The sequence below is a fragment of the Aedes albopictus genome, chromosome 2, assembly GCF_035046485.1.
Source record: "Aedes albopictus strain Foshan chromosome 2, AalbF5, whole genome shotgun sequence".
Taxonomy (NCBI): domain Eukaryota; kingdom Metazoa; phylum Arthropoda; class Insecta; order Diptera; family Culicidae; genus Aedes; species Aedes albopictus.
Genome location: NC_085137.1, coordinates 298,348,392 through 298,605,401, shown reverse-complemented (window position 1 = coordinate 298,605,401; position 257,010 = coordinate 298,348,392). Strand labels below are relative to the sequence as shown.

At 38.9% G+C, this 257,010-nt stretch overlaps 4 protein-coding genes, 2 long non-coding RNA genes and 1 other non-coding gene across 12 annotated transcripts in view; 4 read left to right on the top strand and 3 right to left on the bottom strand.

Moving 5' to 3' along the window:
* The first annotated feature begins 16,907 nt into the window (after positions 1–16,907).
* On the top strand, positions 16,908–153,114 carry LOC109423789 (uncharacterized). The gene is made up of 3 exons (XM_019698815.3): positions 16,908–17,009; positions 17,271–18,735; positions 152,984–153,114. Exons 1-2 carry the CDS (start codon positions 16,974–16,976, stop codon positions 18,705–18,707), a joined length of 1,473 nt encoding a protein of 490 aa, XP_019554360.2. The 5' UTR covers positions 16,908–16,973; the 3' UTR covers positions 18,708–18,735; positions 152,984–153,114.
* LOC134288177 (uncharacterized) lies at positions 63,327–71,839 on the bottom strand. Its single transcript, XR_009997795.1, has 2 exons — positions 70,088–71,839; positions 63,327–70,031 (listed from the first exon to the last, which is right to left on the bottom strand). It is a non-coding gene; the product is annotated as an uncharacterized LOC134288177 (long non-coding RNA).
* Positions 153,115–181,147: 28,033 nt separating the features above from the next.
* LOC134288175 (uncharacterized) lies at positions 181,148–188,878 on the top strand. 4 transcript variants are annotated; one of them, XM_062852129.1, is made up of 3 exons: positions 181,148–181,295; positions 181,355–181,433; positions 181,487–188,829. In XM_062852129.1, the coding sequence occupies exon 3, from the start codon at positions 181,592–181,594 to the stop codon at positions 188,525–188,527; it is 6,936 nt and encodes a 2,311-aa protein (XP_062708113.1). In that variant the 5' UTR covers positions 181,148–181,295; positions 181,355–181,433; positions 181,487–181,591; the 3' UTR covers positions 188,528–188,829. The 4 variants fall into 4 exon arrangements, 3 of the variants coding, with proteins under 3 accessions (XP_062708113.1, XP_062708112.1, XP_062708111.1); XR_009997791.1 differs by having other exon boundaries at positions 181,148–188,753; positions 188,807–188,878; XM_062852128.1 differs by having other exon boundaries at positions 181,355–188,829.
* An 8,404-nt stretch (positions 188,879–197,282) lies between these two features.
* LOC109430626 (spermine synthase) lies at positions 197,283–206,311 on the top strand. Of its 2 annotated transcripts, none has more exons than XM_029879605.2 (5): positions 197,283–197,743; positions 199,696–199,807; positions 203,758–203,880; positions 203,951–204,387; positions 205,329–206,311. In XM_029879605.2, the coding sequence occupies exons 1-5, from the start codon at positions 197,462–197,464 to the stop codon at positions 205,494–205,496; spliced, it is 1,122 nt and encodes a 373-aa protein (XP_029735465.2). In that variant the 5' UTR covers positions 197,283–197,461; the 3' UTR covers positions 205,497–206,311. The 2 variants fall into 2 exon arrangements, with proteins under 2 accessions (XP_029735465.2, XP_029735466.2); XM_029879606.2 differs by lacking the exon at positions 199,696–199,807 and adding an exon at positions 200,920–201,028 and having other exon boundaries at positions 197,286–197,743.
* A 7,347-nt stretch (positions 206,312–213,658) lies between these two features.
* On the bottom strand, positions 213,659–246,043 carry LOC115270285 (palmitoyltransferase app). Of its 2 annotated transcripts, none has more exons than XM_062852139.1 (8): positions 245,713–246,043; positions 245,294–245,639; positions 244,749–244,860; positions 244,529–244,683; positions 244,328–244,449; positions 244,079–244,208; positions 243,477–243,540; positions 213,659–215,436 (listed from the first exon to the last, which is right to left on the bottom strand). In XM_062852139.1, exons 1-8 carry the CDS (start codon positions 245,871–245,873, stop codon positions 214,334–214,336), a joined length of 2,193 nt encoding a protein of 730 aa, XP_062708123.1. In that variant the 5' UTR covers positions 245,874–246,043; the 3' UTR covers positions 213,659–214,333. The 2 variants fall into 2 exon arrangements, with proteins under 2 accessions (XP_062708123.1, XP_062708122.1); XM_062852138.1 differs by lacking the exon at positions 213,659–215,436 and adding an exon at positions 241,109–243,107.
* LOC134288176 (uncharacterized) lies at positions 215,925–221,738 on the top strand. The gene is made up of 3 exons (XR_009997794.1): positions 215,925–216,064; positions 218,028–220,785; positions 221,002–221,738. It is a non-coding gene; the product is annotated as an uncharacterized LOC134288176 (long non-coding RNA).
* A 5,185-nt stretch (positions 246,044–251,228) lies between the features above and the next one.
* LOC109430602 (uncharacterized) overlaps positions 251,229–257,010 on the bottom strand; it is a 67,822-nt gene continuing 62,040 nt past the window's right edge. The window contains exon 3 of the transcript XR_009997793.1: positions 251,229–251,689. This is a non-coding gene — a transcript (uncharacterized LOC109430602). The remainder of the gene's footprint in view (positions 251,690–257,010) is intronic.

Sequence of the window (257,010 nt, the reverse complement as noted above, 5' to 3'; positions counted from 1 at the left end):
AGGACATCAGCCCAGCTTGAGCTCACAGTCACTTGCGAATTTCTTACCATATGATCACTAAAACTGTATTGTTTCAGCCTTATTATATCTGAATGGTACAATACTTGGGATAAAAACTCAAAATTTAATCTTATACACTCTTTTTTAGCTACCGTAGAATGAAAAACTTTTCGAACATTTTTCTTGCGTGCCGGAGCAAACGGATTTCAGAAAACGGAAGAGTACTGCTAGGCTCATACAATCAAATAGAAAATAACGTTATTCTAAACCGTATGCTTTATTCAATCAGTATTAGGTGGCCCTTCAATACATGCATTCATTTTGAAAATATGAATCACAGATGTGAAATGAAATGATATTTTTTAAATTTGTATTTCGCATGAGAACTTATTGGACATGGTGTAGCCTCAGGGATTAACGACTCGCACAGTGTGCGGCGGAAAAAGCCTGTGACTCACACAATCTCAAGTGCTTGTATCCAGTGTATGCTGAGAGACGGACACGAGAAATTCTAACTTCTTATAAACAGCTCGCTGAACTGTCAAACAAAGTGGGGTTAGGTCGGGTACTTGCAGTACCCAAACCAAGCAAATACATGCATGCGCAAATGTACACAGAAAAAACTGTTGTGTCATATTACATCTGAACTGCTGCAACCCGATCAATCCGTCGGTTGCATGAATATTACACAGGACGATGTACACATAAGAACAAAAGATTTTACATCAAAACGATGTAATCGTACATAGGAATCGTGATTACATTGATTACTTAGTACATCGGAATGTGTTACATCGGGTGGGTTGCATTTATTTTTTGCTATGTACACAATTTAAGAAAAAAAACCTGTAAAATTATGACGAATCGAATGTAACAAAAGTCATATATGATGGAAATTTTTGTGCGATTTTTGTTATAATGTAATAGTAAAGTAATACAGGGTATGTGTGCCATAAGTAATCTCACGCTCCCATATTCATCCTATTCGAAAACTAGCGATTACGGCACCGATGGATCCAATTCTTTTTGTTTTCATGGGTGCTCACTTCTAACAAAAAATACAATAATAAGAAACAAAACAAACAGTGCTTCAATCCTTCGTTTTTCGTAGGATGAAAATGGGAGCCACATGCTTAATAAAGGAACCAATACCCTATAGTAAAATTGAACTCCGAGCGAGAATCGAACTCAGATCCTTGGGGTGGGAGTAGCACGCCCGAGTACGCTCGGCTATCTCAGCTTGTTGAGTCTGTCAGTCAAAGTGCCTTCGTGGTCGTGCGGCTAGTGTCATCAAGCATTTAGTCGCATCGTGCCAGGAGTGCGGGTTCGATTCCCGCCGCAGCTGTCAGGAAAAGTTTTCGGCTGTGCCACTGGGCGTTGCATGCTAGTCCGTTGTCTAGTGTTGTGCTTCCTTCAAAGTGCGAACAGCTCACTGGAAGTACTAAACGTGTCCGTGTCTTTTAAAAAAAAAACTGCTTCTACCATAACGCACGAACTGCCGACCTGCTTCGGCTGCTGCAGAGAGTATTGAGAGCGAGATTGAGAGAGAAAACGGGGAAAACCGTCACAGCTGCGAGCAGCCGTTCGATTCAGGGGTGTAAGGTCCCACCCTCTACGCCCACCTGCGCGCCATCTACTGTTGGTTCTAATTTGTAAACATCCTTTGTTTAATGGTTTTATAAACATCAACATTAGCACAAACATCAGTGCTTTTCTCCCGATTTAGATGCTTATGATCAGTGTTTTCGGTAATTACTGATATTTCTTGAGTCATAGCATAGACTAATTTCAAGACCTCGATGTACCATACACGGAGAAACTGAAAAACTCAAAATTAGGTACTTTTAAACTCAATTTTGAGTTCTTTTTCATCTCCCTTTTCATGCGCTCTTTCTATTGTTGTCAGAGAGTGAAGAGAGAAACAGCCCAACTTTTGCAGTTCCGTGCGTCAAGCCAAAACTGAGTTTCTAGCACAGTACTCAAATTTGAGTAAATACAACCTAGTCGAAATTTCGGTTGGGTGAAAAAAACTTAAAATTAGGTACTTTTTTCACATGGAAGCAAGCGGGAACAACCCAACAAAAACATCGATTCCATCAACTCAAAATTGGCTTGACGCACGCAACCCCGAAGTTGAGTGGAAAGAACTTACTTTTGGGTAGTTTCGTCTCTCCGTGTAGAAAACGATCAAATTTTCGGTGACCACCCAGTACGGAGGGTTAGCCTAACATTAGCCTAATGTGAGACTAACTGGCCAGCATGTTAGGCTAACTTTTTGTCTCACTTTTGGCTAATGTTAGTCTAAAATTAGACAGATATGACACACTTTTGTTAGACATGTTGCAAATTCGAAACATGTTTGTTAGTCTAACATTAGACTAACGTTAGACATGTTTTACTATGGGCTGTTAGACGAATGTTAGGCATTGATTTTATGCTGCTTGTTTTCATTCCAGCTGTCATCCGAGCAAGAAGTGTGATTGTAGTAGTGAACTTTTGTCGACGTTCACTACTACAACCGTACTCTTGCCTCGAATGGAAGCTGGACGAAACATATTTAATAAAAAAAACTCGGAGCCCGTTTTAATTTTAATTTTAATTTTAATTTCAATTTTAATTTTAATTTTAATTTTAATTTTAATTTTAATTTTAATTTTAATTTCAATTTTAATTTTAATTTTAATTTTAATTTTAATTTTAATTTTAATTTTAATTTTAATTTTAATTTCAATTTCAATTTCAATTTTAATTTTAATTTTAATTTTAATTTTAATTTTAATTTTAATTTTAATTTTAATTTTAATTTTAATTTTAATTTTAATTTTAATTTTAATTTTAATTTTAATTTTAATTTTAATTTTAATTTTAATTTTAATTTTAATTTTAATTTTAATTTTAATTTTAATTTTAATTTTAATTTTAATTTTAATTTTAATTTTAATTTTAATTTTAATTTTAATTTTAATTTTAATTTTAATTTTAATTTTAATTTTAATTTTAATTTTAATTTTAATTTTAATTTTAATTTTAATTTTAATTTTAATTTTAATTTTAATTTTAATTTTAATTTTAATTTTAATTTTAATTTTAATTTTAATTTTAATTTTAATTTTAATTTTAATTTTAATTTTAATTTTAATTTTAATTTTAATTTTAATTTTAATTTTAATTTTAATTTTAATTTTAATTTTAATTTTAATTTTAATTTTAATTTTAATTTTAATTTTAATTTTAATTTTAATTTTAATTTTAATTTTAATTTTAATTTTAATTTTAATTTTAATTTTAATTTTAATTTTAATTTTAATTTTAATTTTAATTTTAATTTTAATTTTAATTTTAATTTTAATTTTAATTTTAATTTTAATTTTAATTTTAATTTTAATTTTAATTTTAATTTTAATTTTAATTTTAATTTTAATTTTAATTTTAATTTTAATTTTAATTTTAATTTTAATTTTAATTTTAATTTTAATTTTAATTTTAATTTTAATTTTAATTTTAATTTTAATTTTAATTTTAATTTTAATTTTAATTTTAATTTTAATTTTAATTTTAATTTTAATTTTAATTTTAATTTTAATTTTAATTTTAATTTTAATTTTAATTTTAATTTTAATTTTAATTTTAATTTTAATTTTAATTTTAATTTTAATTTTAATTTTAATTTTAATTTTAATTTTAATTTTAATTTTAATTTTAATTTTAATTTTAATTTTAATTTTAATTTTAATTTTAATTTTAATTTTAATTTTAATTTTAATTTTAATTTTAATTTTAATTTTAATTTTAATTTTAATTTTAATTTTAATTTTAATTTTAATTTTAATTTTAATTTTAATTTTAATTTTAATTTTAATTTTAATTTTAATTTTAATTTTAATTTTAATTTTAATTTTAATTTTAATTTTAATTTTAATTTTAATTTTAATTTTAATTTTAATTTTAATTTTAATTTTAATTTTAATTTTAATTTTAATTTTAATTTTAATTTTAATTTTAATTTTAATTTTAATTTTAATTTTAATTTTAATTTTAATTTTAATTTTAATTTTAATTTTAATTTTAATTTTAATTTTAATTTTAATTTTAATTTTAATTTTAATTTTAATTTTAATTTTAATTTTAATTTTAATTTTAATTTTAATTTTAATTTTAATTTTAATTTTAATTTTAATTTTAATTTTAATTTTAATTTTAATTTTAATTTTAATTTTAATTTTAATTTAAATTTAAATTTAAATTTAAATTTAAATTTAAATTTAAATTTAAATTTAAATTTAAATTTTAATTTTAATTTTAATTTTAATTTTAATTTTAATTTTAATTTTAATTTTAATTTTAATTTTAATTTTAATTTTAATTTTAATTTTAATTTTAATTTTAATTTTAATTTTAATTTTAATTTTAATTTTAATTTTAATTTTAATTTTAATTTTAATTTTAATTTTAATTTTAATTTTAATTTTAATTTTAATTTTAATTTTAATTTTAATTTTAATTTTAATTTTAATTTTAATTTTAATTTTAATTTTAATTTTAATTTTAATTTTAATTTTAATTTTAATTTTAATTTTAATTTTAATTTTAATTTTAATTTTAATTTTAATTTTAATTTTAATTTTAATTTTAATTTTAATTTTAATTTTAATTTTAATTTTAATTTTAATTTTAATTTTAATTTTAATTTTAATTTTAATTTTAATTTTAATTTTAATTTTAATTTTAATTTTAATTTTAATTTTAATTTTAATTTTAATTTTAATTTTAATTTTAATTTTAATTTTAATTTTAATTTTAATTTTAATTTTAATTTTAATTTTAATTTTAATTTTAATTTTAATTTTAATTTTAATTTTAATTTTAATTTTAATTTTAATTTTAATTTTAATTTTAATTTTAATTTTAATTTTAATTTTAATTTTAATTTTAATTTTAATTTTAATTTTAATTTTAATTTTAATTTTAATTTTAATTTTAATTTTAATTTTAATTTTAATTTTAATTTTAATTTTAATTTTAATTTTAATTTTAATTTTAATTTTAATTTTAATTTTAATTTTAATTTTAATTTTAATTTTAATTTTAATTTTAATTTTAATTTTAATTTTAATTTTAATTTTAATTTTAATTTTAATTTTAATTTTAATTTTAATTTTAATTTTAATTTTAATTTTAATTTTAATTTTAATTTTAATTTTAATTTTAATTTTAATTTTAATTTTAATTTTAATTTTAATTTTAATTTTAATTTTAATTTTAATTTTAATTTTAATTTTAATTTTAATTTTAATTTTAATTTTAATTTTAATTTTAATTTTAATTTTAATTTTAATTTTAATTTTAATTTTAATTTTAATTTTAATTTTAATTTTAATTTTAATTTTAATTTTAATTTTAATTTTAATTTTAATTTTAATTTTAATTTTAATTTTAATTTTAATTTTAATTTTAATTTTAATTTTAATTTTAATTTTAATTTTAATTTTAATTTTAATTTTAATTTTAATTTTAATTTTAATTTTAATTTTAATTTTAATTTTAATTTTAATTTTAATTTTAATTTTAATTTTAATTTTAATTTTAATTTTAATTTTAATTTTAATTTTAATTTTAATTTTAATTTTAATTTTAATTTTAATTTTAATTTTAATTTTAATTTTAATTTTAATTTTAATTTTAATTTTAATTTTAATTTTAATTTTAATTTTAATTTTAATTTTAATTTTAATTTTAATTTTAATTTTAATTTTAATTTTAATTTTAATTTTAATTTTAATTTTAATTTTAATTTTAATTTTAATTTTAATTTTAATTTTAATTTTAATTTTAATTTTAATTTTAATTTTAATTTTAATTTTAATTTTAATTTTAATTTTAATTTTAATTTTAATTTTAATTTTAATTTTAATTTTAATTTTAATTTTAATTTTAATTTTAATTTTAATTTTAATTTTAATTTTAATTTTAATTTTAATTTTAATTTTAATTTTAATTTTAATTTTAATTTTAATTTTAATTTTAATTTTAATTTTAATTTTAATTTTAATTTTAATTTTAATTTTAATTTTAATTTTAATTTTAATTTTAATTTTAATTTTAATTTTAATTTTAATTTTAATTTTAATTTTAATTTTAATTTTAATTTTAATTTTAATTTTAATTTTAATTTTAATTTTAATTTTAATTTTAATTTTAATTTTAATTTTAATTTTAATTTTAATTTTAATTTTAATTTTAATTTTAATTTTAATTTTAATTTTAATTTTAATTTTAATTTTAATTTTAATTTTAATTTTAATTTTAATTTTAATTTTAATTTTAATTTTAATTTTAATTTTAATTTTAATTTTAATTTTAATTTTAATTTTAATTTTAATTTTAATTTTAATTTTAATTTTAATTTTAATTTTAATTTTAATTTTAATTTTAATTTTAATTTTAATTTTAATTTTAATTTTAATTTTAATTTTAATTTTAATTTTAATTTTAATTTTAATTTTAATTTTAATTTTAATTTTAATTTTAATTTTAATTTTAATTTTAATTTTAATTTTAATTTTAATTTTAATTTTAATTTTAATTTTAATTTTAATTTTAATTTTAATTTTAATTTTAATTTTAATTTTAATTTTAATTTTAATTTTAATTTTAATTTTAATTTTAATTTTAATTTTAATTTTAATTTTAATTTTAATTTTAATTTTAATTTTAATTTTAATTTTAATTTTAATTTTAATTTTAATTTTAATTTTAATTTTAATTTTAATTTTAATTTTAATTTTAATTTTAATTTTAATTTTAATTTTAATTTTAATTTTAATTTTAATTTTAATTTTAATTTTAATTTTAATTTTAATTTTAATTTTAATTTTAATTTTAATTTTAATTTTAATTTTAATTTTAATTTTAATTTTAATTTTAATTTTAATTTTAATTTTAATTTTAATTTTAATTTTAATTTTAATTTTAATTTTAATTTTAATTTTAATTTTAATTTTAATTTTAATTTTAATTTTAATTTTAATTTTAATTTTAATTTTAATTTTAATTTTAATTTTAATTTTAATTTTAATTTTAATTTTAATTTTAATTTTAATTTTAATTTTAATTTTAATTTTAATTTTAATTTTAATTTTAATTTTTATTTTTATTTTAATTTTAATTTTAATTTTAATTTTAATTTTAATTTTAATTATTAGATTTTATTTATGAATTTTCTGCAGAGTTCCTTAGGAGAGATAGGACTGAATCCACAAATTATTTTAAAAGTTTGTTCACAGATTCACACAAGCAGTTTTTATACAAATTACTTCGTTCTTTCCTCCAGAAATTCTATCGGATATTTCTGCAGAGATCTTTACAAAAATTGATTCACAAGTTTCTACGGGAATTTTTGTAAGAAATTATTACAAGATTTCCTTTAGAGATTTTGTAGGAATTCCTCCAGAAATTTATCTCGACATTTCTCTAGAAATTTCTTCGTTCATGCCTCTGGAGTTTTTTTATATTCCACCAGATATTAGTTCTAGCATTGCTTCAAGAATTTCACAAAATACATTTTTTTATTTCTCTAGAAATTCCTTCGGATATGAACCCACAGATTTCTGAAAGAGTTGCTCCAGAGATTCCAGAGAAATTTTCAGGAATTCATGGGGTTTCTCGGGATTTCTTCCAAAGCTTTTTTAGGGATTTATTCCAGAGGTCAATTTGAGAATTACTCCACAAGTCCTTCAATTAAGTAAACAATTTGTTCACAACAAATTCCTTCGGGAATGTATCTAGAGTTCTGAAAAAATACTTCAGAAATTTATTCGGAAATTTATCCACAGATTCCTTCCAGATATCACCCACAGATGTCTTCGTTCATGGCTTCAGATATTCTTTCAGAAATTCTTCCAGGGATACCTAAGGAAATCCTCTAGAGATTTTCTTTGAGAATTTCTTTTTATATTAAAAGAAAGTTGTCCATGAATTCCTTTGAAAAATTTCCCACAAAATCTATCGGGAATTCATTCAGAGCTTCTTTTGGGATATACTTTTCAGATTTTTCGGAAATTTATCAAGATCAATTTCGGAAATTTATTCAGAAATTTCTCCATAGATTTCTTCATTAATGCCTCATTAGTTCATTGTCTGTATTCTTTTTACAGTTTCCATCAAGAATTTTTGAATGGTTTAACACTTTTTTTGTTAAATTCTGCTGAAATTCATCTAAGAATTATGCAGATTTTTCTGAGAGCATGGCTCCATAGATTTAATCGGTTATTCCTCCAGAAAATTCTATCATAGATTTTTCTGGGACAATTCCAGTGATTTATTTGAGAATTGCTGCACAGATCCCTTCAAGAATTTCCCAAAAAAAATCTTTGATAATTTCTTGACAAATGTCTCCAAAAATTTATTTAAAGATTTCTAAGAGAATTTCTACAGAGATTTCTTCTTTCAGTTTTCCAGATATTCTTTCGCCTAGGAATTGTTCCGTTATTTCCGCAAACGATTTTTTTAAATTTGTTTGAAGATTATTTTGAAAATTAGATTCCGTCTTAAATTTTCTCTCAAATTACTAAGTTCTTTTTCTGCAGAGATAGCTTAGGAAACTACACCAGAGAACCCTATTCGGCCGGATCCAGCAAGTATTTCAAAAGATCTTTCAAAGATTCATTATTGTTTTAGTCACACAGATTCTTTCAAAAAAAAATCCGGAGATATTTTCGAGAATAAATTCACAGTTTTCTGCCGTTTTTACACAAATTTCTTAGTCTACTTTTCAACAGATAAGTATGGAAATTTCATCCAATATTCCATCGAAAATGTATTCCGAGGTTTACTCAGAATTTTCCAGCAATTCCTCCAGAAATTTCTTCAGAGTTTTCTTTGTTCAATGCCTCCAATTTCCAATAATTTCTTCAAGAATTTTCCAAGTTTTTTTTTTGTTTTTCCACAAATTTCTTTGGGAACGTATCTATAGATTTCTTCGTTGACATGTCCAGATATTCTTCCAGAGATTCCTATGGAAACATTTCTAGTATTTTTTTTTTGATACTTCGTTCACAAATACCGTCGGGAATTTTCCCACAAATTGCTTCGTTTATTTCTTCAAGGATTATTTTTAGAATTTATAATACTCCATTGATAATTTATCCAAGGTTTTTTCAGGATTTCCTGAAGAGATTATTTTAGGCATTCATTCAGGGATCAATTTAAGAATTGCTACACCGATTTTTTCAGATCAGAAGATTTTATCAACAACATTGTTTTGCGCAATCCTCCAAAAAATCATTCGGGATTTTTCAATCCTGCAGAAATTCCAAAGAATTGTTTCAGAGATTCCTTAATCAATTTATCCAGAGGTTCCTCAAGCCTTTCTCCAAAGGTTTCTTTGTTCATTTCTTCATAGATTCTTCCTGGAATTCCTTAAGAGATTCCTAAGAAAATTCTTTCGAGATTCTTTCAGGAATATCTCTAGAGACTATTACAAAATTTCGTGTACAAGTTTTCAGTTGAGAAGGAATTGTTCACCTTATCTTTATGCATAGAAAATTCCATGCCTGGATCGCTCAAGAAACCGATGTTCTTTGATCGAAGTACGCAGTTGCGAAGAATTCAAATTTCAAATGATAGTTACTTTAGCAAGTTTTTGCCAGAAATCGAGGATTTTTCTTGATTACTTCAGCGATTAATTTGATCATTTTCCCTTTTCCCTTATATTCTTTGAAAAATTGCATTCTGGTATTTCTATGGAAATTTTTCCAATGATTATGTCGATATTACGCCTAAAAATTTCGTTCGGAAATTTTTCCACAAATTCCTTTATTTCATTCTTTTTAAATTTTTTTTAGAAATTAATTTCAAACACTTCATCGAAAATTGATCCTAGGTTTTATGGGTTTCCTTCACATTTGATGGGAATTTCTCAAGAAATTTATTTAAGAATTGCTCCACAGTTTCCTTCGAGATATTAACAACACAATTGTTTTGTTCAATCCTCCTGTAATTGCTTCAGTTATATTTATAAAAATACTGCAGGGATTCCTTAGAAAATTTATCCACAGATTCCCTTAAGAATTCCCCAAGAATATTCGGTGTTCAATCAAATTTCTCCAGAGATTCCGAAGAAAATTCCACCAGAGATTTTTCTGGAACTACTCTAAAGTCTCATTCAAGAATTACTCCATTGCTGAAATCTTCAAACAGTAAAAAAATGTTAATTGCTCCACAAATGTCTTCGAAAATTTATTCGAAACAAGCTTTCCCGGCGAACTTTGTCTTGCACCGCACTCTAGATTATTATCATTTCGGTTGTGTTGATTTTCTTCCCAGCTCATAAAAAACAGTACTTTATCAATTTTCTTACTTTTTCAGTTAATTTTCGTAACTATTTCTGCTTATAAACACAGCCACCCTGAAAGCAAATCGGTTCAAAAATCATGCTCATCGGTTTATCCGTTCGTGAGTTTTGCTGTCTCAAAGGGAATTCAAATTTATTTATATATAGATACTTCCTTCAGAGATTCATTCGTTATTTTTTTCAGATATGCTTTTGACAATATCTCCAGAATTAGTTTCGAAAATTCCTCAGGAAATTCTTTGAAAAATGCCGTCCGGAGTTTTCTCACAAACAACTTCGGTCTTTCCGCCAGAGAGTAGTTTAATAATTCCTTAAATTGGCATTAGCTGACGCTCACTCCGCTAAAGTATTGCACGTTTTGGAGTCATAATCACCCCTATGCACGACTAGGGTTGATAAATTAATTAGATTTGCTCTAAGGAGTAAGTATTGGAGACTACGAAGCAAATTACCACAGTTGATCATGTGCGTGAAGGACCGATTTTTTAACATGGGGAAGCATAGGAAGTCAATTTTAAATGCTATTGAAAAATTTAACTCATTATTCAATTAAAAACTGATTGATGTACGGGTTAAGAAACTTCGTTGTCTACCGAACCAGTGCATTATTAGAAAGAAAAAAATCAAAATGCCATGCTCAAAAGTTTGCTAATTGAATTTCTCATCTCGTGCATCAACCCGTTTTTAATTAAATGTTGTTGATTTTTTTGAAAGTATTTTAAAATCGACTTTCTATGCTTCCCCATGTTAAAAAAGCGATGCTTCACGAATACGGTAAACTTTTTCCAGGTGGCAGAAGCGTACCTTCGAACTCTCGAATTGTCATCTTGCGACACAAAAGTCAGATTAGTTAAATAATTTAAAAAATAATCAAAATAGCTCCAAGAAGTTCCATGAGATCTGTCATCATACACTGATAAAATTATCCATATTGGTTATATGTGTCAGCCTATATAGATTTTTGCAATTAGTTTTCACCAATACAAGACATATTCAACACACATACTGCTGGATTTTTTTACGTTTCAAAAATATGTGTGAACGATATATAGTTTGTTATACATCCTTTCAAGCATTATAAATCATTTGAAATAATTTGTATTTGATTCGGTTTTATGAATATTTTAGATTTTTCAGCCCACATCAATACTTTCGAATGCAAAAAAAAGATTTAAAATCACTTATCACACATATATTTATTGGCTATCGAGACCAGAATTGAATTTAACTACAACAAATAAACTCGGAAACACATTTGCGCCAATCCTTCGGTTTCGAGCTCGTCGGCAGACTAGCAGAATTTTTCTCCTCAAAATTATCGTCGAGTTATTTGGGCAATTCTTGGAATTTCTTCGGGAGCACCTGAAAAAATTGTTAATAGAAACATGCAACATAAGTATTCCAATACAGCAAGGTCACATAAAGCCATCAATCATCAAGCCATAGTAGCTCCAGGGTTTCCTGGAGAAATTGCTTCGAAGCCAACGAGAATTCCAGTTCGTAACGGTCTGACGCTACCTAAGAATATATAATAATAAAGTTATATTTCAATTAGAAGCTAGAAACGTTATTCGGAAGTAGATTTACTAACCTGTTCGTCTCAAAGAAGCTCACGTGTTTAGCTATTTTGCTATTGGAACCAAAACAAATGTCAAAAATTACTTCAATAAATTAATCAAAATTGCTCCAATGTGTTCCCTTTGAACTGGGATATTACAACAATATTATACATGAATAAATTAATCAAAATTGCTTCAAGGAGTTTCCTCAGAACTGTGATCTTACGACAACAATTCTTAACATAATAAAATCTCAAAATAATTTAAATGAATTTATCAGAATCACACCAAGGAGTTTCCTAAGAACTGTGATCTTACGACAACAATTCTTAACATAAATAAAATCTCAAAATAATTTAAATAAATTAATCAAAATCACACCAAGGAGTTTCTTAAGAACTGTGATCTTACGACAAAAATATGAAATTTCAAAAATTGTTTCAATCAATAAATCAAAATTGCTCATTACAACAATATTAAATATGAATAAATTAACCCGGGAGCGGTCGCGTCGTGTACTGCGTACACGCACCATGAATAATGCACGCTTGTGGTATACAGCGTGAGCGTGGCGTCGTTGCAGGTAGTCAAAGACGCGACTGCTCGAGGGTTAATCAAAATTGCTTCAAGGAGTTTTCTGAGAACTGTGATCTTACAACAACAATTCTTACACACAAATAAAATCTCAAAATAATTTAAATGAATTTATCAGAATCACACCAAGGAGTTTCCTAAGAACTGTGATCTTACGACAACAATTCGTAACGTAAATAAAATCTCAAAATAATTCAAATAAATTTATCAAAATTACACAAAGGAGTTTCCTAAGAACTGTGATCTTACGACAACAATTCTTAACGTAAATAAAATCTCAAAATAATTTAAATAAATTAATCAGAATCACATCAAGGAGTTTTCTAAGAACTGTGATCTTACGACAACAATTCTTAACATAATAAAATCTCAAAATAATTTAAATGAATTTATCAGAATCACACTAAGAAGTTTCTTAAGAACTGTCATCTTACGAAAACAATTCTTAACATAAATAAAATCTCAAAATAATTCAAAAAAAAATTCAAAATCATACTAAGGAGTTTCCTAAGAACTGTGATCTTACGACAACAATTCTTAACGTAAATAAAATCTCAAAATAATTTAAATAAATTTATCAGAATCACACTAAGGAGTTTCTTAAGAACTGTGATCTTACGAAAACAATTCCTAACATAAATAAAATCTCAAAATAATTCAAATAAATTTATCAAAATCATACTAAGGAGTTTCCTGAGAACTGTGATCTTACGACAACAATTCTTAACGTAAATAAAATCCCAAAATAATTCAAATAAATATATCAAAATCACACCAGGAGTTTCTTAAGAGCTGTGATCTGACGACAAAAATATTCAACATGAATGAAGTTTAAAAAAGCATTTCAATCAATTAATCAAAATTGCTCATTACAACAATATTAAACATGAATAAATTAATCAAAATTGCTTCAAGGAGTTTTCTAAGAACTGTTATCTTACAACAACAATTCCTACACATAAATAAAATCTCAAAATAATTTAAATAAATTTATCAGAATCACACCAAGGAGTTTCTTAAGAACTGTGATCTCACGAAAACAATTCCTAACATAAATAAAATCTCAAAATAATTCAAATAAATTTATCAAAATCATACTAAGGAGTTTCCTAAGAACTGTGATCTTACGACAACAATTCTTAACGTAAATAAAATCTTAAAATAATTCAAATAAATTAATCAAAATTACACCAAGGAGTTTCTTAAGAACTGTGATCTTACGACAAAAATATTCAACATGAATGAATTTTAAAAAAATATTTCAATCAATTAATCAAAATTGCTCATTACAACAATATTAAACATGAATAAATTAATCAAAATTGCCTCAAGGAGTTTCCTAAGAACTATAATATAATTAAGCAATCAATACTAAGTCAAGATTTCTCCAGGAAGTTCCATATAAATGGTGATCAAAAGGCTCTAAGTCTTATCACAATTCAAATTTAACACATGTCAAAATTTCAAACAAGTTTTAAATAAGCAATCATAATCGCTCCAAGGAGATCCATAAGAATTATGATTTGGTGGAAATCGTTTCTTAAAACAAGTAAAATTTAAAAATAATCCTTTTAACGCATTCAGAATTGCACCCAGAGTTCCGTAAGAAGAGATGAAAAATTACTTACCTCTTACTTGTTGCACTATACGTTGCTTCGATGAACCCACGCTAAGTGATGAATGCTTCTCCACCCACTGGGACCGCAATTGGTTTCTGTCCCCGTGGATGTTGAGTCGCTGATCTCTCCGTGGTTCTGTGCAGAATATTATTTTCGGCTGTCGGTCTTATAGCATCATTGCTATTTTAATATATATTTGGTGTATTCCGTTATTCATGCGATTCCACCAAATGCCGTTTTGATTTCTCACAAAGACACTCTCTGCAGCCATTTCCACTTATTAGGTAACATCATTATCACACCATTTCACTACTCATATTTATTTTTTTTTCCAATTTTTCTTTCTTCTCCTTTTTTAATTTCTTTGAGCACTTTCACAGTTTTTAATGAAGGGCTTTCTTTGCCTCCCATTGCATGAATTTCTATATTGTGAAGTCAGCACAATGATACACTACCCCCAGGGAGTCGAGAAAATTTCCCGGCCGGACCATATCCGTAACCATTAGGCTAATTGAAGACCCAACTACACAACTAATCATGGTTTCCATCCCCGGAAGAAGCACAAACACTTATACAAATGCAATCACTGCAGCATAGAAACGCGTGTAAACCTCCGGACACAGAGGGTTCGCGAAACGGTTCTTCTTCATCGGTTTCATATTCCAAACATTTTCCAGCCTCCAACTGCCGGAAGAACACGGGAAATGCGGTTTCGGCGGGTTAATGTTGTACCCCTAATGACTCCACCGACACGACGCGACCAAACGACAAGTTTACCGTAATCAATTCCGGCGATGATTCTGGTCCCGGCGACAGTAAGACGAGAACAAACCGGACGCGCAAGTCTTTTTATTTTCTCGACCGACGGACTCGATTTTTATTTACAACTGATGCTTTGTTGCTTTTTTGACTGCCTTTTCGGCAACTGTCAACGATGCGCGAAAAAATCGAACACTCAGCATAATTTCGGGGTTATGATTTATGCTTTCCGAAATTTTTCGATGAGCAACATACCTAACAAATGCCTAACAGTGTCGAACGCCTAACTTCCTCCGTGCTGGGATATTCGCTTGAAATTTACATGCATCTGCTATAAATCATGCCAGCCACTATCCGTCAGCAGCTAATCGAACCAGGGGTGTAAGTTGACTGTCAACTGGGAGCAAATTTCGCCTACCCTCTATCATGTTTTAGAACCAGTAAAAAGACGTAACTACCAAACAAGAGAAGTTCAATTTTCGATTACAAAATTAAATAACGGTATTAAGTTTTATCATGCTAAAAGCCAGTCAGTATATAATCACCCAGGGTGATTTAAATTTTTAGACGATTTTCTCTCTTCAAACAAAGCAACAACAAAAACAAGCGAGAGTAGAGGATAATATTTCATAATGGTGAAAACAGAACACTGATTTTTTTTCTGAATGAAATTTTTCAATCTAATATGTTCAAATCACATATGTGATTTGAACATATTAGATTGAAAAATTTCATTCAGAAAAAAAAAATCAGTGTTCTGTTTTCACCATTATGAAATATTATCCTCTACTCTCGCTTGTTTTTGTTGTTGCTTTGTTTGAAGAGAGAAAATCGTCTAAAAATTGAAATCTCCCTGGGTGATTATTTTTCTCAAATGAAAGGATAATTGAACACTATGACCAGCGGCGTCATGGTCGCATTTTTTTCCGCAGTCAAGTTCGCAGATTGTGAACAATCCTCGGTACTCACTTTACGTAATTTACGTTTAGTCCCTTACTGTCAGAGCTGTCAGATCAGTGTAACACGCTAAATAAAATTTACACAAAAGGCAATTTACACGGAAAAAAATACACGGTTATGAATATTTATTGGGTACCGGACTGATGCTTTAAAATCTGTAAACAAGCCGTCTGACCAGCAGCGGGCTGCTCGGCTGCCGTTAAATGCTGGTTAGATACTTACAATTTTCTGCCGCAATTTTCAGTTGATCTTCATTTTACGTGCTGTTTAACTTTCATATTTTTTTGCTGTGTAGTCCCGTGTTTTATTTAAAAAAAAATCAAAAAATGACGTAATTGTAGGGAATGAGAGGCGTACAAAGAAATATAATATGAACATGAAGCAGGGCATATATCAATGGAAGCCATGCCGAGCGGCAACGAAACAAAGCAAGCGGGAAAAGAGCAACGTTAAGTCAGTCTTGTAAAATATTTCGCACGAGTAGGTTGCATCGTTTTCATCATTCCTCGATTGTGAAGAGTTTCGGCCGGTGGAATCGATTGATCCGGACTGCCACAGTATCCGTCCGGACACGACAGTAATGAATCCAGCTTCGCCTTGAAATATCGCTCCTATGGATAATGCAAAACCCACAAAACAATAGAGCTTGCTGACGTTTATTCACCTCTCTCTTTCAAGCATGCAGGCGGGATAGGATTTGTTTTCATCGGGAAACCTTTCCTGATGACAACAAATCCTATCACGCCGGCATGCTTGAAAGCGAGAGGTGAACAAACGTCAGCAAGCTCTATTATAGAAGAAATTACCTTTTTATCCAAGCGCGTACCCATCGTTTGAATACCCCTGATGGAACGATCTCACTTTTGGGTATCTTTGGGTAAATAAATATGATACATTTGTACCTCGGTGTAGTTTGTCCGTCAGTCGAATCTGTCAAACTCGCAAGCCATCAGTCAGTCCTCGTCGTTCGTTCGTTCAGTACAGCAGCGAGAAAAAAGCAATCCAATTTCAAGCTCACACAGTGATATTTTTTTCTTACCTACGGGTTTAGGCAATCTCAGCAGAAATTCGCTTTATCAGCAAAAGTTGCTTTGGATTGATGCGAAAAAGACTCGCTTTACGCACTTTGTGATGGACACCAACAGAAATAATGCATTTTCCGAGAAGGTAAGTGGCCGATAGGTGGTTTGGTTCTAGGTGTGGTGAATAGAGTCTGATTATCGCTTTGAAAATAAATATCATTGGATATTATCAGAAATTGAGTTCATAAAATCAACAAACATTTGTGCGAGGTAGGCAAAACAATCTTCAGTTTTGTGACTAACTTTGTGTCGACATTCTTTCCGGTTTTCATTTTGTTCAGAATTATGATAGACTTATTTTAAGTTTACAACACAATGTAGTAATTTTCAACTGCGATTTTTGCAGCTGAAGGAACAAGTGAACGCCTCCATCGATAGGATCCGGAAGGCGCTGGACCTGCGGGAAAAGCTACTGCTCCGTCAGCTCTCAGTCGTAGTACAGCAGTCCCATCACGTCACATTCCAATTCGATAACATTAAATTTGTGGACGGCGGTGCGGAAGAGGATCTGATTGGAAGGATCCGAACGTTCGGCAGGTACAACATAGACAATTTCAACATCATTCTGAAGGATCCATACGAAAACGAGGATTATATACAACCGGTGGACGATCACGATTTGATGCACAAAAGCTGTCGGAGGGGAGGAGCTGGAGAGGAGGAACAGAGTAATCCGGAAAGTGAGGAGATTGTGGTGGAATTTTTCAGCAACAAGAGTCTGATCAGAGAAGGGGCAGAAATGGTTCGAGAATCGATCGTCAGCCTGGCGTTGAATGAAAGTAAGGAACTGATTGACAAATCACTGGGAGAAGTTTGCGTGGGCCAAGAGCTGGAAGAGGAATTGGAGCGAATGAAAATTGATCTAACGAACAGTCGGAATCGAGAAAAATTGCTGACCGATTCACTTTCATTACAAGGTGAAGGGCTGGGTTTGGAAACTGTTGATATTAGTAACAATAACCACGACAACGCAAACGAGGTTGAAGATGTGAGAACAGCAGAACCAGCCAGGGCTGCCAGGATACAGCATTTAATTGCGAAAGCTTCACAGACGGAACTGGACAAGGTTGGTAGGCATAGTAATAGCGTAGCGACGAGTAGCAGTTTGGCGACGAAATGTGTAAACGAGGAAAAGAGTGTAAAAAATGTCGCCACCCTGACGATGAACAACTGCGGTGGCACAATCAATCTTAAAAACGTAACAAATTTAACCATTAATACCTGTTCCGAAGCGGTTTCTCCAGCCAAACCCGTCGAACGCCCTCCAGCCCCTCTTCGTTGTCCCTCAGAAGAAGGCAGTCCGGAGTGCGGTTTCTACAAGCGTCTCATCACCGAGAACAAAATCTTGCGGCAGCACATCCTAAAGACCACTCTTTCGAATGCAGCGCCCCAGCAGGCGCCCACATACCAGACCTCCAGCAGTTCTGATTCCCCATCTACGGACACGGATGGACCATCGCCGGATGACATTCCGTCATCTACTAGCGGCAGCAGTACGGAAAAGCCACAAACCAAACGAACACCGCTGTCACCGGCCGAGCTGCGTGCCGTTCTCAATCTTCCCGCTGGGCAGGATGGCACTCTCTCTCAAGTTCTGGGAGACCTCTTCCTGCTGGCATCGCCCACTACTGCCATGGGACTGGCCGCCACCGTTGCCGAATCCAGCCAAAGCCAGGAGCATACGATGCAGATTCAGCAGTGGCTCAAGCAGATCATATCCGAAACGGAAACGGAGCCGATCCAAAACGCGGACATGATGGAGTTTAGCGGCATCAACAACTAACGGGTGGCGTTGGGAACCGGTCATCGAGGTAAGAACACACCCTCCTTGTAAACCTGTGTACTTGCTCTTAGTTTTGTTATAAGACAACATTCTTTCGTTTTTTTTTTAAGTGATGTTCAAAGTACAGTTGAGCTGTTTTATTAGTTATTAAGTAGATGAAATCTTTAAGGCTTTTTACGGCATCATCAGCATCGGCAGCCATGTTGGATATCTGGTTCGAAATTTCAAAGTGATAATTCTCTGCCAAAAAAGCGAATATTCGCATGAAAAAGTATCATCCGATATGCTCACTCGCAGTGATTACGATGATACTTTTTCTGCTGCGTTGCTGCAGAATTGACAGTTTTTTATCACTTCAAAAACGCTAGGCAAACAGTCATTGAAAAGCAAAAAGTCAATGATTCGTTTGAAAACTTGGTGATGCATCATGACACCTTAATCTCTGAAAGAATTTTTTTTCATAACAGCAGTAAAGATTGTGTATAAGTTCTACACTACAAACACATCAATAGGTGTGCTATACCAAAAACAGAAATCCTATTGTGATTGGCGTTTTTTCGAATCAGGGTTTTCATGCGTTCTAGCGTTACTTTCTCACTGAATTTATATGTTTAAAACTGTCTCAAAATTCAAATTTTAAAAACTTCTGGTGTCCGGAAGCTGCTCGAAATCGTTACAAAAATGAGTACATTGATGTGGCGTTGTCCAAAATCAAACATAAAGCACACCGCCATCAGCGGTCAACAGTTTGTTTTTTTTCTTTTTCAATTTCTCAAAAACATGTAGTATATAATACGTAAATAACATTTTGCGCTTCCATTTTGAACTGCTCGAGAAACTGACCATGTTATGTTGACTTAATTTCGCATAATTGTTGAAAATTTTAAAACATATTTTAAAAACGTTCCCGTGGCAGCCCATAGGCTTCTTTAGCGGTGTTAACAATATTTAATTTTTGAACTTGAATTCTAAACTAATTCATAATCAATCAGCTTTCATACACGTGTGGATGAATATTTCACAGCACGCAAATTATTAAAACATATTTGTTTCAAATTTTCAATAATTATGACAACATAACACAAGTAGTTTGCAAAATGTTCATTTGGACTTCTCCAGGCATCATGGAACTCAACCCGCGCCACGAGATCGCCTTTGCAAACTTAATACCCAAGTAACCAGTAAGCCGTAAAAATTGGCATCAAGTCGGTTCTATAGTCGATAATAGAACAGGGCTAACAGAGCTAGAAGAAATTATATTCTCCAATAGAGCTGCTTCAAAGACACATTTGGCGAATTATTCGGTTGATATACGGCCAACTCTAATCTTTCGTTCCGAGTCTCTGACAAGAAATCTGTCAAAACTGGGACAAGGAAAAAATAAAAAAAATAAGTTTTTCTCCTGTCCTTTTCATGCGTCTTACGTGTTTCACTTCAATTGATTTTTTTTTGCTGCTCGATCCAGATTCAAGTTAAGGACTCGAGGGTTCCTTTTCAAAACACGGTTCTCGTCATGCTTGCCATCTGCTCCACGAGTATATACCATGGTATTGGCTCGCAAAATACCATATTTAAACTAAACCAAAGTTGAATGTTGAAGCTTCAAGTAGGAACAGTTGCACTCGAAAGGTCGATAATAGCAAAGAAATTAAATCAAAAACAGCCAATCGTTGGTATTGGAGGAAGAGAGAATCAAGGTGGCATGCATTATGCATTGGTACAGTTTCAGAAACATTAAGGGAATCTCTCCGGGAATCCATGACGATACCAGAAAAATAAAAATGACCGGGAAACTCCTATAGCTGTTAGTTAGAAGTTGGAAACATATATCGCCTGTAATGCAGGAAACACCCACGGCACTTCAGCTCCTTCCAGTTCAGCTTCAGATCGCTGGCGGCTCGTTATACTTGAGGCAGATATCATGCAGGAGAAAATCCTCGCTGAAACACCTGGTCATTTAATCAATTTGATGCTGCAACCAGCTAGCAACATAATTTTCGCTGAGTTTTACTCCCATCTTTCGTCTTTAGTTTTGTTTGGTTCAGAATCTGTTTTGATTGACATAAATGTCATGCACGACAAGCCGTCCAACAGCACTGACAGTCGTCTTATTTGACTTATAGGCACAGGGCCTGCAAGCCCTACAATATTACGATATATGCCTATATACGGCCTACTTTACTGCTCATGGTTTGCAGGGCCTATAAGCATTTGAAAACCTTGTGCAGAGCTTATTGATACTGAAAAGCTGCTAGATGGCCTTTCAAGTGTTTACAACAGTGCTCAGTGGTTACCTGGGTACAATCGATGCACGACAAACTAGAAGTACATACTCTGATTATTGTATAAAAAGAGCTAATTGATAGCTGTCGTTAAGCATGCTTGAGGATTTTCTAGTGATGGTAAACATTAAATTAAAAAAAAAACTGTCATTTGCAGAACTCTGTACGCTGCCATAAAGCGCTAGCGCGAATGTGTATTACAAGTTTTTGATTAAAAAAACAATTTCCGTACGCGTTGTTGGACGTTGATGTTGGTGTTTTATAGCATAGGTTGTATTGTCGCGCTTATCTTTTATTAGAGTCCTGCGGCGGTCGTACGCTCGCAAGGCATACCGCCGCATGACAGTCGCAAGGCAAAACAAAAGAAAAAGTGTTCCCGCTAAAAACAATAGCACGTGGGTTTCGCGAAGTGACAGATGTTTTTGAATGTATTTGTGACGAACGGCAAGAGTAGCTCAGTGGAATGAGTATTCTTGCTGTCAAACCCCATATGGTGGAATTATATAATTTTAAATCTGGTTACGCTGTTATGATTAGTGACTGTCGCGCTAATATCAGAAGCCAGAGGCAGATAATCGCCATATTCTGATTTTTCTTGAGAGGCATAATAAAACATCCGTGCATGTTTGTGTGGGACTGATTTGGCAAAGAAATACAATAGGTCACTGCATAAAATTCTTTCCTTCTCTTTCACTCTTAAAGAAATTTAGAAAACAACAAGGCCAAGAAACGTCAAACCCCCATACAAAATCAAAACAGTGCAGTGCCCAATACAAAGAAATACAAATACAATACAGTAAGGACCCGATTTTGTCAGCCCCATTTTGCGATTCTCGTTATCTTACAGTCAAACTTTAACCAATGCATCCCTGTTTATCATCAAACTACAGCTAATCTGCCCTTTAGAGGGATAAAAAGTTGGAAAAATTGTATAAGTTTTCGAGGAGAGCAAAACATGTGTTCCGAAAGGGGACTGACAAAATCGGGTCATTTATGTACCCGGGTTTATGATGAATACAAATTTCCAAGGTGTTACTTTCGGATTAAAAAAAACACTTTGCTGGTTAATCTAAACTGGAACTGCACCACTCAATTTATTTTTCTCTCCTGGTGACAAGGAGAATACATTTTACTAAGGTGGCGCAGATAAACATTGCAAACCACTGGTTGTCTCTTCCATTCTTCTGGTGTTCTTATGGAACTGAAATAGTGACGTCACTATTTCAGTTCCATAAGAACACCAGAAGAATGGAAGAGACAACCAGTGGTTTGCAATGTTTATCTGCGCCACCTTAGTAAAATGTATTCTCCTTGTCCTGGTGACTGTGTGATATATGTTTGACAATAAGGCAATCCATGACGACTTTTTGCGATGGGGGTGACCTGAGACGAGACTCGCGAAGACGGTCTTCTTTTTCTCCACTTTGTTATTTTTTCTTCTTCCTATCTGTGTTGACATTATGTTTTGGGCTGGTGGTTCAAACACGTACGTGACCGCATCACCTCACATGCAGTGTGACTGAATCCCATTCACGCACAAAATCATGTTGAGGTGAAATTTTGCATCGCCAACAATCGCCAAGCCAAGTAATCATTGGAATATTTGGTTTTCAATTTATTTTTGACAGTACACAGGAGAAGAAAATGCTGCTCGGAGTGAATTTTGGCTTCAGAATTTATCTCGGATAGCAATACTTTCCTCGTTTTAGGTAACGTAATCAAACGGGCTACAACTGACAGCTCAGTTGAGCTACACTTGACGTTGCTTTTTTTCCTCTTCGCGAGTCTCGTCTCAGATGAGCATATCTCAGTCAGAGAAAATAGGTAGAGAAGCGAAGAGTGTGAAGCCAAAAATACCTTATCGAACCGTCAAACTGGTATCCTATCGAGCAAAATCAACAAACCTTGACGATTACCGCATAAGTGAAGATAAGTATTGCAATCATTTGAAACATATTTTTACCAAAGTTTTTAAATATCATGAATAACAGTATAAATAACATTGATTCCTTGAATTAATGAAAATTGTTCCATTTTGGAACATCAGTTTGATAATGCCTAGTTAATAAAACAACAGTATAAATAGTTTTCAAATGCGGTATGCGAGATAGGCACTACCTTCGATGGGTGGATTAATCTGCTTTGCTGCAGTTGCCAGCATCCGAGCGATGAAATCAAAACAGAAAAAGTGTTGCCGTTCTGGCGGCTGTTCACTCTTCGCTTCTCTACCTATTTTCTCTGATCTCAGTATGTTTAGAGTCTTATCCCTCAATATGTCAACCGACAATTGAAATGCACGCACAGATTTTGACTTTTACTGCGAGCACTGTAATCAAAACTCCTATGAGAGTGAGCAGGACAACACCAAAACACAGCTCGCAGTAAAAGTAAAAGAACACACGAATTTTGCCAGCATACACACACAGGCTAATTGCCCACCCGGGGTATCTGTGGATACATGTGATTACATGTGAATACTTCGATAGTTCGGATAAGAATGAATGTTGATTCCAACAAATCTTACTTGCTAAGTTACATGGATTTTGGGATCGATCAGATATGTAGTAGTAGTACACACTTACACTTACAGTATCTAGAGAGAGAGAGAGAGAAGGATAGAGTTGCGCTGTTCCAGGCAGTTAGTAGTGGTGAGTGTTTGTCGTTAATAGCAATCAGATGGGTAAAGTAAAATAGAATGCATAATGCTGACTGTTACATTACAGTTCGTTCGCATTTGTATTCTCACGCCACGTGTTGGCTTATGAAATGTATTGACCTGTAAAACACATCTTACTCAGCCTTTCATGGATGGAGTTCAAATTCAGTTCTCGGAAGAAGTTAAACATCTCGGTATAGCTTTAGACTAAAGACTGAACTGGAATACTCATCTAAATAAGGTAATAACTAAGGGTACTTATGCCCTTTGGGTCTGCAATAAGGCCTTGGGGAAAACCTGGGTACTGCGACCAAACATGTCAAACTGGATCTACGCAGCAATAGTCCGGCCAAAAGTTACATATGCTTCACTTGTATGGTGACCTACGTAAACTTTTTGGTAGTCATCATCTTCGATAATTAAATGGTGACATGTTCTGCCTTCTGGGGAAAGGTTCGGATGATTTAGTCTGCCACGATTGCCGTTGTAACTAAGAATGTTGGCGCGGTAACTACGGATGGTTACCCTAAGCGAAGTGACAGAACTTGTAAACAATAGGTGGATTGCATAAGCGGTCAAGCAATTGAATTGCTCGCTGAAATTTAGTAGTATTTTAATTGAATTGAGTTAATCTAGAAGATTTAGCCGCAAATAGTGAGTGGAAAGAAGCACTGTGAATTGTGAGAACATATTATATTATGGAATAATTTGAATTATTAATGAATAAACCTATTTATAGTTTAAGCTGATCCTCATATACGCTGTGTTTGATCTGCTCTAAAAAAGCTGTGCTACGATTGAATCGCCACCACCACAACAAAGAATGAATGATTTATTTCTACTTCTTAACTCAATCGATGTGGTGTGTCACACGCCTTTTTGCTGCGTGTGCAACTTATAGTTTATCGCACTCTACCGCAATGTGTTTATGCTACCATGCATAAACACGGTCGTTCGAGTTGACTCTATAAACACACAGGCGTAGTCAGGGTGTATCCACCACACGTCCTCTTTATAATTTTTTAAATTTTAGCCTATAGTGTAAAATTTAAAACAATACAGTTATTATTATTTTGAATATCATATTAATCTAATGCAAGATAGTTTATAAAGTATAACAATAATGTGTAAGTCCTATAATAGTGAATAAGACTGATATCATAATGTTTTGATAAAAATGTTTTATACAATATCCACCACACGTCTCTTTTATTCCACTTTTCTTTACTTCATTTAACTACGGTATTGCAATTCAACCCTCGATACTTCGTATCTTGGGCGCCACCTTCTCAAGGTGAACGTATCGCTCTACAATAGTTTGTAATGAAATAATTTAGTACGTTGTGGTTCATAAGATTTAATTGTTTGGATTCATAGTTTAATTAGTTGTAATAAATGGTTTCGTTCTATCTTTATGTATGATATCTAACCTATTTTTGATTCTTACCTCAACATTTTGACCTCTATCTGTTAGAACGGGATAGGGTCCATCGTATATGCTATTTAGTTTTGGTTTTGCTTCGTTTTTTATTAGTATCAGTTGACCTGGTAAATATGTCATTGGTTTCAATTTAGTATTGAGCTTCATGATTCTGTTTTCTTTGGCGTCAATTAACCGTTGTTGAATTTCTCGTTGTGTGATTTGAATTTTGTATTTCAATGATTTAGCATAATCTTCCAAATTGTATATCGGCGTTTGGGTTTCGTAATCTTTTAAATTTGATGGCAATTTACAGTTTTTACCAAATACTAGTTCAAAAGGAGTTTTTTCTGTTTCCAGATGAACAGTTGTATTGTAGGCGAATTGATAGAATTTAATCCAAGATGACCAGTTACCTGGTTGTCTTGCTGCATAAATTCTCAAAAAGTTTCCTAGACTCTTATGCGAGTTCTCCAACGCTCCAATCGATTGATGATGATAAGCCGTAGAATTCAATTTTTTGATTTGCAACAGTTCACAAATATGTTGAAAAAGTTCAGACATAAATTCTGTTCCTCTGTCAGTTGCAATCTCATCCGGTACTCCATAATTTAGCAGAACATTTTCAACAAAAGCTTTCGCGACAACTTCCGTTGATTTGTTCCTTATCGGAGTTGCTGTTATGAATTTGGTTAATTCACATTGTGTCGTTAAGATATATATATAACCTTCATTACTAGGCAATAACGGTCCAACAAGATCTAGATAAATCTTGCTGAATGCACTGTTTGCCGTTGTGGTAATGATCTGAGGTATGTTTCTTGGTTTGATGTGTTTGTTCTTTTGACAAGCTTCACATGACTTGATGAAATTTGTTACATCGTTTGTCATACTTGACCAAAAATAGCGTCTTTGTATGTTTTTTAGTGTTTTCTTGATACCCGCATGTCCTGCTGTTGGCAGTACATGGAAATCATTAATGATGAGATGTTGTTCAGTTTTGTTTTCAATGTGCTTCACTTTTGAATCTATCATTCTCATTATTGGCATGCCTTTATTCATATTATTGGTATATACCATGTTATAAAATTGTTTTCCATGATCCGTATTTTTTATTACGAGCTCGTTTATGTTTTTGTTTTTGCACATATTTCGCAGCATTACTACTATCCGCCGTAACTGGACTAGAGTCTTAGCTGGTTGAAAGATTAATTGATTGTTTAACATACAAAACTTTACTTCAGGAATTTTATTTTTCTCATCGAAAGTTAATTCGACGGACTTCCCATATGATGGTTGCTGGCCAGGCGACTCATCATTGAAATCCTTATTTTTATTTGCTTTCCTTGCTGTGCTTCGGGTAGTAATAAGTATATCTTGTTCTATTTTGTTGTTTAATTCTTGTAAGTCTTTGATCGTAATTCGAGACAATGCATCTGCTAAAACGTTACTTTTGCCTGGAATATAATTAATTGTAAAATCATACTCTTCAAGTGCCAATCTAAATTTGGTTAATCTACTTGAAGGCTCCTTCATTGAAAAAAGATAAACCAATGGTCTATGATCTGTTTCTAAATCAAACTTTCTACCAAACAAGTAAGGTCTGAAATGTTTGATCGACCAAACCACAGCCAGAAGTTCCTTTTCAATTGTTCCGTAATTCATTTCAGATTTGTTTAGGGCTCTGGATGCAAATGCTACCGGTCTACCATTCTGGTTTGATAACACTGCTCCTAAAGCATATCCTGACGCATCTGTTTGCAATTTAAATGTTTACTTAAAATATGGGTAATCCAGTACAGGTGGGTTTATGAATTTCGTTTTCAAGGTTTCAAAAGCTTGCTGACATTCTGCTGACCACTCGAATGGTATTCCTTTTCTTGTTAAATGATTTAGTGGAATGCAAATTTTAGAAAAATCTTGTATATGCTTGCGATAGTAATTTGCGAACGCTACAAAACGTTTTACTTCATCGGCCGTCGTTGGTACAGGCCAATTGTTAACGCTCTCTATTTTTGAAGGATCTGGACGTACTCCTTCTTCCGAAATAAAATGTCCTAGATATATTAATTCTTGCTGCAGAAAGTTACATTTTCCTGGATTCAATTTTAAATTGACTCCTCTCAACCTTTCAAAAATGGCAATCAAATTTTTATTATGTTCTTCTAGACTTTTCCCAAAAACAATAATATCGTCTAGATAAACTAAACACTTTTCCATGCACAATCCCGACATTGCGACTGTCATTAATCGTGAAAAAGTTGCTGGGCTTATTTTGAGGCCCATGGGTAGCCTAGTCATTTGAAATTGTCCTGAGGCTGTTGAAAAAGCTGTTATAGGTCTGCTTTTGGGGTCTATTTCGCATTGATAATATCCTTGCGAGAGATCTAAGTGCGTGAAGTACTTAGCTCCCGCTAAAGAGTCTATAATTTCCTCAATATTCCCTAATTCAAACCTATCATCTTGGAGTGCATTGTTTACCTTTCGGTAGTCTATAACCATTCTCCACTTTTTTCTATCATTACACGATTTTTTGGGTACAAGAAGCATTGGACTGTTCCATTCAGAACGAGCTTCCTCTATTATACCGTTTTTTGTCATCTCCTTAATTTGTCTTTCAATTTCTGATTTTTGCGAATGTGGTAACCGATACGGTTTAGTGTACACAGGTTTTGTATTATCTTTGACATTAATCGAAGGTGTCAAAATTTTTGTAACGGTTAACTTGTCATTTTCAAGGCAAAAGATATCATTGTATTTTAAACATATCTTTTTAATAGATTCTTTTTCATTTCCAGATAAATGGTTTAATTTGAGTTCCCTTAATAATTGTTGTGTTCTGTTTGGGATTTCTTTACAATCATTTAGTTGGACTATATCGTAATTGTCCAGTTTCTCCATTTTTGGTTTGATTTCATTTAGAAAAACTGTCTTTTTTGAAACGTTCAAAATTTTTACGGGAATTTTTCCATCTTTTGGATCAACAATCGTATTGGCAATAAATACATGTGGTTTTATTTGTTGGCTCAAAAGAACACGAGGTTCCTTTACATTTACGGTTATGAGTGTCGTAAGTTCGGTTCTTGCTGGAACGCATATTAATGAAACTTGGGGTTCATTAAAAGGTATTTCTATTTTTCCCTGGTTTGAATTTGCGATGAATATTTGTCTCCCGAAATGTAAGGTTACTCCAGCGTTCAACGCCGACACGAACGACCCAGCAAATATCCGACCCACCAGCAATCGATGATGAAACTATTTGTATACTAAGCCGGAGCCAAATAGCAGCGCGGCAGGCGATACCCCGAGACCTTCCTGAATTCGACGGAGCACTGGAAGATTGGCCGCTTTTTTACGCTACGTTTAATTCGTCTACACAAATGTGTGGGTTAACGAACGAGGAGAACATGCTCAGACTGCGAAAATGTTTAAAAGGAAAAGCATTAGAGGCAGTTAGATCTGAGTTGCTTCATCCGTCGAACGTGGCGGATATTTTGTCAACCCTAAAGATGTTATATGGCCGTCCAGAGGCAATCGTCCAATCCATCGTTAGGAAAATTGAAAACCTCCCTCCTCCGAACACGGAAAATCTTGAAACCGTTGTCAACTTTGCGCTGACGGTGAAAAATATGATTTCAACAATCCGAGCTTGCGAGGTCACTGATTTTATCTTCAACGCATCTCTTCGGTACGAGTTAGTTGAGCGTTTGCCGTCCTCTTTGAAGTTAGACTGGGCCAGATTCTCGCGTAACTCCCCAGCCCGAATCTTGCTGACTTTAGCGCATGGCTATATTCCGTAGCAGAAGATGCGAGCACGGTGATGGCGTCATGTCACGAACAAAAAAATCGTGGCAAAAAAGACGGATTCCTGAATTACCATTCCGAATCGGACTCATCGACTGAGACTCCTATCCAACCAAACTTGGGAACAACAGTTAAACCTGCTTGTATTCAGTGCTTGGTATGTAGGGGAAAATGTATAGCCGTGACCAAGTGTGCTCGATTCGAAGAATTCAGCGTAGATTCTAGGTGGGCCACAGTAAAAGAGTGCAAACTATGCCGTCAGTGTCTGCGAAAGCACAATGGATCGTGTAAATACCAAACGAGATGTGGTGTAAACGGTTGCACCTTTTTGCATCACCCTTTACTCCACAAATCGGAGAACCAAACTGGCGATCAATCTTCAACGGAACTGGAGAAAACCCCATCGAGCTGCAACGTCCATCAAGGGCAGTCGGATGTATTGTTTCGCATCGTTCCGGTGAAACTTTACGGACCAGAGAAGACAGTGGGCACCTTTGCATTCATCGACGACGGCTCCGAGTTGACTCTCATTGAGCAAAGCTTAGCCGACGAGCTCGGTATCGATGGCCCCACGAAACCGTTATGCTTGAATTGGACAGGAGGAATGTGTAAGGTAGATAATCAATCAAAGCTAGTGAGCTTACAAATATCCGGAGTAAAAAGTTCCCACAAGTACGACCTGATGGAGATCAACACTATAGCTTCTCTACAAATTCGTCCGCAAACCTTGTTGCCATCCGAGCTGCAAACCAAATTCCCATATTTAGCTGGTCTTCCACTTCAAGAATATCGGGACGTTACTCCACGAATTCTACTCGGCCTGGATTATGCTAATCTTGGATATGGAGTGAAGAGTCGAGAAGGAGCACGTAACGAGCCGATTGCTATAAAAACCCGTATAGGCTGGATGGCATACGGAAATTGCACTGGAAGTAGAGCTAGCGCCGGTTCTGTGAACTGCCACAGCATTCAAAGCAACAAAAATGAGTTAAAGAAACCGCATCTTTCTCAGAAATCAGGTCACATGGCGACCATACACCAAGAGCGTCTCGGTAAACCAGAGCTGCGCGTAAACCACATAGAGACTGCCGCAACAACAACGCGTCGGAAGGTATCACTAGAGAGTTTGAAGCTGGCGTGAAGACGAATACGGCTCTGGAGGATCCTTCGCGCATTCCGGGGGGAGTGTTAGGAGCGCCACGATAACAACTCTTATAGTGATACCCTTAATAGCCTCTGCACCAGTGTGCGTCACATTCGCGGCTACAGAGATGGGCAGAGATCGAACAATAACAGCATCTAGCTGAACACAAATCGGTTACCGATAACATAGTGTCCAATACACCAAATTCGCAGCAACAAAGTGTTGCAAATATAAATAAATAAGCAAGTTACTACATAGTGAACTCTACAATTAAGTTAGTGACGATCTAGATTAGCTCGCTAATGCAAACTTAAACAGGGCATCGTAAACATAGGCTAAACCGTCGTTTACGGCCTACGATTGGTAAGAAAAACCAAATATAATATCAAATTAAAAATAACTTAGTGAACTATTGACCACACAGGATGAAATTTAGTGGTGAACAAGGCAGCAACGATTAAATAGTTGCGCGAAAGGCTGCGGCAAGATCACTAAAAGTATATAATCACTTATGGTATGAATTTCATTGAATTAATCATGTAAACTGTATTATTTTTTAGGAATTTTATAATTGTATTCACGTCGCAATAAATTATTGAATTGGGATCTTGCCTTCTTTACACCGCCCCGCAACATCCATACTTTTTTAAAAAATCAGTACCAAGTAACGCAGGTACATTTGGGGGAAGACCCTTAACAACATACAATTTTGCTGTAAAAATTGCATTTTCGTAACACAGGCGTGCATTAATACTTCCTAGGGCGTAAGTTGTTCCGTTTATTCCACGAATTCTGATTGTATCATTTTCATCAATAACCGTTCTCGGTGGAACAAGTTGTGCTGTAATAATGGAACAGCTAGCTCCACTATCCAAGATAAATGGAATTTGTTGGTCTTTGATATAAAAATTTATTGATGGTAGTCGTTTTCCTGAGTTACTCACGAAAAAAATCAATGACGTTTGCTACGTCATCTTCCGGAGGTTCTGGTCTTGGTTGAGGCACAGGGATTGCTACGTTTGCATGTCCCTGCCTTCCTCTATTGTTATGCCCTCCTCTTGGTTGATATTGGTGTTGATTATTATTTGGTTGATTATTGTACTGAGCTTGGTGGTTGTAGTTGTTTTGGTGCTGGTCGTAGTGGTTGTATTGATTTCTACCACGACCTCTATTGTGGCCATAACCTCTGGATCTGTTTCCTCTTCGGAAACTTGAGAATCCTCTGGTCTGGAATCCTCGTCCTCGATAAGGGTTTTGGGGTTTTTGCCTTGAGGGACTAGCATGAAACCACATAGCTGATTCCTCTTCAGTGTTTTGTACCTCTAGCGCATCACTGATAGCCTTCACAAGGGTATTAGGATTACGCGCTTTTAGGAAAAATTGAGTTCTATGGTCTTTCAGACCATTCGTAAACGACTTCACGGCAACGGGTTGCACAATGGCACTTGCCGCTGATTCATCGGAAAAGGTTCCTTGCGATACATGAGCTGCGGATAGTTTCGCCGCCAGCTCATTCATTTCATGTCCATATTCTGATATTGTTTTCTTTTGTTGTTTTATACTGGCCATCTCCGCCTCAATGGCCTGCGGACTAAATTTAATTGAAAATTTGTCTTTTAAAAGTTTCTTCACTTCAGCCAAAGTCGTCGCGGTGGTTATTGCACCGTGAGCTGGACCTGTCAACCTGGTTTTAATAAACTTAATCAATTCTGCATCAGGGACTCCATCAGAGTAGTCCTTCAGTAGATCGATTGTTTCGAAAAATCCAAGCAACCTATCGGCCTCGCCATTAAACTTATCGACGAGCCGTAAGCCCGGGTAGAGGTGAAATACTGACGATCAAAACGTGATATTGGTTTGATTGACATAAGAGATAAAAGATCTGAAAATAATATCTAAAACATGTTCCTGTAATATCTGAACCATATCAAAATTTGATATTTCAAGATCAATCTAATAGCTCGCTGCTATTGGTTAGATCTTAGGAGATCTAAATATGATATGATGATGATGTTCCAGGAGTAAATTTTTGATATTATTTTTAGATCTTTTATCTCTTATATCAATCAAACCAATATCACTTTTTGATCTCCATATCAAAATATGCTATTATTGAGCTCTTTTCCTCTACCCGGGAGGCTATGCTCAAATCAATTTTCTGTGCCATGTTGATTACTTGTTGCCCAAACTCCTCTGGAATGAACAAATTTTCTAAAATCGAATCGTCCAAAATATTACCGTTTAACCTTTCAATTCCTTCGTTTATGAATTCTTTTAGTTGCCGATACCTAGCAATGAGAGAATTTTGTAACTCTGTATCAAATTTATTTTTTGTTACAATTTCCTTTAATTCTTTATTTAAATTAATCAATGTATCTATTTTAATTTGTTTGGTTGCAGTAGCATAATCACTATATTTACGAAGGTTACTATGCAATTTCAATATTGCATCTTCAATTTGAAAAAATCTGTCCATTCCATTTCATAAAAGAATCGCTTAATCATTTTTTTATATTACTTACAATTAAAACTTCCTTTGCATGGAATTCTTGTTGTGTACTGCCCAAGAAAACTTATATGCGTATGTCGAATCATTTGTACATCCATAGTCTTGTTTGTTGTACCTAAAAATTTGACGAACTTTAATATTTCTTCAATTAACTTAATTTTTGTCGATACTTCCCTTTTTGGTTTATCTGGTCAGAAACCGACGACGGTATTCTTCTAACGCCATCCTCAATTCCCCATAATTGAAATTGTAAGTGTCCATGTGGTCGCGTCGTCCGGTTCGCATCACAGCTGCCGATCCAATCTGGAACACCGCTTCAACAATCAGCTCCTTGGCATGTAATTCCTCGTTACTGATTTCGATCCGTTTCACCAATAACCGATTATAATGGGATAACTCCCTGGTAAAAACTCTGTGCACTGTTTTATTGTTTCTTCCTGTAGATCACGTTTTGCACTCATTTTGCAATATTGCTGGTTAGAATTGCCTTTTCTTCTTATGCTGGCAGGTTTGCCATCCTAACTGCACGCTCTGCCATGTCCGTAACTGCCTAAATGATTCACAAGTTGCTCGGCCACGAAATGTTCATAATGTTGGGTAATGTTTATTATGCTGGCAAATTTGCCAAGCGGGACACTCGTTCGGCGACTCTCTCCGTTTGCTGGCGATGGCACTTGATCACTACTTTTACCAACAAATAGCCTACGGCTACACCTGCTAGAACACACAGGGCCACAGTTTGTGCCGTAAGGTGTCCACTATTGGATGGTGCACTTGTAACACTGCTGGTCGGGGCGACGATCTCGTCCGCCGAAAACCAGCCCATTTCAACGGTTATTCACACGGTTATTCACTGTTCACTAATTACTTTCACAGTGCCGTAATTAACTTTAATTCACAGGCAGACACCTCCTGGCAGGATCGCCATGACATGTTCTGCCTTCTGGGGAAAGGTTCGGATGATTTAGTCTGCCACGATTGCCGTAGTAACTAAGAATGAATGATTTATTTCTACTTCTTAACTCAATCGATGTGGTGTGTCACACGCCTTTTTGCTGCGTGTGCAACTTATAGTTTATCGCACTCTACCGCAATGTGTTTATGCTACCATGCATAAACACGGTCGTTCGAGTTGACTCTATAAACACACAGGCGTAGTCAGGGTGTATCCACCACATGGCAAACGAACCTCTCGGTTTGAGGGTCAGGACAGAATTGATTTATTCAGTTCTCCAAAATTATTCTGACACTTATTTCCTTCAGCCTTAGTAACTGAGTTACGCACATCGAAAACAAGTTTCATCAACCAGTCGCCGGTCAGCGATTTCCATTTTGATGTGTCACACTGCCCATCACATATTCACTCCCCCCCCCCCCCCCCCACACGAGTACGTCGCTGTCGGTCGGTCACGCGCGGTGGTTGTTCAATTGGCAATTTATATGCCCTCCCGGTTAGGCACCGTTCATCGTAGCCGGTCTTTCTTATTCAAACCTCTCTTGATGTTTTTTTCATGCGGATTCACTTCCGAGTGCACAAAATCACTATGTTCTGCTGGCATTTCTATCCCTCTGGGGTTTCACTTCTGATCATTTTCTCACACACGAATAAAACTAGAAAACTACCAGCAACCATGATCGCTCGCGCGCGGTGCGAATCACTGGAGATCGGCGCGCGGTGGGACGCGATAATAAAACTTCACTTTTGATTTCGCGATGAAGATACGTGAATCCCCATCACGTCGGGGTCACCAAAATGTAGTTCGGACTTTCGCGGTTTAGGGGAATTGTCATCGAAAGAACTGATCCCCAACACGTTTAGCCTAGAACTGATTCCTTTATTCAATTTTACTTACAGAGTTTGAATGTTTGCTGGGGCCGTGTGCACCGTTTCTGCCCAGTCCTTCTTGATGCCTGGTGCACCAGAATCGCTGACTAGGCAGGCGTCGGGTGACATCGCTCAACGTCTCGGCTGCTAAGCGGTGCTTTGGTTTAGGCGGACTCGCCTCGTTGCGTCCTCCAGCTCCTGGATTCGTCTCCCGTTCCGCCGCCATCTCCAGATTATGATGACGATGATGATCGCCAGCAACAACAGGCCGTCTATGGTGTAGCCTGCTGCCTCGTGAGTGGAGATTTCGTTCTCCACGGTGATATCGGAGCTCGCCTCAAATGGCCACATTGTAGTTGGTTGCCGTTGCTGTGAGAATGGTACCGCAATGTTGCGGCACGGTTGAAGTAAACTCTGGATCGAGTTCAAATTGTTGAGTGCGCATTTCCTGCTAACAATGCACTCGAATTGTTGCTGGGTGGTGCCCGTCCGCTGACGATTCTCAGAGGGCACATTTTCTGCTGCGTTTGGGACTTCTTAGCAGGAATTTCTGTCGCCATATGCATCTATGTTGTTTTCCTCGATCGACAGTGCAACAAAGTTGCACTCGACCGCGTTTTCATGGGGTAGCCACCGTTTTGACTTATAGGGCAGCTACCCACTCTGACTTTGAGTACTTCCAGCTTTACTGGTTATCAACTGGAATTCAACGTTGATCACTGACTTGGCGTAATTTGTATTCACTGGGGCTTCTTGTCGTTTTTTTTTGCACTTTAGTCTTTTTGTACTGTTACCTCAGTGAGGTTTGCCATCGATTTTGCTATTCGATTGGCTGCTCGTCTCCTTTCGCGTTTAGCGATGTATTTATATAGCATCACTGCCAGTTGCAGTGAGACGCGGGTAATAATTATCCACAACTTCTCTTTGTGACCCTCTAGAAATTCCGTATGCACTTCGTGGTTATTAATTATCGTGGTGTTGCCGTCTCCATCCGTTTTTTTTTCTGTTTTAGACTGCGGTCTTCCCATTTTCACGATAATTCTTTCTAATCACTTGATAAAAACTTAGTGTCTCGTCACAGGCCGCCATGTACTAGTTTTGCGTTAGTTTGGATTTCGGATCAATTTAAGTTCTGTTTTATTGGTTGTTTTCTTACTTACAAGTTTCCTACGGGAGGCGCTTGGAGTTATGCATAAAAAAGAATAGAGAGATATATGGAAAAGGCAAGTACGGTTGACGCCATCGCTTTTAAATAAGTGCAATTCGGTCTAAACACATTTTTGTCAAGTCAGGATAATTTATGACATGAGAACGTTTGGTTTCTCACGGTGTATGGCAAAGCAGGGTTTGGCGTGCACAAGTTACACTATGCATAACATAAAAAGAATTTCCTGTGATGTCGCCGTATTCATCTCTGTGCATTATCCACCACAATCGACGTAATGTTGAAATTTGCTGCTCTACTAGCCTTGATTAAGAAATTCAAAGTTCCTACAAGGATTTTGTCTTCCTGTAAGATAAGTTGTTTTTCAATATCAGCAAATAAATGACTGGCATAATATAATTTTGCCACCTATGTTTCCTTCCTCTAATTAGTGTTACCCGACTTTTTTAAAAATATTTGAAAGTTTGACCAAAGAATCTACATCCTCCTCAATATGGCTCCAAATTTGACTCGTGCTTTAAAAAGTTTGAAAGGAATGAACACAGCATTGCAGGGAAAAATAGTTTAGCACTTATCTTTTTGTATTTTGTGGTCTCCGTCCTGGTTGTGTCGAAATGTACGTCGTCATCCTCTTTGGGGCAGCTCCAAGTTGCCGGTTTGTCCTTTGTACTAACGTATGATATACAGCATCTGAGATCTTCGTGGGTCGTAACTGCACATTTCCAATGATGTTTGTTGAGTGTTCGTGTGAAAGTAAAATCACTAATTGTTCAAATTATATTTTAAATTGATTGTACTATTCACTTGCGATTGCTGAATTGATTGTTCTTGTATTACACTGTGTTGAGTAGCGTGGTTCAAAAAATCGTTTTTGCTCCACACCGCTTATTCTATTCGTAACCAGATTCTATGCCTTCTCCCAAAATTTGAGCTCATTTGATTGAAAATTGAGACTGCACAAGCCCTTCAAAGTTTGTATGGGAATTACTATGGGAAAACGATGTTTTTCATTCAATCGACCGTAGTATTTCCCCATTTCCCCCCCGTTTTCCCATAGTAATTCCCATACAAACTTTGAAGGGCTTGTGCAGTCTCAATTTTCAACCAAATGAGCTCAAATTTTGGGAGAAGGCATAGAATCTGGTTACGAATCGAATAAGCGGTGTGGAGCAAAAACGATTTTTTGAACCACGCTAGTGTTGAGCGTAGCGATAGATTTCGCTCTCTGCATCACCTTTATCTTTTGATGTTTAGCAATTATTTTATAAATTTGAATTACTAGCATAATTGCTACCATGATCAGAACTAACCACAGTTTCTATTAGTAAGCTTAGTGGAGTTTCACTGTGTGAGTCTCTTGAATAATAATTAAGTCACCATCACCTTGTTCATTTACACTCATACTCGATTTTTCATTTCCCATTTTTGGTTTATCGTTTCAAATTTCTTCCTCACAGTCTTTTCTAAATCATAGTCACTTTCTAACCAATTGCATAAAACGCCATTTGATTCAATTCTGTTGCTTCATCGATGAATGCACGTACAATTTTAATTATCCACTCCGCAAACGATACCGAAGAGCGCCAAGATAGTTAGAACGAGCTTTGTATTTTTTTTTTCGTCCCAACTTGATCACAAATTCGTTCACTCTGTCACGGTCGCCATGTAATATGCTTATGCTTAGCGGCATGCTCAATACCAAAATCGATGTGGCTCCTGCTGAGACGGCCATTTTTGCAGCTGTTTCGGCTGGAATATTGTCACTAGTATAAGCGTTCTCCAGCTGTGTAGTATTTTTTTCTACACATTCAGTAAATTTTGATATTTCTCCTTGCTGTTTCATGACGATCAATTAGCTATGATTATTTCAGGTGTTTCTGTAGATTTGCATCTTTGTTCAAAGGCGTCAATTATTGCTTGAGCAGTTCGTGGACTCTGTCCTATTGCATTTCTGGCTTTGCCTGAAAACCTTGCTAAAATTACTTGAATGCTCATTTGTGTGGTTGCATCTGTTATTAAAATGTTACCTGCACGTAATGCATCCAGAACACATGTTAGTTTTCCACTTAGTATGAAGGAGACTGGGGCACTAAAGTTGAGATAACCTTAATCAAATCTAGTTGCGTTGCCATGTTATTCTTTTAGTTTCAAAAAAAAAATAAATTGCTAAAGCTACAAGTTTTATACTTGAAATAGAATTTGCAGCAAATTCTAGTTTTTGATTAATAATGATAATGATACTATCATACTTTTGTCTTGCTCCCTTTTTAAATAAAATGATAATTCAGAAGTAGAATTTTTATATTCATACTGATGAAGCAAGTTGGTTATTGAATTATTAATCCTAGCAGTTTGCTGTCTATTATGTATTAAAAAATGTTTACTATAAGCTCTATTAGGCGCCTTAGAAAAATTCACTAATATTTTATTAAGCTCAGCAATACGACTGTTTTTGTCGAGGTATCAGGAGCGAGCGTGTATCACTTCTTTTCAGCAGTTGTGTGCATGCAAAATCAGGAATAAATTCAGCATACACATTTGGATATCACTTCTCTTCAGAATTCGCTTGGTGCACTGGCGGTGTAATTATTTTCATTAGAATTATCAACATCACTCGCACCTCGTTATTTTCTTCTTTCGTCCTATGGTTTCACTCAGCCTGCCTTACGCATTATTCACTGCAGCGACGCTCTTTGCTGCTTTTAACGCCTGCCGGTGTGACTGTTTTTTGTGCATTTTGTAGACAAGTAGTAGCAATTGCGCACATACTACGATAATAATAAGCCACAACTTAAGTTCGGTTTGGTCGAGTATTTCCGTATGACTTTCCAAGTGATTTATCACTTGCGTCTGGTGGTCATCATTATTAGCTACTTTTTTAGAACTGAACAGTCCCATGTTGGAGTTAGACACAGCTCTCAATCGGTAAACAAGCACAATACAACATAAGGGAATTATCAGTTTTCCCATCCCTTTCAAGCACGAACGCACATCATTTCACACGGAGTTTTTACTATGTCGCAAACTTACTCCCGTGATAATAGGTGTTTCTTCAGTCTGCTGGTGAGCTGGCTGTCACACTGGTAGCCATGTACTGTTCTTCGCGACGTTTATGGAGAAGGCGCACGGGTCTGCCATCAAGACACGATATGTACACTTTATTTGTTGGACATTGATTGAACGAATTTTTATTAGTCAGGAAAGTTACACATTACCTGAGAAAAAAAAACATGTGCGATTGCGTTTGTAATTTTTTTTTTCGAATATCAACTAGGCACGCGGACTTGTGTCATAAGACTGAATTTATTTGGTCAATCAATTTTGGATGCAACTGAATTCTACACAAATATAATTCTTCTCTACACAATTATTGTATTGGTGGGAGGTGCCTGGAGTTGCCCTTCGGTCCGACTTAGCCAATGAGAGTTCAATTAAAAAGAGAGAACAATTATGAAAAGAGAGTGAGGGTGTGCATGTGCAACGATCACGCTTGCGACGTGGTGCGCATCTCGACAGTTCAAGTGCCTCGCATGGAAACGATGACTTATGGGAAAGAAGGATTCGAATTACTGTTGGTTACCTCATGGTCAGGGATGGGAACACTCACTTACAAAGAGTTACATTCACTTGCTGTTTTCTTGGCACAGAAGCGTGCAATCAAGAAACGATGTATGGACGACTTTTGCATTGTGGTTTTGTCTAAAACTTTGCCGAATAGAGTAGAGGTCGCACACGAATCCCAAAGTCGTGAGGGGGCTGTGAAAGCGACTCTCCACGAGGTGAGTGTAATTTACATTCACCTCATGGAGAGTGCCTTCGCAGCTCCTTTACGACTTCAGTATGCGTGTGCGACCCCTACTCTATTCGGCAAACTTTTAGACAAAACCTCGAAGCAAAAGTCGTCCATACACCGTTTTTTGATTGTACGCTTCCGAGCTGAAAAAACGGTGAGTGTAACTCTTTGCAAGTGAGTGTTCCCATCCTTGCTCATGGTGTGATAATGACATGGGTCGTTGTTCTTGTGTTATTTGAGAATAAGAATGCAATAATTTAGTTCGAAGTACTGATTGCAATTTATGTTACTAAGTGGTTTGTCTACAGGGTTCTGTCGTTTGGGAAAGTTTATGGCTTAGAAAATGTGGTGGAGAAGGCTGGGAAATATCCTACAGAATATGCTACATGTTTCATACTCTCAAATGTATAGGCCACAGGCTCTGGTGTGATGACGTGTGGATTTCGAACAACAGTAAGACCGAGAGTAGTCTGCATTGCCCACTTATCCTCGAGTAGTGTAAACTTTTTGGTAGTCATCATCTTCGATAATTAAATGGCAAACGAACCTCTCGGTTTGAGGGTCAAGACAGAATTGATTTATTCAGTTCTCCAAAATTATTCTGACACTTATTTAGTTCGGAGACACTTGAAAGCACTTATGTATTGTTATGTATTTGATCACCAATCAGTGGTCGATACCGAAAAAGAGAATGTTCAGAGAGAGAGATACGGAGAAGGCTAATTGCGCCAAACCGAATTGCGCTTGACGACCACACGCTGTTTGCGTGTTCAGAATGTAATATGATCCCAGCCTATTTCTTGCCGGGTCAGGCTTTAAGTCATCGAACTGCTTTATGGGCTCATATTCATACGCTGCATAAATCAGTTCGATGGCATTGTAAAACGTTTGCTATTTTCTTTGTGGGGTGCCACTAGAGTGGTCCCTTAAAATTTGGAAATGGGATTTGCTAACATGTGGGATGCACATGCCACATCCTAGATAAAGAGCTTTTCGTCTCTTGACTATCCGTAGAAGGCCTGCAAAAATACTCAAAAGGAAACAGAGAGTTGACATACTTAGCGAGATGTATGTCTGAATTTTATGCTGTTTTGTTATTGTTTCCAGCTGGTGCCTATTCCTGATATGGATTTCATCAATATTTGGTTGGGTCTCCAGGGTCTGTTGGTTGATGTGCAAACCATCCAATGACATTACCAATGCAGGTTCCATTCTATATGACTCGGCATTACTGTACTTTGTACCGTTTATCATAACAGAACAATTGTGAAACTCTATTAGGTACGTTCCAGATAAGTTCCTTCTGGTGTGAATAAGTCGCCAACACGGCAACAATTTTAATTTTAGGTATACAAAATTGCTGCAAGATGGATTAGTTTGGAAGCATTGTCCGTTATTTAGTTTCGAGTTACATGATGTACCTGACCCTGCGGTTGAGTCGGCTGTTGCTGCTGATGTATGATGTTTTGGGGTTGGCCTTGATGTGCTCTTTGGCTCCCAACCTGGCCCAGTTGTCATTGCAGATCAAAGTGATGGGAACAGACCTTCTATCCACATCAGCGAAAAATTCATCAAGCGTGACCACAACATTCCGCACATCTGCAGCTCTGGCGAAGTTGGTCTGAACGTTAACGGGTTGAGGAGTGTAATTGTCTCACAGGTATATTTCCTAGGGTCATACGCTAGTAAATATAAAACAAAAGGGCGAATTTTCACCCTACTTTTTATTTGAAATATCTGGTCGGTATTGGATGTTGATATACAATATTCCTCAATTGCCTCATTCATTTCATGGGATATCGTAAACGGTACGGGATCTCTATCAATAGGGAATTAAACGCGGACTGATACAGTATACTGTTGAAACGACGATTTTCAATATACTGAATCAGGTCGCCACTATCCGTATTCACAGCAGGTCCATCGTAGGGGTAGGCGGGGCATAATGAGCACCTCATATTTTCACTTTAAATCTTCAAATTAACAAAACAAATTGCTTGATTGTAGCCTTATTTTCTAAAATCCAATGAGTTGATGACAAAACATTAGTCAAAAAGTCCGTTTACCTTGAAAAATTAATCAAAATGCGTAAAGTGGTCATGTACTGGGAAAATATTATAAGAATCAGGTGACCTAAAATAAGGTTTTGGGTATCGAAATCACAACTTAGTGGGCATCTATCGATTTTCTTGATATTCCCTAGGCCAATGAAATGTATTTGTAACACTTTTCAACTATTTGTATAATTATTTTGTTGTAAAATATGCTTCAAAGAGTTGGTAGTAGGTTTGGGCAGAATGAGCAACTAGTGAAAAAATAATGAAAATGGTAAACATCGTCAACAAACAAATTTTAATTTTGGTTTTCTCTGTTTTGATGCATATAGTAAGGTTTTGTCTGTAACTTTCAATTTATTAGCTTGAAAATTTCAGTATCTGTATATTATCACCGTTTAAAAATTCCTCAATAGAAGACTCATTGGAACCCCACAGTTCCCTACAAATTTAACCCCGTAATCCCTTCAAATTCTCATTGATTGTTGCCGGTATGCTTTATCATTGACAAGAATAGTCAATTAGCATTTGATTGTGTACAAAACTGATATTGATCATCCTGCCCCACCTAGGGTGCTCATTATGCCCCACCACCAAAACGCAACTCGCGATTTTATACGTTTTTTAAAACATAAAATTCTATAACATTTATAACTTTATTCGGAATTTCAACGATTAGCTTTTGTCAGTTAAGGTTCAAATGAGGATTGAACGTTAAAATTACACATTGGTTGCACTTAATTTACTGGATTTGGTGGCAAAATGCTTAAGCTGCTCATTATGCCCCGCCTTCCTCTACACATTTATGTACAACGCGCGACGTCTGATATTGTCTTCGATTTCATGTCTCGTAAAACCATTCACATTCAGTCTAGCAACAATTCGAGGAAGTACTCCTTTTACAGTGAAATCAGGGATACGTCGCAATCGTAGGGGTTCAAAGCACTGGATCAAATCATTATTTAAAAACTCATTTAACCACCGAGAGCATAAAAAACGTACCTCATTGTAATGTCTTCCTAAATCTAGAAGGTATCTTATAAGGGGCTCGGGACTATCGATGAGTCTTAGTCGATCAGTCGGAGAGAATTCTGCAACTACCTCTAATTCATTGATCATTAAATCAACAATCGAAAGTTCGGCGGCAAATTCGCTCATCGTTCGAATCCCCCCTGAACTTAAATTCAAAATTTCCTCAAATGTATAATTTTCTTTCAGGCCTTTTCCTGATAGCGATCTCATTAAGTGCAACATCGTTTTCCCTTTAACGGTGATCCTAACTGCGCGACCCTGGACATCGTCGTAGTTCCGAGCATTTTGCATTGGCTAAAGAGGATCTGAAAGCATAATACCAATGAGTTTTATTATGCTCATTCACAGCAACATAAAACTCTAGCATATTATACGCTATGACATTCAAGTACGACGAAATGTATCCTTGGTTTCTGTTCCATATTACGAAATTCCGCATAGCAACAAAAACGGACCATTGATCGCATTCATGAATTTCATTTTTTAATCGACGCATATCGTCAATATCCATAGCATAATTGATCCTATTGCCACAACCGGGAAACAAGTTAGCAAGAGCATCATTTGGTCGATATCGGCCTCCTTGATTAATTCCCGCGATACCATTGATAATGTGGAATCCATCGAGGTCTTTCACGGGGCCGTTGACATAATGGACATCATCAAAAGGCCATTGCCCACCAATGCGAACTTGGCGGAAAACGTTATTCTGAAGGCCGAGACGAACTATCCCTCTCTGCATCGCAATGAGAGATAGTCATATTAACGAAGGTTGATTCATTGTCAAACATACCAAACAAGTAAGCATCCATAGACGCGATTCCTCGCAACTCCACCGCGCTCTCGGGAATATCGGAAAAATCCAATTCTATCAGAACTTCTCCTGGAACGATTAGAGAAGCAAAAATCCCTGTAATCTCAGGGGCCATCTCATCTCTGTAACTAGTAGATGTCAGGTCTGAGAGCCAGGTTGCACGCGTAGCGATCGCTCCTGCACTTTTCAAAAGATATCCAGCTGAGATCGGGTTAAGACTTGTTGAGAACCCCGAAAGTTCAGTAACAATCTCGTATCTCGCAATAAATCCAGCTGAGGGCATCGCATCCAGAATCCCTTCAAATGCATTGAAGGGATACGTCGGAAGAACAGTTTCATAACTAGTCAAGTGTCTCACGTCGGGGTTTTGAAGCCCGAGCGAAGCATTTGACATGCTAATAGCACGCATTATTTATGACTCCGCTGTTACCAATAGCGTGAGTAATAATATTCTGTCTCGTCAGTGCGCGAGGAGGATAATCAGAAACTCTTGATCGCACAAAATGATTAGGTATATTCGGCACAACTGCACTTGCAAGCAATTGATTCAAAACAATTCTGTATCTATCATCAAGCAAACCATCACGTAATTCTAAATACGGAAAACCCATAGAGTCGGGGTTATAGACCAGATCCCCTCTATAAATTGATTTTGTTTTCGGTTCTTTCATAGCTGTTAAGGATAATCTACTTTCTCTTCTGTAATCCTCAATAATGGCGGATATAAAGGTAATTACATCATCGAAAGCGATTTTATCACCATATGAGGTGAAAATGTAGCGTACATCGTTTGGCTCATCCCTCCACTCACTTAACCCTATATCGATCTTTTCAATGATTTCAATAGGATAAGTTCCCTTATCCTTCAAAGAAGGAAGGGGGAAGTTGGAGAGGCGAAGACGATGTTTATCGTTTTATCAAGTGTCAAATGCAGTTTTGAGATTATTTCAAAAATCTGCGTCAGAGAAAAAGACTCTTCTCTTTCATTATTCTTTTCAACTCTGGTCTTTCCGTCATTATTGTTTGAATTAGCTGTGTTAACAGGAGAAGCATCTTTTGTTTCTTCTCCTACACCGGCTTCTCCCTCTTCTTTTCCTGATCTTTTGGAGGGATCTTTCTTACTCTTCGATGTGTTTTGCGACACGTTAGATTTCAGGGCGATGGTTCGAACGGCTATCACTGTATGTATTAAACCTAATATTTTGAGAGCGATAATGTAGAACGCTATTCGTAGTATTTCCCATTGAATCGATTTCGGTATCCTTTTGAACCGCTGATGTGAGGGTGGTGAACTGTCCAGCCTTCAGGAGAAGTCTGGTTTCAGATTTTTTTACTCCTGCTGCAAGAGCTTTAACTCCTGCTTTTTCAGCCATTTTTGTAGCTTTATGAACTGGAAAGTCTTCGCTTATATAGGCGCGTTCCAAATCTAAAGTGAGCTTCTCAATTTGCTCCGTAAATTTTCCAACATCGCCATTCTGCTTTGTAGCGTTTAATTTTGCAACCACTGTTTCAGGTGCAGTTCGAATTTTACATTTATCCTCCAGTTTTTGTATTATATCATCAACATCTTGTGGGTTATCCCCAACTGCTGCTCGCGCTTTGTCTTCCAGGCGGGAAAGTATTACCTGGAGGGCAACCGCACGATTGTCAACGGTCAGCAGCGACTTGCACGCATTAAGAGCGGCTATCGTGCTGTTCAATTTCTCTCCATCACCATTGTACAATAGTGGTTTGCTCGGACTTCGGATATCACCATCTAACTAGACTTAACGTCAGGATGAGAATGACATGAATCTTCTTTATTTTCAGAACTTATGCTATTTAAATTATTACAAATGTTTGGCTGTTTACCTACGGTGACCCAGAGCAAGGCAGACAAGAGTAACGTTGAGCACATAGTGGCTGAGGTGCGATGCAAAGAGATAAGAGATCGGATTAGCGTCGAAGCACACTCTGTGGAAACTATATGCAGAACGCATGAACCGTACATAGTAGATGAGTTGCGATGAGTGCGGAGATGCGATTGAGCTGCTTCGACGCATGTGATCGCAAGAGAACGCAAGAGAATGCTTGTCGGGTATGGATTTTATGATTGCGCTCGTTGTGTATGTAAAGCAATGCGGATTTAATGTGTTGGGAATGCTAGTAGGTAAAATAAACTGCGTTAATATGTTGTTGTTTTTAAACATAACTCAATGCTTTTTCACATGACATGCATTTTGATGGACCAGACATGATAACAATTTATCATACTGTCTATCGATCGCCATGTAAATTAACATATTTCATTGCATATAAAATAGTATTCCATCAAATCGTTTAAGTTTTTTGCAGCATAATTTTGTTATTATATGTGTATAAGAAAACATTTTATTTTCTCTGTTCCGGATTTGAATCAAGTGATCAGTGTTTGATATGGTCGTTCAGTGCATGTTATTCATGTGCAAGTAAGAAAGTATTCAACTTAATTGCTAAAAGGATTCTGATTGAAAAGTTCTGCTTTTTTCTTTGTCAGGCAAAACTAGATCCCTTTACGAAAAGAGTGTGACATAAATTTCAATTGATACTCTTTTACCTAATATAAGGACTGTATCGTTAATTATGAGTACACCTGAAAATTGCTGTATCTGAAAATGTTTTATTTGTTTTGTAAATTAAATTGAATTACATTGTTTATTGACCATCAGAAAAGCCCATGGTATCATTTTAAATTTAATTTTTCGTGGATCTTGCCAGCTCTCGCATGTCAGAATTGGTTTCTGGAGGCATTCCTTCCAGTATGTTTCGACGTTCATACTTGGGACGGCGAAGAAAGGTGACGATTTCATATCACTTTGACAAATTGCTTGCCAAACTAATACATTTTCCCAACTTTTTTTTTGCAAAAAAATCAATTTCTCCGAATTCGGAACATCAGTGCCATGCTTCACAGCGAAAAACTGTGCCCCTGGAAGTGCCTTGTTGTCCAATATGACATACGTTTCATCATCCATGATTATGCACATGTAATTTTTGCTCATAACATCGTCGTACAATTTCCGAGCCCGAGTTTTCACATAATCCGCCAGAATTTGACTGTTTTTTTGGACATTTCTGTTTTGGGTAAGTCTTCAGGCAATTACGTTCCTTGGCGCGCTGAACCATACCAATAGTCGTTCCACACTTTTTTGCGCAATCTATGATGAATACCTCCTTTTTTTCATTTGAAGATTTTGCAAATTTTGCTGTCCAAATTTGACTTGGACGCACCTGGTTTTCTGTCGCGTCCGGGTGAGTCTATCAGTGTGTTATGCATACCGAATCATTTGACAGCATTTTGGACTGAAAAAACGCTAACACCTCCAACTTTTGCTAATTTTCTTAGCGATAATCATTGTTCATAGCAGTACCTGGTCACAATCGATTTTCGCTTCTCATCCGTAAACACTCGCGTTGCTCCACTTGACGAAAACTTTAACTTTTAATGAAGGTTATCTTTTGTTTACAACGCTAGCAACACATAAACACACAGTAGTTGTCAAAATAAGACTTAGTCTTTTTAATACAGGGCCTCAAAGGTGTACTCTTAATTGATGATACAGTCGTTATGATGAATATTGTGTACTTATTAGAGACATCTTTTCTAGTAAATATCGCCGAAAATTTTGTAATAAAAGAAAAACCGAAAAAGCCGAAAATCAGTATAACAGTCTCATATTAATTAAAATTGAAATCAACACTGATATAGCCCAGTTCGGAAAGTAAAAATATGTGTATACATAAAGACATCGCTCACGCGGATATAATTACATGTTATACATTCTTTTCTCAAATAATCAATTCAATAATCTCAATCTTGTACAGTTACACCAGATTTTTTTTTGAACTGGTCGGTTTTTGCTATTGCAACAGGATCAAAACTGACTAAGTTATAGCAAATAAAAAACGGGCCGCGCAAAACAAAAAGCGGGTGCATTTTATCTTTCCGCTCTTAAAGATAAAACGATCATTTCACTACCCATATCCAAAGAAGATGCTTCAACATACAAGCGACTTCATCGATCAAATCACGCGAGTCGTTGATGCGCACGAAATAGGCGAAAAAGGATGTGAAAACAACATGCGCACCCTCATTGAAAACCTCATGCACTATGGCCTATCAAACATCCCTCTTCTCATCTCATAACTTATCGCATCCGATCGCATCTCACCTTACCCACTATGGTCACAGCCTAAGCAAAAATGTTCATTAACATTTGTTGCGCAGCTGTGTTGTCGCTCATGCGCATGCATGGGCAAGACGGTTAAGGTCGTGTTTAATTTTATGACGGTCGTCGTCGTGCTTGTTTGTTAGTCAAACGGAATGGAAAGAAGAAAGGTTCTTTTCCATGGTGCTGCAATTATGTTTGGGTAAAATGGTTTGGAATGTGCTAGAGTTGCAAGGGTGAATCTTTAATATGAATTGTTTTATGACTGGTGAGTTTCGCTATAGGTGGCAAGGATATTTGGATAGCGAGTAAATGTAGAAAGTATTGAAAGCGTGGGAGAGTATGCAGACATGCTACAGTACAAGGGAACTAGTATTGGAATTGTTCTAATAACTTCCATCAATTGTGCCTGTATTAGAACACTCTGATAAAACGTATATCACGGATGTGATATCTCAACTAATTATACTCACTTTATAGCTTGGTCCGAAGAGCGATTGAAAACTGTTTATTCACGGATTCGGCCAGGCCTTTTATAGGCCAAAAGTGTTGCACCAGGTGAGTGCTACATAATTGGAATAGCCTTTAAGTAATGGGCGAAGAGTTCTGGAGCGCATATGCTGAGGTCAGCGTGACAAATTAATTGTGGTCCGATTGCTGGCTATCGCGAACGATAGAATTGTTAATCGAGCTCTATGCAAAGCGGTGGTGGAAAAGTTTGACGGGCACTAGAAGTATTTATCTTTGGTGGCTCTTTGGGCTTAGGTGTCGGTTGGTTACCCATCTCATTCCTAAATGGGGCTGATCTTATATTTAAGTTGTAGTATTCCATGCAAAATTGATATGCCTGTCCAAGCGATGTCGGACTGGTACTTTTTAATAGAACGTTTAAAGGAGTCTCTAGGCCTCTGATGAAGGCGTCGAGTGCCTCATCCCGAAAATAAGCTATGTGTGTTGCTACATTGGTTTTTAATTTATCATCAGTGTGGATCTGTGCAATTATGTGTGTCAGAATGTCATTAACCCTACTGTAGTAGGTGCTGAGGGATTCACTCGATAATTTCTTAATTGTGGTTAATTCATAGTCCAATGTTTTAACATCACGCTTATCTCTGTAATAGAGAATAAGTGTGGTTTTGATAGCATTCCAATCGCTGGTTATGTTATTAGCGTTGAGGATATCGGCAGCCTCACCACTAATTTTCCGTCTTATCACTCGTTCAAGAACATTAATTTGATCGGCTGTGGCGTTCTTATCTCGATATGTTCGAAATATAGAATCCACATCGGCCAACCAGTCGACTAATTCAGTGGGATTACCGCTGAATGAATTGACTGATCGTACAAATTCTGGAACTCTACCGATAGCGATAAACTCGTCTGCAGTCATAGGGACTGCTACGTTGTTGGGTAATGCCATTATGTTTCTGAAGTAAATGTCCACTCGGGGTTTTTTGAAAAAATAATGATTTTTGGAAATAATGAAGATCCAATTAATTAAATTTTGAAAAAATTTTAAATCAGATTCACCACAGCTCACTACAACCACAATTCACTTATGTATAATTGATATTTGAGGCAATCAGAAAAATTGGTAAAAAGCAGATGCAATCTTCACACTGACTCACACTGTTATTCTTCCACTTGGTGTTTCTCACTAATGGGAATGAGAATAAATCAACGCGTAGAAATGGTTCGCACTGTTTCGTTTCCACTCGGTGTAGTTCACTTATAGATATCGGAAAATATTTGTCACTATGATTGATATGATTATGAAAAGATTGGTTTGTCACTTACACTTTGAATTAATAATGATAAAAATTACTTACATAGATGCCAACATCGCGGATGCAACGTGTGGACTTCTTCGGTTTTCATAGAGTTCTCGCTCGGTGGGGGAAAACCAGGCAGCTACGTCGCACAGTGGAGCACCTAGTACATCAAAACTGATCAAAATTATTTTGACGCATTTTCACAACCCAAATGCAACCCAAATTAGTAATGAAACGTATTTCATAGTTTTCGTATTTTTTTATTTCGTCATTAGGGTGACCAATTTTATAATTGTAAAAGTCAGATTTTTCGAAACTAAAATTTTTCAAAAAATCACAACTTTTGAACCAATTGACCGATTTTAAACTTCTTTTTTTTTTGCTTGAAAGCTGTTGAGTTCTAGTTTTCAGCAAAAATACGTTCAGAGGGCCAAATAGTGTTTTAAGGCAAATAATATCATATAATAATATAATTATCACGATTTTTTCAAAGTGTTGCAACTTTTGAAATCGGAAACATCCGGAAGGTTTTCTTTCTGCATTTGAAAGAGGAACAATAGTTTTATCATACACTAAACGCAGATTTTCCGGAAACAGCCGGAAAATCAACTTATTTCATTTTGAATGTACGGTAAAGGATTCCATCAAATTTTTTTTTTTCAATATTTTCATATATTGTATGTAAATTCAACGTCAATTTGTTTCGGTTTCAAATTAACAGAATAACAATATTAACCTTCTTTAACAAACTGCATTGTTGAATTGATTGACTATCAATTTCATTCACTTTGTACGGTCAAAACTAGCACGCGCTGTGAGTTATATCAAAGAAAACGGCTAAACTTCAGCTTCACTTAACCTCTTCTGATAAGCGTAAACAAAACATTTGTACACTGCTTAGCTGTCAAACGATTGCACGATAACTACACTTGGCAAAAACACAACGGAAAACCCAATTACTTCATTTTGAGTTTTTCCACTTATGATCAGGTTTTGATGTGATTTACTCCAATGTGCGTCGGGGTGTTTCCTTTTTGCTGCTGCTAGAAGTGCGGCTACTCAGGGTCCTAATAGCGATTGAGCTGGTGAGCTTCGATGTCCTGGTTCTCGCTTCGGTCGTCGTGATGGGGCTCGTTGAACCGGATCGGATGTGCGGCTGGTGAACAGGCTCCTTGGACCTTTTTCGGAATTGGTGATATTCCACTTAGGATTTTGTTCACTGGTTAACACACCACTTTTACGATTTTCAACACAGATTGACTTTATACGATTCCCACTGGTGGCGAGTCCCTATTCGTTGGACGCCAGCTAGATAATCCCGGGAGGGTTCGGTGAAATCAAAAGCCGAAACGATCTGTTCGGTGATACAAACTAGAGTGTTTATTCACTAACTTAATATATATTTGGAAACCTGCACCGTACTGTATCCAGCTGACTCAGTGACGACGGTCTCGCGGTGGTTGATCCTACTCAGCACAATCGATTATCGTTCGATCGATGCCCTCGGTGCCACAATGTTGTTGATTGTTTATACGTCCTACTTCGCCTGGTGTTGGGTAGAACGCTGATGTCGCACGATGTTGCTATGCGGTGTTAACTAGCGCTCTTTTCTCTTCCTCGTTCAGGTGTTCGTCTCTAAAATGAAATTCTCTATCTAGTGCCGTTTGTGTAGATTTTGGTACTTCTTGCAATCGGAAGTAATCGGTGCCAATTTCGATTTCATTACAGTTAATTTGTAGAGTTGTTTGCGGATTATGATTTCTGATGGACATCATGGCTCTTCCGTTTCTGCCCTCATATAAACCAGGGAGAATCGAAAAGTGTTCAAATTTTGTTTCTTCTTCGACGAGGAAATTTCCATCTCTCTTTACCGGTAGATCTAGAAATTGATATTCCTGCAGGAGCATGCTCCGTGAGGTTGATTTTGTGATTTTGAGAAATTTTCTTCTCTAATTTGAATGTTTTTCTGCCAATTTTAAGCGTGTTTTTTCCAATATTCAGCTGTGCATTAAGATCTCTTAATGTTTCGTAACCGATCAGCCCGTCAAAAAAATCGTGAAACTGAAAAATGTAAAATTTGACCTTCTTTTTAATTTGAAATACGTCGAAAGAGGCTGATTTCTCGATTTTGTGTTTCCCTCTGATATTTGAAACGTGAATACCTGTTTCAGGTTTGCAGTTTTCTTCATTTACGTGGTTAGGCGAAATGTAGTTTTTATTGGCACCTGTGTCCACTAAAAACTTCAAATTGCCTTTAGTTGTATGAATTATTAGATACGGCACAAAATTATTATTCATCGATTTACTTCGTGTGCATCGACCACCTGAAAATTTAATTCGTCATCCACAAAGTAGCTGTCGTCATCCGAATCCAAAGTAGAGTCGTCTGGTTTCATGACTACCTCGTCCGAATGCGAAGGGGGGTCGAATTCCTCCTCATTTTGCTTGCGTTTTGCCTCATGCTGGTTTACCTGATCTAACCTGGATTTGGCAGTTCTCATTGATACGTCATCATCATGGTTCTGTTTATTATTTCTAAATTTTCCAGAACCATTAAACTTGTCATGCGAATTTTGTTGATTGAATTTTGGGTGAGAGGTGTTATTCTGTGGTTTAGTTTCTGGTAATTTTGGCAAACTAGGGAACTGTCTATTCTCCATTTTTTGTCGGAACGTTGCGTTCAAATGCTGCATCGTTATGTCGTGGGCCTCTTCCAAAGTTTTGGGCCGGTAGCTGCGGACATACATTGAAATTTGCTCTCCGTTGAGCCCGTCTATGTATCTCGTTAAAGACATTAGACTAATCAATTTATTGACAGCCTCCATAGATTTTTTATAATCGTCTAGCTGAGCGGCTGAGGATTTAATTGCCGTGTCTATTGATTTTAATTTGTGATAATATTCAATGAGTGGTAGTTTCCCTTGTTTGATGATAAATAGGGAGCGAAGTAATATCTCTTTTGTCACCGAAAGAGTTTAACAATATCTCTTTAATATCTTCCCATTCTTTGGGATTTCCTGAAGCAATTAATACCTCTCTTGCTTCGCCAATTATTTTTGAACGAACCACTCGCATAATTTGCTTGTAAGTGGGTTCATCCTCGTGTTCTTCAAATAAATCTAATGTTTGTTGCGTATCCTCGATCCATGCTAATGTTTCCTTACGATTCCCATTAAAATTGGGGATATTTTTGATTGGATCTGGTGTAACAAAATTAAGAAACGGATCTTTAGCTCTGCGTTCTAATGACGCAATTGTTTGAATTAAGTTATTTTGATTCTCAGTGAGTGCTGTAATTTGAGCAATCAACTGGTCTTTAGTATTTTCTGCTGTGACTGGAGAAGTCATGATGCCTCGGTTTAATTGGAACCGTGTGTCGCGTTTGAGGTACCGTTAGGAACGGTAGTAGTTGCACTTGATTTTCTCGTCGTGTTGCTTTTACGTTGCCGGAGTGAGTTCACTTTGGTTTAATTATGAGGTTTTGACCGCGAACAAGAAATGTTTCTTCTCGGGTTGCACTTTAATTTTACTAGCGATTAAAACTGAACAAAAAGATACAAGATGTGCCCTCTTGAACTTATTCAACTTCACACACTATCACCGTTTATTTGAATATGATTCCTATCTATCACTTTAAGATTTGAGAAAAGGTTTTACTTACAGGATCAGTAACTTCATCCTGGAGTTCGTGTACTTGTGTCTGAGACCGATGGGAGTAGGTTCCGAGTAGCGGGGTCGATCCTCCTGGTAGTCGCAAATTCCAGATATCCGCTCTGAAACAGCTGCTGCTGGACTTCCAAGTATCCGCCGTTAGATTTAGGATTGATCCTCCTTTGGAAACTCCGTGGTTTGTGATATTCGAATATCCGCTTCAAAAACACCTAACACTTTGTTTCACTACTCGACTTTTAGACTGCGCCAGCTATGGATGTTCACTAACATTCATAATAAAAAAAACATTTATTAAATTTAATCGTGACTCTACACTGTTACAATACAATACGAACTAAACTAATTTTTCATAATTAACTTTAATTGGCTTTTTTCGGTGATATGAATACTACTCAAAGTAAGAGGGAGTAAGGAAAGTAATGAAAGAATACGATGGATAGATACGCAAGCGAGCGATAAGAGAAATTGAACAGAAATTGAAATTAACAGAGGGCCATTGTTGAGCAACACAATCACAACGACGATCTTCTTGCCATGCGTTCTCGAGTTGAACGGCTAGGTAATAGTAGTTAGATGAATACTACTATCCCTAGACTGGCAAAAAGATCGTGGTTGTGATCTGTTAAATGTTGCTCGGCGGTATTTTCGGTTCTATCGATCGGTGGTACTTGTTCAGAGATTCATGACGAGCGAACGTTACTTATTGGATTTTTTCGCGTTTTCATCTCGCATGCTCCTATTGTACCCTAATGATCTTTATTGCGAACCGAAGTTTTATTAGTTTTTGCCAATTGGATTCTATATTTACTAGGTTTAATCATCGCATGACTTTATCATAATTAACTTTAATTGGCTTTTTTCGGTGATATGAATACTACTCAAAGTAAGAGGGAGTAAGGAAAGTAATAAAAGAATACGATGGATAGATACGCAAGCGAGCGATAAGAGAAATTGAACAGAAATTGAAATTAACAGAGGGCCATTGTTGAGCAACACAATCACAACGACGATCTTCTTGCCATGCGTTCTCGAGTTGAACGGCTAGGTAATAGTAGTTAGATGAATACTACTATCCCTAGACTGGCAAAAAGATCGTGGTTGTGATCTGTTAAATGTTGCTCGGCGGTATTTTCGGTTCTATCGATCGGTGGTACTTGTTCAGAGATTCATGACGAGCGAACGTTACTTATTGGATTTTTTCGCGTTTTCATCTCGCATGCTCCTATTGTACCCTAATGATCTTTATTGCGAACCGAAGTTTTATTAGTTTTTGCCAATTGGATTCTATATTTACTAGGTTTAATCATCGCATGACTTTATCATAATTAACTTTAATTGGCTTTTTTCGGTGATATGAATACTACTCAAAGTAAGAGGGAGTAAGGAAAGTAATAAAAGAATACGATGGATAGATACGCAAGCGAGCGATAAGAGAAATTGAACAGAAATTGAAATTAACAGAGGGCCATTGTTGAGCAACACAATCACAACGACGATCTTCTTGCCATGCGTTCTCGAGTTGAACGGTTAGGTAACGCATGGCAAGAAGATCGTCGTTGTGATTGTGTTGCTCAACAATGGCCCTCTGTTAATTTCAATTTCTGTTCAATTTCTCTTATCGCTCGCTTGCGTATCTATCCATCGTATTCTTTCATTACTTTCCTTACTCCCTCTTACTTTGAGTAGTATTCATATCACCGAAAAAAGCCAATTAAAGTTAATTATGATAAAGTCATGCGATGATTAAACCTAGTAAATATAGAATCCAATTGGCAAAAACTAATAAAACTTCGGTTCGCAATAAAGATCATTAGGGTACAATAGGAGCATGCGAGATGAAAACGCGAAAAAATCCAATAAGTAACGTTCGCTCGTCATGAATCTCTGAACAAGTACCACCGATCGATAGAACCGAAAATACCGCCGAGCAACATTTAACAGATCACAACCACGATCTTTTTGCCAGTCTAGGGATAGTAGTATTCATCTAACTACTATTACCTAGCCGTTCAACTCGAGAACGCATGGCAAGAAGATCGTCGTTGTGATTGTGTTGCTCAACAATGGCCGTCTGTTAATTTCAATTTCTGTTCAATTTCTCTTATCGCTCGCTTGCGTATCTATCCATCGTATTCTTTCATTACTTTCCTTACTCCCTCTTACTTTGAGTAGTATTCATATCACCGAAAAAAGCCAATTAAAGTTAATTATGATAAAGTCATGCGATGATTAAACCTAGTAAATATAGAATCCAATTGGCAAAAACTAATAAAACTTCGGTTCGCAATAAAGATCATTAGGGTACAATAGGAGCATGCGAGATGAAAACGCGAAAAAATCCAATAAGTAACGTTCGCTCGTCATGAATCTCTGAACAAGTACCACCGATCGATAGAACCGAAAATACCGCCGAGCAACATTTAACAGATCACAACCACGATCTTTTTGCCAGTCTAGGGATAGTAGTATTCATCTAACTACTATTACCTAGCCGTTCAACTCGAGAACGCATGGCAAGAAGATCGTCGTTGTGATTGTGTTGCTCAACAATGGCCGTCTGTTAATTTCAATTTCTGTTCAATTTCTCTTATCGCTCGCTTGCGTATCTATCCATCGTATTCTTTCATTACTTTCCTTACTCCCTCTTACTTTGAGTAGTATTCATATCACCGAAAAAAAAACAATTAAAGTTAATTATGATAAAGTCATGCGGTGATTAAACCTAGTAAATATCTGGGACGGGACGTGACAGCTCATTGGTACAAGCCCTCTTATTCTTTTTGTTACTGTTCATACGGAGGTTGCTCGAATGTTGCCAACACTTTTCATATGCAAATCAATCAAAACTTGTTGCCTAGTTTTATTTAGCATTCTATTTCAAAGAATGAGTTTGAAAACAATCTGATCTTCCTCGTTTGGATCTCACACACAGACTTCCATTCCTTGCCGGTAAACCTTCGGATTCTCCGAAAATCAGTAAAAATGAAGCCCAGAATGAAACACATCACTGCGCCCATAATGTATCGTTTTGCACTTCATTTCACCATGTCAAGTTCCGGATAAAAACAGCACAGAAAGTGAGAAAAACGATTAATGTTGTTAGTTACACAGCGTAACAAAAAATAACTTTTTGTCTGTCTCAAGAGCAAACTTATGTGTCTCCGAAGGATTTTGGGCCGCTGAATCCGAATCCGGGCTCAGATTTGCTCTAACACGTCACAATTTTGAGCTATACCTCAATTTATAGGGCAAAATATGCGATTTTGGGCTTTTTTGACTGCAAGCCATTAAGCAAGGAAATATTTTTTTTAAGCAATCTAAAGGTTAATTGGTGAATTAACATCTAAATTAACGACTCATGCAAAATATTTCATTTTACCAAATCGAATTTGATAGTTTTAAGCGATTTATGATAGGTACGATATTTCCCATACAAGTCATCCTCCAAAAGTTGCATGCAAGTTTTCATACTAATATAAAATGCTTAAATCTATCAAATTTGATTAGGTAAAACGAAATATTTTGCATAAGTCGTTAATTTAGATGTTAATTGACCAGTTAACCTTTTGATTGCTTAAAAAAAATATTTCCTTGCTTAATGGTTTGCAGTCAAAAAATCCCAAAATCGCATATTTTGCCCTATAAATTGAGGTATAGCTCAAAATTGTGACGTGTTAGAGCAAAGCTGAGCCCGGATTCGGATTCAGCGGCCCAAAATCCTTCGGAGACACATAAGTTTGCTCTTGAGACAAAAAAATGTTGCGCTGTGTTATTAATTATCAATCATACGAGGTTTAAAAAACCCGTGACTACTAGCAACACGGCTAACTCAACAACAGAGTGCCCTCTTGTAAACGAACGTAACGCGGCGCAACGCTGCTTTTGTCAAATCGACCAATCAGAAGTGGTCTTTTTTGACAGGCAAATGGTTTCGTATTTGCACTAGCACCTGACGGGTCCCGTCCCAGGTAAATATAAACTAATTTTTCCCTAACTGTCCCTTTTATTGATTCACTTTAATTAATCAGCATAAATCCATCGCATCGGCATCGGCGTCCACGTTGTTGGACGTCTGGGGTCGACTCGCTGGTTCGCCTGGCTGTTGCTGTGCTGTGTCATCACCTCCGATCGCGTCGGTTGACCGCTGTGGCGTGTTGGCCTGCCGCCGGCGTCTTTCTCGGTGAGCGTCGTCGGCCACGTTGTTGGGCGTCGATGTTGAAGTACGTGTTACCAGGGAGTCTCGCGTGTAACGTATATATGAATTCCAAACCACACGTGTGGCAATTTGTACTCCCTCGTGTTAAAATGCCGTTGATTGTCCGTCGTCGTCGCGTTGTTTGAAAGTTTGACCAAAGAATCTACATCCTCCTCAATATGGCTCCAAATTTGACTCGTGCTTAAAAAAGTTTGAAAGGAATGAACACAGCATTGCAGGGAAAAATAGTGTTGGGAAGTGGCCGATCCAAGTTTTAGCGGACTGTATGTAGGTTGAAGGGGTGGGGTTTCCCAACATCGCTTGGGGCCATAGGATTTTCTATCCGATTGGGTTGACCATGCCTGACTATGTTATTTCCTCACTTCCGATCCAAAGGTTCACAATGCACATTTATAATTTAAAACAAACATGCATTTCCACATATATTTACAGGAATTTACTACACAATTTACAATTAAAACGCAATACTACACATATCGTGGCTCCAGACCTACTGAAACCTTTCTTCGCTCTTATAGCTATCCTGGATGGCGTTCGTTAGAAAGGGTGAACGAAGTTACCCGAATACTTCTTTCTAATGGTGTCTACACTAACTGTCAAAATAATATGTTCACCTATAGTGAGTGAGACATGCTACAATCCAACATCCTCACCCACCCAGAAATTCCTAAATTTCTGAATATCCTATTAATAGTCAATGTTCTAGAATCAAGCCATCAGCAAATTAGTTCAACTTGAATAAAATTCTACCTTCTACACATGGTTTTCTCACCCACCGTTGAAAGAGTGGCCTGTAAGTTCAAAGTTAGAAACCACTGGAGGTTGGGAGATGGTTTGTTCGAAATACATTCGTTCCTGATTAAGGCGCTCAAGCGTTCCTTCGTTGAACGAACTGTGTGCCTTGATGCTCGTTCGAGTAAGGTGATCATCCGGATGCACATAGCGTGCTGGTTGGTGAAGATTGAACACTCCTGGTGCTCAAATCTTTTGGAGCGAGATGCCCTGTGCATCCTTCCTTGAGCGTAGATTTTACACTCCGAATGTCCGAAATCCCTTGGAACCGATAAAATGTACGCCCTATGCGCCATTGCCGTGGGAGTAGGTGGAACAATCCTGGTGCCTGATGTCCTTCGCCCTCTGCGTCCTACTGTAGAAGTATTTTGGACGCCTGTGCGTCCTTCCGTGGGAGTATTTTAGTCACCCCTAGTGACCAAATCCTTGAGATATTGATGAAGTAGATGCTCTTGTATCCTATTCTCCTCAGACACCCCTAGTGCCCGAGATCCGTGGGAACGGATAGGACGCCCTATGCATCCTTGACATCCTTACGTCGGGCACCCCTGTTACCGAATTCTTTGGAGGTGGGCTAGACGCCCCTTGTGCCCTTCCGAGGGAACTGCTTGGACACTCCGTGATATCCGGTGAGTTCGTAGAGATAAGGACACCCTGTGCGTCCTTCCGTGGTAATAGGCTGGCATCCCGCTGAGTCAGCCTTCCGTTTGATATGACGAGATGAATGAGCGGTGTGCCCTTTCATGTGCCTTTACTTTCGGTATCCGTTGGACGCGCTATGCGTCCATCTATGGGAATATTCCGAGCATCCCTGATGCCCAAAATCCTTCGGGTTTGATGAATTGGATGCCACTGCATCCTTCCGTCGGACACCCCTGGTGCCCAAGATCCACGGAGACGGGTTGGACGCCCTGTGCGCCCTGCCGTTGGGAATATTTGGACACCCCTGGTGACCAAATCCTGCGGGATCGACAAATTGGATGTCATTGCATTCGACCATTGGACACATCCAGTGCCGCGTTCCTCGGTGTTGACTTGAACGCCCTGCGCGTCCTGCTTGTACGTTCATCCAAATGCTTAGGTGAAGGCACTCCCAGTACCAGAAATCCGGTTGGTTCGGATGAGTAGTCGCCCAATGCGAACCTCCATTATCGTTGAACACTGTTGACCTCATTTGATGATGAATGATAGGCATCCTGTGTGGTCATCGCTTCTGGTATGCTTGTCCAATGCGTTTCTGATTTCCTTGGAATTCCAACTCCGTCTCCGCATGGCATTGCAGTTTCCATGGCATAGATTGATGCGCAGGTTGGATGATAGAAACGAAAGTTGTAGAATTGGAATAGGTCCGGCTTCGGCCGACATATACTGTTCATACTAACCTCACAGAACAGAATGATGTTCCTGTCGACCTTATTGTCCACAATCCGAGAGTAGTAGTCCTGGGAGGTGGTAACCATCGTTGTCAAATCGTCCTGAGTTCTGGTTGTCACAGAAAGCTCCTACCGTTGCAATCCCAAACGAAAACCTTCAATGAGATGTGTTGCTGTCCCTGATTCCATTGCTCCAAGGTGTATGGTGAACAGTCGATAAACAAGCGCTTGTTGTTGTTCCATCGCATATAGGCATGTAGCTCGTTTACTAATGATGATGATGATGCCGAAGTCAAACGAAGGTTTGTTGTTGTTCATCCCGAATCAACCGTCCAAAGTGATTGCAAACGTATGCGGGTCGAGTCGCAGCAATACCACCAGATACACTGAGTTCCCTTGTATGTGGAGATCCAGGTAGGTACAGATACGTACGTAGCTCTTGTCGTTACCACTCTTCGAAGCATGCATGGGTATCGATGCCAGTTCCACGAGTATCGTCGCGGCGGTGTGGTGTCGAATTTTCGTTGTCCGATCAAAAACGGAAAATTTTGAAAGGATGGTGCAGATCTGTAGGCCCTTGCTTCGGAGGGCATATACTAAAGTAATTACCTGTGGGCCCATGATTGGGTACTTCCTCGTAACCGTTGGTGTTGTCCGTCGGGAATATCCACTCCGGGTGACTTGTTTAAGACGATATTTCCCGTCGAAGTGTGTGCGCAGCTTGTTTCGGTTGGTCATCCGCTGATATTGCGCGCACCCAATAGGTATAGTTCAGGCTCCATAGCCCAGACCTTGGAGGACCTTAATGTTCCGTAGTAAGTCGCATCACCGTGTGGCAATCACAGCCCTTGCCGTGATCTCGATTGTGATTATCCGATTTCGTTCGCGACTTCGCACATCTGTTTAAGATGCACCGGTGGATCGTGGGAGGCTAATGCAATCACCACTGATTGCGTTGTAAATCTTCGAATGAAGCTCGTAGGCCGGTAGATATGTTGGATGATTCGCCCAATCCGGTTACGTAGATGCCACCGCCATATTGTTTAGTGAAATCATCCATCAGTTGTGTCGTGTGTAGTTGTATCTGACAAACGGATTGGTCCGTAGCTTGTGATGTGAACAACTGCCTGTATGTGATTGAGTGACTACGGTTCATCCAGTTTCCAGATAGTGTGGGAAAGATATTGGTCGTAATGGATCAATAGCAGTGAGACTCCCTTGGTAGTAGTGTTTTACAACCAACAACAGTTATGATCCAACAACCATCGGACAACTGATGATGGCTAGGTTCCTGGAAAACCAGTTCTGGGGCCTGGTTCAGTGGTCCGAATCCGAAGTCAGTTGATGGGCTCGTCTGTTGGTCGAACCCTCCATGATGTTGCCATTATTGTGTGTAATGCTATCAACGCTAGCGGTTTCTTTACACCGCCAGATTGGTTTTTGAGTAACAAAAGGTCCGTTTGTCAGCGATGGCGAACATGCAATTCCGAATTAGCGGCATTCATTGCAGCGAATGCAGTATCCTGGCATTCCTGGTTCTTGGTTACCTTTCGTGATGCGCTTCCAACATAATCCGATGTTAAGTCCGTTTTTTTCCTTTGATGTGATCCGGTTACCGATTCCATCCGGCTCGAAGGACCAAAATGTTGGGAAGTGGCCGATCCAAGTTTTAGCGGACTGTATGTAGGTTGAAGGGGTGGGGTTTCCCAACATCGCTTGGGGCCATAGGATTTTCTATCCGATTGGGTTGACCATGCCTGACTATGTTATTTCCTCACTTCCGATCCAAAGGTTCACAATGCACATTTATAATTTAAAACAAACATGCATTTCCACATATATTTACAGGAATTTACTACACAATTTACAATTAAAACGCAATACTACACATATCGTGGCTCCAGACCTACTGAAACCTTTCTTCGCTCTTATAGCTATCCTGGATGGCGTTCGTTAGAAAGGGTGAACGAAGTTACCCGAATACTTCTTTCTAATGGTGTCTACACTAACTGTCAAAATAATATGTTCACCTATAGTGAGTGAGACATGCTACAATCCAACAAATAGTTTAGCACTTATCTTTTTGTATTTTGTGGTCTCCATCCTGGTTGTGTCGAAATGTACGTCGTCATCCTCTTTGGGGCAGCTCCAAGTTGCCGGTTTGTCCTTTGTACTAACGTATGATATACAGCATCTGAGATCTTCGTGGGTCGTAACTGCACATTTCCAATGATGTTTGTTGAGTGTTCGTGTGAAAGTAAAATCACTAATTGTTCAAATTCAATTTTAAATTGATTGTACTATTCACTTGCGATTGCTGAATTGATTGTTCTTGTATTACACTGTGTTGAGCGTAGCGATAGATTTCGCTCTCTGCATCACCTTTTTCTTTTGATGTTTAGCAATTATTTTATAAATTTGAATTACTAGCATAATTGCTACCATGATCAGAACTAACCACAGTTTCTATTAGTTAGCTTAGTGGAGTTTCACTGTGTGAGTGTCTTGATTAATAATTAAGTCACCATCACCTTGTTCATTTACACTCATACTCGATTTTTCATTTCCCATTTTTGGTTTATCGTTTGACATTTCTTCCTCACAGTCTTTTCTAAGTCATAGTCACTATCTAACCAGTTGCATAAAACGCCATTTGATTCAATTCTGTTGCTTCATCGATGAATGCACGTACAATTTTAATTATCCACTTTACTCCGCAAACGATACCGAAGAGCGATGTCGCCGCCAGTAGCTACTTTGGTCTCCGGTTAGGGAGATCTTGTTCGCCTGGGCTTTGGACCTTTGCAATCAGAAGCTACTTTGTTCTCCGGTTAAGGAGAGAAGTTTTCACTTGGTGAGAAACTGTTTCAAAAATAACCTTATCCGGTTTCGGATTAGTGAGAACACTTTGGAATGATCTTTGAACTTCGACTTTATTAACAATTCTTACAGTGTGTATCTTAATTCTACGTGTTGCATTATTGATGTATAATAGTTAGGTTTACAAGTTGTCAAAAACGGAATTTTCATATCCCTTTCAGGACCTGGGATTTACAAAATATGTCATAAATCTAATAGAAAAAGGGCTTGGACTTATTTGTCGCTGAATAGGTTGATATTTTATTTATTTCCTCTTATGTGCTTATCATACCTTTGGTACTTCTTCAATGAATCATAACACTAAGACGATCAGATTGAGAATGATTTTATTGATCAAAGAAACTTAGCAGCTAACTTACAAAATCGCCTGAGGGTGGAGCCTGGACAAATTCATTTAAACAAAAAGACTATTGCCAAGAATGGGCGTTTCCAAACACAGCATGGTGCTTAACGCATGCCTCGAAAAGTATGTCATCATCGTTCAACAATTGCCACACGCGTTGTTGAACGATGGTGTTTAATTTCTTGTAGCGCATGTTGTCAAACATCAGTGCATGTTTGAAAAGGTTTGAAATTTGACCCACGACACGGAATCGTTTTAGGTCTGCTTTGAAAACATGTGGCCAAGAAGTGCATACTGAAGTGTGCAATGTACACAGGAAATTTATTGGCTGTAATGTAACTTTCTAACCTTATGGAAAACGTCGGTTTTCCAGGAAGGTTACATGACATGATTTTTAGGTACAGTACAGTGCTATGCCCCTCTCGAATCTGGGATTTTCGATATTTTTTATCTGTTCTCATGTTTTCTAACTTCAGAACCGAAGAGGCTTATTAGTTAAGGCGTGGTTTAAAAGTATAGAATTGTGAAACATTTGTACGGTTTTTAATCTAGTTCCTATCTAGCACAAGGGGTGAAAAGAGATGAAATCTTAAGCTATCTGCTATTCCTAAGCCACATGTGGGCGTGTTTTTTCCTAGCTCGAGTGCATCTGCATATGCATGCTTAGTCCTATTTCAAGTGGTGCAATAAAGTTATGTAATCGGAGGTCCTTATTTTGCGCTCTACTTTTTATTTCATTTTCTCATTTTGGTATCGACATCGACCATGCTTCGATGAACCGTCGGGAAATTGGTTTCTATGGCTGTTTTTTTTTTTATTGATTACTCGCGGCGATAAGCGCCAAGATAGTTAGAACGAGCTTTGTATTTTTTTTCGTCCCAACATGATCACAAATTAGTTCACTCTGTCACGGTCGCCATGTAATATGCGTATGCTTAACGGCATGCTCAATACCAAAATCGATGTGGCTCCTGCTGAGACGACCATTTTTGCAGCTGTTTCGGCTGGAATATTGTCACTAGTATAAGCGTTCTCCAGCTGTGTAGTATTTTTTTCTACACATTCAGTAAATTTTGATATTTCTTCTTGCTGTTTCATGGCGATCAATTAGCTATGATTATGTCAGGTGTTTCTGTAGATTTGCATCTTTGTTCAAGGGCGTCAATTATTGCTTGAGCAGTTCGTGGACTCTGTCCTTTTGCATTTCTGCCTTTGTCTGAAAACCTTGCTAAAATTACTCGAATGCTCATTTGTGTGGTTGCATCTGTTATTAAAAAGTTACCTGCACGTAATGCATCCAGAACACATGTTAGTTTTCCACTTACTCCTTCATACTGGGGCACTAAGGTTGAGATAACCTTAATCAAATCTAGTTGCGTTGCCATGTTTTTCTTTATCAGTTTAGATTTTAGTTTCAAATAAAAAAAGAATTGCTAAAGCTACAAGTTTTATACTTGAAATAGAATTTGCAGCAAATTCTAGTTTTTGATTAATAATGATAATGATACTATCATACTTTTGTCTTGCACCCTTTTTAAATAAAATGAGAAGTAGAATTTTTATATTCATACTGATGATGCAAGTTGGTTATTGAATTATTAATCTTAGCAGTTTGCTGTCTTTTATGTATTAAAAAATGTTTACTATAAGCTCTCTACGTATTTTTGAGATAAAACATCCTCTAGGGTAGCAAGATCGTCTACAATTATGTTCCTTAACTCTCTACCTCGGTCTAACTTTTGATTTAGAAATGGTTTTGAATAGCTTTTATTGGGGACCTTTTTGAAATTGTTTTCTATTTTCCTCAAATGTTCGATGTTGGCCTCTATTGCTTCCATTAATTAGGGTACTAAAATTATTGCACTCCACTTACGTTTTTTTTTTGCTTTGAACATCGGCGACCTGGTAGGTACTCTCGTCGTCGAATCGCATCCTCCACTACTATTTCGTCCTTCAAACCCGCCTGCCGATGGTTATCGGCAGTGGTCTCGCCTGCAGTTGATATCGATTTGTATTTTTTTTTTTCTTTGTGCATTTGCACTTTAACACTAGATCTTCAGTTGATTTCACGGATTTCCTTACTGTTGGCTGTTCACGTTGTTTAAGCGAATTTCTCGCTGCGCCGTCTGCTGCATTTTTGCTTTCGCGAGTGCAATAAAGACGATGTTGCCGGCGATGATTCTCGCCTCCGTCGTGCTTAGGCTTACTTCAGTCTCGTTGATAATGGTGTCTGAAAACCAGCTCATAATTATGGCACTGAACATGAAAGTTCTTTACTGAACTGACTCACACTTAGTAACTTTTCTAAAATCGTTACACTTTTCACCGGTCTAAAATCGTTAGACACTTTTGGGTTTTCACTCGGGCTCACTGTTCAAGGTCACCAAATCTTGGCATGGTGCCGGAGAAGGCTTTGTGACCGAAAAGAAAGAACTTACACGAAAGTCGTGGTACAAAGTCAAAGACACTTACAAAGTCGTGGTATCCAGGTCCAGCCGGTCTTGAGGTTTGAGGTCGAAGGCCCTCAAGAACGCTTCGTGGAGGTGATGAATGAGCTTCCGAGCCACCAGGTCTAATTTCTTGTCCGCTTGGTACCGCTTCGGTTCTGTCTTCATTTACAAGAATGATTTTGGCCCTTTTCGCTGGAGTAGCTTCCACGTCAACATCATCCGCACTTATTTTGCAAAATCAAAAGTGGGAGGGCGCAAAACATTTTCTTTCTTTTTTTGCACTTGCTCCTGAGCTAAACACTTACTTTAAAGAAACCGCGACATGCCGACTTGGACAGAAACCTCGAACGCGAAAATATCGGGATTTTCTTTCGATTGAGTAGTCGACATCACGGGTCAACTGTTGGAAACTGAATAAATGTATTATGCTTTTCTCTTGACAGAGTTTGTGGCACAAATTTCCCGAATGGAGGAGAACGTGCCTCTAGAGCCGACCTACTGATACCTGAGAGTTTGTTCAAATTCACTTTGGTGCCGGGTGCATCGCTGCAGGTCTCGCTCCGGGCTGGAGCACCTAAACTGCTGACTTAGCGTTTGACGCGGCGTCGGATGACGCCCGCTCAGACGCCCAAGTTATTTCGCCTGGTCGCTGCCTCCAGCGACCGGATGCGGCTCATGTTGCGTCGCCAACGCCACACGATGATGATGATGACCGCCACCAGGATGAAGCCGCCATCCATTGAGTAAGATATCACGTCGTGGTACGTGATGCTGCCAAAATATATGTTGAACGTTGTTGCTTTCGTCTTCTCTGAAGGGCCACATTTTGAAGTTACTGTACGGTTTGTTGCTTGGTCGATAATGACGATCGATCTAGGCTGCGCCACCCAGCTAGGCTTCCTTGCCTGTTTACTGGGGGCATTTTTGTTGATGACGCTGCTGATAGGTGATTGCCCGGGTGGCGACACAAATTGTGCTGACCACGGGCGGCGATCGTTGAATGCGTTTCGCTGCTATGGAAGTACTTGTCATAGGGTCGTTACCCATTCTGACTTTGTGAACCTCCAAAAAGATTTACTGACAAAGGAAAAAGAGATTATAATGAATTGGACTGTTACCAATTAAGTATAAGCTCACCATGCTACCAAGTATCTTATCTCGTCCTCCAGAGTGTTTCTGTTAATATTATGGCACTGGGCCCACTTTTTCACTTTATGACCTCCTCACTGGCTTTACTTGGATTTATTTCCACAGTCAAATTTCGACTGACTAGATGTTCAATGCTCCGGGATGTCCCGCTCAAAAATCGGCTTGTGCTACTTAGGTCTCCGGTTAGGGAGATCGTTTTCCACTCGACGGTTGACAAGACACCCTCCAAAGTCCTCTCTGTAGCCACCAAAATGTCTCTGGCAGGGGTTACTGGGTTCTCCGATCAAGTGAGAGATATTTCCACTTGATTGAGCTTAGTCCGGAATTCGGATTACTGATTACACCTTGGAATAAACTTTGAACTTAGTCTTTATTTGGGCTGCGCTAGATGGTTATTGTTACTAATCAAACTGAGAAACTAAAAGAAAAGCGATAATTCACCCAGTCCAGGTTTTATAAAAAGTTTAGACTACTCGTTACGACGTCCGAAAAGGTAAATAATCTTTATTGATATTCAAGTTAAACGAAACCTACCAAAAAAATGCTTATTATTAAAAATAGAGGAAATGATAGCCGTGTCGCTGTTGCTTGGCATAAACTTGTTGAGGTGTTTTCCTTAGGTCCGTCGATGGGTCCGTCCACTTGGTGACATCGGTGGCTGCCGGACTTGCTGACCTGGCTATGTGCATCCGTTCTATTTCTTGTAGCTAAGGGCAGAATTGCTGATGCAACACACCGGTAGTTGCAGCCTTGGCCTTGTCAAGCAAAGCTTTTCTTGCATTGGTCAGGAAGTTCATTCCTTCGGCCTTGAGTTTCTGCTGGAAGGCGTTGGATTGTGCATCTAAGGATTCCGCCCAACCATCTTCTGTTCGGGTCCTTAAAAAGATCTCGGCCATGGCAAAACCCGTTGCCATGTCGATCTTTGAGATTCTGGACAATGATACTATGTCCCAGAGCTCGTCGGTCAGAGAGGTGTTTGAAGCCGATAAGGCCACAAACAAGCAGGTAGCGATCGGCATCGCCGTGGAAGATAGGTTCGCGAGAGCAGTGTCGCTTAAGAGCCTACAAAAAATCCACTTCTTATTAGGCCGTTCTGCCAAGTGGACGTATTCGACGATGAAAGGGCCTAAAGCAGGGATCGAGATCTTCTTGAGAAAATCTTTTCCTGACATGAGGAATTTCTCATGTGCTTTGACGAACCAACCTATGGCTCCCAATCCTGTATATGATAGAGACAGTACACATGCGGCCTTTCAGAAGCCGGAGACAGATTCACTGGGAGAAGAGGTAAACCCTTCTATGAATAGAATAGCCAGTTGCTTGGCCAGCGTTATATATCCTTTAAAAGCTGAAAAGCTCAAAAGCGTGAATCGGTAGTGTGGCGGAGCAAAGACCTCTGCAGCAAGCATTTCTGTGCTAGATGGCCCAAATAGGTTGTGAAGTCGCTCTTTGGTGGTTCGTTGAATATGGTTAGCGACATCGAATTCTTTTTTTGTCATGAGCCGTAAGCAATTTCCCATAACGAAGGCAGTGTGATTAATGGCCATAGCCATATTTTGACGATCCGTTCTCCCACAGTCCCCGGCCGCGATCTTCTTTGAGAGGAGATCCGAATAAAATTTAATCCACTTACAGCATTCGTCGCGGTTGATTGTGTGGACTACCTGGCGGACTTCGACCTGAGCCGACGCCGTCGGAACGCTCCCTTTCTTGCTCAAAAATTCCCAGGATGCTGGGGGGATAACAGCAGCCGATTTTCCGGAGGCCACATTCTTTAGGTTGGCAAGGCTAGCAGAACTACTGGCCTCATCTCCCGGCTGAGGGCAGAGGGTTTCAGGGAGTACTTTCTCCCCATTAATCTCTGCGTAGCTGAACACTCCATGGTACGTAGCAAACACTTTGTCTTTTTCCACAGCTTCGGCGCCGGAATACCAGGACCAGAACTGAAGTGCGTGGCCCGCCGCCATCGAGATATCGCAGCGCTCGGTGTTGCGTTCAAATAGGTATCGTAGTCCTGGTATTCCATAATTTGACGATCCGTTCTCCCGGAGTCCCCGGCCGCGATCTTCTTTGAGAGGAGATCCGAATAAAATTTAATCCACTTACAGCATTTGTCGCGGTTGATTGTGTGGACTACCATCAAATCCGACATGAGCTCTCCATCGACATGCCAGCCGACCGACGCGCCAAGTGTCACACGCTGATTGGTTGGCGCCCTTTTCGCGCTTCTGCCAATAGCCAGCGAGGCGAAGAACAAAAAAAAAGTCCGATCACGGACACTAGATGACGAGGGCAATTCTCTCGGTTGTACACACCAGGTTTGAAACGCTGCACACCGTTCGCGTTGTGCGCGAACAACGACTTAAAGACTTCTGATTTAATGTCACTGTAAATATTTTTAAGTTCTTGGTAATTACCTCTCATCACATCCGGTCCGCTTTCAACGACTGTAATACAGCCTGAGCTCATGTTACCGATTTCGTTAGACAACTTTTTTCTGTTTCAGCTATTCGCGCACAAACCATTGCTGTTTACCATTTTTAGTATTTTTTTCAGGTTTTCGCACAAATCATGCTGTTTACGATTTTTAGTACTATTTTTTAGGTTCCCACGCAAACAATATCCTGTGTGTAGCTTATATTCTGCTGTTATTCCCTTTAGTCAGAATTTCTCAATTGTTTACACGTTTTCAGGTCTAGTGCCACTTTTAGTGCATTTTATCGATTGTTCTTTTTTATCACTTTGTACGCCACAATAACCGTTTGTAAAGTCACCATTGCCAGAATCACCCACAACTTTAAAGCGTGTTCTTCGTGATACTGCTGATGATTTTCTAGAAAAATTGTTATCTGATCATAAGCATCACCTTCATTGGAGATTCTTTCATTGAAGCTCTTCATGCCAGTACGCCAGTATTCTAATCTGAGGGTCTGCGTGATGCACCACTGTAGGTTTTTAGGAAGTTTTTCCCATTTCTCTCTTTTCACTTTTTTTTTAACTCACGGATGCTAATCGTCGGTAACGCAATAAATTAACTTCCTTTCAGGTACCGGTCCTGTCACGGTCGCCATGTAAAGACACGATTTTAGTCTTTTGGAATATTCCAAAATTCTCTTGGATGGTTGTAATAAATCTGTCGTTTATTCCAAATTTTAGTTCTACATTGCTTTTCATATTACAACTCCATATCTTCTAATCTATCGAACGAGAATGACGATTCATCTTGCATCACGATATGTTTTGAAAAAAATGTTAATTTTTTATAACATCGAAAACAACACTATTGTCCCGAATGTGGTTGTTATTGGGATACTGGACTATTTGGAGTTGAAGTTTCCGCTGCTAAATATGGATCGCTACTGCTACTGCACACTGCATTCTGCTTTTGGATAGTTACCCTTTTTTAAACACTGTTCAGCTTGATGCTGGAAAGTTCTTTTTTGAAACACTTCTATCCTCCTTAGTTCAGGATTGTTTTTATCTAGGCACATTCGTCAGCTTCGTGAACAAATTGTACCACCGAATTCTTCAATCGCACTTCTTTACGCGTGGTGCGCTCTATTTTGGCTTTTATAAATTTGCCATGGGGTCGTAATGCTCCGTACACTACGGCTAAAGCTAATAGTCTCACTGCTACACCGGCGATAATTTTGTTTTCCACAGTATTTATCGACTGCTGCACGTATATATCATCAAATAACCACGACATTTTCAGTGGTGCTTGTTTGGTTGTTTTATCACAATTATTAACACTTGCACTTGAACTGTGGGTTTCACTTAGCTCAGTAGCTCACAATTCAATTTGCACTTATAAAATTCAACCGATTACCATCACGACTGTCGACGGTTCGCCATGTAACGTGTGACTTTTGGAGAAGGCACTGAAGGTAAGGTCTTCGTCCATTATAATTTGCTCTTCCATGGAAATTTCCACGATAACCGCTGTAGTTTCCTCGATTAAAATTATTCCTGTGAAAACCTTTTTTGGATACCTCTGTTTGGAAATGACCACTACCATTTCCTCGACCGTTGTTGAAATCTCTTCCACGGCTGTTTTGATGAGTACTACTAATTGTGAACATTTGTGCTGGGATACCTTACCTTACCGGTCAGGCTAAGGCCGGGGTGGCCTCTGCTGTACATAGTAGCCGCCTCCATTCCACTCGGTCCATGGCTGTTTGTCTCCAGTTCCGCACTCTGCGTAGGGTCCGCAGATCGTCCTCCACTTGGTCGACCCACCTAGCTCGCTGCGCTCCACGTCTTCTTGTACCGGTCGGATGACTCTCGAGAACCATTTTAGTCGGGTTGCTATCCGACATCCTGATGACGTGACCCGTCCACCGTAGCCTCCCGATTTTCGCGGTATGGACGATGGTTGGTTCTCCCAGCAGCTGATGCAGCTCGTGGTTCATTCGCCTTCTCCAAGTCCCGTCTTCCATCTGCACTCCGCCGTAGATGGTACGCAACACCTTCCGTTCGAATTTGTGCTGGGATGGGTTTATCGTTTTCCATTAGTTTTTGTACTGCATCAGTAATCTTCGTAAGGTCCCAGCTTTTAAGATAATTTTAGTATCGTTGTTTCTGGTTCCATCAATAAGTGCATCCACGCCCTTTTTGGTTGCCATAATATTTGCTCTATCTACGGGGATTTGTACCCTGACGCTTCATTACAAAACGATTCCGCTGATTCTTTCTGTTTCACGGCTTTGAGTTTGACAATAATATTATCAGAAGTTATTTTCGGTTCGCAGTGTTGTTTTACTGCGTTTAAAATGTATTTTAAGTCGTTGGTTTCAGCAATGACCTGACGAGCAGCACCCTTTAGCCGACCTTTAACCTGCTTTTGAAAAATTTGACAAAATAGAGTTCAATTCTGCTATTTTCAGTTTCAAATAATTCCTTACTTCTTCTAAATTTATAAATTGAATTTGGTTTATTTTATAAACTATAAATAAGTTTTACACATTTACACCACTTGAACTAGATATTGGAAATTCGCCCAAAATTTTAATAATCACTAAAATTAAACTTAATATTGGCGATTCGTATCTACCACAAAACATAACTTCGAAATTTTTGTCTCGTTATAATTACAGTTATAATTACAAATTAGTTAACGATAAAGCATAAAAATTATAGCGTTAACTTAATGTCATGGGAGAACTTTGCTTTTCAACTCGAAGGCGATCACTGGCTCACCTGTTGAACTGAACATAGACGTTAACGTCGATGAACAAGTCGTTTGCTTACGGCATCAGTGTTGAAATGTTGATACTTCTCGTTGTCGTTATCCTCCCTAGGCCGCTCCATGTCGCTTTCAAAGCGTTTCTGCGGCTTTGTAGTTTTAATTCTTTATTACACAAAACCAACACTTGTATCGATACTAGCACAAGATTTTACCATAGCTTGAATTCGTGGCTCTCATGTAATTCTTGGTGTTGTTCGAGTACATTGTTTATTTCTATGTTGGTGCCACTCGTGGTTATTTTTGGTTTAGAGCTGCTTTTGCCCATTTTTGCTGATCACTGATAATATGTCGTTAGCGTTTTCCACAAAATGTAAATAAAGCACCATAAAATCACTGCAGTTGGGAGCGTAAGTCGAATTATCACCACCATGTTGTATTCTAATGTTCTTGTGGCGCTTTCATAAAACAATATGTTTTAATTTAACTTCAATTTTCACTAGTTGTGCAAGTTTTTATACCTGCTCACGGTTCGTCATGAGATGATCAGCCTTGAAAGATGTTTTTCGAAGTGTAAATGAACCTCTCTCAAATGAGAGTGATAATAGAATGTTCTTTTTCTTTTCATTTTTAGTTTCACATATTCAGTCCTGCTGGAGGTAGCTGGATGTCATTTGCATGTATTCGTGTAAGCGATCGACGACGATCGATATCGGAAAGAAAGGGAGAGAGAATTGCCAGAAAGAGTGCTCATATGGAGAAGACTGTTTCAAGGCTAAAAACGCTTGGTAATAACTACACCGTACACCCTTGAATGAAAGTACACAGCGAATGAGTAACTTGCGAAAAGACAAAGAATTTTTCACTCATATTTGCGTACGACTGGATCAGCACAAAAAATGTGCTGATCCGGTGTTACACAAATTTGCGTGAAATTTCACACAAGTTTGCATGAAATCTTTTGTCTTTTCGATCGCTGCGTGAAAGTCACTCCTTGCTCTGTGTACATCGATCTTTCCGTGTAGCATAGGAAACTGAAATATGAGTATGACACGTTATTGTTGCGTCAAGATTCTTGAAACGATCGGTGCTCATCAATCTGCTTATGCGTACATTGCATTTGTCGCCTAAGCAAATCGATGCTAATGGACTGTATGACATGTGGAGTACAGATGCCACAGTTTTCACAATCCCGAGAATTAACATAGTTTTTTTATATGTTATTTTGTTTATCTAATACTTTATTCAGAAACTATATTCATATCTTTAATGTGTTCTAGAATATCCTACTACTTCTTTTTTTCAGAAAGTTTTCCCTAATTCAAACAGAAGGCTTTTAAATGTGCTATTATTCGTAGAAAACATTCGAACATGTTCGTTTGATTCCCACCAAGAATGCAGTAAAACTATCACGAAACTTTCGATTCTCACAGGCATGTTTCCAAAAATTTCTTCAAATTCGAAACAGGAAGCTTCTAAATATTCCATTTACCGCAAAGAAACTTCAATCACCTAAGACGTTCTGAGGTGGAACCAGGTTCGCCTTCCGAACGTTTCCAGTGTGGTGACGGTGTCCTTTTTGATGACGGGTCCTCCTCGGCCGCTTCTACTCGGGGGTCCTCCACACAGCTGCTGTTGCGGTTACGTTTGGTTTTGAATCAATCGGATAATGTTAGACTGCTAAAATCAACCATAGTTTGAGCTCGTGCTCTTCGTAGAATAAGTTGTTTGCCTTTAAATGCTCTTCGATGTTAATATTGGTCGGTTGGTGGTGCCACTTTCAGAGTGTCTGGCACTGTTCGCCCCTAAGCATGTGGTGTTGAGTTTAAGGTTCTTCTTGATCTGCTCCATGGTGTGTCTTACTCAGTATGGAATAGATTTTCCACAAGGTGATTGCGTAGTACTCTTCCCGTGATAGAAATGTTCTCGAACAGGTTGAACGATTGTAACACATGTTTCTTTAATACAAATGATGAGGGGTGTTGGGTGGCACTACTGAGTCGTTTTCAGTAGGCCTATCTACGCGTACTTCGGGAGCGGTCATCAGATAAGCTACTCCCTTTGACTTCTACTTACTAACTGGGCATATGTATATTTCATTTACTTGAACAAAGTTTATGTATCCATTTCATGTGTGGTGCTGTATGCACCAAATTGTTGAGATCTTCGTTGGTGCCGGGCGTAAATCTTCCTTCTTGTGCACCAATTCTTTTGACGGGGTGTCGGATGACAGTCCCTCAGACATCCAATTTCCTGCGGCGGGTCTCCAACTTCAGCGACTTGAGACGTCGCACGTTGTTCCGCCATTTCCAGATAAGCACGGCGGCGATCAATACGACGACAAATGCGCCGTCTACTGAATAAGACACCACATCGTGTGCGGTGATGGTGTTCTCGATGACTTCTTCGTCTCCGAACGGCCACATTGTGCTGGTTGTAACTACTGAGGATGCGTCGAATGGGCCGTTGGTTTTTATTAGCCCAAGCCGGGGCTCCTTCTTGGTGTTCGGTTCTGCCTGGTTGATCTTTCGGGTTCACGTTGGACTCCGTGGATGATCCTAGATAAAGAGATATTTGTTTTCGTCTCTTGACTATCCATAGAAGGCCGGCAAAAATACTCAAAATGAAACAGAGAGTTGACATACTTTGCGAGATGTATGTCTGAATTTTATGCTGTTTTGTTATTGTTTCCAGCTGGTGCCTATTCCTGATATGGATTTCATCAATATTTGGTTGGATCTCCAGGGTCTGTTGGTTGATGTGCAAACCATCCAATGACATTACCAATGCAGGTTCCATTCTATATGACTCGGCATTACTGTACTTTGTACCGTTTATCATAACAACAATTGTGGAACTCTATTAGGTACGTTTTAGATAAGTTCCTTCTGGTGTGAATAAGTCGCCAACACGGCAACAATTTTAATTTTAGGTATACAAAATTGCTGCAAGATGGATTAGTTTGGAAGCATTGTCCATTATTTAGTTTCGAGTTACATGATGTACCTGACCCTGCGGTTGAGTCGGCTGTTGCTGCTGATGTATGATGTTTTGGGGTTGGCCTTGATGTGCTCTTTGGCTCCCAACCGTCATTGCAGATCAAAGTGATGGGAACAGACCTTCTATCCACATCAGCGAAAAATTCATCAAGCGTGACCACAACATTCCGCACATCTGCAGCTCTGGCGAAGTTGGTCTGAACGTTAACGGGTTGAGGAGTGTAATTGTCATCACAGGTATATTTCCTAGGGTCATACGCTAGTAAATATAAAACAAAAGGGCGAATTTTCATCCTACTCTTTATTTGAGATATCTGGTCGGTATTGGATATTGATATACAATATTCCTCAATTGCCTCATTCATTTCATGGGATATCGTAAACGGTACGGGAATCTCTATCAATAGGGATTTTAACGCGGACTGATACAGTATACTGTTGAAACGACGATTTTCAATATACTGAATCAGGTCGCCACTATTCGTATTCACAGCAGGTCCATCGTACACATTTATGTACAACGCGCGACGTCTGATATTGTCTTCGATTTCATGTCTCGTAAAACCATTCACATTCAGTCTAGCAACAATTCGAGGACAACAATTCCTTTTACAGTGAAATCAGGGATACGTCGCAATCATAGGGGTTCAAAGCACTGGATCAAATCATTATTTAAAAACTCATTTAACCACCGAGAGCATAGAAAACGTACCTCATTGTAATGTCTTCCTAAATCTAGAAGGTATCTTACAAGGGGCTCGGGACTATCGATGAGTCTTAGTCGATCAGTCGGAGAGAATTCTGCAGCTACCCCTAATTCATTAATCATTAAATCAACAATCGAAAGTTCGGCGACAAATTCGCTCAGCGTTCGAATCCGCCCTGAACTTAAATTAAAAATTTCCTCAAATGTATAATTTTCTTTCAGGCCTTTTCCTGATAGCGATCTCATTAAGTGCAACATCGTTTTCCCTTTAACGGTGATCCTCTAACTGCGCGACCCTGGATATCGTCGTAGTTCCGAGCATTTTGCTTGGCTAAAGAGGATCTGAAAGCAGAATACCAATGAGTTTTATTATGCTCATTCACAGCAACATAAAACTCTAGCTATGACATTCAAGTACGACGAAATGTATCCTAGGTTTCTGTTCCTTACTACGAAATTCCGCATAGCAACAAAAACGGACCATTGATCGCATCCATGAATTTCATTTTTTAATTGACGCATATCGTCAATATCTATAGCATAATTGATCCTATTGCCACAACCGGGAAACAAGTTAGCATGAGCATCATTTGGTCGATATCGGCCTCTTTGATTAATTCCCGCGATACCATTGAAAACGCGGAATCCATCAAGGTCTTGCACGGGGCCGTTGACATACTCGACATCATCTAAAGGCCATTGCTCACCAATGCGAACTTGGCAGAAAACGTTATTCTGAAGGCCGAGACGAACTATCCCTCTCTGCATCGCAATGAGAGATGTCACAGTCATATCTATTAACGAAGGTTGACTCATTGTCAAACATACCAAACAAGTAAGCACCCATAGACGCGATTCCTCGCAACTCCACCGCGCTCTCGGGAATATCGGAAAAATCCGATTCTATCAGAACTTCTCCTGGAACGATTAGAGAAGCAAAAATCCCTGTAATCTCAGGAGCCATCTCATCTCTGTAACTAGTAGATGTCAGGTCTGACTTGTTGAGAACCCCGAAAGTTCAGTTACAATCTCGTATCTCGCAATAAATCCAGCTGAAGGCATCGCATCCAGAATCCCTGCAAATGTATTGAAGGGATACGTCGGAAGAACAGTTTCATAGTTGGTCAAGTGTCTCACGTCGGGATTTTGAAGTGACATGCTAATAGCACGCATTTTCAAATTATTTAGGCCGCTGTTACCAATAGCGTGAGTAATAATATTCTGTCTCGTCAGTGCGCGAGGAGGATAATCAAAAACTCTCGATCGCACAAAACGGTTAGGTATATTCGGCACAATTGCACCCGCAAGCAATTGGTTCAAAACAATTCTGTATCTATCATCAAGCAAACCATCACGTAATTCTGAATACGGAAAACCCATAGAGTCGGGGTTATAGACCAGATCCCCTTTATAAATGGATTTTCTTTTTGGTTCTTTCATAGCTGTTAAGGATAATCTTCTTTCTTTTCTGTAATCCTCAATAATGGCGGATATAAAGGTAATTACATCATCGAAAGCGATTTTATCACCATATGAGGTGATAATGTAGCGTGCATCGTTTGGCTCATCCCTCCACTCAATTAATCTTATATCGATCTTTTCAATGATTTCAATAGGATAAGTTCCCTGATCCTTCAAAGAAGGAAGGGGGGAAGTTGGAGAGGCGAAGACGATGTTTATCGTTTTATCAAGTGTCAAACGCAGTTTTGAGATTATTTCAAAAATCTGCGTCAGAGAAGAAGACTCTTCTCTTTCATTATTCTTTTCAACTCTGGTCTTTTCGTCATTATTCTTTGAATTAGCGGTGTTTACAGGAGAAGCATCTTTTGTTTCTTCTCCTACACCAGCTTCTTACTCTTCTTTTCCTGATCTTTTGGAGGGATCTTTCTTACTCTTCGATGTGTTTTGCGACACGTTAGATTTCAGGGCGATGGTTCGATGAGCCGCGTGATATCTTCCATTTCGACCACGATTTCCGCGTGGAACGGCTATCACTGTATGTATTAAACCTAATATTTTGAGAGCGATAATGTAGAACGCTATTCGTATTTAGTATTTCCCGTTGAATCGTTTTCGGTATCCTTTTGAACCGCTGATGTGAGGGTGGTGAACTGTCCAGCCTTCAGGAGAAGTCTGGTTTCAGAATTTTTTACTCCTGCTGCAAGAGCTTTAACTCCTGCTTTTACAGCCATTTTTGTAGCTGTATCAACTGGAAAGTCTTCGCTTATATAGGCGCGTTCCAAATCTAAAGTGAGCTTCTCAATTTGCTCCGTAAATTTTCCAACATCGCCATTCTGCTTTGTGGCGTTTAATTTTGCAACCACTGTTTCAGGTGCAGTTCGAATTTTACATTTATCCTCCAGTTTTTGTATTATATCATCAACATCTTGTGGGTTATCCCCAACTGCTGCTCGCGCTTTGCCTTCCAGGCGAGAAAGTATTACCTGGAGGGCAACCGCACGATTGTCAACGGTCAGCAGCGACTTGCACGCATTAAGAGCGGCTATCGTGCTGTTCAATTTCTCTCCATCACCATTGTACAAACTTCTATCAATTGTGTCATTCTTAAGGATTTATTTATTTTACTAGTGAACATAATAGCTGTTACTGTTGCTTTGAATGCAATAACCTCAGTTTTACTTTTGAGCTCAACTAAAGACATTATAGCTTGATGAACTTGTTTTGCTTTTTCTAAGATAAAGTTGTTTTCCACTGAATTTTCTACTTTTGTGAGGTTCGTTAATTGAGCAAGTAGAATATTTGCCAAATCTCTTTGTTTAAACAAAATCCTTTTAGAAGAGCGTACGTCAATCTTTTGTTTTAGATCGTTATAAATTGCTTTTAATTTTTCGTATTTATCCTTCATTGAGACCTATGAAGGAATGAACTATTGGCTAATACAAAATTTGCTGGTTTTCGCTACTCACTCATTTACTCATACTGGACTCCCAGTTCTGTTGTTGATTGGCCTCGCCAAGCGGTGTGCTTCAAGCATTTGTGATTTTTTTAAACTGAAGATTCTGGATCATCTGCTATAGGTTGGCCTCGCACAGCCAGCGGTGTGCTTCGGGCATTTGTGATTTTTTTTTTAACTGAAGATTCTGGATCATCTGCTATTCCACGTTCAGCGCCGCAATTGATTTCGCCGCTTTGAACGCAATCCTCTGCTCACGTTTTTTATGCAAACCATATAGCACTATGGCTAAATGGATGACGACCACGATGAGTATTGACCACAGCAATAATGTTTGCTGTACGTGGTTCTCGTCGTGCGTTTGCTGGTTCTGTACGACTGTGGTGAGACATAAATCACCGTTTTCGTTATGTTGTTTACTTTGGTGTTTACCCATAATCACTTTAACTCCACTTGGAGAGAAACTGTTTCAAAAATAACCTTATCCGGTTTCGGATTAGTGAGAACACTTTGGAATGATCTTTGAACTTCGACTTTATTTACAATTTTTACAGTGTGTATCTTAACCCTACGTGTTGCATTATTGATATATAATAGTTAGGTTTACAAGTTGTCAAAAACGGAATTTTCATATCCCTTTCAGGACCTGGGATTTACAAAATATGTCATAAATCTAATAGAAAAAAAGGCTTGGACTTATTTGTCGCTGAATAGGTTGATATTTTATTTATTTCCTCTTATGTGCTACAGTCATAGCACAATCATGGGTCACCCACAATTATGGGTCAATTCTATTTGAATAGCATGGTGAACAAACTAACTAATAATTGTGACAGAGTGACCCATAATTGTGCAATGACTGTATATCCCTCTCGAATCTGGGATTTTCTATATTTTTTTATCTGTTTTCATGTTTTCTAACTTCAGAACCGAAGAGGCTTATTAGTTAAGGCGTGGTTTAAAAGTATAGAATTGTGAAACATTTGTACGGTCTTTAATCTAGTTCCTATCTAGCACAAGGGGTGAAAAGAGATGAAATCTTAAGCTATCTGCTATTTCTAAGCCACATGTGGGCTTGTTTTTTCCTAGCTCGAGTCTGCATATGCATGCTTAGTCCTCCTATTTCAAGTGGTGCAATAAAGTTATGTAATCGGAGGTCCTTATTTTGCGCTCTACTTTTTATTTCATTTTCTCATTTTGGTATCGACATCGACCATGGTTCGATGGACCGTCGGGAAATTGGTTTATATGGCTGGTGTTTTTATTGATTACTCGCGGCGATATTCCGGAAACCGTAAATCGTTCTAGATTTACTCATACCTGGGTATTAGTCCGCGAGTATGGAGTTGGGTGTGGACGTGCGACTTGAGTATAAATTTCTTCTTCGTCTACTTGAAGTACTTCATCATCTTGTTTTTCGGGTTGTAAATTATTTTCTTGTCCGGCTGTTCTTTTCATAGCGTTTCTGTGGGACAGAAAGTTGATCAAAGAATCCCAGAATGACGCAAGTAGTTGCCATCCTAGACCGTATATGTCGTACAATATGCGTCCATGCATTATGGTATCAATCAGAAATTTAATGAATCTACCAATCATGTACAATCCTATAAATGTTGAGGTAATATTGTTTAGGCAGGGTTGACCACGACATTAGCTCATTCCAATATTTTTCTATTATGTTTTCGATTACTTTCTTTGAAACCAGTGCTTCGAAACGGAAGCCTTGAAATTCAGGTTGTTGTCCAAGTAATATTTTGTGCAACACATTCGATGCAACTCGCCTATCTCCTTGCTCGTAAATCATATTTCTCATTTTCTCTACGCTATCAGAGTCATATACTCCGCTTTGCATTAAGTTAGGTAGATGTGTATATGGCCAAGTTGTTAATAAATCGGTTGTGAGTTTTAACGGTGAGATGGCTTCTCGGATACGACCGTCAGTTGTATACCATCTTCCACCTATTTGGAATTTGGCTGGCGAAGAGTTGTGCAATCAATTTTTTGTAAAATATGAGTTACTGGGGCAAGGAACATAGTTTGATTGTTATAATTTACAGGTATTTCTTGATAACAAGTATCATCAAATCGAGGTGTTACGTAAACTGGTTTGCACTCCAAAGCCGCTGTCCATAAACTACGTAGACTTTTTTCCGGCCATCTCAGACCCCCCCCCCCTCCCCCCTCGTAGACTTTTGTTCATACAAAATTTTCGAAATTTGTATGGAGCGTAGACTTTGGTCAGACCCCCCCGTCCCCCCTAAGAGTCTACGTAGTTTATGGACAGGCCCAAAATGTGCAATACTTCTCCTGCTACTACGGCAGTATATCCCGATCTTTTAATGATGCTAGTTACAAATTCGGTTGGGTTAAGGCGTGCTAATGTGAGTTTAGTCTCCATTAGCGCCTTATCCACCTTGCACATTTCCGTCATAACAGTGTTATAAAGCTCTGTCATGCTTTGTCCGATATAATTTTCAACTAAGGTTATCTTCGAGTTGAAATAGGTAAACAAATCGAAATTTTTTCCTGTTGCTGCCTTCCTTCGGAAAGGGGAATTATTGAAGGCTAATCACTTCGACTATGAGTATGCGCGACTATGAGTATGGTCGGTTGTAAAACCTATGTGGCCGCATATTTTTGTTTGTTCCTTTGCCCTTATTGAAAAGAGATGTGTGTTTGAAACTGTGCTGGCTTTTTCAATTTGTTTATTCTTATTTTCATTCATGGTTTTGTTTACAGTGCCTTCGTAGATCACTTCATACTCCTCACATAGTCCGTCCGGGGACTATGTATTCGGATCAAAAACTTTTGATACTTCTTTGTCCCCGACCTTAAGCCATTCCTATGAAGTTAGCAGTGCCTGAGCATCAGGTTGCTAAAGGGAGATTTCAGTGTACACCGAAGTGCATTGAAACGCATAGCTTTGGAGTCAGAACAAGACTGTCCTGGTACTGGAAGCGAAGTTCCTTTTATTTAGTTTTTCAATCGATTATTACAATGTAAGTACATATGCCTAAAAGAGATAGATAGATATACGCCTGGGGCGGCGGTGACAATATTTCGGCAATAACTTATTTGGTAGAACATGAGCCTTAGCGCATCGTCCAAACGGACGACCACCAATGAGTAAAAGTGCAATCAGCAAAACATGTGGCGCACAGCGTACTCGAGTGCCTCGATGCAAACTGCTTACGCATGTTGCACCGAGGCCATCGTTCGTACCCATGCGGACCTGACCTATTCTGTTATGATTCTGTTGTGACGTACCATTCTGAGTGTTTTTATTGCTAACGCTGATTGATGAAGGAAAGATGTTTTGGGTCGATGCGTGTATGGCACACTCCGTTTCTTCACATTTATTGTTTGATGCCATGTCCCAAGTACCCAAGCAACACACATGTTATATAAAAGTTACGACAGCGCAAGTTTTGGTTGTATAGAAGTTTATATTACGTTATTTCAACAACATGTTAAAATTACGTAAAATAAACTTCTATACAACCAAAACTTGCGCTGTCGTAACTCTATTATAACATGTGTGTTGCTTGGGTAATATATCCATCTTCAGAGTCAAGATCTTCCATGTGAATATACAGGTCAGTCCGTTTCTTAAATGTATTGCATCGTTTTCGTAATCTACGGTAGCAACGTAATCATGTAGAGTTACTTCATACTCGTAATATACCAAAGCATCAACCCAGGTATATATCGGCGTTCTGTACGTCCCTCCTTTGCAATTGCTACCCCACACGGATCCGACTATAAGGGTTTCCCCGCGAGTGGTTGCATTGCGTTTGAGCTGGCGTAGTTGAATATCGTATGTTAATTTTACTATACCCAACTGTTGAGAGTATCGACATTCGTCGGAAGTGAATTCTTTTACTATATACTCGTAACTCCTTTCGTATTCGGAGGTATGAGAATGCATACCACAGTGTTTAATAGTTCGTTTTATTATCACTTTACATTGGAAAGCTCTTATGTCGCTTTTGGCGTTTCTTTGTAGTACTTGAATGTGTACTTCATTCGTCGTTAAATTGTTTAATGGAGGGATATAGGAAGCCACATCTAATAAGGAGTAACTTGTGAGGCTCACCTCAGGATTGCGTAGGCGATTAATCTCGAGCCTTCCAAAGACAGTGCGGTTCCGAATATCGCACATGCCACATGTCTTACTCGCGACTTCGCCTTTTTTATCTTTGGCTTTGCTATTTCTTTAACTTTGTCGACATATATGGTTTTTTTTTTGCCGAATTCGTACCCTTTCAGTATGTTCTCGGATGTTCTTCCCATAAATTTTCTTTGTTTCGACGTACAGGCTTCATCTACGGGTTGGTTAGAACTCCGTTTTGTTGCCGTATTTTCCTTGGTGTTTTCTGTTCTGGGATTTTCTTCTGTGGCGGGAGTTTCCGGTGCCCTAACATCCATAACGGCTAGTTTTATTACAGGACGGGTATACTCTGCGGATGTTGTTTTTACGACGGCCGATCTGACCTGGCCATCCTTTGATTTATGTGTCTTTGTTATTATACCCTTTTTCCATCTGGCCTTTTGGTCGTCGTCGGCGATCATTACGACATCTCCTTCTTGTACGTTTTTTATAGCTTCGGACCATTTTGTCCTTTTTGCCTGCGTAGGCAGATATACGTGTAACCAGCGATCCCAGTATTTTGTTTTTTAGTTTTTATTAATGTGTATTTTAACTTAAATGCTAATTCTAAACTCAGCGATCCCAGTAGGTTTTTGCCATTAGTTGCGCCTTTTTCCATTGCGATCTAGATGCTTCGGCTTTTGAAACCTCCTTCAGTGATGGTTCTGCTCCTCCTGAACATCCAATTAGGAAGTGGTTTGGCGTGAGAGGCTCGTCATCTGTTGCGTCCAGTGATATCGAAGTAAGTGGTCTACTATTTATTATATTTTCAATTTCGGTTAGTAGAGATCGGAACGTATGTTCTGGCATTGGCAGATTGGGTAAGAGACTCTTCACTTCTTGGACCAATCGTTCCCATGCTCCGCCAAAGTATGGTGCTGCTGGGGGGTTGAAGTGCCATTCTATTCCCTTCGATGCAAGTCTGTGCTTAAGTTTTTTTTAATTCGCTTTCAGCCCCTACAAAATTTGAACCTTCTGCTTTTACCTGCACTATTTGGCTATCATTTTCTTCTTGAATGCAGCCATTGGTCCAAACAAAAGATACAGGATTGCTAACGCCCGTGAGATTTAATTCCTTTACTATATGTTGATCGATAAGACTCACGGAAGATCCGGAATCAAAGAAGATGTAGGTGTTTACCTTTTTATTGCAGGAGCGGTTCATGAGTGTGCTTTAAGTGTGATGTTACCAACACTGATCTTAAGAACCTGGTTTAATTAAGCTTTGTTCAACAGTAGGAAGTTCCGAATCACTTTCTTACTCTTGATCTGAGATAACAGTGATATCCAAAATTTGAATGCTTTGTGCATATATTAATTCGTTTGCTCCGTATATTTCAACCTCTTTATTCCATTCGGAAGATATTATTCTAAATTCGAAAGATTTCAAAAGTTATCTGTACTCCGAAAAGTGAGCCTGTAGTTGCTGTCTTTTCGTTTCCACGCCATTTATCGTACGTGATCTATGTTTGCTTTTGACTAAATTTAAAAATTCCCGTTTATATGTGTTTCGAATTCTCGAAGCCGATTCATTTAAAACCCATTTTAACAGAACTCCATAAATCAGACCATAAATTTACACAATCTATAAGTTCCCACATAAAATTCCGTTAGAAATAAAAGCAAACAATACCACAATATGAACCGTTTTAAATATATTTTGAGTTTTCAAATATAGCAAAAAAAATATTATTATTTTAAAAGATCTTTAACACTCTCTAAGATTCGTAATTAGCAACCACACTTCCGAAAGAACTGGATTATCCATTGTAATAATATGTTTATCTTAAATGCACTTTACTTATCTCATTGCAATTGCATTTCGTCCAATGACAGCAGCGGCGCGCCATCCGATGGTGATAAGACACATGGTTCGGTCACTTCGGTGTTTTCACGTCCTCCGTATGGTGCCGGTTTCCGTTCTTTTATTACAGTCCCCGTAATACTATTTTTTGATACGCGTTATTACCGTGCACGTCTGCATTCACGCGGGTCAAACGGAGACTCGTTTGGCGGTTTTCTTAAGTCTTCATAGACTTAGAATTGCCTGGCGGTTTCCTTAAGTCTTAATAGACTTTGGTATGTCTTGTTTGTCAATCTTCGAATAGTTTCACTCCTTTGCGGAAGTATGAATCCATTCTCGAAATTGTCTTCAATAGGCACTGATACTGATACATTTCCTAAATCGAAATGTAACAGCCATGAGTCGTAATCAATTTTACATCTATTTGCTGCAAGAAAATCACGTCCAAGAATTCCATCAGTTTGAATAGGGTATTCTTTAGATACTAAATGAAATGTATGCTTGGTTTTTAAACCATTTCCAAATTTTAATTCTGTTTCAGCGGTGGCTATTATTTCAATCTCGTTGTCTGTGATTCCTATTAATTTAATTTTCCTAGATGTATTTAATAATGTATCCGGATTTACTTTGTTAATTTTGAATAATGATGTATCTGCTCCGCTATCTATTATTAGTGTTATTTTTTCAACAGACATTGAAGTTTCTATGCACACAAAATTTGATGCCTTTCAATTTATTGAGAGGATCGGTCTACCCAATCTGTTCTCTCGTCTGTTCTCCGATTGATCATTGCTTTCTTCTCTTCTGTGCTGATTATTTGTTTCGGACGAGGCTTGATAAATTCTACCTCTTCCAGATCCGTTCCTGTTATCGTGATTGTTATATGACCTTTCTTGACGACGGTCATTATTTCTGTAATTGTTATTGTTGCCATGGTTTCTCCAGTTGGAGTTACGTCCATTCGAATTGTTGTGTTGACGCCAAGAGAGGTTATGATTGTTTCTCCATCGTCAAGGTTTCCTCTATACGAGTTTTTGAATGGAGGTCCGTTTCCTCTAAAATTTGATTTGTACTTATTGTTAAAATAGAGTACATTTGCAGTTGGGACTGCATCATTGTCATTTCCTGCAGCCCGTCCTATTGCATCATTTAGAGTATCAAATGTCCCTGATTTTATTATCAATTGGACACTCCCATTTTTGAGACCATTAGCTAGAGCCTTGATTCCTGCTTTGTTGGCCATTTTTGGCCATTGCTGTGTCTATTGGAATTGCATCATTGATGTATTCAGTTTCCAATTGACTAGTGAGTTCTTCTATTTCATATGAAAATTTATTTAACGTTCCGTTTTGACGAGTATCGTTTAATTTTGCCAAGACCACATCAGCTGCGATGTGATACATGCATTTTTGTTTCAGGCTATTAATTATTGTATCAATATTGGCTGGAGCATCTCCGACTGCTGATCTAGCCTTTTTTTCTAATTTCGACAGTACAATTTGCACCGCAATAGGTTCAGTTGCTGGTGTAACTGCTGATTTTAATGCTGTAAGGGCGGCAATTATATTACATAATCTTTCGCCATTCCCATCGTATTGAGGTATGAGGGACGACGCTATTTTAATCACTTCAGCTGCCATTTTTCTATGAATTTTTAATTTGAGTTTTGCAATAAAAGTTATATTGCATGCAACAGTAAAGAAAGTTTTATCTCTTTCTATATTTGCTTTCATTAATAATTCCTCTATTAAAGTTATTATTTTATTACTTTTTATTTTATTACTATATATCCGATTAGTGGAGGTGAGGAAATATTTATGTTGTTGTGATTGTTTGATGCTCTGAATTTTAAACAAACAATAATTTATAAATATCGTCTTTGCATTTTCTAGTTGAATCAAGTTTTTTAAGCAATGTTTCCTTTAAATATTCTTTTTCTTTCGGTCGTTTTCTGAGAATATTCAATATAATATTCAAAGTTGCAAGTTGAAGTTCGATTTCTTCCTCCATAAAATATTCAAACTCAATTTTTTGCGTTATTCAATCTCAGTTTTATTCATTTAATGGTCATTTATATTTGTTCAGGATAGTTATACCCTTGTTATATACAATATGGTTGTCTACAATTGTATGAACTGGTGTGTTTTATATAGAAAATCTTATTAATTGTGTATTATATGGTTTACCCTGAACACTTGGTTGAAAGTGTTGATCTGCATCAGCTTAGTGTTTACCTTGAACACTTGGTTGAAAGTGTTGAACTGGATGCCCTTGCTGAACTCTGCTTCGGGCTTGTTTCTGCTTCTTGTTCCAATTCTTCTTGGTCAGGCGTAGATTTACTGTCAGCACATTGTCCGTACATTGTTCACACTATTATTCAAGTTCTTCACCGTTTGTGATTTTTTCTTCATTGTTCGATGTAAAAGTTTGTTAAGAACAGCCAAAGACTGTAGAATAGAGTCACTCCTATTAATGCCGCTACTAGGGCCATTAATATTAAATTGAACGTGGACATTTAGTTTTTTTTTCTCAGTATACTATCACAATGACACGTCCTCCTAATTTTTTGTTGAAGGCTTCGTCATGAGCCATTATGCCCTTCGGTGTTGACAATATAACTGTTCCCGTAATTCTGGGTACCACTTTTCTGGCATATTTATAAATGTTTTTCACCTTAAATGTTTCATTGTTCACTACTGCGATGTTTGTTAGAGCCTTGTTTTGCACTGTATATTCCCTTTTGCTGATGTTTTGAATTTTTATGTAGTCCTTTTCTTCGAGCGCTTTGATCAACTGCTCAACTGCACCAATAGTAATCTACAATTTTACTACTGTGCCAATTTTGATTCCTCCCCTGAGGGTTCGCACTACTGTCATTATTTCCTGCGTTGCGGCCATGATTCACTTGCACTATCACAATTGTTTTACTCTGATTTTGGTTTTTGATTCCATCGTTTCCTCTCTTCCTCTCTGAACTGTTTCTTCGCTGCTTTAGAGAGGTTTGGTGGCACTTTTCGAATAACTTTCCTATTCTCCAGATCCGGCACGTATGGAGCTTCATCCATATTGTCCCAACACTCGTCATCCATCGTTAGAAAAAATATTGTCACTAATAAGAGGATGTTAGAATTCTTCTGTGCACTTCGTTTTTTCGTTCATCCGTTTTCACTTTTCCACACTTATTTTTGATAAGTCTGCTAAAGTGTGTGCCTTTTTAGTGGTTTTTTGTTGAAGTTTCTTCTTATCAAGGCATTTACACTAAGTGCTAGTTGCACTCCACTCACTATCAGAACGATCCACAATAATAGTGTGTTCTGGTCAATTTTATTCGAATGTTCATTTTGTAAGTTTATTATCTCTACATGTTGGTCACCATTATGTTCGACGTGGGCCTTGGATTCTTCTGCACCCATGGCTATGTGTGATGATAGCCACTGTTCTACACTACGCACATTTTTTTTTTCAGGCACTTTACACTTTTCACTGCACTAACAGGTTTTTGACTGTCGTTAGGTCGCCATATTACAGGCCCCGTATTACTATTTTTTGATACACGTTATTACCGTTCACGTCTGCATTCACGCGGGTCAAACGGAGACTCGTTTGGCGGTTTTCTTAAGTCTTTATAGACTTAGAATCGCCCTAGGAACATTGCTTCGGTGAGTGATATTTACGACTGGTAACAGTCGGTAATCACTTCGAACAAGTCGGGTCTCTGGTTTGACAAAGACTGTCTGTATTTCTGAAGTGCTTCGGTTTTTGGTTCGGTTCGGTGGGCTTCGTGGCCGTGCGATTAGCGGCGGCAGTCGTCTAGGCGTATCGTAAGCCTCGGAGTGTGGGTTCGATTCCCGCTCCAGTCGGTGGAAACTTTTCGTCAAACGAAAAATTCATCACTGGGCCACTGGGTGTCCTGTGTGTTGTCCGTTGCCTAGTGTAAGTAATGTGTTCAGTCTGTGTAGCCTTTGGCTGAAGACGGTGTGAATTGTCTTTTTTTTATAGCCTACAAAGTTGTAATGGTTAACATATGCTTATCCATAATTCAATATGTTAAGGACAAGGTATTTGGAGTACATTGCTCAAAATTTCTAAAGCACCGTTTTTTAGAACCGTTGAACGGATTTGGATGAAAATGCATCACGCTAATTGTTCAGTGGTTGTCAACAGCGTGATGCATTTTAATCCAAATTCGTTCAACGGTTCTAAAAAACGGTGCTTTAGAAATTTTGAGCAATGTACTCCAAATACCTTGTCCTTAAAAAGAGAAAGAATCAACTAGACGCCTGGGACAGAATGCTGACAACAATATAATTATCTGGACTTCTTTTCCGTAATAAATAAGACTACTCTTCTTGGTAGTTAAACATAAAGTCATTTATTTCAGTTTCGTTACGAACGTTGAAAGTTCTTAAAACCAGTACCTCATTAGGCTAATGGTTTTGGTGCGAGAAGTTTAGATACAACCATTTACCGATCGTTGTTTAACTGCGTTTAAAATATCTTGTAAGTCGTTGGCTTCAGCAATGACCTGACGAGCAACACCCTTTAGCCGAACTTTAAGGGGAAGCTTACCGGGCGGGCCGGTAAAACCCGACTTCGGCGCACGTTTCGATTTTTTAAAAATTAACGAAAAGAGATATCGAAATATAAAACAAATCACGCTGTAGCTGAGATGTTGGGCTTCATTTTCATAAAAAAATATTTGATTTTACTCAAAATTTGAAAAAGTTGGACTCTCGAGAACACCAAATTTTTTGGTAGGAAAACCGCTCCCATGCCGCAAAATTTTGTGTTTGCACAACGATTTCTCCCGTAAAAATGTGTTTTATCATATAACTATGTACGGTCATTTTGCTCAGAAACTAATAACGAGTCGAATGGTATATAAATATCAGGGGGTTTCATACAAAAATCTACATTGAGAGACATTTGTATGAAAACATTTCCAAAATTATTGCGCGCCACCGCGATCGAACAGCAGCTAACGGTTTCTTGGCTGGCCTGCGGTGGGCACCCGTGCGGATGATGCAGCGAAACAAAGCAGCAGATTTGCCTCACTGACGTTGATCCGGTAAAATAGTTGGACACAAATTGATTTCAAAAAAAATATGTAATTGATTGCATGTTGGTTAATGCACGTGCAGTACACGGATGATTTTGTAATAGAAATAATGCATCTAGACACATAAACAATGGTTGCTCAAATATGGTGTTTCAGGAATGGTACTCGTATTTATATTGCAGTACAATATTGAAAACAAAAAAAAACATTTTTATTATTGAGTAGGCTGAGAAAGGAATGCGCGATTTTTCTGATGAAAAAAAAAAAAAACACGCGATATCTCGCGTAATTCGTGATAAGGGCCTAAAAGCCATTGGTAACCAAGTGTGTAGCACGATGCTACCGAGTAGATAAATGAATAAACAAAAATTTAAACGCCAGCTTGATCAAGAGGAGACTGTCCTCTATCTGCCAATAGGTTAAATTTTAATGTTTACCTGCTGTTTCTGTGCAGAAAACAACGAGCTACACACATGGTTACCAATAGTTTTTAGGGCGAGATCATAAGTTACACGAGTTATGATGATAAGTTCAGCAGAGGATCATTTTGGGGAATATAAATAGGATTGAAGAAATCTCGCAGCGGTAAACGCGCGGTTAACCAATATTTAGAAGGACCATGCTGAAAGTACTGGATTCGATTTCCGAACGGTCCAGGATCTTTTTTGTGATTATTTAGGAATTCTAATGAATATTTGAGCCTGCTGAGCTTATTCGAGGATTCTTGAAGAATGTTAGAAGTTTTCCTCGATTTTACGATAACTGAAAAATTCAGATGAATATTTGAGTTCACTGAGCTTGCTCGAGGATTCTTGAAGAATGTTAGGAGTTTTCCTCGATTTTACGACAGCTGAGAAATTCAGATGAATATTTGAGTTCACTGAGCTTGCTCGAGGATTCTTGAAGAGTTTTAGAGTATTCCTCGATATTTTGTGATAATTTAGAAACTCTAATGAATATTTGAGTTCACTGAGCTTGCTCGAGGATTCTTGAAGAGTTTTAGAGTATTCCTGGATTTTTTGTGATTATTTAGGAATTCTAATGAATATTTGAGTACACTGAGCTTGCTCGAGAATTCTTGAAGAATTTGAGAATATTCCTCGACTTTTTGTGATTATTTAGGAATTCTAATGAATATTTAAGCCTGCTGAGCTTATTCGAGGATTCTTGAAGAATGTTAGGAGTTTTCCTCGATTTTACGATAACTGAAAAATTCAGATGAATATTTGAGTTCACTGAGCTTGCTCGAGGATTCTTGAAGAGTTTTAGAGTATTCCTGGATATTTTGTGATTATTTAGGAATTCTAATGAATATTTGAGTACACTGAGCTTGCTCGAGAATTCTTGAAGAATTTGAGAATATTCCTCGACTTTTTGTGATTATTTAGAAGTTCTAATGAATATTTAAGCCTGCTGAGCTTATTCGAGGATTCTTGAAGAATGTTAGGAGTTTTCCAAGGGGGAGTCGCTGAGCACATCTTTATTTGCGCCAATTATTTTCAGTGTGCCACCGGGTATTGAATTGTGCCTCAGTGTGCCCCGAAGTGCCACTGCTTGATGATTCTGATTTTGCTTGGCAACTACCAAGACAACCAACTGTTTGTTTTCATTTTGCAGGTCAAATGCACATGGTTGCCTAGTTTTATCACCCAAACTCAAGTATCAAAATTGTGCCTCAGAGTGCCTCGGTGTGCCACACAGCGTATAAGACGGTGTGCTTGGCACCTCTTGGCACAATGTTCCAAGCGACTAGCCCCTTGGAGTTTTCCTCGATTTTACGATAACTGAAAAATTCAGATGAATATTTGAGTTCACTGAGCTTGCTCGAGGCTTCTTGAAGAGTTTTTGAGTATTCCTCGATTTTTTGTGATTATTTAGGAATTCTAATGAATATTTGAGTTCACTGAGAATGTTTGAGGATTCTTAAAGAGTTATAGAGTATTCCTCGATTTTGTGTGATTATTTAGGAATACTAATGAATATTTGAGTTCACTGAGATTGCTCGAGGATTGTTCATTGAATTCAAATATTCACCAGAATTCCCAGGTCATCATAAAAATCAACAAATATTCACAAATACTTCAACAAACCCTCGAGCAAGCTCATTGAACTCGAATATTCACCAGAATTCCCAGGTCATTATGAAAACCAACAAATATTCACAAATACTTCAACAAACCCTCGAGCAAGATGATTGAACTCAAATATTCACCAGAATTCCCAGGTCATCATAAAAATCAACAAGAATTCACAAATACTTCAACAAACCCTCAAGCAAGCTCATTGAACTCAAATATTCACGAGAATTCCCAGGTCATCATAAAAATCAACAAAAATTCACAAATACTTCAACAAACCCTCGAGCAAGCTCATTGAACTCGAATATTCACCAGAATTCCCAGGTCATTATGAAAATCAACAAATATTCACAAATACTTCAACAAACCCTCGAGCAAGATGATTGAACTCAAATATTCACCAGAATTCCCAGGTCATCATAAAAATCAACAAAAATTCACAAATACTTCAACAAACCCTCGGGCAAGCTCATTGAACTCAAATATTCACCAGAATTCCCAGGTCATTATAAAAACCAACAAATATTCACAAATACTTCAACAAACCCTCAAGCAAGCTCATTGAACTCAAATATTCACCAGAATTCCCAGGTCATCATAAAAATCAACAAAAATTCACAAATACTTCAACAAACCCTCAAGCAAGCTCATTGAACTCAAATATTCACGAGAATTCCCAGGTCATCATAAAAATCAACAAAAATTCACAAATACTTCAACAAACCCTCAAGCAAGCTCATTGAACTCAAATATTCACCAGAATTCCCAGGTCATCATAAAAATCAACAAAAATTCACAAATACTTCAACAAACCCTCGGGCAAGCTTATTGAACTCGAATATTCACCAGAATTCCCAGGTCATTATAAAAACCAACAAATATTCACAAATACTTCAACAAACCCTCGAGCAAGATGATTGAACTCAAATATTCACCAGAATTCCCAGGTCATCATAAAAATCAACAAAAAATCACAAATACTTCAACAAACCCTCGGGCAAGCTCATTGAACTCAAATATTCACCAGAATTCCCAGGTCATCATAAAAATCAACAAAAATTCACAAATACTTCAACAAACCCTCAAGCAAGCTCATTGAACTCAAATATTCACCAGAATTCCCAGGTCATCATAAAAATCAACAAAAATTCACAAATACTTCAACAAACCCTCGGGCAAGCTCATTGAACTCAAATATTCACCAGAATTCCCAGGTCATCATAAAAATCAACAAAAATTCACAAATACTTCAACAAACCCTCAAGCAAGCTCATTGAACTCAAATATTCACCAGAATTCCCAGGTCATCATAAAAATCAACAAAAATTCACAAATACTTCAACAAACCCTCAAGCAAGCTCATTGAACTCAAATATTCACCAGAATTCCCAGGTCATCATAAAAATCAACAAAAATTCACAAATACTTCAACAAACCCTCGAGCAAGCTCATTGAACTCAAATATTCACCAGAATTCCCAGGTCATCATAAAAATCAACAAAAATTCACAAATACTTCAACAAACCCTCAAGCAAGCTCATTGAACTCAAATATTCACCAGAATTCCCAGGTCATCATAAAAATCAACAAAAATTCACAAATACTTCAACAAACCCTCAAGCAAGCTCATTGAACTCAAATATTCACCAGAATTCCCAGGTCATCATAAAAATCAACAAAAATTCACAAATACTTCAACAAACCCTCGGGCAAGCTCATTGAACTCAAATATTCACCAGAATTCCCAGGTCATCATAAAAATCAACAAAAATTCACAAATACTTCAACAAACCCTCAAGCAAGCTCATTGAACTCAAATATTCACCAGAATTCCCAGGTCATCATAAAAATCAACAAAAATTCACAAATACTTCAACAAACCCTCAAGCAAGCTCATTGAACTCAAATATTCACCAGAATTCCCAGGTCATCATAAAAATCAACAAAAATTCACAAATACTTCAACAAACCCTCGAGCAAGCTCATTGAACTCAAATATTCACCAGAATTCCCAGGTCATCATAAAAATCAACAAAAATTCACAAATACTTCAACAAACCCTCAAGCAAGCTCATTGAACTCAAATATTCACCAGAATTCCCAGGTCATCATAAAAATCAACAAATATTCACAAATACTTCAACAAACCCTCAAGCAAGCTCATTGAACTCAAATATTCACCAGAATTCCCAGGTCATCATAAAAATCAACAAATATTCACAAATACTTCAACAAACCCTCGAGCAAGCTCATTGAACTCAAATATTCACCAGAATTCCCAGGTCATCTTAAAAATCAACAAAAATTCACAAATACTTCAACAAACCCTCAAGCAAGCTCATTGAACTCAAATATTCACCAGAATTCCCAGGTCATCATAAAAATCAACAAAAATTCACAAATACTTCAACAAACCCTCAAGCAAGCTCATTGAACTCAAATATTCACCAGAATTCCCAGGTCATCATAAAAATCAACAAATATTCACAAATACTTCAACAAACCCTCGAGCAAGCTCATTGAACTCAAATATTCACCAGAATTCCCAGGTCATCATAAAAATCAACAAAAATTCACAAATACTTCAACAAACCCTCAAGCAAGCTCATTGAACTCAAATATTCACCAGAATTCCCAGGTCATCATAAAAATCAACAAAAATTCACAAATACTTCAACAAACCCTCAAGCAAGCTCATTGAACTCAAATATTCACCAGAATTCCCAGGTCATCATAAAAATCAACAAATATTCACAAATACTTCAACAAACCCTCGGGCAAGCTCATTGAACTCAAATATTCACCAGAATTCCCAGGTCATCATAAAAATCAACAAAAATTCACAAATACTTCAACAAACCCTCGGGCAAGCTCATTGAACTCAAATATTCACCAGAATTCCCAGGTCATCATAAAAATCAACAAAAATTCACAAATACTTCAACAAACCCTCAAGCAAGCTCATTGAACTCAAATATTCACCAGAATTCCCAGGTCATCATAAAAATCAACAAATATTCACAAATACTTCAACAAACCCTCGAGCAAGCTCATTGAACTCAAATATTCACCAGAATTCCCAGGTCATTATAAAAACCAACAAATATTCACAAATACTTCAACAAACCCTCAAGCAAGCTCATTGAACTCAAATATTCACCAAAATTCCCAGGTCATCATAAAAATCAACAAAAATTCACAAATACTTCAACAAACCCTCGGGCAAGCTCATTGAACTCAAATATTCACCAGAATTCCCAGGTCATCATAAAAATGAACAAAAATTCACAAATACTTCAACAAACCCTCGAGCAAGATGATTGAACTCGAATATTCACCAGAATTCCCAGGTCATCATAAACATCTACAAATATTTACAAATACTTCAAGAACCCTCGAGTAAAATCATTCAACTCAACTATTCACCAAAATTCCCAGGTCATCATAAAAATCAACAAATTCTTCAACAAACCCTCGAGCAAGCTCATTCAACTCAAATATTCACCAGAATTTCCAGATCATCATTAACATCAACAAATATTCACAAATACTTCAAGAACCCTCGAGCAAGCTGATTGAACTCAAATATTCAACAGAATTTTCACAGGAATTTCCTTTCGGAATTTCCTTTAGGAATTTCCTTTCGGAACTTCCTTTAGGAATTTCCTTTCGGAATTTCCTTTACGAATTTCCTTTACGAATTTCCTTTCGGAATTCCCTTGAGGAATTTCCTTTCGGAATTTCCCTTAGGAATTTCCTTTCGGAAGTTCCTTTACGGATTTCCTTTAGGTATTTCCCTTACGAATTTCCTTTAGGAACGTCCTTTAGGAATTTTATTTAGGAATGTCCTTTAGGAATTTCCTTCAGGAATTTTCTTTAGGAATTTCCTTTAGGAATATCCTTCAGGAATTTCCTTTAGGATTTTCCTTTAAAATTTTTCTTTAGGAATTTCCTTTAGGAATTACCTTTAGGAATTTTCTTTAGAAATTTCCTTTAGGAATTTCCTTTAGAAATTTCCTTTAGGTATTTTCTTTAGGAATTTCCTTCAGAAACTTTCTTTAGGAAACGGATAAGGAGAGTTCGACTGCTACGATCTATAGAGCTACTTCGGCACTGCAGTCTTGGGGAATTAAAACGATAGTTTTAGATTTTTCCCAACGTTTCGACTCGTATTAGAGTCTTCTTCAGGGGATAATTCTGATTAATCGTTTTTCGTTTGGGTTGACATAGAACTGTCGGTGTCTAAACTATTGAACATTGGATGTGGGATATTAAGTGAAACGTAGCGAGTTTTGTTAATTTCACTTAATGAAGCAACTAAATTCTTCGCACTACACATCTGGTGGAGGTAACGGTTGGTTTGAAGATGGTGGATCATTAGTTGTTTGATGGGTTTGAAATGTTTCGCAAAAGGTTTGTAAGATGGCTGCGTATGTGGAGTTTAACCCACTAACGTCTGTGCGATGATTTACTGTGTGTGGTGTGTTAGTGATATGGCACATTTCTAGAAATGCGAGTGTGTTCGTGTGATTGCTTCTGTCTAACACTGTGACCTGGCCTAGATTGAACATGTGGTCGTGATCGATGCAATGTTCGATTAACGCTGTTCGCTCTCTCAATGTTATCATATCTGTATCGGTTTTACTATACCCTAATTCTTTTAGCCTGTTTAGTTTGTTAATATGTGTTTTGTGTCCGTATAATCTTGTTTGTAATCTGTTGTTGGTCATACCAATGTAGCATTGTTTACAATTGCTGCATGGTATTTCGTATACTACTCTACTCCTATCTAGCATACTAATCGGGTCTTTTACGGGTGTATGGAAACGTTGGATGGTTTTGGTTTGTCTGCATGCGATGGTGATGTTTTTGTAGTCTCTGTTGAGGATGCGGATGATGCATTCGGATAGTCCTGCGACGTATGGGATGGATCGGTAGATCAGATGTTCTCCGTGGTTTGTTGTTGTTGGCTCGATATTATATGCATTTGGAGGTCGTTGAATTATTGAGGCAATTTCACGTTGAGTGTCCATTCCAGGTACCGAAGGATCTGTGCTGGTTATTATGAGCGGTCGTGTCGATGAGATGGCATTGGAGCATGTTGATGACTGTAGCTGTGACTGATTTGTCGGACGATCGATCGATGGGTTGGATGGCTGGATTGTTGGTTGGGACGATGATTGGTGTTGGATGGTTGGCGGCATAGCTGTTCGGGCTGGTATTTCTGTGATAGAAGCTGTTTGTTCCTGTCTACCGTGACGATTGTTTTGATTGATGTACAGATGGAAGATTCTGTTTATCAATGTTTTCGGATACCCGTTCATGATGAGCTGATTCTGGATGATTTTCTTCTTCGCAGCTGTGTTTAAGTTGGTGGATAGTGTACAGACCCTGTGTATAAAGTTTCTTGCGACGTTTACTTTATATTTGGGTAGGTGGAAGGAGTGCCAGTTCAGCATCCTTCCGGAAGCTATTGATTTCATGAACCATTCGGTATGCAGAGTTTGGTCCTCGTTTCTGATCACCGTCATATCTAGGTATGGCAACTTTCCATTAACTTCGGTTTCTAGCGTAAACTGTAGCCTCACTTCGTGTCGGTTGAACGCGTCGAGTACTAGTTCCTTGGCATCGGCCGGAATGGCCATGAAGATATCATCCACATACTTTTTGAGTATTGGAATCGGGAAGGGAAGTGAGGACATAGCTTTATCGATTACTGTGTCCAGAGCGATGTCGGCTAGGATTGGTGACAGAGGACTGCCCATTGCTGTACCGAAAACTTGTCGATAGTATTGTCCTTCGAACCTAAAAAAGGGTGGCATCCATACACAAATCGACGATTTCGATGAACAGGTCCAAGTTGATCTCCGTGATGATTTCTGACCACCTATCGATGATACTCTTTCTTACCAGTTCCCGGGGAACGTTTGTAAAGAGCGATACGACATCTAACGATATGATGATGTATCCTTCAGGTAGCTTGGTGTTTTGAATGTCCTGGCAAAAGGCGAAAGAACTGATGGTGTTGTATTTGCTCACCAACGATTCTTGCAGGACTTGGGCTACGAACTTCGACAACATGTATGTGGGAGCAGTCATATTGGGGATGACTGGTCTGAGAGGCAGACCGGGCTTGTGGGCCTTTGGTTGACCATAGATTCTTGGGCAAACCGAATCATGTCTGGTTAGTTGACGTGCGGTGTATTCATTTATGAGCTTTAGGTCTTTAAGCCTTCTTACTATGTTGTTGTTCTTTGACTGGAAACTTGATGTTGGGTCCCTGTTTACTTTCGTGTAGGTTTCATCGTCTTCTATCAAGGTCCGCATTTTTTGGTTGTAGTCCTCTTTGTACATTGTGGCTTTTCAGAAACCGGGTTGTGGTTCTCGTAGCTGATGCACAGAATCGCACGACCCGGTCGTGCGATTCTGTGCATCAACGCAATGACCAACTTCATACATAGCTTCAGCAGTTCCGTGAAGTCGTATGACCCGGTCGTGCGATTCTGTGCATCAGCTACGAGAACCACAACCCGGTTTCTGAAAAGCCACACAGAAATATGCATCCTATCTGCAGATAAGGGCAATAGGACAGTAATAATGTACAAAGAGGACTACAACCAAAAAATGCGGACCTTGATAGAAGACGATGAAACCTACACGAAAGTAAACAGGGACCCAACATCAAGTTTCCAGTCAAAGAACAACAACATAGTAAGAAGGCTTAAAGACCTAAAGCTCATAAATGAATACACCGCACGTCAACTAACCAGACATGATTCGGTTTGCCCAAGAATCTATGGTCAACCAAAGGCCCACAAGCCCGGTCTGCCTCTCAGACCAGTCATCCCCAATATGACTGCTCCCACATACATGTTGTCGAAGTTCGTAGCCCAAGTCCTGCAAGAATCGTTGGTGAGCAAATACAACACCATCAGTTCTTTCGCCTTTTGCCAGGACATTCAAAACACCAAGCTACCTGATGGATACATCATCATATCGTTAGATGTCGTATCGCTCTTTACAAACGTTCCCCGGGAACTGGTAAGAAAGAGTATCATCGATAGGTGGTCAGAAATCATCACGGAGATCAACTTGGACCTGTTCATCGAAATCGTCGATTTGTGTATGGATGCCACCCTTTTTTAGGTTCGAAGGACAATACTATCGACAAGTTTTCGGTACAGCAATGGGCAGTCCTCTGTCACCAATCCTAGCCGACATCGCTCTGGACACAGTAATCGATAAAGCTATGTCCTCACTTCCCTTCCCGATTCCAATACTCAAAAAGTATGTGGATGATATCTTCATGGCCATTCCGGCCGATGCCAAGGAACTAGTACTCGACGCGTTCAACCGACACGAAGTGAGGCTACAGTTTACGCTAGAAACCGAAGTTAATGGAAAGTTGCCATACCTAGATATGACGGTGATCAGAAACGAGGACCAAACTCTGCATACCGAATGGTTCATGAAATCAATAGCTTCCGGAAGGATGCTGAACTGGCACTCCTTCCACCTACCCAAATATAAAGTAAACGTCGCAAGAAACTTTATACACAGGGTCTGTACACTATCCACCAACTTAAACACAGCTGCGAAGAAGAAAATCATCCAGAATCAGCTCATCATGAACGGGTATCCGAAAACATTGATAAACAGAATCTTCCATCTGTACATCAATCAAAACAATCGTCACGGTAGACAGGAACAAACAGCTTCTATCACAGAAATACCAGCCCGAACAGCTATGCCGCCAACCATCCAACACCAATCATCGTCCCAACCAACAATCCAGCCATCCAACCCATCGATCGATCGTCCGACAAATCAGTCACAGCTACAGTCATCAACATGCTCCAATGCCATCTCATCGACACGACCGCTCATAATAACCAGCACAGATCCTTCGGTACCTGGAATGGACACTCAACGTGAAATTGCCTCAATAATTCAACGACCTCCAAATGCATATAATATCGAGCCAACAACAACAAACCACGGAGAACATCTGATCTACCGATCCATCCCATACGTCGCAGGACTATCCGAATGCATCATCCGCATCCTCAACAGAGACTACAAAAACATCACCATCGCATGCAGACAAACCAAAACCATCCAACGTTTCCATACACCCGTAAAAGACCCGATTAGTATGCTAGATAGGAGTAGAGTAGTATACGAAATACCATGCAGCAATTGTAAACAATGCTACATTGGTATGACCAACAACAGATTACAAACAAGATTATACGGACACAAAACACATATTAACAAACTAAACAGGCTAAAAGAATTAGGGTATAGTAAAACCGATACAGATATGATAACATTGAGAGAGCGAACAGCGTTAATCGAACATTGCATCGATCACGACCACATGTTCAATCTAGGCCAGGTCACAGTGTTAGACAGAAGCAATCACACGAACACACTCGCATTTCTAGAAATGTGCCATATCACTAACACACCACACACAGTAAATCATCGCACAGACGTTAGTGGGTTAAACTCCACATACGCAGCCATCTTACAAACCTTTTGCGAAACATTTCAAACCCATCAAACAACTAATGATCCACCATCTTCAAACCAACCGTTACCTCCACCAGATGTGTAGTGCGAAGAATTTAGTTGCTTCATTAAGTGAAATTAACAAAACTCGCTACGTTTCACTTAATATCCCACATCCAATGTTCAATAGTTTAGACACCGACAGTTCTATGTCAACCCAAACGAAAAACGATTAATCAGAATTATCCCCTGAAGAAGACTCTAATACGAGTCGAAACGTTGGGAAAAATCTAAAACTATCGTTTTAATTCCCCAAGACTGCAGTGCCGAAGTAGCTCTATTTCTTTAGGAATTTTCTTCAGGAATTTTCTTTGGGAGTTTTCTTTAAGGATTTTGTTCAGGAATTTCCTTTAGAAACTTCTCTCAAAGATTTTCTTTTACGAATATTATTTACGAATTTCCTTTCGGAATTTTCCTTACGAATTTCCTTTAGGAATTTCCTTTAGGAGCGAACTTTAGGAATTTTCTTTAGGAATGTCCTTTAGGAATTTCCTTTGGGAATTTCCTTTAGGAATTTCCTTTAGGAATATCCTTTAGGAATTTCCTTTAGTAATTTCTTTTAGGAATTTTCTTTCGGAATTTCCTTCAGGAATTTTCTTTCGGAATTTCCTTTCGTAATTTCCTTTAGGAATTTTCTTTTGGAATTTCCTTTAGGAATTTCCTTTCGGAATTTCCTTTAGGAATTTCCTTTCGGAATTTCCTTTAGGAATTTCCTTTCGGAATTTCCTTTAGGAATTTCCTTTCGGAATTTCCTTTAGGAATTTCCTTTCGGAATTTCCTTCAGGAATTTCCTTTCGGAATTTCCTTTCGGAATTTTCTTTAGGAATTTTGCTTCGGAATTTCCTTTAGGAATTTCCTTTAGGAATTTCCTTTCGGAATTTCCTTTAGGAATTTCCTTTCGGAATTTCCTTTAGGAATTTGCTTTCGGAATTTCCTTCAGGAATTTCCTTTCGGAATTTCCTTTAGGAATTTCCTTTAGGAATTTTCTTTAGGAATTTTCTTTTGGAATTTCCTTTAGGAATTTCCTTAGGAATTTCCTTTCAGAATTTCCTTTAGGAATTTGCTTTCGGAATTTCCTTTAGGAGTTTCCTTTCGTAATTTCCTTTAGGAATTTTCTTTTGGAATTTCCTTTAGGAATTTCCTTTCGGAATTTCCTTTAGGAATTTCCTTTCGGAATTTCCTTAAGGAATTTCCTTTCGGAATTTCCATTAGGAATTTCCTTTCGGAATTTCCTTTAGGAATTTCCTTTCGGAATAGGAGTTTCCTTTCGGAATTTCTTTTAGGAATTTCCTTTCGAAATTTCCTTTAGGAATTTCCTTTAGGACTTTCCTTTAGGAATTTCCTTTAGGAATTTCCTTTAGGAATTTCCTTTAGGAATTTCCTTTAGGAATTTCCTTTAGGAATTTCCTTTCGCAATTTCCTTTAGGAATTTTCTTTTGGAATTTCCTTTAGGAATTTCCTTTCGGAACTTCCTTTCGGAACTTCCTATAGGAATTTCCTTTCGGAACTTCCTTTAGGAATTTCCTTTTGGAATTTCCTTTAGAAATTTCCTTTAGGAATTTCCTTTAGGAATTTCCTTTGGGAATTTCCTTTCGGAATTTCCTTTTGGAATTTCCTTTCGGAATTTCCTTTAGGAATTTCCTTTCGGAATTTCCTTTAGCAATTTCTCTTCGGAATTTCCTTTAGGAATTTCCTTTCGGAATTTCCTTTAGGAATTTTCTTCCGGAACTTCCTTTAGGAATTTCCTTTCGGAATTTCCTTTAGGAATTTTCTTTCGGAATTAACTACAGGAATTTCTTTTTGTTATTTTCTTTAGGAATTTTCCTTACGAATTTCCTTTCGGAAATTCCCTTACGAATTTCCTTTTGGAATTTCCCTTACGAATTTCCTTTAGGAATTTCCTTTAGGAACGTCCTTTAGGAATTTTCTTTAGGAATTTCAATGTTACCCCGGATTACGGTAGTACGAATTTTTCGGTCAACTATGCTCATGCTAATCTGATTTTTTTTCTGACTATAGATTACTCAGGATTTCCTTAAAAATATTTCAGTAGGCCATGAATTCCAAGAGAAATTGCGCATTTTTGAAAAATCTGAACCTGATTCCATTGCCGTAACGATATGGTAGGCTGATTTTGAAGAAGCTGTTACATAATTGCCACTTACCATTAAATTTCCAAAGAACACAATTTTAGGGATCTTCGCATATTGGTTGATTGTGATAGGTTTTTCTACGCTTTTTTTTTTTTTCATGCGCACGCATGCCAATTTTATATTTGCTTTCAAGGGTGTAGCCAGCTTTTCGGCCAGGGGGAGGCGAGCACCCTTACACTGAAAACCAAATTGCAGTAACAAGGAGTTCAAATACTTCATCATTTAAAAAAAAATAAAAGTGAAGTATGAAATATGGGTGATTAACAGGAATGGTTCAATGGAAGAATCATATATGATTATAATCCTGAGGAATTCCTCAAGATATTGCTTCAGGAATTTCTTAACAAATGCCATCATGAATTTGAATTTATCCAGCAGTTTCTCCAGAAATTTCTCTATTATTTTTCCAGGTTATTTTAATGTAGATATTCCAGCAGAAATTACCTTCGGAAAACTTGCAGTAATTCCGTTGGCAATACCTTCAGAAATTTTTATCAATAATTCCTCCAGAAGTTTTATTACGAATTTCACCATGCATTCTTTTGAGAATATCTCCAGTAATTCTTTACAAATATCATTCTTAATTCCACCAGAAATCCGTTTGAGAAGCTCCAGAAAATACTTTAAGAATTTCTCCGGGAATTCTTTAAAAAATCCAATCAAACTAAGATTCCTTTCCTTGAGGAATACCCTTAGAAATTTTTGGAGAATTTTCTTTGAAAAATCCTTTAATGAATTCCTTAGAAATTACCGGAAAAAAATCTTTGAAAATTTCTAAAGGAATACCTTCGGAAATTCCTGGAGGAATATCTTTGGAAGTTGCTAGAGGAATGCATTCGGAAATTTTTAAAGGAATCAATTAAAAATAATTTCAGGACTTTATTTCGAAAATCCTTGAATAATTCCACCGGAAATTCCTTGACAAATTCTTCAGAAATTTCTTGAGGAATTCCTTCATTTCTAAAGCTCCTTGAGAAATTCCATAAAACATTCCTTCGAGAGTTCTTCTACGATTTCCTTTAGAAGATTCTTCGGGAATTCCTTGAGGAATTTCTTTGAAATAGATATAAAATATTCCTTGAGAAACTTCTTCGGAGTTTTCGTGAAGAATTCTTCCGAAAATTCCTTGAGGAATGCCTTCAAAAATTCTTGGAATTCATCCGGAAATTTCTGTGAGAATTCCTTCCCAAATTCCTGAAGCAATTCATTCGAAAATATTGAAAAAAAAATCACTGAAAGTCTCTTGAGATATCCCTTCTGAAATTCCATAAGGAATTTCTTTAAAAATCTTTCAAAACTTCCTTGAAAAAATATTTCGGAAATTCCTGAAGAAATGCTTTTTGTGATTTTTTACTTCCTAGAGGAACTCATTCGGAAATTCTTTGAAGAGCTCCTTTAAAAATGCCTTGAATTCCTCCGGGAATCTCTAAGTTTTTCGGTTAAGTTTTTCGGGAATCATCTAAGTTTTTCGGTTAAGTTAGAATATAGTTGCTCGGTCAGGGGGAGTGGGGGGGCTTCACGCACCCCCCCCCCCCCCCCCGCTTGCACCCTTGTTTGCTTTCGTGGATTGATATTTTTCTGAACAATATTGCTTACAAAATAGTTGTCAATGAATGAAACAAGGCCAGGTCTTATTTTTTTTGAAAAAAAAAATCTTTTTCAAGCTCGATTCATACCTGTGCTTTCGTTTTTGCTATCATTAAATCTCTCTTAAATGAGTTATAGTTTTATAGGGTATAAATTATTCAAATGAACTCGGATCACTTTGCGGTTTTCGGCGATGTTATTGAAGATAGATTTTCCGATAAAGATGGAAAATTTGGTGATGATTGAACATATACATCGCTACCTAGACTAAAAAACTGAAAACATGTGGTTTCTCCGTATAACTGGATGGATTTTCCCATACAAACTTTCAGCCCGTTGAGCGCCCCCTTAGACTTGTAGACTTGTCCGATTTCACTCAAAATTTAACAGTAGTTTCTGAGAGTCAACAATAAAATATTTTTGGGGTAAGACTTTAGATTTTAATAGTTTTATGTTTTCCGTATATACATATACATCGCGTCGGTTTTGTCGGTTTTGGATATATACGGCGGAAATAGGAGCCATATAACAAAATGGCATGATACCCTATATGTTGAACAATCCCGACAGATGTTTCACATTCTTTTTTATTTCTATATACTACTAAAAGTTAAATCGGACAGAATATATTCGACAAATAATCTTCCTCGGTATTTATTCTGTATAAAAATTAAAAAAATCTCTTATCATGAAAGCCACTAAAATTTTTCCATGAACATTATAAAGATTCTTTCAAGTTTTCCTGCTAGAGTAAGTAATTCAGGCTCCTCTTGAATTTCTCAAAATATTAAGTCAGTAGTTCTGACATGTTTTTTTTAGGAATTTTGTCAACAACTCTGCTGACAAATTCCTAGTGTTGTATAAAAAAAATCATTTGGGAGTAACGTATGAGGAGTATTTTAATTTATCCTTCCCAAATAATGCCACACGACGGCTGGTCGCGACGATTATGGTCTAACAAATCAGCAAAACTTACAATATACCTTTATAGCACATCACCATCACATGTTCCGGTTTGAAAACTTATTAGCTATTTCTTGAACATTATGTGTAGAAAATGTGACACAATGTAAAAAACGTTAAAATATGCTATATTGACCAATACAAATTATCCCCTAGTTCTAGCATCTTTATTACATCCGCGAACTATGCATTTGTTCCATGTGAGCATAGCGACAAATCTTTTATATTATTTTACCGTTTCATGTTCTTTCCCATCATCCGCACGGGTGCCCACCGCTGGCCAGCCAAGAAACCGTTAGCTGCTGTTCGATCGCGGTGGCGCGCAATAATTTTGGAAATGTTTTCATACAAATGTCTCTCAATGTAGATTTTTGTATGAAACCCCCTGATATTTATATATCATTCGACTCGTTATTAGTTTCTGAGCAAAATGACCGTACATAGTTATATGATAAAACACATTTTTACGGGAGAAATCGTTGTGCAAACACAAAATTTTGCGGCATGGGAGCGGTTTTCCTACCAAAAAATTTGGTGTTCTCGAGAGTCCAACTTTTTCAAATTTTGAGTAAAATCAAATATTTTTTTTATGAAAATGAAGCCCAACATCTCAGCTACAGCGTGATTTGTTTTATATTTCGATATCTCTTTTCGTTAATTTTTAAAAAATCGAAACGTGCGCCGAAGTCGGGTTTTACCGGCCCGCCCGGTAAGCTTCCCCTTAACAAATCTTGTTACGGTAACCTGAGCTGCTGCCTGGTGAGCAGCAGTAGCTTCGGCAAATGCATTTACAACTGTATCATTAAAAAGGTTTACCGCATCAATAAATCATTAAAAATTGTTAGGCGCACCGTCGTACACTGGTACAAGGGTAGTGTCAAGTTTGATATCGACTTAAGTAACTGCCATGACTGGATGTAAGGCTCTTCTTATATTCACTGTTGTTCGTAATTTAACTAAATAAAAATAACAATGCGTTTGCAGCGGTTTTAAAGTCTAATACGTTGACTTTAGCAAAATGTAGTTTGTTACTAATTAGAAGGATTATTTCGGTTCAATGTTTTCATTTAACTTCACTTTTCACTAGTTGTGCAAGCTTTTATACCTGCTCGCGGTTCGCCATGAGACGACCAGCCTGGAAAGATGTTTTCCGAAGAGTAAATGAACCTCTCTCGACTAAGAGTGATAATAGAATGTTCTTTATCCAATTTTTAGTTTTATATATTAATTCCTACTGGAGGAAGCTGGATGTCATTTGCATGTATTTGTGTAAGCGATCGACGGCGATCGATATCGGAAAGAAAGGGAGAGAATTGCCAGAAAGAGTGCTCATATGGAGAAGGCTTTTTCAAGGCTTAAAACGCTTGGTAATAACTTTACGACCATGGGAAACAGAAATATGAGTATAACACATTATTGTTGCGTCAGGATTCTTGAAACGATCGGTGCTCAGCTCATCGTTCTGCTTATGCGTACATTGCATTTGTCGGCTAAGCAAATCGATGCTATGATGATGTTCAATTTTGAATTGTAGTCTTCGTGTAAACCCGTATGCACCTCTTGATTTTCCATTATTGTGCTCGTTTGGTCTCCAATCGTACTTTGATCCTGTTCCTCCGATTGTTCTTTGCCCATTTTGATAAAGTTTGAACACTTATTGAACACAAAACCACTGATAAACTTGTTTTTCACCTCACGGTCAGCCATGTTACGTTGGATGTGATATTTTTTACGGAGAGGCATCCGTACAGGTTCTGGTGGTGAAATAGAATGATTTTTATTCATTCACCATTAGTTCTAGTTGAAAAGGGTTGCATGTTTAGCTATTGAAAAAAGGTTGCAAGATAATATGATACAGATCTCCTTTCATCTCGAACCTTCTTACCTTTTCGATCCGATTATTCCCTTTCGTTCCCTCCTTTTTGGACTGATTTTTCAGCTTCTCTTTGCGATTCTTAACGACGTTCGAATCGCTGTTGGCTCTCTCTCGTCGTTCGACTCCTCGCTACCTTGAACATTCTTTGTCTTCTTCGAGTCTTCCTCCTCGCCTGATGTTTCTCGATCCCGCCCTTTTTTGCTGATTTTGTTAATCCATAACTAATAATTATAAGTTTTCCCAAATTCAATGTGAATTCAGGTTTATTACTCAATTTTGCTTATTTTTGATCAATGGTAAGCAGTAGTTCTCCAGTTAATAACCTTTCTGTTCTCATAATATGATTAAATGATTCAATGGCGATGGCGCTTTCCAAAATTACTAATGTATCTGTTATGTTTTTTCTTAAGGTTTGAATTTCCGAATTGTTAGTTAAGAGTGTAGTTTTCCGATATCTTCGATTTGGCGATTTTCTAAAATTAGCTTGAATTGTTCTTAATTGATCCAAATTATTTTCTATGATGTCCATCGGTGGACATATTAAGCTTCTAAATGCTGCATTTTCGTTTTTTTTTTAATTTAATTGAATCATTTATTTTATTACCAGCGGTTTGCAGCACGTCGTTTCTCATCCGTAGCGTCATCGTTTTCTTCGAATAACGGTTTCGTTTGTGACATGTATTTGTTCTGCTGTTCTGCACTAAAATTGGTTTTGTTGCGAAAATGTTCTTCACGGATTAGCTTCTGTGTACACTTACATTTGACAATTTCGTATGCGCTTCGACTTTCTTTCTTTTTTCATTGTTTTTCTACTCATGTAACGTTTTACTACATCCGCGAATTGAATAGCCACTCTTGCAAGAATGATCCATAGTATGAATGCATGATTTTCCAACTTCTCTGGATGCTCATTTTGATTATTAATAATCGTCACTTCAGCGTCTCCTTGATGGTTCATTTGTGTCTTGGATTCTTCGCAACCCATTGCAACCGCCCGCTAGAGCGATTGTACTGAAATATTAAAATATGTACTTTTCGGATGTGATATTTTGTGGAAAAAGCTAAATAAATCCTTAAAATAAGTTATTTTTTGCCACTCGGCACTATAAATACTTATTTTACACTTGCTGTTTCGGCACCAAAACGGCCTACTTTTTAGCACCATATCAAACAGTTGCATTATGGTCCATAATGCAACTCATTCGGGTTGCATTATGAACCATAATGCAATTGTTTGATCAACAATCTTTGTTTCCGCCTTGGTTGCCACCGTTCCCACGGTGAAAGCTTGCAAAACTGTGACGGGTATAGCACAGCTTGCTTGATCCAAACTTCGGGTCTAGTGTGTTGGAGCACGTGGTCGTTCCCATTGAACTCCCGCGAAACATGATGGTACTGACGGAAATGATCTAATTCTAGTGAATATTTGTGGTCATTGCAAAAAATGTTGTATGCAACTCGTTGCAAAACTCGATTTTTACAGCACTTTTCGTATTTATCCAACTCGGCAAGCCTCGTTGGATAAATGTACGACTCGTGCTGTAAAAATCATCATTTTGCAACTCATTGCATAAATAACTATATTAGTTCTTATACTTAGCTGTGGTTTTCCTTGTCCGATTTCCAGGTGCTTAATCCAGGTGCTTAATGCTTAATAGGAAGAGTAGATCCTGTTTTCCTCTTTTTTCACAAAAACAAAAAAAAAACAAACTTCCTAGTCTAATGCTATGTCTTCACTTTACAGTATCACTTTCTAAAAACTCCCGAAATAACTTCCCTAAACTCTGTAACGACTCAACTTCTTATAACAACTCTCGAAATAAATTCTTAATAACTTCCACGATCAAGGGTCCGATCCACGATCGGTCTTGATCGGGATACGGGTCCTACAGAATATCCCTAAAGAGTGGTGGGGAGAGATCGGGTCAGCTTCCGAATATTTATCCGAAATATGGTGGGGAGTATGATAGTCCATATTTGCAACCCCTATCCATAAATAAAATTTTCACACACTATCAATATAAAGTGGTGGGGATAAGATCTAATTCGTGATGAAAATGAAGTTTCCCAATTGATTGATTCGTACTCAAATATATGAAGAATATGTCTCGTACTCAAATTCGTTCGAGAACACCTGTAGTACGAATACTCATAATCACAGTTGGATCGATTGTTCCTTACCCCAGGCTCTCGCCTTGAACAAGTGGCTGAATCTATACCTTGTATGAATCATTGAATGGATTCCTATCTCCATCCATCGAAACATATGCCATGTTCCATAAGAGGTACATAATCTGTTCTAAATGGAAGAACAAAAAGAAACCCAAGACGGACTGTCGCTTGCAACACGCATTGCGTTTTGATCGCGCGTCCGATCGATATTTCTCCAAACATAAACAACTCTCAGCTAAACGCCAAACTATCGGTGATCGTTCTAGAGGAAGAGTGTTTATAAATATTGTCGCATATGGTGTATGCCAAGTTTTCTCCCCTTGAACTTGAAAAGTATTCAAAGTCAGGGCTATGTGTGGCTTGTTATGCTCTCAGTGGTGAGTGGATCTAGGCCAAATCGATTCAATGCTAATTGATTGATCCAAAGTAAATTTGGACACTCAAAAACACTCAACTACTGCTTTTAATCAAATATGCCAACTTGTAACAAACTGCCTTTTTACAATGGGCAGTTTGTTGCAAGGGCATAAAATATCTGTCGAAATCGTTCCTATAGCGTGTAGTTTTTGCTCGGCAATTCCTGTAACTGCACATGTCTCGTCAATGTTCACTAATTCGTTTGGTTTAATAATATTGGATTTTAATATAGAAATATCCGCCTGACGCGTCACGGCGTGTGTATGGGAAAAGTTTATAACAAAAAAATAGGCATCGTCAAATTTTTCGCTATTCAAAAATAGAGGCTTTCAGCTTTCATTTGCAGGGTCCCTCAAAAAAATCCACCGAGGGATCCCGAACAACTTTTTCAGAATACTGTTTTTCCCCATACAAAATGCACGGTTCCAGATTAATCCCCATTTCTACTTAACAAACATACCCAATTTTTGTATGAAAAAGTTCCCCCGATGGAATATTTCGATGTTGGGCTTGAATGAAAGCTGGTAGCGTCAACTTTCACGTAGCGTAAAAATTAGCGATTCCCATTTTTTTGTAATAAATTTGTTCTACCCGACACACCGTGGCGTACTTCAGTACCGGTGGTGATGATTGAATAATTTAACACATGACGAACAGCGTGTCCGCCTAAGATTTTGCTTGAGATAGAATGTCTCGTTTTTTTTTATTACGTTTCTCTTAAATACTAGTTTACACTTTTCTTCTCCGTTCAGGTACGTGACCCAAACATGTGAGTAGGCAAATAACTTAACGGTGTAGTGTCTGGCATTGGCTACAAACTTTGTTTTATTATTTTATTGTGGGTAACCCCTAGAAGGTTAAGGCGTTTCGCTTCTGATGTTTATAATGTGATGTTTTTGGGTAAAACCGTTGGTGAGTTTGTTTTGAGTGAAACCGTAAGTTTCTCGTAGACAAAAGAACTAATGACAATGACAATTAGACATTTTGGAATTTATGCTAATAGGTTTATTGATATCGCTAATCAACTGATCTGTTGTTTATTGTTGGGTTTTCTTAAAGTGATCTAGTATGCTACGGTTAGTATGCTACACGCCCCTGTGTCCACTAAAAGAGTGCACACTTAATTGGAGGCGGCTATTTGGATGTTTATAAAATTTGAGCCTGATGTGTTAATATTAAAACATTTTAGCGTCTCACAACGTTTGCTAACGCAACGCTACTTATGAACTCTGTTGAGGATTTTTTTGGTTTGGTTGTAGCGCTGGTGGTACGATCATTCCCGTCGTACCAGCCATACCCCAACGTTCAGTTGTTGGGGGACTTGTATGTTTTCCGCCTGAGCGTAGAACACACGGTTTTGGGGATGATAATTTCCTCCTCGGTGACGATTTCCACCTCTATTTCCATAACCGTGCTGTCCATCATCACCTCTTCCTCGAGATGAATTAGGATTATTTTGGTTATAGTTTTGCCTTTCGCGGTAATCCATAACCACCGCGAAATCCATTTCCCCTATGATTTCGTCCACGATAACCGCCTCTAGCGTGGTGGTGCGCGTTGCTTTTGCAGAATAAGACGGAATTCGATGAGTTATTTTTTTTTCGTTTTAGTTTGCCTTGCCTATAGCTTCGGCAAAGGTTTCAAATTCACCGGCCTTTATGATAAGTTGTGATTCTTTATTACGTAACCCGTTTGCAAGTGCATTCGTGCCCGCTCGAACGGCTAGCCTCGATGCAGTTGCAATGGGCACATTTTCTGCTATGTATGCGTTTTCTAGTTGTACGGTCAATTTTTCGACCTGCTCCGTAAATTTTGCTAGGTCGGAACTCTGTCGTTCGTTGGCCAACTTTGCGAGGATTACCTCTGGTTGGCATGTACCTGTACATCTTGCCTTTAAACCATTGATGATAGTGTCAAGATCTTGCGGGTTATCGCCTGCAGCTGATCTAGCTTTGCCGGACAACTTCGAAAGTACCACCTGCCACATACCACAATATGCTGCCCGAACGGTACGCCTAAAGGGTGGATATTTCGATTCGTTGGTTATGGAATTTGCTGTTGCTGCGGTATTTGAATGTGAGGCTGTTGAGCTAAAAACATATTTGATGGGTACCGACCACGTCGAGTCCAATTACCTCTTTGGAAGACGGAATTTCCTCGGTGTGACCAATTTCCTCCATGTCCACGATGAGGTTGTGAATTTTGGTATATATAATTCCGATTCCCACGTCCTCTGTTATTCATTTCACCTCGTCCTCTTGAGTAGTTTACTCGACCTCAATATCCATTTAGGTGTTGCTGCATTCATGGTTGAACTCAGGTCACTTCAATGGCTGGCTCCAAGGTTTCTTCTTTGTGTCCTGGGTTGCACTCGTTCACTGGAGGGGTCGCTGGTTCAACAGGTAATCAAACGCATCTGCTCTCCTCACGACTCGCGCTCAACTTGCACTCATATTGTGTTGATCTGAAGTGTTTATTGCCGCCGTTTTTCTTCTTTATTTAAAACAAGTCACTCCTTTTTTTGCAATGATTATTGCCACTTTTGGTTCGCTCTATTTTTTTTTGTACTACTACTTCGTTCAAGTGAGCGGTGGATTTGGCCATCATTCTTGCTTCCTTTTTCCGCTCTCGTTTTGCAATTAATTTGTACGCAGTGACTGTGAGCTGTAGTGAAATTAAAATAATTACCACCCACAACTTAAGCTCGTGGTCGAGATGCAAATCCGTGTGTAACTCTTTCGTGTTAATAATGTCCACGTCACTATCATCACTTTGTTCAGTTTTGGGACTTGATTTCTGATTGCCCATTATTGTAACTTCTTTTTTCACTGGAATTGTTCACTTCAGTTCATGATCGTCCTGTCACGGTCGCCATGCTATAACTTTACTCCTAGGGTAGTGATATGTACTATCCAAGTGCAACCGCCCCAAACTCAAGCGATTGTACTGAAATATTTAATATACTTTTTCGGATGTGATATTGTGTGCTGAAAAAAAAATTAGGTTATCTTTTATTATTATTATTTTTTATACTTAGCTCTAGCCGTGAAGCGATGTCAGTTTCAGGAGAATACAATTTTCTTGTTGGAATTCACAAACACACTACTTCGCACCCTACTCTACTCTACTGTTCTGCTAACTCCAGCACTACTTACTTTGCTTCACTTCACTTACTCACTCACTAACTCACTCCACACAAAAACTTTTCCTGACTGACTCCTCACTTGCTTTGCTCCACTTCATTCACTATTTCTTCACTGACCCCCAGATGCATTTTCATCATCACCTTCATTGGATAAATTCATATTTTGGGTATTTGTTCTTATGGTATTGTTCAGAAAACTCAGTGCTTCTTCAATTTTTGCTTTTACTCTTTTGTGGTTTTCTAATAATTTACTCTGTTGACTTTCATCAGCTTCTGTCATGTATTTCCTAACAGTGCTGTCATATTCTTCCCACCTATCTTTAAAATATGTTATTTTTTCGTTAGTATTCTCCGTACTTCTTGAGCGATTGATTGATTTTTTTCAAATTACTCAATTCGCCCGTAATGTAGGATTGATTATTTACCAAAATAGACATTTTGTAGAATGAAACGATCCAGTTGGGAAATATGCAAAAAATAGAATTTGTTTAGGAAAATAATCGGTACTTACCAAATTATTATTGAATTATTCATTTTATGAATTCACAATGATTTTATTAACTATTTTTAAACTAACGATTAAAATCGCGCACAACAAAAACTTTTTCACTAACGAGAAACGAAAAAAAATGTACAGACACTCTTAAAAAAATCTGGAAAGAAACAATATCGGGTTAAATTTGAAATAAACCTGGAAAAATAAAAACAAAAAATAATAATTTGATTTAAAAATGTTATTAATAAATTTACCTTTCATTTTTCACATAAACAATTGTATAGATATATAGATGTATATTTTTTTTTTTGAAAATCGGAATAAAATGGACCAGTAGTATAACGAAAAATATAAAAAAATAAAACAGGATGACTCTTGTCGTTGGTTAGCAAAAAACAGTCCAGAGCTCTACAGGTAATCCGTTGAGGCTCGAAACGGTATCCGTAACAGATTCGTAACAGAAGGGTCCGTTTACGGATCGAATCGATGAGACACACTGTTTGAAACTCTTGTTAATGCTTTGTATTTTTGCCTTTCTCGTACACTAAGTGTACCGGAAAGGCTATATGTTCACTCCAAAAATGACTTTTTGATAGAAGGCCCGGAGGGTCAAGTCACATATACCAATCAACTCAGCTCGACGAATTGAGGTGATGTCTGTGTGTGTGTGTATGTGTGTGTGTGTGTGTGTATGTGTGTGTGTGTGTGTGTGTGTGGACAAAATAACTCACATCACTTTTTGGCAGTAAACCTCAACCGATTTTAATGACCGATGGTTCATTCGACGGGGAATCTGGCCCCATTGTTTCCTATTGAAAATGGTTCGGATCGGTCTAGCCGTTCCGGAGATATGGCCATTTAGGTGTTCCGGAACGGTACCCCAGTAAGCGGCCAGATATGAAAATGCAACAAACACATGCATGCGACACATCAAACCACGGCATTTTCGATAACCTGATGAGCGGTAAGCAGGAAAATTGTCTCTGACCATTTCTGAACCGGTAATGTTCCGGAACCGGTTCCGGACATCCCGCCGGAAGTGGCCAAATATAAAAGTGAAAAAAACACATGCATGCGACACATCAAACCGCGGCATTTTCGATAACCTGATGAGCGGTAAGCAGGAAAATTGTCTCTGATCGTATCTGAACCGGTAATGTTCCGGAACCGGTTCCGGACATTCCGCCGGAAGTGGCCAGATAAAAAAGTGAAATAAACCCATGCATGCGACACATCAAACCACGGCATTTTCAATAATCTGATGAGCGGTAAGCAGGAAAATAGTCTCAGACCATATCTGAACCGGTATTGCTCCGGAACCGGTTCTGGGTGTCCCGCCGGAAGTGGCCAAATATAAAAGTGGAACAAACCCATGCATGTGACACATCAAAACACGGAATTTTCGGTAATCTGATGACCGGTAAGCAGGAAAATTGTCTCAGACCATACCTCACCCCGTATGTTCCGGAACCGGTTCCGGACATCACGCCGGAAGTGGCCAAATATAAAAGTGAAACAAACCCATGCATGCGACACATCAAACCACGGCATTCTCGATAATCTGATGAGCGGTAAGCAGCAAAACAGTTTCAGATCATATCTGAACCGGTAGTGTTCCGGAACCGGTTCTGGGTGTCCCGTCGGAAGTGGCCAAATATAAAAATGAACCAAACTCATGCATGCGACACATAAAACTACGACATTTTCGATAACCTGATGAACGTTTAGTAGGTTAATAGTCTCAGACCATATCTGAACCGCTAGAGTCCCGCCGGAAGTGGCCAAATATACAAGCGAATCAAACCCATGCATGCGACACATCAAACCACGGCATTTTCAATAATCTGATGAGCGGTAAGCAGGAAAATAATCTCAGACCATATCTGAACCGATAGTGTTCCGGAACTGGTTCTGGGTGTCCCGCCGGAAGAGGCCAAATGTAAAAGAGAACCGTGCATACGACACATCGAACCACGGAATTTTCGAAAATCTGATGAGCGGTAAGCAGGAAAATAATTTCAGACCATATCTGAACCGATAGGGTTCCGGAACCGGTTCTGGGTATCCCGCCGGAAGAGGCCAAATATAAAAGTGATTCAAACTCATGCATGCGACACATCAAACCACGACATTTTCGATAACCTGATGAACAATTAGCAGGAAAATAGTCTCAGACCATATCTGAACCGGTAATGTTCCGGAATCGGATCCAAGTATCCTGCCGAAATGGTCAAATCTTAAAGTGAACCAAACCCATACATGGGTCACATCAAAGAGCGGCTTTTTCGATTACCTAATGAACGGCCAGCAAATATTTCGGAATCGGTTTTGAGTGGCCGGAAGTGGCCATATGTAAAAGTGATCCAAATCGAGGCATGTGACACATCAAATCGTAGCTTTTGCGATAACCTGATGAACGGTTAGCAAGAAAGTAGCCTTAGATCACATTAGAAACAACTGGTAGTGTTCCAAAACCGGTTCCGAGTGTCCCGCCGGAATTGTCATACCATGCATGCGACACATCATTTTGCAGCGTTTTTGGTAACCCGATGAACAGTTAACAAGAAAATAGTGTCAGACCATATTTGGTACAACCGGTGGTTACCCGGAACCGGATCCGGGTAGTAAAATGTGAATTTTAAGCTAACTCATGGATGTGGTACCGTCAGTGGGGGTGTCATTGGCCCTAAATTGCATAGTCCTTCCTTTTATAAGTCGTTACAACAATATTTTAGCTCTAAATTAACATTAAATTTCGTATACTCGTTCATTTAGGAATAACTCAGGACTAGTGTAGATATAAATGCCCTAAAATGTATTTTGACGATGTTGTAGCCTAATTAAAATTGGCCCAATTTAACCCCTTCTAGGGGGTGACATTGATCTAATAAACATTAAAAATCAAACAAAATTGTTCAATTTCACAAAATATTGATGGCCAATCAAAAATATTGAATATATTGATACTTACGCACAACTGATTAGTGTTAAATCCGTTTAAAATAGCTTCACAGACAAATAAACGTAAAAATTGAACAACATTGATTGTCATCCATCAACGATGCTGCGCCGCTATTTTTCAGCTATGGCTCAAATTGAACGTACATGACATTATTGTTTACGAAATATGAGTGTCGAATAAAAAAATGTATTCGAATCGAAAATCCCTCACAGTAAATTTCTGGCTACGTCATAGTATCCAAAAAAAAGTCAGTTTCGTTCATTTAATTCATATTTTTTTTTCCTAAAACATTTCATTGGGCCACAGATGTTTTGGTGGGGGCCGCCACCTCAAAAAGGTTGGGAACCACTGTCTTATATTGTCTGAATATCGGATGTCATGCTATAGCATTTTATAAAATGTATCCATATTGAGTAGATTAAGCAGTTTTCATTTTGTATTTATGTCAATGTCATGTACATGTCGCTTAAGTTTTGTCGAAAGGATATTTTAAAGCACGAGAAAGGCACCATCACCGCTAGGTGGATCAATTCGGGTTTTTTTCTGGCAATAGGTTATCCGTGTGCAGTCGTCCGGTATCCACTTTAGATTACCTTGGGTAGGGTCTACCCGAGCAGTAGAGAATATCTACAGCATAACAAAATATGTTATTTTGGCAAAATAACTGAGGATCGGAAAGAGTTATTCTTGAGTTATTAACATAACATATCATGTTATAAACTTGTCTGTCATAAGCGGCAAAATAACAAAAATCATAACAAAAAAATGTTCCCGGAAGACCAGTTGAATAACACGTTTTGTTTGTCTCAATAACAACTTAATAATAGTGGATTTGTAAAATATTTCAATAACAAATTTTGAAATTAACAAGTTATTGATAACAATTTTAAAGCAAAATGAGTTATAAGATCTTATACGGTCTTAGGAGAAAGGGGAGTTTGTGAAAATGTGATAAACAAAGTGTTAAGTATAGAAAACCCCGTACAAAGTGGGGAGGGGGGACGAAAATCCCCAATTTTAGCGAGACGTACTCAATGGATGCTCCCTACTGACACTGTTAGAATGTAATGTCAGAAAGAATAGGAAGATTAACTGACAAGAAAACATGATTTTCTCAACAGTTCCTTGCGAAATGCTGTGAACAACGTCAATCTCAATGGTGTAGTTTTGATTACAAAACTTGTTATTGATGTATTATAGATGATCAAATATTTGCAAAGTCCCAATAAATCAATAATAACTGAACTTGTTCTACAACAAAACATGTTATTGAAATGTTTTTCGAAGAAAATATATTAATAGTACGATCATAACAAAATAAGTTTGTCCCACAAAACATGTTATGGAAAGGTAATGCCTCAATAAGTTAATAATAATAAACCAAGATATAAACACAGATTTTGTGATTCCGTTGTTATCATTTTGATATTCTCCTCTGCTCGGGTAATCATGGAGCGGAACGAAGGGATTAACTTGTATTGCCTGGCAAAAGTAATCCTGATTCATTCGAAATTTCACTAAGTTTAACACTTTTCTTTCCGAATTTCACAAAAAAAATCCACTGAACACTGGTTTTGATTTTATACACTAGTCAAAAAGGCGTACCAAATCCGCAAAAATTTTGCGGAAGTTTCCGCTGTCACCAACTTGCAACCGCCCCAAACTCAAGCGATTGTACTGAAATATTTAATATACTTTTTCGGATGTGATATTGTGTGCTGAAAAAAAAATTAGGTTATCTTTTATTATTATTATTTTTTATACTTAGCTTTAGCCGTGAAGCGATGTCAGTTTCAGGAGAATACAATTTTTTTGTTGGAATTCACAAACACACTACTTCGCACCCTACTCTACTCTACTGTTCTGCTAACTCCAGCACTACTTACTTTGCTTCACTTCACAAGTAATTAACCATCCTGTTGGAAGGTTGAAATCTGAATGCTTTCTGATATATGTCATTCCGTACGTAATTTGCAGGACGGTTTCCATTCCCACGGCCTCTGTGGTAGTTATTCGAAGAACGAGTCGGTTATTATTGAAACTATGAGCGCGGTAGTGCAGGACACTATTTGTAGAGCTACCTACTGATTCATTTTCGGTAACCTTTTCTACTGCTGCGGTAAGAGTAGAAAATTGCCTAGCCTTCAAAAGAAGTCCCTTTTCAGAATTCTTCACACCTAACGCAAGAGCTTTAACCCTTTATAAGGCAGTGGCAACTATATTGCCACCTTATACACATATTTTTTTCTGTTCGTTTAGAAAATTTTTACAACTTATGTTTTAACTGATGGACACATTAGGTCTTTGTGAGCACTCATGATTTTTTTGAGCCATAACAAATATGAATGAGCGTTTTTAGAACAAAATGTCTCTCCAAAAACCGCCATTTTTGAGTGCATAAAGGTTTATAAGCTCGAACTTCTGTTGTGGTGAGCGAAATGAAAATCGAATGATGGGGAAAGAAAGGCCCATGTTCCTTTTACTTGTGGACAAAATTTCAACTTGATTGCTTCATTACTTTTAGAAACTCGGCCTTTTGAAAAAATGTACTATAATAAATGGGCATGTACTAAAATTGCCATATCGTCCAAAATAATTGACCAATCGAGTTCCAATTCACACAAGTAACTCATGAATATTAGGGCAATAACCTGTCAAAAAATCAGCATGATTAATAAACGCATCACAAAATAACAACATTTTAAACTTTGTTGACAAAAAGTTGAAATTTAGACCAATTTTTTCCATACAAAATCGACCATCGAATTTTTTGAAAATAAAAACGTTTTTGTTCATTACACCACATGTACTTTATATTCCAATGCAGAACGAGTGGATTCCGTGCCTGGTTCTCTCGGCCTTATAAAGGGTTAACTCCTGCTTTCACAGCCATTTTTGTGGCTGTGTCTACCGGGGCGTTTTCGTTCATATAGACACGTTCCAATTGTAATGTGAGCTTTTTAATTTTCTCTGTAAACTTTCCTACATCACCGTTCTGCCTAGTTGCGTTTAACTTTGCAACAACCGTTTCAGGTGCAATTTTAATTTGACATTTTTCCTCAAGCTTTGCGATTATATCATCCACATCATGAGGATTATCTCCCACGGCTGCTCTTGCTTTTCCCTCTAAACGAGAAAGTATAACCTGAAAAGCAATTGCCTGGTTATCGTTATTATTTTTTTTTGCACGCCTTTAGAGCAGCCACTGTGCTACACAATTTTTCACTATCACCATGGTAAATCTGAATTCATATTGGGATTGTTCCAATCAATTCTACAGCCTGCGCCATCTTTGTGCATTTTTTTAGTTTGTTTGCGAATACTACACTAGTTAAGAATTTTGTTTTATTTCGATTAAAGAATCAATCGCCTCTAACACTTTCTTGCTTTTAATTACCTAATTGGCTTGATTTTCTACAGAGTCTTCGATTTGTGTAATTTCCGATATCTGCTCAACTAAGGTATTGGCTTCTTTTGATTTTAGTAACAAAATTCAATGAAACAATCTGAAATTCACTTTCACTTTAAAATCGTTATAAATTTGTTTTAACAACTCATATCGTTCTTGCATTTGCATGTTCTGAACACAGTTAGTTGAAATGAAAATTTTGTTTTTATTTCGTTACTCACTCATAAATGGTTTTTGAAGTTCTCGTTGGTTACCGTCGTCCTCGTCATGCTATGCATCGGTGTAATGCGCAGCTATGGAGTGGCCTCGCCGAGCTGGATTGCTCCGGGATTGCTGGATTGTTGATCAGTTGGGTCGTTGTTGTTCACGACACTGTTATAGTTGGTCGTCCTCATAGTTCAAACTATGTCTAAAGCTGCGATGGATTTCGCTGCTTACAAGACGATTTTTTTCTCCCGATTTTTTGTAAAGGCAATTTAACGCGATGGCTAGGTGTATGGCCACTGTGATGAAAATTAGTCACAGTAACAGGATTTGTTGCTGATGGTGCTCGTCGTGTGTCTGTTGATTTTCTACGATGGCGGTAAGTTGCACGTCACCGTTTTCGTTGGCTTGCTTAGTTTGGGTTTTGCCCATAATGCGCAGGAAGATCACTGTTCGATTCACAAATTCACTTGACTTGGCACTACTGGCACTGTCACGGTCGCCATGTGGATGCACGTGATTACATGTGAATACTTCGATGGTTCGGTTAAGAATGAATGTTTATTCCAACAAATCTTTCTTGCTAAGTTACATGAATTGTAGATATGTATCGATCCGCACTTTCACATTTTAAGTATTGTATTGTGCGTTGCATGAAATACACAATTATGGCGACTACTTTCCAAGGCCTTATGTGATGGTCGAAATTCAATCGCGGTGCAAATACCACGTGCAGTCACAGCAGTCATCACATCACCCGGCCATGTGGCGACCCTTTTCCTAGAATTATCAAAGAGCCCTGTGATGGAAAATTTAAAAACAGGTCTGTTTCCTTAGGCGACAGTCTCGCGCGTATCTTTGATTGCGGGTAAAAGTAGTCGCCAAAGTAGATTTTATTTTGATTCGTATAATAATGATGGGCGTCATCATTATTGTTCATAGCAAAGACAGTGCTGGATGGGTGTTACGATTCGAATGAATCGGTTTATTGATCGAGGACTTCGTTTTACAAATCGTTTACATAATGTTCTTAAAAACTAAAAAGAATGAGAGAGATAATCGGAGGTGCCTGATAACCAGATGTGTTGAGAATTATTAAGAATTTATTGCAGTTGGCAAAGTGTCGAGAACTGCCGATAATTGTGTAATTTGAGAAAGGTTCAAATTGAGCCTGGGAACTATGCACCGTTGGCGGTTGCAACATGTGCTATTGAACTTGTGTGTTCTTGCCCACCTTGACGATGGGAAATATTGTTGCTGTGCCACATCAGTTGACCATATGCAACTAAGATAATGTATGCACTACACCAATTTTTCACTTATTTTATTAGTTGCTGTTCACTGTGCACTCTACATGCAGTCTGCATGCAGATTCATTTTTTTTACATCTCTTCTCACGGTCGCCATGTGATATGACATGCCATGATTGATGACAGATTTTCCGGCTGTCTACTTTTTTTAGTAAATCTTTATATCTTGTATAAATTTACACGATATTCTCCATTTTATTTATTATACATCCATAGTTCTGCTGTAATCCTGAATCGTCATCTTTAGCTCTCCGTAGTGAAACAGTGATTCGCCCGGCATCATATTGTCTACGGTTCTCAATGCTGCTGCAGCTGCTACGTTGAAAAACGCTTCAATTAGGATCAGCTTTGCTGCTAACTCTTCGGCACTGCATAGTGTTCTTTTCGAGACCATCCGTTCCCAATGCTGGGTTTCCTTGAGAAAAACTGTTAACATTGCTTTAACACTTCTTCATCAAAGGTTCTTCTTCGTGACATGTTTGCCCGTGTCAGATTTTTGTCAGTCACTATTCACCAGATTTCTTCATTGAAAGTATCTTCACCACGCTATGTACCATTTTGAAAATGTTCACTTATGCTTTCGATGTCACTTTTCCGGTAGTGCGCACTTTATTTTAAATAATCGGACTACCCGAGCAAAGTCTGACAGCAAATTGAAAACAAATTTTGATGTTGTGATATTGCAAATTATGATAACTCAGGTTGTTGTCGTTTTTGGTCGTTTTAACGGTTAACGCATCAAAAATGAGAGCAGAAAAATGTTCCCGTAACAACAAATTGAAAACAAAACCTGCTATCAGTGATAGCAAATTGATAACTTTGTTTGCTATCAGTAAGAAAAAATGGAAAAATCGTTAAATATAGGGTTTTTCTATTGATATGGAATTCTAAATGCCATAAGATAATTACACTAATAGTATATTGTTATAGTTAATATACAAGGTTGGCTAAGAAGTTTTGAAATACCTTAATAACATATTTTTTATAATAGTTTGAAGTGATAGCAAAAGAAAATCTAAATTTGTAATCAAATTTAGTCAAAACAATCTGATATCAAAATGTGATATCAATTTGCTGCTCAATACAAATCAAGTTTTCGAATTGCTATCATTTTGTTGTTAGACTCTGCCCGGGTAATGCGCACTGATTTATTGCCTTTACTTTTTATTCGCGCAACATTGGATGGCTCGGAACGCCATCCAACAACATGCTCAGTTTGTTGAGGGAGTTCGAAGTAAAACAGAATGATCTTTTCATGTTGTAGGTTCAAACTAGAATATTTTATTATGTTCTCTTCCTTACTTTGCTAAGTCTCGAGCGCAGTGGATACGTGACCCCTAGCATCGCTTGGTCAGTTTATCGCTTACAGCAATAAACATCCTGCGCGACTCGGGCTTTGATCGACTGTACTTTGTTGCGATGCATAGGCGTCGCAAGGGGTATCCATCACAATAGACCAATTTTTCACTTGTTTTCTTAGTTGCTGTTGTTATAACTTTACTGTTCACTATTGTGTTGGTTCAAAATACTCCTGGGCATATTTCTTCAGAAAAGATTACAGTATCTTCTTGAATATTGACGTTTTCAAACTGTTTTATTATCTCACACCTTGCAGGAATAAGACTTGCAATGATTTGCCTATTAACTATAGGTATTGTAAATGTTTCAAAATGGTTAGTTAATATGAGAAGCCAGGTGTCATAATCTACATTGCATTTGTGATTTACTAGAAAATCTCTCCCTAAGATTCCGTCAGTAGGAATCGGGAAATCATTTCTTACTATATGGAATATCTGAGGTATTTTTGTGTCATTCAATATTATATTTGCTTGTGTAGTACCCAATGTACGAACATTTCCATGACCAATTCCAGATATATCACATTTTTGACCTGGATAATAGATTTGAGTTGCTCTGACTGAACCGCATTTGATAACCGATATATCAGAGCCGCAATCAACGATAAACGATAATTTCACATCGGACATATCAACCATCAGTTGCACGTAATTGATGGCAGACACATTTATTGTATATGCTGCCCGAACGGTACGCCTAAGAGGTGGATATTTCCATTCGTTGGCTGTGGAATTTGCTGTTGCTGCGGTATTTGAATGTGAGGTTGATGAGCTAAGAACATGTTTCCATTTGCCATTTGTGAAATCTGTTGCTGCTGGAACATTTGAATGTGAGGCTGTTGAGCTAAGAACATATTTGATGGGTACCGACCACGTCGAGTCCAATTACCTCTTTGGAAGGAGGAATTTTCATCGGTGTGACCAATTTCCACCTTGATTTGTGGAATGTCCACGATGAGATTGTGAATTTTGGTATCTATAATTCCGATTCCCACGTCCTCTGTTATTCATTTCACCTCGTCCTCTTGAGTAGTTTACTCGACCTCAATATCCATTTAGGTGTTGCTGCATTCATGGTTGAACTCACTTCAAGGGCTGGCTCCAAGGTTTCTTCTTTGTGTCCTGGGTTGCACTTGTTCACTGGGGTCGCTGGTTCAACAGGTAATCAAACGCATCTGCTCTCCTCACGACTCGCACTCAACTTGCACTCATATTGTGTTGATCTGAAGTGTTTTCTTCGCCGTTTTTCTTCTTTATTTAAAAAAGTCACTCTTTTTTTTGCAATGATTATTGCCACTTTTGGTCCGCTCTATTTTTTTTTTTTTTGCACTACAACTTCGTTCATGTGAGCGGTGGATTTGGCCATCATTCTTGCTGCCTTTTTCCGCTCTCGTTTTGCAATTAATTTGTACGCAGTGACTGTGAGCTGTAGTGAAATTAAAATAATTATCACCCACAACTTAAGCTCGTGGTCGAGATGCAAATCCGTGTGTAACTCTTGCGTGTTAATAATTTCCACGTCACTATCACCACTTTGTTCAGTTTTGGGACTTGATTTCTGATTGCCCATTATTGTAACTCCTTTTTTCACTGAAATTGTTCACTTCACTTAATGATCGTCCTGTCACGGTCGCCATGCTATAACTTTACTCCTAGGGTAGTGATATGTACTATCCAAGTAATTAATCATCCTGTTGGAAGGTTGAATTCTGAATGCTTTCTGATATCTGTCAATCCGTACGTAATTTGCAGGACGGTTTCCATTTCCACGGCCTCTGTGGTGGTTATTCGAAGAACGAGTATCCCTTGGTCGGTTATTCAATATACTATGAGCGCGGTAGTGCAGGACACTATTTGTAGGGCTACCTACTGATTCATTTTCGGTAACCTTTTCTACTGCTGCGGTAAGAGTAGAAAATTGCCCAGCCTTCAAAAGAAGTCCGGTTTCAGAATTCTTCACACCTAACGCAAGAGCTTTAACTCCTGCTTTCACAGCCATTTTTGTAGCTGTGTCTACCGAAACGTTTTCGTTTATATAGACACGTTCCAATTGTAATGTGAGCTTTTTAGTTTTCTCTGTAAACTTTCCTACATCACCGTTCTGCCTAGTTGCGTTTGACTTTGCAACAACCGTTTCAGGTGCAATTTTAATTTGCCATTTTTCCTCAAGCTTTGCGATTATATCATCCACATCATGAGGATTATCTCCCACGGCTGCTCTTGCTTTTCCCTCTAAACGAGAAAGTATAACCTGAAAAGCAATTGCCTGGTTATCGTTATTATTTTTTTTGCACGCCTTTAGAGCAGCCACTGTGCTAGACAATTTTTCACCATCACCATGGTAAATCTAAATTCATATTGGGATTGTTCCAATCAATTCTACAGCCTGCGCCATCTTTGTGCATTTTTTTAGTTTGTTTGCGAATACTACACTAGTTAAGAATTTTGTTTTATTTCGATTAAAGAATCAATCGCCTCTAACACTTTCTTGCTTTTAATTACCTAATTGGCTTGATTTTCTACAGAGTCTTCGATTTGTGTAATTTCCGATATCTGCTCAACTAAGGTATTGGCTTCTTTTGATTTTAGTAACAAAATTCAATGAAACAATCTGAAATTCACTTTCACTTTAAAATCGTTATAAATTTGTTTTAACAACTCATATCGTTCTTGCATTTGCATGTTCTGAACACAGTTAGTTGAAATGAAAATTTTGTTTTTATTTCATTACTCACTCATAAATGGTTTATGAAGTTCTCGTTGGTTACCGTCGTCCTCGTCATGCTATGCATCGGTGTAATGCGCAGCTATGGAGTGGCCTCGCCGAGCTGGATTGCTCCGGGGTTGCTGGATTGTTGATTAGTTGGGTCGTTGTTGTTCACGACACTGTTATAGTTGGTCGTCCTCATAGTTCAAACTATGTCTAAAGCTGCGATGGATTTCGCTGCGTACAAGACGATTTTTTTCTCCCGTTTTTGTAAAGGCAATGTAACGTGATGGCTAGGTGTATGGCCACTGTGATGAAAATTAGTCACAGTAACAGGATTTGTTGCTGATGGTGCTCGTCGTGTGTCTGTTGATTTTCTACGATGGCGGTAAGTTGCCCGTCACCGTTTTTGTTGGCTTGCTTAGTTTGGGTTTTGCCCATAATGCGCAGGAAGATCACTGTTCGATTCACAAATTCACTTGACTTGGCACTACTGGCACTGTCACGGTCGCCATGTGGATGCACGTGATTACATGTGAATACTTCGATGGTTCGGTTAAGAATGAATGTTTATTCCAACAAATCTTTCTTGCTAAGTTACATGGATTGTAGATATGTATCGATCCGCACTTACACATTTTAAGTATTGTAATGATGGGCGTCATCATTATTGTTCATAGCAAAGACTGTGCTGGATGGGTGTTACGATTCGAATGAATCGGTTTATTGATCGAGCATTTCGTTTTGCAAATCGTTTACATAATGTTCTTAAAAACGAAAGAGAATGAGAGAGAGAATCGGAGGTGCCTGATAACCAGATGTGTTGAGAATTGTTAAGAATTTATTGCAGTTGGCAAAGTGTCGAGAACTGCGGATAATTGTGTAATTTGAGAAAGGTTCAAATTGAGCCTGGGAACTATGCACCGTTGGCGGTTGCAACATGTGCTATTGAACTTGGGTGTTCTTGCCCACGTTGCGAGACCTTGACGATGGGAAATATTGTTGCTGTGCCACATCAGTTGGCCATATGCAACTTACTAAGATAATTTATGCACTATATTGGTGAGCTGTAAGGGGATACCGAAGGTTGTATAATATCTCCTTGCAACATTTGATCAACTTGGCCTTTAATTTCCTCGCGATGGATTTCAGGAAGTCTGTAATTTTTAATATAAACCGGTGAACTGTCGGTCAGGTTTATTTTTTGTTTATAAAAATTATTACAAGTAAGATTGTCGGTTTTTAATGCGAAAACATCATGGTATTTATTGCACAAATTAAGAACTTTAGATTTTAAGTCTTGTGGTGTCTGTTCAATATTAAGTTCGGACACTAATTGTTGTTGCCTGGAATCATCGCTTGGTGATTTATTAAATGAATAGTTCCATAGTAAGTCTTTCGATTTCTTGAGTAAATTTTGAAGTTTCGCCATTTTGTTTTATGGCGTTCATTTTAGCTACAACAGTTTCAGGAGCTGTTGATGTTGTGCCTTTACATTTATCGTTTAATTTTTGTACGATTTCGTCAACATCATTGGGAGTATTATCGATCGCTGATCTAGCTTTACCTTCGAATCTTGATAATATAGCGTTAATTGCCACTTCTTTGTTTGCTTCGTTAATTAGTGATTTACAAGCGTTTAGAGCCGCGACTATGCTAGGTAATTTTTCGCCATTACCATCATAGGTAGGTACAAGCGCTGTTATAATTTTAATTATTTCAATGACGCTAGCCATATTTGTATCTTTTAGTTTGGTCAATATTTTACAGAATATTATTGATTGCGCTATGTTTTTCAAAGTTGGAACTTTCTATGCGCTCTGTAGTTTTAGGTCGATAATTGCGTTAATTTCGTCTACTAACGCTCTACTAGTTTTAACAAGAAAATTAAATTTGGTAAATTATGTTGTTTCATGTTTTTGTAGTGTTTCAAGTATTGCTACACGTATGGCTCGAACATCTGTTTTCTTTTTTATCAAAGTATTATGTAAAAAATTTCTATAAGGGTTTTTCGAGAAGTTTGTTTTAATTTTAATTAATTTTTCGATGTAATTATTTAGTTCCCTCTCAGCTTACATATGATAATATTCTTTTTGACTCACCGAATTACTCCTTGATACTGCTCCGTTGATCCGTTAATACACAAATCCTAAGATTTGTCCTCCAAGATGCTTTGATGTTGCCTCGTGGTGCGACATGATGCCTCTGCTTGTCGATAGTACTAGACATCCGCTTTTTTCCGCTAACATTTTCTTCGTCCAATCTTGTAGTTCTTCGTATGAACGAACTGCGGTAAAACTTCTATTGATGACACTCCCAGCTAACACTAAATCTTATATGATGTTGAATAGAATGCTAAAGTGGAGGCCATATACGTACATGCTCCCATTTAACCGCGTGTAAAGTGTGCGTATATCGCCTCCATTTTTGCATCCTATTCAACATCATATGCGATCGTGTGTTGACTGGGCTGTTGTTGACACTCGCACAGCGTACGAGTTCTTGTATTTCTTCACAACTATTATGAGTTTATTTGCTTCCAGCACCGCAATTAAACTTTTTATACTGGTGTGCTTTGTTTCAATTATTATAGGGATTTTGTTAATTTTTGATTGCTTAAGTCTTCTGAATGTACTTATTAACGCTTCTTTGGCAGACATATCTGAATTTCTTCACCACATTGAAATCACTGCACATTTTGAAATTTTAATGTTAGTTGTTGGTTTGTTTGCGTTTGTTCACTTATTACACGTTGTTAATAGTGGCAACGCGTGCTGCTCTTTCTGCCACTCTTACTGTTTGGTGTTTATGGGCATTTATTAAAACCCTTGTCACTATGTAGCCTACGGCAATGCCTGCTAGCACTGAGAGTGCGATCGCTTGAGTTAGTTGAAAGTTTTCTTGCGGTGGACAACTCGCACTATTTGTGACGATTTCGTCTGAGCTGAACCAGCCCATCTTGGTGTAATAATTCTTCACTGGTAACGATTTCCACTTTTATGCACACGACCGGCGGAAACTTTTCGCGTTGGTAGACTAACTACTCGGTATGTTAGCTACGATTTGACTCTCTGTGGTCGGTCAGGCGGTTTATAAATTAATCGTTGAAGAAGGTCTTTTGTTTTGTTAGACGGTATCCAAACTATGGCGAGCTCGAGAGCTATTGCCAGCAAGGACCTCTAGTAAAAGCTTTGACTGTTCGATAATCAATCCTCTGTACAAATTTCCTAAGGTTTCTTCCTTCAAAGTAATCGTCTCAAGGGTTTTGGCCTTGTTGATGCTTTTCCGGAGGTTCGTAAACTCTTTAGAGATATAATCCTCGATAAAAATTAATCTGCTCATTTAGAAGAAAAATCACACGTTTTGCCCTAGCATACAACACATTTCTTTCACTTGCTTTGACCAAGAATTGAATACATCGCCTGTTAAACGATCTACCTACTCAGAATGTTTCAAATAATTTACAGAAAACACTTGACCATGGAAATACTATAAATCTACATTTTCTATTTATTTATTATCATCTTTGTTGATGGGTTCTTATCTTGAGGCTTGAAATTTTCATCAGGGTGTCTGGTAACCGTTCGCCTCTGGATGTGCACTGTTTCGTCAGGGTGTCTGGTGACTGCTCGCCCTGGACTTGTGATGCATTCTCAGGGTGTCTGGCAACCAACCGTTCGCCACTGGTAATTGATGAGTCTTCAGGGTGTCTTGTGACTGTTCGCCCTGGAATTGTGATGCGTTCTCAGGGTGGTCATTGACCGCTGACCGTTCGCCCCTGACTGTTGACGTGTCTGTTTGAACGGACTGTTGTGCCATCAACACGACTACTTTAATCATTTTGGTTATCCTCTTCTTTTCTTCTATTGTCTGCGTCTGTACCAAACAGCACTAATTATCACTGTTGACACAATTATTAATGTCCATGTTGCTATCATGAATATCAGATGATTTTCGACAGTTTCACTATTTTCCACTAACTTATTTACACGATTAACTACAGTGACCCTCTGGCTTGGAGCTGTTCCGTCTGTCAAACCCAAGTCCGTGCAAATTTTAACACGGTCTGTTTAGCTTACAATCCCTGACACGTATGAGGCTCTTGCGAAGGGTGCTACCTTTTGAAGGATGTCCGAATCAGTTAATGCTCCAATGTTGCTCAGTAGTTTATTTTCCTCAATCCAACGTTGTTTGCTAGCTTGTAAATTGTTTTTAGACCACTGATTCTAGCACGGCCTACATCATTGGTTCTGAGCAGCATTTTGTCAACGTTGTTTCCTCGGCTTAAGAAGAGCAATACCATAGATGAGATATCGGATTGAATAGCATCCTTCAACTTACCAGCGGCTGTCCCGCGTCTATATATTTCCTGCACAATTCCAATAACATTTAGGCCTTGATACTCAAACTCAGACAGTGTCGATTGTATTACAGAAAGGAAATTGTCACTTGAGACCTTCTCAAGAATGAGATTCATCTCTGACCGGATGTCATTGAGGGTGTTGAAGCTAGCCATCTCTCTTCTTGCTACTTCTAAATCAATAGGTCTATACACTGCTAGGTTAACTCTTTCTTCTAACTCAAAATTACTAGTGCTCTCAGGTTGTGCTCCTTATGTGGAGTTTATTCTTATAATCTTGTAATCTTAGTGTAACTTTTTATCTCTAACCACGTTTAAGTGTAAAGATTGAAATTAAAACGAACTCTTATATAAATTGTTAATTACCTAGTAAAATCTATGCTCTACTTATAGATTACAACTCAAATTACAACAGGACTTCATACACAAGTGGACAACTCAACCCTCAGCGTAGATATTTCTGCTAAACAACTGTGTCGCAACTCAAAATGTAACTCACTTCAAATAGTCACTTTTATGTTTACAGTAAAGAACAGAATAGTTTTTACAGTTTATTTTATAAAGGGCTGACTTTGTGCCAGGTAAGTATGGTAAGTAACGTCCGTGCTCAAAACGTTGCTCCGTGTTTCATCGATGGGAGTTGTCGAAGTCGTGGTAGTTGTTGTGCTTACGATTATGGGTAAACAGCCCCACACATCACACACTGAGTAAAACATGTATACGGTTTTCACGATTCATTATGTTATCTCTTCATGTAGCGACACACGCGATAGTTATATTGTTCTTAGTGATCACAAACTTCTTACATTGTTCAGTTGGATCTCGTGTTGAACCACGTTTTTGATCCCCTTTTTCATGTACTTGCTGTGAAGTCTCAGCAAGAGATACGCGATGATCACAACTACAATTGTCACGCACGCGCCTACCAGGATTCTCATTTCCGTAGTGTTCATTTCCACTTGGTTCGTCATGTAGTTATCGAATGTGAACCAACCCATTTTAGCACTTATTACTGCACGACTCTGTACGAACACTTAAGCAACACTTGGTTTCGCGGCGTGATAAACTTATTTTTTTTTTCGGAGAAGGCAGGTCATTGGCCACTTAGTCACGGTCGCCAAATAGTATCTCTCCCGTTAAAAACTCCACTACCGACTTGTCATCAAAAATGAAGTCTGCACTCAACTGTGTCCGGATGCAGAATGATAGTTGTATTTCTCATCAGCTTACATTTAAGTTTCCTACAACTAGTGCAAACGCAAACATTATGTGTTCCTGTGATAGTCAATAGTTTACACTGCCTTGGCCGGAGGCTTGCAAATGATGAAAACCCTATTTTTACATTGACGTACATTTCATTAAAGCGATTAAAAGCTTCTCTCAATGTCATCATTAACAATCTTTCCTGAATAGCTAATCTCTTATTTCCTGTCCTTACGCTAACAAAATCTCTTTGGCCTGGCATTGTACGGCTTATATCATCGTCCTCAAAAAAAATCAAAACCCGCTCTTTTGTTTCATTACTCAAAGCTTTTCCAGAGCTTGAACCTTGAGATGAATCTAATAAATTATCTCTTTCCTTTCTTGCATCTGATGCCATATTTCTACTGGTTTTAAATTCGTCTACAATTTTTTGTACTGATCATGATTTTGGTAACAATGATAAAATTGATAGTTTTTCTTACCTTGTGGCTTAATTTGAAAATTTAATTTTCATATTTTCTATGACTTCATCAAACTTGTTTTCTTTTTCTGTTTTAGCGTCTAATTTAAAAATATTTCTTCGTACACCTTCGACGATTTCAGCGAAATAATATTTAACTTCAGTTCGTGTTGCGTTTTGATCTCCTCGTGAATCTCTAGCTTGTTTAAAATCTGGACCTGAGGGTCACCAGAAACTCAAACTTTTTTGATCATGTCTTCCCCATTTTTACACATTTTTTTCTAACACTGTACACTAATTTCCACTTGACTTAATTACTGAGACTTTCACTTTAGGTTCGACTGTCCTGTCATGGTCGCCATATAATTTATGTTTGGCTAGTTTGCATTGCGGCGTTATTTTTTCAGCACAACGTGTTTGTCCATCGGTAATTAATGCATCTATTGAATTTATTTGCTCTGCTAAGCCCTGTCTCGCTTTACCGGTAAGCCTGGATCTTAAGAATTTTATTGCCGTTACTACTTAGTCAGGTTTTGTGAATTCTTTTAAGAGATTTGCTGCATCTACGAATGCATCTAAGTTGTCAGCACGCCCGTCGTATGTTTGTACGATCGCGGTGGCTGTTTTTTGTGTCGAATCCAGCCATTTTAGATATCGAAAAGCGTCTTAAAATGATAATCAGTTTTGCTACTGTTTTGAACTTAATCTTCGGCGCGTTTACGAATACTGTTTCTGTATCATGACGATTTAAAAGTATTTAGAGTTTAACAAGAGTTTTAAATTTAATTCTTGAAAAATGTTTGGGACCATTGGTAGATGCTAAACGACTTACGAATATGACTGTCTTAGCAATTGTCTTCAATTTTGTCACTTATTATTGCTTTGGCTAAAAGTTGTTTACACCCTTCATGCTTAATTTTGTAATCTCGTATTTTTTTTATTAAGCATTCCAACTTCCCATTTGTTCGAATTCCTTTCTTCTGCTTTCGGTTTGTTTACACTTTTCTTTAAATTCTGGACGAACATTTGAAAAGGGCCTATCTGCTTTGCGTAAACAAACATGTTTTTGTCTCTGTAGGGCCCATCTGCATCCACCCACGCACATCAACACCCTTATCAGAAAGAGTGTTATTCAAGCTATCTGTTAAGGGTGTTGATGTGCGTGGGTGGATGCAGATGGGCCCTGCAGAGACAGAAACATGTTTGTTTACAAAAAGCAGATAGGCCCTTTTCAAATGTTCGTCCAGAATTTGCAAATTCTCTCGAAATGAATTCTTCGATTGTACTCATCTTATTTTTGTTGCTGCTTCCTGGACCAATATTTCTGTTGGGGCTGCCTCTCTTAGGGTATCTGCCATTGTTCGCTCCTGAGCGTGTGATGAATCTTCAGGTTGTCTGGCACTGTTCGCTGTCAAACGTGTGATTTTGCGTTTAAGGTTCTTCTTGATCTTCTCCGCGGTGCATTTTATTCAACATGGAATAGATTTTCCATAAACTGATTACGTAGATTAATAGTAGCACTAACGACACAGCAATTACTATTCTCATGAACGGGATGTTCTCAATCAGGGTGAACGGTTGTAACTTAGTTCCCGTAACATCCTTTTTCACTTCTGGTGTAACTGTTTCCACTGTTGAGGTCTCGGTTGTGGTGACTATTGTTGCTATTGTTGGCCAGCAACCTCTGATTCCACATACCACTTTGATCATTCTACTTATTGTCCTTGTTATCTGTGTTTTAGCACTGCACTGATTGTCTTCTTGTCCTCTTAGGGTAAATTATTGAGTTTCATCTCCTTGGCGGCAACGTTTTTGACTACCGACTTCATGTGATTGTGGTACGCTTTAAAAATAGCGTAAGCGACCATCAACACCACTAGCACAATTAATATCACTGCGATAAGCTTAACTTCTTCTGTGGCGAAGTGGTTCGTGATGTAGTGTTCTAGTCGGAAACAATATAATGTATAATTGAACGAAATAATTCTTCGTCTCGCTCGGCGGATTCGGCAACTGCGACGGTATCGGCCTATAATAACACTTTAGCAGTTAAACAACAATCATTTCGAACATCGTGTTCGCCGGTGTTCTGGTCGGAAGAAACTCAGAGAGGATTGGCGGTGAACGTCACAACTTGAGGAATAAAACAACGGACAGCGTGTCCGCTCAGTTAAACTTGAACTTCACGAATCATGTGTCTTTAATGTTCACTATATCTTATATACTATGTTTACACATTTCTCTTAGCCTAGGTAGCTGTTTGTACAACAGTCTGGTGATGTTTTTACAGGTAAGTGATGTTTATCTAAAAGGTAAGTTTATTGTTCATTGCCTTGGCATTGCAGTGCCGTTACGTATGGTTTTTTTTTGCTGACGGTTGAAAGAAAGGTTAAAAGCGATGGGTTTTTTGTTTGTTGGTAAAAAGGTTGTTTGGGTTTTTACAACTCGAAGAGGTAAGAAAGTAAGTCGGTATTTCCCGTCGTTGACCATTTGGGAAACCCTAATCAGTGTAATTTTATGATTGTTAATTTGGAATAATTAGTATGCTACACCTCCCTCCTTAAGAAAAAAAAATGTAAATTTTTGACAAAAAAAAAGACAATTTTTTTTTTGATTATGCTTTAATTATTCTATTCTTATGAACTGTTGACACTTTGTTTGTGTTTGGATGTGATATGGTGCAATTTGTATCTTCTACTTTATCTACTATGTAAGGACCTATATAAAATGAGTCTAACTTCTTTCTGTTTTCGTTTTTAATGTATACTCTATCTCCTACGTTTAATGAAATTGGATGTATATTTTTGTTGGCTATGCTTTGACGTTTTTGTTTATTATCGATTAGGTTTTGTTTCGCTATTGCATTGGAATTTTGAATTTTAAACTTTAATTCGTTAAAATATTGGTCGATATCATAGATAGGTTCGATTACAGAGCTATTATATATATTTTGTGGAAGAGTAGCTTTATGTCCAAAAACGAGCTCAAACGGAGTTAGGCCATGTTCTGTATGCTGAGTGGTGTTGAAACAAAATTCATAATATTTTACCCAATCATCCCAGTCCGATTGGTGAGCATTAACAAAACATCGCAGATACTCATTGAGACATCTGTGATTTCGCTCAAGCGCACCAATGGTCTGTGGGTGATAGGCTGTACTAAAGGTTTGTTTAATTTCAAGAATCTTACAAATTTGTTCTAATACCTGATTATTATATTCTGTTCCTTGATCCGTTCTTAATTCAAGGAAGTGTCCATATTTGAGGATAAAATTTTCTACGAGTGCCTTGGCAATCGTATTGGCTTCTTTATTAGCTAGTGGTATGAGAACTATGTACTTGCTCAAATTGCATTGAATGGTTAAAATATATCTATTATCGCTGTGAGTTCTTGTAAAGGGTCCAGCTGTATCCGCTGAAAGGACTTCAAATGCCTTGGAAGGAGTAGTGGTTACGACTTCTGCTTCCTTAGTATGTCTAGTGATTTTATTTAATTTACATGTTTCGCAATTCCTGACATAGGTTGTGATGTCATTTTTCATATTTTTCCATTTGTAAAACTCTCTAATTTTTAGATATAAACGATGTTGTCCAACATGTCCACCTACCGGAGTAGCGTGGTGTTGATGTAATATATGGTTTATATCTTCCTGCTTCGTCAATATTGTTGGAGGTTTGTATATGATTAGCTGATAACTGGAAATGGTTGTGTTAACGATTTCCTTTATAGTATGCAGGGATGCGTTTCTAAACAAAATGTCCTCTGTTGATAATGCGATAATATTTCTTCCGTATTTCTCGAGTATTTTTCCAATTTCTAGAAACGCGAACTCTAGTGTTCGGCTTCCATTAGCGCGCGTTAGCGGAACGTTGACTGCTCCTAAAATTTTCTTATAATTATGGTTAAAAATGAACATTCTTAACTGGTTGTGGTGCACTTCAGAACCAAGTTTAAGTAGTTTTGTGGTGTATGACGGGTTCTCGGTTTGCCAAGCTGTAAGATGATCAGTCTTACTGCAGTTTTTCTTTGAATCCGTGGACGTAGTTAATGTTGCTTTTTTTCTTGCCATGGCTCTTGTGTTAACCATGAGAACACTTAGCGTTTTGAGTTGTTCTGAGGTAGTAGGAATTGCAATACGTGAGAGCGCGTCCGCACAAACGTTTGCTTTTCCCGCTACGAATTCAATGTCAAAATTAAATTCTTCTAAATCGACTCTCATTCTAGTGAGTTTCGATGTAGGGTTCTTCATGTTGAATAAGTATACTAGAGGTCTATGGTCTGTCCTGACCAAAAACCTATTTCCGTACAAGTATGGTGTGAAATAGTTAACGGCCCAATGAATTGCTGTTAACTCCTTTTCAATTATTGGTTTATTACGCTCTCCTGGTGTGAAACTTTTGCTTGCAAACGCAACTGGGAAGTCTCCATTTTCGTACATTTGGGAAAGTACAGCACCACATGCTATATCCGATGCATCTGTGGTCAGTATAAATTTTTTAGAGAAATCTGGATAGCGCAAAATCTGAGGTGACATCAAATATTGTTTGAGTGTCTGAAAACTTTTTTCATGAGCTTTGGTCCATTGAAACGTTGAACCTTTTTTCTGTAAATCATTTAATGGTTTGGCAATATGCGCAAAGTTTGGGACAAATTTCCTATAGTAATTGCAGAAAGCTACAAATCTACGAGCTTCTTCTGCGTTTGTGGGTGTAGGGAAGTTTTTCAATAAATCGAATTTTGAGTCATCCGGCAGAATTCCTTGATCTGTAATTTTATGACCAAGATAAGTAACCTCGGCTCTGAAAAATTTACATTTACTGGCATTAAGTTTCAAATTGTAATGCCTTAGTCGTTCAAATATTTTTCGTAAGTTATCAAGATGATGGTCAGAAGAACATCCTGTAACTACAATATCATCGATGTAGATGAAAGCACATTCTGGAGTAAGTCCAGCCATTGCTATATTCATCATTCTTTGAAAGCTGTTTGGGCTGATATTCAACCCAAATGGTAATCTTTTGAAGTGAAAGTGTCCAGAAGGAGTGGAGAAAGCAGTATACTTCCTGGACTCTTGATCTAGGGGGATTTGGTGGAATCCCGACATAAGATCAAGCGTACTGAAATATTTAGCTCGACCTAATTGGTCCAAAATAGTGTCTATGCGAGGCAATGGAAATTTATCTGCCAGCACCTTTTTGTTTAATTGTCTGAAATCCACGACGAGCCTCCATTTCTTTGAAGCATCGTCTGATTTCTTTGGTACTAATAGGATAGGTGAATTGTACGAAGACACCGATGGTTCAATAATGTCTTCATCAATTAACTTTTGTACCTGATCCTGAATTTCTTTTTGTTGGGAGTGAATACTTTTATAATTGGGTATATACACCGGTGCAGTATCCTGTAATGGGATATGCTGTGAATAAAAATTGTTAGTGGTCAGGTTTTCTCCAGGTAAACAGAATATGTCCGGAAAATCTTTGACTAACTTTTTCAGTTTCGGTCGTACCTGGGATGAAACTTGATCCAGTTTAATTTCTGAAAATATTTTGTTTAACCGAACGTTTCGATTTATTTGAGCATCACGGCCTTTGGGCTCAGGCTTAGTGTAATCATTTAATGGGTCAATTTTCGGTTCAAAACGTGCAATAGCAACCTGTTTGGAGGTCGTATTTATTAGTTTTACATACGGAGCATTTGGCGAAACTATAGTATTCGCGCAGAATACGCCTGGAATGATTTCTTGTGACAAAACCACGGAATCGGTGGTTACTTCAAAGTTCGGTATTTTCCTAATAACTTCGCATCTTGCTGGAATCAAGATACTGTCATTAATCTTATCTTCTATGGGTACTGATACCAAACTATTATTAAAGTTAAAGTTGAGCAACCAACTCTCGTAATCTAATGTGCATTTGTATTTAATGAAGAAATCTCGACCTAAAATACCGTCGGTCAAGATGGGGAAATCATCTCCAACTAGTTGGAACGAATGATTTACCGTTAAATTGTTTGAAAAAGTGATGTTCGTATTGGTTTCACCAATTGTGGTGGTGACGCCTTCTGTAATACCGGTTACCCTAAAGACTACATTAGTGTTAATCATTTGCATAGGATTTAATAATCCTATCTTACTAAGCGAAATTTCGGCTCCTGTGTCGACGATAAACGTGCATTTGCGATTGGCCATTTGTACGTATAACGTCACAAAATTGGCTGCACTAGTATTTATTGTATATAGTGATTTGGTGGGCCCGTGTACTGGCCCTGGTGCCCTAAAAAAGTATTGTTTTGCGTCGAGCCACCTGGTTGCATAACTGGGCCACCCGGTGGCATCATCAGCCTTTGATGATGGTTTTGTACTACTGCCATTGAAGTTGGGGTGTCGAATGACATTGACGCCTGCAATGGTTGAGCCTGTTCGGCGCTCGTGGTATAAATGGTTCTTGATGGGAAGTTGGACCTTCCACGCTGGAAGCGATTACTATTATAACCGTTATAGAATCTTTGCGGTGGGTTGTTATATTGCGGTTGATTGGACGGAGGTCGGGGTTGTTGGGATCCCTTTCTAGTATAATTTCGGTTGAAATTATTTCTGTGTTGTGGTTGTGATTGCCGTTGATCTTGACTTCTGTAATTGTCGCGATGTCCGTAGTGGTTTTGATACCCACGATTTTGACTAAACGAGGGACTAAACGAGTTCCTCTCGTTGTGCCTAGGGTTTGAATTGAACGCTAGGACTTGGGTGTCGATATTGTTGGTTGTCGCGTTTTCCGTTACCTTTTGAATTGCCTGATTAATGTCCGTGAAAGTAGATGCTTTCAGTATTAACCTGGCTTCATTATTGGTAACGCCGGAGGTGAGGGCGTCAACTCCTGCTTTGGTTGCCATTTGTTTCGCTACGGCAGTTGGCACTCCGGCCTCCACGTATGTTGCTTGTAGCTGATGGCATAGGGACTCGACGGTGTTGCAAAACTTCTCCGTGTCTCCCCTTTGTTTGGTGGTCTTTAATTTGGCCACGATGGTCTCGGATGTTACAGTGCCTTTGCATCTGTTTTTAACATCGTTGATCAACTCATCGATAGTGGCTAAAGCATCTGGTAGGCCCAACCGAGCCTTTCCGGTCAGCCTGGTTTTTAAAAACCGTATTGCAATCGGTACGTGTTCCGCGGTGGTCATTTCTTTCAGCAAATTAGCTGAGTCGACAAAAGTGTTCAGGGCATCGTGTGAGCCGTCGTATGGCTGTACGATCGCCGTCGCTGACTTGACGTCAAAAGGTGCCGGGTCTGGCATTGTAATAATTTGTGTGTTTTGTGTAGACGTGATGGAAACGGTGGGTGTATTTTGCCACGGTTTAACGCTTCCACTTAATTTTTGGCAAAATATTATGGCGTTGACAACGGACTTGAACAAACGTGTATTAGAAGGATTTGGATTTGACGTGATGGAAACAGTGGGTGAATAATCCCACGAATATTTGTCGCCACTTAAGCGTTTGCATATGATAATTGTTTTTGCCACAGATTTTAATGAATACTTTCGAGAGGTAGTAGCTATCTGCGTATTTTCCAGAATATTCATACATTCATTATATTTTGTTTTAAGTGCCTGGTACGCTTCTATCTCTCTATTCCATTCTAATGGTGGTATTCTATTGGCGTATTTGTTTAAAATGAGTTTGTATTCGATAAATAAATCTTTCAAGATTTCGGTTTTTTCTGTTACCCCTTGTAATGAGCGTGGACGATTTATGCTTTTTAATAAATTTAGATGTTCTCTGCTTATGTATTGGTTGATTTCCTTCAATCTGGTCATCTGATTTATTGCATCGTATAGGAAAAAGGATTAATTTAATTTAAGATCATACCAACCAGTCCGAAGAATTTGTTTTAATGCTCGTTCTCGTGCCCTAAGGGTGGTCTGGTTCTGACCGTTCGCCCCTTTCGTTGCTCAGGGTGGTCTGGTTCTGACCGTTCGCCCCTGAAATTATGGATCTCTGCGCTCCGTTCGTTGCATTGTCCCACAGGGTGATCTGGCCTCGACCGTTCGCCCCTGGACTTGTTATATTTTGATGATGCTGACCACGGAATTGTGCTACTGCATTTCACCTTTTTCCACTGCGGCGGACTGCGCTGCCGCGATGATCACTTGTATTAATTTCGTTTGCGCGTTCGTCTTCTTGCGCTGCATGTAAACGTACGAAACAGTGATAATTAGCACTGTCAACACAAACACTAATATTGTGATGGATACTAGGCACACCATATGTTCTGTTTCATTGTCTTTTTCACTCACGGTGTTGGTTATCGTCGTTGTTGTAGGTTCCGTCGTGCTTCGTTCTTCTGGAAGGCGTGCCCAAATCGGCCGACAGCCGGGTGTTCCACATGGGACTCTAAACATTAGTCTGTTATAACGCGCGAACGTTATTTAACACAGCCTCTCTTGTTGCCGCGTGCTTCACATGGGCCTTCATATGGCTATTGTAAGCCTTAAACATTCCGAAAGCAACTAATATCACTGTGAGTACCACGAGTACGATTGCGATTATCCTCGTTTCCTCGACCGCCATGTTGTTGTTTGTAATAAAATTTTCTGTAGAAAACCAGCCCATCTTTAATGTTTGTCACTACCAAAGCACTTGTTTCACTTTTGTATCGCACACTTCTAATTCGATGATTGCAGATTTAAATCACCGGTCGCCATGTTCTAGTCGAAAACAATATAATGTATAATTGAACGAAATAATTCTTCGTCTCGCTCGGCGGCTTCGGCAACTGCGACGGTATCGGCCTATAATAACACTTTAGCAGTTAAACAACAATCATTTCGAACATCGTGTTCGCTGGTGTTCTGGTCGGAAGAAACTCAGAGAGGATTGGCGGTGAACGTCACAACTTGAGGAATAAAACAACGGACAGCGTGTCCGCTCAGTTAAACTTGAACTTCACGAATCATGTGTCACTATATCTTATATACTATGTTTACACATTTCTCTTAGCCTAGGTAGCTGTTTGTACAACAGTCTGGTGATGTTTTTACAGGTAAGTGATGTTTATCTAAAAGGTAAGTTTATTGTTCATTGCCTTGGCATTGCAGTGCCGTTACGTATGGGTTTTTTTGTTGACGGTTGAAAGAAAGGTTAAAAGCGATGGGTTTTTTGTTTGTTGGTAAAAAGGTTGTTTGGGTTTTTACAACTCGAAGAGGTAAGAAAGTAAGTCGGTATTTCCCGTCGTTGACCATTTGGGAAACCCTAATCAGTGTAATTTTATGATTGTTAATTTGGAATAATTAGTATGCTACAGTACATAGTAAGAGCTAGTTGAATTTTCACGACACCAAGAATCAACTACAATAAAAGTTCATGGTTTTCGAAAAGTTCGGTGTGTAACAGCTGATTATTTATGATCCTCACTTGGGAATCACCGTTGTGTTTAATCTGGGTTTTTTTCCCAATTTTTTCTCCTTCACTTTTTACGAAAATTATCCGTGTCGCCGATAATGTTCTTTTAGACAAAATAATTATCACCTCGCTCACAGAGAATTATTTTAATTCTTCACTGATATTATTATTTGTTTTAAATTTCTTCATGCGCCACGTAGAAGTCCATTTTTCTTGACACTTGGTTCGCGATCACTTTTCGCGGTTTCAGACCCGTGTGGAGATTGGACTTCAGATATTAGTGACTTGGCTCAACGACTTTGAGTTGGAATGTGAGTCTATTTCTCGTATTTTGGTCCAAAGAAAGTTATGCGTAAAGAGGCATCGTGAGCGAAGACGCCTAGGTCGTCTTATTTGGCAAACACTCGTCTTAGCGTATATGTTTGAATAATATGGAAAGTTTGTTTCCAGGGTTGCTGCTTGGGTGGTTTATTTCCAGGTCAGCTTACAGTTTATGATTCTGAGAAGGTCTTTTAAGAAGTGAGTTTGTAAAAAAAAATATTTATGACTGAAAGGCATACTGTTGTAAAAGAGGAAATGGGTATATCAATGACTTTAGGGTAATTTGATAGGGTTGCGCCTTTATTATGCTACATCTCCCCCTTAAGAAAGAATAGCGTAACTATTCAAGAGTTAAAGACTTAATAGGTTCGTTCGCCACGATGAGTTTTTCATTCGGTACAATGTTGATTAAAGTGTTAACGGCTGCCTTAGTAGCCAATTTTTTCGCTGTAGCATGAGGAACATCCTCTTTAATATAGCTTCTGATCAATTTATGACATAGTTCTTCGATCTCTTGACAATATTGATGTCGAGACACGTTTCTTTTCACGCTTTTCAACTTGGCTAGGGCTTGTTCTGTGGTTTCCCGACTTCCGCAAATGTCTTTAATCAGGTCGACAATTTGATCTATTGACATTTCTACATTGTCGTTAGGTAAGCGCCATACCCCTCATAAAATACAATTTCGTGATCTTCATTCATGAATCCAACCTCAATAAATTCGCCCATGGCGAATAGATAAACGAGTCCCTCTCCCGGAACGAACATCACTTCAACGCCATTTATAATAATGATATCGTAGTCCTAAAAAAAGAAAGTAAAAGAAAAAAGGATAATTCAATATTTATATTTTTTTCTTTTATAAAAAAGGAGAAGAATGATGTTTCGAAAACTTATCATCAGAAGGCCGGCTCCAGAGGCACGTTATCCTCCATTTGGGACATCTGTACCCTAAACTATTCATAGAGAACCTTGGGGTTTATCAAACTTGCTGATATAAACAAAAAAAAACAAACCCCCTGGTCTTCGCCCATGGCGAATAGATAAACAAGTCCCTCTTCCGGGACGAACATCATTTCAACGCCATTTATAATAATGATATCGAAGTTCTAAAAACAAAAGAGAAAGTAAAAGTAAAAGGATAATTCAATATTTATATTTTTTTTCTTTTATAAAAAAGGAGAAGAATGAAGTTTCGAAAACTTACCATTCTCGGTTTGTTTTTTTTTTCAACACGCTCCTGAGTTGATGTTAACGAATCAGAATCTAAACCAACATTGAAATCACTGTACCCAAAACTATTATGGCAACCATCGTTAAATGTGCCTCTTGACACGTGAGCTGCTGCAAGCTTCGCAGCTAAATCATTAATTTGTTGACCATATTCGCTAAGGGTCATTTTTTTCTGTTTAAGGCTGGCCATCTCCGATTCGATAGCCTGAGGGCTAAATTTTACACTAAATTTGGCCTTAAGTAATGCTTTTGCGTCCGCCAGTGTTGTTGCATTGTTTATAATGCCATGTGCTGGGCCTACTAGACGCGTTTTTAAAAATTTTAGTAGATCCGCTTCTGGTACTCTACCATAATAATTCATCAGCAGATCCACCGATTCAAAAAAAAATGTCATCTTGTCAGCGTCTCCGCTGAACTTGTCAACAAGCTTCAATGCTACTCCAAGGTCTAATTTTGGTGCCATTGTAAAATTTTCGAATTCCGATTCAGAACTATAATTTCGTCGGTGCTATAATCACTCTGATTACCTAAGTCAACTTTCTCACAATCTGGCGTAAATAAATTTTCCAAAACCGAGTCCTCTAATTGAGGTTGGTTTAAGAGCTCTAAACATTCATTGGTACACACCTTGAGCACTTTATATCTTTCAATTAGCGCACCTTTTACATTTCGTGGTAAGGAATTATCATGGGCAATTTTCCTTAACTCGAGGTTAAATGCTAGTAATTCTTTAACCTTTTTATCTTTGGTCTCTTTTTTTAAAATGATTAATCCTCTTTAAACTTTGATGCAACTTTTGAATGGCATCTTGAATTTGGAAGAATTTATCTATGCCATGTCTACTAAGTTACTCAAATTCCAGTTTTCATTTAGCACTCACCTCTTATTACATTGGTTCCTATTCTTCCAATCCGATCCGGAATTTGGTTACCTAAAAGGTTTAAATTTGCTCAGTATCTAAAATTATCTCATAGATACTCAGATTTATACTTATCTTTATTATAGGTCCGTTTCCGTTCGGTACTGGTTCATTGCAAGCCGGAGCTCTCCGTAGTTCCAGTTCAGGTTCTGCACCTCTTGCTCCCCTGACTGTACTGCCGCTACCGCTGCTACACGATGTACAGCCTCGATGATGGCTTCCTTCGCCGAATATTCCTCCAGGGAAATGATCACTCTTTTGTTCCGCATCCGATCCCAGTGTGCTGTTTCTCGTTCGAAAAAGGCAAAACACTATTTCAACTTTTCTTCGTTTAGCGAACGGCGCTCTGCCATGTCCGTAACTGCCGAAATGATTCACAAGTTGCTCGGCCACGAAATGTTCATAGTGTTGGGTAATGTTTATTATGCTGGCAAATTTGCCAAGCGTAACACTCGTTCGGCGACTCTCTCCGTTTGCTGGCGATGGCACTTGGTCATTGCTTTTACCAACAAACAGCCTACGGCTACACCTGCTAGAACACACAGGGCCACGGTTTGTGCCGTAAGGTGTCCACTATTGGATGGTGCACTTGTAACACTGCCGGTCGGGACGACGAAAACCAGCCCATTTCAACGGTTATTCACTGTTCACTAGTTACTTTCACAGTGCCGTAATTAACTTTAATTCACAGGCAGACGACTCCTGGCAGGATCGCCATGACTTGAATGAGGGATTAATTCAATGGTGTAATATGAATAATTAGGTCCATAACCTTATGATTGGTAACTAGCGGGTTTTTTATATATAAATCCTTCGTAGCACTTACCATACAGCCCAATTACTTCTGGAGGTTCTTCTCCATCATGGCCACAAACCGTTTCAACTCCTCTTCTCTTTCACTTTTATCCATTACCTTAGACGTCCTGGGGAGAAGAGCCCTGGGGTCAGAGTCTACAGGATCACTAGTGCTAGCCCTGTGGTCTACTCTCAATTTCTCCACTGTCGATTTCTCGAGAGGTCTGGCTCCTGAGACAAACTGGTCAGCTATCAACTGGATCTTAGCAACGCCCGATGTTAGGAGGGAAACTAGGGAATCAGGAGCTGCTGCTGCCTTCTTAATTTCTGTAACAACCTTGTCCTTGGTTAGAGGTACAGCACTACGGGCATCTCTCTGGTCGAAATTACCAGTGAGAATGATCTCCTCGATCACCATATTGTGGAAATTCCTGATGACCTCATCGATATCTGGCACGTATGTGGGATCTTCCATAGCCTCTGCCTGTTTTGGGTAATACCTCCGGTAAGTTGCGGATACAGCTGCCCAATCCCAAAGAGTTGTACTAACGTTTGGAGTTCGTATGATAGCATAACATGTCACGTTCTCTGTTTCAGCTTCATTACTCGACTGCCCGTGTATTTCGCTTACCATATATCTTAAAGGCTACTTGCTCATGCTTGCCCAAACTCAAGCCACCAGCGATGTTTCCAAAAACAATTCAATTACAACCATATGGCCCTGCAGCGTAAGCATAGCTACGCCCATGCGGAAGGCTAAAAACAGTTGTGCTTATTCAACAGGCAAAAGTGTGTAAACAAAAGAAAGGTTCGAGACGACCTTGTAATGAAATTTTATGACCTACTGAGAACTGAATGTAAACTTTAAATTTACGGCTTCGTTCTCTAGGATTGAATTTCAAGATGTTAATGTGAAACAGATTTGAATAAGGCGAAAGATGTAAGGGATGCTACACTGTGGCACTTCCGGGCTGCCCCATTGACTTCCCTGTAATACCCCATAGCGAGTTGTAGTAAACCTGGTTCTTCATAGCATTTTAACTGAGCCGTTTACTGAGTTGCTGATTTAAGGGAACCCGCTCGCTCTTTACCGCTCTTTACATATGCACATGTACTACATTTTCAATCATCCCCACTCTGGAATCAGAAAAGAATCCTGAAGTTCCTGAGCTAGAAAGAGATGCGCATATATCCTTATTTCTTTTGTGCTGTTTCCCCATTTAATGTCTTTTTGAATCAGAGAGATTCATTTGACCAATCACATTCCAAATTACCCCCCCCCCCCCCCCCCCCCCCAAACTTGCATACGTTTCAGCCCCTTCGTCTAGAAAAAATCTTCAGCTCGGGCTAAACTTTGATTTTTCATGGCGAGTTAACAACAAACATAAACAAGCGTCACGTAGAAGTTCATTTTTCTTGACACTTGGTTCGCGATCACTTTTCGTGGTTTCAGACCCGTGTGGAGATTGGACTTCGGATGTTAATAAATTGACTCAACGACTTTGAGTCTGAATGTGAGTCTATTTCTCGTATTTTGGTTTAAGGTGACTCCCCGTATCACTCCTATTTCAGCACTTCTTTTTCGATTCTTATTTCTAACAATCATCGAGCGCAACAGTAGTGGCACAGACAAACAGACGTAACACCTTGAACGATTTTCATGGAAATCCATCGCCCAGTTCACACTACCATCACCTGGTGGCAAAGTTGCACAAATCACTATGTTGTGCAATATCGTCAACAGAAGGCGCTAGTGTGAAACGTCAAACGCATAGAAAAACGATGCGCGCGCCTCTGGTTGTGAAAGCCACAACTATGAAAATTTAAAATGATCGTTAAATGTGTGGTCGATGGAAATTTCGCAAGTGTTACGTCTGTTTGTCTGTGGTAGTGGTGTTGCCTTTTTACATTTGTTCCATAAACAAACAAACAAAAATAGCACCGCTTTGTCTCGCTTCCGCCAATGTAAACATTACAAGATTATGAATCCTTTAAAAGCAATTCAAGCAGTACACTACTCAGTTTTGCTAAATCACAATCAAACACGTCTCAATGTTACGAAAAACATTGGATTTTATGTGTAATAAGCTAAAAATGATCGAATACTCTTAGCATGCTCTTCCGCTGTTGTTGTTTGCAAGCAGCAGCAGTGTTGGCGGACAGTGCGAAGGAGATTTCACAAATAAAAGTTATGTGCTTTTATTACTATTATCTGTGATTAAAAGTACAACAATAATCATTCGAAGAATAGTTTTCGATTTTACGACGCATAATCTATAAATTTGAGTTGATCATTTCAATGATTTTGATTGATTTTATTGATGAATTGTCCCGCAAGATCGACATCACTGCGTTCAATGATCGATGATTGTGCGCCAGAAGGCACCGTCGCGACGCGCTGCTGCCGTCGTCGTGGGTGGTAAACATTGCCATCGAACTCTTGGTGCGGCTGAGACAAATTTATATGATTTTCAAGTTTGAGTGAAAATATTTCTTTGTGGCATAGATAGTTCGAACGAGAAGTTTAATTTGAATAGTGTGTTCTATATTTCTTTTACAAATATCTTGCGTGAAGTGGAGAATTTTAGAGAAAAGGTATGCGTCGATTTTCTTACGTAGGTGTTGTGAATGCCGGGCAACTCACTGGAACAATCCGTTCCCAGCCATCCTAGCATACTGCAGTAGAATCACTTGGCATAATACGGAACCTCACGGTGATGGCGACGTGCTCCGCCAACAGTGCACTCGTCAAATGAGGCAGCATCACACTGACGACAACCCCGTTATGGTGCTGGCTGTCACTGATGCTTGCTAGGGGAAATACACGCATGGGAAATGCTACTCAGCTTTGTTCATACCCCACATTCTCCCTCTTCTCCGAAAAAAAAAGTTTTCTTACTAGCAGGCTTGTTATTTTTACGCTCAAACCCTCAATTTCGTTCTCTTCATCCTTATGGCACCAATGCAACAAGATACACTTCAAGATACAAGAATTAAGACGAATGGCCACATTTACTTTTTTGTTTAGTCAACGCACTTTTGTTAATATCGAACCTATATCATTTAATTGATAACTTGCAAGGCTAACCGATCATCTATGGGGTTTTGCCGAGCTCCAATAAAAATAACTACAACACACGCAGTTGGGTGATGCGTCTTCTCTCCTTCAAGCGCACGTCTCGTTGTGTAGCCGGCCCTGTTTTTCTCTCACTCAAATCAATCATTATTCACGATTGCGAAAATTCGACGCATTCTACGAAAACGAACATATTTTGTAAGAATTATTTGTCAAAAAAGAAAAAAAATAAGAGACTAACGAATTTTAGATTTATCAGATTAAAGATTCCGTATATCATACAACTCCACTTTCAATGCTTCAATGTGATGGTACAGATGGACCATATATAACACACAAATGTCCTTCATTATACGAAAATAGATTCTACAAAACGAGTTCCAAAGAGGTTCTACAACATATTTTCAGTAGATATGTTTTCATTGCGTACTTCGAATTTTAAACTGTTTTACGATATGCAATTTTTATGGGCGGTTTTCATTACACGTCCCTACATTTTCCTGACGCACAGCTTTCGGCAGTTATCATGCAACGCCATTTCCTTAGACGGGTTTCTTTACACATCGCTGCATTTTCCTGATGCAAACAATTTTCGGCAGTTTTTCAATAACGCCATTTCCTTGGACGGATTTCATTTCACGTCCCTGCATTTTCCTTATGCAGAAAAATTGTCGGCGGTTATCCAACAACGCCTTTACCTTGGACGGTTTTCACTACACGTCCCTGCATTTTCTTTGTGCAGAATAATTTTCGGCGGTTATCTAAAAATGCCGTTTCCTTTGACGGTTTTCATTACACGTCCCTGCATTTTCCTTATGCAGAAAAATTTTCGGCGGTTATCCAACAACGCCTTTATCTTGGACGGTTTTCACTACACGTCCCTGCATTTTCTCTATGCAGAATAATTTTCGGCGGTTATCCAAAAATGCCGTTTCCTTGGACGGTTTTCATTACACGTCCCTGCATTTTCCTTATGCAGAAAAATTGTCGGCGGTTCGACACGCCATTAATTTGCCCAACCAAAACCCCGAGCAAAAACCAACCCAACCAACCAATGCCGCGAGTATTTTACGGCAACATTCACAATAGCCAAACACCTCTACCATCATGCACATCAACCTGTTTGCATTTACCGTTCAACCAAGCGACAACACGAGCATGTACGATCCGAGGAATCAACGAAAGCGCGACCATCCATGCCGAGCAAGAACATGAAGAAACATGCATGCAATCATCGACCGACCACCTATCCACAGCGTGCTACCAGTTGACAACAAAAATCAACCACGTCACCGCGCCTTTGTTCATGTGTTTGTGCTAGAACCAAGGCTAAAACAGAACGCGGTTGGATAAACAAAAACTTTCCGCGCTCTAGGAACCGTCAGGAACCGCAGAATTGCAACACCCACTTCACTGTGTTTGCAGCACCACCACACACTTCACACACCAAAACGATTTGTTTTCTCTCACTGTTTTTATGCCAAGTGATTCTACCTATTTTATGATTAACTTGTTTTTGATTATGATGCACTCCTGGCAGGATCGCCAATGTGAATGCCGGGCAACTCACTGGAACAATCCGTTCCCAGCCATCCTAGCATACTGCAGTAGAATCACTTGGCATAATACGGAACCTCACGGTGATGGCGACGTGCTCCGCCAACAGTGCACTCGTCAAATGAGGCAGCATCACACTGACGACAACCCCGTTATGGTGCTGGCTGTCACTGATGCTTGCTAGGGGAAATACACGCATGGGAAATGCTACTCAGCTTTGTTCATACCCCACAGGTGTATTAGTGCAATACTGTGTAAAGTTGAATTTGGATGATGATTCTGAGGAAGCCATTTTGTGATGACACAAGAAAAGGCCTTAATAAACTATCACCAACACTGAAGTTACAATAGATATATAGTTTTTAGTTTCTAGTTTTAGTTTAATCAATTCTTTTATTTCATTGTACTCTAAGCTAGACCCTTTTATATAAAAGTTAAGCAAATTATCAGGAATATATTTTTCGCTACTTACTAGTATCAACTCTAAATCTTTATAAAGCGTTGTAGCATTGGAAAGTTTTTGTAAAAGTGTAGCCCTTTTATAATTTCTAAATGGAGTTTTCTTCAAATTATTTAGTATTTTCGATAACTCTTTAATTATTTTCTGAATTTTATAATTTAGTGAATCAAGATCCATTTACAAATTATTAAGGGTTTTTTTTTATAACTTCTTGTTACCTTATCTTTAAGATGTCCAGATGATCGTTTGGGGACTACTTGCTCCGGTCTTCCAGTGCTGCTCGTACCGTTGCACACGTCATCGACTCCGTATTGCCTGCTTCACACCTGCATCTCGGGTTTCGGCCTGGTACAGTGCACCACGTAGCACTGTGTCGTTGACCGTTGTCTCGTTGTTTCAGGGGTCACTCGGGTCACTGGGGTCGCTGGATCTTGTATCAAATCTGGTTTTTTGTTTTAAACCGATCACTTTTTCTCCAACAGGAACTTAAATTTCTTCGTGCTCACTTGAGTGTCTATTGCGTGCTCACTTCGTTTAGGTTGGCGAGTGATTTCGCCGCGATTCTTGTGGCACGCCTCTTCTTACGTTTAACTAGCATTTTGGAGAGCGGCTAGCACTAATTGAAGAATCAGGAGTCCAATAATAATGTTCAGCTTTAGCTCATGGCTATGAAAGAAGCCTGTATGCACTTCTTGTGTATTAATGATCGTTAGATCATGATCTCCTTCTTGGGAAACTTTTGGAGAGGATTTTTGATTCCCCATGTTTCAATACACTTTCACTTCATAATAGAACTCGGGTGATATTTACGGTTCTTCCTTCGTCTTGAAATCACTCAAACACTTTTTCAAACTTTAACTGAAGTTTCCAACGTTCGCGGACTGAGCCTGCACGGTCAGCCATGTACTACCTATGTTATCGAGGAGGTCATCCGAAGTGTTCAACTCCGTGGTTGCGATACGAATGTCTTTTATTCAAGTCTAAGAAATCTATTGAGCCTTAATTCTAAGCTACATAATTGGTTTCACAGAGACAAATCGAGAGAATGAGAGAATCGGTAAATAGGAGGTGCATGGTAACATCGATATGCGTTAAAATTATATTGCAGTTGACAACCCGTCGATAAATGAAATTCGAGAATCATTTAGCCAGGGAATATTCTGGGGTTCGAAGTCTTAACTAAGATCTCGCATCGAACCGATCACACCAAATGTCTGTCCGGAGACAATTGGTGTACTAAAACTTTGGTTCCTTCAGATTGAATTACTTTTGACTTGCAACTATTCCAATGACTAGCGGTGTCTGAAGATCAGAGCGCTATTGGAGGGTTTCGGTATGCCAGCAGACATTGAAACAAATAGTTTGATAGTCCAAAGAAGACTGCCGAGTTTATTGAAATCCTTCTTTTATATCATTTTACATTTGATTATTCTTATGGCCTAAAGGGTAAAACACCTGGGGTTGATGTTTATAAACAATATTTATGGCTTAAACTTCCGCGCGCCCATCCGGTAGTATTTTGGTTAACTTGCGCTTTTTGGCTTGCGCTTTACGGTGACTAATGGGGTGTTATTGTAAATACGCTGATGGGTACGCGTTAGCTTGCCTTTGAACGGTTTGACAAATAATTAAGGTAATGTGGGAGTATGTCTAGTACAATATTGAGCTTGGGAAAAGAGCATCGTTGGCGGTTGCAACATGGGCTATTGCACTTGGGTGTTCTTGCCCACGTTGCAAGACCTTGACGATTGTCAAGCAATTATTGTTGCTGTGCCACATCTGTAGGCAATATGCAACTCAACTAATTTATGCACTACAATATCAATGACTTTAGGGTAATTTGATAGGGTTGCATTTATTATGCTACACCCGATACCCGAAATTTGCGGTTTTTTGGCTCATGGTCGCCATCAACGTAGTCTTTCGTTTAGCATCCGAGAAAGACTCTTCCGATGCTCTGAACTTAAACTAGTCCAAGTTTAACTGTATCTCAGGGATGTCAGATGTGAAGACATGTCTTCAATTTGAAGACATTTATTTTTGTGAAGACATATTGAAGACATTTCAAATTATGTGAATACTTTTGAAGACATTTGAAAGCTAAAAAATAATATTTATATTGTTGATCCAACCCAATAATTCAATTCTTGGAACAATTTCAGATTAAATGCGTTTCAATTGATGATAAAAACTTACAGATTTCTAATTTTTCGGTATTTATATTGGAAGAAATTTGAAGCAGTTTTTGATTAAAATACGATTCAAATATATCGGATACAATTTCGGGAATTTTAGGATACATCCCCATTCCTGGAAAAAAATTTTAATCAAGAGTTATATAAAGAAAGCAAAATTTTTAGGAAACAACCAACACATTCCATGAATGCTTCAAGATATCTTCCAGCACAATCAAATATTTGTAAATATTATTTTTAATTCCATTCAAGAGTCATCAAAGATTCTGAAACACGTTATTTTTTAGATTTTTGAGTCTCCTCGAGGAATTCATCTGGGTATTCTCTCCTAGTTTTTTTTTTAACTTCCAAAAGCAGAGGTATTTTCTAAAAGTATTACCGATGTTTTTTTTTCCTTCGAATTTCAAACAGAGCTACGTCCAGAATTTCCCGCAGATTTTTCCGAAGATTTGTCCAAGAGAGCTTGTTAAGATTTCTTCATGGGAATTCATGGGAATCTCTCCAGAAGTTCCATAGGAATTCCTTCAGGATTTCATGAGGAATTTCTTCTTGAAATTCATTCAAGAGTTTTTCTGGAATTCTTCCAGGTGTTCCTCGGAAATTCCACCAGAAGCTCCTCACAAATTCCGCCTGGAGTTTTTCAGGAGAACATCGGGAATTCTTTCGGGAGTTCCTTGGGAATTCCTCTAGAAAATCCTCAGGAAATCCTCCAAGAGTTTCTAGAAAATTCCTCTAAGAATTCCGAATTCTTCCAAGAATTCCTCGAGAACTGCAGGAGTTCTTCAGGAATTCATCCAGGGTTTTCTCGGGAATTCATCCTGGAGTTCCTTGGAAATTCCTCCTGAGCTCCAGGAATTTCTCCAGGAGTTCTTCGGGAATTTCTCCAGAAGGAGTTCTTCGGGAGTTTCTTTAGGGGTTTCTTGGGAACTCCTCCAGGATTTTCCCGAAAATTTCTTCAGGAGTGTCTTGGGAATTCCTGCAGGAGTTCCTAGGATTGTCCTCCATGTATTCTTCGTAATTTCTCTAGAAGCTCATCGATAATTTTTCCAGAAGTTCCTCGGGAATTCTTCCTGGAGTTCCACGGGAATTGTTCCAGAAGTTATTCTGGAATTCCTCCATGAGTTCCTCGGATATTCTTCCTGGAATTCCTTGGAAATTGCTCCTCGAAAATTTCTACAAGAGATTTTCTCGTAAACATCTAGGATTTCCGAAGAACTTGTGAAAGCATTCCCAAGGATCTCCAGGAGGATTCCAGAGATACTTCTGGAGGAATTCCCGATGATTTTCTAGAGGAATTCCCGAGGAACTCATAGAGAAATTTCCGAGAACCTCCTGTAGGAATGCCCGAATATCTTCTGGAGGAATACCCTAAGAACTCTTTAAGGAATTCTCTAGGAACTACAGGATGAATTCCCGAGGATCTTCTGGAGGGATTTCCGGATTATTGCTGGGGGAGTGTTTGGTAAACTTTGAAAAACAAGAGTTCAGAAATTTTTTTTGTATGGAATTTTTTTTTTGCGCGGCCGTGCAAAAAAAATCCGTGCAAATTAAGAATTGGGTGTATCTGTACTGTCAATGGATCATTGAAGCCGACATTTCCGCTACACACCACATCAAAATAAAAGCGCCACCGTATTTGGACGGAAACACAGTGACAGCAGCCGAGTTACGTCAAACACGCAAGGCTACGGTGGCGCTATCTATTAATTTCATAGTGGCCGTTTCAGCAATTTTAGTGATCCATTGACACAAATGTTAATCCACTTATCAATGTGCTCCGAACATCACTGCCGTTAATCGCATATCAGTCCCATCTTTGCTGGATTTCCTATGCAAATTGGACTGATATGCGAATCAGGGCAGATCAATAGTTTAAATGTTCGTTATCACTGTCACGGTCGCCATATGATTTTTTTTTTTCTCAACAACGCAATTCTGATCGGTGTATGAAAGTTACTTGTACTAGAATGGCATGAATATAGGAAAATCGATGAACTCATTGTATGAGTATCTTTCACGTGGCGATCGAAAATGCTGTTAATTTGGCTCTACACTTGTTTTGTAATTCCCAGTAGAACAAAAAACGGGAAGTTGGACCCATTGAGATGCAATTTTGCTTCCGATAGATGCGCCTCATACTGCCAGATGGATTCAGATTTCAAAACTAATCTCGTAAATCTGACGCAAAAAATGCATCAGATTGAGAAATGGATTGATTTGCCACACAAACTTACTTCGTCGTATACATTTAAAATTTTGGATGTCGCATAATTTTCTTAAGGAGATTTCGATTCTAAAAAATCTTATAAAACCCATGAAATAAAAACTCTAAATCATTAAATTGAAAATCTACTTAAATTTCTGTTTCTGGTAAAGCACAATCAATTTTAAGTTTGAATAAAAAAACAAAGTTCATTTTATTTCAAATTTTGGTTAGTAGCTAAAGAAGTAATTCAAATGTGAGATATTAACCAATAATAGATCCTTTAAAATAAATAAGTAAATCCCTTGTATGTAATTATTCTTTTCTTATGGTTCTTGTGTGCAGCATACAGGGAAGTTCTATAACTGGTTACACAACCATAGACAAAGGCATTACATTTGGAATATCATACTATTTCTGTTTTTTTTTTATGATCAGTGTAAATCCAGCTAAGGGTCCATTATTGGTTAACTTACCACAGTTTCCTAAATATATACCTGATATGATTCAATGTTCTCTGTACTTTTGCGCCAGGAATTGTACTTTTACTAGCTTAAACAATGCTAACGAGAGATGAAAGTTTCATGCCAGAGGAGTTCCACGTGCTTATATCTGACTGGATCTAGGTAAACCAAAGCGCTAGCATAAAACAGCAGATTTTTTTTTATTGTACTAGTATCGAAAAGTCACAAACAATTCGTTAGAATAACTGAAACAAATATTGTCATTCCTTGTTTATGATAATTATATTTACAATCAAACATCACTATTTTTGATACTTAAAGTAAATCCTTCCTAAGAAAAATCCTTCCAGACACACAAACGAACTTAACTTAACTTAACAAACGAACAAAATACTTAATAAATATTAGTACACGCCATTGTTGTTGTAGTATATGTATTTGACCGAAATTCTAACATTTTTATAACACAATTAAGCAAGTATCAAATGTAACGACGAGATCTGATCGTGTGTGTGGTCTAAACAAGTATAATCACGTAACGATAATCCTAGCTTAAGGTCAAATATTATTCACAAATAGCACGGAAAAAAAACTAATCGCTATGCATCATGAAAACGTCTCAGTCCATTTTGATGTGTCAAATACCTATCGATCCTACTTTTGGTTTCAGCAGCTACATTGCGCACGAGTATAATGAATAAAAATCATATAGTAAATAATCAGTGCCGTTCTTTTTTGATGACATCCATTTTCCTGTTTGTGGTCGATGACCGTTCGAATATACTTTAGTTTCTTTTTACGTACAAACATGATTGAGAAAAGCAAAACAAAAATCTGCTATCAATGGCATTAGGCCATATGAATAAAACAGAGTACATAATCTTTACTCAGATATCTGTGAAGATTCATAGAGATTTGCTCCACGGCTTTACTGTTAACAACAAGTTTACGCAATAAGGTGTCTGATTCGAATGGAAGAAGTGGACAAAAACGGTCGTTTCGTTGTGAAATTAGGTTTTGAACAATTTCGTTTACCTGTAGTGCCAGGAATGGGGTCGAAAACCCTATCATGATAAAACTTAATTTGGTTGCGATTTCAGCTAATGAAATCAGAATGAGGACAACTGCCCTACTTTACACTCGGTTGATAAATACAGCACGTGTTTGTCGTTCAAAACTTGTTCGCTACAGCTTGGGCGGTTATATTGTCCTTAATTTCAATAGGGCATCCACAGACAAACAGACGTAACACCTTGAACGATTTTCATTAAAATCCATCGCCCAGTTCACACTACCATCACATGGTGGAAAAGTTGCACGGAACACTGCGTTGTGCAATATCGTCAACAGAAGGCGCTAGTGTGAAACATCAAACGCATAGAAAAACGATGCGCGCGACTCTGGTTGTGAAAGCCACAACTATGAAAATTTAAAATGATCGTTAAAAGCGTGATCGATGGAAATTTCACAAATGTTACGTATGTGTGTCTGTGGGGCCTCCCTCCAGGAGGTTTTTTGGAATCCCAGGCATCTTTCGCGATTTTCTTACAAATTTGTTCCAGGATTCCTCCGAGAGTCTCTTGTAGGACTCCCACAGAGTTCTTGATGAGATTCTTTCGGATTTTTTTTTGGGATGCCTTAAGAAGTTCCCTCTAAGGTTCTCCAGGAATTTCTTCTGAGAATCCTAAAGAGGATTCCTTCAGGAAGTACTCCCGGAATTCTTCCAGAGATTCTTTATTGGTTTGTGGAATACCTTCTGAGACTGTAGGAAGTACTGGCGAAAATATTTCATTCATTTATTTAGTTTAACATCAAATTCATGATAACACTGAATCAACAATTTGCCGCCATAATACCGTGATTTCGGGTGAAATTGATCACTTTTCACAGTTTTTGGCTTCTTATTTTTTAATAGTTATCGACATGGTCAAACCCAATGCTTTAAAACAAGTACGTCCACGGGTTTCATCAGTCAATGAGGTTGAAACTTTTACTGAAAATCATTTTATTGCAACAAAAATCACTTAAAATAAAAAATCTGAAATTTTAGTTTCGGGGTGAAATTGATCAGTCAGTGAAATGTCTTTGTAAGTACCGTCGATGGGGGTGACAATGGGTCTGGGGGGTGAGATTGGGTATAGCGGCGTCGGTGGTGTAGTGGTAAGCGTGGTTGCCTCTCACCCCAGTCGGTCTAGGTTCAATCCTAGTCGACGCCGTCGGTATTTCTGAGACAAACATATCTGATCACGCCTTCCCTCGGATAGGAAGTAAAGCCGTAGGTCCCGGCCCATGTGTTGATGGGTTCGATATGTAGGGTGTCAGGTGTGTGTGGATGTCTCCCTGACCGTCCGTGTTTAGGCTTAGTACCAGAAATAGGCGGACGTTAAACTAGAGCTGATGCCGAACGGTGTCGGCTCGCCAGAAATAAGAAGAAGAAGAAGAGATTGGGTCAAAACGGAGAAACATAAAATTTGAAATAGCTCATCAACTATCGCTAATTTATATTGAAAACTTTATATTATTTCAAAGAGGAGATGTTTTTACACGTCATGATGCAGAATAAGATGTTTATCAATAATCGTTTTTTGTTAAATTTGTGGTTAAACTTATATGATGAAACTACTAGTAAATCACTCTAAAAAAAATCTCCTTCGTACTGTTTCACACAAGTACCTAACCATAAATTTTCTTATAAGTGGTTAGCTGTAGGTATTACCTGGTTGATGCAACGAAAAAAGTGGGCTGTCATTGCTCTTTTATATTTAAAAATTCAATATTTTCGACCCTATGTCAAAATATTAAGAATGGGGGTGAGATTGGGTCAAGCAAGTTATTGAGTGCACATAACCTTAACTAAAAATTCAACTTGTTATACAATCCTCATTTGACGTTAGAGTGGTGCCATGTTTACCGTATCTTCATAAAAACACTTTTTTTCGAAAATATATCGAAGAAGTGTCAAGCGAGTGTGTTCCTACGTTTAGTGCCTAAAATCATTTATAACAATAAACCCATGCGTTTGGACTGTTACTCTAATCATTAACTAATATTTAGTGTACTTCAATATCTTAAGCTCACAAAATAGACTCGTTCTTCTTCTCCACTTATTTTTGAAATTTTAAGGAAATATCGTGAAACTACCAGACGGTAGTGGGACCCAGGAAATACTGGGGCTATACAACCGGTAACATAGCACAATGTCGGAAAGTTTTTTTTTGTTTTTATTTCTGTGTTCAATGTCGGAAAGCAAACAAACGTCGAGATGTGACATAAGAGATTGCTTATTGAGTATTTAACTTGAACTTTATGAATTAAGAGTGGCATATAAGGATCATTCATAAAATACATAAAAATACTAAAGAACGAAAAATAAGCCTACCGTTGTACTAGGACTCATACAAAATTTATTAAAAAATCCGTTTAAATGTTAATGCGGGAGAGGGTCTAATAATGTGACACGCTGTGTAACATAACATTTGAACGACCCTCTATCTTGAGATGGAGTGATTTACTTTGGCAATACAGGGGCGAATGATCATGTACATAAAACATTTCTTATGCAGTATACTAAAAATATCATGTTTTTTTTCAATCAATCTTTTAATGCGCCCCTCCCTCATTGTAACCCTCCTCCTCTCATGGAAGTTGAAACTTTAAATGAGGGTGATTGTGGTATCTTAAAATAGTGATACAACATACAAACGTTATTTTATCAAATTTCAACCATTTTTTCGGTTGTATTAGCCCTTTTAGGTGGATTAATCATCTTTTAAAATTACCTAAGTTTTTATTCGTCATGGTTACATTGTATTTTAAGTAGGTTTACTAGATATGATCAATAAAATTAAATTATATTCTCAGATAGGCGATTTCGAATACTTTGACCCATTCTCACCCCCTCTAAGGGGTGAGATTGGGTCAATTTTCAATCATTTGTAGTTTAGTAAGCAATTCATATAATGTGATACTTTCTTGCTAAATTATCGTTACTACATAGGAGAGTATACATACCAAATAAAAAGTTATTCCGACTTCAACTGCATTTGTTATTTAACAAACAATCTTTGAGTATCATTTTTTGACCCATTCTCACCCCCAACGACGGTACTGAACATTAATTTTCCATCTAAATTAACCACCCCAGAATGCGAAAAGCTTTGTAAAACTTATACAAGTTTAATGAATTCTTAATTATTTAAGTTTAAAGTTTAATAAATTTAAAGAAAACGCCCAAAAGTATGCAATTTTTATACTAAACAAGTCATTACTTTAGCAAAAGTACAATTTTATGCATAAATATCAATATTTATAGAACTTTTGATGACGAAATCGGGTTGAGCGCACACTTGGCAGCTAAAAACATTCATTCAAATATTTATTGCATGGCGATACAGCAAAGTGCCTTTGAAATTCACCAAACACGCAGTTTCGGAAAATATTAATTTAGTACAGAAACATGTGACTGATTAGCTGTAAAACATGTAAACTCATCATTCAATAACCCTTGGTCCAGATGATGGTCATATTCCACAAATTGTTTCAAGTTCAAAGCTTTATTTTTGACAAATAAAAATTGTCCTCACGTCGATCAATTTCAACCACTGATCAATTTCACCCGAAATCACGGTACTCGATTTGCAGCTACAGCTCTCCAACGTCGGTCACGCCCAACGCTCGCCAGATCACGCTCCACCTGGTCTGCCCATCGTGCTCTCTGCACTCCACGCCTTCTTGTACCAACCGGATGATTAGCAAACACCAAATTTGCAGGGTTGTTGTTCGGCATTCTTGCAACATGCCCTGCCCACCGTATCCTTCAAGCTTTAACCACTTTCAGGATGTTTGGTTCACCAGAGAGCAGCGAGCTCGTGGTTCATCCTTCTCCGCCACACACCGTTCTCCTGCACGCCGCCGAAGATCGTTCTTAGCACGCGTCGCTCGAAAACTCCGAGTGCTTGTAGGTCCTCGTCCTCCTCGAGCATCGTCCATGTCTCGTGTCCATACAGAACCACCGGTCTTAGAAGCGTTTTGTGCATGGCAAGGAACCGAGATAGACGAATTCTTCTACCACCTCGAAAGTATCCCCGTCTATCGTAACATTACTGCCAAGGCATGTCCTGTCTCGCTCATTCCCGCCTACCAGCATGTACTTTGTCTTAGCCGCATTCACCACCAGTCCGACCTTTGCTGCTTCGCGTTTCAGGCGGGTGTACAGTTCTGCCACCTATCCAAATGTTCTAGCAATAGTATCCATATCATCCGCAAAACAGACAAATTGGCCGGATTTCGTGAAGATCGTATCCCAGCTGTTGAGCCCGGCTTATTGCATAACACCTTCCAGGGCGATCTTGAATAGTAGGCAGGAAAGTCCATCACCTTGTCGTAGTCCTCGTCGAGATTCGAATGAACTGGATAGTTCACCCGAAATCCTTACGCTGTTCTGCACACCGTCCATCGTTGCTCTTAACAGTCTGGTAAACTCCCCGGGAAAGCTGTTCTCGTCCATTGTTTTCCATACCTCTATGCGGTCGATACTGTCGTATGCCGTCTTGAAGTCGATGAACAGGTGGTGCGTTGGGACCAGGTATTCACGGCATTTCTGGAGGATTTGCCGTACGGTGAAGTTCTGGTCCGTTGTCGACCGGTCGTCGATGAAACCGGCTTGGTAACTTCCCACGAACTCATTAACTTTTGGTGAAAGACGACGGAAGATGATCTGGGATAGCACTTTGTAGACGGCATTTAAAATGGTGATAACTCGAAAGTTCTCATACATTAACTTATCGCCTTTCTTGTGGATGGGACAGATTATCCCTTCGTTCCACTCCTCCGGTAGCTGTTCGGTTTCCCAGATCTTGACTACTAACTGGTGCAGATAAATGGCCAACTTTTCCGGGCCCATCTTGATGAGTTCTGCTGAGATACCATAGACTAATTTCAAGACCTCGATGTACCGAAGAAAACCATTATATTTTCTGTGTCCATCAGTCCGGTACCCAATAAATATTCATTACCGAGTATTTTTTTCCGTATAAATTTCCTTTTGTGTAAATTATATTTAGCGTGTTACACCGATCTGACAGCTCTGACAGTAAGGGACTAAACATAAATTACGTGTAAAGTGGCTACCGAGGATTGTTCACGATCTGCGAACTTGTCTGCAGAAAAAATCGCGACCATGACGCCGCTGGCGATACCGTCCTTACCAGCCGCTTTGTTTTTGAGCTGGTGGATGGCATCCTTAACTTCCCTCACCGTGGAAGTTGGTTCGTTCCCGTCCACTGCTGCGCCAACATGGTCATATCTTCCGCTGTCTTGATCCCCCGTGCCTACATTCTCTTCGCCATTGAGGTGCTCGTCAAATTGCTGCTTCCACCATTCGATCACCTCACGTTTGTCCGTCAGGAGGCTCCCGTCCTTATCCCTGCAGATTTCGGCTTGCGGCACGTGGCCTTTGCGGGATGCGTTGAGCTTCTGGTAGAACTTACGTGTTTCTTGTGAACGACACAGCAGTTCCATTTCCTAACACTCCGCTTCTTCCAGGCGGCGCTTTTTCTCCCAGAAGAGACGGGTCTGCTGCTGCCGCTTCTGTCTGTATCTGTATCGCTCCACATTTTGTCGGGTTCCATGCTGCAGCATTGCCGCCCGCGCTGCATCCTTCTCCTCCAGAACCGCTCTGCACTCCTCGTCGAACCAATCGTTTCGTCGACTCTGTTCTACGTACCCGATAGTGCTCTTGGCTGCGTTGTTGATGGATGCTTTATCTGTACTCCAGCAGTCCTCTAGCAGGGCCACATCGAGCACACCCTCGTCCGGCAACGCTGCCTCGAGATTCTGCGCGATGGCGACATCCGGTTGCTTCAGTCGCTCCAGATCGTACCGGGGCGGCCGCCGATACTGTACATTGTTAATAACGAAGAGTTTTGGGCGCAGTTTAACCATCACCAGGTAGTGATCAGAGTCGATATTAGCGCCATGATAGGTCCTGACGTCGATAATGTCGGAGAAGTGCCGTCCATCAATCAGAACGTGGTCGATTTGCGATTCCGTTTGTTGTGGTGATCTCCAGGTGTAACGATACGGGAGGCTGTGCTGGAAGAAGGTGATACGAATTGCCATGTTTTTGGAGGCGGCGAAATCGATGAGGCGTAGGCCATATTCGTTCGTCAGCTGGTGGGCGCTGAACTTTCCAATCGTCGGCCTGAATTCCTCTTCCTGGCCTACCTGAGCGTTTAGATCCCCTATGATGATCTCGACGTCGTGGTTTGGGCAGCGGTCGTACTCGCGTTCGAGCTGCGCGTAAAATGCGTCTTTGTCATCATCAGTGCTTCCGGAGTGAGGGCTGTGCACGTTTATTATGCTGATGTAGAAGAATCGGCCCTTGATCCTCAACCTGCACATTCTTTCGTCGATCGGCCACCAACCAATCACGCGCCTCTGCATGTCGCCCATCACTATAAAAGCTGTTCCCAGCTAACGTGTGTTGCCGCAACTCTGGTAGATGGTATAATTACCTCTAAACGTTCGCACCATAGATCCTGTCCAACACACCTCCTGCAGCGCTACGATTCCGAACCCGCGGTCCTTCAGTATATCGGCGAGTATGCGGGTGCTCCCGATGAAGTTGAGAAATCTGCAGTTCCACGTACCGAGCTTCCAATCGCAAGTCCCTTTTCGTCGCTGTGGTCGTCGCCATTGGTATCGGTTCGCATTCTTCTCTTGTTGATTTTTCGGTGCTAGTCTTTTTTACGGCTGGCTCGCAGGGCCTGACACCAACCCACTAACCCAGGGAGCTGAACTTTCCTTCCCGGAAGCTACGGGTTCTGCATTGGCATTTCCTCCAACTACAGTGCTACACGCAGAGAAATAAATTGTAAACACAATTAAATTCCAGTTCAAATCAACCGATTTTTCAGTTTGCTATAGCGACAAACTGATTTCTAGTTTAAACTAAACTGTTCCATTGTTTGATAATACAAATATTTTCATTTGACGAAGTTTGTCAGTCCAAACTGAGATTTTGTAGTTTCAACATAAAATAATGGATTGTTTCAAACGACAGCACTTTTGCAACTAACAAAGCCAGAATGTGATTGTGTTGGTGACGGCAGCTCCTGCGGCAGCTCGGAAATCTATTTTTAGTCACTCGACAAGCGGATGGAAAGTAGACCGGATAAAAAAGAGACAAAAAGGCGAAACCGATCAACGTTTTGTGGATGCTGTCTTGAGTACTTGCGCGTTATCCATCACGGCCAAGACTGCACTTGGAAGTTGCGGTGGTGGATTTGCTACACCTTCCTCGTTGTGGCGAAGTTGAGGTAAGAATTTTAAAGATGTGTGAGTGCTTCCAGGCCCTGTATGTGGTCCCCAGTTTGTAGAAACAAATGAAGTTTCTAACGTTATATGGAATGATGTTAATTGGTTGCTTCAATCTATAAACACTAAGTAAGAACAAAGAAATATAACTTTGGAGTAAGTTAATCCTCAGTTTGAAAATCAACCATGCGTTTTATTAATCCAAACAGGCGTCATTTTTCTGCGTGTAAATAAATAGCTAGGCTCAAGCGCCAGTCTTCGCCGGGGGTGGTGTTTTTAATGGGCGCCCAGGAGATAATATTTTACCAGAGCTTCTACCCCCGATTGTGCCCATATCAATATAAAATTCCGGTTGAATTAAACCAAAATTTGGTTGTTTTTACCACATGCATGATAACTTTTTTCAACGTTCAAAAAGTATCTATGTTTTAATACTTTGTGAAGCGTTTGTATATTGTTAGTATATGTTCAAAATTTCATTCAATTCGGTTCACTAGTTTCCGAGATATGACAGCTAAAAAATGAGTTGTCTAAAAAATAGTATTTTACCCGAACGGTTCTAACTTTGCGAAAGATTGATCAATCGAGCTCAAATTTGTACCAATGATGCACATGTAATAGGTTGACAAACAGTCAAAATTTGAGATTTTTTGATGCACTCTATGAAAAGTTATAGCATGTTGAACTTTTTGGTGAGAGAAAAAAAAGTTGCCTATCCCAAACATTTTGGCCATCCCCTGTATGTTCAAAAGATATCTTTATATATATATATATATATATATATATATATATATATATATATATATATATATATATATATATATATATATATATATATATATACAGGGTGTTTGGTTCCGGGTTTTGGATATTTTCAGGGCTGATAGGTCTTGATGAGAGATGAAAAAGTTCCCATGGAACATAGGGTCGGAAATCACTGCTAAGTGAGTTAATCACATTTTAAGTTTTTAATTTTTGGTTATCTTTGAAGTCCTATATCTACTAAACTATCAATCGTACAAACTTTCTCAGCGCACGAATTGAAAGCTAATTACTTCTACTTTCTTAGTCTCTTGGACGTAAACTTTGTAAAAATAGTTTAAAAGGCCTTAAATTGAAAAATAATGCAAAATTGGTCGAAAAAATCGACTCTTTTTCGGACATTTTTGATGATTTAAATATGAAAATAAAGCTTTTGTTAAAAAAATTCTTCTACAAAACATGCACGAACTTGTTCCCTAAAAATGTTTCTTTGACACCAGTTATAGTTAAGCCAAAAAATGTTTTTGAAAATAACGTTCCAAATTGCATTAACTTCATGCCAAAACAATGGTCATCACCCTATCCGTCGTGCGTTCGTGTGCTGTTGCTCCATGGCATGAGGACGACTACTGCTGCTGGCTTCCCGAATAAAAAATACAGTAGAAAAACCGAATGTTGTATTGTAACAGTACTATTTAAAACCATATTTTTACAATAGACACCACTGTAAAAATAAAAATACAAAAACAATAAAATGTAATGTAGAACCTAATACAGTATATTGTAAATAAGATTTTTACAGTATACTATACGGGTGGTTAAGTATCGTAACAATATAAAAAAATATTTTTCTCCATATATATTTTTTTTGCAAAACCATACATTATATTGTAAATGAATTGTTATAAATACTGATACGTGGGTTTTAATAAACCGTACATTGTATGGTACACATATGGTTTCAAACAATAAAATGTACCGTAAATATATTGTTTTTATTTGTAGTTTCACTACTGGTTATACATTTAATTAAATAGTTTTGGAATGGTTCTCTTTTGTTATGTTGTATTGGTTTACATTACATAAACCATATAATGTTATATTATCTTGTCATTTTCCTCCTGTTAATGGCATCTTAGGCTTACTAGCATTATGAGAATGCGCTTTGGGAATTCTCCAGAGCGTTTTGGATAACCCTTCATATTGGATCGCCCACGTCTAAGTCTGAGTCGAGGTCTGAGTAGTCTCTGATTGCATTAACAGTTGAAGCTTAGGCTCCCATGCCCCACCAGCCAGATAACTGGGTTTCGCAAACTAAGCATTATTTGTGGCAACACTTTGAGCGGCATGATGGAACTATGCCGAGCGCGCTAAGTATTATTAGACCACTAATGTAGTTGCATGAAGTGGGTGACGAGGTACATACACTGAAATAATTCTAAGAGCCTATTTCATCAGACGCTACACATACATTTCATCCCTAGTCTGACACGTTCACTTCAAATGAATCGTTATACGTATCATATCATAAACAGTTCCTATTGAAAAGCCTTCTAATGAAACTAAATAACACTTGCGCATATCGGAGTTATATGCACATAACACGATCGATACATCAGCTGTGCATATAACTTTGGCCGGGTGGAAAAGCAACATTGGCTGATAAAGTGGAACACTTTTTGCAGAATTCCGCAATTCCAGTAACTGAGCTTCGTGGTCGTGCGGCTAGCGGTGTCGGTCATTTAGGCGTTGTGAGTTCGATTCCCGCTCCAGCCGAGGAACCTTTTTTTCAAAATGTGAAGGATATTATTGGAGTTGCATATACATTGGCGGGCTGAGTGCATGATAGAAGCAAAATGCATTACATATAACAGTATCATGGCGACCTGAGAGTCATACCACATGCGTCGCATATAACTCTCACTTCCCATTTTCAACCTTAGATTAGATTCATATGATATTCCAATAGTGCAGTAATATATGATTGACACATAACTGTGATCGGGAGAGTTGGCTCAGTGTAAGTATCATTACAGCGTGCTTAACCGTTTTTGCAATATTGAGGCTCCAGTTTGACCAAAGTTTGAAATACACAGGGAAATACATAACAACTCATGAGAAAACTGTCAAGTTCGATTCAAGCATAAGTTAGGTTAAAAAGCGAACTCACAGACGAACCTATATTAGAATTTCTTTCAGTATTCAGTCCAGTCCATATGTTAAAGATGGCTCTACAATAAAATACGTCAATCGTATTCCTCTCATCGCACTCTACATACCTAGTCCACCATATCTCTTGGATCTGCAGTTCTTAAGAGATCTGGTTTACTACTTATTTAAACATTTTATTGACTTTAAATTAATGATGATGATTAACCTGGGCTTGTTAGGGGAATATCCGTAAGTAAAAAAAAATCGCGTTAAGTACTGTTCCTTTGATTCTTAGTGGAATTCAAAGGAACAGTACTTAACGCGATTTTCTTTTTACTTTTAAATTGATGTTTCAACCTATTCACTTTTTTTCTTTCCTTTCCTTTGCATCAAAAAAGTCACAAACATCAACAAAACAAAGCACGGAAAAAATTTAAAACTGAATAAATAAATAATAATGCACGGAAAAATAATGTTTCGGAAAAGTGAATGGTTCAAACGTAAGAAAAACAGTATAATATATTGTTACATAAAAATCGAATGTAAATGTATAGTAGCTACAATGTGCGAAGCTTTTAGTGAACCATTTCATTACAATATACATTCTTGTAGCTGGTACACTGTATGGTGCATGAATGGTTTTCACCAAACACCCTATGGTTAGTTTTTATCCGGGTTGGCTGCTGGTGATGTCATTGTATACAGAAAACGAGCTCGCTCTTTGTCGCGTCACATCTCCGCCTGTGGAATCATTCGAGGCGGAGTTTGGATTTGCGCATACTAAGTGTGACGTGCAGTTAACTTGTTTTTCGACGGAGCGAAAGGAAAGCGCCGACGAAAGTGTATTTACAAGAGCAACCATTTAAATCATTCGCACTCGTAGCTCTGCTGCGGTGCTGTTCAGATGGGGGGGGGGTCTGTGCGTGCGGTCATTTAGAGCATGCACTTATTTGATGCATTTCATTTTTTTTTGTATGATGTGCAAGGATGATTCTTCTAATTTCTTGCATAACACTCCCTCTGGGACAGAGCCTGTTTCTCAGCTCAGTTGTAAAACATACAGCAATAAATTCCTTTGGAACCAATCATGGCCGTCCTTGAGAAATGATACCTTGGGAGAATCTAATCAACAAGTTGGCCATTTTAGGAGAAGTTGGGGATTCTTAAGGGACATTGGGGATATTTAGGCGATATTGGGGATTTTTAAGGAACATTGGGGATTTTAAGGAGATATTGGGGCGGATAAAGGGAACTTAGGAATCATGGGGGTTGGACATTTTAGGAGAAGTTGGGGATTCTTAAGGGACATTGGGAATTTTTAGGCGATATTGGGGAATATAATCAACAAGTTGACCATTTTAGGAGATATTGGGGATTTTTAAGGGACATTGGGGATATTTAGGCGATATTGGGGAGGGTAGAGGGAACTTAGGAATCATGGCCGTCCTTGGGAAATGATACCTTTGGGGAATCTAATCAACAAATTGTCCATTTTAGGAGAAGTTGGGGATTCTTAAGGGACATTGGGGATTTTAAGGGGATATTGGTGATTTTTAAGGAACATTGGGGATTTTTAGGAGATATTGGGGCGGGTAAAGGGAACTTAGGAATCATGGGGGTCCTTGGGATTTGATACCTTTGGGGAATCTAATCAACAAATTGGACATTTTAGGAGATATTGGGGATTTTTAAGGGACATTGGGGATTTTCAGGCGATATTGGGTAGGGTAAAGGGAACTCAGGAATCATGGGGGTCCACCGGAATTGATACCTTTGGGGAATCTAATCAACAAGTTGGACATTTTAGGAGAAGTTGGGGATTCTTAAGAAACATTGGGGATTTTTAGGAGATACTGGGGCTTTTTAAGGAACATTGGGGATTTTTAAGGAACATTGGGGATTTTTAGGAGATATTGGGAAGGGGAAAGAGAACTGAGGAATAATGGGGGTCCTTGGGAAATGATACCTTTGGGGAATCTAATCAACAAGTTGGCCATTTTAGGAGAAGTTGGGGATTCTTAAGGGACATTGGGGATATTTAGGCGATATTGGGGAGGGTAGAGGGAACTTAGGAATCATGGCCGTCCACTGGAAATGATACCTTTGGGGAATCTAATCAACAAATTGGCCATTTTAGGAGAAGTTGGGGATTCTTAAGGGACATTGGGGATTTTTAGGCGATATTGGGGATTTTTAAGGAACATTGGGGATTTTAAGGAGATATTGGGGCGGATAAAGGGAACTTAGGAATCATGGGGGTTGGACATTTTAGGAGAAGTTGGGGATTCTTAAGGGACATTGGGAATTTTTAGGCGATATTGGGGAATATAATCAACAAGTTGACCATTTTAGGAGATATTGGGGATTTTTAAGGGACATTGGGGATATTTAGGCGATATTGGGGAGGGTAGAGGGAACTTAGGAATCATGGCCGTCCTTGGGAAATGATACCTTTGGGGAATCTAATCAACAAATTGTCCATTTTAGGAGAAGTTGGGTATTCTTAAGGGACATTGGGGATTTTTAGGAGATATTGGTGATTTTTAAGGAACATTGGGGATTTTTAGGAGATATTGGGGCGGGTAAAGGGAACTTAGGAATCATGGGGGTCCTTGGGATTTGATACCTTTGGGGAATCTAATCAACAAGTTGGACATTTTAGGAGAAGTTGGGGATTCTTAAGAAACATTGGGGATTTTTAGGCGATATTGGGGAATCTAATCAACAAGTTGACCATTTTAGGAGATATTGGGGATTTTTAAGGAACATTGGGGATTTTTAGGAGATATTGGGTAGGGTAAAGGGAACTTAGGAATCATGGCGGTCCTTGGGAAATGATACCTTTGGGGAATCTAATCGACATGTCGGACATTTTAGGAGAAGTTGGGGATTCTTAAGGGACATTGGGGATTTTTAGGAGATACTGGGGCTTTTTAAGGAACATTGGGGATTTTTAAGGAACATTGGGGATTTTTAGGAGATATTGGGAAGGGGAAAGAGAACTGAGGAATAATGGGGGTCCTTGGGAAATGATACCTTTGGGGAATCTAATCAACAAGTTGGCCATTTTAGGAGAAGTTGGGGATTCTTAAGGGACATTGGGGATTTTTAGGCGATATTGGGGAATCTAATCAACAAGTTGACCATTTTAGGAGATATTGGGGATTTTTAAGGAACATTGGGGATTTTTAGGAGATATTGGGTAGGGTAAAGGGAACTGGCGGTCCTCGGGAAATGATACCTTTGGGGAATCTAATCGACATGTCGGACATTTTAGGAGAAGTTGGGGATTCTTAAGGGACATTGGGGATTTTTAGGAGATATCGGGGATTTTTAAGGAACATTGGGGATTTTTAGGAGACATTGGGAAGGGAAAAAGGAAACTTAAGAATCATGGGGGTCCTTGGGATATGATACCTTTGGGGAATCTAATCAACAAGTTGGACATTTTAGGAGAAGTTGGGGATTCTTAAGGGACATTGGGGATTTTAAGGCGATATTGGGTAGGGTAAAGGGAACTTAGGAATCATGGCGGTCCTCGGGAAATGATACCTTTGGGGAATCTAATCAACAAGTTGGCCATTTTAGGAGAAGTTCGGGATTCTTAAGAAGCATTGGGGATTTTTAGGAGATATTGGGGCATTTTAAGGAATATTGAGGATTTTTAAGGAACATTGGGGATTTTTAAGGCACATTGGGGATTTTTAGGAGATATTGGGGAGGGTATGGGGAACTAAGGAATCATGGGGGAACCTTTGGGGAATCTAATCAACAAGTTGGCCATTTTAGGAGAAGTTGGGGATTCTTTAGAGACATTGGGGATTTTTAGGAGATATTGGGGATTTTTAAGGAACATTGGTGATTTTTAGGAGTTATTGGGGATTTTTAAGGAACATTGGGGATTTTTAAGGAACATTGGGGAATTTTAGGAAATATTGGGAAGGGGAAAAGGGAACTTAGGAATCATGGCGGTCCTCAGGAAATGATACCTTTGGGGAATCTTATCAACAAGTTGGCCATTTTAGGAGAAGTTAGGGATTCTTAATAGACATTGGGGATTTTTTGGCGATATTGGGGAATCTAATCAACAAGTTGACCATTTTAGGATATATTGGGGATTTTTCAGGAACATTGGGGATTTTTAGAAGATATTGGGAAGGGTAAAAGAACTTAGGAATCATGGCGGTCCTCGGGATATGATACCTTTGGGGAATCTAATCGACAAGTCGATCATTTTAGGAGAAGTTGAGGATTCTTGAGGAACATTGGGGATTTTAAGGAGATATTGGGGATTTTTAAGGAACATTGAGGATTTTTAAGGAAAATTGGGGGTTATTGGGAGTTATTGGGAAGGGGAAAAGGGAACTTAAGAATCATGGGGGTCCTTGGGATATGATACCTTTGGGGAATCTAATCAACAAGTTCGACATTTTAGGAGAAGTTGGGTATTCTTAAGGGACATTGGGGATTTTTAGGCGATATTGGGGATTTTTAAGGAACATTGGGGATTTTAAGGAGATATTGGGGCGGATAAAGGGAACTTAGGAATCATGGGGGTTACACATTTTAGGAGAAGTTGGGGATTCTTAAGGGACATTGGGAATTTTTAGGCGATATTGGGGATTTTTAAGGAACATTGGGGATTTTAAGGAGATTTTGGGGCGGATAAAGGGAACTTAGGAATCATGGGGGTTGGACATTTTAGGAGAAGTTGGGGATTCTTAAGGGACATTGGGAATTTTTAGGCGATATTGGGGAATCTAATCAACAAGTTGACCATTTTAGGAGATATTGGGGATTTTTAAGGGACATTGGGGATATTTAGGCGATATTGGGGAGGGTAGAGGGAACTTAGGAATCATGGCCGTCCTTGGGAAATGATACCTTTGGGGAATCTTATCAACAAATTGTCCATTTTAGGAGAAGTTGGGGATTCTTAAGGGACATTGGGGATTTTTAGGCGATATTGGGGATTTTTAAGGAACATTGGGGATTTTAAGGAGATATTGGGGAGGGTAAAGGGAACTAAGGAATCATGGCCGTCCTTGGGAAATGATACCTTTGGGGAATCTAATCAACAAATTGGACATTTTAGGAGAAGTTGGGGATTCTTAAGGGACATTGGGAATTTTTAGGCGATATTGGGGAATCTAATCAACAAGTTGACCATTTTAGGAGATATTGGGGATTTGTAAGGGACATTGGGGATATTTAGGCGATATTGGGGAGGGTAAAGGGAACTTAGGAATCATGGCCGTCCTTGGGAAATGATACCTTTGGGGAATCTAATCGACAAGTCGGACATTTTAGGAGAAGTTGGGGATTCTTATGGAACATTGGGGATTTTAAGGAGATATTGGGGTGAGTAAAGAGAACTTAGGAATCATGAGGGTCCTTGAGAAATGATACCTTTGGGGAATCTAATCAACAAGTCGGACATTTTTGGAAAAGTTGGGGATTCTTAAGGAACATTGGGGATTTTTAGGAGATATTGGGGATTTGTAAGGAACATTGGGGATTCTCAAGGGACATTGGGATTTTTTAGGAGATATTGGGAAGGGGAAAAGGGAACTTAAGAATCATGGGGGTCCTTGGGAAGTGATACCTTTGGGGAATCTAATCAACAAGTTGGCCATTTTAGGAGAAGTTGGGGATTCTTAAGGGACATTGGGGATTTTTAGGCAATATTGGGGGTTTTTAAGGAACATTGGGGATTTTAAGGAGATATTGGGGCTGATAAAGGGAACTTAGGAATCATGGGGGTCCTTGGGATTTGATACCTTTGGGGAATCTAATCAACAAGTTGGCCATTTAAGGAGAAGTTGGGGATTCTTAAGGGACATTGGGGATTTTTAGGAGATATTGGGGCTTTTTAAGGAACATTGGGGATTTTTAAGGAACATTGGGGATTTTTAGGAGATATTGGGCGGGTAAAGAGAACTTAGGAATCATGGGGGTCCTTGCGATGTGATACCTTTGGGGAATCTAATCAACAAGTCGGACATTTTGGGAGAAGTTGGGGATTCTTAAGAAACATTGGGGAATTTTAGGAGATATTGGGGCTTTTTAAGAAACATTGGGGATTTTCAAGGAACATTGGGGAATTTCAGGAGATATTGGGGCGGGTAAAGAGAACTTAAGAATCATGGCCGTCCTTGGGAAATGATACCTTTGGGGAATCTAATCGACAAGTCGGACATTTTAGGAGAAGTTGGGGATTCTTAAGGAACATTAAGGATTTTTAGGAGATATTGGGGATTTTTAAGGAACATTGAGGATTTTTAAGGAACATTGGGGATTTTTTAGGAGACATTGGAAAGGGGAAAAGGAACTTAAGAATCATGGGGGTCCTTGGGATATGATACCTTTGGGGAATCTAATCAACAAGTTGGACATTTTAGGAGAAGTTGGGGATTCTTAAGGAACATTGGGGATTTTAAGGAGATATTGGGGATTTTTAAGGAACATTGGAGATTTTTAAGGAACATTGGGGAATTTTGGGAGATATTGGGAAGGGGAAAAGGGAACTTAGGAATCATGGGGGTCCTTGGAATTTGATACCTTTGGGGAATCTAATCAACAAGTTGGTCATTTAAGGAGAAGTTGGGGATTCTTAAGGGACATTGGGGATTTTTAGGAAATATTGGGGATTTTTAAGAAACATTGGGGATTTTAAGGAGATATTGGGGCGGGTAAAGGGAAGTTAGGAATCATGGGGGTCCTTGGGATATGATACCTTTGGGGAATCTAATCAACAAATTGGCCATTTTAGGAGAAGTTGGGGATTCTTAAGAAACATTGGGGAATTTTAGGAGATATTGGGGTTTTTTAAGGAACTTTGGGGATTTTTAAGGAACATTGGGGAATTTCAGGAGATATTGGGGCGGGTAAAGAGAACTTAAGAATCATGGCCGTCCTTGGGAAATGATACCTTTGGGGAATCTTATCGACAAGTCGGACATTTTAGGAGAAGTTCGGGATTCTTAAGAACATTGAGGATTTTTAGGAGATATTGGGGATTTTTAAGGAACATTGGAGATTTTTAAGAAACATTGGGGTATTTTAGGAGATATTGGGGATTTTTAAGGAACATTGGAGATTTTAAAGGAACATTGGGGAATTTTAGGAGATATTGGGAAGGGGAAAAGGGAACTTAGGAATCATGGGGTTCCTTGGGATTTGATACCTTCGGGGAATCTAATCAACAAGTTGGCCATTTTAGGAGAAGTTGGGGATTCTTAAGGGACATTGGGGATTTTAAGGAGATATTGGGGATTTTTAAGGAACATTGGGGATTTTAAGGAGATATTGGGGAGGGTAAAGGGAACTTAGGAATCATGGCCGTCCTTGGGAAATGATACCTTTGGGGAATCTTATCGACAAGTCGGACATTTTAGGAGAAGTTGGGGATTCTTAAGGAACATTGGGGATTTTTAGGAGATATTGGGGATTTTTAAGGAACATTGGGGAATTTTAGGAGATATTGGGAAGGGGAAAAGGGAACTTAGGAATCATGGGGTTCCTTGGGATTTGATACCTTTGGGGAATCTAATCAACAAATTGGCCATTTTAGGAGAAGTTGGGGATTCTTAAGGGACATGGGGAATTTTTAGGCGATATTGGGGAAGCTAATCAACAAGTTGGCCATTTTAGGATAAGTTCGGGATTCTTAAGAAACATTGGGTATTTTTAGGAGATATTGGGGCGGGTAAAAAGAACTTAGGAATCATGGGGGTCCTTGAGAAATGATACCTTTGGGGAATCTAATCAACAAGTTGGACTTTTCAGAAGAAGTTGGGGATTATTAAGGAACATTGGGGATTTTAAGGAGATATTAGGGATTTTTAAGGAACATTGGGGATTCTCAAGGTACATTGGGGATTTTTAGGAGATATTGGGGATTTTTAAGGAACATTGGAGATTTTTAGGAGATATTGGGGCGGGTAAAGGGAACTTAGGAATCATGAGGGTCCTTGGGAAATGATACCTTTGGGGAATCTAATCAACATGTTGGCCATTTTAGGAGATATTGGGTATTTTAGGCGATATTGGGGAGGGTAAAGGGAACTTAAGAATCATGGGGGTCCTTGGGAAATGATACCTTTGGGGAAGCTAATCAACAAGTTGGACATTTTAGGAGAAGTTGGGGATTCTTAACACTTATGTGGCCGGCAGGGTACCCGGGTACCTTTTTCAATTTCAAATCTCGATATTTGAATGGTTATTGAGACTAGGATGTTGGAACTCTGTTAGATCTTAGAACTCGTGAATATACATCTATTACTGGGGTTGACCAAATTTTAAAGTGAGGAGGGGCAGGGGGAGGGGCTCCTGCATTTTTTTATTACGTGGAAGGCCGGCAGGGTACCCGGGTACCCACGAAATTGAAATGATCATATCTCCTTCAATTTTTCATCGATTTTGGAAATTTTTAGCTCATTCAATTCAGAAACTCATCATCTACCGGGAAAATATTTGGTTAGACCGATCTAATCACCGTGGTTTTCGGAAAATCCATATTTTTTGGGAGCATGTCCTTATACCATATTGAAACCCACATTGTTAAGGCTAGGATACCTTAAAGTGTTTATGGTCAACCATGGCCTTACGGGAAGCGTGTTCCGAAATCACAGTTTCAAAGTCAACACGTTTTATGATTCCAGGCCGGTCAGATACAATATACCAAAGCAATTTTACGATGCTTGGTACCGAAATTGCTACTCACCTACCGAAAATCCCGTATATTGTATTGTATAAAAACACGGATCCCGAAATCCGGATTTTCCGGTACCTATGGTGATCGGACCGGTCCAACAAAATACGATCTTGATAGATAATGAGTTTCTGAGTTGAATGAGGCAAAAACTTTAAAAATCGGCGGAAAATCGCTGAGATATGATCATTTCCATTTCGTGGGTACCCGGGTACCCTGCCGGCCTTCTACGGGTGTTTTTTTTGCTGGCCACACTACGGTTAAGAAACATTGAGAATTTTTTGGAGATATTGGGGATTTTTAAGGATCATTAAGAATTTTTAGGAGATATTGGGGAAGGCAAAGAGAACTTAGGAATCACGGGGGTCCTTGGGAGATTATACCTATGGGAAATCTAATCAACAAGTTGGACATTTTCAGGAGATATTGGGGATTTTTGTTCCTTGATTTTTAAGGAACATTGGGGATTTTGAGGAGATATTGGGGAGGGTTAAAGGACATGTTAGGAGAAGTTGGGGATTCTTAAGGAACATTGGGAATTTTTAGGAGATATTGAAAATTTTTAAGGAACAGAGTAGTGTGCGGTAGTGTTCGGCAGCAGCAAAGTTTCGCGCGCTCGCTTTGCTAGATTTTTGCGATTTTCTTTCCCCTTCTCTCTGCGGGGCTCCGACGACGGGACGCCAAACAGTCAGTAGTGTGCGGTAGTTCGGCAGCAGCAAAGTTTCGCGCGCTCGCTTTGCTAGATTTTTGCGATTTTCTTTCCCCTTCTCTCTGCGGGGCTCCGACGACGGGACGAGTGTGCGCGCGCCGTGGTTCGAGTCGGTTCCGAATTTTTCGCTTCCCTTCGGCGCTAGTTTCCAATACACTTTTAGTTGATAATAGATATTTTCTTTCATTTTTTGCATTTACACAAAAGAGTGAAAAATGTTACTTCGGGTTCGCCGGTCGAGAAAAAATCCGGGCGCCGACAAGTGAGTCGCGTTCAGTGTATTTCTGTGTGGAATAGACTAAAGGTTTCTGCTCCCTAGTGGAGTGGAGACGCGCGATAGAATTTTCTTTTTGGCTAGTTCTTACGTCGAAAAGTGGTCGGTTGTTAACGGCGGTTTGTGTATATTGATCCATTGTCAAATCATATCACCAACCATAGGTGACTCCCGGACTGACAATGTACCTTACCCTACTAACAAAAATTCCTTCCTGAGACAAACGTGGAGATGCAGCGATTCGCGGTCTTTTTAACAACGTTTGTCTTACTAACATTCCCTTCCATCCTCGATGACCGTAAGGACGTGGCCGGCGCCGTTATTGACCTTATTAAAGTTGAGAGCTCTCGACCTGTGTACATTGAGAATAGTAAGCTAGTCCCAAGCCCTATTCATTGGTTCCTTGTGCAATTTCGATTGCTCTGGTCAATCACGGAGTAGCAACTACGAATTGTGCGGTCATCTATGCTCATGCTCATGCTCATGCTCATGCTCATGATATTGAGAATTTTTAAGGAACATTGGGGATTTTTAGGAGATATTGGGGATTTTTGTTCCTTGATTTTTAAGGTACATTGGGGATTTTGAGGAGATATTGGGTAGGGTAAAGGGTCATTTTAGGAGTAGTTGGGGATTCTTAAGGAACATTAGGGATTTTAGGAGATATTGGGGAGGGTCATGGGTACTTAGGAATCATGGGAGTCCTTGGGAAATGTTACCTTTGGGGAATCTAATCGACAAGTTGGACATTTTAAAAGAAGTTGGGGATTCTTAAGGAATATTGGGGATTTTAAAGAAACATTGGGGATTTTTAGAAGACATTGAGGATTTTTAAAAATCGTTGGGAATTTATAGGAGATATTGCGGAGGGTAAAGGGAACTTAAGAATCATGGGGTTCCTTGGAAAATGATCTCAAACGTTCCTTTAAAAATCCCTTATTTCTCCTTAAGAATCCCTAACTTCTTCTAAAATGTCCAACTTGTTGTTTAGATTCCCCAAGGGTATCATTTCCCAAGGACGCCCATTATTCCTAAGTTCCCTATATCCTCCCCAATATTTCCTAAAAATCCCGAACGTTCCATAAAAAAATCCCAATATCTCCTAAAAATTCTCAATGATCCTTGAGAATCCTCAACTTCTCCTAAAACGTCCAACTTATTCGATAGATTTCCCAAAGGCATTTTTTCCTAAGAAGACCTCCATGATTCCTATATTTTCTTTACCCTCTCCAATATCTCCTAAAAATTACCAATGTTTCCTAAAAAATCCTTTACTTCTGCTAAAATGTTCAACTTGTTGCTTAGGTTCCCCAAAGGAATCATTTCCCATGCAGACCCCCATAATTCCTAAGTTCCCCTTACCCTCCTCAATATTTCCTTAAATCCCAATCTTTCCTTAAAAAATCTCCAATACCTTCTCAAAAGCCCCAAAATTCCTTAAAAAATCCCATATATCTTCTAAAAAGCCCCAACATTCCTTATAAAATCCCCAATATCTCCTCAAATTTCCAATGTTCTTGAAGAATCCCCAACTTCTCCTAAGAGGTCCAACTAAATCTAACGAATCCCAAAGGTATCATTTCCTAAGGACCCATAAGTTCCGATTACCCTCCATAATATCTCCTACAATTGCCAACGCTCCTTGAAAAGTTCCCAATATCTTCTAAAATTCCCCAACGTCATGAAAAATCTCCAATATCTCCTGAAAATCCCCAAAGTTTCTTAAAAATCTCCAATTTCTCCTAAAAATCCCCAATGTTCCCTTAAAATCCCCAATATCTTCTTAAGAATCCCCAATGTTCCTTAAAAATTTTCAATGTTCCTTAAAAATCCACAATATCTCCTAAAAATCCCCAATGTTCCTTAAGAATCCCCAACTTCTCCTAAAATGTCCAACTTGTTGATTAGATTCCCCAAAGGTATCATTTCCCAAGGACCCATATGATTCCTAAGTTCCCTCAACCCTCCCCAATATCTCCTAAAAATCCCCAATGTTCCTTAAAAATCCCCAATATCTCCTAAAATTCCCAATGTTCCTTAAGATTCCCCAACTTCTCCTAAAATGTCCAACTTGTTGATTAGATTCCCCAAAGGTATCAGATCCCAAGGACCCCCATGGTACCTAAGTTCCCTTTTCCCCTTCCCAATATCTCCTAAAATTCCCCAATGTTCCTTAAAAATCCTCAATGTTTCTTAAAAAGCCCCAATTTCTCCTAAAAATCCCCAATGTTTCTTAAGAATCCCCAACTTCTCCTAAAATGGCCAACTTGTTGATTAGATTCCCCAAAGGTATCAATTGCCGTGGACCGCCATGATTCCTAAGTTCCCTTTACCCTACCCAATATCGCCTTAAAATCCCCAATGTCCCTTAAGAATCCCCAACTTCTCCTAAAATGTCGAACTTGTTGATTAGATTCCCCAAAGGTATCATATCCCAAGGACCCCCATGATTCTTAAGTTCCCTTTTCCCCTTCCCAATATCTTCTAATAACCCCCAATTTTCCTTAAAAATCCTCAATGTTCCTTAAAAATCCCCAATATCTCCTTAAAATCCCCAATGTTCCTCAAGAATCCCCAACTTCTCCTAAAATGATCGACTTGTCGATTAGATTCCCCAAAGGTATCATATCCCGAGGACCGCCATGATTCCTAAGTTCTTTTACCCTTCTCAATATCTTCTAAAAATCCCCAATGTTCCTTAAAAATCCCCAATATATCCTAAAATAGTCAACTTGTTGATTAGATTCCCCAATATCGCCGAAAAATCCCCAATGTCTATTAAGAATCCCTAACTTCTAATAAAATGGCCAACTTGTTGATAAGATTCCCCAAAGGTTCCCCCATGATTCCTAAGTTCCCCATACCATCCCCAATATCTCCTAAAAATCCCCAATGTGCCTAAAAAATCCCCAATAGTCCTTAAAAATCCTCAATATCTCCTAAAAATCCCCAATGTTCCTTAATTATCCATAACTTCTTCTAAACTGTCCAACTTGTTGATTAGATTCCCCAAAGGTATCATTTCTCAAGGACCCCCATGATTCCAAAGTTCTCTTTACCCGCCCCAATATCTCCTAAAAATCCCCAATGTTCCTTAAAAATCCTCAATATTCCTTAAAATGCCCCAATATCTCCTAAAAATCCCCAATGCTTCTTAAGAATCCCGAACTTCTCCTAAAATGGCCAACTTGTTGATTAGATTCCCCAAAGGTATCATTTCCCGAGGACCGCCATGATTCCTAAGTTCCCTTTACCCTACCCAATATCGCCTTAAAATCCCCAATGTCCCTTAAGAATCCCCAACTTCTCCTAAAATGTCCAACTTGTTGATTAGATTCCCCAAAGGTATCATATCCCAAGGACCCCCATGATTCTTAAGTTCCTTTTTCCCTTCCCAATGTCTCCTAAAAATCCCCAATGTTCCTTAAAAATCCCCGACATCTCCTAAAAATCCCCAATGTCCCTTAAGAATCCCCAACTTCTCCTAAAATGTCCGACATGTCGATTAGATTCCCCAAAGGTATCATTTCCCGAGGACCGCCATGATTCCTAAGTTCCCTTTACCCTACCCAATATCTCCTAAAAATCCCCAATGTTCCTTAAAAATCCCCAATATCTCCTAAAATGGTCAACTTGTTGATTAGATTCCCCAATATCGCCTAAAAATCCCCAATGTTTCTTAAGAATCCCCAACTTCTCCTAAAATGTCCAACTTGTTGATTAGATTCCCCAAAGGTATCAAATCCCAAGGACCCCCATGATTCCTAAGTTCCCTTTAACCGTCCCAATATCTCCTAAAAATCCCCAATGTTCCTTAAAAATCACCAATATCTCCTTAAAATCCCCAATGTCCCTTAAGAATACCCAACTTCTCCTAAAATGTCGAACTTGTTGATTAGATTCCCCAAAGGTATCATATCCCAAGGACCCCCATGATTCTTAAGTTCCCTTTTCCCCTTCCCAATATCTTCTAATAACCCCCAATTTTCCTTAAAAATCCTCAATGTTCCTTAAAAATCCCCAATATCTCCTTAAAATCCCCAATGTTCCTCAAGAATCCCCAACTTCTCCTAAAATGATCGACTTGTCGATTAGATTCCCCAAAGGTATCATATCCCGAGGACCGCCATGATTCCTAAGTTCTTTTACCCTTCTCAATATCTTCTAAAAATCCCCAATGTTCCTTAAAAATCCCCAATATATCCTAAAATAGTCAGCTTGTTGATTAGATTCCCCAATATCGCCGAAAAATCCCCAATGTCTATTAAGAATCCCTAACTTCTAATAAAATGGCCAACTTGTTGATAAGATTCCCCAAAGGTTCCCCCATGATTCCTAAGTTCCCCATACCATCCCCAATATCTCCTAAAAATCCCCAATGTGCCTAAAAAATCCCCAATAGTCCTTAAAAATCCTCAATATCTCCTAAAAATCCCCAATGTTCCTTAATTATCCATAACTTCTTCTAAACTGTCCAACTTGTTGATTAGATTCCCCAAAGGTATCATTTCTCAAGGACCCCCATGATTCCAAAGTTCTCTTTACCCGCCCCAATATCTCCTAAAAATCCCCAATGTTCCTTAAAAATCCTCAATATTCCTTAAAATGCCCCAATATCTCCTAAAAATCCCCAATGCTTCTTAAGAATCCCGAACTGCTCCTAAAATGGCCAACTTGTTGATTAGATTCCCCAAAGGTATCATTTCCCGAGGACCGCCATGATTCCTAAGTTCCCTTTACCCTACCCAATATCGCCTTAAAATCCCCAATGTCCCTTAAGAATCCCCAACTTCTCCTAAAATGTCCAACTTGTTGATTAGATTCCCCAAAGGTATCATATCCCAAGGACCCCCATGATTCTTAAGTTCCTTTTTCCCTTCCCAATGTCTCCTAAAAATCCCCAATGTTCCTTAAAAATCCCCGACATCTCCTAAAAATCCCCAATGTCCCTTAAGAATCCCCAACTTCTCCTAAAATGTCCGACATGTCGATTAGATTCCCCAAAGGTATCATTTCCCGAGGACCGCCATGATTCCTAAGTTCCCTTTACCCTACCCAATATCTCCTAAAAATCCCCAATGTTCCTTAAAAATCCCCAATATCCCTTAAAATGGTCAACTTGTTGATTAGATTCCCCAATATCGCCTAAAAATCCCCAATGTTTCTTAAGAATCCCCAACTTCTCCTAAAATGTCCAACTTGTTGATTAGATTCCCCAAAGGTATCAAATCCCAAGGACCCCCATGATTCCTAAGGTCCCTTTAACCGTCCCAATATCTCCTAAAAATCCCCAATGTTCCTTAAAAATCACCAATATCTCCTTAAAATCCCCAATGTCCCTTAAGAATACCCAACTTCTCCTAAAATGGACAATTTGTTGATTAGATTCCCCAAAGGTATCATTTCCCAAGGACGGCCATGATTCCTAAGTTCCCTCTACCCTCCCTAATATCGCCTAAATATCCCCAATGTCCCTTAAAAATCACCAATATCTCCTAAAAATCCCCAATGTCCCTTAAGAATACCCAACTTCTCCTAAAATGGACAATTTGTTGATTAGATTCCCCAAAGGTATCATTTCCCAAGGACGGCCATGATTCCTAAGTTCCCTCTACCCTCCCCAATATCGCCTAAATATCCCCAATGTCCCTTAAAAATCCCCAATATCTCCTAAAATGGTCAACTTGTTGATTATATTCCCCAATATCGCCTAAAAATTCCCAATGTCCCTTAAGAATCCCCAACTTCTCCTAAAATGTCCAACCCCCATGATTCCTAAGTTCCCTTTATCCGCCCCAATATCTCCTTAAAATCCCCAATGTTCCTTAAAAATCCCCAATATCGCCTAAAAATCCCCAATGTCCCTTAAGAATCCCCAACTTCTCCTAAAATGGCCAATTTGTTGATTAGATTCCCCAAAGGTATCATTTCCCAAGGACGGCCATGATTCCTAAGTTCCCTCTACCCTCCCCAATATCGCCTAAATATCCCCAATGTCCCTTAAGAATCCCCAACTTCTCCTAAAATGGCCAACTTGTTGATTAGATTCCCCAAAGGTATCATTTCCCAAGGACCCCCATTATTCCTCAGTTCTCTTTCCCCTTCCCAATATCTCCTAAAAATCCCCAATGTTCCTTAAAAATCCCCAATGTTCCTTAAAAAGCCCCAGTATCTCCTAAAAATCCCCAATGTTTCTTAAGAATCCCCAACTTCTCCTAAAATGTCCAACTTGTTGATTAGATTCCCCAAAGGTATCAATTCCCGTGGACCCCCATGATTCCTGAGTTCCCTTTACCCTACCCAATATCGCCTGAAAATCCCCAATGTCCCTTAAAAATCCCCAATATCTCCTAAAATGTCCAATTTGTTGATTAGATTCCCCAAAGGTATCAAATCCCAAGGACCCCCATGATTCCTAAGTTCCCTTTACCCGCCCCAATATCTCCTAAAAATCCCCAATGTTCCTTAAAAATCACCAATATCCCCTTAAAATCCCCAATGTCCCTTAAGAATCCCCAACTTCTCCTAAAATGGACAATTTGTTGATTAGATTCCCCAAAGGTATCATTTCCCAAGGACGGCCATGATTCCTAAGTTCCCTCTACCCTCCCCAATATCGCCTAAATATCCCCAATGTCCCTTAAAAATCCCCAATATCTCCTAAAATGGTCAACTTGTTGATTATATTCCCCAATATCGCCTAAAAATTCCCAATGTCCCTTAAGAATCCCCAACTTCTCCTAAAATGTCCAACCCCCATGATTCCTAAGTTCCCTTTATCCGCCCCAATATCTCCTTAAAATCCCCAATGTTCCTTAAAAATCCCCAATATCGCCTAAAAATCCCCAATGTCCCTTAAGAATCCCCAACTTCTCCTAAAATGGCCAATTTGTTGATTAGATTCCCCAAAGGTATCATTTCCAGTGGACGGCCATGATTCCTAAGTTCCCTCTACCCTCCCCAATATCGCCTAAATATCCCCAATGTCCCTTAAGAATCCCCAACTTCTCCTAAAATGGCCAACTTGTTGATTAGATTCTCCCAAGGTATCATTTCTCAAGGACGGCCATGATTGGTTCCAAAGGAATTTATTGCTGTATGTTTTACAACTGAGCTGAGAAACAGGCTCTGTCCCAGAGGGAGTGTTATGCAAGAAATTAGAAGAATCATCCTTGCACATCATACAAAAAAAAATGAAATGCATCAAATAAGTGCATGCTCTAAATGACCGCACGCACAGACCCCCCCCCATCTGAACAGCACCGCAGCAGAGCTACGAGTGCGAATGATTTAAATGGTTGCTGTTGCGACGACGGCTACCATCGAAGCGCCCCCCGAAAGCTTAGACGTTTCTCATGCGAATGTGTGAGACGAATACCTATACTATGGGAAGCTGTCAGATAGGTTATCAGAAAATAGCAAATCATCGTTGTGGATGCAGAATTGTGAACTATAAAGTGAATTGGAAATTTGTTTATTTGAACTTATAATACTAATTAAAACTACCTAATTACAGATCACAACATAAACTATTACTAAATTACCCTAGCTATATTGCAAACCGTGAAATTTATTTGCCTAGTACGGGACCAATTGTAAGTAGAATTAGTTCTTTTTTAATGCAATTCAATCACGAATAAATTTACAGCTTTGAGCTGATTTCACCGGGAACATTGGCGAATTTTGCTCCAAAGACCTCCGAACGGCAATCCACCGCAACAGTCTCAAAGAATTGTTCGAGATACATATCAACATGCAAGGATCCTTTGTCCGCCAGACGCGGTCGAAAAGTAGAGCGATCCAAGATGCAGCAGGCAGTAGTTCTCAACCTGTTCGTAGTGACGGTGCACGGCTAAACGTTCCGGAATCAATCGAAGAAGCATTCGAGCCTTCACTGATAGACATCGAGCACGGCGGTGATCATGATTGTGCAAAATGTGGACGACCCAACAACGCCGAGTTGTACATGGTACAGTGCGGAAAGTGCAAGCACTGGTACCACTTCTCGTGTGAGAACTTGGACACAGTTACAGCACGATCAAGTGTCTTTGTCTGTGCAAAATGCAAAGTGGTAGACCCACCGCCCCCTGGTAGTTCACGAACCAGATCGAGTGCTTCGAGTGCGAAAAGGGCCCAAATAGCTCGGGATCTTCTACGGTTGGAGGAAGAAAGGTGCCTGCGCGAAAAGTTAGAGAACGAACGGTTGCAGAACGAGAAGCTACTGGTCGAGAAAGCAATGAATGAAAAGCTGGAACGAGAGAAGGAGTATCTGGCTCGGAAGCATGAGCTGCTTCGTCAGCAGGATGAAGAGGTGCTGAGTATAAGGAGTAGCCGCTCCAGTCGAAGTGGGGCAAGCAGCAGACAAAAGGTGGAAGACTGGTTCAACCACCAACAAGTGTCTGACGCACTCCCAGTTGAGTCAAATCAAAAGAAACTTCAACAAGTCTCATCCGATCAACTTGCCGGACCAGCCGGTTCATCGACTCCCATGGAAACCAGCAGGGTGGTTGACATGAATCTTCAGCGAGTCCCAGCCGAGATCGAAGTAGAATCAGTTCCACGTACCGCCGACAGCATTTCTATCGGTGACAGTCCGGTCGAATACGATTTGCATCAAAACGACCAACAAAGACAGAGTGCGGAAAGACAGTCAAACGTTCCAAACTTACCCTTGGTGAATATTCAACCGTACGTTCGTCTTCTTGAAGATTCGAATCCCACGAGTTCTTTCATTCCAAAGCGGTTGACTACGGACATCCGTCCGAGAATTGTAACGAAGATAAGGCCACCGGTACCCTATGCAGTGTGGCAACGCGAAACGTGCGAGATGCGGAGGCAGCATGATCGCGGACAGCGGCAGTTAGGTGAGGTCGAGGAATCCTATAGTCAACAGCAGCGGGAACAGGAATTGATTCGTCGTCTGAAGCGATCCGAGGAAGAGCGTGAGCAGGACAGACAACGTCTGGAAGATATCGAAGCTGTTCTGAAAATGCAACACGACGTCGAAACGCAGCACCAACAGGAAAATGATGTACGTAGGAAGCGAGAACTGGATCTAGTTAACCAACTGAAGCTTTTCGAAAAACGATACGAACAGGAGCAAGCAAGACGAGCGGAAGAGAAGCAGTCATTCATGGCGAAGGAGGAAAAGTTGATCGAACAGTTGGAAATTCTACGCCTGAGCTGTGAGCAATATTCGGCAGCGGAACAGCGCTCAGCGGCCGAGTGTATTTCGGCGGCGGAACAGCGCTCAGCAGCTGAACATCTCTCGGTGACGAACACACGCATACCAGCGGAACAGAACGTTAACTTCCAAGGAACGTTCCAGCGAGGTTTAGCCGTGAGTACAAACCCACCAGCGGTTCCGGTAAGTGGTACGCAAAACAATGTTTCAAACAGAGTGTCCCCTTGCCCAAGTGCCGTTAGTCAGGATAGGAGAGTAGGAACACCCAATGCAAACTTTGTACCTCCAAGGTTAGGGCCACCTTTGACAGATCCGTTAGGGCAATCTCAGTTCGATCCGAATGACTCCGCTAACCAGAACCGTTTCGCGCCCTTGCACTGCCAATCAGTGATGCAGGGCCCGAATCCGCAACAGTTGGCAGCGAGGCAGGTCATATCCAGAGATCTTCCAGTGTTCAGTGGCGATCCCATCGAATGGCCACTCTTCATCAGTAGCTACAACCATTCCACCGTGGCGTGTGGCTACACCGACTCGGAAAATCTCCTACGTTTACAACGATCGCTGAAAGGAGTCGCCAAGGAAGCTGTTAGCAGTTTCCTTCTCCATCCGTTCACCGTACCGCAGGTTCTATCGACGCTTCAGACACTGTACGGAAGACCAGAACAGATCGTTCACAATCTGGTCGCCAAGGTCCGAGGAACACCTGCCCCCAAAGCGGAAAAACTGGAGACGTTGATTCAGTTTGGCTTAGCCGTCCAAAACTTGTGTGGACACTTGCAAGCGGTGGGAATGGAAAATCACCTTTCTAATCCCATCCTTTTGCAAGAGCTCGTGGATAAGCTGCCGGCCAACATAAAGTTCAACTGGGCACTGCACCAAGAGAACTTACCACTAGTTGATCTGAAGGCGTTCAGCGAGTACATGAGGAAGGTCACAACCGCCACTAGTGGAGTAACGAACTTTTCTGTCGCAGTAAAACCAACAAAGGACGATAAGCCTCGGCACAAAGACAAGGTGTTCGTGAACGCTCACGCGGCCCATGAGCAGAAGGAAGCAGTGCAAGCTGCCAACTCATCTGGTGATCGGCAAGGGCGAACTAAAAGCGGAAAAGACAAGCCAGTCATAGCAAACAAAAGTTGTCCTGCATGCGGCGCTTACGACCACACAGCTGCGAGTTGTGGAATCTTCAAGAAGCTGTCGATTGATGGACGGTGGAATTTCGTCAAGGAAAACAAACTGTGCCGTCGATGTCTCGTTTCCCACACACGCTGGCCATGCGAAGGAGAGGTTTGCGGTATCAACAACTGTGACAAGCGCCACCATCGTCTACTACACTCGGAGCCTATCAAGAAACAGCCAGTTACCGATGCCACTGTTACCATCCACCGTCAGCCCATTTCATCGACGTTGTTCAAGATTCTGCCTGTGACATTGTACGGGAAGAATAGTTCGGTGAATACGTACGCATTCTTGGACGACGGCTCATCTGTGACTATCGTGGAAAAAGCTATTGCAGACGAACTGGGAGTAAACGGGCGAGCGCATTCCTTGTGCATCCATTGGACTAGTGGAGTAAACAAGAAAATTGCAACTACGGAACTGGACACGCTGAGCATTTCGGAACTTGGGGGTGACACGCGTTTCCACCTGTCCGAAGTGTATACCGTCGAGAATCTAGGACTACCGGAACAGTCGCTGGATGCTGTACAACTGGCGAAGGAGTTCCAGCATCTGCGTCGTCTACCAGTCAGCAGTTATCGAGGGGCCGTGCCTGGACTGTTGATCGGTTTGAGTAACTCGCACCTGTTGACGACAACGAAACTTCGAGAAGGCCAAGAACGAGAACCAATCGCTGCAAAAACTCGCATTGGCTGGGTCGTATGTGGTCGCGTACGAGGGGGAGAAGAAAACTTCCAGCACCGTCAAATGCACATATGCGCCGACACGACAGAGCATGACCTTCACGACTACGTACGCGAGTTTTTCTCGGTGGAAAGCTTAGGAGTTGCCTTGGCTCCTAACTTGGAGGGAAGTGAAGACCAACGAGCGCGCAAAATTCTTGAGGACACTACAGTTCGGACCGCAAGTGGGAAGTTCGAAACCGGACTGCTTTGGAAAACAGATTCCATCGAGTTCCCGGACAGCCGTCCGATGGCGGAGCGTCGATTAAGATGTCTTGAGAAGCGTTTGCAAAGGGACTCGAAGCTGTACGACAGCATACGGCAACAGATGGCAGACTATGAATCGAAAGGTTACGTCCACGTAGTAACGAAGAAAGAAATGGCAGAATTCGATCCTCGGCGTATCTGGTTCCTTCCTTTAGGAATCGTGCTGAACCCAAACAAACCGGGAAAAGTGCGAGTAATTTGGGATGCGGCGGCGAAAGTGAACGGAGTGTCGTTGAACTCGATGCTCCTCAAAGGTCCTGATCTGTTGACGCCGCAATTGTACGTGACCTTCAAATTTCGGGAACGTGAAGTGGCGTTTTCCGCAGACATCCAGGAAATGTTCCTGCAAGTTGGAATCAGGAAGGAAGACCGAAGTGCGCTGTTATTCGTCTTTCGTAACACACCGACCGAACCGTTTGTGACCATGGCGTCTGACGTCGCCATTTTCGGAGCAACATGTTCTCCCGCACAGTCACAGTACGTGAAGAACCGTAACGCAACGGAGAATGAAATACGCTATCCAAGAGCAGCATCAGCGATCAAGAATAAGCATTACGTTGACGACTACCTTGATAGCGTTGACACAGAAGAAGAAGCCATAGAACTAGCGTTGGAGGTAGCAGAAGTCCACCGGAAAGCAGGCTTCCATATCCGGAACTGGGTATCAAACCGATCCTCGGTTCTGGACGCCATCGGAGATGAGAACCCCTCTACAGTGAAAAGCCTGTCTATGAACAGCCACAGTGGTTTCGAGCGGGTGCTGGGAATATCGTGGTTGCCAAGCGAAGACGTGTTCTGCTTCACGATCAGCCTACAAGAGGAACTGGAAAGGAAGACGGCGCCGACTAAGAGGGCGATGTTAAGTTTTGTTATGAAGATTTACGATCCATTGGGACTAGTCGGCTCACTGGTAGTTCAAGGGAAAATACTGCTGCAAGATGTCTGGAGAGCGAAGGTGGATTGGGACCAAAAGATACCCGAAGAACTGTTTGTGCGATGGAAGCTATGGCTGCAGGGTTTGAAGGAGTTAGACAACGTACGAATCCCTCGAAGCTACTTTCCGGGGTACGATCCTACCTGCTACGAAGACCTGGAGCTCCACATATTCGTGGACGGAAGTGCGCAAGCATACTCATCTGTAGCATACTTCCGCGTTCACGATCGGGGACAGATACGATGTGCGCTAGTGGCGTCTAAAACGAAGGTAGCTCCACTACAGTTGACCTCCGTACCTCGATTGGAGTTGCAAGCCGCCGTGATTGGTGCACGTCTGCGTAAGACCATTGAAGATGGTCATTCAGTCCGGATCAAACGAACGTTCTATTGGAGCGACTCAAGCACCGTCATTTCGTGGGTAAAGTCAGATTCTCGAAGGTATCGGCAGTACGTGGCGTTCAGAGTCAACGAGATCCTGAGCCTGTCGAAGACGGAAGAGTGGCATTGGTTGGGTACCAAAATCAACGTAGCCGATGAAGCCACAAAATGGGGTAAAGGTCCAAACTGCAAGCCCGAAAGCCGATGGATGCGTGGACCGGCGTTTCTGTACAACGACGAACAGGATTGGCCGAAGGACAAGTTCGAGGGAGCGGCACATGCTACAGAAGAGGAGCTGCGGCCTGCTTACGTCTGCAGCCACTTTTTATCATTTCCGGTAGTCGAAGTGTCGCGGTTTTCCAAATTCGAGCGGCTACTACGAGGCTTGGCGTTTGCTCGCCGATTCGGCGAAAAGCTTCTGCGGCGAATCAGGAAAATGAAGAGCGATGAAACTACGGATATCAGCAGTGAGGATTTGCAAATTGCGGAAAGAAGTCTCTGGCGGTATGCTCAGTCGGACGGATACGCAGATGAAGTTGCTACAATGAACTGGAACGCGCAAACGGCTCCCAAAAATAGGCGTGCGCTGAGCCGAAGCAGTCCACTAGCGAATCTCCCACCGATGCTAGACGAACATGGATTGTTGCGCGTAGATGGTCGGGTTGCTGCTGCAGACTGCATAGATCGAGATACCAAGTTCCCGATAATACTGCCTAAAGGACACTCGATTACCAACTTGTTACTGGACTGGTACCACCGAAAATTTCGTCACGCCAACAATGAAACGGTCGTGAATGAAATTCGTCAGAAGTTTTACATCCCAAAACTGAGATCACAAGTCCGATCCATAGCGAAACGTTGCCAATGGTGTCGTATATACAAATCCGTTCCTGCTATTCCGAAGATGAGTCAACTGCCTCAGTTCCGTATCACACCATATGTTAAACCGTTCACATTTGTAGGCATAGACTACTTCGGGCCCTATACAGTAAAGATCGGCCGTAGCGTGGTAAAACGTTGGGTAGCGATATTTACGTGCCTAACCGTACGGGCTATACACATGGAGCTAGTGCATTCTCTTTCGACCGACTCGTGTAAGAAAGCAGTTCGACGTTTTATCGCTCGCAGAGGAGCGCCGCAAGAAATCTACACGGATAATGGAACAAATTTCATTGGCGCGAGTAGAGAGCTGAACAACGAATTGCAAGAGATTAACGTTAGCCTGGGCAGCACCTTTACGGATACCAACACTCAATGGCGATTCAACCCGCCGTTGGCCCCACACATGGGAGGATGTTGGGAGCGCATGGTTCGATCCGTGAAGACCGCTCTCGGAACATTGCCGGAAACAAGGAAGTTGGACGACGAATCGTTTATGACATTGTTGGCTGAAGCGGAGCATATGGTCAATTCGCGGCCGTTAACGTTTCTGCCTATCGACAGCGAAGAGCAGGAGTCGTTGACTCCCAACCATTTTTTGATGCTCAGCTCTAGTGGAGTTCGACAACCGCTCAAGGCGCCGGTGGATGAGAGAAAGGCGTTGAAGAACAGTTGGGAGCTGATCCAACATAAGTTGGATAGATTTTGGAGTCGTTGGATAACCGAGTACCTACCAATAATATCCCGACGGTCAAAGTGGTTCAGCGACATCGAGCCTATCAAAGAAGGAGCGTTAGTAGTTATCGTCGACGGAAAAATACGGAACCAATGGGTGCGCGGCCGTGTGTGCCGAACATATCCCGGGAAGGACGGAGCTGTGCGTCTAGCGGATGTCGAGACATCTGCCGGAATCTTAAGGAGAAGAGCAGCATGCAACCTCGCAGTTTTGGACGTTACTGGACATGATGAAGAGCATTCGGGTGATCAAAGTGATACGGATATCGGCGGACGCTGTGCAGCTGCGAGTCGCGGGTGTGGTGCCGTAGAACCAGTAGTCGTACGACACGAGGGGGAGGATGTTGCGACGACGGCTACCATCGAAGCGCCCCCCGAAAGCTTAGACGTTTCTCATGCGAATGTGTGAGACGAATACCTATACTATGGGAAGCTGTCAGATAGGTTATCAGAAAATAGCAAATCATCGTTGTGGATGCAGAATTGTGAACTATAAAGTGAATTGGAAATTTGTTTATTTGAACTTATAATACTAATTAAAACTACCTAATTACAGATCACAACATAAACTATTACTAAATTACCCTAGCTATATTGCAAACCGTGAAATTTATTTGCCTAGTACGGGACCAATTGTAAGTAGAATTAGTTCTTTTTTAATGCAATTCAATCACGAATAAATTTACAGCTTTGAGCTGATTTCACCGGGAACATTGGCGAATTTTGCTCCAAAGACCTCCGAACGGCAATCCACCGCAACAGTTGCTCTTGTAAATACACTTTCGTCGGCGCTTTCCTTTCGCTCCGTCGAAAAACAAGTTAACTGCACGTCACACTTAGTATGCGCAAATCCAAACTCCGCCTCGAATGATTCCACAGGCGGAGATGTGACGCGACAAAGAGCGAGCTCGTTTTCTGTATACAATGACATCACCAGCAGCCAAGCCAGCAGCAGTAGTCGTCCTCATGCCATGGAGCAACAGCACACGAACGCACGACGGATAGGGTGATGACCATTGTTTTGGCATGAAGTTAATGCAATTTGGAACGTTATTTTCAAAAACATTTTTTGGCTTAACTATAACTGGTGTCAAAGAAACATTTTTAGGGAACAAGTTCGTGCATGTTTTGTAGAAGAATTTTTTTAACAAAAGCTTTATTTTCATATTTAAATCATCAAAAATGTCCGAAAAAGAGTCGATTTTTTCGACCAATTTTGCATTATTTTTCAATTTAAGGCCTTTTAAACTATTTTTACAAAGTTTACGTCCAAGAGACTAAGAAAGTAGAAGTAATTAGCTTTCAATTCGTGCGCTGAGAAAGTTTGTACGATTGATAGTTTAGTAGATATAGGACTTCAAAGATAACCAAAAATTAAAAACTTAAAATGTGATTAACTCACTTAGCAGTGATTTCCGACCCTATGTTCCATGGGAACTTTTTCATCTCTCATCAAGACCTATCAGCCCTGAAAATATCCAAAACCCGGAACCAAACACCCTGTATATATATATATATATATATATATATATATATATATATATATATATATATATATATATATATATATATATATATATATATATATATATATATATATATATTATAGTACAAGATGAAGATTGTCGCTCTCGTCGCTGTCCGCAACATCTCCGGGCCATGTCTGTCAAACGGTTTGTTTACAGCATCAGCTGGTGGCGATGAAAGGCTAACATACACGCTAAGAAAATGTTACTCTAAAATGAGTAAGATTCACACAAAACTGAGCTAAACTGGAACAGCTCAAAAAATGAGTAAATTGCATTTCCAGCGATAGCGCTGGCGCCGTCTAACAAAAAAAAATCTGATTTTGTTTTAGGAAACGAGTACTCCGCATGTGAGAAAAACTGATTCAGGGTATGTATAATCCAGGGTATAATCAAATGTTGAAATAGAAACATTGAAAGGCAAATGAGAGGAACTAGGAATCCCAACCCAAAATTTTGAGGTTTGCGCGCAATATCAATATCAACACTGTTGTCGTTTCGTAAAATAGACTATACACAGGGAAAAATTTCTACTCAGTGGCTGAGTTGGTCTTACTCAGAAATCGAAAAATCCTTTGTTTTCTTACTCAGTTGCCGTTAAAAGTGGGACAACCCATTGCCAATGGGTTGTCCCTCTTTTAGCCGAAACTGAGTAGGAAAACAAAGGATTTTTCGATTTCTGAGTAAGGCCAACTCAGTCATTGAGTAGAAATTTTTCTCGGTGTAATATCTTTTGTATGTTCTGATTGTTCAATCTACCTTCCGACGCAAGAAGTAAATCAAAACTTATAAATACAAGCACGTTATAATCGAAAGAGAGGAGACTTAAAGAAAGCCTCTTTTCTGCACTTAGGAGTAGGACCTATACACTGAAAATAATCGACACGCCTCATCCATGTTCTTTTACACGTTGATGTATCCTTCAAAGCAGCACGCTATATTAACGTGTAATTCCTTCGAATCAGATGTTGAATAGTTGAGGTTTTAAACTACTGCACAGTGGCCGGAGGCCGGACAAAACCTCAAAAATCGACTTCAATTTTTTATTTTTCTAATATTTTTCCTCCAATATAGATACCTCAACTAAGAAAACCCCAAATTTTTGAGTCATTTGGTCAAAAATTGAGTCTTGTAGATTTTTTCAAAGTTGAGGTTTTGTGTGGTATTTTACTAGTGTTCATTGTCTATATTTTATGAGCTTTCTTCATGAGCTCGTTGTAAAACTTAGGAAGATTTAGATAATGTGACAATATTATTGGTGCTTTTGGGTATGAATAATCATACCATTTCAGGGTTTGTTTACAATCCAATCACAAAATTATTATGTTTTCACAACATGCAAAAATAATGCTTTTTATGTTATTTTGGAGAAAAACTTCGTATCAAAGAGATCCAGTACTTATTTAGGAAACATCAGAAAACGAAGCCGTACCCCGGATCTAACGTGCAATTTTGTCTAGTTTTTGGCTATATAGGTCACTGTTTGCGCATTTTTGCGCTAAGCGCGAAAAAAAAATTTTTTTTCTATCATGTCACAATGGAGCCGCATGGTTGTGTAAGAAGTGATATTCTTTGAAGGTAATATTTAATCTTACCATAATTCAAATTGACTTCAGAATACTAAAAATTTAGTGTCATCCTCTTTCTGGTAAGAGACCTTCACTAAGTCACGTGGGCAAAAGGGGGGAGTTGGTGGTTGATGACTGGATGGCCACAGCTCCAACATTTTTTTATAATTTGTTTTATTTATTTAATTTTTTAACCGAAAAACACAAGAAGGTGGGTGCTCCAGTTAAAAATAGTGAGCTGGAAAAAAGGGGAGTGATGGCTAAGAATTATAAAGCCTTTATTTACATAGATGCTACCTACATCCCGCATTATTAAAGACCACCAAATACAACTAACTTTTTGATCCTTAAAAATAAAATTTAGGCGAAAGCCATTGCTTATTAGTTTTTTTGAACGAATCGTTTTTTCGATTCATCTTAATCGTTAGAAGTGCTCAAAAGGCTTGAAAGCAATCTCTTCACGAACTTCTATCGTAGTTTCAATATATAGTGACACAAATCCGACATCTGCGGGCTTCTTTTCTACGCGCACATCGCTACAGTTTAAAGCAGTAGTCATCTATAAAATATAAAAAGAAATACCCTAAATGGCGTAAAACGCTACGCGTAAACGTCGCAATCACCAAGGCAATTTTTGGTTGTTTTTCTCGATTTTTTGTTCTCTAAAACCTTAAGTTTTATTGTATGTTATTCATGCATTTTCTTAGAACACATTTCAACTGAACGACACACAGAGTGATATAGATTTCGAAAATATTTGCTGGAGCTCAACTGCTCATCATATGATAACTGATCTCTGATGATCGTTTATCAACAACTCCCTTCAATATTGCGAATATGTATGGCAAGTTCTTTATTTATAGGGATATTTTGGTTGCTTCGATAAGTGATAACAGAGACCAACGTACATTACAACCTTAACTCGGACGAGCATATATGAAGTCGTTGAAACGAGATTTAAAAAAGCAGTTCACTATATGAGACTATCTGACCCCATTTTAAATGTTAATTCACCTCCGTGTACCCACCGTAAAACGTCACGTGGTCTATAGAGGATCTCTGAGAATAGACCACGTCTTGTCAGTCAACATTGTTTGTATCTAAATGGATCCATTTAAAAAAAAAAACGTAGGTAATCAATTTTTTCTAATGATTTAGGTAGTTTTAAAGATTTTGGACCACCCTAACAACAAAAAATACACAATTATAGGTAATTTTAATATCCGTAAATGATATTGGAACCCTCAAACCAAAAGGATGATCAAAATCTACGTTCAAAAACGCATCTTGTTAGCTTATTATCGATAGCTTTTTACATACCTCCCACAATCAGCAGATTTTAAAATTTTTGACCACCCTAATATAGTAAAATCAAAATATTTGAAAAGTGCCATATCAGAAATAGGTTTAGGGCACTAAAATCATCATAACCTGTGAATTTAAGCCATTTCGGTTAACATTTGAGGTTTTGTCCGACCTTTGTATGGAGGCCCGCCACTGTGCACTGTCTTTTACACATGATTTTATCGTGTTTGAAAGTATGTTTATGTATCGATAATGGAAATGGTTCGCCTATAACGTAATGTACATCACCGAACTCGCCCGCGGTAAGCATGTCCTAGCATACTTCATTTTTTGCTGAACAGGGACTCGCAGCTGGGTTCCTGGTACTGATATTCTTAGAAATTTGATATTTATGATGCCAAACTAACGTGTTTTACACATGATTACGAAAAGTAGATTTATGACTTGTTTGACTCGTTAAATTCAGATGTTTCCCAGGTGGTGAAAATTCATGTTTGAAACATGTGGCTCGAACGTGTAGAATATTTTCAGTGTAGAAATGTGTGGTCTGAATAGTGTATTTTACGAAATTTCGTTAACGACAAAAGTGTTGATATTGATATTAACACTCACGGGCTTGGGCGCAACCTCCTGTCAAATTTTCATTCATGAAATGAGCGATCAGCTGATCCGAAACGTCTCGTAAAATGGCTCATTCATCTTCGAAGTAAATTCAATAAATATATGTCACAGACAAACAGACGTAACACCTTGAACGATTTTCATGCAAATCCATCGCCCAGTTCACACTAACATCACCTGGTGGAAAAGTTGCACGAATCACTGTGTTGTGCAATATCGTCAACAGAAGGCGCTAGTGTATAACGTCATACGCAAGGAAAAACGATGCGCGCGCCTCTGGTTGTGAAAGCCACAACTAGGAAAATTTAAAATAATCGTTAAAAGCGTGGTCGACGGAAATTTCGCAAGTGTTACGTCTGTTTGTCTGTGTATAGGGCACTGTATGAAATGCTCTTCCTCTCTTTCACTCTTACAGAAATTTTGTAAACAACAAGGCCAAGAAACGTCAAAATCCCATACAAATTCAAAACAGTGCAGTGCCCTATATGTTCTGATGATTATTATGCCTCTCAAGATAAATCAGAATATGGCGATTATCTGCCTCTGGCTTCTGATATCAGCGTGACAGTCACTAATCATAACAGCGTCACCTGATTTAAAAGTATATAATTCCACTATATGGGGTTTGACAGCAAGAACACTCATTCCACTGAGCTACTCTTGCCGTTCGTCACAAATACATATAAAAACATCTGTCACTTCGCGAAACCCACGTGCTTTTGTTTTTGGCGGGAACACTTTTTCTTTTGTTTTGCCTTGCGACTGTCATGCGGCGGTATGGCTTGCGAGCGTACGACCGCCGCAGGACTCTAATAAAAGATAAGCGCGACAATAAATAATTCCGTGTTTAATTATACCACAGACAAACAGACGTAACACCTTGGACGATTTTTATGCAAATCCATCGCCCAGTTCACGCTACCATCACCTGGTGGAAAAGTCGCACGAATCACTGTGTTGTGCCATATCGTCAACAGAAGGCGCTAGTATGAAACGTCAAACGCATAGAAAAACGATGCGCGCGCCTCTGGTTGTGAAAGCCACAACTATGAAAATTCAAAATGATCGTTAAAAGCGTGGTCGATGGAAATTTCGCAACTGTTACGTCTGTTTGTCTGTGATTATACCGTCATCCTGGACAAGATCCATTCTACCCGAAATAGGTTACTGCACTGTTTGAATGGGATTTTGACATTTCCTGGCCTTGTTGTTTACAAAATCTCAATGAGCCATTTTACGAAGTGACAACAATGTTGATGATGATATTGGTTTTACCAGGGTGGCCACTCAATTTTAGTTTTGGAATTCCCGTCTTTTTCCCGGTTTTCCCGGTACGATTTTTCAACTTTTCCCGGTTTTTCAAAATTAACATTTTTGGAGTATGTAACACCCAACTCTCGTTTTACGTAAAAATTGCAACAATGTAAAAAACATCTACTCCAAATTATGCATTAGTAAATACTTATACTTTTCTTCAATAAACAATATTTAAGAACGATTACAGTTTAAAAAAAATCAAACTGTTTTAGCACTGTCTTGCAGCATCGTTCTAAATGATGATAAGATTTTAGACTTTTTAAGCTTTTCTTCTACGTGAATTCTAACAGCAGCAGTGAAGAAGTACTCTACCTTCTCTGTCTTTTAAGAATGATCACCAACCAATGATTATTCAATGTTAGGTCACTACACAAAAGCTCAGCTTATTGCACGCAGCTTAATTTTCTCTAATTTCTCCCTAAAGCGGGGATAAAAAAAGAAAGTTCAGCTGAAACCAGGTGTAATTCTGAACAAAATGTTTTACTAAATTTTACATCAATCACTTTACATCAGATGTGGAGTAATTCGAGTAATATGCAATTAAACGAATCGATTTTAGGATCTTACAGTGTGAGTAAAGTACTGTCCACGTACATACTGTAGCTCCTATATATACTGTTGGCATCGTAAAGTGAACGTTGAACCAGTGTTGGTAAAAACTCAAATTCTCAAATCTCATGGTTGAGTTGTTTCACGCGCGATTCTTGACTCGCCAAACTCACCGCTGAAAAAATCATGCATGAGTTGACTCGTGATTTCACTCATTGCTTTATTTCTTGGTGTTCTTATTATTTGCATCGAATTTTTTAGGATTATATGATAGAAAAAAGCAAACCTAGCATACAATAACATTGAATGCCGTTCAAATTGATTTGGATTCGTTTTACAAGCGAACGAGATTTCGGCGCTTGACTCGTGAGATCGAGATTTTGCATGAAAATCTCGCGCGTGAGAAAATGATACAGAATCGCGCGCGAGTTTGCTCACGCGAGAGCGATTCGTGCTTTGAGTGTGAGTTTACCAACACTGCGTTGAACAGAAAAACTTGGCTGATACTTACGCTGTTTCTGAATACTTAAATTTTACTTGAACAGCTTTCTGGAAATTTTAGTCTTTAAACGAGCCGAAATAAATTTATCCAATATTAAATATCGTTTCTAATCACAGAAGTCTGAAAACAATTTTGGACTAAAGACGTAGTCGCGTGCTGGCTTCCAGAAATATATGAAGTATTGATCTTTTATTTCTTACGACTTCGAACAGCCAAAAAAAGCGTACCGGAAAGAAACCTGAGCAACATTTTCTGTAAATTGGTTTACTTTGAAACAGTTGTAAATTTTGTTGATAATGGTTCCACTATTTAAACAAGTAGTTAGTTGTTAATTCAAAACTAATTGGGTTACAATAATATTCTGAAAACTATTACATCTATTCCGTTTGTCTCAAGTTCGTCGAAAATGTTGAATATTCTGATCGAAAGACACAATTCTTTCTCTTCAAAGTCACTTTCAATGGTTTATCGATGTTCGACAAACTCGAAACAAACGGAATTAAATAAACATGATGAATGGTTTTACAATACAACTGTAATCTAATTAGGTAAACCCAACTACTAACACACGTTTCAAAAGTAGAACTATTGATAAACATTCAAACAACTAATGATTTACAACTGTAAAACTTTTTCGTTGATAGCGAAAACTTAAGCCAGTTCAGAATAAGTTTTATTCGAACATTTTTTTCGGAAACGCTTTCTTCACATAGAGATAGTCATAGTCGTTCAAAATCGGTGGAAGGAAAGGGTTAATCCTTTATGAAAATGTTTTTGTTTGAAATGATGCTGAAGTTTATTCTCAAATTCGATAATGAATTAGCAAAATTTCGAGAAAAGCAAGGTTGTAGGATCTAAATCGATAATTTGAATTTAGCTTGCTTATACAGATTATCGATGAGTTGTATAAAATTCAAATATGTTCACTTTTTTTTCTCAACCCGGTAATCATCTCAAATTCACGGCTTTTTTCCGTTTTTTTCCCGGTCGTTCTGAATTCCCGTCTTTTTCCCGGTTTTCCCGTTTTTCCCGGTTCGGTGGCCACCCTGTTTTACGGGTTATTGGACACTACCTCCTGTCAAAATTCATTCATAAAATCGGCTCGTAAAATGGACTATAAGAGCGAAAGAGAGGTAGAGAAGTTCGTGCAGAGCCCTATAGTCACGGCTAAAAATTGTACACACACCGCCAGTCGGAATATCGCCATAAATGGCGTCGTGGTTTATGGACAGCTCCTCACCACCTACTTTTAACAGAAAATGAGTGGTAAAAGAAAATATTAATACATATTAACACAGAGAACAGACATCCAGGCTAGAACTTATTTCATTCGGAAAGTTGTGTAAGGATTTGAATCTTTACTTGAGTAAGGTTGCAAACCAATACACGATGACAACACTAACGCCACCAAACACCATATTGCCACAGTCAGTGGTGAATTGAAACATTTCAAGTGGTGAATTAAATTAGTATGGGAAATTAACCGATTGTAGCGCCACGCTATTGCCACTTGAGTTGCCGGTTTCAAATGGCCGTTAAATTCCTTACACAGTTTCGGAACTGGACTTGGATGTCTGTTCTCTGTGATATTAAGTAACATGATGTCAGACATTAAAATGTAATTTTTCTACGCACCGAAAATTTTAAACAAGTTGATATAATGGCTAGCAGTTTATTAGCGTTTTACACCGTCGCAGGCTTTGTTTACCTACTGGCGTGCAGCGGTGTGCGTGAGTTGGGACGATTTTGACGTTTCTCTTTTGTCACATGTTTTGCATCTGCGCAAGGTTCTGGAAATTTTGCCGGGTCGACTTTTTTGCATCCATCCATTCTTCGCTAATCGACTGTCGCGTTTCGCAGTTCGTGCTCTCGTGTTCACGGTTTTCAGTGCAGTGCAAAAGTGATTTTTTTTTTGAGTGCAAATATCGTGCAGGACATACTGATCTCGAACAACGATGTCGGCCAATTCGGTGCTGTTGGATTTCTCGCTGGACCCGACCCGGATCAACGATGAAGTGTCGCGCAAAGACATCGTGAAGTTATGCAAGGAGCACCTGGAAAAGTTCATTTCCGGCCTGAAAATCACCTACGACATGCTGACCGACGATGGCTATCTGTGCATCCTGAACGCCCCGGGGGCAATCATCACGACCATTAGGTTCTTTAACCAGGGTCTCATCACGATCAACATCGAGTACTATCGGGCCGAGAGCGAGGCGCCAAAAATCACCTTCGAAGTACGAAGACCTTTTCTGCTGGGGGGTGGTGGTGGTGCCCAATCCTTTGAGCCGAAAATGGACGCAGCGAATTTCTACGTCTATTTTTGCGTTACTTTGCTTGTATGAGTCTTACATGATGCTACAATTGGAAATATTAGATTTTATTGTTCAAAATTCTATAGTAACTATCCTGGTTTCATAACATGAACGGTCAGAAACAGCCAAGCACAGTCTTGAAAGATGTTTAGAAGGAAAAATCGATATTCACGAGCTCGGCACAGTGCACAGTTAATTTCCTTCTCTAGTTCAGCCAAGGTTGAACGTGAGTAGGTATATGTAATACATGTGCCAATCCAATGTTAGGATGATGATGAGTATAATCATATGATATACGACACTAGATATTATGTGTATCTATTATGGATTACTGCACGACCATTGGGTAACTGTTGTTTCTCTTCTAAATGTGAATAATGTTTTTTGAGAAACCACAACTTTATTCACTGTGATATACAGTAAGGACCCGATTTTGTCAACCCCTGGTAGCATTCTGGGCTGACAAAAACGGGACATTTTTTAAAATATTTTTTATTCATGAAAAATTGTTCTGAGCACGTCCAGAGACGGAGATAGGTGTGGAAAGTCAGCTATGGGTTCGTTTAAATATTACGTAACGCCAATGAGGGGAGGGGGGGTCCAGCGCTGTGTTACGCTTCATAAAAAAAATTTTCTTACAAAAATAATTACGCGGAAGAGGGATAGCGGATAGGGTCTAAAACTGCCAAATTTTGCGTTACGTAACATTTGAACGGACCTTAAGTTAAAGTTAACATTCAGTGCTTTTTACAACAGATCTATTGAATCTTTTATTTCTATTTCTTGTCATAAAATCCCTACTGGAACCAGAGCGTTAATGATTAATCATAACTCAACGTGATCCTTAGGGTGCTCATCTTGCCCCGCCCTACCCTACTAGACAATATATCAAGAAAACCCAGCAGGATGTCTTGAAAGAATCGCTAGGAAAATCCACGTAGCAATTGTAGGAGGAATTATTGGAGAAATCCATTTGAGCACTTCCACTGTTATTAATTGGAGGGCTTTCTTTGTCTGCCATTGCATGAATTTGTATGTTGTGAGGCAAGTACAATGACACACTATGCCCAGGGAGTCGAGAAAATTTTCCCAACCGGAACGGGAATCGAATCCGCCGTCCCCAAATTAGCGATCCATAGCCTTAACCACTAGGCAAACTGGAGACCCCTATGGGAGTTTCTGTCAAGCCTGGTGTTTTTTTTTTATAGAATGAGAAAGTCTGCTGATCAGATAGATACCCAAGAGGTGGTTCCTCGGGTTATCGATCCACTAAAAACTTATTCTCTCTCTTCCTTACCTTCGCGGTACGCCCATTAAGGATGACTTCGAGAAAGGAGGGGGCGTACGTGACTACTTTCTATTGGTAAGCGTTCCACCAGCTACCGCCTTAAGTTGTTCTCTCTCCCTGGTCCCTGGCTTGGGTCGTGGCCAATACTGTACACTACCCGTTGAACTCAAGCTCTCGAATGGGAAGGGGGGCAACTCAATTTGCTGTTGGTCGGTCCACCATTTTCTCTGTAGTTCAAGTACGATTCGGGAGACCAAGGACAATGTTGCCCGCAGTGATGTCTCTACCGCATATCTCCTGCATACTCGACCTTTGCTCCACGAAGCGTGGGTATTCAAAGAGTACATGCTCCGCAGTCTCTGATGGTACGTCAGACGATGTGCTTTAACTTTGTACAATTATGATTCTAGTATTATTATTTATACTTAACTGTTTAATCTATTGAATTATTTTCCAGGTAAAAACATTGTTCTAGACTGTGCTCGATGGTTACTAATATTTCCTATTTTAGCACACAGCTCATAAATGCAGTCTCGCTTCAAAGGGTTTGGAAACAAAAATATTTCCTTTTTATCGTCATTTTTAGCAAATCAAGTCATTAGAGAACAATTTACGTCTAAAGTTAGAGGCAAAGCGCTCCAAGCATCTACCACCGATAAAAAGAGGCAGTTATATTGATGTATACCTAACGAGCTCAGGTTAGATCTCTTCCTCGTACAATTCTTACTTTCTTTATATACATTTACCTTTTTTTAACCTTCTGTTTGTATCACCTCATCATGTGTTGCAAGAGCCCTATAAAAAAACCTTCCTTATTGCCTAATCAAACTAACGATCGATAGATATAACTGTACCACCAAAATTGTTCAATTTTCGATCCCAATCGTCAGCATGTGGCATCGTAACGAAACCGTTCACCTTACACGTTATGGGTTTGGTTCAAGTTGGGCAAACCACTTCGTATTACGTGGTTTCTTCCTTGTTATTTATTGCATCTCTTTGAAACTCCATAGAATGGTTGTATAGAACATAGATTCCAATAGACAAATATAGAAAAGCAACCCTTGGCTAACAGGTAACGTGCTAATTTTGTAAGTTTGTTTTACTCCGATTGTTATTTACTATGCTTTGAAACCCACTGTGCAACCAAGGAGTGGATCTAGTAACGAAAATTTATCATCAAAATCAATTGGAACTAACATTTCCAACCGTTTGTAAGAAATACTAATTGATGAGAATATGTTTTAATTAACCGATTATTTTCATTGATTTTTTATACGTAACAACTTTATAAATAATACAAAACCTCTCCTAGATCCGCGCCTGCCTCTTTTTACGTTGGAGATCAATTGGGCCTTTGAATACCTCTTCCGGAAATTAAAATTCAAGTACCTCTTCGAAGATAACATTTCAAAAAATAGTAACTGTACTACCTAATTGGAAAAGCCATTTGCTAAGGATCTGCAAGTCTAACATAAATTGCAAAAACAGTCGTATAATAATCAAAATAGAACAGTTGCCAATTTTTCTGGAATTCGATCTTCAATCGTTGCTCGTAAATCCAAAATTCTTCTGGGAAAATGTCCTTCAATATTATATCAAACACCGTAAACCACCTTAACATAAATGCATTTTTATGACCTTGTTTTCCATAAATTGTCTATTTTTCCGTTACGTTTCCAAATCAACACATATCCTTCGAATGAATGCACCTTTCGATACATCAAACCTCGTTGACTTGAATCGCTTTTGTTCGAATCACCCCAACCAATCAACAACCCAACATCCGTTCACAAAACAAAACTCACAGCAAACGCGAGAACTTGAGAACAGTTTGGTTGTGAATCTGAAGCTGAACCACGGTCAGTCGTTGCCAACGTTGCAGCGAGGGCCCATCACCAAGTATTTCCCAACCGCAGGTAAGCCTTTTCTCTCAAACCTTATCAGTAGTCCTATCCGTTTTAGGTTAAAAATGTTTAAAATAGGCAGCGTCATTCACAATTGGTGTAATTGGAGATCTCCATAACAACTACTCTCATAAATCTTCACTAAGACAGATCGGTGAAGTACTAGATTTGTAGTAATGAGCTGAATTTTAGTATGGTGAGAAGGTCAATTCTTTGTTTCTGCAGTGAAATGGTGCAAAACGCGTGGGTATTTTGATTCCTTGCCTAATTTGATGCTGTTTGAGCAAAACTTTGGAAAACAGTGTTGTTGTTTTCTCCATTTCTTACAACATAAACAACATAGTTATCCAAAGTTTTGCTCAAACAGCATCAAATTAGGCAAGGAATCATAATACCCACGCTTTTTGCACCATTTCATTGCAGAAACGGAGAATTGACCTAAAATTCAGCTCATTACTACAATTCTAGTACTACACCGAACGTGCCCCATTATGCTTCCTTACCTAATTTAATGCTGTTTGAGCAAAACTTTGGGCAACAGTGTTGTTGTTTTCTCCATTTCTTGCAACATAAACAACATAGTTATCCAAAGTTTTGTTGAAACAGCATCAAATTAGGCAAAGAATCATAATACCCACGCTTTTTGCACCATTTCATTGCAGAAACGGAGAATCGACCTTCTCACCATACTTAAATTCAGCTCATTACTACAAATCTAGTACAACACCGAACGTGTCCCATTATTACAATATGCGTTAACTCAATCGTAAGGGGCTGTCCATTAGTTACGTAAGGGATTTTTTTGCGATTTTTCGACACCCCCTCCCCTTTTGTATGACGCGTAAGATTTCTTAAACCCCCCCCCCCCTTCCCCTATAAACCCTTACGTAATTAATGGACAGCTCCTAAGATGTTAGGAGTGGAGCACCCATTTTGCTTTTGAAAACAAAACCAGTTTTTCGAACGCTAATTTCACTCGAAATCTATGCCCGGTACCTGGAACCATTCTCGAAACTATCCTAAAGCTTATTGGCTGTCATATGCCACTTTGAAATCGATGAACAGGAGGTGATGTGTTGGGACCTGGTATTCACAGCATTTATGGAGGATTTGCCTTACGGAGAAGATCTTTTCCGTTGTCGACCGACCGTCGATCAATTCGGCTTGATAACATCCCACGAATTCATACGTTTTATGTGACAGATGACGGAATATGAGATAACCTGGCATTGCATTCTGTAGAGGGCATTCAAAATGATGATCGCTCGAAAGTTCTCACATTTTAAACGGACTATTTTTTGGTAGCTGTTCCAGCAGATCATTCAACCGGTGCAGACAGATGGTCGACATTCCTACCACCCAAGAAACCATTAGCATTGTCACCTTCATTCTTGTTTACGGACGTATCCACTTTCGAACGTTTTTGGTTTGATCGAATCAGTAGGCCATTTGATTTTGCTGGCTGAAAGGGAATGCGAACGATTTACGTTCGAAAGTGGATTCGATCAATAACAAGAATGAGGGTGTATATTTCGCCTTTTTGGGCTTATATGACTACTACTCGACCAATATAGAGCACGTCGGTTCCATACCCGTACTGTATTCGCAGACAAGGCGAATAATAGTGTCTAGTGATTACTGAGACAACTACTGTTGTGCTCATTCTGCGAATGGAGTGACGTGAGAAAAATCGGAGTCGTATATCGAAGTGAGGAATACCGTCTCGAATGAAGTGACTCGCCGTGTAAATCAAATGGAGAGTCACCTCATTCGAGTCGAGATTTCTCACCTCGATATACGACTCCGACTTTTCTCACGTCACTCCATTCGCAGAATGAGCACAAATGTACAACCCGCGGTCCTTCATTAGATCGGCGATTATGTGGGTGCTTTCAAAGTAGTTGAGAGATTGGTAGTTCGACGTACCGAGTTTCCAATCGCAAGTGCTGTTTGTACGCTAGAGGGTGTTCGTATTACTTTGTTGCTGACTACCAGTTGTAATTGGTTTTACGGCCAGCTCGCAGGCCTATAACTTTCCGGAGGACAACGGTGCACAGCTGAGCTTAGAGTCCTTCACTGGTACTTGGACGTTGAACAGCCGTCCCTACCATGGCGAACAGGCCACTCCTCCCTAGAGAGAAAAGAAAACGCTCAGGCTTGTAGAAGCAAATCATCCCTTTTTCTTAACCCTCTACATACTTCCCATGGTTGCTCTAGAGCACCATCTATTTTCGACGAACTCGAGACAAACGGAATCAGATGAATATGATGCAATAGTTTTTAGAATATGATTGTAATCTCATTAGGTAAACCCAACTCCCAACTACTTGTTTCAATAGTGGAACTATTGATAAACAATCAAAATACTATTGATTTAAAACTAAAACTTTTTTCGTTGATTTCGAAAAATTTTGGCCAATTTGCAATACATTTTGTTCAAGCACTTTCTTCGGAAACGCTCTCTTGGCATAGAAAAAGTCGTTCGAAGTCGTGGGAAGGAAAGGGTTAACGGAGTTTGTTACTTGATCTTTCCTAAGGTTGCTCGCAGTCCGACCGGTACTACGGGGAGGTAGGAAAAGGAATCACTGCACTTTCGTCTAGCTGAATGTGTTATTCATAAATGCTTGATTTCCAAAAAGTGGAGAAGTATCACCTAAAATTCGTTTTACCATTATTAAAAGTAATACATAACGAGTTAAATATAACCATGTGTAATTATATTTTCTCCATTTATTCCTCAGATGAACGAGTAATCGAATACGATATCGACAAGGTGCTTTACGACAAGCGTTCCGATTTTCAAAAAATCCAAATCGTTCATTCCAAGAGCCTGGGTAACATGCTCGTTTTGGATGAACTACAAAGTATGTATTAGGACTATCGTAATAGCAAAATAAAACTAGTTCCACCCGCAATACCCTTACCTTTTTCCAGATATCGCCGAAGCTGATCTCATCTACACGGAAACGCTGATGCGCCGGGGTGTCGAAAACTACAAAGACAAGGAAATCTGCATTCTCGGCGGTGGCGATGGTGCGCTCCTGTACGAGCTCCTCAAGGAAGAACCAAAGCACGTGGTAATGTTGGAAATTGACGATCTCGTTATGGAAGCCTGCAACAAGTACATGAACTCCATCTGCGGTGACGTGCTGGAAAAACGCAAGAGTGACAACTACGAAATTGTCGTCGGAGACTGCATGATGTACTTGAACAAGTTCATCAAGGAGGGACGCAAATTTGACTACGTCTTTGGCGACTTGACCGATATCCCGATTTCCGATACACCGACCGGGGAGATCTGGGACTTTATCCGCGTCATTCTCGAATCGTCGTTCAAGGTGCTCAAACCGGACGGAAAATTCATGACTCATGTAAGTAGTTGGCCAGAATCCGATACCAACCTTGATACATATGTACATATTTTGAACCGTGTGCTTAAGATGGAGCCATCCAGCGTTACTCGCATCAGCCTAATATGTAGTTTCATCGAAAAAATATGTGCTAATATTGTCTGCCAAAATTACTTTTCTTTCCACTGAATCTGCGCAAATTTTCTTTCCGGTCATTGCACATGACAAGACCTGGAGCAGTCACGCACTGCATACCATTGGCAGTTGCATAAAATTTTCGCATATCGTTCCGATTCACGCTTTCCTGCGCTTCAATATTTACACTCGATTGATAATCACTAAATGTGCAAAGTTGCTTGATTGATTTTTTTTCACTGACAAATTATCAATGGCTTCTGGAAAAGGTGCTGACAATCCCTTAATCAAGTTTAAAATTCGACCATACGCATAATAATAATATAACAGCCATTTTTATGTGTGAGCATTACTGCCCATAACCGCATAACAGTAGCATTCGACAGAAGTAGGCATTGGAGAAAATGAGACCCAAAGTTGGAAATTTTAATAATATGGGAATGAACCGAAACTGTAAACATTTTTTATTAATTCCTAATCAATAGTTTAGCAATAAGATCTTCTACAGCACTTCTTGTATGCTGGACCTATTGTCAGAAAATAAATCGGACTTAAGTATGATTGATGACACGCATTAAAACCAGTCTATTTCTCAGTGTGACTGTTATGCAGTCACATCGGTTAATGATGAGACAAAACGACTTGGTGTTTATTTCACAAATCCTAGAACAAACTTGAAAATTTTATTCAGGTAGTCGAAAGTACTTGTAATTTGATGATGATCCCCGATATTAAGTCAATAACAGCAAAATATGCAAATGTTACAATTATGCGGTTATGGGCAGATTATAGTTTCCATTAACCTAATCTAACTATTCCGCTTACAGGGCAATGGAGTCAGCTGTCCAGAATCTCTTCAGATGTATGAAGACCAACTAGCAAGGCTTACACCAAAGGTTAACTTCACAAAGTGCAGCGCATTTGTGCCATCGTTCATGGAAGAGTGGGTATTCTATCAAGTGCAGTGTGCGTCGGAGGCTGCGGCCAGCGTTTGACTTCCATACCAAACAGATGCTTTCGAAGCTCAAACAATCGAGGCGGCAGACCTTCGATTGCCAACCTGCGCCTACAGCGAGCGGTGTTGCAGTGGGTGCAACAATACGACAGTAACCAACCTAGAACATCAACCTCTTCTTCCAGTCTCGATGTCAGTGCACTCTAAGTATAATAGCATTTCAACTTTCAACAGCATTATGGAACTGCTCACTACGATATACGGTAGCAGATACTTATTATAGTAGTAGCACGTTATTATAACAAATATTTATTAGCACAGTATAGATTAGATCAGAGGTCAAAGTTAAACTTTCGACTGTGTACTTTTGTGAAGACCTAGGAACCTCTTATAAGTGGCCATACTCCTAGTTTACTTAATTTCGTGATCTAGCATTCGCTACCTCCTTAACCTCGTTATACGTTTTAATCTGTTTTATTGTTTTCAATTGCATTTAGTTGGCAGTTAACTTACTTCAAGCACAAACTAGTTATGTTGTACTTTACGAAACGGATTGCTTTACATCAGTTCCTGGTAGCAGCTATCATGGTTCTATTCGATTCATGAAAACATCATCTAAGTTATTACAACATAAAACAAACTAATATGAGTAGTGTGTATAAACAATTGGACGTGCAAATTAGCGAATTTTATGTTGGTAAATGTAAGGTCGTAGCAACAAAGAGAGTAATAAAAGACATTAATAAGATGAATCTGGTACCTTACGCCGACTACTGTTTCAATTCTTTCCCATGGTGTTATAGAGTAGGTATTTCGCTGAAAAACAATAAACAAATTTCGAATCCCCCCGTAAAAGAGTCTAGGTGCTTTTTTGGATGACACTGTCCCCTTGAGCAAAAACTTGTCTGACACAAGGACCCATTCTACGCGCTGCTCGATCACTAGTACGACCGCTAAATCAAGCCACGACATCCAGATCATCATCACGCTAAGGTAGACCAAAACTTTCCGTCATCAACAATGTACGGTATTAGCGACCGGCCACGGCCACACGTTGATCGACTGAAGCAACTGGAGGGTGCCTCAGCATACGCGCTGCATATCGAGGAAGTGTTGACAGATGAGACTCGAATTGGCCCCTCTAGAGGATTGCTGGAGTACGATAAAAACAATCATCAATAACGCAGCCAAGAGCATCATATGATACGTGGAACATGCAGATGCAGTTTATGCAGATAAATTTAGTTCAATAACTTTTCGTAAAGGAAATTGCCTTGACTTCCTTGGGCATTGGGTACCCAACTAACATTTATTGTGAATGTAAACGTCAACAAAGCGTCCTTAATACGGCTTGATGCTGAGTTACTGTGTTGTACATATGGACGGAAGCTTCTATGCAAGCCCTATACCAATGAATCTGGCGAACTTAATCAGCTTGTACATGCTGTGCGATCAGCTTCTATGCCACCTAGTCATAGCTCTTTTCTCGGCTCCTATGTAACCACTAACTGAATAACATCTTGAGAAGGCGCTTTTTCAGACTTTTTGCAATGTTAAATAATAGTTTTAAGGCATCCCCAAATTAAACGATTCAATATAATTAGGTTATGGATACCGTGACGCAATACATGTGGAACTGGTATTATCACTTTAAAAATTGAATAATTAAAGTACTTGCCGCTACTTGGAATCGAACTTCCGATCTCCGTATCCACTGGTCCCGATGATGTCCTCGCTGCCACATACTGCTATATATCCAGACAAGGCTTCATAATTGTGCCACAAGAAACCTTACCCAACTTCATCTTGCTGTAAAAGCTTGTGAAACGTCAAACGCAATACCCAACTAACATTTTCAGCGCTATAAGCTTCAGTCATTTGCTTTCTGTTGTGTAACCATCGAGTAAAAGCAGTCAACGCTGAATAGAAGGAAAGCTAAACAAATATAAATCATAAGCTAATACACAACTGCAAAACAAGCACCATACAGCTACCAAACTCGGTTTTCAGAAATCCATTGCTTGTCACTGGGGCTGCCTTTACTCCACCCTATTCCAACTCCGGGAGATTTCCCGGAAGATGTGAAAACTTGAACACATCGAATAGGAGTCCCCACTAACAAAACAGCTGCTACTATACAGTATAGTTCGTTATACTGACAAATCCCCAAACCAGCAGCGCTTTAAAGGCCGTTATGCGATTTCATTACAGCTAGAAGATGTAATAAAGAAACTGTTGGTTTACCAACACGGCTTGTCGGATATAAACATTATTGTCACAACAAACTTTAAGCGGGATATATAGCTACTACACAAATTCTTTACAGCTATCCATGTATGTGCTGTGAAATTATTTGGGTTGCTTTTATTGCACTTTAATTCAATGCCGGAAGATTTGCCGGAAGATGTGCAAATCGAGTTAGAGTCCCAGTCACTACAACAGCTGCTTTTATACAGTACGTTTTGTAATGTTGCCAAATCACAAAACAGCAGCGCTTCGTAGCCGTTTAAAGAACTCTCTTTCAGCTAGAAGCTGTGAAGAAGAATCTGTTGGCGCAACCACACAGCTTGTTCAATGTAAACATTATTGCGTTTGACGTTTCACAAGCTTTTACAGCAAGATGAAGTTGGGTAAGGTTTCTTGTGGCACAATTATGAAGCCTTGTCTGGATATATAGCAGTGTGGCAGCGAGGACATCATCGGGACCAGTGGATACGGAGATCGGAAGTTTGATTCCAAGTAGCGGCAAGTACTTTAATTATTCAATTTTAAAAGTGATAATTCCAGTTCCACATGTATTGCGTCACGGTATCCATAACCTAATTATATTGAATCGTTTAATTTGGGGATGCCTTAAAACTATTATTTAACATTGCAAAAAGTCTGAAAAAGCGCCTTCTCAAGATGTTATTCAGTTAGTGGTTACATAGGAGCCGAGAAAAGAGCTATGACTAGGTGGCATAGAAGCTGATCGTACAGCATGTACAAGCTGATTAAGTTCGCCAGATTCATTGGTATAGGGCTTGCATAGAAGCTTCCGTCCATATGTACAACACAGTAACTCCGCATCAAGCCGTATTAAGGACGCTTTGTTGACGTTTACATTCACAATAAATGTTAGTTGGGTAATGTTTACATTGAACAAGCTGTGTGGTTGCGCCAACAGATTCTTCTTCACAGCTTCTAGCTGAAAGAGTGTTCTTTAAACGGCTACGAAGCGCTGCTGTTTCGTGTTTTGGCAACATTACAAAACGTACTGTATAAAAGCAGCTGTTGTAGTGGCTGGGACTCTTACTCGATTGGCACATCTTCCGGCAAATCTTCCGGCAAATCTTCCGGCATTGAATTAAAGTGCAATAAAAGCAACCCAAATAATTTTACAGCACATACATGGATAGCTGTAAAGAATTTGTGTAGTAAACCAACAGTTTCTTTATTACAGCTTCTAGCCGTAATGAAATTGCATAACGGCCTTTAAAGCGCTGCTGGTTTGGGGATTTGTCAGTATAACGAATTGTACTGTATAGTAGCAGCTGTTTTGTTAGTGGGGACTCTTATTCGATGTGTTTAAGTTTTCACATCTTCCGGGAAATCTCCCGGAGTCGGAATACGGTGGAGTAAAGGCAGCCCCAGTGACAAGCAATAAATTTCTGAAAACCGAGTTTGGTAGCTGTATGATGCTTGTTTTGCAGTCGTGTATTAGCTTACGATTTATATTTGACTAGCTTTCCTTTTATTCAGCGTTGACTGCTTTTACTCGATGGTTACACAACAGAAAGCAAATGACTGAAGCTTATAGCGCTGAAAATGTTAGTTGGGTATCCACCACAAAAGTTAGGCATATTGGACGCAGTGGCTTAATTTCCCCAACAGGGGAGGAAAAAAAAATCCACCACATGATGCGCGAATCGCATGAACTAAATAATGTAATAAGTTTTATTTCCTTCTCAATTATAGGAGGAAAATCTGCTCAACAGACAACCGAACAGGAAGATCCGAATAGTGTGGGGTTAAGGCCGTCTTCTATAACAAAAGTAAAAGCCAGGACTACTCTCTCCTCGACCCACTAAACACATTCCTATGGTCGCCAAACCCTTCGTCTCTTGGGAAGACACCACCACCAAGAAGGCATTGCTTCAGAAAGGGGCTACACTGCCGTGAATCGCATATCAGTCCCATCTTTGCTGGATTTCCTATGCAAATGGGACAGATATGCGATTCACGGCAGTACACTCAAGGTTAGCTGCGTAGGGGTAGGCGGGGCATAATGAGCAGCCTAAGCATTTTGCCACTAAATCCAGTAAATTAAGTGCAACCAATGTGTAATTTTAACGTTTAATCCTCATTTGAACCTTAACTGACAAAAGCTAATCGTTGAAATTCCGAATAAAGTTATAAATGTTGTAAAATTTTATGTTTTTAAAAACGTATAAAATCGCGAGTTGCGTTTTGAGGGTGGGGCATAATGAGCCCACGCTGAGGGAAGTTAAGGATGCCATTCACCAGCTCAAAACCAACAAAGCAGGTGGTAAGGATGGTATCGCAGCTGAACTCATCAAGATGGGCCCAGAAAACTTGGCCACCTGTCTGCATCGGCTGATAGTCAGGATCTGGGAAACCGAAAAGCTACCGGAGGAGTGGAAGGAAGGGGTAATCTGCCTAATCCACAAGAAAGGCGACCATTTGGAATGTGAGAACTTCAGGGCGATCACTATTTTGAATGCTGCCTACAAAGTGCTATCCCAGATCATCTTCCGTCGTCTGGCACCTAAAACAAATGAGTTCGTGGGAAGTTATCAAGCCGGCTTCATCGACGGCCGGTCGACAACGGACCAGATCTTTACCGTACGGCAAATCCTCCAGAAATGCCGTGAATACCAGGTCCCAACGCACCACCTGTTCATTGACTTCAAAGCGGCATACGATAGTATCGACCGCGCAGAGCTATGGAGAATCATGGACGAAAACGGCTTTCCTGGGAAGCTGACTAGACTGATTAAAGCAACGATGGACGGTGTGCAAAACTGCGTAAGGGTTTCGGATGAACTATCCAGTTCATTCGTATCTCGCCGGGGACTGCGACAAGGTGACGGACTCTCATGTCTACTCTTCAACATCGCGCTGGAAGGTGTGATGCGACGAGCCGGGCTCAACAGCCGGGGAACGATTTTTACAAAATCCGGTCAATTTGTGTGCTTTGCGGACGACATGGACATTATCGCTAGAACATTTGGAACGGTGGCAGAACTATACACCCGCCTGAAACGCGAAGCAGCAAAGGTCGGACTGGTGGTGAATGCCTCAAAAACAAAGTACATGCTGGTAGGCGGAACCGAAAACGACCGGATCCGTCTGGGTAGTAATGTTACGATAGACGGGGATGTTTTCGAGGTGGTGGAGGAGTTCGTCTACCTCGGATCCTTACTGACGGCTGACAACAACGTGAGCCGAGAAATTCGGAGGCGCATCATCAGCGGAAGTCGGGCCTACTACGGGCTCCAGAAGAAACTGCGGTCGAAAAAGATTCACCCACGCACCAAATGCACCATGTACAAAACGCTAATAAGACCGGTGATCCTCTACGGGCACGAGACATGGACCATGCTCGAGGAGGACCTGAAAGCACTCGGAGTTTTCGAGCGACGCGTGCTAAGAACGATCTTCGGCGGTGTGCAGGAGAACGATGTGTGGCGGAGAAGGATGAATAACGAGCTCGCTGCACTTTACGGCGAACCCAGCATCCAGAAGGTGGCCAAAGCCGGAAGGATACGTTGGGCAGGGCATGTTGCAAGAATGTTGGACAACAACCCTGCAAAGCTGGTGTTTGCAACGGATCCGGTTGGCACAAGAAGGCGTGGAGCGCAGAGAGCACGATGGGCGGACCACGTGGAGCGTGACTTGGCGAGCGGCAGCCACAAACCGAGTATTGTGGCGTACTAGTGTTGGTTATGTCTTGTCTTAATGATGTTGAACAAATAAATGTAATGTATGCATAATGATCACCCTAGGTGGGCAGGATGATCAATACCAGTTTTGCACACAATCAAATGCTAATTGACTATTCTTGCTAATGATAAAGCATACCGTCAACAATCAATGAAATTTTGATTACGGGGTTTAATTTGTAGGGAACTGTGGAGTTTCAAGGAGTCTTCTATTGAAGAATTTTTAAACGGTGATAATATACAGATACTGAAATTTTCAAGCTAATAAATTGAAAATTACAGACAAAACCTTACTATATGCATCAAAACAGAGAAAACCATAATTAAAATTCGTTTGTTGAAGATGTTTACCATTTTCATTATTTTTTCACTAGTTGCTCATTTTGCCCCACCCTACTACCAACTCTTTGAAGCATATTTTTACAACAAAATAATAATACAAATAGTTGAAAAGTGTTACAAATACACTTCATTGGCGTATGGAATATCAAGAAAATCGATAGATGCACAGTAAGTTGTGATTTCGATTCCCAAAACCTTATTTTAGGTCACCTGATTCTTATAATATTTTCCCAGTACATGACCACTTTACGCATTTTGATTAATTTTTAAAGGTAAACAGATTTTTTGACTAATATTTTGTCATCAACTCATTGGATTTTAGATAATTGGGCTATAATCAAGCAATTTGTTTTGTTAATTTGAAGATTTACAGTGAAAATACAAGGTGCTCATTATGCCCCGCCTACCCCTAATCTGCAGCAACGAACATCGATGACTCGTTTTGGAGAGTCCATAGCATGCTGGCGCATAGCCAGTTTCCCGTGTCGTCCTCACCACTGCCTTTGTCCTCGGAAGGCGTCAACCCCATGCCCGCACCCAACTGTTTTGCAGACATCAGGAACTGATGCCTACGTTCGACCAGATCTGACCTGCTAAAGGCAAGGGTATCACTTCCTTTCAGGCTCTATCAGCTACATCAGAAGGTTACTGACAGTAGGGTCTCCACCTGCCTCGGCCCTTTCCGGGGACCCCTTTCCAACCGCGGGCTCGGATCCAACCCAGTAGACCGACGCCACGACAGCAACGCTACCAGGATGTATTCTCCGCGGCCACTTAATCGCTGTAAGGGTCGATTTCGACCGCAGGGCACCGGCATGACCTACGAAGCCGACACAGAACCCCTGGACCACCCCTTGTACCACATCTGAACTAGCCATTCTTCGAGTCCACGCGCCACCTCCTCTGTAGCTCCCAGACGATGTGGGTGATAGCCGTTGAAACGGCATTCCAGCCAAACTCATCCTCACACATACTCTGGACAAGATTGTCCGGAGTAGTGTCACCCCCGCATGTGGCAAGCATGCGATCACGCATTGTACGAAATCGCGGGCACACGAACAAAACGTGTTCCGCCGTTTCCTCTAAACCAGCACAAACAGATACTATCGGAAGCAACCAGGGCCAGAAAGAAGCTGTATCAGCTGGAATGTTACTTCCCCATGGCGCCTATTAATCCAACTATCTACCCTCGGAATCAACCTATGGGTTCACCTTACTTTGGTGGAACTGTCCCACGCGCGCTGCCATTGTCATCCTGGTAGTCCTGCTTAGGCCTCTTGTGCCGCGCATTTCGAAGTACTCCATGTCCTCCCTGATAAGGATGCCGATAGGCACCATGCCGGTGATGACGCAAAGCGCGGTACGGTACGCGCTCGCAACCCTCACGCACATCACACTGTAAGTACTTTCCAGCTTACCACGGTAGCTTTCGGTACTAAGCGCAGTGCCCCACGCCGGGCCGACAAACCTTAGTATGGACGTAGCGACACTAGCCAGAAGCTTACTGGCGTACACCGCAGGTAAGAAGTTTATGGTTATAACGAACGACGTTTAGATGTTCCTATAAGACGAACAAGAGCACAGCGGACGATGTAAGCGAACTAAACAGACCGGGCATGATTTGGCAAGTGAAAGAGGTTCCCAACTTAGGTGTCCAACTAGCCATCCTTTCCCATCCCTCATCAATCGCAAGGGCGTGGCCAGAACAGCCCTCGACCATTGGAGAATTGCGTCAGTCTTTATCTAAGAGTCAGAGATTAGTCCCAAATATTTGTGCTTTGGTTCTAGGAGGTGGGTCTAGGAATGTACCATCTACGAATTTGTCCGACTCGCATAATGCTAATGCTAGATGTTGTAACTACTAAATAAATAAATGAAAGTCATCAAGACCAAAAACATTCATACTTGCAAACACTTGTAAATTTGAATTGCATTTATTACGTCATTTTGCAATCTCTTCTGTATCCTGACATCCACTTCTATTAACATAACAATGCGGTTTATTCATAAATTGTGCTTCTCATTTTTAATGCCTCTTACTCACTCACAAAAATAAACTTTGCAATATGTACACCGAATCACTTTTATACTAAATCTTGCACACAACAGCGCACACATTCAAGTTCGTTATTCCAATTATTACTACACCAACATGGAGGGGTATCTGTATCTTCGTACAATTTATTAGTTTTTATTTTACTTCGGCGAATTTCCCCGCGAAGCATTCTATCATTTCAAGATCGAGGCCGATCCCTCTTGTGCTATCACTTTTCGACATACCATTCATCAAATGGTAAAATTTTGCTATCATTATTGTTCTACCACTGCTTCGCGTGGAAGATATACATAGACAGTTAAGTAGGTCAGGGGGTTTGTGCCATCAAGTTTCTATCATTTTTTTTTCTTTAAGATAAGTATATGCTTAGTCCCTTTTGAAGTTTCAGTGAACAACCGTTCGGAAAAGTTACACGGTTCCATAATTGTTGTAGTTTTGATACAGTATAACACGTGTCGTGACAGTCAAGGACAAGACTAACAACAGCGAGAATTAATGGATAGAGGGGAAAGTTTCGAAGAATTTGAGGTCTTATCATACAATAGCCGTCTTGACAAGACAGGATTGTGAATTATTTCCTATCGAACCATCCAAGCTGTCAAGATCGAGAGCGGTATCAATCATGGTCGATTCCTGCAGCAGTCGCAACCGATTTGAGCTAGTGATGAACCCGCTACTAGCTGTACCGTTGCTATTGCTATTGGTGTTGTTATTGTTGCTATTACTGTTGATGTTGTTATTGTTGCTACTGTTATGGCTACTATGATTACTGACGGACGAATTGATGGCGCCATTGTTTCCATTGGTTGCTTGGATTATTACGCTGGGATCCAACGTTTTAATCACATTCTTCATCTCGATAGCCGTAATGGGCTGGGAGCTTTTGAGCGGCGGTAGAGGCAAATGGGATGACGAAGTAGTCGTAACCATTGCTGATGGTCCGCTGTCTATCAGGTTGCCACCAGATGGCGGCATAGTATTCGCAGATGTTTTACTGGCAAATGCACTTGTCATCACCGGATCATCCAAGTCCAGATCGTTAGTGATGAATGAGGAATTTAGCAGCGACTGATCATCAACTACTGGACTGAAATTGTTATTAACACTATTGCTATTCGGTAGGTGGTGGAAATTACTTCCACTGGAAGCGCTGTGCCGTTGACCAACTAGGTTGCCATTGCTAGTGTGACTCCCGCTACCAATGTTGGAATACACGTGCAAATTGGGATCAATCGACTTACCACTGTCGCTATTCCGCGCTCCTGCACTGCTTATGCCGGTTCTTTTAGGAGAACCCAATGCACCGTTTCCAGACCCCGACGGAATATTACTGTACACGTTTTCGTGACCACTAACGCTGGACACCATCATCAGATCGCTGGCGTTAATTATCTCGTCAGCGTTCTGCATCTTATCGCCATCGGAAGGCCCAAGTTTCCCGCCGCTTAAGGATTCTCGAAACAGATTATTGTAGCTGCCGCTCAAATTCACTATCTTCGGTGGTTCCAGCTCGACGATCGTATCGTCGTCCATCATCACAATGGTGGTCGCGGTGGTATCCTCAATCGCCGATATGTTACCGGTGTTGGACAGCGGAGCCTCGTTCTCCACCAGGTGCGCTATGCTGTTGGACTTCTCTGCAAGGATACATAATGGGATCGAAAAAATCGTAATCAGTGATAATCACGCACAGAAAAATGTTGAGAATGTTTGATGAAAATTAAACAGAAAATAGCTACAATGGCGAACACTAGCTACTGCATTCAAAAGCATACCAATATTAACATAAGTTAAAAGAATGAAAACAATAATAAAAAAAAGATTACCGGTTATCATACATGTGTTTAGATTTTTTTTGCATTATTGTCCAACGGTAAACTGTTGGAACAAGTTTGTTTTAAAGGTTTAAAATGTTACTGTCTGCTTGATAAATCACATACATTGGATAGACAAAATGATCGGGACAGTCAGAATGTTACCGTTAAAAAAAACTTGAACTCTCATTTTCTTGCTAGTTAGTAGATCAACTAGGTATCTAGGTGGTCCAAATTGAGCAACATAAGAATGATTGATTCTAACAATAAAGTGTTAGAGCTAATCCGATAAAATGCATAACCACGCATAACTATTTAATTGTCATTTTCAAACTGTTAGGGAAATGGTTGTATTTCGACAGGGCTTTTGTTTTGGGCAATTTTCCGTTGTAGTTCATATGTACGTATGTACTTTGGTAAGTCGTGTACAAAAAATCAGGCGTATGACTAGGTGTGGTAGTTTAGCAACTACTAAGTAGGCCAGCCATTTGGTTAGAGTAGTTTTAGTCAAACTGTCAAATAATAAAGATCGAACCCTCCACATATTGGCGACGAGGATCGGATTTGAAGTTACTACTGGAAATGGAATATAAATTATGTCATCCAGAACAACGTTACCGCTGACGCAGAAACCGTCGGTCCAGCTCATTGAATTTGGAATGCCAGGCGAATTTCACTGGATGCAATATTGCGACTGGAAATCCAATCAAAATGAAGCGAATTTTTCGACTGCACTTGCCATTGGTCGGACGGCTAAACGAGTGGCGAAAGAAGTACATGGACATGTGCTTTGGTGTTCGCGGTCTATTTGCAGAAATGGTACTAGCTGTATCCAACAAAATTATCAGCGTAGATGTACTCCCGGATGGACTATCAGACAAGGTGCGACAGCAAAGTTATCCAACCCAGTCAAAAGATTAATGGTTTCAAGAGCCAGCCCTGTCAAGACAATGCCAAGAATGATTCCGCCGTTCAGCCGACATAAAATCTAGAGGATATCTCCATCTAGAATTCAGCCGTACGACGAATGTACACATCTGCGTTGACCTAGGTGCCCCGGAATTTTTCGCAGCCGACAAAGATCACGTTCCATTTCCATCTCTGGTGAAGGCTCTACATCTATGTTTGAAGAAATTACAATCGGCCACTCGGACGTTGGAAGCCAGGGTGTATACAAGATGGGCCTTTCGAAATTGTCCAATTATGTTTGCGGTATGGATGTCACCAGATTGATATTGAGTCATCCATTGATAGGTAATTAAACTTAAAAAAAATAATAGAATGAAAATTCCTTACGAACAGCCCACTGAGGTGCATTGATCCGGAGAGAGATATCAAAGTCCTTAACGAGCAACACGCTGATAACGTGTTGGCTCGGAGAAGGCAAGAGTATCAAAGTCCTTAACGGACAACGCGCTGAAGCGTTGGTCCGGAGAAGGCAAAAACAAAATCCTTAATGAGCAACTCGCCGGCAACGTGTTGGCTCAGAGAAGGTGAAAATCAAAGTCCTTAACGGACAACGTGCTGCCAACGCGTTGGTCCGGAGAAGGCACTATTAAAGACCTTAATGGACAACGCGCTAAGGCGTTGGTCCAGAAAAGGCAAAAACAAAATCCTTAACGAGCAATTCTCTAACAACGTGTTGGCTCGGAGAAGGTACTAAATCAAAGTCCTTAACGGGCAACGTGCTAGCAACGCGTTGGTTCGGAAAGGCATTTCTTCTTTTACAGCTCAATCCGAGAAGATAACACGATGTTGACTGAACCAAAAAAACAAGATGTCCAACGAATTACGATGCAGATCTACAAAAAATGAGTCCTGGAAACGATTACATTGAGTAAGCACTGATGAGGAGTTGAACCACAGTGATGATTTGAAGTAGAAAATCAAAATATATTTTCGCAAAACGCACAGAGAGTTCAAAAAAGATAAGTTATTGGGTTAAAACCATGGTTAAATCATCAAAGCATAACAGTATTTATCTGGTTTATATGTTTATATAGATAACACCTCATTAGCGGTTGTATGTAAAAATCACTCCGGCCATACTCAAATTTCCACAATCACGTTGTACTAAGTCCAACCATCTTGTCTGTTATGCTTCACGTTTTCCCGTACCTTCTGGATTGGATGCACCACCTTCTTAAGTTAATAAAAGGGAAAGATAGAAAGAAACACTCATTTGATGGACGAAAGCTCGCGAAAAATGCTGGGATTGTTTGAAGCGCTAGGTTCATCTATTACAAGAGGGCTTGAGTCAATACGTTTGTTAAGAAGTATTGAAGAAACAAGGCTCGTTCAATAATAAACAAAAGGAGATGTGGTAGTTTAGCAACTACTAAGTAGGCCAGCCATTTGGTTAGAGTAGTTTTAGTCAAACTGTCAAATAATAAAGATCGAACCCTCCACACTAGGTATCAGGTATCAGAAGGCCGGCTCCAGAGGCACGTTATCCTCCATTTGGTACATTTGTGCCATCGCCTATATGTATGACGCCTATTTCATCGTTTACCTGAGAATGGGACAAGGGATGGAATGGAATTAGGAAAGGGAAAGGTGATGAAATAGGAAGGGGTGCCCTAGAAGAGGGAATGAACTCATAAGCGCAACGAGAGCTCATAGCCCATACCACAACGAGTTTAATCAGTGCCCTGAAAAGGACACTGTAAAACGCATAAGCGTAAAAAGAGCCTATAGCTCATTGGAGGTAGCTTGTGACGTCATGCGACTTTCAATATGATATTCAAAGGTACATCATCGAAAGCATCCTCAATATTCAAGAAATCACCCAAGCAAAAACTACGCTTGAACGAGTACTTTCTTGAAAACGTATACAAATTTGTGTAAAAGAGTCACTGAGGACATCCCAAATTGGGAGGCATGTGAGTACACATGAATAGGCATGTTAGTCAGACGAACATCGTCGATATGATAGTCGACAATACGTTTCAAGCGTTTCAGAAAGAACGAGGTAATCAGATAAATCTGGAACTCATTCCTTCTTTATACAACGCACGCACCATTCGGGAAAAAAAACTATAGAGTGATTTCACGCCATGAAAATACCCAATAGAAAACTACAAGAGTTCAAAACATGTTTGAAATATTTAAATCTCTCTGGAGAAAAATAGGACAAAACCCCATTTGCTCCTGGAGATTCGAAGTAAGCAGAGCTTTTTAGTTCCCACTAAATCGATTATATAGCTACAATCCTCGGGGCAGAAGCTAAAAATTCGTAGCTATACAAAAGACTGGTTTATCCGAAGATATTTTGAACTTGAAGAGATCAGAGATTTATTCTGGAATACCTCTTGCGGTCCGCACAGACCGCAGAGGACAAGCTTCTTTCAAAGCAATAGTTATGGTATACCACAATGGAGGGCGTTGTAGTAACAAAACGACAATGAAACTCTCTTGGAGTGGCAATGGAAGCGAGTTATCCATACAATGGTGTCACAACCAATTAGTACAGGTTTCCTAGTTTGTTGAGCAGGGACGCCTGAATACGCAAAGTTTGCGAAAGAACTCTCAAAAGTACAAAGAAGGTCAAATGGAGACTCCTCATCTGGCACTTGACAATCAGTCAACTCATGCCAAATTCTGCTCATGCAGAGTTGGGTTAGGTGCAATTTTATGTTAAGTTATCCACAAACTGTACTACCTAAGTATTCCATCAAACTAAAGCATCTCTAATCAATGTTTGAGCTAAAGGTGGGCAAAACGGCTCACTTCAGTGATCGGAACCGAGTCGGATCAATCACTCTAGTGAACGGGATCTTCTGAACGGATCTGCGGCTCAGTCATGAATGACCGAACCGCACTGAGCAGTCATAACTTTACGACGCGCGTTTTTTCTTCACGCCAAGCAAACACTGCTAAACAGCGGTGGCTCCGAACTCGCTACAGTCGTATACCAACCGCGTTCTGTTCCCTGGCGAAGAATTCACGCATGCGGTCCGCTTACAACGCATACGATGCCCAATCGGAAGATCGCAGATCCGACTGTTCTAGGCGACCTGACCTGATTCGAACGATCCAAACACGTAGCTAGGGGGTAATGTGTATGCGGGAAAGCCATAAAACATCAAGAGAGTGAGTATGCTGTGTCTGAGAGAATGAGCTGCAAGCAATCCAGTGCGATACAAAGAGGAGCGAACGGTTCTTTTCTCGGGTCTTTCGTACAGAGGCATGCGGACGGGTGATCCGGCTCTCTCTGGAAAAGAGCCACGGTTCGCTCACTCACTGCGCACATTCTACACGAAGTTATAAAGGTTATAGAAAAAGGTATAATTATCCGATAGTCAACTTTGAGCTGTTATATCTCCGGATTCAATGAACCGAATGCAATGAAATCTTGATCATTTATGACATATTGACTAAACTTAAAATTCTTTACACGAAAAAAAAATTATTACGATTAGACTATTTTTCTAATATACCACCAATTTATCCAAAACTTCATCATCGTTTCAAAATTCGAGATAGTAATTACAGTTCATTTAAATTCCCTCTAATTGACTTCAATATGAATATGTTTTGAAAGGAAGTAACAAAATAACTGGCATTAAATTGAAAAAGTAATGGGATGCATATGAAAAATAGATAAATTTACTAAAAAAACATAGAATAAATGAAACCGCCATAACTTTTTTTCTTATTAATAATTTCAAATTAAGTAAACTGTTTTTCAAAGTTCATTATATAAGTCATAAATGATCAAAATTTCATTGCATTTGGTTCATTGAATCCGGAGATATAACAGCTCAAAGTTGGCTATCGCATAATTATACCTTTTTCAAGAACCTTTATAAATTCGTGTAGAAAGGCTCGATCTTTTCCAAATTTTGACCACTGATACACAACTAGTTGATGAACTTACAGCAAAAATTTGAGAATTTTTGATGCCTTTTTCGAAAAGTTACCGCGAGTTGAACATTTTTTGAAAAGTGAAAATTTTACCTATCCCAGTTATTTTGAGTATCCCCTGTAGCTCAAATTTGAGCCAATGTCAGACAACTAGTTGATCAACTCACTGTGAACATTTGTGTATTGTTGATGCACTTCAGAAAAGCTACTAGGTGGAAATATATTGAAAAATAGAAATGTTTTCCGCCTCGACCATTTTATCTTTCACCTGTAAGTTCGCGTATTTTGAATCACAATACTATTAACGTTGAACAATTCGTCATTGAAATCATCGTCATCATCAAACATTTGAAAGCAGTTTTTTCGTCCAAAACAAAAGTTTTTGCGATGAAAATGTATTCACTGCATTCCACATGACGAATGGAATGCAGTGAATACATTTTCATGATCATTGTTTTGATCTAGAGCGAAAAAACTGTTTTTCATTTTCTGAAAAATGATGACGGATGCTTGAGCCTTAAGCAGCATACTTTTGGCTGTTGACCGAATATTACAATAATATACAATACAATATACATATATACAATACAATAAGAATTTCTCATAGATGTTAAAATCCGTGATTGTTGCTCATTAAGGAAATTAATTAACATGACTTTTCTGAGGTTTGACATAAGCCATCAAATTTGATGTTGTTGAGTGTTGACATTGACAATATTATTGTCATTACAAAACAAAACTAAAATCCTGACAATGGGTCTGGGGGGTGAGATTGGGTCAAAACGGAGAAACATAAAATTGGAAATAGCTCATCAACTATCGCTAACTTATATAGAAAACTTTATATTATTTCAAAGAGAAGATGTTTTTACACGTCATGATTCATAATAAGATGTTTAGTAATAATCATTATTTTGTTAAGTTTGTGGCTAAACTTATATGATGAAACTACTAGTAAATCACTCTCAAAATAATTCTCCTTCGTAATGTTTCACACAAGTACCTAACCATAAATTTTCTTATAAGTGGTTAGCTGTAGATATTACCTGATTGATGCAACGAAAAAAGCGGGCTGTCAATGCACTTTTTATTTAAAAATTCAATATTTTCGACCCTATGTCTAAATATTAAGAATGGGGGTGAGATTGGGTCAAGCAAGTTATCGAGTACACATAACCTTAACTAAAAATTCAACTTGTTATCCAGTCCCCATTCGACGTTAGAGTGATGTCATGTTTACCGTATCTTCATAAAAGCACGCTTTTTTTTCAAAAATATGTCGAAGAAGTGTCAAGCGAGTGTGTTCATACGTTTAGTGCCTAAAATCATTTATAACAATAAACCCATGCGTTTTGACAGCTCCGTTGATCATCAGCTAATCTTTAGTGTACAACAATATCGTAAGCCCACAAAATAGACTTGATAGCGTTTTTCTTCTCCACTCATTTTTTTAAATTTTAAGGAAATATCGTGAAACTACCAGACGGTAGTGGCATCCAGGAAATACCGGGGCCATAAAACCGGTAACATGACAACATTTCGGAAGACGAACGATCGTCTAAAAATATCATGTTTTTTTCAATGAATATTTTAATGCATCTCTCCCTCATTGTAATCCCCCCTCCTCTCATGGAAGTTGAAACTTTAAATGAGGATGATTATGGTGGCTGAAAATGGCGATACAACATACAAACTTTATTTTATCAAATTTCAACCATTTATTCGATTGTATTAGCCCTTTCAGGTGGATTAATCATCTTTAAAAATTACCTAAGTTTTTATTCGTCATGGTTACATTGTATTTCAAGTAGGTTTACTAGATATCTGGAGCAACATTTGAAAAGGGCTTAAGAGGTCTTGTGTCTTTTTTCGAAAACGCTCCGTAGGGCATAACAGCAGCCCGCCCACGCAAATGAACACCGTTATTCGAAAGATCGATGTTTGCTCTATCTGATAACGGACTTAGTTTGTGTGAATAAGCTTATGGGGGCTCAAGAGCGACGTGTGAAGTCATTGTTTACCAATGTTTGTATGCCCTTTTCAAATGTTGCTCCAGATGATCAATAAAATTAACTTGTATTCATAAATAGGTGACTTTGAATACTTTGACCCATTCTCACCCCCTCTAAGGGGTGAGATTGGGTCAATTTTCAATCATATGTAGTTTAGTAGACAATTCATAGAATGTGATACTTTCTTGCTAAACTATCATTACCATATAGAAGAGTATACATACCACATAAAAAGTTATTCCGACTTCAACTGCATGTGTTATTTAACAAACAATCTTTGAGTATCCTTTTTTGACCCATTCTCACCCCCAACGACGGTAACTTGTGTTGGTTGTGTTGTGTTGTGTTTGTTGAATCTCGACATTTTACATTGTTTTCTACCAAGATTGACACGGTCGACTGCTCAGTAAACTTGCTTTTTGAATCTATCTCAGCAATCCTTCTGTTTGTTTGCTTAGATCCAGCAAATGTTCCACCAAAATTCATATAACAAACTTTTTTTTACCGGAATTCAGAGCACACGGCGATTGCAGAATTTACCATTCGCGAGCTCAAATAAGGGGCCCAGAATCAAATAGGTGTTGTAAGGGGTGTTGTAAGTAATGATTTGTCGATTTTGAGCTGAGCATATCAAAAAAATCTTCAGATTTCAAGCTTTCAGGAACATTTTTAAGTTTATTTTTACGATGATTAGAAAAATTACAATAAATCGTAGAAAATTGGGTCGATTTTGAAACTCCATACATTTTGTATGGGATGAAAAATTAAAGAAAAACTTTAAATCTCATTTACTCGAAAGTGGGTTTTTGTCACTTATACCCCTTTGCTTCTAACCCTTCAAATAGAAGCTTTCGTAAGTGTGAGTAATTTAAAACCAATAATGGCCGGCACGTGCGAAAATTTAAATACTGCGATTGTGAGTTTAATAATAGTTACTTAATATACAATTAAATTAGCAGGTAATGTCCTGCAGATATGGCACAAATAATAAAAAAAGAAAACTCTTTTTGAAATTACTAAAAACAGGGTCTTCTACCAAAATAAAGATGACCTGAGTTTTCTAGGTTGCGATAGAAACGAAATTTGTATGCTCACTTGAAAGCAACGGATGGAGGTTATTTTGTTTCATTGTGCCTGCATTATCAAAATGAAAATGCCATGTATTCATTTTTTTAAATAGAAGTGCTTACAGAAAATGCGTAAGATTTATTGTTTGTTTCAGAATTTCCGTCAAACGTTTATATTTTCCAAGGATTTCGTTGCATAAATAAGAGCTTTTTGAGAAGAGCGTTGGAATTTTGCTGATTCTATTTGGATAATTATTACTTTGACAATTCTAACAGAAGTTGCTTTTACATTTCTACCAAAAACTCCTCAAAGAAAAGAAAGGCAACCAAACACTACTGTACAATAGGAAAGTTCTCATTAAAAAAATACCAGTAAACATTGCTAAAATTTTCTATAAATTTCAATTTTCCAATTGTTGCCTTATTTCTCTGAATTTCGACACGACAAACCTCGAATGTTCACTGAAACCCAATCTGAATTTTAGCAGGAACATTGACTGATATTGATTCTGCTAGAAATATTTCAAATATAGGTATCACATTTGTTTCAATAGTATAACAAATTATTATACGATCAAAGATCAAAAATTACCACAAAATATTAGTGTTTTTACTAAAAATCTCCAAAAAATTCCCCAGATTAATGGTTTTAAAAATTGCAACAGATAGGGTTTGTGTGCCATCAGTAATCTCACGCTCCCAATTTCATCCTATTCAAAAACAAGCAATTACGGCACCGATTGATTCCGTTCTTTTTGTTTTTATGCGTGCTCACTTCTAACAAAAATACAAAAATAAGAAACAAAACAAACAGTGCTTCAATCCTTTGTTTTTCGTAGGATGAAAATGGGAGCCACATGCTTAATAAGGAAACCAATACCCTACATATTGGAAAAAATGTTAAAACTCATTCCCGCTATTCACACAAATTTACTACATTCCAAAAAAATCATTTGAGATGCCTGACAGAATCCTGTCAAATTTTCTTGGGGTTAAGAATATTGAAGATGATTAGTGTTCTAAGCGCACTACCACAATTATTAACTGAATGAAAGCTTCCTCTGCCAATGACCTTTTTGCATGTGTATATCGTGTAGCAGGTACGAAGATAGTCTACGCACAAGAAAGTCAAGTAAATTTCCATTACGAAAGTTTCTGGACCGACCGGGAATCGAACCGGCCACCCTCAGCATGACCTTGCTGAATACCCGCGCGCTTACCGCAACGATTATATGGGCCCTTCGGCGTATCCTCAGGGATCCCAATTGATGACCCATGATGGTCAATTTTATACTAACCCAATCATCAAAAAAAACTTAGGTATACGTATGTCAATGTCAATGACTCGTAGATAGTACATATTCTGATTTACAATGAAATTTAAGTAGGGTTCCGTTTTTTTTTATCAAGCAGTGTTCTGAGATTCATCCTACTCAAAACAAAATACTGAAACGCTGTTCGATTTGTTTGTTATGTTAGTATTTTTTTCAGAAATGAGAATACGTATGAACAAATGAAAACAAAAAAGGACGAAATCGGCGTCGTAATCACTTGTTTTGGAATAGAATGAATTAAGGAGCGTAAGATTACTAACGGCACTCAGACCTTACATTAGCATAATACAATTAAGATAGTATATTGATAACTTTTTTTTTCAGCAAAGCCATAGCGTTCTCTAGCAAAATAAACTAAAGTATTTCTAACTGCATTTGTGACTTAAAAGAAACATGTGAACAAACTGAAAAAAATCTTACAATTAGATGTCGTCACAAGGCTAAAGGACTGCCAGGAGCCGAAACTAATAAACGTTCGCAACTGTTACAATTAAGAAGGAAATGGAATGAGGACTTGAACTGGACGGCGTTAAAACTCACCCACGCCTGCTCTCCTAGTAGAACCAGGTCGGAATCATTCGAATCACCTGGGAAGTTATCTAGAAATCCCTCAAGAAATGTTAAATTATCACGACAATATTTTCGGTTGTTTGCTTTAAAATCAATGCGTAGCGTAATGGTTTTTCAGATGCCTTGGTCATTTCAATGAATCTTTATTTTTTCCGCTTTCAGCTATCAGCATTCCAAACCGACTGTTAGATGACTAAAAGTACATTTTATTTAGCAGTAAATAAGTAAAATATAAACATGTTTCGTATTAATCTTCCAATCTATTGTCTCTTCATAAACGATAACGCCTGGCGCTATGGATTTACATAGAAAATACCTTAATATTAAAATTCTAAATGCTCTTAATGTCAACAACTTTAACAATGATAGCAAATTCATAAGAATTTTAATTAAAAAGTAATGCCATATTAATGCACTAGTCTGGTCTTTCAACTGCCATTGTTGAATTAAATGACTAAACGGTTCGATGCATCATTTCTACAATATAAACTCATTAGTGATTACCAATTGATTGGAATTCGTTAATGCTGGGCTTGAATTCAGTAATAGCTAAGGTTGCTACTTGTTCAAGATTCTATGTTTTCGAAAAAGCTAAAGGTAAGAAGAACTATTTTTTAAAACATGATTTGCAATGGCTCTAGAACCATCCGAAAGTTAAAATATGTCTAACGAGATTGCTAGTCCGATCTAACCTTACCTTCTACCATCCATCACATGTCATTCCATTATGATCGTTTTTGAACCGTATTCTTTATCATCTCTCATAAGACATTGAGTTGCATATTAGTAGTGAGAAAGGGATTTGTAGTTTTGAACAATTCGAAAGAGGACAAAATGTCTATTGTATTACTCACCGGAAGCTCAACTGTTAAAACCGTGTCTCCTATGGAAATCTTCATTCAAACCCTGGAAGCTTCCTTTGCCTTACTCTGAACCCGTTATACCTGTACCATAAACTTTATGAAGTTTATCTTCCCATGTACTAAATATAAACAACGATACCAACGTAGGGGTAGGCGGGGCAATATGGACACCCTAAGGTTTTTGCCAACTTTACCTGGCAAGATGTCAAAAAAGTTTAGTTTTTTGATACAAGTATCCTTTTAAAGTCTATTTAGCATCTATTGCATAAGAATGTTCACGAAGAAAAATGATTTATCCACTTCAAAAAATGTTTTGAAAAATGTTAGTTTTTCATGACCGTCTTCAAGCATACGGGGCAGAATGGACACCCCCATGGGGCAATATGGACACCATGAGACTTTTACGAATTTCGTACATTATTTACGCCTATAAAGTCATTTCATTACAAAACAACTATTATGGATGAATAATACGCCGAAGTAGTTCATTTTGTTCAGTTAATTTAAATTCAGGCTGTTTTGGATAAAGCTTCGTTTTTGTCGGCATGTACAGCTGTGCCTAGAACAACTATTTCCACTGCTGTCGTTTTTTGATCAATTTGTTTCACCCTATGTCTACTATAGTGAACATTTAACCGAAAATATACTGAAATCGAAGAATTTGGTTGGTTTGTGATTTAGGTTATATTTTTCCCTTGCCGCTTCTTTCAAAAAGGTGAGTGTCCATTTTGCCCCGGCAGCAGAAGATATTTCCAAACTTGATTTTTGATATAATAAAGAAGAAAACATAAACATGTTAAGCATGTAGATACAGCAAAACTATTTGCATGTGTTCTAAAAATATCAGGTTTTAATCGACCTGCAATAAATTAATCACTAAATCTTATTTTAGATGGTGTGAAAATTATAATTTCCATGCACAAAAAACGGAGGACGCAACTTATTCGTGTAAAATCAAGTATAATTTTAATTTCGAATGTTTCTTTCCTGAAATTACGTTTTAGATAAATGGACTATATTCTCCAATCATTAAAAGTTCAAAAAAGTTCGCATATTTCAAGATATTGAGGGTGTCCATTCTGCCCCGGGTGTCCATATTGCCCCGCCTACCCCTATCGACTCTATTATTGTTCTATTAGGGAGCTGTATGAACGCCAAACTAAAGATGTGCACTGCGTGTGAAACCATGGCAGGTTATAACTGTTGCTAGTTTAAGTTTTTCCCTATAAGCTTTGTTGTGATTCTGCTACTACTGTGTTTGAGGTTATTTCCATCTGTTCGATAAGTGTTTGTTCCTGTATTTTGGTGCTCGTTATTTGATCCATTCAATAAATTATATGTATAAAAAAACAGATTGATAGAGCAAAATAAAAATTGTCTACGAACGAAAACGGTTTAAAAAGCTTATTGTGGCCTGTGTACACTGAAAATGCATTTTTAGATGTTTTGTAATTTTTTGAGCACGCTTTCAATGGTATGTATGTCGGGATAGTTCGGAAGGATGCACTATTCCACTTAACCCTTGCTTTCCCACAGCTTTCAACGCGCATATCTATCTCCAAAAAGATAATTTAAAACATGTGCTTTGCAACTCTGCTCATATCTTCAAAACATTTTTTTCACTATCGAGAAGTTGTAATCATATACTTGCATCCCATTCCTCTAATTCCGTTTATTTCGAGTTCATCGAAAATCAACGTTTCTCTAAGCCTTTTTAAATGCCACTTTTAAGGTGAATATAGAACGAAGCCACACCTTGAATTTTCAAAAGCACAAATCTGAAGAACCAAAAATCCTATCGCGCTGAAAAGTTGATCGACAGGTTACCTGCTGCTGGCTCGATGAAACATCACACTTCAGGTGGATTGATAGTTTTTAGAACCTCAAACCCATGTTACCAATAATATATTTATTATTGGTAAGTAGTTTCAACCTTCACCAGAACATTATCAACGTGCGTTGTTGTCCATGTCCAAATTCGGTTCCCTTGACCTATTCTCATCCCCTCAAAGGGGAAAGAATGGGTCAATTTTCATACACTTGTAGTTTTAAGGAAAATTGACGAATTATTGTTTGCTTATCGCTTTTGTAGCTCCAAGGGGCCCGTTTATCCGTTAGGGCTTTGGGCCCTCACAATCCCTAATCCGGGCCTGGTCCTGTAGATGGGCTAGTCACGCAAGAAGCCGGTCGACTTAAAGCAATTTTAATCTTTTCTTGGCGATTGTTTGAACGATAAGTGTTTTGTCTAGTCTTACGTCGCGTATTGTGTATATGTGTCGTGTAGTTCTCACGTTAGTGCAACTGTAAGAGTAGTGTGTGTCTTTACGATATTATTAGAATAAGTTTAAATGAATGTCCTTGAGTGTTTCTTGGAGAAACGCTGTTTTTTATGCGAGGCTGATGAAGAATTTGTTGACGAATTTGAAAACAAACACTTATGCGAGCTATAAGCTGATTGTACGGGTTTATCGAACTTTTTTTTTTCTATGAAAATGATTGCGAATATTTCCTTCGGAAATTGTAGCAAGTTTTCATGGAAAAATTATTGATAGAGTAGCGAACCTTTGGGCAGCGGCCGGTATTTTGGGCACTCTTCGCTATAACTCAGTCAATTCCGAGCCAATTGACTTTTGGACACTGCTAGATAATATACGTATCTCATCGCATTCCAAAAATTGTGTCAATTAATTCCAAATTGGCGGAATTATAGCAGAAAAGTGCCCAAAATAGGACCCCTGCCGAGATGGTTCCACTTCCCTATCTAGCCGTGTACAAAATTTCAAGTCAATTGGTTTGGAATTGACTAAGTTATAGCGAAGAGTGCTCAAAATACCGGCCGCTCCTTTGGAAATTGTAGCAAGTTTTCATGGAAAAATACTTGATAATATTTGAAGAATCATTTGGCCGATACAGCCGATAAAAGTTTGGGTGAAGTGTTTGCTAAAATTGCAAGCGCAAATTCTGTCAAAAATGAAAAAAAAAAACAATTGCATTTTCGTGTTTTATTTTTTGGCAATATTCATAGAGAATGACAAAACACAATGGAATCCACATTTTGGCAGAAAAAAAAAACTGTAGTTCTGTCTGTGTTAGGGAGCATCCATTAAGTATCGCAAAAACTGAGATTTTTCGATCTCTTTCCTCCTCCTTTACGGGTTTTTCCTATACTTAATGCAACGCTTATCAAACCTTCTCATTTGGCGATATAGCGAATCATTTGGGGTAATGCGTTTCAGCAGGAGAAAGACTAGCTATCTTTGTCATTGTTAATTATAAGATTGCTGCCTATCAGAAGGCCGGCTCCAGAGGCACGTTATCCTCCATTTGGGACATTTGTGCCATCAAATTAATCAAATTAATTATAAGATTGCTGCCTAATATACTATACTAGACCGGCCCAAATACAAAAATGTCGAAAAATTCCACGAGGCACCCTCTAGAATCGTGCCTTTGGATAAGAAGAACAATCTGTGAAAGATTCAGCTCAATCGGTTGAAAACTGAGCTGGCGCAAATGATTTGAAGGTTTGTATGGGTTCAGTCCAAATATATGGGAAATTGGATGACCTCTAGTCTCTCATTCAGCACGCCGGTTTGGCGAGTTCGATTTGACTCAGATTTGAAAGAATAACAGTTGATACCCTAATGAACAACTTTGTAGAAGACTTTGTAGAAGACTAAAACCGCAACTAAATTAAGTTTTATCATGATATGGTCTACAAAGTTGTTCAGGCGCTGTCCATAAACTACGTAGACTTTTTTTCGGCCATCTCAGACCCCCCCTCCCCCCTCGTAGACTTTTATTCATACAAATTTTTCGAAATTTGTATGGAGCGTAGACTTTTGCAATACCCCCCCGTCCCCCCATAGAGTCTACGTAGTTTATGGACAGCCCCTCATTAGGGTATCAACTGCTATTCTTTCAATTCTGAGTCAAATGGAACTCGCCAAACCGGCGTGCTGTATGAGAGACTGGAGGTCATCCAATTTCCCATATAATTGGGCTGAACATCCAATACAAACCTTCAACTCATTTGCGCCAGCTCAGTTTTCAACCGATTGAGCTGAATCTTTCACAGATTGTTCTTCTTATCCAAAGGCACGATTCTAGAGGGTGCCCCGTGAATTTTGAAAACTTTTTTTTTGCTACATACAAATGTGGGCAGGTCTAATACTATACTGCCTATGATCGCATATCAGTCGCATATTTGCAGGGTTTCCTATTCATACGGTACAATTATACGATCATAGGTACATAGTATACAACTGTCCAGACGTCTCTTTCACGAGAATCTTAGCATTCATCTTAGTACCACTAAGACGACGTCAGACATTGGAGACGAATGTCACCGATATTTGCGGCTTTTTCGCCCTCGTTGGCTAGGGAGCCCACGCTCTTTTGTGCATTTTATTTATTCCTACTCGAGAGCCGAATAGCGCTGACGGGATACGGCTTTGGCTCCTCGTGTTTTTGCTCGCTTTATCGCGGCTTTGGGCAAATCAGCCTGGATCACACAGAATCTGGAGAATTTCATCAATCGATGTCTGTAGTTCATAACAGTTCGGGCCTAGTGGCCTCACAATTGGATCTCGAATACTGAGCTACAACGAAGATCAGAAATCGATATCATCATAAATTCGAGAAGTTGATCGAACCTGGTGTGATGGTTAAAGCACGTGACTATCACGCCGATGGCCTGGGATCGAATCTCGCATAGGGGAAATGGGGGTAAAATGAACACCCTAAGCTTTTGGCGTCGTTTTCAATGGAAATATGTTAAAATATTTCTTTTTCACCTTGTAATATCGTAGATGATATTATGTTCTAAACCTTTCGATTGAAAAAAAAAATGCTAGAAAACCGAGTAGTGAAAAACAGTGAGGGTAAAATGAACAATCGATGGGGGTAAAATGAACACATATATAAAATTTAATTTAAACGTGTAATTTCGATATTTTCAACTGAATGTCAGTAAATTTGATGTAAATTGTATATGATACGATTTCGATACTTCTTATATAAAGTTTGCAATGAACTGAAATAGTTATTTAAAAAAAATGTACTAAAACAGGCGAATTTTCTAATAACAATCTTATTTTGTTGCAGATATGTTTTGTTAACTTTTTACTCTATTTATGTAACGATATACGTTAGAGATTTCAGTATACCGAGTTTGAACGAAATCTTGTAAAAATTATATGAAATTTGAACCAAATGTTCTTTTTACCCCCAAGCTCTGTTTTTTTAAGTTAATTCTAAAATTTTATTAAAAACAAAAACTATTTTTTTTTTCTCATTAAATATTTTGTTTTAGAAGTAAATGGGGCACGTTCGGTGTAGTACTAGATTTGTAGTAATGAGCTGAATTTTAGTATGGTGAGAAGGTCATTTCTCCGTTTCTGCAATAAAATGGTACAAAAAGCGTGGGTATAATGATTCCTTGCCTAATTTGATGCTGTTTGAGCAAAACTTTGGATAACTATGTTGTTTATGTTGCAAAAAATGGAGAAAACAACAACACTGTTGCCCAAAGTTTTGCTCAAACAGCATCAAATTAGGCAAGGAATCATAATACCCACGCTTTTTGTACCATTTCATTGCAGAAACGGAGAATTGACCTTCTCACCATACTAAAATTCAGCTCATTACTACAAATCTAGTACTTCACCGATCTGTCCTATTGTTAGAACATGTAGAAATTTGCGAATAATTAACGAATTGACCTTATTTTCGATTAGCTCAGTTTTACATCAGACCATATTTTTTCATGATTTTTGCTATTTGCCTCATTTCAAAGTGGTTTCGTTAATTTTTAAGTCCAATATCAGCAGAAGTACAATGATTCATGTTGTTGCATAGAACCCAATCGTTAAAATATGCAAAAATAGCCTAAATGCTGTAAAACATTACCCTGTTCATTTTACCCACAATTCCCCTACTACGAAAGAGAGGAGACGAAATCTGCAAGCAAGTGCTGGATTGGAATCCAACAGGACATCGTAGCAGAGTCCGACTCCGCTTGTACATGGAACCAGAACTCCGGTGTTGGCGAACCCACTGTTGCCAGCGCTCACCTACCATACAGCAACCCTGAACCACACATATGTCAGCGTACACCGATATGACAGGTAACATCGACGGCTGTCAAACGGTGAGTATGCGAAGAAAGAACATCCAAATCAAAACAGTGAGTTAGCGAAAAATTAGCTCTGAATTAATTTGTGAATTTGCCGCATAAAGCTAAGAATTTTATAGTTGTAATCGTTATAAATCACACAAGGTAATTTTGAATTAATACTAATGTGCATAGGAATAATGAAATCTATGTTGAACACGAATTAGGTGTAGTTATCTAATCCAAGCGGATGCTGGTTCTAACCTTAGCCTTGTTGGTACCAATCGTATTTCTGCATACCAACGGTAAGATATATAGGAGTTGAATTTGTTGAATTTCTTCCAAATGATAATGTTAAATGAACTATCTAGTATCCCCAACCGCTGAAACGACTACGACCCGAAGACGATCTTGACTAGCTAGAGGAGACTAAACGTAAGTCAACTAAAATTAAGACAAACACAGTACAACTAGACATTTACGACATAATCTATGCTAAATCATGATGCTATATACACCGAAACTATAACTAATCCAATATGTATGCTTGTACGATCATTGTTCCTCAGGAAAATTATAACCTACCGCATTCCTACGTCACATTCTGGTGTTTTATTCGACGGTGGTTATAGTCTTGGAAATTAACCCTTGCAGTCCTAGTGCCGGTTGGTTCGAAAAACCAACATATTATAATTTTCGTTTATCCATTTGGGAAATGTCGAGTCGCGAAGCGCACGGTTCCGGGAAGAATGTCAAGGTGGCAAAGAAGAGCAAAAGCTCTAAAGCGAAAGGTGACGAAGTGATTAATAGTGGTGATGTGTCGATAGTGGTCACGGGAGTTCCGGAGGAGAAAACGACGGATCGGACATTAGCTGGTCGAACTTGTAAATCCTGTAAAGGCCCGGATTCTGACGAGATGGTTCAGTGTGATATTTGCGACAAGTGGCATCATTTTGGCTGCGTTGGAGTTACAGAGGAAGTTGCAGATCATAGTTGGAGCTGCCCAAAGTGCGTTTCGGCAAAATGGGTTCAACGATCGGGGTCAACTTCCAGCAAACAACTTCAACCTATTGGTGATGCTAAAGACAGCACGGATACACAAGGAGCGCAGACGTCGACGGGAGCGAGTGAGAAAGACCAGCGTAGTTCTGAAAAGGAGGTCGTCGGTAATGCTAGTCGTGGCGTAGATGCACAGGACCTGAGGAATCCGATCAGCAAGGGACATCACCAAATCGACCATGGGAATCAGAAAGTGTTAAGTATTGCGGCATCGAGCGCCTTGTCGTCTTCATCATCGCGCAGGTCTTCCAGAACACTTTTGAAGCTTCAAATGCAAAAACTGGAGGAGGAACAGAAGTTGGCTAAAGAATTCCTGGAGAAAAAGTATGCCCTATTGGAAGAGGCAGTAAGTGAGAGAAGTTCTAGGACAAGTTCCAAAAGAAGTTCTGGAACTAGCACCAGCATGAGCCGAGTACGCGATTGGGTGCATGGCAACGATACGCACCGAGAGGGAAGTGTAGTGAACTATCAAGATGTGTTTGATCCAGAAAGGCATTCTACACAGAACCCAAGTGCATTAGCGAGCGTAAATCAGTTGGCAGTACCAGGGGGGCAGTCGTTTTCTTCGCTGCAGGATCAACAGACTAACGGGAGAACCTATTCGATAAGGGCAATGTCCGGTGGATTCAGCTCGGCTGAGGCAGTTGGCAGCCGGCAACGTGCTGCGGTTGATAGGACGATGTTTGCCCCTCTACGAGACCAAAGGGACCTCGCAAGCCACTGCATCCCGATATCAAACGTAGTGCGAGATTCGTACGTTCCCGGTCACATACCATTACAGCAGTCATTTTCTAGGAGAGACCCAAGAGTTGCAGAAGACCCTGAAGATCCATGCCCTCTCACCAAAAAGCAACTGGCTGCGCGTCAAGCTATATCCAAAGACCTACCCAGCTTCTCTGGGAATCCAGAAGAGTGGCCCATATTCTTTTCGTCGTATATCAACACAACAGCCATGTGTGGGTACACGGATGCCGAGAATGCCGTCCGGTTGCAGAAAAGCCTAACAGGGAAGGCGTACGACGCAGTGAAGAGCCGTTTGATGCATCCCTCCAACGTTAAAGGAGTCATTGACACGCTTCGGATGAGATTTGGACAGCCAGAAGCTATTGTCCACTCGTTGATAGCGAAAATAACAGCTTTACCACCACTGAAGGAGGACAAACTTGAGACAATAATGGATTTTGCCGTTGAGGTTCAAAACTTCTGTGCCATCGTCGATGCATGCGAAATGGAAGAGCACATGTACAACGTGTCGCTGCTGCATCAACTCGTTTGTAGACTTCCACCATCGATTAAGCTGGACTGGGCCAGATATCGCTATACGTTACCTAGAGTCAACCTGGCAACATTCGGAAACTGGATCTATTCGTTAGCAGAAGCTGCAAGTACTGTGACAATTCCAGCAATCCAAGACCTCAAACTTTCGCGGAACGAGCCTCGTCCAATAAAAAAGAGCACCGGGTTTCTAAACGCGCATCTGGAATCAACCGAAACGGATTCGAAGCCAGATATGGAGACAGCTCGAAAGGATGCAGGTGAATGCTCGGTTTGTAAATCTAGTTGCAAAGAAGTAGAAAAATGCAAGCAGTTTTTGGAGCTGTCTAGGGAGTCTAGGTGGGCCGTAGTACACGATCTCAATCTGTGTCGTCGTTGTCTGGACAAACACAACGGTAGCTGCAAAGCCAAGGTGTGTGGAAAGAATGGTTGTACACGAAAGCACCACGAGCTACTTCATAATGAAAATCAAAAGGAGAAAGCTGCAAATCCCAAAAGTGATGAACAACAAGGAGGACAAACGGCGATGAATTCGACACGACACGAGTGCAATAGTCACCGCTCCGGTTCAAGTAGCTCTCTATTTCGTTACCTCCCAGTCACGCTTCACGGAAAGAGCGGGAGCATTCAGACTTTCGCCTTCTTGGACGAAGGTTCCAAGCTAACCCTTATGGATAAAGACCTTGCCGATGAACTCGAGTTGGAAGGAGATGAAAGCCCATTATATCTTCGATGGACTGGCGGCACCGAGCGATGCGAAAAAGATTCCCGGGTCACGACTGTTACGATTGCAGGCACACATGATGGAGCAAAGAGTTTCAAACTGGATGAGGTGCGAACGGTGAATGATCTGCAGCTGCCTCGGCAATCTCTGAACATTGGAAAGATGTCGGAACAGTACCCGTACTTACGTGGCCTACCCATAGAATCCTACAAAGGCGCCCGTCCAAGAATTTTGATCGGACTGAAACACGCTCACGTTAGTCTTGTGCTGCAGTGCCGGGAAGGTAAGCTGGAACAACCTATAGCCATAAAGACACGTCTGGGGTGGACAGTATGCGGTGGAAGTGACGGCGAAAATGTACCGAACATGGTACACTATTCGTTCCATGTAGGGTCACGCGACGGTCATTTGGATGAAGACCTGCATCAAGCCATGAAGGATTACTTTGCTCTAGATAGTATGGGAGTAGCAAAGCCGAATGAAGTCCTACTGTCCTCCGAAGATCAACGAAGCTGTAGAATGTTGGAATCACTAACTCATCTCAACGGAGATCGATACGAAACAGGATTACTGTGGCGCTATGATGACATCCGTCTTCCAAATAGTCGACAGATGGCGCTTCGCCGGTATAACCTGCTGGAAAAGCGTATGGCGAAGACTCCAGAACTTGCCAAAGCCCTAGACCAGAAGATCGCCGAGTACATTACAAAAGGGTACATACGACGGTTATCCAAGGAGGAAGAAGATCGACCCGCTTCACGTGTCTGGTATCTGCCGGTATTTCCAGTGTTTAATCCGAACAAGCCGGCGAAAATCCGAATCGTATGGGATGCAGCTGCCACGATATTTGGAATGTCGTTAAACTCCGCCCTCCTGAAGGGACCCGATCAGTTGTGCTCGCTATACTCCATACTATTGCAGTTCAGGGAACATCCGATTGGACTCACTGGTGATATACGCGAGATGTTCCACCAGATACAGATCCGGGAACAGGACCGATCATGTCAACGATTTTTTTGGAGGAATGAGCGCGGAGAAACCACCGTCTTCGAAATGTGTGTCATGACCTTTGGTGCGTGTTGCTCGCCAAGCAGTGCGCAGTTCGTGAAAAATCTTAATGCTGAAAGGTTCATTGGAAGGTATCCTGAAGCAGTTGACGTCATCATCAAACGCCATTACGTGGACGACATGCTAGTAAGCGTAAAGACGGAGAAAGAGGCTATCACCTTGGCAAACCAGGTCAAATATGTACACTCCCAAGGCGGGTTCGAAATCCGCAACTGGATAAGCAACTCACCAGCGGTTATGCGGTCTTTAGGAGAGGATGAAGCGAAGATAAAGAATCTTGACCTTTCCGCTGAAATGGCAACGGAGAAAGTTTTGGGGCTGTGGTGGTGCACTGAGAAGGATACGCTCACGTACAAAGTAGGCTGGACCCGTTATGATGAAGTGCTCTTAGAAGAACAACGACGTCCCACGAAGCGGGAAGTGCTGAGAGTGCTCATGTCCATTTTCGACCCTCTTGGTTTGATTGCCCACTTTCTAATTTATCTTAAAGTCCTACTACAAGAAATCTGGCGTTCCGGAGCCCAGTGGGACGAGAAGATCAACGATAACCTTTTTTTGAAGTGGCAAACCTGGTTGCAAGTGCTACCTGATGTCGAAGGCGTACAAATACCTCGGTGCTATCATACACGAAATCCGGCCGCCTGTGAAATACAGCTGCATACGTTTGTCGATGCCAGTGAGAACGGGTTTGCTGCCGTATCGTATATGAGATTCTCAAATGGTGACGAAGTGGAATGTACTCTCACCACAGCAAAAACCAGAGTCGCTCCCCTGAAATACCTATCCATCCCTAGGCTTGAGCTACAGGCAGCGGTTCTCGGTGCGAGACTAGCACAAACGATCAGTGAATCCTTGTCCATTCGAGCAACTCAACGTTATTTTTGGACCGATTCACGAGATGTGCTGTGCTGGATTAACTCTGACCACCGTCGGTTCTCACAATTCGTGGCACACCGAGTTAGCGAGCTGCTTGACACGACCGAAGCCAGTGAGTGGCGCTGGATCCCTACGAAGGAAAATGTTGCAGATGACGCCACGAAATGGCAAGGGCGACCAGACCTCACCGTTAATAGTAGATGGTTCAATGGTCCCCACTTCCTTCTAAAAAGTGAGGCCTACTGGCCACGACAAACGCAGTTCAACACATCGACATTAGAAGAGCTCCGTCCACATGTACTTGCGCACATTCCAACTGAAATGCCGGTGCTACGCGTCACAGATTACTCTAACTGGAGAAGGTTGGTCACCGTGATCGGGTTTGTACTTCGCTTTCCGGATAACTGTCGCCGTAAACTGCAACATCACCCGAGCCGCACCGGTTCATTATGTACGGAAGAGATTCGAACAGCCGAAGAATGTATTATACGCCAAGCTCAACAAGACGCATTTCCCGAGGAGATTAATGCCCTGATGCAAAGTAAAAGGATTGCACGAAGCAGCTCACTTTTCAAATTAACTCCATTTATCGACGAAAGCGGGATGTTACGCATGCGTGGCCGGACTACCATCTGTCCGTTCATTGCCGAGGAAGCGAAGAATCCCATCATACTGCCCCGTGACCACCACACTACCACATTGATTGTCAGAAAGTACCACGACAAGTACCACCATCTCAACCAAGAAACCGTGGTTAATGAACTTCGACAGAGGTTCTCGATCTCCCGACTACGCACTGTTTGTGCCAAGGTTAGAAGAAACTGCCAGCGTTGCAAAAACGATAGAGTTGTGCCGAGCGCTCCGATTATGGCTGATCTGCCTGAAGCCAGGCTAGCTGTATATTCTCGACCTTTCACCCACGTAGGCATCGACTATTTTGGACCAATGGAGGTCGCTATCGGCCGTAGGGTGGAAAAACGCTGGGGAATGCTAGCCACTTGTATGACAACGCGGGCAGTACACATTGAAGTTGCACATTCCCTTAGCACCGACTCTTGCGTAATGGCCATCCGTAACATGATCGCTAGACGTGGAGTTCCCCGATATATATACTGCGACCGCGGGACCAATTTCGTTGGTACAAGCAGGGAGCTGAGCCGCGTCGAAAAGGAACTCGATCATGAAGCGATGATGAGAGAGTTCGCCAGATCTGAAATTGCTTGGTCTTTCAACCCCCCGTTGTCGCCGCACATGGGAGGATGTTGGGAGCGCCTGATACGCAGTGTAAAGAACAGTTTGAAGTCCTTGAACCTCCCACGTCGACCATCAGATGAGATTTTGCGTAATGCACTGACCGAGATTGAGAATACGTTAAATTCGAGACCACTCACCCACATTCCGATTGACGATGATGCCGCTCCAGCACTCACCCCCAACCATATTCTGCTGGGACACTCCAGCGGGGCAAAACCACTCACCACGCTCGATGACAGTTTCACCATCGTACGTCAATGCTGGCGCACTTCTCAGGTCATCGCCAACCAATTTTGGAGACGATGGATTGCTGAGTATCTACCGGAGATAACTAGGAGGACAAAATGGTATGTTTCTAGTGCATCACCGATTAAGATGGGTGACATCGTCGTTATCGTGGACTCGGCCTTCCCTCGTAATTGTTGGCCCAAGGGAAGGGTAATAGCGACACGCCCAGGACGAGATGGAGTGGTACGGTCAGCTACAGTAAGGACGTTGACTGGCGTCTACGAGAGGCCGGTTGTCAAGCTAGCTGTATTGGACGTTTTACGCGAAGAGATGTAGACGACCAGGTCGACCTACCCGGGGGAGTGTTGGCGAACCCACTGTTGCCAGCGCTCACCTACCATACAGCAACCCTGAACCACACATATGTCAGCGTACACCGATATGACAGGTAACATCGACGGCTGTCAAACGGTGAGTATGCGAAGAAAGAACATCCAAATCAAAACAGTGAGTTAGCGAAAAATTAGCTCTGAATTAATTTGTGAATTTGCCGCATAAAGCTAAGAATTTTATAGTTGTAATCGTTATAAATCACACAAGGTAATTTTGAATTAATACTAATGTGCATAGGAATAATGAAATCTATGTTGAACACGAATTAGGTGTAGTTATCTAATCCAAGCGGATGCTGGTTCTAACCTTAGCCTTGTTGGTACCAATCGTATTTCTGCATACCAACGGTAAGATATATAGGAGTTGAATTTGTTGAATTTCTTCCAAATGATAATGTTAAATGAACTATCTAGTATCCCTAACCGCTGAAACGACTACGACCCGAAGACGATCTTGACTAGCTAGAGGAGACTAAACGTAAGTCAACTAAAATTAAGACAAACACAGTACAACTAGACATTTACGACATAATCTATGCTAAATCATGATGCTATATACACCGAAACTATAACTAATCCAATATGTATGCTTGTACGATCATTGTTCCTCAGGAAAATTATAACCTACCGCATTCCTACGTCACATTCTGGTGTTTTATTCGACGGTGGTTATAGTCTTGGAAATTAACCCTTGCAGTCCTAGTGCCGGTTGGTTCGAAAAACCAACATCCGGCTTGTACATGGAACTAGAAATCAACCTAAATATAAAGACCGTATTCGATGAAGTTTGAACACAGATATTATTGTATCACTTTTGATTGCATTCGCGAAAACAGCTATTTTTTTGACTATGAATAGTATTTTATGTTTTAGCTAATATTATAAAGTTTTCATTAAAATCGGTTTAGTATTGGCGCAGGTATTGTCGATGTCATAAATTGAGACTTTAGAAAATTTGGGCACCCATTTAAAAAAAATGCTTAGGCTATAACTTTTTTGTTACCTCGTCAAAACGTTTGAAAATTTCATTCAATAATCTTTACATAGTATCAAATAAATGGTAAAAATTTGACCAAAATCGTTCAGTACTTTTTCTAATAAATATTAAAAGCTCAAATCGCATCAAGGTAAATTTCAAGCACTTTTTCAACAATTTTAAGTTTTGTATGCACCACTATTTTAACTGTACGTACAACTGTCACAACTGTCAAGATTCTAATCAAAATGTTATACCGTAAAACCTTTATAAAAACTGATTTTAGCCAATATTTGAGCCATATTGCTTGAAAACTTCCGAAGTTAAAACTGTTTGAATGTCACAATACTAGATAGAATCGAATGAAAATTTCACACAATATTCCTACATGTATACTTTACATACAGAATGATTTTCATTGAAATCGATTCAGTATGTTTGGCCCCAGAATTGAAACGGCAAAAAGTGATATTTTCCTAAATGTTTGTTTGCCCAACATTCTCAAATGGCAAGTTCCTTGTTTCAACGATATCTCCGCCAATACTCAACCGATTTTGATAAAAAAAAAATGTTATTAGCTAACCATAACATACTGTTCGTGATCGAAAAATAAGCCATTTTTGTGAACACTAACAAAAGTTAGATATAATTTTCCATATTCAAATTTCATCGAAAACATTAGAGACTGAGTGTTTTTTTCACTAATATCGGCTCTTCTGTTGGATTACCCTAATTTTGTTTGGCTAAACCGCGTTAAACTATGAGTGAATAGTTTCCGTTTGATCCCGGCAGGAAGTAGCAACCCAATGCAAAATTGTTTCTGCTCAGCACCCTAGTGGGTTCAATTAACCCACTTTACGGAAACCACAAAACCCAAATTTGGCTTCTAGCACATTATCGACTAGGTCGCTGCTTCTCGCTTTGTTTTATTGACAACATTGCTTATTTATTTTTGCGTTTTTAAAAAAATAATAAACAAATAAAGGAAATTGATTGGAATCTGAATCAGTTCAAGGAATGCTGTACAATAAACCGGACCACATGGCTAAAACAAAGGCTGTCCAATTCTACCGGGCACCCCAGGATTATGCCTTTGCGTGTTTAGAGTAATCTGTAAAAATTTCATCTCAATCGGAGAAAAACTAAGTTGATAAGTTGAAATTTGTATGAGATTTTCAAATTGGATGATCTTTAATCCTTCGTTCAGTACACCGGTTTGTCACATTCGATTCCCAAGTGTAGTGTTACCATGCTTTGGTCGAATAGGCTAGAAGAGGTTCTTAAAATTTTTCATAAAACCAAACTAAAAGGTATAAGGTTTTATGACGGCTCTCAAAACATTTACAAAACTTATTGGTCACCACAATGTTACTTGGGTTTGCTTCAGAATGGGATATTCAGCAGTTGATACCATTACAAAAGTAGTGCACAGTATACCTTAATTTCAACACTAACGAGAGTCTAAATATTCAAAACAAAAATCAGCACCAAACAAGTACCATCTACAAATGTACATTCACCCGTCACCCAAAAAAATAAGTCCCACAGAAACGCAAACCTTTCCGAAATCCCTCATACCATACCATCCGAAGCGATCAAGCGAGTGCATGCATAAAAGACAAAAAACGCGCGGAATCTGCCGGCTTTAGGCACGCCCTCGACCAAGATTATAAAAAATTACAAAACTAAAAATGCAATATGTGTTATGTTTCGTTTGTGGTGTCTTCGTGTATCGAGTTGAGATCGAAGTTGTGGAATTTGTACTCGTACACGTTGGAGAACCGCTGCTTGTCGGCGTTGGTGCGCCGCTGAGCGTAGGGACTGTTGGAGCTACCTGCTGCTCCTCCTCCTCCTCCTCCGATAAGGCCGCCAACGCCACCATAGTTCTGATAGGTACTACCTCCACCGACGACCACAGTGCCATTGCAATCACTGCCACCACTACCAGCTCCTCCCGCATTACCACTCGGCGACGAAACGAAACCGATCGATCCGAGCGTCCCGGTGCTGATTACGCTGCTACGATTGCTGTTGGCGCTCCAGAAACTCTGGCTAAACTGGCTGAACGACGGCTGCGGAGATATGGGATTCTGAACCCCCGGGGAGACATGCCCAGAAGACTGTGGTGCTTGCAGTTGCTGCTGATATTGTTTCTTGTAAAGTTTATAGGTTTTGTGATGGTAGTGTTTGGAAGATTTCTGAAGCATTGGATCCAGCTCGCTACAACTGGGACTAGCGCAACGAGTCCGTGGACTACTGGGACACGTTTGGGGAAGCGAATTGGGATTCTGCTCAGACATGGTATCGTAGCTGTTCAGATACGACGAGGAACCTCCGGAAGGAAGCATGTTGCTCCGCTCAAGTGAGGAAGTCGTGGAAGTGGACGAGGAGGAGATGGTAGTGGTAGAGGACGAGGACGAATCGGTCATTGCTAGAAGGTTATTGTGCGGAGTAGGCGGTGCATTGCTGTTGAGGTTGTTATTGAGACTATTGGTACTGGAGTGATTATAGTAGGCTGGATAGTTCGAGTAGAACAGCTTGCTAGATGATTGTTCGTGCAATTGCAGGTCGTGAGATGACTTTCTACCAATAGCACGATTTTTATGATAGGGATACCTGGGCAGGGTAAAATTGATGTTAATATTGATTTGCTGTTGTTGCTGTTGCTGAAGCTGAAGTTGCTGCTGCGCATCGCTGCTTTGTTGACTCTGGAGAACCGCTGGAGAAACTTGCGGAACAAGTTGGTTCTGACTTTCGCTGTATGTATTGTACTTCGACTGAGGGGCAAAGTACTTGAAATTGGATGGTATCGGTACTGCCGGCAAGTTGCGTTGATGTAGCGGCGGCGGTTGCAAATAGCGCGGAATTTGTTGGTATGTGTTGGAGTTATTCGGGACATTATTGGCGGACACAGAAGTGTTGTGGTTGTTGATGGTAGGCGTGAAATTCGACAGATTCACATTGCATGTCGCGGAATGGTACAGTTGTGGTTGCGTATTTTGCGAAAGATTTACATAAGACAACGAGAGATTATTGTATTGTGATGGAGATTGTGACATTTGGAGGTGTTTAATTTGGCTACTGTTATTAATGCTATTGTTACTAGCTTGATTCGGGTTAGTCACATTCAAATTTGTTAAATTACTGATACTGCTAAGTGAAGATTTGATGGATGGCGACTTACCATTCTGTAAGTTATCGTAGCTTCGCTGTCGGAATACGCCCGCACTAGAGTTTTGCGTTTCACTCTGAAAAGAAGAAAAAATAAAACACATTTTATTGCTAAATATTCAAAAATGGCAAATACTATAATTAAGTGGCAACTTGTTCTGAACATGTCCTCAAACATTACATTTAATATTGGCCGGCATTTATTTATTTGATTAAAAAATTCTTGGTGATCTTGTCCCATCAATTTCAGCAGGATCATTTCTTAAGACTTCTTAAGAAATTCTTCCAACGAATTTATCCTCCACGAATTATGCCCAAATTTGAAGAACTGTTAAGAATCCAAGGTCGTATATCGTAAGGAAAGGTAGAATAGTAGGTATTCAGAATCGTAGATAGTTGTCTGTACTATTTAGTCATACAACACAAGACATCCACTACAAAAACTCTGGGTCAGTTTTTTTATGTAAGTGTTAACGGATGAGTCATTCCAAAATGACTAACATGAAACACATCCGATGTGACACAATAGGTTTCTGTTTTAGTGTTTTCAATAAAAGATTATTCCTTCAAAATCTAATGTCTAAGTAAGTAGCTAATAGCCAATCTAACACCTACCTCTAAACTGTACGGCTTGTTCTGTGCATCCATTCCGGGTTGTATGACGACCAGCGGTGGCACCGGTGCGCTATTGTATTTGTCGGGTGCCTGCATTTGCGTTCGATACTCGTCCGTCACTATCCCTCGCCTGGTGGGAGCAAATCGGAAATCGCAAAAACGTGAGAAATGGCATTTTAAAGGGACTTTACTGAGCACAGCACCGCTAGATGCTTTGTTTTTCTCGCAGATTAGCTGGCTAATAATTACCTATCAATTAGCGATGGTGTAATCGGGCCACACAGAATGTGAAAACAGTTCAAGCAAATGTTTCCCTGCGAGTAGGGATTGATTGCCTGTTGGCCCCCTTTGGAGGTGAAAGAACCTTTGATCTGTTTGGAGTAAAGGGTAAAATTAATAAGATAAACATTGCTTCATCACTGCAATTCTTGCACATTCCGGGATACGTACATCTTCATTCGTTGTCTGATCGCTGGTGGTTAAGTAGGTGTGGAAGCCGGCCAAGCCGATCACGGACCACACTGAACAGAAACAAATTACCGCTATTATCACACTGAATGGAGTCTTTTTGACAATGTCAAAAAATTGATCCTCGTCTTTGAATACTAAAAATGGAGAAAAAGAAGGTAAGATATTTGAAAAGGAGGCAAGATTTCGTTTGGTTACTTACACAAAACTATATGCGTTGTTGTACAAGAAAATATAAATACTGCTAAGAACGCGAGAGAGACGATAAACATATAGAAGAAACGATAGTTTCGTTTTCCCACGCAGTTGCCCACCTAAGGATAGAAAATTAAAATTAACATAACTTCAAACTTCCCCATTCCACACGATCGTCGGCATTTTCAAAGTGAAAATGTGAAAAAAAAAACTTCATCATGTTAAACAAAGTTGTGTCATATTTTTGGGATTAACTTTTGAAGGAATTATTTGATAAATGATGAAAAAATTTATCTCCTCTATCATGCAGAAAAACATTGCCGAAAACACTTCTGGTCTATGTCTATGTTTTGAAATAATTGACATACGTATACGATATTCAATAAAAACGACCACTTTGAATCTTGATAACCTACTAAATCCTTTAAATATATGCAGCAAGAAATTTCCAGAACATAATACATACACCATTATTGCCACATTTTCACACCGAAAAAAACGACGATCGTGTTTTTTCCGATTTCTTCCACTGTGCGCACCAACGCAACGTACCCATGGGCAGTGATGATCGAACCGATCAACGCAATTATCACATAAACTACAGTGCGAAGCTCGCGGTGGTCGGAAAATTTTACACGTGAAGCAGTATTTCAGCTTCACCGTTTGGCCTTTCACGAAGACCTCCTTGGTGCGCGGAGGTGGCCGGTAGGTCGGACTGTTCAGCGAGTTTGGCACTTCGATTTGCTTCTCGATGTAGGCGGCTTCGTCCTGGGAAGCTCGCGGAATGATGCCCGGATCGCTGAACGATGTGCGGAAGAGAGAACTCATCGTGAACACAAATAGGATGCCACCGATGATCGGAATAGCCGGCGTTATCCGTTCGGCTAGGAAGGGACAGCTGTGAGGATAAATGAGATAATTTTTCAGTTCAGTGTGAAAAATATGTTTTTTAGATCAATGATAAAACTCACTCAAATGCAAAGAACAGTCCGCTGGTCCCGGTTATGAGCACTACAGTAAAATAAAATACTCCAGAGTTTGGCGCCGTCATCAGGTACCCGTCGCAGTAAAATTTGTTTCGACCAGCGAAAATTTCCCATTTTTTCGTTACTTTCTGACTGGGCACCATCATAATAGTACTTATCTCTTTCTCTCCTGGCAATTCGAATTTCTAACTAAATTTGTACTTTCTTCCTTTTACCGTCGTTGCCGCTTAGTTTTGTTTGAAGCACGTACTCATCCAGAATTGGGTCGATGATGTTTGATATTTCGATTGTTTTTGCAGCTTGGCGAACTTCTATAATAGAAAAAAAAAACAATAGTTAGTTTGTTGTTCATATCTAGTACTCGAATATAACATAGAATGCAATAGTTTTGCGTTCATTTTTTTTCAGCGAACTACATCGTGCGAACATCGTGCAATAATAATGACAATTTCGTTGATACATCTAGAATATCCATGGATCCCTCCAAGAATTCCTACAATTTTTTTTTCAGATATTCCCCCAAGAAATCCTCCAAGGTTTTCTCAATGCATTCATGAATTCCTCCAGGCATTCCTCCAGAGATGCCTCCAGAAATTACTTCCGGAATTGTTCCTAGAATTCCTACATAATTTTTTCCATGAATTCTTTAAGGGATTTCTTCAAGGATTGTTTCCAGAGATTCGTACAATAAGTCCTCTAAAGATTTCTACAGGAGTTACTTCAGAGAATCATCCAAGAATTCCATTAGGAATTCTCCTAGGCTTTGTTCCGAGAAATTTTCCAGGGAATCCTCCTTGGATTCTTGCAGAGATTTCTCTAGGATTTTTTCAGCGATTCCTCCAGGAATTCCTCCAGATATTCCTCCAGGCATTGCTTCAGGGACTCCTAGGATTGCTTCAGGAATTCTTTTTGGTATTCCTACAGAAATTCATGCAGGCATTCCCCCAGGAGTTAATCAAGGAGTTCCCTAATAAATTATGTCAGCAGTTCATCCAGGATTTTCACCATGAAATCCTTCAGAGATCCCTTCAGAAAACTTTTGGAAATTTTCCAGGAATTCCTCCAAGAATTCTTCCAGATCTTCCTTCAGGAATTGCTGCAAGGATTTCTCCAGGAATTCCTCTAAAAATTCCTCCAGGAACCTATTTAGGGATTTTACGATGGTTTTCTCCATGAATTTCTCCAATGATTCTGGAAGGAATCCTTCAGAAATTCCTTTGAGGATTTCTCAAGGAATTCCTCCAGAAATTTCTCTAGAAATTCTTCCAGGAATTTTTCAGCGGATTGATTTTCAGAATTTTTTTCCAGAGGTCCTCTACAGATTCCCCCAGAAATTCATTCAGTAATTGTTATAAGAATTGCTCCAGCAATACCCAAAGGCATTCCTACAAGATTTCATTCAGAAATTTCTCCAGGAATTTCTCCGGGAAATTCTCGAGAAATTACCCCAAGAATTTCTTCAGAAATTCCTCCAAGAATTTCTCTAGGAATTTGTCCAGGAATTGCTCCTTCTGAAATTATGTCAGCAATTTCTCCAGGATTTTCTTCAGAAAATTTTCTGGGGATTTTTTCAGAAATTGTTCCAGGAAATTCTCCAAGAATATCCACAGGAATTTTTCAGGGATTCCTCCAGGCATTTCTCCAGGAATTTCTCCTGAGATTCCTTCATGAATTGCTTCAGGTATTCCTCCAGAGATTTCTTCACGATTTTTTTTTCAGGGATTTTCCCAGGGATTCCTCCAGGAAATCCTTCGAAGATTCCTATAGGAAATCCTCTAGGGATTTCTTCAGAAAATATGTCAGGAAATTTTCCAGGAATACCTTCAGAAAATTCCACCAGGAATTACTGGATTCTCCAGCAAGTCCCACAGGAATACTTGTAAGAATTCCTCCGAAATTTTATCAAGGAATTTCTCCAGAAACTCCTCCAGGAATAACCCCAGGATTTTTTCAGGCATTCTTTCAAAGATTTTCTCCATGAATTGCTCCTGGACATCCTTCAGAAATTATGTCAGAAATTCCTCTAGGAATTCCTCCAGGTATTTCTCCAGAAATTTCTCCTAAAATTTCATCAGCAATAGCTTCAGAGATTCCTCCAGAAATTTCTTCAAGGATTTTCTCAGGGATTCCTCCAGGAAATCCTCCGGAAGTTCTTCCAGAAAATCCTCTAGGAATACCTTCAGAAATTATTCCAGGAAGTTCTCTAGGAATACATTCAGGATTTTTTCAGGGATTTCTCCAGCTATTCCTCCAGAGATTCCTCCAGGGATTTCTCCACAAATTTCTTCAAGGATTCCCCCAGGGATTCTTTCAGGAGTTCCTTCGAGGATTTCTCAAGGTATTTTTTTTTTTCAGAAATAGAAAAATAATAGAACTAGCAATCTGCTTGAAGTCGTCTGGAGATTTCTCTAAAAATTCATCCAGTAATTGTTGTTGATAAATTTGAAACAAGAATTTTTGCATTGAGAAGGTCCGTAATGAAGGTTCTTGATCAAATATTCCAGTGAAAATTACTTCTACTAATCGAAGAATATCTTTTCTTAAAGACACAGTAACTTCCATTGTGTTTGGAACTTGAATATTTAATTTGTGAGTTTTTTTTTTGCTTTTCTACTATGCTGTATTTTTTTACCACTTTGCGCAACTTCAAATTTTAATCATCTAGTTTTCAGAGCCCTATCTTCTAACTTTTACTAGAAACATCAACAAAGTTGGTATTATTTGCTTCGTTAGAATGTTTACTATAAGAGCTTGAAGAAACTTTTTTTGATATTGTACTCAAATTGAAATGACAGTCAATCGTTAGTTACTTTATAATTTCTGAAACAGTCTATATTTGAACCTGTTGGACACGAATGCCAACTTGTTTGGTGAAGTATCTTTAATAAAATATAATAATATAATATTTGACCCTGTGTACTTCAGGCCTTAGTTTTCTTAATGTTTCCTAACTTTAAAACCATTGTTTTTTCCTTCACTTGAAAAAATGTGATATGAATTGTGTAAAAAAATACAATTTGAATTTACAAAAAAAATATCTGGGATTATCCCTAATGTTTCTCATTTTATTTCTACTAGAGTTTCTTCTGAAAGTTTTTCATGACTGTCAAGAAAAAAAAATGCAAGAACATCTTTCTAGGATTTCTCCTGCAGTACCTTCTGGAATTGTGGAAGAAATTTCTGAAGTGATCGTAGAAGATTTCTGGTAGAATTCTACCAGAGATTTTCCAAGGGAATACATAAGCAGAAGGAATTCCATTAGGAACACCAGGAGAACGTCGAAAAGACAGTCCAGAAAGAAATATTTGGAAGATTTTAAAAGGATCTTCTGGAGGAAACGGAGAGGACACTTCAGGAAGGATTCCTGGAGGAATTCCTGTGAAAATCTCAGAAGAATCGTCAGTTATTTCTTTTGGGAATTATTCTGGAGCTCCCCCAGTAGTTCTTTGTGGATTTTCAAGAATTAGTTTTGGTATTCTTCCAGATATTTACTCTGGGATTCTTCTAGAAGGTTGTTCTCCGTTTTTTTTTCAAACAATTTCCTGTGCTATTGTTTTCGGGAATTCCACTTGTAAGATTCTGAGGTTCAAAACAATCGTTTGGGGATCTTTGAGAAGTTCTTCCTAGGATTCTGCAATTAATTCCTTATGCGATCCACGCTATGTCCAAAGGGAAGTATTATGAAAATCGAATGCACCTCGAATGTTATTCCCTAGGATCGTAGCTTTGGACCTCTAGTTACAGAATCTGTGCGGTTCAAAAAAATCATCTTGGGTCTCTTGATATTTTTTATTTTTTCCTGTTTCCCATACAAATATCGAAAAAAGTCATTTTAAGGTCAATTTCGTCTCATATAAAAATGTATGGGAAAAAAAACCCAAGATGGGTTATTTTAAAACACACATTTTCTGAATCTAGAGGACCAAAAATATGGTTCTAGCGAATAAATTTTGAGGTACATTCAGTTTTCATAATACTTCCCTTTGGACATAGCATGCGATCCTTCATCAAGTTGCTTCGGAGATTTCTCCTGAAGATGCTTTTGAAATTCCTTCAGCAGTGCATCCTACACTATTAGAAAAAATCACCGACTTCGGTCATATTTACCGAAATCTCACCCGTTAAGTTTGTTTTACAGGAAAAACAAGAAGGTTTTACCGAAATTTGATTTTTTTACAAATTCTCGTTAAAAACCCATTACCGAACGCTCAGCAGTTGAGATTTCGGTAAAAACAATCGAACGCGACAAGCTGTGTAGCATTTTCCTAGAAGTTATCTATGGAACCTTGAAGGATTTAAAGGAAGAACATACGAAGAGTCTACTGGAGGAAACCCAGAATAAAGTTCAGTGACTCCAGAAGAAAATCCAGTAGAAAGCTAAAAATGCTCCTTGATGAATAAACTTTTCCAGAGAGAAGTACTTTCACACTTAGAAAAATCACCGACATCGGTAATGTTTACCGAAATCTCAAACGTTAAGTTTGTTTTACAGAAAACAATCGGTAACGTTTGCAACGTTTACCGAACTTCTTTAGAGTTTGACAGGTAAACTATAAGATTTTACCGAAATTTGATATTTTTTTTACAGAATTTCGTTAAAAACTCGTTGTCGTTACCAAACACTCAGCAGTTGGAAATTGCAGAATAAATTCCTGATGAAAACAAAAACAAAATCAAGATCTGGCAGAATTCTAGACGGATCTCCAAGTGTAGAAGAATCTCCCTGAAAGAACTCATTGAGGAATCCCACTAGAAACGGGTGAAATATTCGGTGGGGACCTTATGCAGAGATCACAGAAAAAAATATCTGGAATAACTCCAAGTAATTCCTAAAAATAGTCTCAGAAACAATTCCAAAAGCAATACAAAAAGAAATTCCAACTGTTATCCCAGAGAGAACTTCGGAAAAAATAACAAAAAGAACCCCAGGAGGAATACTAGGAGAAAATCTATAGGAGAAACCCCTGAAAGAAACCCTTACCTCAGACGGATCCTCTACAGGACTCCTAGAAGAGATATCTAGGGAAATTCCGGAAGGAATTCGTGGACAATTAACTTAGGAAGAGAGCACGAAAGGAGGACCAGGTGATGCGAGTATTGTGGCATACTATTATTGATTATTTCTAATCGTAAATGTTATAAATGTAGGTATGTATGTACCTGGAAACGAACGACACTTATTTTTTAAATACCCTTATAAAGATTTGCGGGATTTTGGTTGAAGTACTACGAGTTAGTTAAAAAGAGAAAAAGCCGCAAATGGAACAATAGACAAACTTTCTCCTTTTATGGGCTTAAGTTTCGATTGACGATTATTAACCCTCTACTTCGCATGGTTGCTCAAAGTTGTGGGAAGTAAAGGGTTAACGAATCAAACATGTTCATATATTTAAATTGAAATGCGTACATTCATGTGCCCCAGGACTTTCAATTGTGTAGTTAATTCAGTTACATGTCGCTTGAAAGCAAAGTTGACAATCTGATTAATGCCTATAACTTACATTTGGGTGTTGCTCCGCTGTGGCTATCGTCACTGTAGCCGTCGTCTCTGTCGTTGAATTCCACAATGTGCTCCAATGAAATCATTTTTCGACCGACGACTACGGTGCCGTATGGCGATGTGTTTTAGGTTCGCATTAACAGTTTGTTGTTTTAATGTGTTTTTAACGTTTTTTTTTGTTTCTTTCGTTGCACGGAGTTTTCGTTTTCTGCTCAGCAGCGCACGCGACGCGGGTCACACTAGGGTAATGTGTTGCTCCAAGATGGACCGCGCGGTAGTTGTCAAGTATATGCGGTATTACCTCATCGCATCAGTCCGCAATCCAATGTGACGTCGGAAATGTTGTCTATGATTCGGCCGGACGCTGATTCGCTATGTACATTGTGAATATTTAACGTTGCGGCGAATGGAGCAATATGAACAGGGGAAGCTGGCTTGAGGATAGAGTGAGATCACGTGGTCCTGCAATGAGAAAGTAATGTACAAAAGACTTATTAGCCAAGGCATTTAATTCTGAACCAAAGATGTTGGATTTTTTTATTTGCTTTTGCTAAGTGTTGCGTTTTATCCCATGTGTGATTTTATGGCATGGAAATAGACTATCAACATGACAGTCTAATTATTACTCCTTTAGCAAAATTAATAGCATAATGTATGTGTACACTTGAAAAAATCAACGACTTTGAAAATATTTCATCGAAATTTTAATCGATGAATTTTTGAACGTGAAAAATCAGTAAAGTTAGTAACTTTTCACGAGCTTCATTAAAGTTTGGTAGAATCAATCGATGATAAAGATCACCAGTTAAAAGTGGTGTGTTGAACTGGTAGTACAACCTGGACACTGTTGGCCGTCTGACTTCAGCTAGATCGAGGAAGTGCGTACCGAGCGTCGGTTTATCAAACAGTAAAAGACGAAGGATTTATTCGACATTCGAAGAAAGACCAGAGTTACCAAAGAGGACCTTAAGATAAAATATCAGAAAATACAAATACGGTTGCCACAATGGCCAACTTAAACCCACGTTTCAAGAGCACTATTTAATCTTGAAATTGCGTAAACATATTCATCTGATTTTGATAATCAGCATCTTTTTGTAAGTGACCAAACCTGGACAAACATATAGGGGACACCCGGGGCGAAATGGACACCCCTGTTTTTGCCGAAACTGTTGACTTTTATATACTTTTAATGCATAAGTGTAAAGGAATAAGTCATTGTTCTATTTTTCAAAAGCACCATTTATATTCCTCCAAAATAACCAAAATATCATTGATGTTTTTCATATGGTGGAATTCTTATAATTTCGGAGCAGCACCAAATAAGGTATTACGAGTCCACTATAAAAACAAATGAATTGTTATCTACATGTATATGCAGGTTTAGCAATGGAGGAAATATTTTATTTTTGATCAGAATTCACTCAAAATAGCAATTATTATGTTGTTGTCGATTTAGGGCGAAATAAACACTGGCAATTACGAATGGATGTACGCGCATTGCATACTGTTATGAGTTTTAGAGAGTTTGGAAAAAAATCAATCCGATTATTTTAGCCTAAAGTTTATTTAATTAACTTTGATGATATGTAAACTCGTCTAAGATAGAGCATTATATCTGTGGTATTGATCTCCGTAGGCAAATTACTTAACGGATCGATATAATTAAATAATTAGCATAAAATTTGCAGGGGTGTCCATTATGCCCCGCTGGATGTCCATTTCGCCCCGTACCGTTCCTGCCAGCCCTAAAAAATAAAAGAACTACTGCCTGCTGTAAAATAAAGACATACTGCCTGCTGTAAATGATTGAAATACGTAGGAAACAGGCTAAAGTTGTAAGCCAACTGATAATATGTTAAGTTTTTCTCTGTTATACATGCCTAACATACTCATTTGCTTAGTATGTCCATTATGCCCCTAATCCCCCTACAGCGCGGTTCGAGGCTTCGTTCGTTAGATTTGTAAAGTTTGTAGAACTTTAGTAAGTAGTAGTGTAAGTTTTACAAACTTTACAAATCTAACGAACGAAGCCTCGAACCACGCTGTATGTATATGTTTATCCGAGCAAGATTCAAAAATGACTTCTTAATGATTCAGCCTTTTGGCTCGTGTATTCAGAAATTTCAACGAGCAGGTCGGAACAGATGACCTTCTCCGTTTAATCATCGATCACTCCGTTACTAATTACAACAGTCTGAGATTAGTAGTATCTACTTTGCGCGCAAGGATATCCGCAAGCCCCTGGAGATAGTACGGTAGCTGACGATATATCGCCTGAAGCTGGACGAGTGGATAATATACAGGGGATACTCAAAATAACTGGGACAGGTAAAATTTTCACTTTTCAAAAAATGTTCAATTCGTTGTAACTTTTCGAAAAAGGCATCAAATATTCTCATTTTTTTTCTGCAAGTTCATCAACTAGTTGTGTATCAGTGGTCAAAATTTGGAAAAGATCGTGCCATTCTACACGAAGTTATAAAGATTCTAGAAAAAGGTATAATTATTCGATAGCCAACTTTGAGCTGTTATATCTCCGGATTCAATGAACCGAATGCAATGAAATTTTGATCATTTATGACTAATATAACGAACTTTGAAAAACAGTTGACTTGATTTGAAATTATTAATTGGGTTTTTTTAATTTAGAAAAATTCAATAATTTTATATTTTTAAACGAAAGTGCAGCTTTTCCTGAGCCACTATGATTTTTTTCAGATTTTTAGAACTTTATTTTGATACCTAAAAACAATTTCAAAGAGATTTTTTCAAATGACCTTTTGACAGCTGGGCAACTGTTTGACAGCTCCGCCCAGTACAAAATACGACGAGGGGTGATTTGACAAATCGCTCCCATACAAACTTCAAACTGATTTTAAAATAGGTTCACGGGTACAAAAATTCATGAAAATTTGGATTTCGGCTCAGTTTGGTATGCAGATTCCGAATATGGAATTATCTCAACACCGCTAAAGAAGCCAATTAGAAAAAAAGTTATGGCGTTTTCATTTATTCGATGTTTTTTCAGTAAATTTATCTATTTTTCAAATGCATCCGATTACTTTTTTAATTAATGGCGGCTATTTGGTTGCTTTCCTTCGAAACATAAATATATTTAAGTCAATTAGAGGGAATTTATTTGAACTATAATTACTATCTCGAATTTTAAAATGATGATGAAGTTTTGGATAAATTGGTGTTATATTAGAAAAATAATGTAGTCGTAATAATTTTCTTTCGTCTAAAGAATTTTAAGTTTAGTCAAAAGTTTTTAATAGCTCATTATATAAGTCATAAATAGTCAAAATTGCATTGCATTCGGTTAATTGAATCCGGAGATATAACAGCTCTAAGTTCGCTATCAGATAATTATACAGTCAGGTTTTTTTTTACGCGGGGGATACGTACCGCGTAAAAAAAACTCAGTTCAAAATTCCAAAAACCGCGTAAAAAAAGTCTCACCTATTCTCGACGAATCATGCAAAAACAAGACGATGATTTTTTTTTGTATGGAGTTTTCATTTACGCGGCCGCGTAAATGAAAACCGCGTAAAAAAAGACCTGACTGTACCTTTTTCTAGGATTTTTATAACTTCGAGTAGAATGGCACGATCTTTTCCAAATTATGACCACTGATACACAACTAGTTGATGAGCTTACAGTAAATATTTGAGAATATTTGATGCCCTTTTCGAAAAGTTACAGCGAGTTGAACATTTTTTGAAAAGTGAAAATTTTACCTGACCCAGTTATTTTGAGCTGAGACGAGACTCGCGAAGTCTCGTCTCAGCTCAAAATAACTGGGTCAGGTAAAATTTTCACTTTTCAAAAAATGTTCAACTCGCTGTAACTTTTCGAAAAGGGCATCAAATATTCTTCTTTTTCTCCACTTTGTTATTTTTTTCTTCTTCCTATCTGTGTTGACATTATGTTTTGGGCTGGTGGTTCAAACACGTACGTGACCGCATCACCTCACATGCAGTGAGACTGAATCCCATTCACGCACAAAATTGTAATTGTAATTGTAATTTTTATTGAACATACGTAAGCCTGTAGGTAGTACCCTTTTTTCAGGTCAAGGAAAAACAACATTTTGAGTTAACATTAGGAGTGCAATAGTTACAGTTAATAATAACAGAATAAAAATTAATCCTATTCAACCTATTCTAATTTGACTTCTTATCTTTAAACACCTACATATCTCTACATACACACTTTAACGTCTATCTAGTGCTGCTTTGAATGAACTGATAGTTGGCAATTGTCTTATAGTTAAAGGAAGCTGATTCCAGTGGATTACACCTGCGATCAAAATGCTTTTTCTTTTTGTCGTTGAATGTTGTGGAATCAAGAATGTACAAAGTCTTTCCAGGTGTCCTCTTCTTAAATGCTGTTGTAGGTATGCAGGTAATGTTCCTGCGTATCCCTGACGTATGAAGCAGCTGATCCTGTTCTGGTAGTGAGTTTCCAAGTCGTGTCCTAATATTGTATTCCTAACTGCAGCTGTGGATTCACGCCGCCTCATGCTGTGTACGAAGCGAACAGATGCCTTGAAACATCGGTTCAGTTGGTCACGCAGTGCAGCTGATAGACCGGGATGGTATATGACGTCGCAGTAAGTAAAGAAAGGAATTATCACAGACTGCACAAGTTTTCTTCGAGTTTCCATTGTCAGGACGGAGGCAAATCTTCGAAACGTCTTCAGCGTACCGAAAACCTTCGCTGTCACGTCATTCACTTGCCGATTCCATTTCAAGTTGCAGTCCATTTTCAGTCCTAGATTCACCACGAAGTCGGCCAATGGAATGCGCTCTCTGCAGAATACGATGCTCGTCGCTGGTGTTACTGAACCTTCCTTGCAAAAAACTATTGCCTGCGTCTTCTTGGGGTTCGGGAAGAGTGAGTTCTGTTTCGCCCATCGTTCTATAATCTCCAGATTGTCGTTAATACTCGTGATAAGCTGATCTACGTCCCGAATTTCACCAGATATGTAGATCTGCAGATCATCAGCATACAGTTGATAATTGCAGTTCAACCCACGGGGTAAGCTATTGATATAGAGAGTGAATAGCAGGGCGCTCAAGCACGAGCCTTGTGGTGTGCCATCGAGAACCGGACGTTGGGAAGAAGTAACGTTTCCTATCTTTACCGCTTGAGTACGATGATCCAGAAAAGAAGAAAGGAGATCACATGCACCACCGGAGAAGGAGAACTCGTCGCGAAGCTTTCTTTCTAATTTGCGGTGATCGACGCTATTAAAGGCCAACGAAAAATCGACCAAAACCATAACCGTGCATTGACCGTTGTCGAAATGGTCATAGATGTCATGCGTAACTTTTGCAAGAGCCGTGGTTGTGCTATAACCCTTTCTGTAGCCTGATTGGTTCGATGCAAGGAAATCGTGATCGTTGGAGTCAACATGGCTAACAATTTGATCGAGAAGGATTTTTTCCAGAATTTTTGAGACGGCTGGGAGAACGCTAATAGGACGGAAATCCTTCGGTTCTGTCGGGTTGCCTACCTTTGGTATCGGAGTGATAACAGCTTTTTTCCAAACAGACGGGAAGCGTCTCGTGTCGATTATAGCATTAAACAGATGAACGAGTAACGGTAGCACGAATGGTCCTAACATCTTGATAAACGATACCGGTATGCCATCCGAGCCCGCAGCGTTGGTTTGAACCTCCATAATCTTCCTAGACACTTCATTGACGGTTGTACGACGGAAAGTGAACAGGATTTCACCTCGGTCCGTAGCAGTTCGATGTGCTGGTTCCTCT

What these genes read in the sequence shown, in the direction of transcription:
- LOC109423789 (XM_019698815.3), top strand. Translation starts at nt 16,974, where the DNA reads ATGGACACCAACAGAAATAATGCATTTTCCGAGAAG. An exon ending in ATAATGCATTTTCCGAGAAG is followed by an intron (nt 17,010 to 17,270) that starts GTAAGTGGCCGA and finishes CGATTTTTGCAG; the next exon opens with CTGAAGGAACAAGTGAACGC.
- LOC134288175 (XM_062852129.1), top strand. Translation starts at nt 181,592, where the DNA reads ATGCAAGGATCCTTTGTCCGCCAGACGCGGTCGAAAAGTAGAGCGATC.
- LOC109430626 (XM_029879605.2), top strand. Translation starts at nt 197,462, where the DNA reads ATGTCGGCCAATTCGGTGCTGTTGGATTTCTCGCTGGACCCGACCCGG. An exon ending in CGCCAAAAATCACCTTCGAA is followed by an intron (nt 197,744 to 199,695) that starts GTACGAAGACCT and finishes CGTCATTTTTAG; the next exon opens with CAAATCAAGTCATTAGAGAA. An exon ending in TGTATACCTAACGAGCTCAG is followed by an intron (nt 199,808 to 203,757) that starts GTTAGATCTCTT and finishes TTTATTCCTCAG; the next exon opens with ATGAACGAGTAATCGAATAC.
- LOC115270285 (XM_062852138.1), bottom strand. Translation starts at nt 245,873, where the DNA reads ATGATGGTGCCCAGTCAGAAAGTAACGAAAAAATGGGAAATTTTCGCT. An exon ending in TCGATCATCACTGCCCATGG is followed by an intron (nt 244,861 to 245,293) that starts GTACGTTGCGTT and finishes TTCTATCCTTAG; the next exon opens with GTGGGCAACTGCGTGGGAAA. An exon ending in AACAACGCATATAGTTTTGT is followed by an intron (nt 244,684 to 244,748) that starts GTAAGTAACCAA and finishes CTCCATTTTTAG; the next exon opens with TATTCAAAGACGAGGATCAA.